At 36.7% G+C, this 270,350-nt stretch overlaps 4 protein-coding genes across 6 annotated transcripts; 2 read left to right on the top strand and 2 right to left on the bottom strand.

The window, feature by feature from the left end:
• Nucleotides 1-7,506: 7,506 nt before the first annotated feature.
• GPR148 (G protein-coupled receptor 148) lies at nt 7,507-9,308 on the bottom strand. The gene is made up of 2 exons (XM_070946276.1): nt 9,170-9,308; nt 7,507-8,534 (listed from the first exon to the last, which is right to left on the bottom strand). The coding sequence occupies exons 1-2, from the start codon at nt 9,306-9,308 to the stop codon at nt 7,507-7,509; spliced, it is 1,167 nt and encodes a 388-aa protein (XP_070802377.1).
• Nucleotides 9,309-109,078: 99,770 nt separating this feature from the next.
• ARHGEF4 (Rho guanine nucleotide exchange factor 4) lies at nt 109,079-197,766 on the top strand. 2 transcript variants are annotated; one of them, XM_070945313.1, is made up of 13 exons: nt 109,079-110,576; nt 112,804-113,118; nt 113,745-113,871; nt 164,321-164,454; nt 182,481-182,660; nt 184,112-184,306; nt 186,755-186,934; nt 188,067-188,299; nt 189,026-189,155; nt 191,839-191,970; nt 192,835-193,078; nt 194,411-194,488; nt 196,104-197,766. In XM_070945313.1, the coding sequence occupies exons 1-13, from the start codon at nt 109,146-109,148 to the stop codon at nt 196,259-196,261; spliced, it is 3,537 nt and encodes a 1,178-aa protein (XP_070801414.1). In that variant the 5' UTR covers nt 109,079-109,145; the 3' UTR covers nt 196,262-197,766. The 2 variants fall into 2 exon arrangements, with proteins under 2 accessions (XP_070801414.1, XP_070801413.1); XM_070945312.1 differs by having other exon boundaries at nt 196,101-197,766.
• Nucleotides 197,767-200,646: 2,880 nt separating this feature from the next.
• FAM168B (family with sequence similarity 168 member B) lies at nt 200,647-219,629 on the bottom strand. 2 transcript variants are annotated; one of them, XM_070946540.1, is made up of 7 exons: nt 219,411-219,629; nt 213,904-213,984; nt 213,115-213,198; nt 207,073-207,215; nt 206,405-206,582; nt 205,320-205,447; nt 200,647-205,214 (listed from the first exon to the last, which is right to left on the bottom strand). In XM_070946540.1, the coding sequence occupies exons 2-6, from the start codon at nt 213,971-213,973 to the stop codon at nt 205,335-205,337; spliced, it is 588 nt and encodes a 195-aa protein (XP_070802641.1). In that variant the 5' UTR covers nt 213,974-213,984; nt 219,411-219,629; the 3' UTR covers nt 200,647-205,214; nt 205,320-205,334. The 2 variants fall into 2 exon arrangements, with proteins under 2 accessions (XP_070802641.1, XP_070802642.1); XM_070946541.1 differs by having other exon boundaries at nt 206,405-206,561.
• Nucleotides 219,630-223,905: 4,276 nt separating this feature from the next.
• On the top strand, nt 223,906-241,280 carry PLEKHB2 (pleckstrin homology domain containing B2). The gene is made up of 8 exons (XM_070945739.1): nt 223,906-224,007; nt 227,286-227,331; nt 230,688-230,840; nt 233,219-233,321; nt 236,353-236,392; nt 238,908-238,997; nt 239,728-239,830; nt 241,051-241,280. Exons 2-8 carry the CDS (start codon nt 227,295-227,297, stop codon nt 241,185-241,187), a joined length of 663 nt encoding a protein of 220 aa, XP_070801840.1. The 5' UTR covers nt 223,906-224,007; nt 227,286-227,294; the 3' UTR covers nt 241,188-241,280.
• The last annotated feature ends 29,070 nt before the right edge of the window (nt 241,281-270,350 follow it).

Here is a 270,350-nt window from a genome sequence, read left to right as displayed (position 1 = left end):
GGGCTGAACTGAACTGAAGTGCTGTTCTGCACATTGTACTGTTGAAATAAACTCTCCTCTGCTCCAAGTAACTTGCCTTGTGTTTCCTAAGGAGGACCCAGCCTAGATTTGAACTCAGAACTTTCTACTAACATAACATTAGTGAAAAGCATATATGAAGTCCACATATTACATTTATTACAAAGAAAGATAACCTGGATGATCCCAATACAATATAGATAGTAACAAATAAATAAATGCATGTAAAAATGCGATTCCCAGTTTCCCTACTTGTTACCTATGGTTGCTAACTCCGGTTCAGATTCTCTCACACTTTGAAATAGAGCCTGCTTTTATATGTATGTGTATATATCAGTGGCCTATACCTCCTAGAATCTTCCCAAAAGAATAGCTAATTAATCAATTGCCTGGTACTCTTTTTACATAGGTAACCAATACAAAGTGTCAACCAAAGTACCATCACAAATACATTATACTTGTACCCCAAGTCCTGCATTGTCTTCCTACCAGTGCAGTTCAAATGCTGTTTTTGACTTTTAAAGCCCTAAGCAGCTTAGTAGGGGGATATTTCAACCAATCAACCAACCAACCAACCAACCAGAATAGAGCTGGAATGTACCCTAGAGATCTTTTAGTCCAACCCCCTACTTAAGCAGGAGATCCTATACCCGTGATGGTGAACCTATGGCACGTGTGCCACAGGTGGTACGTGGAGCCATTTCTGTGGGCACACAAGCCGTTGCCCTAGGTCAGCTCCACTGTACATACGCTCGTGCCTCCCACCAGCCAGCTGATTTTTGGATCTCTGCCATGCATGCAGGAGACACGCACGCTTGCCCATGCCGCCCGCCCATCCCAGGAGTGTCCATGCGGCCCATTTTGGATGCCAGGGAATTACAGGGCTCGCATGGAGGCTCTGGGAGGGTGAAAAACAGGCCTTCCGAAAGTACCGGGAGTCCAGAAACAGCCCATTTCCAGCCCACGAGGGGTCTCCAGAGGACCGGGGGAGGCTGTTTTCACCCTCCTGGAGGCTCCAGAAAAGCTTCCGGAGACTGGGGAGGGCGAAAAACAGGCCTACTGGAAGTCCGGAAATGGACTGTTTCCGGCCTCTGCAGGCTTCAGGGAGGTCTGTTAGGCCCAAAATGGGGCGCGGGGGGGTCATGTGTGCCCATGCGCAGGGGGGCAGTCAACTGTGTGGGGCATTGCATTATGGGTGTGGGCACACATGTGTGTGCTATTGTGCGCACACACACGTTTTTGGCACCAGAGGAAAAAAAGGTTAGCCATCACTGTCCTATACCATTTAAGACAGGTGGCTGTCCAGTCTTTTCTTAAAAACCTCCAGTGATGAAGCACCCACAACTTCTGATGCCAAGCTCTTCTGATAGTAGATTTGCAGAACCACTTTGGCTAGCTAGTTTCAACAGCCTGACTTATGTGTCCTGACAGAACTTGCTTATAGGCAACTTCCATGCGAAGAGGAAAGTAGGGTACATTGGTACTGTTTTTCTGTTGCTGTATCTGTTCATGGGAACAGTCTCCTCCCAGAAATTCAGTCCACCTCTGCATGGTTGGCTTTTCATAATTTACCAGAAATCAAGTCATTTCAGAGAAGAATATGAATTGATGCAATTGATTGGGAGTTGGTTTATTTTTGTAGTTATACTATAAATGTTTTATTGTATTTTTATGGATCTATTGTAAATGGTGAAGAATCTCTTTTGATTATAATAAACCTAAGACTATGTGAAATTTACCTGGAATGCCCTTCTAGAGGACAAAGCTGAACTCTATGAGTTGTGATTCCCAACTTTGGATATTTGTTTTAATTGTTCTTTTGTCAGCAGCACTAATTTTTTTTTTTTGTTGCCGAAAGATGTGATAATATTTCAAATAAATTGAAGTTAATATTTGCCATTTTAAGATGTTCCTGTCATTTGGTAAGAGCCTAAAATTTAAATATATTTTTAAGATTCAAACAAATTTAATAAACATACTTGCTTCTTCATTAGAAGATCAAAGGACAGAGGAACAGAAAGAATACATGAAAAAGGAGCAGTGATAAAGTCTTGCCAATTTATGATAGGCATGATATGGACTCACTGGTTTACATCATAACCCCATCTGGAGCAACCCATGATACCCCCACCCCCCCAATATTAAGGGCAGTTCTAGACAACCAGCTTTTCTATTACTCAAGTATAAGTGGGCTTCCTGGGATACTTTTGTTATAGATTACCAAGTTGCCACTGGAATAGTATCTATATTTCTTAGTGAAACTATAGCTTTCCTGGAGAATGATCAGCCAGTCCTATCCCATTCTCTTTATGGGATGCCTGCTTCGGGAGAACACTGCATTATATTTTATTCTAATATTGATATTTATTGCTTTTAAACACAGTTGTTTTTATTGTGATGGTTTAAGTTAAGATTTTTTTTTTATTTTTTATTCTTATCTTGTAAATTGCTCTGGGCTTTCCTGGAAGTAAGAAAAGTATAGAAATGAAGTAAAATAAATCAAATTAAAAGTTGCTACAATATAAAAGGGAGCTGTGTCCTTTTAATCTAGTACTATTTCCCTCTTGCCAATGGTTTGCTTGAGACACTATCAGAGAAAGACAACGATAAATCTTAAAAAAATTAATATGCAGAAATAAAGGTACATTCTGCACTGTCAAAGTTTCCTTCCCATTCATCACAAACTCTTTTCCCTTGGAATTTCTATGGAAAACTTGTGATCTTTATTCCATTTACCTGGATTAATGAAACCTTATTTTTATTCATTGGTATTATAAGCAGGATAGGATCTTATCTCTCTCTCTCTCTCTCTCTCTCCCAAAGAAAATGTATTGATGAACTGTTTATGTCTGCTGTTCCCTTTGTCTTCACATACAAGACCACTTTCTTTCTGCATGTTCACATGAAGCCCAATAGGTGGCACTATTATACTATTTTTAGATCAAATTTTGCTTTCCAGGAAGAAACCTACAAAACAATCCCTTGAATAATAACAAAACAAAACAAAAATGCAATTGCAACATCATTTCCAAGAAATATATTACAATTTCAACAAAATTATGCTAAATAGCATGGCTCAAGATTTAATTACATTATGCAAGAGCTCTCTTTTGGTCTCTCAACACTGGGGCCCCTTTTCTTTTTTGTCCAACTTATATTTTGTCAGAGATAATGGCATTTTTTAAAAAATATACAATTTTATTAAAAAATTTAAACATAAGAACAATACAAATTAAAAGAAAAAAGAAAAAAACTAATTATGCAAAAAGAAAAGAGTAACAGAAAAAACAGAAAAGAAAGAAAAAAGATATAAAGTGGCTTCTGCTTTTTTACAACAGTTTAAATACCGTACAGTTATAAATTGACCTTTCTAAAGTTACATCATGATGCTCTTCTTTCTATAATCTATTCTACAAATCATCAAAACCATAAATCATAATTTTGGTTTTTTTCTTTTATGCAAGTATGCACAAGGTGTCTCCAGTCACTAATAAACTCTCGTCTTGTTAAAGAACTCTGGCTGTTGGGATCCAGAAGAGCCTTCTCTGCCGTGGCTCCCACCCTCTGGAGCATCCTTAACCCCCAGGGTTAGATCTACCCCCACTCTTCCACAAGAGCCTGAAGACCTGGCTCAGCCAATTAGCCTGGGGACACACTGGAAATGATAGCAAATCCCACTTCCTCTCGCCCCACCCCACATTCCCTGCTTCCCCCCACCCATCTTTTAATCTAATATTACTGTATTTCCATTGTTTATTGTATTGTTTCATTATCTTGCTATTGTTATGTTTACACTTCTTTTCATTTTTCTGTTTTGACTGTTGTAAGGCACATATTGTAGCCCCATGGCAAATAAATTTAACAAACAAGCAAATAAATAAACGTAAATATTGTTTTTAATCAAACAAGTAGATTGGGCATTTTCAATGCCATCTTCACCAGCTAGTCCTACATTATAGATATAAAAACAATGTTCTATGACTATTTTTCTAACTTTTTATCCATCAGGTCCAAAAGGAAATTTTTTTTATTTCAGTTGAATGTTAATTTTTAAAACGTTCTGAATCACCTGTATGTATTTAAACCCAATATTTTCTAATTTTTTTTGCACAAACACCAAATATGATAACATGACCCCTCTTGTTCATTTCCAAAATAAATTTGAAGAATCTTTATACATACTAGGTATATTTTCTGGTGTTATAAAGCAATGGTACATAATTTTATAAAAGTTATCTTTAAGATTATAGCAAAGTGGAATTCAGTCCTTTGAAGCACATATTTTCATTTTGTTCCATCTGTTTAATATAATTTTTAATCTGCTTTATCACACATTCCTTAAATTGTTCTATTTTAAATTTCAATTTACTTTCAATTCAATTTTAAAGTTTATACCTTTTAGCAATTACATGTTTACCATTTGTGCACAACTCAATTTCAAAAACAAACAGCCAAGCAGGAAACAATATCCTAATCAAGGAATTATCAGGGAGAAAAGCCCCACCCCTACCAACATTGGCAGGGCAAGTTAGTTAATGATTATTTTTTCTTTTAAAACCTATTAATTTCCTCTGGAAATTATTTATTCCTTGTATTTCAGCTTACTTAAGAACCACTTATTCTTCACCCAACATCCACAGTTGGATGGAGAAATGGAGAAAATGAGTGCCACTTTATAGAATTGATTTTGTTGCTATGTAAATTACCATCCAATCTAATCAGCTTGATTGGGTTCAGTTGTAAAAACCTGGATCATGGACCTCCACACTGATATGGATGTTCCTGACCAACAAAGACTATTGAACAATGCCTGCTACTGAATGCCTCCTAGTCTTCACCACTTCAGAGGTTTCCTTTTTTTCCTCTAGAAGCTTCAACCAAGTCAGCCCCTCTTTAAGGATCAACTGAATTGCTCCAAAAGATTCTACAAGTGCTGTGCAGAACTATTTTTGGGAAGCATCCCTACCATATCACTTTTTGAGGTCTGGCTTCTTGCCAGATATTTCCACTCTACACAATTGTCTTAAGAAATAAATCAATATTCAAATCAAATAAAAATAAAGATTTTTACAGAAGTAAAAGGTATACATGAAATGATATAAAGTAGGATTAAAAAAGGAAAAGTGTGAAATGTAGTGTAGTATAGTATACATATGACTTCCTATCTTCTTCAGAACAGTTACAAATTTATTATTTCTAGTCCCTCTTTTGATGTTAATCATAGTTTCCTTCTTTTAAAAACCAACTCTTTTAAATCAGCAAATCCATAAACCACCAGTTAATTTTTTTCCATTTTCAGCAAAAAGTCCATAAGAGGTTTCTAGTCTTTAATAAAAGTACTTGTCATATTCTCAATCAAACAATTTTGTCATTTCCACACTTTCCATCATCTTCATAATCCATTTCTCTATTGTGGGTATTTCAACATTTTTCCATCGTGCATATAATAGTCTCACTGCAGAGACCATGTCCAAACCAATCTTCCATAGGTCTTTTCTAACTGGCTGTCCAGAAGTCCCAGAGACATAGGAACTTCTGAAATGGAAAATATTTTTGAGGGAGGAACTCCAGTAGAACCCTGAGTAATGCAGAGAGATGAAGGGAAGGCGAGCTAATACCATTGTTGCCACTCCTCCTACACTGGCTCAGTAACAGCAGCAGGAACTTTAAGAAGGAATTTAGAGGTACTGGCAGATGTATTGTTTCAGGCTACTCTCTTTCTCCTTCCTTCCTGCTCAGATAAGGTACATAGTGAGAATGACATATTGGCTGCTAATACCTGGATCACCAGTAGATGGCACCAAAGAGATGCAGAAAACTCGTAACTCTGTCCCATCTAAGAGATTTGCCTGTGTTTTCATTCTCTTTGCACTAGAAGTGTCATTGAAGGAGGAGATTCGTTGGCTTAAAAATGTGGTATAATATATTAAGTGAGTGAAAGATAGGATTATGGAAAAGCTCATACTGTATGAAGATTACCAAATAAGCATTGAGGACTGTGTTAAAATATATTGCTTAGCAGTACATTGTCAGGAGGAAAGGTCTTTCAAATACATGTGCCTGACAGGATTTGGTTTATAGCCATACATACAGGATAGATTTGGCTAGCAACCTACCTTTCTCTAGCAACAGAACATTATTGATGCACTCCTGGGTAGAAAATGTCTCCAAATGTTGCTGAGGAAACACAGTTGTCTCATAAAGGATAACAGGATGTACTGTTAAATGTTTATTTTCTTTCCCATACAGTTTCATTATTGATTTGAGCCACTGATGAAGGCATCAAAAAGGCTTGTATTCTAGAGTTCTTCCTGTCTCAAAGCAGAGATGCTTAGGTTGGTTTTTTCAAACTGATGCTTCCAGTTGTCTTAGATTTCAACCTTCAGATCTCCTAAACTGGAACTATATGGAGCAAATGTGTCTTTCCCCATCTTCAACCTTAAAACATCTGCAGGCATAACCCACATTACTGGGAGGAACTAGGATTTGGGGAAAAGGGAACAACCTCAGTTAAGACTCTGCTGCTGGCTGAGTTAGCCTGCCAGACTGGATTAATACATTCTCTGTTCCCTAAAGTGGAATGTGACAGAGAAACTGGAAAGAACAATACATTGTGGAAATCCATTAACATGGATTCCTGAATAAGATTGAGATAGACAAATCTATCTTTTCCCATATATGTATATAAAAAGAAATGGGACATATAAAATATAGAAAATTAATCTCATACAGAAAAGTTATCCTACATTTGTTTTATTCTTATTGAATTGCTTCAAGATTTTCTATAAAAGAAGAGAACTTTACAGAAATCTTCATTGGTCAACCATGATGTTCTTGAGCACCCTTAGTTACAAGGAGCAGATGTTAATTCCTCTTTTTCACTTCTCCAATGGTCTGGCTTCCTACACTTCCATGAAATCCCAGGGGAACAGGTCATAAGGGAAGTGCTTTTACTATGCACTTTTTTTTTTCAGCCAGCAAAATGGAAAGAAGAATAGCATAAAACAAAAGTACCAGCTGTTACCGGCCTCTACCACCTTCAACAATAAAGAAACTCAAAAACATTGCCATGGAATGTGGATTTCTTTCCCAGGGAAGGAAAACATGGTATAAAACTGGCTGGTACAAAGCATTAGTGCTGAGCCCTTTTTTAGTGAAAAGATTCATACTCTGGAATTTATAAAGTCAAATATATAAACATTCACTCTGAGAATGAGGTTAGTATGGTTGTCATTTTATCATATTTAGGTCCTAATTTTCTTACTTGAAGAGTAAACCCATGTATCAGAACATTTCAACCATAGCAATAATATTATTAGCCTTAATATCATCTAGCATAATAGCATCATGTTGATATTAGGAACAAATTAGGAAAAAATACAAACAATTTGGTTAACAGAACAATAAAATGATGAATAATTTAAGTTTAACTTTATGGGATGCATAACACAGCTTTAGGTCAGAGTTACTCTAATGCCTTGTTTCTGCTCAAGTAAATGTAGTAGGAGCTACTACTGTAGAACGTTTCCATTTGATGCAGAACTTGAGGGATGATGATATCTCTCTGTATCGAAGCCCACACAGATAAGGTAACAAAGCCTTGGGCAAAGTAATCAGGACATTACAAACTATCATAGACACCCAAATTCCTGTCTGTGGCCCAATTACAGCATTGACATAAAGGAGTGACTCCACTACAACAGCCAGAAGAGGAGAGAAATGAAAGAATAGGATAATGTGATGCATTAGGAATGTCACACTGGCTCGGGAGAAAATACTTCTCCATATTCCCGATTGCTTTGTTTTAAAATACAAGACCATGTAGCCACAAAGAATGAGGCTCAGACAGATAAAAAGGGCAGACACGGAGAGTATGTAGCAGAATTTCATGGCATTGTTTCCTTGTAAAGTCATTGCTAGTATTATTGGAACAGAACAGTTTTCTACCGGACATTCCCCAGAGTCTTGAGTGATGTGTAGTATTAGGAAAACAATCCCAGGGAAAATCCCAGAGCAGATCCATAGGAACAGAATCAGTTTTTTTGCTCGGGAATAAGGCAGAATGGAAATATAATGCAAAGGCCACAATATGGCCAAATAAGTGTCCAGCACCATTGCTGCAGATGTTAATAAGCCTCCACAGTAAGTCATTGCTAGCAAAAACAATAGCATGACACAACCATTTTTTGAGAGGTTGAAGGTGGACATACTGAAAACCGCAGACAAAGTGTAGAGCAGTAGATACATCAAATCACTAACCAAAGCATTGCCCAACAAAAGGTACCTTGTTTCCTGACGTATGTTGACATGAGAAAAAATCACAAATAAGATGAAAGGAATGACCAGGATGGCTGCCAGAAGACAAATTATTGGTGGGATCAAAAACATCTTCAGTTTGAAATATGGAGGGTAGACAATCCATTCTTGCAGGCTTTTCAAAGAGGGGTTATCCTCAGAGAAGGAATTATTTAAGCGCAATTCTCTATAGAAGGAGATGTTCTCGTGCAAAATCCTTGCTGATGCACATAGAGAATAGCTCATTTCTCCAAGAAATTCAGAGTGCCAACAAACACAGGTTCTTCAATAACAACAAAATGAGTTCTTTAATGTTGCACATTTGTGATAGCAAGTAACAAACATTTTGTAGAAATGTTTGTTTTGAAAACTATTCGTAGCCAACTCCGAAACAATAGCTGAAGACAAGCGCATATTATTCTACGAGACTTCAAAAGTGAAACCTGAACTCCTGAAAAATTGAATATATCCTTCTCTGAAAATAAAGAATATAATATATTAGAAATTTCCTCACAAGACTTAAAAAGTATGAACTATGGAGCAAGCGCTTGAGGAAAGAAATAAATGGGTTGCTCATCATTAAGAATTTGCTTTTGTCTTCACAGAATCATCATCACACAAGAAAAGCAGATGGACCATTAGCATGATTAAACAGATGTGATGATATAAAAAGGTACATTCAAAATAAGCTAGTGTAATCAAGTTGTAAATGAATGAAGAAGTCATGGTTGCTATGCTTAAGTGCAATAAATGTATTAAATCAATGTAATCGAGAAGATCTGGGCTATTAGCTCATGAAATATAACTGCCTTATAATCCTTATGATATATGATTCTCTGAAGAACTGCACTTGTACGTTTCCATTTAGTCCTTAAGAGTTGGGCAGAAGTATCCCAAAGAGGATTATCCAATGATGGAGTGCTCAATAATTCTAATGCCAAAATGGCTGAAGCATTAAGAGGGCAGAAAAAGAGTTGTTTCCCATTGCACAACATGAAAGGGACTTAATGTACATGAGCTCTGTTTCTGTTACATTTGAATGCATTTGCATTGGAGCTAGAGTTTCTCTCAACCAGCTATTCTTTCTCAACCTTGGAACTTATGTGTAGCTTTTAACGCCCAGAATTTCCCAGCCAGAATTCTGGCACTTGAAGTCTACTCATTTTAAAGTTGCCGAATTGGGGAACACTGCTCTAAACCATGCTCTGCACAGCTTCATTTTGGAATTTCTCAACTTGCATGTTTCCAGTGGCGATAAGTATCCAACCTTCAAATCAGACACACATATACATGCAAATAGATAAGCTGTTTGAAGTAAGTACCCCAAATATAATTATAGCAACAATGTGACATGTGGCAACAACCTTCCTTCCTTCCTTCCTTCCTTCCTTCCTTCCTTCCTTCCTTCCTTCCTTCCTTCCTTCCTTCCTTCCTTTTTCCCGCCTTTATTACTTTTACAAATATCTCAAAGCAGCACATATCCAACACACCTTCCTCCTCCTATTTTCCCCACAACAACAATAGTCTTGTTAGGTGAATTGGCCTGAGAGAAAGCGACTGGCCCAAGGTCACCTTTAACTTAGGATAGGGAGCTAAAAAAAAATTGATCAAACTCAAAATGTTCAGATTTTAGATTATTTAATTTTAGAAATGTATAGAAAAACTTTATTGTTGAAATAGTAGCAATGACTACTTAAACAATTCTTGGTCTGTACCACATGGCCTCCCTAAAAAGATTAAATTCGCCATTCTTATATTTTTATTTCTACAATTCTGATTTGGAAATAATTCTGTACAATGCTTTGCTTAAAAAACAAAGAAGAAAAAGAAAAAGGAGGGGAAATTTTTTAGTTTTATTATGAAAAATATTTTAAAAATTGTTCCTATTCCTTATTTCTGCTTGGTGCATTCAATTATTGTGAGCTTTCAGCCATCTTTGATAGCTGGACAACAAAGATTTTACTTCCTGAATACTTTTGAATGTATCTTATAGATTTTTGGCTACTAATCATGAAAATAAGCAGGAATTTAACCTATGTATCATTTTATAGAAATCTTCTGTTTTACACAATGGCAATGTACCAGTACCTTTTGGCTATGCTGCACATGAAAAAAACATACAAAAGCATCCAGTACAACAAGTACAACTGGAATATTGTGGAGAATTCAAAAGTATTGGTTCTGCTGCTTAGAATGCAGCTTGAATGTACCAAGTACTGTTGTTCTATATGAGAATGGGACAGCCGTGCAAGAGAGTTAAGTCACATTGAAAAGAAATGACCACTCCAAAAGAATTTGGTTCCAGGACAGAAAACTGATGAACTTTATTGTTGACCCAATAAAGATATCTTTGCCTCTGCTTCATATAATACTTGGATTGATGAAAATTGGATTTTGGGAAAGTGATGAACAAGGAAGGTGAAGGTTTTCATTATTTGAGACAGATGTATCCAAGAATAACTGATGCCAAGATTAAGGAAGGCATTTATGTTGTTCTTCGGGTCAGAAACATCATCAACAAGTGATTCGAAGATCTATTAGTGGGGCCAGAAAAAAACACCAGGAAAGCATTCAAAAACACTGTTGAGAATTTTCCTGGCAACTACAGAGCACCAAATAACAACCACCACAACTGCTTGAGAAACTTCTTACAGCACACAAGGCCATAAAGTGCAACATGTTATTGAAGATGTATTTTCTGCATTCACACTTGGACTTTTTTTCCTGAAAATCTAGGTGCAATCAATAATAAACATTGTGAAAGGTTTCACCAGACATTACCACAATAGATAAATGGAATTAGGGCAGCTGGAATCCATCAGTGCTGGCTATTATTGGACACTGCAGTGAGATGCATCAGAACCACTTTTAGCCCTGTTGAACATATTCATCATGTTGGAAACATGATGCTATTAAATACATTATAAGTTAATTTCATATTTCTCAAGATTCCTACCTGATACAGTCATTCTGAAATTATATTTGTGTTCAGTTTGAACGGGCTTATCATAATCATCAAATGATTTTTCAGGAAGCGAAACTTTTTAAAAATTTGTTGTCCAGTAAAACTATTGGAAATCATTGCTAATGTTTATCAGTCTGTGAAAGCATTATGGAAAGAGAAAGCATGGAAAAATGGTTGAGAAGGATTGAACTGAATGGTGAGGAAGAGCATCAAGATGCATGAAGAAGAACATGGAAATGTTAATAAACAATTAACTTCTCAGTAACTAACAACATGTTGTTATTTATGAACATACAAGGATTGTGGTATTCATGATGTGCCAGATGTGTGCTGGCTGTTCAACCTCTTCTGCTTGCTTAAACTTACTGTGTTCAGTTACACCTAAATTACAAACATTGTCAGTGCACACATGCACAGGTGGCAATTTAGAAGTATTTTTTCCCTACATTTGATACATTGGAGACTCAGCTTAATAACGCTGTATTCAAGTTGCATATTGAACAGCTCAGCAATGAGCAAATATCTACTATTTATCCTTATGGAAACATAAGATGCTCTCCTGAAATAGTTGCCTGTGAATTACTTTACATTTGTGAATTCAGGACATTCAGTTTGAGTGGGTCTAGGTCAGCGGTCTGCAACCTTCAACACTCAGAGCCATTTGGACCCCTTTCCCACAGAAAAAGAAAACACCAGGAGCCAATAATTTAACAATTGGTGTGACTGGGTGGTCGTGGCCAACTTGATGTCACTCACTCCCACCCAGTCACATGACCCCCCAGCCACACCTACCCATTAAACTCATTAAACCGGCTGTTAAATTATTTGCCCTGACTAGCCCTGCCTCACCCCTCCCCTCCCAGTCATCTCTTGCAACACCAGGCCTCAGGTGTATTGTCCACGTCCCTCTCTCTCCCTCCCTCTCTCTTTCTCTTTTTCTTTCTCTCTCTTTTTCTTTCTCTCTTTCTCTCTCTCTCATGCTCTATGTCACTTTATCTCTCTTTCTCTCTTTCTCTCTTTCTTTCTCTTTCTTTCTTTCTTTCTCTTTTCTCTCTCCCTCCCTCTCTTTTCCCCCACTCCCTACCCCCACTTCCCAACCCACACACGGAAGGAATAACTGTAAGAAAATTCGGTCATGTTCTCTCTGTCTCTGGAAAGATACAAAAGTAAACCTTGCATTGCAAAAGGAGTGACTGTCAGGCTGTTACATCTGCCTTAGATCGCCTCACGCACTTCAGAGAAGCATCATCCCAAGCAACAGCACACTCACACAGGCATGCATACGCATCCTGCAACTTGGTCCAAAGTGGCCAGAAAATATCGTGCCTGGGTGCCCCAGAAGATGCTTGGCAGGCAAAGTAAATGGCAACACCCCCTCATCACCAAAGAAGCGTTTGCTGAATCCTTGCAAAACTGGGCAAAGGCAGAGAGATGGGAGCAGATGGAGCTAAGCCGAGCCAAATCTCTCTCTCTCTCTCTGTTTCTTTCTCGCTGCCCGACTACAGCAGGAAATGGTGGGTGGCTACTTCCAGCCTTGGTTGGTGCTGGACACGTGACCTGCTCCCAACCCCAAGACACTGTCCTGTCCTGTGCTGCGCTGTGGCCAACGCCGCTGCTGTTGCCAGGGGAAAGTGGGGCAGGGTAGCATTGTATCTCTGCATCATAATGGGCTCCAGGATGAGGAGGGAACCCCGTCTCCTCCATTGTGAAATGCGTTAACTTTCACTGTGTTGGACATGGCAGCAGCAGTGGCATCGGGAGGTGCAGCAGAGGGCTAAAAGAGCTGCATGCGGCTCCAGAGACACGGGTTGCCGACATCCGGTCTAGATGAAAATGATTATAGACCTCCTTCCTGCAAAACAAGAATGCTTTTGAACATCCATATAGTGGATGTTATATGGGCACTTATATGTGTAATAAATTATATTCATGTGTTTTTGAAAGTACTCATAATCTCAAAATTGAAGGCAATGAAATCTAAAATTTATGTAAAACAAATCTCTTCATATGGGTTCACTAAAATAGATCTCTTTGTTTCTCACAGTTAGTACTTCTGTTTTCCACTTTGGTATTTAAAGAGCAGTATCTGTATCCCTGGCTCCCTGATTGCCTTCTGCTTGCTGAGTAACAACTATGTCTGATTATTCGGTGCCATAATGTCTGCTGTATATTGTGGCATGGTCCTGGCTACGGAAAAAGGCTCTATATATTTTCTGCTATTTGTTATCACAAAATGATTAGATAACCTGTGTTAGCTAAAACTCCTTATTGTGACCTACAGTTAGAATCTGTTGCAAAAAGCATCTGTTTAACAATTTTGTACCTAGGTCTCTTTACTGCTTTATCAGATGAATAAGGATAGGCCTGTTCCATACTAATGGTTCTACATATTATAACTGTTTCACAAAGTACATTTGGAAGCTTTTGCTGCTATTGTTCATGCAATGTCCAAAGTGATTTCTTTTTCACAGTGGCTCCAGTTTTCAGTAGATTTCAGCTGCATCCTGAAATATCAAGAGCTTAATCAAATGACAATACATGAAGAAGTGAGCTGAACTGAGGAGGATGGACTTCTATGATTTATAATTGAGAAGCATTATGACAAGAAGCTTTCAGTGACTCAAAAGAAAATTCGAAGAATAGCACTCACATAAAAAACAAATTAATTCAGGATCACATGTTGTCATCTGAAATGGCTTCCATGTTGTGATTTGCAAAGCTGATGAGTCAGATTGTCTCAGTCATCCTAACCAGCAGGTGAGGAAATGTCACATAAGGGAGAAGGCTTCAGGGTTGTGATTTTGACTGAGATTTGTTACCAGTCTTACAGACAGATAATGGGTTTTCTAATAAGAAACACAATGGGATCTCTTTCATAAGAACAGAATGACAGAGTTGGAAGTGACCTTAGAGGTCTTCTAGTCCAATCCCCTGCTCGAGCAGGAGACTAACCATTCGAGACAAATGGTTGTCCAATCTCTTCTTGAAATCTTCCAGTGACAGAGCATCCACAATTTCTGGAGGGAAGCCATTCTAATACTTAACTGTTCTTATTGTCAGGAAATTTCTCCTTAATTCTATGTTGGATCTCTATTTGATAATCTTCCATCCATTACTTCTTCTCCTGCTCTCAAGTGCTTTGGACAATAGGTTGACCAATCTTTTCTGTGACAGCCCTTCAAGAATTGGAAGACTGCTATCATACCATCTCTAGCCTTCTCTTTGCTAGACTAAACATAGCTAGTTGCCGCAGCCATTCTGGAGTCTTGATGTTGTAGAGATAAAAAAGTATTTTGCTACAAAAATTTGAATTAATGGCTGCTATTAACTTATTAGCTTATATTTAACATAAGTTTTATATAGTATAAGAGTATGATTTTTTTTAAAAAATGTGTAACACTAGGAGTGGGGACAAAATGCCTCATTCAGTCCACTGAAAGGTCCACTGAAAAGTCTGCACATTTTCTAACTGAGATTGGCCTCATTTTGCATAATTTAGAAGACAAACTCAACATGTAGTACTAACAGGATGAATTTTCATTAGTATCTGTGAGAGAAATAATGTGATTATTTTAGTGAAGTTATTATTTTCTTTTTTCATATGTGCAATGCACTATTCTTGGGTAGACACAGGAATTGGACTTTACTATTTATTAAGTACTTTGAGTGTTCTTCATTTCCATAATTTTAATAAAGCTTCTTATATTTAATGTTTGAACCTTTCATTTTAAAAAAAACCTCATAACTAATTTTATCATTATCCTTTGGGATGTTCTATTAAAACACTATTCATCAGGCTTTGGTAGAAAACAATACTAGCAGGAAAAAAAATTCTGCCCTGACTGAGTATCCCCACCCCAGGCATGATGCTGGCAAACAATGCTGCTCAATGGGCACATTGACCCAGATTGGTGGAGTCCCCTGGCCTTGTTTCCTTTTCGTCCAAGCAAACATCACAAGCTGTGGAAAACATTTACCAATCTTTAATGCGGGATGGGTCTGAGGCTGGGAGGCAGGCAAGTATGGCTAGAAGCAGGGGTGTCAAACTCAAGGCCTGGGGGCCAAATCTGGCCTGTGGGATGCTTAGATCTGGCCTGTGGGGCCACCCTGGAAACAGTGAAGGACCGACCCACATTGCCTCTGCCAATGAAAATGGAGCTCAGGAGGGCTGCAGCAGTCCTCCTGAGTCTGTTTTTGTTGGCCGAGGGTTGCAGAAGGCCGTTGCAGCTGAAAATGGAGCTCAGGAACCTGTTTTCACTGAGTGATGTTGAGTTGGCCACACCCACCCCAGCCTCCTGAGATCAAACACAACTCTGATGCGGTCCTCAATGAAATCAAGTTTGACAACCCTGGGCTAGAGGATTAAATCTTTATATTCTGGAATAACTCTAAATTGGTGCCCAACTAGCAGCTGACAAGTATGGGGCAAGTTATATTATAAAGGAGAAGAGGGGAAGTTAAGTCTTACTTTTCCATGCAACCTCCTACCACCATCCCTGGTCAGCAGCTGTTCTGGCTGATCAATGTCTTTAAGTTGGGGAGCAGCATAGAGACTTGACACATACAGGAATTTGGAAGCACATCAAATTGCATCCATAGCAAAAGTGTTGTTACCTCTTTAAGAGAAAAACATTACTTTAATCCTGAACTATGAGGAATATCTGCAAGTTGCTTGAGCTTTGGATTGAATATGGTAGAAAAAAGAGGTTACTGGCTCATGTTTTATGGTGGGCAAGTGCAAGAGCTGTGTGATATGTGAGTCTTATTAGCCAGTATGAGATAGGATACTCATAAAATAGAAGCAGAGGATTCCAATAGTTTTTCTAAGATGACGACAACCCCATCAGTATGATCCATCCCCAAGCCTTTATTGGATCTTTTTTTGTGTGTTGCTTAAGAGAAAATGAGAAGATACTATTGATTTTACAACAAAGAGAGATGGGGACACCTCTCAGACTACAGCAACTATTGAATAGTAATGTTTTCAAATGAAAAATTTATTTGCAAGGATGCAGCTTGATTTTGTTCCATTATCCCATGATAGTCCCCCTGTAAATTGGCCTATAGCTCTTTTCGAACAATTATATTAGTAGAGAAAGAAGGTGTTCAGTACATTAAAAAAAATACTTTCTATCTTTCATTTTGCTGCCATTAGTCTGGCTATTTAATTAGAAAGATATTTTGCTAGAGACTATGCTGACCTGGGTGAATTTCTGAAGTAAATTGGTGCAAAATGTAAACAAAATGAAGGTTATTGTTCTATTCCCAGTTCCAAGTGCAAACACAAGTTGGAACTGCTTTATTTAAAGATTAATATCCCCCTTCTCATGCAAGTCTGCTCATATATTTAATTTATGTTAAGTATTTTTATGAATTCCTGATATTAAGAAATATTAAAGTTGATGTGTCCAACAGATTAGCGTCACAGTGCTGGCCTCAAAACTCTGTAAATCCTTTTTATTCATATGTGCCTGGTTTTTGAGCAATAGACACTGTATTTAAATATGTTTTCAGCTAGATTTATAAATGGTCTCTGTGGTCAAAACATTTTTGTAATTCAAGATGGAAAAATCATTGTAATTAGTACTAGAAATAATTATTATAAAAACTTGCATTTATGGTACTTGACTCCCTGTGAACTGAGCAACATTTATGCCTTATACAGATTATGTATCAGGAAACAGTTTTGTGCATATTTGAACTATGCCCTCAAACATTTCACAATACTTTTAGATTATTTAGAATAGTTTGTTTCAGATTAATGACAATTAATTTGAATCTTATTAAATTAGCAAATATGTAGTTATTTAAATATAGAAAAGTTTATTTATCCCCTCTTAAAGCTTTGGAATTGACAGAAAAGACCCAATGTTATTGATAGTTGCATGCAGTTTAGTTCATGTCATGATTAATATTACATTTCTTGCATTATATACATTTTTTGTATAAACACTAGCAATTTAAAAAAAAAATCCCTAATCAGTAGATTGGAGCATATCTTAACAAGGGACATAATAACCAGCTAGTATCCTTAAAACACATTAGTTAATAATATATATTAAAAAACAGTATTAGTTATTGCCTTTGAAAATCAGTCTTATAAACTGGGTGTAAATGTGTGTGTATGTGTGTGTGTAATTATCAGAGAACAATATATTTTATTATAGCAGTCAGTATTCATCAGCTACTGCACAGATGGCTTGTAAAAACCTCACTGTTCTAAAATTGGCTGCATGTAAAAATTTGAAATCCATGCAGAGAATGACATCTAATACCTGAAGAGACTGAAAGATTGGTTAAAAGAAGGAAGAAGAGGAGAGAGGGAGGGGAAAAAAGAGAGAGGGAGGAGCAAATCCCAGTGAAGAGAAGAAATCAGCTCTTACGAGTCTTGAATATATTTCATGAGCTTCTATATAAAGACACAACAGTCTCAGTAAAAAGGATGTAGTAATAAGGATTTCTGCAGCTGGCATAATAAGACATGGTGAGTGTGATCTTTTGTTGCCTTAGCGGGTTGCTACATTTTGGTGCAGGGGTGTGGTGTATTTATTTTTCTTTGTCAGTGCTAGAGTGTTTAGGATTATTTTGAATGAATCACTTGCCACTGTTCCTTTTTCATATTTTCAACACGCACACATTCTTTGTGTAGAAACTGAACAGCAAGATGATGAGATCTGGTAGGATAAATACTCCATGCCTTTGTACAACAGATTGCTATATGTAACCAGTAATGAAATGCTGATTTTCTCTCAGGTGAACGCAAACAAGTCGCAGGGGTTGGGGGGGGGGCTTTTCCCTCTGGAGACAAGCTAGAGATTGGATGCTATATTATATGTCGCATGCCATGCAAGTTTCCATAAGGTGTGAAGGAAAACAAGAGCAACACATCCCTCAGCTTTAGACATGGGCGAGGAGAGGCAGAGACATTTATAAATAATTGGTGCAGAATTTTCATACAAGAGACATCTTGATGTGAAATCAATTAATCCCTCCCCCACATTCCAGTGTATAGTTCCTATCCAACTGGCCATTTTCACAACTGCAGCAAATGTGTAATTTACTGCAACTCTTCTTTAGATGGCTGGTCAGGGTACCAGATAAGGCACTATCCATTGTGCTGATCATCTAGAAATAGTGCCATGCATGTAAAGAAAGAAAAGGGGGAAAGAGCAACATAGGTGCTGCTATTACGTCTTTTACTTTTCAAGGAGAGAAATGAAGATGTTGCAACAAAGGGTTTTTTCAAACTACATAACCTCATTCATTTAATTAAACAGTTGTTTAAATCTTTTTACATTTCTAAAAAGATTAATACTTGTACAAACATGAAAGCGTAACAGTTTAAAGAATTGTTTTTTTTTTTAATGGGTATTCTGTTTATTTGAAAATGAACCAAAGGAGATTCAGATGTTTTGATCCATCTGTGAGAAAATCAGGGGCTGTCCTCTAGCAGTTAAAATGAAAATGGTGTTTTACCAAAGAGAGAAAAATAATAAAAGGACCAATGAAATTAAAAAGAACTTCTGCTTCATGGAAGGAGGATTGTTTTTAAATGTGTGGGCAGTTATATTGACAAAGTTTGTTTAGTAGATATGCACACATACCCAAACATACTACTCCTTTATTTGATTGAAAAAACTAAGAATGTAAAGCTAAAGAATTATAGAAATATAAACATTGCTTAATATAAAGCATCTCTGAGGATCCTGTGGAAGGGCCAATGGGGAGGGGGCGGTAGCCATGCTTCAGAAAACAAGCTATTCCAAAGGGGGGAAGCTGCTACAGAGAATATTATATCGAACTGTAGTATGTATTAAACTTACAATAAATAACAATCACAAGTATTCATTTGTTTAGTTGAAATCAATGGGAATGATTGGAATCACAGTTACAAACTCAACTTATTACTGTAATTTGAATTTGAATTTCAAATCTCTACTGATTTCAAAGAGAATCATCTAAGCATAAGCATGTCAGTTTGAATCCAATATTTACCTTTAGTCTAACTAATATATTGTGAATTAAGATGAAAATTGTGGACTTAATTATAATTTCCAAAATGAAATGAATGTTCATAAACAATAGCTAATATATATTTATACATGGGCCTAATTACTCTAAAAAAAAGCTAGTCTCAAAACAGTACTATTCTCTAAACTACTCTAAAAAAAGTCTCAAAACAAGAGCATATTTCAGCTAGAGTAGCCATCTGTTTTTGAGAAAGTCATGCTGAAGTAGAAGGGATTTTGGATCTCAATGGGTGGCTAACATGAACTTTTAAAAATGACACATGTAAGAGTTTAGTGAACTGACAACCTTCATTTAGTCTAGCATGCTGCACTGATAGAAATACATTGCACAAAAAACTCAGATGTTCTACAAAGCAACACTGAAATATTACAATCACAAATGTTAAAATATATAGTAAATATATCAGCAGAGACAAGAAAATTAGGAGAAACACTTGATCAATTCCACTTGATCCTGCCAACTCACTATTAATATCTGGATTGGATTTAGAAATAATGTATGAACAATTGTTCTTCCTAAACCCTTAACATTTTAGATGTGAGGACAAAGAAAAGGGCATATTTTATTTTACTTAGTTCTACTTGAGAACCTTAAGCGTTTTGCTTCTTTACTTAAATAGGTTTGTTTTTATAAATCTGAAATTCCCACTGTAGATAAAATATCACAGATAAGTAATGTTGTTATGTTTCCATCAAAGGTAATGTGGTAGATACCCTTTAAGTTTTATTCTGTTTTTCTATAGGGCCAGCTGTAATGGAGTTCAAAAGAGGAAAAACTTTCATAAAATCTAGCATGCATCTGACTCATGAGAAGCTACCTTTAGTGCACATAAATACTAGAGAAAAGGATAATGTCAAAGCGGACATAAAAGAGAAGAGCCAGCCTGAAATTCAAAAAGCAACTTTTTCTGAAGATAAAAATGGCAGTTTTTCCAACAGATTAACAAAAATTGGCTCTAGTGAGAGTATACTGTTGCTACCCCAATCTTTCTATAAGCCTGTTAAGAAAAGCAAAACACATGACTGTGTTCTAGGAGGAATAAACAAAACTGAACCATGTAATTACAATAATGAAAATTCTGAAGAAGAACATTTAGCTTCTGAAAAAAGCAAAGGGAGACTCATCAATAGTGCCAGCTTTTCTGGGCTTGGAAACTCCCAGCATTCTAGTGGCAAGAAAGAATCTATGGTCAACTCAAGCCATTTTTTGAACAGCCCTCAACAGATGATTGATTACCGCAACTTTGTACCCCAAATGCCCTTTGTGCCAGCTGTTGCCAAAAGCATACCTAGGAAGAGAATTTCCTTGAAACGGTCCAAAAAAGGTTTCAGAGATATCTTTCATATTAAAAAAAATAAGCCTGAGAATATTGCCTTGTTTTCAGAAAAGCAAAAAAGGGCATTTCCAGGTTACAAGTCAGAATTGGCAGGAAAGTTTGGTAAATATTTATTCAAAGCTGGTGAAACCTTTTCTACTGATTGCTTGGCACAAGACTTATCTGATGGTGAGCTTCAGTCTGAGTCTTCATATGAATATTCAAGTACGTTGTGTGAAGATGTTGCTTCCTTGAAAAGCTTTGATTCTCTCACGGGATGTGGAGAAATCTTTGCAGATGAAAGTTCTGCTCATATGGAATTGGAGGTCAACAAAGAAATTTTGTTTAGACAATCTCACCAAAAAGAGAATCCTGCCATGGGTTCCTTTCAAGGAGGAGTAGAGCAGCTTGCTTCCCCAGCTCAAAATGAAGCAGCTGATTTTTCAAAACTTTGGGACAACATCAATAAATCTGTGCAATTGCACCAGAAGACATTGTTTGATAGGAGTTTGCTGACAATACCTAGCAGTGAGTTGGAAAAAACAAAGAAGGAAGCCAAAGGCTCAGTGACTGACTTGCTTTCTTCCCCTGATTCTTCTAAAGAAAGTTCCATAGATACAGGGACCCCAAAGAGTGACAACCAGGAATCTATGTCCACTAGTGATGAAGGATACTATGATTCATTTACTCCTGGGCATGATGATGAAATAAGGGAGGTTCAATCCCCTGGAACACCAGCTCAGTTTCCAAGAGACAGTTACAGTGGAGATGCCCTATATGAACTATTCTATGATCCTAATGAAGATCAAATCAGTCCAGTTCTAGATGATGATTTATGCTTCTCTGAAAGCATTTCAGAAAAAGCAGTTGAGATACCTTTATCAATTTACAGCTTTCATGTAGGGTCAGAAGAAAATATGGCTTCCCAGCCAACCATTGATATAATCAGTCAGGGATTTCTTCACAGCACATGGAAGGGCAAAGAATGCTTGCTTAAGTTATGTGATACTGAGCTTTCCCTAACCATGGGGATTATCAATTGGCTGCGAAAAAAACCAGGGCTGTTTTCCCCCCAAGACTTTCCTAACAATCCTCAGACACATATGAGAAAAGATGATGAGTCAGTGTCTCAATGCATCCCAGATTTTAAGGAAAATAAAAGCAATCCAGGGGCATCTTCAACTGATAGCAAAAGTGGAATCCAGACATATTCAATAGAAAGAACTGAACATGATCAAAATGATATCCATGCGTGTAGCTTTCTAGAAAGAGAAGAAAATGTGAATGTCACGTCTGAGCTCATACCAGGTGACAGACAAAGAGTAGAGGACAGTTGGGATGAACTATTGGTAAATTCATCTGAAATGAAGGCGGCTCTCTCAGAAGAATGTACAGATATTAGCATCGAATCTCTGCCACTAGAAGTCTCAAATGAAGATTCAGTTTGTCATGTTGTTATGGATAATCATGATGCAGAATCATGTTCTTCTTACATGACTGCAGCAACTTCTCCAGATTCTCTAGAGCCCGAAGATGACAGTGAATCAAAGAATCAATCCTGGTCTGTTGAATATAAGGATCCAATGGAGCCATTGAGCCTCTGTCATTCTCAAGGTCCCATTAATGAGACTTTAGAGGAGAATAATACTCAGATAATGCAGCTTTTAGAACATTGTGTTACTCAAGCTGCTTCTTTAAAGATTGGTTATGATTCTAAAAACAAGCCTTTCAAAGGGACTAGCAATGAAGTGAGCAATGACATAGCGACAACAACTCAATTTAAAAAACAACCTCAGTTGCAAAATGAACATAGTGACATAACCCCAAAGCCAAAGTATGTTCTTGGCCATCATGCAAGCCAATATAATGTCCAAACAACAATTGATGCCAAGTCTTCATATCTTAGGAGTCAGAAAGAAAATACAATTTGTTCTGAAGATGAAAAAAACTTAAGTATCTTAGATCGTGTGGGTCAAATTACAAAGAATAAACTAATGTTTGAATATGCTCAACTGAATAGTCAAGCCTTGTCTTATATAAAAGATTTCAGAGTTGAACTTAATACTCAGAAGTCTTCTTCAATGTCAGACATTTGCAGACCTACATTTTTACCATTCTTCAGTTCCATTTGTTCAGATTCAGCCAATCAATTTTCCCAATCTTTCTGCAAAAGGTTCCGTTCATTGGGGAAGGATTCATACAATCAAGGGATTATACAACCTGACCTGCCTTTTGATGGCTATTCAAAATTACAGTGTAAAGTATTACCACAGGTTGCTTCACTTTCACTTTCAAAGGATGATGTCAAAGAGAGAACAATAATGGAGAAAAATCAAGAGTAACTGGCTGAAATAAGGTGAGTTTTTGAAGTAAAATCAATGCTGCATTGAGGAAAAAATACAAGGTTATTTCTTTTCTATTTATCTTGGCTAGCCAAGTATTTTTAGGAATTCTATTATTATTATGTCTTTATTCTTTACTCCCTTTCTGAAACTTCATTCTTCTCCCTACATTACATGGTTAAAATGAGATAGAGAAATAAACCACAAGAAATGTATTTATTTGCAAAAAACGCAATTTATTATCTAGGTGTTTGTTACTTCCACATTATACATTTATGGCATATAAGAAAATTCATTCTTCTGTAATTATTTTTTGCTTACTCATGTGGAAATGACTTATGTTGACCATTTGTGGAGTAAATAAATCAGAAGAAATTTGATGCGTGCAATTATATTTCTATAATTAATCTTAAAACTAAGATTGCATTGCGCGTGCGCAGGCGCGCGCGCACACACACACACACATCCCTTCTCATATTTTAAGCAGTTCCTATTTAGCTGGATAAAAATTAAATTGCTTTTTAATTTTTTTTTTAAAGAAGAAAAGAATTTTGGCTAAATTCATATGGGTAAAGTGTTTTCCTAACTTTCTTTACATAAGAAAGCTTCTCCCAGTGTGCAACTCTCTGGCTTACTACACATCGATATCCCTTGTCCAAAGCATTATTGATGTCTAAAATGAAATATGCATTCTGTATAATTCAATGTTTACTGATAGAATTTCACAGCAAATATATCTTTTGTGAAAAACTGGAAAAAGCAATTGTTATTCCTTGTATTTGTGATTTTAATTACTAATTATTCAAACATGTACAAAGGGACATATATAGTAAGTGTGCATATTATGACCTGACTGAGAATGCAGTATTTCAGTATTAAGCAAAAACAAAGAACACAGGGGTATAACCTCAAACTGACAGGAGCAAAGTTCAAAAGTAATATTAGAAAGTATTACTTTACAGAAAGAATAGTAGAAACGTGGAACCAACTTCCAGCAGAAGTAGTGAGTCAATCATCAGTAATAGAGTTTAAACATGCTTGGGATAAACACATGTCCATCCTGCAACAACAACAAAAAATAAAAAAGAAATTAAAATAATAATTAATTAAAAAGAAAACATAAACAAAAACTCAAAGGGCAGACTTGAACCACTAGGTCTTTTTCTGCCATCAGTTTTTTTATGTTTGTATGTTTCTATTGCAGCCTGCAACAGTAGTTCATGAGATGTACTGCAAACAGACATTATAGAACTTGGGGCATTTTTTAATATGCTCTTTTCTAGCAGCTGTAGCATGCCACCAGTTATCAATAAAATTGCCTGTCAGTCAGTGCAATCCTATGACTAGCTATGCAAAATTAAATGCCAGTGAGACTTGTAACTGTGTATAGGGCTGCAGTATTAATGTTCCTTTCTCCTCCCCAACCACGTTTTGCTGACTAAGAAAGGTTACTGTGTACGTTAAGATTTATCATAAAAGCTGATTTAAAATGTTGACATAATCTCTGGTTACATCAGCATTTAATCTATTAGTAATTTTAGCACATCTCTGACTAATTGCTTTTGGTTACCTGCTAAACACTTAGTTACTTCAAATGTTTCAAAAAAGGACCTACAAGTCAACAAGAATGCTTGTGATATATCCAGATTGCAACTCACATAGAGTTTACTTTTAGGATCACTTTATATATGGGTTTTTCATTTACCATATTTTGAATGTCTGTGCATGTTTATATTTTAAGTATGTATATTAAGATTTTTTCCCCCTGTATTTTGTAAATTGTTTTATATTCTTACAAAGAACACATTACTTTGATGCAGGGGTGGGTTCTAAATTTTTTTACTACCGGTTCTGTGGGCGTGGCTTATTTTGTGGGTGTGGTTTAGTGGGGGTTAATGTGACTGGGAGGGCGTGGCCAACTTTTTTTTTTTAACTTTTAAAAGCATTTTTTCTACAACCTTAAGAGGTTGCAGAAAAAAATGCTTTTAAAAGCCTTTGACGATCAGGCAACTCAGCTGGGATCGCCAGAGACTTTTAAAGGCATTTTTTTTCCCTACAACGTCTTTGGCTGAAAAGGTTGCAGAAAAAATACTTTCAGAAGCCTCTGACTATCCCACTGAGCCGTGCGATCATCAGAGGCTTTTTTTTTTCTTTTAAAAGCATTTTTTCAGCCGAAGAGGTTGTAGAAAAAATGCTTTTAAAAGTAAAAAAAAAAAAAGAGCCTCTGATGAGGTGGGTGGGGTAAGCGAGGTGGGTGGAATAAGCCCCCGAACTGGGCCGGGGACCGGTTCGGGGGTGTGGCCAGCCAATGTTATTACCGGTTCTCTGAACTACTGCAAATTTTTACTACCGGTTCTTGCGAACCAGTGCGAACCGGGAGCAACCCACCACTGCTTTGATGTCATTAATATGTTAATAATGTGTTTTTAGCCAGGAAAGATATCAGACAAAGTGTAATGGGTTTTACCAGTTAATACATTTCTTTTTCAAAGCTGAAATACAATTATGAACAACAATCCAGATCTTACTCCTTAACATAGTTGGCATTTGCATTTGCTATTTATTTTCCATTTTTAAAAGAGAGGCTCAAAGTTTCTTCACAATGGAAGTAGGAAAATAATTTAAAATAATCTCAATTTATAGAAAAACATGAAGATTAGCTACTGCTGCCATTATCTCAGAAAGGATTTCAGGTTAAAATAATAGCACCTTTTAAAACTACATATGTACTTATTCATAGAGATACACTGGGAATAGAGATAAGACTAGGTAGCAATCTTACCAATTTTCCTTCTGGTAAATTTGAAGATTTTTGACTGACTACCAACTGACGCAACCATTTTGTGAATAAGGAAGTCCATCATAGTGGCAATTATTTTGCGAAAAGATGTACAATAGATTCCTAGTACTCCAAATTTGCTTCTAGCCAGTGGTGGGTTGCTACCGGTTTGCTGCAGATTGGGCGAACTGGTAGCAGCGGCGGCGGGAGGCTCTGCCCACCTGCACAGACATTTCTGTGCATGTACAGAAGTGTTGCATGCGTGCACAAGCACAAGCGCGCCCATGAGTGAACTGGTAGCGACAGGTTTTGAAACCCACCCCTGTGCCAAGAAATGTTTTTTCCTAAATTGCACCAGGATGGTGCTATAGCATGAAGTCCTCCTGGATGCACGGCTGTCTTTAGAAGAGCATATGACGGCCGTGGCCAGAGGGGCCTTTTATCAGGTTCGCCTGATCCGCCAGTTGCAGCCCTTTCTGGACCGGGACGCCTTGCGCACGGTCACTCATGCCCTTGTCACCTCCTGGCTGGACTATTGTAATGCTCTCTACATGGGGCTCCCCTTGAAGAGCACTCGGAGGCTCCAACTGGTCCAGAATGTGGCCGTGTGGGTGGTTATGGGCGCAACTCGTTGTGCCCGCGTGACACCCCTCCTGCGCGAGCTGCACTGGCTCCCAGTGGTCTTCCGGGTGCGATTCAAGGTGTTGGTTACCACCTTCAAAGCGCTCCATGGCATAGGACTCGGGTACCTTCGAGACCATCTTCTGCCACCAATAGCCTCCCACCGACCAGTCCGCTCCCACAGAGAGGGTCTCCTCAGGGTGCCATCAGCCAAGTTATGTCGGCTGGTGACACCCAGGGGGAGGGCCTTCTCTGTGGGAGCCCCAGCCCTGTGGAATGAACTGCCCCCGGAAATACGTAAGATCTCCGACCTCCGGGTGTTTTGCTGCGCACTGAAGACCCTGTTGTTCCGCCAGGCAGGGCTATCAACATAATAATTTTAAATTGGGGTATTTTAAATTTTTGGGGTTTTAAATCGGCCAAATCTATTTAATTATTTTAATTTTTAATTATTGTTGTGTCCTGTGTTTTTAAATTGGCTGTACACCACCCTGAGTCCTTCGGGAGAAGGGCGGTATAGAAATAAAATTATTATTATTATTATTATTATTATTATTATTATTATTATTATTATTATTATTATTATTATTATTATGTGTAGAAGCAAAGCAGATTGAAAGATAACTAATATTTAGACATGATGTTGCGCATAACCATTATTCTTTTTGTGAGCCACTATAGAAATGCAGTAATGCAGCTTTTAATCATCATCATCATCATAGCCATTATCTATCCATTGCAGGATGAAGGCTTCTTTCGCATGTTTCCAACCTATACGGTCCTGAGCTTTCTTTGCTAAATTGGGCCCGCAATACTTGCTGATGTCGTCGATCCATCTTGTTTTAGTCTCTTTTGTGGACACTTTTTATCAAGTGGGATCCATTCTATGCAGTGGTGAAATACAATTTTTTTTACTACTAATACAAACATTTTTACTACTAAAAATTTTTACAATTTTTTTTACTTTTTTACTACTTACTACAGTTCTGTGGGCGTGGCTTGGTGGGCATGGCAGGGGAAGGATACTGCAAAATCTCCATTCCCATCCCACTCTGGGGCCAGCCAGAGGTGATATTTGCCGGTTCTCCAAACTCTTTAAAAATTCCACTACCTGTTCTCCAAACTGCTCAAAATTACTGTTACCGGTTCTCCAGAACCTGTCAGAACCTGCTGGATTTCACCCCTGATTCTATGACTGTCTTGGTTCACCTGCCATCAATTCTTCTTGCTATGTGACCAGCCCATTTCATTTCAATTCTTTTACTCTCTTGATATAATATATACTGCTCAAAAAAATAAAGGGAACACAAGCAGAAGACATCCAAGATCTGAATGAATGAAATAGCCTTATTAAATACTTTGTTCTTTACATACAGTAGTTTATACATTGCTCAAACAACTAAAGGGAACACAAAACTACTGTATGTAACGAACAAAGTATTTAATAAGGCTATTTCATTCATTCAGATCTCGGATGTCTTCTGCTTGTTTTCCCTTTATTTATTTGAGCAATGTACTTTCATTTGTTCTGTAATTCATGTGCAGGTCTTTCTATCTTGTCTTGTAATGCCAAGCATGTATCTTTCCATGGCTGTTTACACCACTTTTCATATCGATTGTGAGATTAGTGTACATGTTTCACCAGCATATGTTAGGGCAGGTAGCACACACTGATCAAAAACTTTTCTCTTCACACATAGGGGGAGGTTAGAATATAATAGAATAGAATAACAGAGTTGGAAGGGACCTTGGAGGTCTTCTAGTCCAACCCTCTGCTTAGGCAGGAACTTCGGACAAATGGTTATCCAACATCATCTTAAAAACTTCCAGTGTTGGAGCATTCACAACTTCTGGAGGCAAGTTATTCCACTGATTAATTGTTCTAACTGTATAAAATTTCTCCTTAGTTCCAAGTTTCTTCTCTCCTTGATTAGTTTCCACCCATTGCTTCTTGTCCTGTCCTCAGGTGCTTTGGAGAATAGCTTAATTCCCTCTTCTTTGTGGCAGCCCCTGGGATATTGGAATACTGCTATCATGTCTCATATGAGACATACCCAGTTCCTGCAACCATTCTTCATATGTTTTAGTCTCCAGTCCCCTAATCATATTTGATGCTCTTCTCTACACTCTTTCTAGAGTCTCAAGGTTGTTCTTGAAAATTATGTTTAGCTTGCCAAATGCCTGCTAACCACATTAAACATGCTGTTCAATTTCCTTTATTGTATCAGCTTCCATTGAGATCCATTGGCCAAGTTATATGTAGTGGTCAACTATGCCTAGTTCTTCTTTAGATAAAATTTCTTTCTTTGTTTAGTGAATTTATTAAACAGCTTTTAGTTTAGCTTTTAATATAGTTTTAAAGAAAACCATCTACTTCTGCTTCATTGACTATGCTAAAGCCTTTGATTGTGTGGATCACAACAATTGTGGCATGTTCTTAAAGAGATGGGAGTACCAGACCATCTTATTTCTCTCTTGAGAAACCTATATGTGGGTCAAGAAGCAACAGTGAGAACTGGACACGGAACCACTGATTGGTTCAAAATTGGGAAAGGAATCCGGTAAGGCTGTATACTGTCATCCTGCCTATTTAACTTATATGCAGAGCACGTCATGACAAAGGTGGGGCTAGATGAATCAAAAGTTGGGACTAAGTTTGTTGGGATAAATATCAACAACCTCAGATATGCAAATGATACTACTCTAATTGCAGAAAGTGAAGAGGAACTAAAGAGCCTCTTGATGTGGGTGAAGAAGGAGAGTGCAAAAGTTGGCTTGACACTCAACATTAAGAAAACTAAGATCATGGGATCCTGCCCTCTCAATTCCTGGCAAATAGAGGGGAAGAAATGGAAGTAGTGACAGATTTTATTTTCCTGGGCTCCAAGATCACTGCAGATGGGGATTGCAGCCAAGAAATTAAAAGATGCTTGCTCCTGGGGAGGAAAGCTATGGCAAATCTAGATAGCATACTAAAAAGCAGAGACATCACCCTGTCAACAAAAGTGCATATAGTCAAGGCTATGGTTTTCCCAGTTGCAATGTATAGCTGTGAAAGTTGGACCATAAGAGAGACTGAATGCCAAAGAATTGAGGCCTTTGAACGATGGTGCTAGAGAAGACTCCTGCGAGTGCCTTGGACTGCAAGGCGATCAAACCAGTCAGTCCTAGAGGAGATCAACCCTGACTGCTCTTTAGAAGGCCATATCCTGAAGATGAAACTCAAATACTTTGGCCACCTAATGAGAAGGAAGGACTCACTGGAGAAGAGCCTAATGCTGGGAAAGTTTGAGGGCAAAAGAAGAATGGGACGACAGAGAATGAGGTGGCTGGATGGAGTTACTGAAGCAGTAGGTGTGAGCTTAAATGGACTCCAGAGGATGGAAGAGGCCAAGAAGGCCTGGAGGAACGTTGTCCATGGGGTCGTGATGGGTCAGACACGACTTTGCAACTAACAACAATATAGTTTTAAAAATAAATTTTAATTTGAAATATAGTTTTTAATGTGGTTTTAATATACCTGTATTTTTTCCTCTAAAATTCAGATTGAAACTGTAAATTTTGTTCTTAAATGCCAAGACGTGTACTTTTAAATACCCAATAAAATAGCAATAAAAATAGGAAAAATAAATGGAAAAGTTCTAGATATTTAGGAAACAAAAAATATTTATTTCTATATTGTTGATGCTACTTGGCCTTTATTAAAGTATTACTCCTGGGGGAAAAATTACAGCTTCCTGGTCAATAGGACAAGGCTTTTATTTTTTCAGCTAATAGAGTATTTCTCAACCTTCACAACTTTAAGATGTATGGATTGTAAGTTGCTGGCTGGGGAATTCTGGGGGATGAACTCCCCACAACTTAAAGTTATTAAATTTGAGAAACACTGAGGTACTGCCAATGTTTCAGGCAGCTGCTAAAACATAGGGGCAAGGGTCAGTTTTAAAAAATGGTACAGTAACTTCACTTTCTAATAGCATTTTCTGGAGAATATAGTTCAGTTCATATATACAGACACACATAAGATAGTCAAGTCCAGTCACATAGGTCCCTTCAGGTAAGATTTGCTTCAACGTAGGAAGTTTCTTGTAAACCAAAGTACCTGATGATGCAGCAAATTCTATTCATATCCAAGTATTTGCACAGCTGCGGATAGAGGGGTGCAGCTGGTATTTAAAGCAAATCTGAGGGTGGGGATTCCGTATTTGAACATTGTATCTGACATCAAATGCTTTTCCCTGATAATGATTTGATACAGGATACACATCTCGCTTATAAACCTCAGTTATTATCTTCTAACTAGAGAAGCTATATTGATTAGTGGTAGGCCCAAGACTCTGACAGGAGTTTAAGTGTCATCTAGCATCTGCCCAGAAACGAAAAAAAAAAAGATGCTAGATTAAACAATTTTATACTTCAATAAACATCACTCTTTCAACCGTGGTTTTGACCCATCATACTGCCAGCATCTAACCTGCTCACCGCTTGCCATTCCTGCAATATTTTCCCTCCCTAACCTAAAGGATGTTTATTATCCTTATATTAAGGTTTAAAATAGGATTTCCCCACAATTGATTCAACTACATATTATGGAGATTATTGTAGCCTCTTAACTGCAACCCAACCCTTATAGTGATCAAAGACAGAAAGAAAAAGAAATGCATTATTCCAGCCCTTTCTCAAAATAACTCCTTACATCTCTATGCAGAGGCAGGTTTCCATGGCGACAAGTTTAGAGAGCTGGCTTGGCAAACTCTGGCAGTACTTCACTAAATGGTTGCCACTGATTTGAAATCAGGGTATGTTATACCCTCCTTCTCTTTCTCTTGGAAAATATGCGTTCAAAAGGGTATGTGCCAATTTTATTTAAGGAGTGGGGACACAAATAGCAGAAACAGAGTTAACTTTATATTAACATAATTGAGAATTGAGTGAAAGAGTAGATCTTAGCCATAGACTGATACTCCACACACTTTCTTTTCATTCAAATTAAATATTTTTAGTGAATTATTGCCATAGCATTTACTTAAGATTATTCAAAATAGGCTGCCATGGATTCAAGAACGATGTAAGGACAAATAAGGGACAGGGAGGAGATTTACTCTTTTGTGGTTGATTATAAAATTCATGAAAATGGGAATGTTGGAAAAGGCAAATTGCCTGAGGCATATCCTCTAGTTTAATAGGAGATGCCAAATTCAACAAAAACATTATTACATTTTGTTATTGAAGGATTTCTGAATTGTTTTAGTTAATTTTTAATTTTTTTCTAGAAAGTATATGCATTTGAACTGAAGATAATTTATGCACAAAATTCATTTTAGGAACTTAAATTGTAAAAGTATAAATAGTGGCAAATTGTATACCAAAGTGTAAATGCTAAGGCAAACGCACACAAAAATGGATACACATCTTCATGATAACTTTTAAGAAACTGTAGATTTTTACAGAAATAGGATTAAATAGATTAAATAGATTTCTTTATTTAAAAGGAAAGAATATATCTAATTTTGATTCCATTTGGGAACCATTTGTGCATTTTGTGCTTGTGATAGAAAAAATGAAACTTTCATGTTGGTTTTACCGATTAGATAGGTTCATTGTTTTAGAAATGGCTAGTATTACTGTGTAAAAATAAAAAGTTGAGGCAGTAATGTTATTATCTTCTACTTTGCTAAAGAGAGACAGAAGTCAATACTTTTTTTCCTATTTCCCCTTCTACCCCAACTTTCCTCTCTTCCCTTTTGCTTCCTCTAGTTTCACATTATTTTTATTTTCTTTTGTATTTTATATTGTGATAAACTAATAAAATGTGATAAAAAAGAAATAAGATCAAATAAACTTTAAAATAATTAAAAACAGAGTAAAAATTTCAATTGATTGGGTTGTTGGGATCTGGCTGGGGTAGGGAGGAATGTCAGGTTCATCCCTAGCAAGATAGAATGGCTTTGGAGGTTTGATTCTCTTAGTTCCAGGACTTCGTTATTTTTAGGTTTAAATGGGGTAGTGCTGTATTTGGAATCTGTGTGCAACATGGGTGTTTTGTTGGACCCTCAGTTCCTGGTAAATAAACAGGTGGCAGCTGTAGCCTTTGCATAGGTTCAGCTAGGAGCCAGGGCACAATGGTTAGAATGCAGTTTTGCAGGCAAACTCTCCCTACAGTCTGGAGTTCAATCCTGAGGGGTCTCAAGGTTGACTCAACTTTCCATCCTTCCAACATTGGTAAAATGTGGACCCAGATTGTTGGGGGCAATATGCTGATGTTGTAAACTGGCCAGAGAGTGCTATTGCTACTGCTCTTGGTGTGCCAGTTGTGCTCTGTCCTGGAGTGAAACAATATCCTCAGAGTCACTGTATGGAGCTACTCTTGAAGACCATCCAGAAACTACAGCTGGTCCACATGAACAATGACGGGATATCCATGCCACATAAGCTGCACTGGTAAACAATCTTTCCATATTAGAATTACATCCCAAAGGATAAGAGAAAACTCTTGTCATGGATTTTTTCTGTTGTGTTGGTATTCTCATTACTAATGGAGAAAACATCTTTGGAAAAACTGTTTTTCCAGAAGACAGGGAGAATACAACATCATTATTTATGTGTCTGACAGAAAGTTACATAGAAGAACTATTCTCTATTACTCTACAGCAGAGTTCCCCAACCTTTTCAGCTTTGCAGACTGGTGAGGGGGGGGGAGAAGGGATGGTTCTGTGTGAGTGGCCGACAAGTGTGCATGTGCGCGGCTCCATTTGTGCAAGTGGTGGGCATGTGCACCTGCTGCTTGTGCAAATGGAGCTTCCCACACATGCTCGCCCACTGTTTGTGCAAATGGGTATGCGTGTGGCTCACCCACCATTTCTGTTGTTCCAAATGGTTCACAGCCCAGTAGTGGTCCATCATAGACACCTTAATTTGAGTTGTGATACAGATGAGCATTACTTTCAGAATGGCCTATTATCATGTGTCGTATTTTTATATTGCAAATTGCTTATGGACAATAAAGCAGTTAACAACCTATCTATCAGCAGAGGGCAGAATATCTCAAACATTATTTGAACGTAATTTATTTACTGGCAATAAAGTTATAATCAAAGCAAAGGAGTGGCAAAGAAAATAATAGGAAAATAATAATAGAAAAAGTAGCACTAAATAAAAAATAGCAGCACCAACCAAACCTACAAACCTCTTCCTTTTTTTGTAGTTTTGCAATTTGATGTGTAAAGCAGTGTTTTAGATTATTTAAATTTATTGACACTCTTCTTTATTTACATACTTACATATAAATTAAAATTTAATACATAAATTTACATAATTTATATGTAAGTATTTACATACTTACATATAAATTAAAATTTAATACATAAATTTACATAATTTATATGTAAGTATTTACATACTTACATATAAATTAAAATTTAATACATTTAATACATATTAAATATTTACTTTTTTAAAAAAATTGTAATAATGTTTACATACATTTTTCCCAGTTTTTGATGCAGTTTTTAAAAACATTTAACCCATAGGAAAACACTAGAACAAATAGCAACTCCTACATAATGAATTAAGAACAATTGTGGAACAAAGTATGTTCAAAAACAAAGTCAGTAGAAGAAAGTTCAGGAACTAGCATTACTAGGAAAAAGCAAAAATTGAAAGGGAGGACTAAAAAAGGCTAACCATGATCAAGAACAAATCCACTAAATAGTTTAATTATTATATAAGAAATAATTTTCTCCATTTAGTGACCACAATTGGGACAGACAACTTGGTTGTTAAGCAAAGCTGTTGGTAAAGAAAATTATGACTGTGTTTATGATCTTACTTTGGACTTCCTTTCTTTTGCAGACATGATCAAGAATGGTTTAACACCTGGCAAACTATCCTAAAAGGAATTTGCTTTGTATATAAAATTTGCTTTATGTGAACTAGAGCTTTGTGGGATTGCTTCAGACTAGCTGTTACAAAGACTGGTACCCTTGTATATCATATATCTGTGATGGCGAACCTATGGCACGTGTGCCAGAGGTGACATGGGGAGCCCTCTCTGTGGGCACGCACGCTGTCACCAGCTGCTTTTCTGGTTTCTGGTATGCCAGCTGGTCTTTGCGTGCACTGGAAAATGGCCCCCCAAATGGCCAAAAACGGCCAAAAAACAGGCATGCATGCACTAGCCAGCTGGTCTCTGGGTTTCTGGCCCTCTGGCGCATGCACATGCATGTGCATGCACGCACGTTCCAGTTTGGGCACTCGGTGCCGAAAAGGTTCACCATCACTATGATCCTTATGTATCATATTTGTTTAATTTGGCTTTGCATGAACCCAGTCATTTGGCTTATATATAACCTCTTACCACTGATGTGACCAATAAATCAAGGTTAAGGCAGACCATGACTTAGTTATGGTGAATCCAGCCATTTTGTATTAAGATTTTGCATATTACATTTTGTAGGCTAACTTGTGAAAGGGAAGCAAAGCCTTTTTGCTAATACTCTGAACAGTCTGGCTGCTCTTGGAGACCTTTTTAAAATTTAAATATTTAAATTTGTTAGTATATTCATCTGAATTTGATTTTCAAGCTCTTGTGATCACAAACCTTGATAACATGTTGATTTTTATAAACAACTGCATGGAATTATAATTTATTTGACGAAACATTGTCCAGTTTTGCATATGATAACCCATCCTTCAACTTTCCTGCATTGCATTGCAGATGAGTGTTTGCATATAGTTAGTCATATTATAATTCAAACTATTTGAGCTGGGTATGTGTTGAAGCAATTACACAGTTTTACAGGACATGCCAAATTCATACAAAAATGATTATTTTCTTCCTTTTAATGTTAGAGAAAAAGTGCAGAGAAATCAGAGGCATAATGAATTGCTTAGCTTCATTTCTCATTGTGGTTTCTAAATGTATATTTTTTATCCGTATTGTGTATTCAACAATATTAGAAATTGTGGGATGTAATGGCAGAAGTTGCTTGTCCCCCTCTTTTTTTTTTTTTGAAAGGCTACAGCTACATAAACAGGTATAAGTAGCCACTACTGCTATAGGTCAACTTGAGGAAGAAACTGGTATTATATGTTCTCTAGTATACAAGTGGGGTATATTTGTTAGAACACAGACCTAAGAACCTCGTCAGACCTCATCATTTATAATATTGGACCATATTTTTTCAGTTCAGTCATTTATGTGGTAAACAGTATCTGTAAAGTGTTACAATAAAATAGATGTTGATCAATTTAATATTCTTCCCTGAAACAATGCAATTGTAGAACAGAGTTCCTCTGTCACTATATTATACCCTCATAATATAATAATCACAATACTCCTGACAAAGTCCAAGCTGTAAATGTGGTCTATTAAAACACCATATAATAAAGAAATATGTTCTTCATATTCCAGGTACAACTCTAGAGAAAGGTGCCCTTCCTCTCCATTCTATAAATATGAATTTCTCATCAAGTGAGGTAAGAAACTGGTGCCAGCAATGACAGAGAACTAATGAAGATACAACTGTGGATAATCGTGTTCCTCTTAATCTCCTACCAGAAGAATTTGGATTTAAATAATCATAGTACCTTCTTAACATTTTGTTATTTTATTCATTAAATGTATCTGACAAATGAAAGGAGACAACTTAGATTCAGGAACTGGTTCTGCTGAGTCAAATGTAAATACCTTTTATTTTTAGAATATAGGTATATCCTTTCCTCATAATTCTCTTTAATGTGGGCAATTTTGAGAAATTTCAGAACATGTAAGGATGTATGCCATGATACTTTTTAAAAACAATGCCCCAGCCCAACTAAGCTTTTTGTTTGCATATGAAGGATTCAAATGAATGTATTCCTAAATGTTTAAGGATTTCTGCATGCAAATGGGTGCTTCATAACTTTTTCACATAGCTGGAAACCTTGCTGAGAAACAAGAGCTAATATGATGATAATCAGCAATGGATCTGCATCCAGCTTTCACTTTTCTTCTTTCCCATCCACCACAAATGGCTCATAAAGTTCTTGATTGTACTTCATCTCACAAATGAGTCTTGTTTCAGATCAGGGAACGACTCCTAAAGAGCCATGGCGATATGTATGTAATACTGGATTAAACACCATCTTCCATTGAAATACAGTTTAACACTATTGGTTATACCATGATTTACCATTGTGCCTGATTTTAATCATTTGAGCCCATGTGTTTTCATCTACGATACAGCTGATGCACCCTATTCAGACCAAACTACTATATACGTAATATCAGCCATTAGAGGTATTTAAAAACCCATCTCCTGAATTTGATAGGAAAACTGGAATGGAGAATGAGATTCAAGCAGCAAATGTTATATATGTGAGAACTTCCCTTCTATATATGCTCTTGAAGTTTCTTGGTGTCATACCCTACCTATTTTTATTTCCATCTCTCACTTCCCATATCAGAATCTCTGTTGGGAAGAGGGAGTTACCATAGTTGGATTTCAAAAACAAATGCCAGGTCACTATCTCATGTTATGGGAGCAAATGACAGAGCAGTGAACATCAGGAGGATTGGAGGTAGTTATAGAGGGGTTCTTTGTTCTTATTTTAAAAGCACAGTGTAGTCAAAGTTTGGTCAACTGAGCACGAGCATGGTTTTCTTAATATTTTTCTTTGAAAATATCATTCTTTGGTACCAGAACATGGTGCCTATTTCCAAGAGAGTTTGAGCTTATAGCTAAAGTTACATCTAAAGTTACATCTAGAAGAGTTTATTGTAAGAGTCTAAGATTATCTAGATGCCTCAATGGCTGGGAAAAAAGTGTCTCCTGAGAGCTGTGAGTGAGTTTAGTTTTGTGTCTCAGACTTGGCACTCTTTTTGTTCATCAGAACCCCACTTAGATATGATCTGACTTATTAAATATGATAAATTGTAAATAGAATCTCTGTTGCCATAAAGTCTTTCTTCAAATAGGAAAATGTTCTGCAAGAATTTCATTTCCAGCACGGATTTACAGTGTTGAATTAGTTCCAGTCATACAGGATATAATTTTTCTTTCTATAATATCAGCCAATGCTAACATGATTGAAGAAATTACACGTGAAACAGCAGCAATAAAAAGATATGTGCACAGACAAATGCTGCTTTGGAGCTTGGCAACAATGATGACCCTGTTCTAATTCATGTGCTCTGGATATAAAAGAAAATTCATGCCAAGACTACAATATCTGAATGTTCACTTAATGTTGCAATATGTTTTGCACTGGAAGGAATGCATTCTCAGGACACTAATCTTTTTCTCTACTGTGTTAAATTAGTCTATATTCAAACTAAAATTTAAAAAGTTGCAAGTTATAGCTTGAATAAATATTTCTTCTGAGGCACAAACTTTTTCTCATAGTGCTTGCAAATATCTTTTTTTAGTCTGTTCTGCCTTTGCTTCACTTCATTTGATTAATTTTTACAGTATATATTGTATAGGAGCCTCTTTCTTAAACCATGACCTTAGTACTTTTAGTTGGCTTTCTCTAGAAACCCAATTAAAGAAAAAAAAAAAAAAGAAAAAAAGAGAGAAAAATTAAGAGTCAAAATAGAGATCAAGTTTTTGCGGGTATTCTACCTCATATTCCAGCACGGCTTCCTCAATACAATAATTCATGGTGATTTCTTAACAATATTTATAGTCTGTACAGAATTTGAATTCTGTGGGTTAATTGGTCATTGGATGCTTCTTGGAAAATATCAACTGATTTGTCATTGGGAATAGTGTTAGTTTTATTCTAATTGGTCTGTCTTATCAATTTGTGGTTATGTGTGGTTTGAATTACCTGAATGGAGAAGAATGAATCCAGTTCCATCAATTTGTTGATGGCTCCTTTATTTCAATGCCAGGCTTCCAGGAATTCTCTGACTTTTCTGCTGTTGGCATGTTTATTGGTTTCTCTCAGTTATGAATACAGTAACGAATCTGGGCTACCATCATCCCAAGAAATCACTAGTAATTTCTTCAGTAAAAAAAAATTGCATAGCATATTAAGAATAAGAATGATGTTTTGAAGTTAACTGTGTATGTTATGCTTACTTAGTATCCCACTCTACAAAAATGTTGTCAATTGGCTTAAGCACTATGTAAATAAATACAATTTTATCTCAGAATGTCTGTATAACATTTGAACTATTCTCCTCATGTTGTATCAGATGTATAAAATTATACTTGCTGTATTACAGTGGTTACTTAATTGCATATCCACATTACTTGATGTTTAAGATAATTTTGATGCTTATTTTGGATATTATTTATAATGTGCCTTTGTCCCTGTCATTATTCAATAACTGCCAGTGCTACTAATTATTCTTACTATTATTATTTCATGAAGATATCCATTTTATATTGAAATAATTATTGGGCCTATTTATTTCTGCCATTATGACAAATGAAAAAGCAAATTCTAGGTGAATGCAGAAACATGACTGCAAAGCAAAATATGGGAATAAATATAAATAGTGGCAATAGTGGTAACTGTTTTTTCATGTGATAACATAGAGGAGGCAATTGGAGTTTCAGCACTCCAGTTCCCATACAGAGTTGTAGAATTTCTTCTTTCTGGCAGAGAACGTGTAGCAATAGCAATAGCACTTAGACTTATATTGTATATCGCTTCACAGTGCTTTACAGCCCTCTCTAAGTGGTTTACAGAGTCAGCATATTGCCCCCAACAATCTGGATCCTCATTTTACCAACCTCGGAAGGATGGAAGGCTGAATCAACCTTGAGCTGGTGAGATTCGAACTGCTGAACTGCTGGCAATTGGCAGTCAGCAGTATTAGCCTGCATTCTAATTGCATTCTAATTCTAACCACTGCTACCACGGCTCTTCAAGCTGATATCTTGAATATTGCCTGGACAGTGGATATATCAGTCATCATCATCAGCCTGCGTATGTGCATGAATGAACAATTTCAGTTGGGAATCTTCATATTTGCTGGTTGTTGTATATAGTCTTTTTTTGGGGGCACAACAAACATTGTATCTGATACATTTTTAAAATGGTTGTCACAAATATCCATATTCCAAATTCTATTGATTAAGGAAACAATATTGTTTGAACAGACCACAATATGAATGGAGAGTAGACATGCTTTCTTGCATTCATACACATTTGTGAATAAACTTTCATTATCTGTACCATATTTATTTCTATATGTATATAACCAATCTTGAAAAATGTAGTATGAAAGGAACACTTTTCTCCAGAAGCCCAAAGTGATATTGTCTTCTTCAATTTTATCTTCAAAACAGCCCATATGATGATGTATCTGAGGCTGTGGGATGTTTACTAAGTAGGGATTTGAATTTGAATCATCCTAATCCTAATCCACTCCTAACTATTATTCCAAACAATTTTGGTTATGACAGGATGAAATTAGTTTATATTAAAGTGTTAAAACCACTTTATTATTTATTATTTATTATGGTCAAAACCACTGAGGCATGATAAGAAGCTACATTATTTTAAAAAAATTATATATTTATTCTTTATTAAAACATTTAAAAGGATAGAATAAAATAGCTACATAAAAATTAAAAGAGACAAAATGGATAAAGTATAAAATATCAATAAATACCTAAAGAATTTACAATTATTATAAAATTTAAAACTTATTGTTTTATTCATTAATTAAATAAATATATAAAGTTAAGTTCATTACATCATTTTGAGAAATAAAAAGAAATATCTATATAACTGTAAACATAATATTAATATTGATATCATCACTATTTGTCATTGTTCTAAAAATAGATGCACATAATAATTTAAAGGGAAAAAAATAAAAAAGAAAGAAAAAAGAAAGAACAATAAGTAAAAAGTGTTCCTAAACTAGATAGTTTTAAATTTTTTTCATTGAACCTGATGCATTAACATCTTTAGAAACACTGAAATTTTCCTAGTTACTGTTAGCTACTTCCCTCTTAAAAACCATATGTCATATGATAATATAGAGTACCTTTTCTTGCTTAAATTTAGCCAAACTTTCATTCTGAATCTCTATTGTTAATTTTGTCATTGACTGGTCTTTCCAAATTATTATTGACAGGTTCTCCTTATTCCAATACAATTTTTAACAGTAAACAATTATTTTTGGGAACTGCAACTCACTCACTCTCTCTCTCTCTCTCTCTCTCTCTCTCTCTCTCTCTCTCTCTCTCTCTCTCTCTCTCTCTCTCCCTCCCTCCCTCCCTCCCTCCCTCCCTCTCTCTCTCCCTTCCTTCTTCTCTCCCTCCCTTCCTCCCTCCCTATTCACATAGAATATCTAGTGAGGCCATGAGAACCGAAAAGATTTACACTTACTAGGTTTGCTGTCAGGTTCACAACATTGTGAAATAAGTTAATTATTGGTACCATCCATAAAAAAGGGCTGGACTTATGTCACAAAAGTCCAGCCCTTTTACTACGTATATCCCAATAATTAACTAATTCTGTTTTTTTGTAATAGTATAATCTGTATTTTGATAATATCAAAATTTGTGCAGTTTCAAAAGTACAATGAGATATAGGTAGGACAAACACAAAGATACCAGGGCAATATTAGAATTGGATTCTCTGCCATTTCCATATGAAGAAGAATAATACATGATGCGTGCGCGCGCGCGCGCGCACACACACACACACACACACACACACTTATATATGGGAAAGAAGGAGAATTGTTGAGCTGTTATTACCTTTTGAAGATATAGATTATACTATAATGTGTTCACATTTTCTGCATGAACTTGAATTTGTCAACATAAATTATGTAAATAATCTCTCATAGATTTTCAGCCCATCATCATAGCCACAACTTTAGCCATGATAAAGGACAAAGGACTAAGAATGTGATAAGTTGTGTCCATCTTTCATCAAACAATATTCTTAAATGTATGGATATTTATATAAAACATTAACAGTTACTTTAAATATTGTTCATTAGTGGGTACTTTATTCTAGCACTTCTTGCTTCAATTGTTAGCAAATGTGTAGAGCCAAAATGCTCATTAGTAAACTCTGATATATTGAGCTAACCTTTAAATCTTACATATTTTGCTTGCAAAACTTACTCTCCTGTAATAATTGTTATATCTCTTATTATTCACTCAATAATAAGAATCAAATGATACAATTCAATACCTTTAGATTTTGGTTGTAATACTATATGTTTAGATAGCAAACTGTATTACTTAATATGCTTGAAAATATGACAAATCATGCCTGCAGTATTTAAGGAGTCTTCTGCTTTTTCTGTTAGTTGAAATATTGGACTTTTGGTTCCAAATTCTGCTCTGATGGCATGTGCTCAAATAAAAGATGACAAATTTTGCATTGCTTTGATTTATAAAACTCAAGTTTTTGGAAATATTTAGTTCAAATATCAGCATAATAAAAATGGCCATAACTAATATCCAACAAAAGGAATACAAAGGAGTTTAACTTTAGAATGAACTGTGTTTCAGAAAAGGAGAGGTGATAGGGATGATGTGAATCTGTTTTACTTTTAAGGTCAGACCAATGATAAAATAAATAAAGGATGGGCTGAATGTGTTTATTTGCATGAACCAGCATGATTTTATATGCATGCTAGACATTATTCTATATTATCTCCCAGCACAATTTTAACAAAACATTTTAGTTAAATGACATTTGATGTATTTTGAATCATTTCATTAATTAAATTAAATGCTTTACAGTTGCTTATGGTATTAGATTTGCCTTGCATTTAATTAATTCTAACATAAAAAAACCAAAACAAATATTTTGAAGACTCCATACTTGAATCTTTGTCTCTATATTACACAATGTACTGTATTATGTATATAAGTATCTACACAATAAATTCATTGGTACATTTGTAGCAATAATTTGAAGGCCTGTATTATTTTATAATTTTGAACTATGTTTGAATATGTTTTTTATGATATGTTTTTAACAAATAAATGGATGATTCATTTCCTCAGTGTATCTGTAGCTTTTTTGTCATACTTGCTTAGTAGTACCTTTCTTCACCACTGAATAGAATAACTTTTCTAATATTCTAATCTAATTTTGATCCTCTCCAGGTTTGTTGAATTATGCTTCCCATCCTACCATTCCAGGATGCTCATCTGGCTATGCTTATTTGAAATGAACTTTTTGAGGACACCATATTGGAGAAATAGGGAATATAAGATGCCACATTCAATGGCTGGGTTTACAACATACTAATTTTTGATTTCTTTTACCAATGGTTGCTTATGTAAATCATCCATGAATGATTACTATTAAGCCATAAATCATAGATTTACAAAAGTGTTTTTTCAGTGAGAACTGTCTATCAGGGCAACCTGGTCTACCCAAATATGGAACGGAGCATACTGCTTCCACTTTCGCCTTTCAGCTCCAATCCAGGAGCCTTCACAGGCAATTGATTCCATGGCAAACTATTTTGTATTAAATTTAAATTTACTATCAGATAAATAAAGGGTGGCTACTACAGCTATTTCAAGCTTTTTAGTTCCCAGAAGGGATCCCAGAAGGGTATGGCTAGCTGATGAGAGTCCAAAAGCTTGAAATAGCTATACTAGTCTCCCTTTATTTCTTTGTCAATAAATTTAAATTTAATACAAACTACAGTTTCAACCAACGGTGGGATTCAAGTAATTTAATAATCAGTTCTCTGCCCTAATAATTTCTTCCAACAACCAGTTCACCAAATTGCTCAGAAAGTTAACAACCGGTTCTCCCGTAGTGGTGCGAACTGGCTGAACCCCATCATTGGTTTCAACCAATCTTAATTCAAAAGCAAGGACACCAAATAATGTATTAACAAGATGTATGAACTTACATTTCATAACTTTCTTTGAGATGTCTAAATTTGATGTCTAAATGTTACTTTTTGACTTTGAATTAGTATTATGTGTGAATCCAGAGTCTTTTATGATATGGCTTAGGGTTAAGCATATTGTGTGAATCTAAATAACTATCCAACAAATTATGGTTTAGCACAAAGTGGGAATCTAGTCTATGGTTCTAATAATACACTTAACTATATCTATATCTGCCTATTCTTTGATAATGCTATTCTTCAATTTGATTATCTTAATGTCTTCAGCATAATATTGTTGTTGTTGTTAGTTGCAAAGTCGTGTCTGACCCATTGTGACCCCATGGACAACGTTCCTCCAGGCCTTCCTGTCCTCTACCATCCCCCGGAGTCCACTTAAGCTCATGCCTACTGCTTCAGTGACTTCAGTGACTCCATCCAGCCATCTCATTCTCTGTTGTTCTCTTCTTCTTTTCCCCTCAATCGTTCCCAGCATTAGGCTCTTCTCCAGTGACCCCTTCCTTCTCATTAGGTGGCCAAAGCATAATATATATATATTAGTAAATAGGAAAAACAAGCTACATGAAATTGTTAGAGAAGCCATCAGTATAGAAAAACATTCTATGAGAATGCTATCATGGGAATTAAAGTATCAAGAATTTGGAGCTTGTAACTGCAACTCCTCTTTTATGTTTTGTTTATAACCTCATCTAGCTTGATAATAATGGTTGCAGCAATTCTGTCCCACAAATCCATGCAATTGGCGTGGAAGATGGCATTCACTTGAAAAGAAAACCACATTCAAGCAATCAGTTGATGGTAACCAGTTGAAAGGAATGAGAGAGGAATGAAATATATTATTTTGCATCATTATAACCTCATTATCAAAAAAAAGAGAGGCATCACTGAAGATAACAAATGGAACAAGAAGAGTGTGCCTCTGTAATTCAGTGCGGGAATGTGACAAATTTTCCACTGAAATGAAACAGTGAGTATTTGCTTAACCAGAAAGCTTTATAATGTATCAGAAAAAAGCACCTAATGAGAGAATCTGAAGAATCAAATCTGAAGCAACCAAAGCAAAGAAGAAAGGAGAATCAAAGCTCGCAATGCTTATCACATATCTGTATTTGTGCCCAAGAAGTACTGGCCATATATTTCCAAATATGTGCAAGCTTGTATTCTTCCGAGAAAAATTAAAAGATCACATCAGCAAATGTTATATAATTTATTCCATCAAAGAGGAATTGACAAAGAAGGAATTCTCCTTAGGGAAAAGAATCAAATAAAGGAGGAACCTAAACAGTTTCCAAGTCCTCACAGAAGAAACAGGCTGTGAGTCTTCAAGAGAACAAAAAAGTAAAAGTAAAGAAGGTACTAGACTCTTAAAGGCCAGAAGGATGTAGTAAAATAAAATTTGTGTAACTGGTAATCCTTTATTATGATAAATCGAAACAACTACACTTGTTAGCTTATGAAATGTATTCTCTTTCAGGTATAGGAATCAAAGATATGAGAACTTCAAAGTTCTTATTAAATCTAATAACAATTATTCTTTCCCCTTAATTCATGTGGAGCAAATGATATTATTAGGAATAGCTATAATCATGTCTCTATGGTCTTTGAAGATCTAGGAAAGAAGTTCAAAACTTTGGGGGCTTCGGTGTCTTGCTTTATATTTCCAGTTCATGGAAAAAACCTTCATGAAAGAGAGAGAATACACAAGGTCAAGAACTGGATAAGCAAATGGCAGGATAAATTAGGTTTATGGAATTGCTACCAAGAACTTCACAAAGACTGGTAAATATATGTTTGACCAAAGATAGCATATGTGATCAGGAGAATTTTAACTTCAATCCTTTAGTGCTTGGAGGTAGAAATCTGGAAATATAAATTTCAGATAAGAACTTGGGCATTGTAGAAGGAAGTGAGAATGTTGAAATACAGCCTGTTAAACTACTATATGAAAAATTAGGAAAAAATAAGATTCAAAGATTTGGCCTTCATTGTCTGTCTACTAGTGCTCAGAATGTAGAACATCGATAATATGTTCTTTTGAAATCTGTAGCAAGTGTTCCCATAACAAACAGCAAATTATTGCAGTTGGGGAGAAATAAGAAAAACAACAAAAAATCCTTGCAGCACAAAAATGCATCCTTCCCCACAAGGATGATATTCTTTCCCGAACTGGAACTTCATTTGGGGAAACAAAACTGGTCCAGAGAGTTTTGATAGATCATCACTTTTTCTTTTATTCACTTCCTAATAAGAACAAGGGGGCAGTGATGTGGGGCGGGTGGGGAGCTGGGGCTTGCACTTTGACTAAATGGAATCTTTCTTTTCAGTCTTGGCAACCACAGAAGTATTCTTGTGCTGACACTCTCTGGGCAGTGCTATATTTATCTTGTAGCTGAACACACATTTCCAAGAGGTTTTTCAATAACAGAAAGGCAACCAGCCAAAACAGTTTTAACCTAAGAAGTTTTGTTCCAGCATCATCAGCACTGTGTTGATTGCAGAGGCCAAATCGTGCGATGGCCAGGAAGAGTTAACTGCTGCCTCGAAACAAAGGACTCTCTCTCTTGCTGGTGGCTTTGTGAAAGACTGAGGAATAGTTGATAAGATGGAGTTCAACAAGTTTCTGAATGCATCAGGGGGACATCAAAGAAGGCAAGAGGAGGCTTTTGCTGGTGCAGGCAGCAGTGAAGCCAGGGTGGACGATGATGTGGATTTTGTACAAATGTATCTTAGCTGTTTACCTGAGAGATATATGAAGGCAAAATTTACCCTGACAGCATATCTGGTGTGCTGGCTAATCTTGAAACTCTGTAAGGTAAGAGATGGATTTCAGTAATATAGCTAGGGGGAAAGTCCACATTAGCAAAGGCAACATGGGGAAGGTTGCTAGGTGAGGAAGTAGCATCAGAGACCGTGTCAGCTTCTGGACAGACATAGGCACAGCAAGACTATGGATGGGCACGCTGTTGGCAATAGAGCATCCGTTTTCCTTGAATGTTTATTGCTAAACAATTCCATTTGGCATCAAATCACCAGAAACAGGATATATTTTATTCTTGGAAACATTATAGTGTAATGATTTCAAATGTGATGCTACACATATGCAGAATATTTTTCTTTGTTTTTGTTTTTTTAAGACTGGGCAGCCAAACATGTTTTTAAATTTGTTTTATTTGCTGGTCTAACATTTCAGGAATGTAGAAGCAGTTGTAAAACATGGAATCAAGGAATGGGGATAAAAGAAATATTAGTTGGATTTTCCCCAGGGAAATAAGGCACATGATAATCTAAAATGTTTCTCCTCGGCCTCCGGCAAAACCATTAAATCCAGAGTCTAAAAGTACCTGCTCCTTCTTTCAGTGACAGATGGAGAAGCATTCAAATACTAACATTGGGAGACAGCACTTCTGTTTCTTTAGATCTTCTCACACTAATTTGCACTTTCTCCCCATCAACTTTCTTACTAGTTGACACTGAAGAAAACTACTTGTAAGGAATGAAAAATATGCTTTTGTTTATTTAAAGCAGTGAGGGAAATTATGCAAAACACAATAATAGTGCAACAGTTTTGGTTGATCTAGAATATCACTTGACACTGACTTCTCAAAACATTTCTAGTTTAAACCATGTTTCTCTAATCTCTAAAACTAATTGGAACAGGGGATATAAAATATAAAAAGACAAAATGATTATGAAACAGGGGCATTAATTTGTCTGCCTATAACAACTGGGAGAAGGGTCTTTGGAATTTGATGGGAGATTTTTAAATATATGTGCTTAAGGTTATACATATTTATTTTAAAAAGACATATCTATTTCAAATAACATTTTGATATTTGCATTACTGGAAAAAAATCAAAATGCACTTACTGAAACTGATTTGAAACAGCAACATAATACAATGTAGCCACATTTTATAGAATATTTGATCAAATATCTGTATGACTTTTATTTTTCCATTTTTGAGATGGGTGTGAGAGGTTTTGTTGAAAGGGTTAAAGTTAAAAAAGATGTCTACAATAATTTATGTTCTAAAGCTAATTTAGAAAACACTTTAGCATATCATCTCATTGCTTTGTAAAATTCTAGTAGTAGTTTAATTTCTTTGACATGTAGAAAAACTGATGATAATCAGAAATGTTACTTTTTCACAATCTGTGGGTCTTTTCTATCATTCTAAAGTAAGGATAAGTTCCTCAGTCCATATGAATTTTATTCAAAATTGAAGTGATAAGATATGTAGGCCAGCAAATTTAAAGTATATAAAATTATATACTGCTCAAAAAAGCAGTTTTGACTGCATGAAAATTAGCTGCACCACTAAATGGTTACTAGAATTGCATCTTTCATCCTGAAAGTTCAATTCAAGAACAATTGTTTAGTGTAATTCCTCTTTACCCAGATTATGTGAAAATTATAGACACTACCACATTTTCAGGAATAACAAAATTAGAAACAGATGTTTCGTATTACATACATACATACATGCATGCATACACACACATACATACATACATACATACATACATACATACATACATACATACATCAAATTACAGACCATTCCTCTCATATTCTTCGTAATGTTCAGATATGATTTATGTTAGGACAAAATGGATTCTCTTCAGTGATGGATTTTGCACTGGTAGGCGGTTGTGTTTAAGAGAGAGTGTAGAAATATTCTTTCATTTTAAAACACATCAATTCTCATTGTTCTCCCATCTTGAACTGGGAGAAATGCTGCTGAGTAGTGGACCTATGCTACACACTTTAAAAAGATGACAACATCTCATTAACAGGTCACGCTTGTAAAAAACGAGTAAGTCTGGGCTGAGTGTTATGAATATATTCTATTAATGGCAAGAAATATAGTAGTTCTTAAATCATACTTGAAAATCTACCAGATCTTCTAGGGCCTGTTTGCATCCAATCACCATTTATAAGAACTAAAAATAATTTTATTTTTATTTTATTCTGTATTTGCTATTCAATAATCTTCCCCAATCTGAGAAGGCTACAGTTCCCACCAGCCACAGGCAGTTCACGCAAGCGCTGGTGTCTTGTTATTTGATTAATGGAGCTTGGGCCATTTCCTGAGACTCTGGCACGCGACTCGACTGAGGACCTGGTGACCGCCTGGGATAGGGCGGCCGCTGGTGCTTTAGATCGGGTCGTGCCTTTGCGGCCTCTGACCCGGCGCCGAATCTGCCCAGCTCCTTGGTTCTCCGAGGAGCTGAGGGGGATGAAACGCCGGAAAAGATGCCTAGAGAGTAGTTGGAGGGCCAGTCGCTCCGAATCTGACCGTACACTAGTGAGGTCTTATATCAAGACCTACTTAGTGGCGATAAAGGCGGCGAAGTGTAATTACTTTTCCGCTCTTATCGCGTCGGCAGAAAATCGCCCAGCTGCCTTGTTTAGGGTGACTCGCTCCCTTCTCCATCTGGGAGCGCGGGAAGACCCCTTGCAAGGTCGTGCTGAGGATTTTGCGCATTATCTGCACGATAAAGTCGCTCAGATTCGGGAAGGCTTGGACTCCGACTGGGTAGGTACGGGCGGGTTGTCCGAGGTCTGTCTTGAGACGGTTATCTGGGATGAGTTTGACCCTGTGACTCCCGAGGACGTGGACAGGATGCTGGGGAGGTTGAACGCAACCACATGTTTATTGGACCCGTGTCCCTCCTGGTTGGTGCTGGCTACCCGGGAGGTTACACGAGGCTGGTTCCAGAGGATTATAAACGCTTCCTTGAGTGAGGGGTTCTTGCCTCCCGCCTTGAAAGAGGCGGTGGTGAGGCCCCTCCTCAAGAAGCCCTCTCTGGACCCAGCTGTTTTAGCAAACTATCGTCCAGTTTCCAACCTTCGCTTTCTGGCGAAGGTTGTTGAGAGTGTGGTTGCGCGACAGCTCCCCCAGTACCTGGAGGAAACCGTCTATCTAGATCCGTTCCAGTCCGGCTTCAGGCCCGGGTACAGCACGGAAACGGCATTGGTCGCGTTGGTTGATGATCTCTGGAGGGCTCGGGACAGAGGTTGCTCCTCTGTTCTGGTCCTATTAGACCTCTCAGCGGCTTTTGATACCATCGACCATGGTATCATGCTGCGCCGGTTGGAGGGGTTGGGAGTGGGAGGCACTGTTTTACGGTGGTTCTCCTCCTATCTCTCCGACAGGTCGCAGTCTGTGTTGGCTGGAGGGCAGAGGTCGACCTCAAGGCACTTGGTTTGTGGGGTGCCACAAGGGTCGGTCCTCTCGCCTCTCCTGTTCAACATTTATGTGAAGCCGCTGGGCGAGATCATCCGTGGTTTTGGGGTGCAGTGCCATCTGTACGCTGATGACACCCAGCTGTACATCTCCACCCCAGACCACCCCAACGATGCCCTTGAAGTGATGTCCCGGTGCCTGGAGGCGGTGCGGGTCTGGATGGGGCGGAACAGGCTCCGACTCAATCCCTCCAAGACTGAGTGGCTGTGGCTGCCGGCGTCCCGATATAGTCAGCTGGTGCCATCGCTGACTATTGGGGGCGAGACATTGGCCCCCACGGAGAGGGTGCGTAACTTGGGTGTCCTCCTGGACGCACGGCTGTCCTTAGAAGAGCATTTGACGGCCGTGGCCAGGGGGGCTTTCTATCAGGTCCGCCTGATACGCCAGTTGCGCCCCTTTCTGGATCGGGACTCCCTATGCACGGTCACTCATGCCCTCGTTACTTCCCGCCTTGACTACTGTAATGCTCTCTACATGGGGCTCCCCTTGAGGAGCACTCGGAGGCTCCAACTGGTGCAGAATGCGGCCGCGCGGGTACTTATGGGGGCGGCATGGCGCTCCCACGTGACACCTCTCCTGCGCGAGCTGCATTGGCTTCCAGTGGTCTTCCGAGTGCGCTTCAAGGTGTTGGTTCTCATCTTCAAAGCGCTCCATGGCTTAGGACCCAGTTATTTACGAGACCACCTTCTGCCTCCGATAACCTCCCACCGGCCAACACGCTCCCACAGAGAGGGTCTCCTCAGGGTGCCGTCTGTCAGGCAATGTCGGCTGGCGACCCCCCGGGGAAGAGCCTTCTCTGTGGGGGCACCCGCCCTCTGGAATGAGCTGCCCCCAGGGATACGACTAATCCCGGATCTCCGGACCTTCCGCCGGGCCCTGAAGACGTTTTTATTTCAGCAAGCCGGGCTGGGTTAAAAATTTTTAATTGGTGAATTTTATGGGTAACGGGGTTTTAAATTGGAGAAGCCTAAGATAATTTAATTCTGTTTTAATGTATTTTAATATTTGTATTGTGTGTTTTTAATTTTGGCTGTTCACCGCCCCGAGTCCTTCGGGAGAGGGGGCGGTATAAAAATTTAATAAATAAATAAATAAATAAATAAATAAATCCAAACTGCATTAGGATGACAGATGACAGAACCTGTTGTATGCTCTCTTCTTTACTCAATCAACTCCTACACCTCTCCAAAGATAGTTCATTCAAATTCCCTCTTTCAATACACTCGCCTCTTGTCTTTTGCCTGGCCAGCTTTCCATAGCATTAATTTTTGAACCTAGAATACAGCAGACTATATTCTCTGTCCATTAAGCTAACATCTAGCATAAGTGGGGAAGGGGAGAGAAATAGAAGATACACTATCAAAACTTTGGTAACAGAGTTGAGGCTAAAGTAGTTAAAATATGCCACAGTGATGACACAAGTTCAGGGATTCAGAGAGTTAGAGGAGGAAGCCACACCTATACTGTGACAGATATTCAGTCTTAGTTGTGCCTGTGCACTTTACCAATAACACATACAAAATGTTTTGCATTCCCCCATTTATCAGTATCCCATGCCATTTTTAAGCTTTTGGGGCTACTTCAGGAAAAACTTGGAGGAGATTTATTTTTCTGTCTCAAGCATCTGTAACTCTTCCATCTCTTTCTATTCTGTTAAAAAAAACAAGTAGGCAGTGAGAAGGAGCCTCTTGCAATGTGACTTCAAATATGTATGGTTACAAAGAACATGCAGCATAATTATTTCTCACACAATGGGTCTGAATGAAGGGCCTTTGTATACAGCCTCCATCCTCGGCCTAGAATGGAGAAATTCTTTGAAAAAAAGAAATGCAAAACCGGCATGCTTTTAGGAATTTTCCGTTGTTCTTATTTGGAGAACATACAGAGGGACAGGTTTTTCCATGGGTGATTCTACTGAACTCAGAAAAGGTAGAGCACCAGAGATGAATGGGCTGGACGTGAATTGTTTGTGCTGGTTCCTTTCTCCTTTTCTAACTTTTGGTATTTGTATCTTGACAGACAGCCTGGGAAAAAAGATACCCAGCCATTCAAAAGGTAGGATTTCATATCAATTACCAAATGACACCCAATAATTATTCATTAACTATTAACCTATTTCAACATTATTCCTTAAGTATGACTAACAGATAACAACAATCTAAACACATAGTTTATTGAAAACATTCTTAGATTACTTGGTTTTAACATGTGCTGCTTAACCAGAAATAGAAATCATCAATATACTTTGTAGCTCTTAAAGCACTGGGGACAGAGAAAGCTACTACATCCATACTAGTTGCAGCAGTAGATTGAATAGAATTTAGAAAGAAAAAGTCATTGGTGAGGCTTCACTGCCAGCCTCTACTTACTACTTATTTGAGTAAACTCTATTAAATTCATTCAAATTACTTCTGAGCATGGTTAAACATTTTATTATTTAAACTCACAAAATTAGTATTCTATGAAATCCATAGTAAAAGTCAATTATTTTCCATTAGACGATTGTATTTCCAAACAAAAAAAGTTTTGAGAGTGACAGTATAATTTTTAAAAAAGAAATGATAATAACAAATTGGCAAATACATTAGCAGTCAGTGCTCCAATTATATTTTCAATTTAGCATCCACACTTTTCTGTCTCATGTAACATGGCCCCCAAATGTCCCTCTCCAATTAGAAAAACAGAAACAATAAGTCAACAAGCATTCTGGAGTTTACATCTTTTCTCTACTTTGCCCTTACACAAAGCAGCTGGCAGGAGCCCTGACTCCCCCAAAAGCAAGACCTTGCCAGAACTGACTAATCAATATTCAGCAGAGATGGTTGCTCATTATGCAGTCATTGAATGCTTTAAAAGTTGCTCACTATGCACTTCTCATTCTTTACTCTTCTCTTCTAATCACATGCATTACTGCGCATGCACTCATACAAATGTACCTCCCACGAGGCCTTTTCTGTTCAGCATGAAAACAAAACTTGTAGCAAACTCCATTCAGCTGTAGCTCACTGAGGCCACAGATTGGTATGTTGTTCCAGCAACAAAGGAAAGTTGGGGGTAAAGCTGCCCCTAATGCAAAATATAGCCTACTTTAGGACCACAGAAAGAGAGAGAATGAGAATGTGCATGAGATAGGAAGCAAACATCCAACACTAACAAGAATAACCAGTACAATTCTGACTTTTTTTTTTAAAAAAAAGAATAATAATAAGAGAACTAGACATTGCACACAACTTATCTGTTCTAGCAGATACTTATTTGAGATACTACTGGGACTAAAACTATTCAACCCTAACCTGTTTTGTGTTCCATGCAGCTTTCTGTCTCTGTATGGTTTCTCTAGAAGCCAGGCTCCTGTGCTCCTCACTGCCATAGGTTAAATATAATAGCTACATGTGGCACAAGAAAAGAGTTCATAACAATACTAGGAAACAATATTTTTGTCTTGTGAAATTTGATCTAGACAATTCTGATCATAAAAATGTCAGGGTTGTTCCTATTATTGATAGAGTAATTTGGATTTGAAACAAATATGTTTTTTATTTCAAAGAATGCAGTGGGTCATTGGACAATTCTCACCGGCAACAAATTGATTTATTGCTTTTTTTTCAAAGAATGCAGTGGGTCATTGGACAATTCTCACTGGCAACAAATTGATTTATTGCTTTTTTTCTGAGAAAGAGATAATCTCTGAAACTGCAGTGTCTAAAAGTCAGTGTGAACTCAAGCCCTAAGTAAATGAAAAGAGTTGGATCTTAGTTGAACAATAGAAGCTGCAATAAATTCCAAGTGTTTTTCAAATGTCAGTCTCCATGTCCCCATATTAATATATTTTGAGTGAATCATGTGGCTGGCCTGAATCACACAATTACTTTTCTTATCATCACTAGGGCATAGTTTGCATGCTAAAGAGGGAAAACAAGAGGCAGCTGATACGTCTGTTAAGGCAAGCTTTAGGAGGTTGCAGATACATAAGTATTCTATTTCTCTGTTCCTGCTTTGATTCTCCACTAGCCCTGCAGTCTTCAGCTAAAAATTGGTCAGCATATTAAACAGTGGCCTGGTACGTAAATATAGTATGCCATTTATTAAGCAGTTAAAAGTAAATGGCCTCCACTTTGCTGCCCATAGTGCTGTGCTAATTCAATTTCAGAGATGCAGATTCCTACATTGTTCACAACCATAACTTGGTCAAGAGATTTTTTGTCTCTTTATGAAAATAACAAAAAAACAAATTTCCTGTAAAAAAACCCCATTCCTTACAGATTGTTTCTGTAGTAAGTTACTGGTCTTTTCTTTGTGGTAGTATATACTGTGTACAAGCAAGATGTGTTTATTTACAGCTCCTCTCCCACTTATATAGGATTCTTAATTGTTGGAAGTTGACATGTTTTAGAAGAAAATATGTTTTTGTGACTAAGAATCACCTCATTGTGAGATAGTAGTTGAGGGTTGTAAAAATGGTTGCAAGGATGTAACACATATAGATGGGACTAGGTTTTGTGTGTGTGTGTGTGTGTGTGTGTGTGTGTGTGTGAGAGAGAGAGAGAGAGAGAGAGAGAGAGAGAGAGAGAGAGAGAGAGAGAGAGAGAGAGAGAGCTTTGAGTTGTCTGTGTTCTTTAAATTCTGATATCTTGCAACATTGCAATTTTCATGTATTTCCCATCTCAACATGTCAGTTAACAGTGCTGATGTTTTCAATAATTATGGGAAGATGGGCTGTAGAAAATGGACTCAGGTCAATAGTTACTTGGTAGGATAAAAGCAGTTTTCCATGCTTTAGGGATGTCATATGTCTCTCATGCTAAAAGAAAAAGAACTTTGTCTCCTACACCTTGTTTCTCAGATCCTTTTAGATGCTGCTGTACCAATTCTTTGAGACTTTTTCAATATATGGAATGGTTTTCCCCAATTGAAGAAGAAAAGACAGTATTTTGCAGAGTTATTTATACTTATCACTCCTTACAAGCAAACAAAACAATTCACCAATTCTTAAATTAAATGTGGACATCAGTAATAGCAGTTTAGCCCTATAGATTACAGAAGCCCTAGATAAAGTATATAATTATTGAAATTTACCAATATTATAAATAATCTGAACTTTGTTTGTAAAAAATATGACCACAATGCCCTCTGCTGGCTGACAAAAATGCACCCAGTTAAAATCAATATTCCTAATGAAAGCTGTTGAGACTTTTTAAAATGTGACTGGAAATATCCTAGCTTTTATAAAATGTAAGACAACTACAACAATTCTCAGAATTGTTTTAGCAAACATGATAATCAGAGTATCAGACACTTAAGTTTAAACCTACTGTGGCAGAAAAAGGGAGGGGAGGATGACTAGCTTAGTTAAGATTAACTTGATATGGACATGTTCATACGGTTTCCCACATATTCACAGGGTTTTCTTGGTAACAATATGCAGCACTTTACCATGCTGCCTTCTGGTATCTGTGCATGTTGGCCTATATACCTCAGATTTCTTAGTGGTCTCCTATCGAAATATTTCCTAGGGCCAACCCTAATAGCTTTTTGAGATCAGCCAAGTTTGTCTAGGGTTGCCATTTCTTATGATGTTGATGGACCAAGGCTTGATTGTCTCTTGCATTATAATCCTTGTGGAATCTATCATATTTAATTTAGAAATTATTCTTTTGAAGGAGTGCTAAATCCATGTCCAAATATAGCCTGGCCAATAGTTCGTATAATAGGTGTAGAAGAGGTTTGTGGTAGGAAGCCGAAGGGAGCTCTCTTGCCCAGTGCACATTGAGGGATCTCGTTTCTTACCTCCCATGTGCTTCATCACTTTCTTCTTGAGTTATCTAATCATTGTGTGATGATATAACAGTTATGATGAAAATTGCCCTAATATCACTGTGATAGCTAGGTGGCACTAAAAGTTATCTATGACAGGTCATAGATATGTGCCTGTGATCTGTCTACTCAAGCAGCATCAAAAGTCCTAAATTTTTCACCCCAGCCTGCAATTGTTCCATTGTGCTCAAAACATTAAATGCAACAACTGGTGGGGTTTTTTTCTCACTAAAATTGGCACTTGGTGAGAGGGGAAACAAAGCAGGGAAAGCTATCTTTCCTTAATTTGTCCTATATTCAAATGATAAGGTTAGGAGCACTTGCTGCCCACATTCTTATGGTAAAATAACATTCTTTGATAGGGATGAAATCTATCCTGGCATGCTTCTCTGCCAACGAAAGGATGGAAGATAGCATTTTAATATGGTCTGTGTTCTCTCTGAACCCTATTAAGTCACTGATGGATACATAGCTTTAAATACATATTACATAATTTTGCAATTGCACATTTTAGTTTTTTAAAAGCTCTCATGTAGTTGCCAAACACTTGACAACCTGTTAATCTTTTTATTTGACCCAGTTCTTCAAATTCCTTTGCTGAACAAATCTAGGTTTGCCCTCTATCTTCTATAATGAAGGCAAATGCAAGTGTTCCAAATGCAAATATTACCAAATAATGTACTGTATGATGTGCTGAGTTTTTAAAATTGTTCATTAACCAAAAAAAAAATAAAAAATAAAATGAATGCAAATCTTCATTAAAATTTCTTTTCATTGGACAATCAATCAGTAATTAAGTAAATAATCATCTCAAATGAAAATGTTATTATGCAAAATTTGGAGAATGTCTACAATATTATTGTTCCTGAAAGTATGGAAACCCATTGAATGAAATGGGAAGCTTTTCTTAACTGATGAGAAAGAGAAATTATAATCAAATATGAAACGTGGAATTCAAGTAAAACTAGTTTAAACAATATTATGTTCAATTATTTCTAATTCTAGCAGTCAAAAGTGCAACTAAAATAAATTATTTTCTTCATGCAAACATTTTACATGCATCAGCTAGTTGGATAAATTAAGTATAAACTGTCAACTCCTTTCTTCAATTGTTACAGCAAGGAAGGTACCATATATTACACAGTAATATTTTTACCTAGCCTTTCTGAATAAACATGACACATCTTGTTTTAAAATTAAAAAATGTAAATTTAATCAATCTAGATTGTTATTCTAAAATGCTTAAATATGAAGCTTTCCCATGGTATTTGATTTTTAATCTCTCACCATGAGTTTAACTAATCTGGTTTCGTTGTTTATTTTTCAACAAAATTACTTTACATCCTTGAACCATCTGAAAAGAAACAGTGGTATTGTCTCCCATTTTCTCTTCTTATTGATCGATGGTCATGTGATCAAGTCAGGTGCTTGGCAACTGGAATGTATTTATGACAGTTGCACTGTTCTGGGGTTATGTGATCACTATTTGTAACCTTCCTGGCTGACATCTGACAAGCAAAATCAATGGGGGAAGATTCCCTTAAAAACCGCATGATTCACCTAACATCTGAAGTGATTCGTTTAAAAACTGTGGAAAAAAGTCATAGAATGGGACACAATTCACTTAATAACTGTCTTGCTTAGCAATGTATATTTTGGGCTTAATTGTGGTTGTAAAAAAATACAAGACCAGAAACAAGGATGGAAACTAACCAAGGAGAGAAACAACCTAGATCTAAGGAGACAATTCCTAATGGTTAGAACAATCAACCAATGAAGAAACTTGCCTTCAAAAGTGGTGAATGTCCCATTTCAAGAAGAGACTGGACAACCACTTGTCTGAAATGGTATAATCTCCTGCTTGAACAGGGGGTTGGACTAGGAGAACTCCAATGTCACTTCAAACTCTATTGTTCAATATTCTATGTTCTATGACTACCTGCATGTATAAAAATATTATTCATCTAACTGTAGTATATGCCTCTTGATATGCAGCTTTCAGGAAACTGTTTTATTTTTATACAATGATTCTTTCATTTATTTTTATGCCCTTTGTACTTAATCTTCATATGTGTCCTATATTTGTTTATAGTATTCTGTTGCTATGTATGTATATATGTATGTATGTATAAATGTATGCATGTCTAAAATATTAAGACTATGCTTAGGTGTTATAGATACATATTCTTTTTAGGTCTAATTTGATTAATATTTTATATTATTTCCATGATATTTTCTAAGAATTGCTTACTTACAGTTCAACTTTATGTTTCTTGTCTCTAGTTAAATCCTTTACTTTTTCAATTTTCCATTATTACTAAATTTGGTCTTTTTTTGGTATTCATTCAATTATTCCTTCCTTTTGTTATTTTATTTTTTATTTCTGATTTGATAGCTGTCATTTTGTCTAAATCAACATCTTTACAGTATTCCATCTTATCAGACTCACTTAAAGTGGGCAATAAAGAACCTACAGATTTGTTCTCCAAAAGAAGAAAAAATGTTGCTACCTTAGGTAGAAAAATTACCAATGATAAACTGTGCCAGCACCTGCAAACTATATTCTGGTTTATAGCAGGATACTAGTAAGCACTAATTTGTGTGTTTGTGAGGCACAGTATTGAGAACTTGGAGTGTTTCCCAAAAGGACTGAAACATTTCCAACTTAATATATTCTTTATCCCATTCATTTTCTTCCTAATCTGTGGCATTCATTGGGTTACAATAATGCAACCAAAGATTTGATTCTAATTGAATTTCAATCCTGTGATGAACAAATAGAAAGATATTTCATTCCTTGACACTTTCTTCTTTTATCAACAATCAAAGAAGCAACAAATTATATTGGTAATGCTATACCTGTAGAATACCTTTTTTTAAAAAAAGAACAGTATTAAATGTGCTGTGGGAGGGAAGGGAAAAAAAGAAAGGAAAGAAGAATGTATGCATAACATACTATTCTGAGCCATATGTCTAAAATATATCACACAGAGTTGATCTGAATAGCTTTTACAGATGGGCTTTATAAAAAGCTTTGCCAGAATAGGCCTTTGTAACTTCTAGAATCTGATGCCCAGTCTATTAAATGCAGACTTGAAAGAAAGCAATGAATGATGAGCAGAAAGTGTGAGTTCAGCTGCCTGGCAATAAACAGTAGATGGTAGAGTTCCAACGAGAGAGCAGCAACTGACATTTCCACTGGCCAGCAATATAGTCACATACAGAATTATATAGAAGGAGACAATAATCTTCTGACCCTGTTTCTGCACTCTTCCAGAAAGCTAAAATGTTGAAGACCAGACTGTGTATTCAGTCCACTTCAGTTTGTCTGCTGCCAAGAGGAGCTTTTGCATTTATTATTATTATGAATAATTATTTGGCAATTTCTTGGGAATGCTTGGCAGTGGAAAGTGCTTAACATCTTAGAAAAAGAATTTTGTTTGGAACCTTTCATCACTGGGGACTAGTTGTTTGGTAAATAGTTCATGAATAATACTCTGATAGAACTTTCTGATAGATAATTCATTACAGAGCTGGTTGAAATGCTGAAAGTTGTGTAAAATATAGTAGGTAAATATGATTCAAAAAATGCAGAATTTGTCATTTTCTGAAGTTTGGCTTTATTAAGCCTGGAGCTCAGCAAAGAGAGTAATCATATAAAAATGGAAAGAAATTTATCTTCCAAATGCTTAGGGATTGATTAATATTTGTTATTCATCTTTTAAAATACCTTTATATTTGAGAAAGGTGAAGATGGGGCAATGTGTTTCAATATGGTCTTAATGTTAAATTTAAGAATTGAATTGTGCCTGTGAACATCCTTGAAAAGGATAATCACACCTGGGCAAGGATTAGTGAAGCATTTTTTTAAAAAATGTAATAGAAAAGAGATTTGTTTGCTGGAAATGCATTAAAAGGATCTAGCTAGTTCTATCCTACTAGATAGTCAGAGATAGTCTGCTCTGTGTGTGTATGCATCCATGGGAAGAAAAGCTAAATGAAGTGACCTCAATTAACAATCTTTTTAGACAAAGGGCAGGCAGAGCGGTGGACAGAGACAAAGTATATAATTAAATCTCTATCTATATCCCAGCTCTTTATGGTCAGTAAGTCATGAGTAGGTCATAAAGTTTCAGTGCCACTGGATTTAGAGCTCTAACAGAGTCAACATTTAACTTCATTTCAGACAACAAAATTTTATGTTCATCACTAGAGGGATCTTTCCCACACTTTGCTCTGCATATCTTCCAATCTAAACAGAATGTGGTTATTTAGAATCCCCAAACTTATTTAAGAAATCCAGGTGTTTTTGCTGATTAGATAGATTTGTTGTTATAGAAATGTCTAGTATATATTATTATGTAAAAGTTAAAAAGTTGAGGCTGTTTGTTATAACCTTATTCTACTGTGCTAAAAAGAGTTGGAAGTCATTGCTTCCCCCCCTTTTTTTCCTTTTCCTTTACACTTTTTTCCCTTCTCTTTTTTCTCCCTACTTTCCCATTATTTTCATTTTTCTCTGTGTTATATATTTTGATAAACTATAAAAAGAAAAGAAATTCAGATGGAATTATTTCTTAAACACCACAAATTAAATTGGATTATATTTGGTATTTTTGTTGAAAACATTTTTGATTACTGTTGAAACCACAATACAAAATTTTGTGGCAAGTTAATGTTAATTGAACTTTTGTTCACTAGCACCTTTAAGATGATCTCAATACAATTAAGAAACAACCTATTTCCTATCAAAATCTTACCAAACTTCAATCAATAGTGAAGAGTAGTACCATATAGAGATGAATTTAGTAAATGTTCCACAGCTTCAGATTTCTGTTACTTTTGAAGTTTATCAAAATCTGGATTGGAGTATGTTCAAAAGAAATTTTCATTTGAAATAAAATTTCATACTCTTAGAGGACAGAAATTTGTTGGCAAACAAATTATTTTTATTATTTTTAATATGTTGTTGAATTCTGAAAATTTATAAAATATGTATTTAGGACTGAATATGGGACAAAATTAAATATATAAAGTTTATATTGCATTTTTTCCTCATGCATTTTTTCTGCGTGTACATTTTAAATATACACCCTTCCATTTGAGCTAAATTTCAAAATGGATTTCAGTTGTTCTCACTGAAATGTCAACTGGATAAATGCTTTAACAGCACAGTTCTGTAAAGTCTACTTAAAATTGCACCCTCATCCTGAGTAAATAATTATAGGATTGGAGTCTCGGAGTTTTCATTAAAATGTCCTGGATTTTATTAGAAACCTAGGAAGGTTTTTTTCTGTTTACTGCTAGGACTACGTCACTAGAAAATTAATGAACGTGCAAACTGGAATGCATGCATGTGAAAGGGAAAATAAAAGGTCATCCTCATGCATCTCTTTCGAGAATGGAAATGGCTCCCGCCCTCCTTCATTCATTGTGCCCTTTCAGAATAGCTTTTGGTGCCAAGAGTGAAGGTTCCCAGAACTTTGTCCTTCTATGAGTCTTTCTTCAGCATTATTATCCACTGAAATTCAAACAAGACCAGCACTAATCTTCAGTTTTCTTACTTTATTTTCTTACAGAACCAACCTAATTCAATCTTAAAAGTTATGTCCCAAGAGTGACTATCTCGTTTCATAGCCTATGGTAACCTTTTGGATTGTTGTTTTCAAGCACTCTGCTGCTTAGAGTAGACAAGTACTGGCTTCTGATTTATCTATGAAATAAAATAATGGTTGCTTAATTATTCTCTGCTTAATGGTGTCCCCTTGGAAACGAGAGGTCTTGAACCTTTCAGAACCTTTTGAGAATGATTTTTGTCACACTTGGCAACTGTCCCATATTTCCTTTACACTTGTGAATGCTCTCTCAGGTCCTCTTATAGGCTCCTTAAGATGCATGTGAAAAAGAGGCATGTGCAATGATCAGAGCTGTCCTTCCTGTTAAACAAAGCAGATCAGCCTGGGATCTTTAAAACAAGCCAGTTACTGACTTCAGCATAATATTTGGGTTGCAGTTCTAAGGATTAAACTCTAATGATGGAATGATATGAATGAAAATAAAACACTTTTTCATCTTCTAATTCATATTTAAGGATCAACTTATAGACAAGACGAAGGGAACACAGTTTAGTAGAATAGTCCCTGCTTTGGATGCAAAAAGTCCCAGTTTCAGTCTTTAGCACCCCCTGTTTAAAAAAGGGGATGGGATTAAATGAGAGGAAAGCTCTGCTGGAAAGTTTCTGCTAATCTGAGGAGGCAGTTCTTGGTAGACTAAACACCTGAGCTATATAAAACAATGTTCCTATATTTTTAGAGTCACGCTCAGGGCCGGATTTAGATGAAAAGAGGCCCTAGGTTATTCCACTTATGAGGCCCTTTCACCTATAGTGAAAGTGTAATTTTAATTTTGCTAACAATTTGAATGTAGGCCCCTCTTGATCTTGAGGCCCTAGGCTGAAGCCTAGTTAGCCTATAGAAAATCCAGCCCTGGTCACGCTCTGGAAGTTATTTCCTTTTTATTTAATTGTGCAAAGTGAGCTGATGATTGTGCTTAAAAATTCACCAATCTCTAGTCATATGAGCAGAATTTAAATGTCATCTTGTTAATGGCTCAAGTTGTTGAAGACACAGCCTTTAATTTATTGGGGTGTTTTAAATTTGGTTTTATTCTGTTTTTAAATTTTGTATTTATGTGTTTTTATCTTGTGGCTGTTCACTGCCCTGAGTCCTTCGGGAGTAGGGCGGTATACAAATCAAATAAAACATAAACATAAACATAAACAAACAATGGCTTATCAGTTTATTGAAAGATAAATGTATTTCATCTGTAGCCTTTTAATATGTTAAAAACATTAAATAAAGCTACATTTACTCACAGCACATTGTATGTGTGTGGGTGTGCGTGGGTGTGTACGTGCGAGAGAGAGAGAGAGAGAGAGAGAGAGAGAGAGAGAGAGAGATAGATCCCACAGAAGTAATCTGCACAAGTTTGGATCTGTACACACACACACACACATCCAAGAATACCTATCATTAGCAACCAAGACCTGCAGGCAGTCTCTTCAACAATGAGATAGCAGCATATAAATTTAATAAATAAAATAAATAAAAAGTAAAATGCTATGTATGTCTGCATACATGTATTCAAGTCTCTCTCTATCTACCTCATGTTTCCAGACTGCCCATTTCCCACAATATACCAACATCCATCTAGTGACCCATCCATCTTTAGATATTTATATACTAAATTCTCAAGCTGCTCTACATATCACTACTAATGATTGTTGGGAATAATTGTTTCTCTTGGATTAGATGTGTATGCATGTGTCTGATTTAAATGGCAAGAAAATTATACCCTTAAGATATTGCTGTTCCCAACAACATAGGCAGTGTTGTCAGGCCACAGTTTGCTCATGCACTACGTGCCACATCATAATCAAGTTCCATATTTCCTACCACTAATGAATAATGGAAAAAAACTCAGCTGAGGGCCCCTTTTTTCTGTTTGTACTTTAGAGTGTCAGGATCTTGATAGTAGTCAGCTTTGACAGTGCCAATTGCCTGTTTAAAACAAGTGAGTCATAACATCTCTTCACTCATAAATCAAGCAATGAGCAATCAAGTAATGAGCCTGCTGAATCAAGGACATGAATGGGAGGGAAAAAACTCACTGGGCAACCACATGTGTTCTGCCTGATATTGCATGAATTGATATCTCCCAAACAATATTTACTGCTTAAGGATTTATTCATTTATCAAATTTATATGTCGTTCATCAGAACACTGATATAGTAATTTTACTTTCCTTTGGTTTCAGCTTTTATTAAACTCCTTAAGTGAAAAACTGATTTAATACTGGCAAATCTCCTGCAGTGCAATATAGATAACACTATATTCTGGTTTACTCATTGACCATGATGTATAAACATATATAATTCCTAAAACTCAGGGGAGATAATGAGGGTATTATCAATCCTGTGACTTCTGGGACCAAGTGGCCTGCGAAACAATATCAATGCAGAGCTGGTATAAATTTCTTTCCTCCCTCTTCAAAGAGATATTCATATTTTTAATTGCTACTTTATTAGTTGTGGAACGCAGAATTACTAAAATAAATGGAGAGGTTTTTTTGAACTGCTACTTTCTTATAGTGTTAGGTGCTCTGCCCTTTTTTTAGAGCATGGTAAAAAAAATCATTTCATCTGTCATTCCAGTTAAACATAAAGAAAATAGCAAAACCTGAAGAAATTCTCCAATATTAATTGTGCAAATTTTTAAGTGCCCACTATTAAGAGACACACTTCCAGAGACCTATTTGGGTCCAGGAATAGCATAGCTTTTCCTAGTGGCTCCCTTTGATATGTTGAGAGGACTGTAGCAGGGATGAACTGGGGTGTCATTCACAAACATCACAAAAACCTGTCAAATCACTTTCAGGGTTCTCCACCCATCCACTGCCTCGAACTGGATTTTGAGGTGTCTGGGTGAGGCTATTTCCAGAGGTGAAAAAGTTCTGCCTAGGAAGGTAATTTTACTCCCACCCCTCACATACCAATCTCCACCCATATAACCCAAGTAAATGCTTTACCAGACAAAAATAAAATAACAAAATATCTATCTCACAATCAAAATCCACACAGCACACCTCACACACAGCCCAAAAAGCCCTAACCTGCTCTCAACCTTCCTCTCACAAAGGCCGCCTTGCACCCTTACTCTGATATTGGGTCAACTTGTTTCCCATTTATAAAACTAATAAACTCCTTCAAAATCCTTCAAAATCCTTTCATATTTAGCAGTAATATGAGCCAGCAGTGCTCAAAGAGCCACACTGAGTCTAAACCAACTCTTCATTTATGATGGCTTCTCCCTCCCCCCCCCACAACTCCTCTACCTGCTACAGTTTTCTCAACATATCACTCCCAACCATGGTGATAAAGAATGAGGGTGTCACTTTTCACCAATTGCCTTATCCTACTCACCCAAGTATACTTCCTCTAATATCTGAATAAGGCATGATGAAATTATTTTGCCATTGCATACTGGACTTGAATCACGGTAATGGTAAAATCATGGTAATGGACAAAAGATTTTGGCAAGGCATTTCATCAAATTTCAACGGTCTTGTAACACTCAGACCAGTGTATTGGTTGCAAAACCACATTTAGCTACTGTGTGCTGAGCAAAGCAAGGATAGATAAGTTCAGTCTCACACATAAACTTGTTCATTTCTTATTCTTCAGCTGTACAACTCTTTATAACTGTTTCCCTTGATTTTTTTATAATCTATCCATCTCTCTTCCCGAAGACCAACCATAATAATTCACAATAGCTGCTCTTTTCCTCTCCACTCCTCTTCCCTTACCAATATGTTAATGGCAGCAGCAGTAGCAGCAAGTTACCATCACATTCAGGCTGAGTAAGAATCTTTTACATACAACCAGGTTATTTCATTTCTTGCTTCTAATGTTCTCCTTCACATAGGACTTTTTCTTTCATTTTCACTCCCACCTCCCACCCCAATATCTTTCTGGCTCACCAGTGATGCTTCCTTGGCCTACCTAACTCCTAAATTCTTTATCCCTGAACATGGAAATTGGTAATAATAATAATAATAATAATAATAATAATAATAATAATAATAATAATAATCCAGAGTTGGTCATATTCTTTATGTCACTCTAGAGTCTATACACTCTAGTTGTTGCCGAGGTAATATAGTATTCAACACTTAGTAGTAATGATCTTGGGTCACTATGATGACACCTAGAAATTTTGGGACTTTCCACATTGATAGGATTTAAATTTCAGATTTGCCATGAAATTTTTGGATGGCTTTGAGACAGACATTACAAGATAAGGCAAATAAAAACCAACATGTTTTACATGTTAAGATAAAAATTGATACTAGAACATGGTCTATAATTATTATTATCACACCGTGTGCTAAACACATTGGGGATTCCACAGTTCTTGGTCTGCAGCTACAGTCTCTGCATCCTTCCATTTAAGGTTGATGTTTTTCAGATGTTCCTGAAATGTTTGGCACCAAGTTTTCTTTGGTCTTTCTCTTTCTCTACAACCATCTGTGGTATCCAATTGATTGCGGTCTTTGCTAAACGTTGGTCACTTGTGTGGAGCACATGTTCAGTAAAGTGCTTTCTGGTAGATAATATTTCTGTTATATACTGTATTGCTTACATTGTTGTGAGAGTACGTGTCTAGTTCTGGCAGCCAAACTTTAAAAGTGTCAGGGAGAAGTTGGGGTGAGTTCTAACAACAATACTAACAATACGAAAAAGGGACTGGAAACCAACCTCTGTGACAGAGAGTTAAAAGAGTTAGACCCGTTCAGCTTTCAAAAGAGATGATTGGAGAAATTATCTTCAAAAACTAAAATGTGCAAGAGAAGGAGAAACTGAGTATAGGACAAGGATCAAAAATTTGAAATTACAAAACATGATTGAGCTGAGGTGAGAATCAGACAAGAGGAAGGGGGGTGCATAAGTGCACCAGCGTGCTTACCGTCCCTGTCCTAATATTCCTTTTTACTTACTCTTTTCATGTATTCAAATTATGTTTATACTTTTACCTGTTATCTTATATACAGTATGCTTGACAAATAAACTTATGGAGTATTGGAGGAAATAAGAAATAAGGACCACAAGAAACTAATTGCACATACAATAGAAATTCAGGTCCAATGTTCAGAAAACCCTGGGAGAACTTGAACAACTAAAATAAAATCAGCAGGGAAAATATATGCAGACACATGAAGGTCTTTTTTTTTTTAATGCAGTTTTGGGTAGCCTTACATATGTTCCTATTCTCTATTCTTTCATCTCTTTATTTGGTCACAGCCTCAGCTCTGAAACAATCCATTTAGCTTTTATAGAGGATGTATCCTCTGTGGGACTGATAGATTGATTAAGGTTGCCCTTCTCAAACATCTTATGGATTTTACTTCTTATAAATATAGAAGTTGCTAAGATAGGATTGCATGCCCTTATTGCTTCTTCTGGACTAAAGATCCCAAGACAATTGTTTCTTGCTTTTTGGGGGTGCTCCAGGAGATGAAGCAGCAAAAAAGATACCAGAAAACATAGAGCAAATATCTTCAAGCACAGATACTAGTTCATGTTCAGGCCTAAATTGTGATGATAAAGGCAGTGAAATGTCAATATTTCTCTGGCATTATTACATAGGGAATAATGGAATGCTATCCAACATTAAGTCTTCTTTAAGAGACTTAATTGAGACAGGGCAGGTCAGTAGAACTTCTTTTGGATTGCTGTAATAGGTTTGGAAAGATTTTTCTGATAAAGTCATCTGTGTTTAGAATTAAACATTACATTAACAATACCGAATAAGGTAATTGGGATAAACATAGAATTCATAAGGAGTGTCCTTGAAGGGCTGGAGAAAAAGCTGCTATCAAGGTAACAGTCACATAAGTGGGACTTGAGCCCAGGTCAAGAAGATAATTTGAGAAAATGTCTCAGACAAGTCCCTCCCTAGTTCACATGAAGGGAGAGAGGAATGGGGAAGCACATTCAGACCCACATAATTCTGTTACTATACCTATTAACAATAAAAATAGTCCTGATTTATATGGTTTCTTAATCTGGTCTACTGTAGAATGTGAGAATGCCTTGAGCGATGAGGAGAAGAAACACTTAAAATAAGAAAAAAGTCCTAGGAAATGATCAACAAGATATGGGGACCCCCAGTGACTTAAGACTCAGATAAATTAATTTAGAAAGGACCAGCTCTAATTGATCAAGGAGCTAATAGTGGAGGTGGGAGATTTGACCTTTCAACCTGCTGGATTTTGTCTATGTAGCCTTATAAAAAGTAGAGTTGGCAGTAGTATACTATGAGATTATCTGAGACTCTTAGTCTCATTGACTCCCAAAACATGAAAAAGTTCTTGACAGTTTGAGTTTTGCCACCTGAGGACTGGATCTATGCCTCTCCTAACTCCTTCAGATAGATAAAGTGGAGGTAAAGGAATGGGATCAGGAGGTAGCAAATGTTTCTTTGAGAGAGGAATTGTTTCTAGTAGAAGGATTGGTAGTATGCTCTCTCTTGAAGCATCATGTCTAAGCCCCATGGTGTTATGCAACTTTTGCACAGTCTTCAACCTTCCATCTTTAGGAATAATCCTGGTGAAGATGGTTGGATTTTACTGTGGATGAATCTGATGATCTTGATTTGTTTAAAGTTGAAAGGAGGGTTGAACTGACATGTTCCATATCTTAATTTACCCACATTAATCTTTGAGAGATACTCGTACAATTATTTTCCTATATTAACAAGTTATCCTGGAGAAGGAAGGAAGGAAGGAAGGAAGGAAGGAAGGAAGGAAGGAAGGAAGGAAGGAAGGAAGAAAGGTAGGTTCCTCTGGTTCAGGGACTGGGTAATACCTCAGAAATCCTTCAAAGGCTGCATAATTTAAGTAAGCTGAGAAAAAGCCATTCCCAGAAAGCATGTCTACCAACATCACGTGGCCCACAAAGAACCACATGGAAAAAGTGAGGGAAAATGGATGGTACAGGGGTGAAATGCTCCTGGTTCGGACTGGATCGCCTGATCTGGTAGCGATGGCGGCGGGTGGTTCAGAGAACTGGTAGCAAAAATCCCTGCATCCCCCCCATGCCCAGCTGAGCCATGTGATCATCAGAGGCTTTTTTTTTAGTTTTAAAAGCATTTTTTCTACAACCTCTTCGGCCGAAAAAATGCTTTTAAAAGTAAAAAAAAAAAAGCCTCTGATGATCGCACAGCTCAGTTGGGATCGTCAGAGGCTTTTAAAAGCATTTTTTCTATAACCTCTGAGTTGCCTGATCGGCAGAGCCTTTTAAAAGCATTTTTTTACAACCTCTTCAGCCGAAGAGGTTGTAGAAAAAATGCTTTTAAAAGTTAAAAAAAAAAAAGTTGGCCATGCCCACCCAGTCACATTACCTGCCCCACCAAGCCACGCCCACAGAACCGGTAGTAATAAATTTTACATTTCACCACTGGGGTGGTACCTCTAGGAATGTCCATTTCAAGGAATTTCCAATATCTGAAAATGATGACCCTCAAAGTTTGTCTCTCATTTCACTTTTCCTGATGGAAAAGCTGAAGAACCTCAGTGTCCTAATATGTAATAGTCCAGGAGTGCCTCAAAGTAATGTTATCTCTATCAAGTAAATTTCATTTGCTTTAATTCTTCTCCCCCCCCCAAATAGAGATTCATCAACCTTAAAACCAATAGCAGGAAAGCAAGGTTCTCTCTATACAATACAATAGGAGATGCAGTATTCAGCATCCTCTCCAAACCCCTCCCCTAAAAGCCCTGCCTCTCAAGCACAAATGAAATGAATAGAAATCCAGCCTGAAAGAACATTTTGAAAGGTTGGTGCTGGAATTTAGAAGCATTTCTGCTCATGCTTGGGTCAAGAAGGTAATACTTCAGCTGAGAAGTCACATAGCTGAGATGGGAACTTGAATCTGCTCCTATCTAAATACCGAAATAACTACATCATATTCTTCTTCAGCTTACCTTACTTTAGAAGAATAAGATTTTTCTAAAGGCAAAACCACCTGTAATTATTTGGAGAAAGGGTAAAAGAACAACGAAATGCATAAAAGCACACTTTTGGAAAGGGTTCTTCAAGCTGTTTTTGCGGTTGGTTTCACTTCTGTAAATGTCATTTACAGTTATTATGTGCCCTGAGCTAAGGATTGACATGAGGAAAAATGAAGCAAGGAGTTAAATATTTCCTAATTGAGGTAACTCTTGGCAAAAATAAAATGTGGAGGAGGTGGGGCAGAGGAAGACAGGATGTAAATAACCAACAATGTAGTTTCTCTTTGCGTCTCATTGACGATCCACTGGTTTCTTTGGATGAGTTTACAAATGGTCTTTCTTATTTTACATTTAACAAATACAATGGTTAGTATTCTGAGCATGCCCAGTAGAAATACTCTGGGACCAGCAAACTGTGAACAAACCTGTTTGCACTATGCAGTTAGCTCAGATAAGCCCTAATTGTTATGCAACTCCTTAGCATAAGCTCCTGGCATGGCTCATATGATTCTCTTGTACTAAGTCTGTCCAAAATAGCAACAAGAAAGCATGTAACTAAAGACACAGCAGGGGTTGTAGGAATTCTCACAGGCCTTGGATGTTCCAAAGATTGTGCAGCTCCTTATTACTTATTCCAAAAATGCTTAGCATAATGTATTTTCTCCGGAGCTTCTTCAAGGTAAGAAGTTTTAAAACTTTTTTTTCCTAAATGGTTTCAAATCTTAATTGCTAGAGCTTGATATTATGAGGCTATAGATATGAATGACACTCCAAATATAAACTCCCAGTTGTTAACATAAATATCACATGCTTTTTTTGGGGGGGGGAGTATCTTTTATGATATTTTTCATACAAATATTTTTTAAATTTGTAGTTCTAGAGAGTAACTATGGAAAATAACTATCAGAATATTTTGATTCATTCAAGTAATTCAACATGCAAATTATTCATTTTGATACAATGTTTTACTTTTATATGTATCCTAAGTATCTTTCTTGGCTTTTAAACAAGTATAACTAAACTTTGTTTTCAAGTTATGCATACATTTATAAACACCTCTGAGATGCAATAAATTTTGTGTTCAGGTGTTGGGGCATTGCTGAATTTCATGAACTGGGTCACAGATCTATCTTGCATATCATAATTACTTAGAGGTTAACAGAACATTTCAACATTAGTTCTGAAAGTGGTGTTAGTCAAGTACATCTTGTTTTATGGTTTATCCTGTGGCTTATGTTAGTTGTTGGCATATTCCATTGCCTTGTCCTATGCTGCTTGCTTCCATTTTTCAGCCTGATCCTATAGAACAAATTCCAATGGATGCAAGACAATTTACTTTACAGTTTAGAGGACACCCTCAGTCATTTGTACGTAACTTCATTTACTCACCAAGAACTCTGCAGAAAATGTCCTGTCAACATGTTTAAAAATGCAGAAAATACAACTGGATAAAAACATGCAATTTCTGTTATGACTGGAACTAGAACTAACATGAGAATCTGTACAAATTTTCTGGCACATTTCAAGGGAATTTAAGAGAATCAGTCCCTGTAATATCCATCCACTTTTAAGTTAGAGTTTTGGCAAGTGTATCTTTCTCAATGCTTCTATTGAGATTTCATGGATAAAAAACATTGATCTTTAACAGATACGTCCTGTTAGGAGACAGAACACATTCCAAACCTCTTTATATAGATTAGAATATTTAGATTACTCTGTATCTAATGCAACTCATTTCATGAACTTGCTTGAATTCATTGCAAGTAGTATGTTGTCCTTTAGGCAAATTAGCAAATTTGAACAGCAAATTTAGGTTTTTTTTAAAAAAAATGGTAAATAGAATTATGTATTCTACAGTACAGTATTTTTAACATCGACATGGTTTTTACTATTTCCATTTAAAATGTCTTAGGTCTTTATACATTAATATGATGCATGAAACATCTTTTTTAGAAATTTGTAAAGTATAGAAGTTTTTTACTATATTGATTTCTAACTTAAATAAAACAATTTTAGTGAAGAAGGGAAGATTGTCCTTGATGACAAATTATATATTCTATATTTCAGTGTTCCAGAAGTTCAGAACAGTTGGATAAACATTTCTCTGAACAGTTGAGAGCCAGTTTGGTCTAGTGGTTAAAGCATCAGGCTAGAAAGCAAGAAGCTGTGAGTTCAAATCCTGCCTTAGTCATGGAAGCCATGATTTTGGATCAATCACTCCCTCTCAGTCCATCCCACCTCACAGGGTTATTGTTGTGAGGAAAATAGGAAGAAGAAGGTTCACTGCCTTGAGCTATTTGTAAAAGTAAAAAAAGGTACGATATAAATAAAACATTAATGAAAAAGCAAAACTAAGGTAATTCTATTCTAAGGTAGTTTCAATCTTCAGAAAGGATATGAAATTATTTGCAATACTGTCCACTCTTTTCCTTCTAGGTCTTTGACAGTAGTAGATAAACAGAAATGTATTCTGTACATTTCTCCCAATTACTTTATTTTCCCCCATTAAAGAGTGACAGTATTATCCCCAAAGCATATAACCCAACATGCCTATTTTTAAGGGAACTCAGTTAATCTAAACTAAATTATAATGTAATGTGCTGAAGTGTAATCTAAACTAAATTATAGTGCAAAATGCTGATTATGCATTAGTGCCCAAAGTTTTATTATCTTCATTCTTGAATAGAAAATGGTTTATGCATTGAACAACATATCCAGTGCAAAGAGTAATCAATATAAAAGTCAGTTTATATTCTAATACAATACTTTGAATTGAAGGTATGCATGGGATTTATCATTTGTCACTTATTTCCTCACTTTACTTAGAGGATTTTTTTTAAAAAAATAGTTTTAGAAAATAGTTTATCAATTCACTTCCTTTTAGATAAATATGTTCATTAATTTATCCAAAAAAGCAAAAGCAAGCAAACAAACAATCAAAAAGAACTGGATTATTACTAACATAAAGTTCTCATTGCTCCTTCAGTTGATGGTCAATAAACTATAATGCTATCTCTTGAGCCTTCTCCAAGACTGAACTATCATTATTTTTACAGGCAAAACTCCCATATTAGTTGTGGTCTCATGTCACCTGGATGCAAATTACTTCCAGTGCTGAACTGTCATGTATGATTTTCCTTTTATTGGGAGAATGACACTAGAAATGTCTTCATATCTCTTTGTCCCTTCTCACACTAGTGAGGATTATCAATTTTAATAACAATTATATACATCAGTATTACATCAGGGTCTCTTTCAGCTGTATTATAGGGGTGATTTTTTCCCTTCTGCAGGGCTAACAAATCCCTGCCATTGGTAAAAAAAATATTTCTCTTTGAAACTGTTGTGATTGTATCTGTGGTGTGGGGGGATGAGTTGTATAAATGTATGAATAGGCTTTAGAAAATGCTTTTCGCTCCTGCTAGTCTTCTGAAAAATGTTCTTAGTTAAATCTGTTAGGTCTGGTTACCATAGTAATGTTGCTCTGGATACCCATATAGAGTAGTTTTATCCCATGGAGGGGGGCAGAGTAATTATTCTTGGGTTGGCTTCTTTTCAATCAGTTTAAGAGAAAAGCTGAGGCTCTGTTCTGCCTTCACTGTGTACAAAGAAATGATTTGTGCTACAATATTTGCTTATGTCTCTCTGCTCTGAATAAAATGGGAACTTTAAAAGTCTGTCACTTTAAAACAACTTCTTCAATAATTCACCCAAAGTATCAATGTATGCTTGCAAATTTGGAATACTTCCACCACCAAAATGATAAAGATTAAAAATTAAAGGAATGCATATTCAAAGTCATCATAGTCATTCAAAAACTGTTACACTTCCTTACAGTGTCATTGAAATGTGGAAGAACTTACATCCCCACTGAATAAATTCTGCATAAGAAAATTTAAACTGGTTGAGGAAATTAAACCTTTAAAATAATTGTGGCTTAATACTGAATAAATACAATTAGGAGGATTTTTGATTGCTTGTTAACATAACAACTAGAAATCTGTCTGAAGCAAGCTATTGCTTCAGCATTATAAATCAACTATCAAACTTTCAGTACCTAAATCTTCATGCACATTGGATTATGAATAAGTAACTGATTAGCTTGGGTCTCATTTCTCCTTAACTTTACCATTTGTAAATTAAAATGCCATAACTTTATAAAGATATAATGCAATCTCTTAATAAAGATCTTCTTATCCAAGATATCATTATTTTTACAGGCAAAACTCCATGTTATTTATACAGTCTTATTTTATGTCATCTGAATGCAGATTACTACCAGTGCTGAACTGTCACACATTATTTTTACTATGTTGGGGGAATATCACTAGAAATGTCATACCTATCTGTCCCTTCTCACACTAGTGAGGAGTTTCTAAAATTGGGATGTTTTTCTGATGTATTTAGATATCTTCCAGAATTTAGAAGCATTTTAAAAGCAATTGCAGTAGTTATGGAGCTGGCTCGGGATTGGGAGACTTGTGTTCTAGTCTAGCTTTAACATAGAAGGTTACTAGGTGAATTTAGGCCAGTCATTCTCTTCCAGAGCAACCTTCTCATAGAGGAGAAGTACAATGTATATAATGTTGAGCTCTTGAAGCATCTTGAAAAATGGTATATTTATCTTTCAAAAATGTCCAGCTGCAACTATGGCAGACCTTGTCATTGATCATGCTGTCTGGATCTGAGGACATCAAATTAACTTTATTTGAACTGAAAGGATTAGCCTGAAACATTAGGGTGGTGTAGAAGACTGGCTTATTACAAATCAGATGTTGGAACATAGAGAAAGAATCTCAATGGAAACATCTTCAAAGAAAAATGAGAAAGTCTAGTTGCCTCTTGAAAAAGCATTTTTGGGATAACCATGATTGAGAATCTCCATAGACATTTAGCTATGCAGAGCTGAAGAAGCTTCTTGGATGAGAAGTGAAATGTCTTCAAAGAAAAACAAGAAAGTCCAGTTGCCTCTTGAAAAAGCACCTTTGGGATACAGAAAGAATGTTTTTAATATGCTAGATTGTCTCTGCTACTGGCACTGATTGATAGATAGATTGATTGACTATATGGTGGTAGACCTTATCTTCTTAGTTCTAAATATGTCTTCTGCTAATCCCAATCCAGGGAAGAGCCTGTAGTACAGTGACTAAAGCACTGTTATTAACATCTGCTGCTTGCAATTACTGCAAGTTCAAATCTCACCAGGCTCAAGGTTGACTCAGCCTTTCATCCTTTCAAAGGTAGGTGAAATGAGGACCCAGTTTGTGGGGGCAATAAGCTGACTTTGTATAAATATACAAAAGTATGAAGGCTATTGCTTAACGCATTGTAAGCCGCCCTGAGTCTCCGGAGAAGGGCGGCATATAAATTAAAGCAAAAAAAAAAAAAAAAAAAAATCAAACAGCTCCTGGTGTTTTAATAGGCTGAACCCCTGGCAGAAATAGCTTCTGATGCTGAGGTCTCCATGTCTGATTTCCATTTCCCCCAGCTATTAATATGTCGTAGATTTACAATGACAGGACAGATTATATTTTTGAGAACAATTTAACAGGAATTGTCTCTAACCATATCATTTTAACAAACTAAAACAGATGTTGAGGAACAGCATTATTTTCAATCTACTGGAAATGCTTTGAGCTACATTCTTCAAAGGCTGCATTTTGGAGTGAACAGTTGAATATGAATGGAATATCTACTAACCAGCCATGATATCTGCTTAAAGCAGAATTATTATTATGCATCAGCTACTTCAGACAATCTATAGAGATTCACATCTTAACAAGCTTGTTCCTTTTCTGAGCCTATAGAATCTTATTAGTTTTCAAATTGTTTGGACAAGACTATACATCTGAAGTAATGGCACGTACCAGATGTTCATTTTCTTAAATAATTGAAATTACAGTTGTGTACTATCTTAGCTGTTTAACAGCTGCTGTCTTATCTAAAAAAATGTTATGTGTAGTTGAGGCTGATATTTGGACTTGTGCAAGCAAAACTGTGTCTCATCATGCACAAAACTTTGAAGACTGAAAAGCTTTCCAAAATGATTCTGACATTTGGGCCTGATTTGTTTATATCAACATCTTTCAATCAGCAGCTTATTCTGTCTACAGCAGAACCAGACATCTTAAAAACTGACCTTGTCCAATGGGACTGGGTGTGGATGGAATATACTGGGCCAAGCATGCGTGCTTCAGGCATATCTCAGAAGAATGGATTTGTTATTTATCTATCATAGCATTCTACTTCTTGAAAAAAATTAGCCCTAAAACAAGAACGAAAAATTTACGGTCCTCATGATAAACTAGATGAACATGGACAAAAGAGAAGGATGAGTGATTAAACAGAGGATATGGTGGAGCTGTGGATGAAGCCGGGTCAGAAATAGTGTGAACTGTAAGTGGTGCTAACTGTCAAGTGCAGTGCAGAGGAAACTAACACCTGCCAATGTATGAATGGCTCTTTAGCAGTTTAATCTCATTAAATGCCAGATGAATATTAATCTTCCCCTTTTGTGGAACTACATTATGAAGCTATGTACATTATGTAGCTATGCATGTGACCTATCAGGCCGTGAGAATTTAGAGAATTTGATCTCCTGACAATATTAAATGGCTGGTGTGGGGTTTTGATGTGAATACAGTAGTTGCTTTTGTAAATGAGTCAGATCTCCTTTGTGGCAGACACTGTGCATTGGGTGCAGAGAAGACAACTGCTTTAAGGATAATTTCTGGGCTTTTGAGTCTTGAGGCCTTATTTTCTCTGTATTATGAAGATGAAACTGAAGGGTGGAGAGGTTTTCAGAAAACTGGTTTGACATGGGTGTGTCTCATAGGATACCGTATCAAACGTAAATTATTTGTAAGAATTTGTTTGGACTGGCCCTCAAAAAAAAGTGCTACCTGTAATTAGGCATTTCTGAGAAGAAATGCCATGATTTGCACTTTTTCACTAACAATATCGCAGCACAAATGTTTCAGATTCTGACTTTCAGTGCTTATTACTTTCCTAGTATTCATTCTGGATCTGAGTACAAATGCAGCATTTCTTAACAATCCCCTTTCCTTCTCTCTTAACTTCCTGACTTCCATATGTTAAGTATATACAGATTCTTCAGACCAGCTGATAAGGGTGGTGCTAGGAGGAACTTGGAGACAAGGGACAAGTGTCTTGCTTCTATACCTCTTCGACTGGCTAGAAAAAGTAATCTCTGCATAGTTCTTGCATATACAGCGTATGCTTGGAGTACTTACCTTCTTTGAATAACGTCTTCCCATCAAAATTTTGAGGCCCAAATTCTTAATAACAACAACAACAACAACAACAATAATCAATGGTATTTGTGACACATTTTTAAATGTCCAGTTCACTGAGTTTCATTTTTAATGAATAAAAGAGAATAATAATAATAATAATAATAATAATAATAATAATAATAATAATAATAGTAGTAGTAGTAGTAGTAGTAGCAGCAGCAGCAGCTAGACAAGACCGAGTTGCTAAATTAATCCATTGGTCATTATGTAAAAAATATGATTTACCTGTATCCAAAAAGTCATGGGAGCACAAAGTGGAAAAATGAGAAGGTGAAGATCTTGTGGGACTTTCAAATACAGATGGATCGTCATTTGGAACACAACATGCCAGACATTACGGTTGTCAAGGGCTGAAGCGTACAGTTTATTGATATCGCTGTACCAGGAAATGCCAGAGTCGAAGAAAAAGAACTGGAAAAAATCACGAAATATCGCAACCAGGCCATAGAAACTACAAGGCTATGGAAGAAACATGTAACTGTGATACCCATTGTCATCGGGGCACTTGGTACCATGTCCAAGGATTTTACAAAACACATCAAGAAATTGCAGCTTCCTGCAATAACACCAGCAGAACTGCAAAAAACTCGGAACATCATATATTTTAAGAAGATACTTGGTTGTTACCTAGGACGTTGGTAACCAGTATCAACCAGTATCCATCAACCAGTATCAACCATTAGCACCAGTCAATGGTATTTATGACACATCTTTAAATGTTCAGTTGACTGAGTTTCATGTTTAATGAATAAAAGAAATAATAATAATAATAGTAATAACATTTAATGCCCTGCTTATAAATCAATTACATATATTTATTTTATTCATTGGTTAGATTCTGTAACACTTTAGTCACAAATGACTAAGTAGGCTAGTCTTTATTTATTCAATTTATATTACCCATCTTGCACAAGCAACTCTTACATTACTATACATAATAAAATATAAAAATTCTGAAATAGTACAAAATTAATAATAATGCATAATATTGTAGTCATCCAGCATCAATGAGATAAAACAAGATGTTTCAATTAAGAATCCCTAAAACTGGTCTGCTATTACCCGTGAGATGGACTTCCTCTGATATAGATGATCAGACACAATCTGATCTGTTCAACTATATGTGAGGTTATTATAAAATTACTACTATTATTATTTACTAATCTTTTTTCAAGTATTGTTATGAATTGATTGATAAACTGAAATCTGACAAATAATGGAAATTTCCCACTAATCCATGCCACTTTTTGAAACTTTAAGAGTGGTTGTACCTAAAGCTATTGAAAACTTTGTTAGATATTAGGCTGATATAAATTGAACAGATTTGGATTTTTTTCAGTTTCTTACTTTTTATTTTAAATTCCATTCCAGTGGCCATAACTTTTAACTTTGCATAAAAGTTTATATGTATTTGTGTGCAGATTTTCATAAGACAAACATTGGTGCAGAATTTGCCTAATTGGTGCATTTTGCAATATCAGGTAGCTTGTCTAACCTTGTCAGCTCAGATGCTAGATCTGATTAGTAGCTGAATGTGAATCTCCAGGCAATCCTGAGGCTATAGGCTAGACTGGAAAGTAACAAATATCAGAAGATAAAGATAGACTTCTTTGAGGACTCAGATTGTAAGCCTCACAGACATGTGTGACAGAGAAATGGGTGTCAGTGGTGCATAAATTTAATAAAAAAAATAAACATGTTGCTAGGAAAACTGCTTGTGAGCATGTTCATGAGTCACCAGGAGTTCAGCTGTTCTTGAAGAGTTCCCTATACATTTTTCAAGCAATTTTATTTAACGTTTTATTTCTTTAAAATAAAATATGCATTTTCCCCTAATAGATATGTTATTACTATAAATACTAAGTTGAAAAAAAAACCACAAAATACCAAATGAAAGTGTCTTCATTTCATTGATTGTAGAAATGTAGTTTTTTTAAAAAACCAAAATGCAAATAAAACATTTCCACCATTCATACATTTGATTTTTTTCCTTTTAAAAGGTGACTGGACATGGCTCATATTTACTAAATTAGTTTTTCTGAGTTGAAAGAGGTTGTACGTTCAATACTCTGAACGTACAAGAAATAAATCAAGAACATGTAAAGAGTCTTTTGATCAAATGGCATGAGTAAACAAAACCTTTTGGGCCACCCATGTAGTTGCAGGCATGGTTGTTTCTTGATAACAGTTGATTTACCAGATGAAGTTGAACGAATTTAGTGAGCACTGAGATTGTGACACTATATTGATGCTATTGAGAACAGGAAGATTTTATTGGTGGTGTGTTAATAATTTTTTTCCTAGCTAGACAGAACACAACTGGGACAAAAAAGATATGTCCAGAAAAATCTAGACAAATGTATATCTGACAACAGAAGATAAACATTAATGTATTTAATGAAATCAATTTTAGTTCCCAGGTTTTGTACCATAATAAATATGTTAGCCTTTAAAGGCTACAGAGGTCTTGGTTATTTTTGTTGCAATAGCTATTTCATATGTTCATTTATTCCTTTATAGCTTCTGTGCACTTCTTTCTGAGGAGGTGTTAGTAAGCTATCCAAATGTTACCTTTTAAAAAGATCACAATGTTCCCTATATTATTTACAACTTTGCTTATCTAACAATAATTCAGCTGCTGATTATTAAATTATTGCAGTTTAGAGATCTTCCTCAATGGGTGTGCAATTGCAAGGAAACAGGGTGACAGCTAGAATGATGAGATCATGCCATAGCTGGATACCAATACAAGATTTCTTGTCCCTATGAGAGTGAGGAAATCCCATTCCAAGCAGTAAATGCCATTGTAGACATGGCATTTGTTGGTATCTATTCTTTTACTGAAAAGAGCTAGGTAAATATCTGTCAAATAACTGAGCCCTGGTTGCTTGTCAATTTGTATTCTGCTTTTAACCAAAAGAAACAAGTTTTAATTGGTTATTAGTTCTCTGCAAGGAAAAGACTTGCAAAAATATGTCAATTGTCTATGCACAATGTCCCAACACACTTATTCAATTATAGACGGATTTAAAAACCAATCAGAAATTCAGCAATAAACTATGTATTGTCTGAAAGTATCTTTATACATATCCAGTAGTATTTATTAGTGCACTGTCATTATATATAGAAAATTATAGTTTTCTCACAATATAAACTCCTTAGGGTTTGAAAATTACTATCCATGGTGTGTCCACCATCAGCCTTTATGTTGAACAACTATAGATGTTCAATATTTCTGGTTTCTATATCCTCCTAATAAGATGGGATTTACTATCAATTTTAACTCAATAAGACCTTAAATATAATCACAAATCTTTCTCCAGGTTCTAGATAATGTATATTGAAAAGACAGGTCTAAATTTTGTCTCAAAGGCAAAATAATGGCATGCAGGCTTATCCTGCTGTTTCAGAAATCAGAAAACTAATGCTAATGGTAGTATCATGTTGGGAAACATTTCACTTTACAGCTAAGTAGCAAGCACAAGACATAGTAAATAACTAATTGATTATAATTTCCTCAGCATCTATGGCAACTGCACTATCAATCACACGCTAATTTGAATGCCATGTACCAGTGTTGCCCAGTGTAAGTTATCAAAGACACTAAACAATATGCAGGTATGATATATTTCCTGGTTCATTTTAATATACATTGCCTTCACCATTTCTTCTATCAAAGGTTTGTGTGCTTCAGCAGGTAGAATGGCAGCAATACATACTTATCATCATATTGTCAGCCTTTCTTCAAATAATTTGCATATCATTCTTTTGCTACTGCCAGATATGGAAATGATGGCTATTTCATTAGCAACAAAAGTTAAAGACTAACATACATGAGGAACCTGTAGTTCTAAGATATTTTTGGACTATAGACTGAGTGGCTGTGGATACCGGCATCTCGGGCCGAACAAGAAGTTCCAACGCTGTCTATTGGGGCGAGGTGTTGCCCCCCGTAGACAGGGAGTGTAACTTGGGCTTCCTCTTGGATTCACGGCTGAGTTTGGAGGGTCATATCACGGCCGTGACCAGGGGGGCATTTGCCCAGGTTCGCCTGGTGCACCAGTTGTGCCCATACTTGGACCGAGATGGCCTACACACAGTCACTCATGCGCTAGTCACCTCCCAGATCAACTACTGCAATGCTCTCTACTGGGGCTGCCCGTGAAGACCACCCGGAGGCTTCAGCAGGTACAGAATGTGGCCACACGGGTTGTTGCGGGAGGGACACGATACTCCCATATTACACCACTCCTGCGCGGCTTGCATTGGTTGCCGGTTGCCCTCCGGGTGAGATTCAAGGTGCTGGTGTTAACCTATAAAGCCCTTCATGGCTTAGGCCCAGGCTATTTGTCGGACCACCTGCAACCAGCGTCAACTTCCCATCGCCCGGTGCACTCTCAAAGAGAGGGCCTACTCAGGGTGCCATCGGCTAGACAATGTCGGCTGGCAACCCCCAGGGGTAGAGCCTTCTCTGTGAGCGCCCCCACCCTCTGGAATCAACTTCCCTTGGGGGTCCGGTTGGCCCCTGACCTTCTCACCTTCCGCCGTGAATTGAAAACCTGGCTATTTATGTCCCCCGGCCTGGACTGATGGGGTAGTATAGTTTAAATTTTTTAAAACCCTTTTTATTCTTTTGTGTATATTTGTTGTTTTTAACAGTCGCTTGGTCAATTGTCGTTGTGAGCCGCCCTGAGTCCTCGGAGATAGGGCGGCATACAAATTTTATAAATAAATAAATAAATAAATAAATAAATAAATAAATAAATAAATAAATAAATAAATCTTTCTAAACATTACAGTATTGGCTGGGGCTGATGGATTCTGCAATCCAAAGGCCAAGGATTACCCATCCCTAGCCTAGAGGGTGAATGTAGAATTTGACTCAAGCAGCAGAACATAGTGTGCACAGTGATGCCATATTGACAGCACTCTTAATGCTACACAAATAGAATGTGCTTGGTTTATGTCTATATGATATGAACATTTTATCAATAAGAACAAAAAACATCAACAAGAACAAAGAGGAAAACAAACTATAACAAGAAGAGGGAATCATTAATGATCATGATAAAAATGGTATGCAGCAGTGGTGGGTTGCTACTGGTTCCCCCCAGATTGGGTGAACAGGTAGCAGCGGCAGCGGGAGGCTCCGCCCATCCACCTGGATGCTTCTGCGCATGCGCATGAGCACAGCCACACCCATGAGCGAACCAGTAGCGACGGGATTTGAAACCTGCTACTGGTATGCGGCTTCTAAGATTTGTGGAAAAGCGCAATATAGGTAGTCCTTGAGTTACAACAGTTTGTTTAATGACCATTCAAAGCTACAACAGCACTGAAAAAAGTGGTTTATAACCATTTTTCACACTTATGGCCATTGCAGCATCCTCATGATCATGTGATCAAAATTTATACACTTGGTAACTGACATGTATTTATGTCAGTTGCAGTCTCCATACATCATGAAGCATTACTGTATTACTAACTTAACAACTGTGGTGATTCACTTAAGAACTGTGGAAAGAAATATCGTAAAATGGGGCAAAACTCACTTAATACTGTCTTGCTTGACAACATTTGGGCTCAGTTGTGGTTTTAAGTTGAGGACTACCTCAAGTAGTAGAAATATGTAGAAATATGTTGTATGAGTCTGGAAGATAGTAATATATTTCAGAAATAATGGATAACTCAGTGGTGCCTAGTCAACAACAGGGCTGTATAGAAAAGGGATAGTGAGCAAAATTGGAATATGGAACTTTTCCAAATGAAGTTCATTCATATGATGTAACTGAATAACAGAACTCTACAAATAAAATAGATATTGCTGTCCTTCTAATGCACAGGGGCTCTAATGTTAACTGATTAGAAATCAATGGACTGTGTTCATGGCAAAGTGCCTGCGGTGATCTCTTTAATTCTCATTCTGCAATTTAAACTGTACATTGAAATTAATAATAATTCATAAAGGAAAATGGATTTGAAGCTTATTCTGTTTGTCCACAATTTAATCATTAACAGTGAATGCTAGAGGAAAGGTAGATGGCTGGAGCCATCCTCTAAAGACTAGCCTCTATTAGTTTAGCTATATTATCTCATACCAATTACATTTCCTTGACATGTGTGTAAACATGTTTTGCACATCTTGTGAATCTAATTGACTTGTCAGAAACATACAGTTGGTCACCTGTAGTTTAACTAAGTAGATATGCAACATCTATGTATATAATGTAGTACATTATGTATATATTAGGATTCTGGATTGATATGTTCTGGATTTTCTTCTTTTCATACAAAACACATCCTATATGAATTGATTATTTCACAGTCATTCCAAAATATATCATTCTATGCTTCCTTTTGGATGAAAATACAGAAAAAGAACATAAGCGAGGTTTTCAAATCTTATTTGGATAAGTTCCAATCAGATATAGAAATAATTTCATTACTAAGTCATAAGACTTACCAAGGGATTTGGAATATCCTGTAATGCAACACAACTATGAGAGCAGAAATACAAATTTTAAAATGTGAACAAAACAAAAGGAAAGCATAAAAAATATGGTTACACTTTGTCTTCAGATTGATTAAGCCAAAGATTTATAAACAAATCCAATTTTCTTCCTAGATTTTATTTTTTATTTTTTGAGCCATTTGGACCAAAACCTTTTCTTTTCCAACTTATGGAACAAGATGATCCCCTGGCCCATGATTCCATGAAGTTGTCACTAACACAACGGAGTTGTGGCATAATATAAAATAATGCTTTTTAAACTTGGCCACTTTTTGATGTGTGGACTTTATGCTGGCTGGGAAATTCTGGGAATTGAAATCCACACATCTTAAAGTTGTCAAGTTTGAAAATCACTGATGTAGAATTAGCATTGCTTTTCCTGCAGCAGTGAATGTCTCCATAGAATCCTTTATTGTTATTGACATGTTCACTTGAAAAAGCCCAAATACTGGATTCAGGGCAAGAAATGGAAGTGTATCACTATATTACTTGAATGAGCCCAGAAACATTATTATGGTACTTAATACCATAATAAAACCAGCCAACCAGGATATATCTCTATCTCTATCTATCTTTCTATCTCTCCACCAATCCATCCATCCATCCATCCATCCATCCATCCATCCATCCATCCATCCATCTATATATCTATATTGCCATATTCTGAGTGTTGATCAAAATATTTTTTTCAAAGCATTTGAAAGCTAAATGCCATATCCAGAAACATAAATCAAATCTGCAGTGCATAGTTGAATGGCATCCTCTGAGCTTTCCCTCTCTAAAATCTTATGAATGAAGCAGGTGACCACATAATAAGAGGCTTATCTGTAATCACCCCAGATCTTGCATCTCAAAGGCAAAGCTACTGTCAGTTAAATATGCATTTCATACATATGCCTGTTGGTGTCACACTAATCTGTATTAATATTTTCAAATATGAGAAATCAAATCAGATATAGAAGTTTAGAATTCATGAAGATTAAAACTCATTTAAAGATATTACAGAAATATGAATGTTTGAATTAATTTAGCATTTTAAAGATAGAAAGAACTGGTGTTCTTATTGTTTAAGGCAAATTATTTTTATAGCTGGCTTGCCCCTTCCCCCAAAACATTCTGTTTTTCATACATATATATAACTCAGTTGTGTTTAAATATCTGATTAAAGGGCTAATATATTTGCATGTATTTTTGCAGTTTGCTACTTCTTAACTGGACTCTGGTTAATCTTCTTCTAGCCATAGTATCCTTCCTGGGAAAATGGGGTATAGCCTTTCTATGATTCTTAATATCCAGGCCATGGCAGCAAACCTGTATAGTGTATAGTGAAATCTTGTTTTAATGAATTAATTGAGAGAGGTATTCATGTATATCTTATAAATTGGAGACTATCACTTCTGATTTGCATAATTTGCCTAATGATATAAGTATGCAAACAATACACATATCAATTGTATAAATTTACATCATATGTACAATGAAATCATCACACAAATGGTATTAATCACTACAGAAAAGTGATCTATCCCACGCAAATATTGACACATTAACATCCACTAAATCAAGGTTTGCAGTCCAGCTTAGCCATATTTCTATGCTAAAGATATTTTCATATTAAAAGGCACTAAAATAGGATGCCATACCTTTCCCTGTGTAATGTCTGACAGAAGCTTTTTAAAGTACTTGCCAGTTCTTACATATGGTCCTTATATACCTGAGTTTAATGCAGTTTTGGATCTGCACTATGCCAGTGCTTAAAAAGCAGGACAAGCATTGTCTTCATAAAATGAGTTGTGATGGTCAAAATTTGATCGGAACAGAGAAAGAAATCTGAGTTCTGCCAGCTATGTGTTACTGGCTTCTGCCTGGTTTTCAGTTGCTTATGCTGTTATGGGTTTTGCCTGACTGACTATATTATTGTTTTTATTAGTTTTGGGGTAGGGAAACTATACCATTTTCCTATTTATGGGTCACTTGCTGCCGCCAATACCAGCACTTGTACCATGAGGAGACAATACAACACACTCTCTATTGATTGCTCTGCCCTATTTTATCCTATGCCCCCACACCACACCTGTTAGCTCAAGTAACAAGCTGAAATAAAGACCACAGGATAAAGTGGCAGAAGCTGTCCTGAGCTCCCCTTAACCTTTTCTTGTGCTGACAACATGTCAAGCAATTCTGTGGTGGTAATAACACTTAAGGACAGGGACATGGTGGCTCAGTGGCTAAGACACTGAGCTTGTCGATCAAAAGTTCAGCAGTTCAGTGGTTCGAATCCCTAGTGCCACGTAATGGGGTGAGTTCCCGTTACTTGTACCAACTTCTGCCAACCTAGCAGTTCAAAAGCATGTAAAAATAGAAAAATAGGGATCATCTTTGGTGGGAAGGTAACAGTGTTCTGTGTGCCTCTGGCATTTAGTCATGCTGGCCACATGAACATGGAGCTGTCTTCGGACAGCACTGGCTCTTTGGCTTTGAAAAGGAATGACTAGCACATATGTGCGAGGGGAACCTTTACCGTAAATAACACTTAAAGCCCAGGTGGGATTTGGGATAGTGTACTCTAACTGGGATAGAAAAAAATTCCTAATTTGATGAGTAAGGGAAATCACAGCTGATGATTCCGACTCTTGTTGGACATTATTATATGAATATACAAGACGGTGGGAATTTATAGAGGTGAATTATTTGCCACCTTTCAAATGAATGGGGTCCAGTTCTGCTTGTCAGTCATGCACTGTAACGCATTTAGAAAGTGTTCTTATTTTATGTATTACCTATATTCTAGGTTGAAAGCAAAATAAAAATGAAATATTTTTATATAGGCTTTTGCAATTAATGTCTGGAAATGTTTCTGTATAGAAGCATGTGCTTCAGCACCTGTCCTAGAGGCACCTGTACCATAATTTACCTTGTTCGTTTATTCATTAAAGATCTGTGACAACCTCTTTCTAAAGATTCCTCCACCATTGGCTGAGACACAGACTTTTTCAGACCCATGTGGGCGGCAGCTTTTGACATCAATTTTCCCAATTTGGGGCTCCCCCCCAATAATAAAATTATTATGGAGAAATAGATATTCAGTTAAAATCACAATGATGGAAAGTTGTGATAATGTGAACACTGTCCTTTTCTGTTTTGTTCTTGCATTAGACACAAATATGTACATGTCATATAATTGCATTACCAATCACGACACATCTTTCATCATTTGTCTCCATTGAAGTTCTGGCAAGTGCCTATAAACAGAAAGTAGACCCTTTGCAGTTCATGTTTAGGGATAGTGACTTTTCTTCTGATTCCCTGATTTTACATGGGAATTCTTAAAACCAGCTGCATATGGTTTAAGGGAACTAACAAGATCACTTACATTGTAAAATGTTTACAGTTTTAAGAACTTTGGGAACAATTTGCAGCTCAAACAAGGTTGGCTTTAGTTGCCAAATCCATTGGATAGCAAAAATGAGGAAATCACAATTTTTATGAGATTTCAAACTGAGAGCAGAAGAAGGGAATTGTTTTAAAAATATGCCTTTCTCTTGAAACAAAGTGTGATGAGTCTTTTTCTGAACCTATATTTGGAGAATTTCATCAACTTATATGGAGACTGATACCTTTTCAGTTCTAAGTTTGTTCCTGCCTTTATATAGTTGCTGATCTACGTTATGCTATTTCATTGTATTTTTATAGACTCCATTATTTTGAATATATCACTATTCATACATTTTACTATTCCTTCATGGGCTAAGAAATGTTGCACAAAGTTCAGAAAAATCATGTGAAGTTGTATGCAATTCAACTTAAGGAAGTATAAGAAAAGGAAACTTAACTAAATCGAATTTATATGAACGTTATTCATTCCATACTTTTAATCTTATATATTTGATTTACCTGATCAGAATAAATCAAATATTAAATATCTGATTTATAGATTCTTTTTATTCTTTCAGCTTTCCATCTCTCTCTCTCTCTCTCTCTCTCTCTTGTCAGCTCCATCCAATCACAATGTCCTTGACCTTCCTCTTCCTTTCATATATTTGTACTAAAACACAAGACATAATTACTTCATTGTATTTAACAAAACCATTACAATTTTTTTTGTACAATTTATTTTTTTATTTTTATCTTTTATTTCATCCATATTCATTCATTATCCATCCATCCATCCATCCATCCATCCATCCATCCATCCATCCATCCCTCCATCCACCCATCCATCCATCCATCCCTCCATCCACCCATCCATCCATCCATCCATCCATCCATCCATCCATCCATCCATCCATTTTGTCTTCCTTTAGAACACTTCTTTGATATCCCATTCCCACTGCTTTCTGTTTACTTTTATATTCATCCAACTTTCATGTTACAAAGACAGCACAAACATGCTCTTGTGCATTTTTTGATAAGCATTTATTTCTTAAAACTCAACTATATATGGCCCGCTACCTTTCTACCAGTATACTTGTCTTAAAAATCTTCCGTCCATGTTTTCATTCTAATAATTGTTTTGTCAAGCTAAAGTTTTGTCAAACTTTTTTCCACAATTAATTTTCAGTCATTCATTCCATTTTCACTGTAAAACAAATACCATAGTTATCAATGCATTGATTTTTAGATTCAGCAGCTTGTTGCATCATGAAGTGTATCAAACATTCACTGCAGATCATATGAGTTCAGTGCAATGCATTGTTTGCATACAAAAATACATAATACATTCATATCCGTGAAAAACACATTCCTAAGATTACAACGAACTATTTATACATTTATCCATAATACATTAAATAACCAAGAGTCAAGAGAATATAATACAAAGTTTCTAACCTGCTCAGAAACTGGTTGTACCTAATTAAGGTAACATAATTGAATCACTCTCTTATATCCATTTTCCCTCATCCATAGCTTTTTTCATTTCATCCTTCTACCAAGCATCCTATTTCATATTTTTTATTAGTATTGCCCTATAAATATCTGTAGCAGTTTGTAACAAAATCCTGTTCATTCTGTTTCAATAGCTTCTATATCTTCTTTCCATCCATTCTCCTGAAGGATTAATTCTTCTATTTTTGTGCAGCACTCTGTTTCATGGAATCAATGTACATTACATTCTTTATTCCTATCAAATAAAGGCACTACTAAATAATAATCTGCCCTACATTTAGAATCTTTTATCACCCTTCTTTCCTTTTGTAATTCTGTCAGTGTTTCACTAAATCTTTTGTTGAAAATCAATAATGCTTTTAGATTAATTTCTTTACTTTGTGCTTTAAACATGCTTTAAACAGTATTATGTTTAAAGCATGTATTTGAAACAATCATACACTTAACATTCATCATACGCATTCATTTTTGGGTCTCTGAATTACAGTTACTATTTCTGTATTTTCTTATCTCATTCTTACTTATTCATTCATGTTACCTAACAAGATAATTTCCCCCACATATCTCATTAATTCAAATTGCTTCATATTTATCTCAAAATTCACTTCTAAATCTTATTACTATTTACTTATTACTATTTACTGGAGTGTAACACACAACTTTAACAACTTACAAATTCTCATTTTATTATGAACCCACAACAGTGTACAGTATATGATACCACTTCAAATTTTCTAATACATTTTCTAAATTTTATATTCGTAACTAAAACTGTAGTTTCATTTCCATTCATGATTTATCAACACCAGTCTATAAGATCAGACTCTCGTTATTCAGATCTATTTTATCCCCTTTGCCTTTCTCTTATTTATATAAACACATCTATCTATTTTTATTTCCTTTTTCATATCACACTGTATAATATATTGTTTTATATTCCAAGTTAAAAAATTCTTTGTTTCCCAATATTTGTATTCTGCACCAATTCAAGTGAACTCTGGGTATGTAATAACAAGATAAAATATACAATAGAAAAAGAAAAGAAAAGCAATGTCCATGGTTCCCTAAAAGATACTGAATTACTATAAACAAAGGCTATCAAGTAAAGTCTGTAGATACAGTAAGTATAGAAAGGAATTTATGCTTGCTGCTTTACTTACCACTGTGTAAGCACAGATGTGAACTTTTAACAATGTTTGGTCACACCTATTCCAGATTTGTTGTCACCATCACTCCTAGTATCTTTTCAGTCACTTCAGATTCCTTAACTGCTTTTAAAAAAATACTTTTTATTGAAAGATTTTGCTAGACTGGAAGAAAAAACAAACTAGTCAGAAATAAAGAGAAAAATAGAAAAGAGAGGAAATACAACATGTGAAGAAAAAAGAAAATGATCAAAAGAAAAGAAAAAAGGAATAAAAAAAAAGAAAATTTAAAGAAGTCACTCCCGATCTTCTTTCACAATCCTTCAAAGATCTTTTAAACTGTCACTTCTGTATTCATAAAATCTCAAATTTCTTTATTTTCAATTTTCCAACAATCTCTTTTCTTGCAGTCTAAACAATTCATATTCTCACAAAAATATTATTTTATTTACTCAATATTTTTAAAGTCTGAAATATTCCAATTTTGTCTGGTTCCTTTATCCATTTAAAACTTCTCAGGCTGAATTATTATTTTGCTTTTTGCCATCTAGTTATGCTCTTAAATTCTTTAAACTAAATTAATGTTTTTCTACTTCAGCATGAAGTTTTACTTACCAAGAAGATTTTCAGGCTTGTTTGGAAAAACTCTTTTAAGTTTAAAATACTTACAGTATACATCCAGATGTGATTAGAAAGTGAGGTTTGATGAATTTAGTGTCTTTAAAGGCATCATTGTGGTTGAGAGTTTGATGGTTTCTGCTGTTCTACAATCTCCTTGTGAGGAGCTGTCATCTGGAGTACAGGTGGGTGATCTCTTGTCCACTTATCCAGAGAGGTTCTGTTGGACCAAACTTGCTGCTGGTCCTTTGATTGTTGCTGTGTCATTGTCTCCACTCATTTGGAGATGATTATAATCACCATTTTCCTCAACTGGAATTCCCCATTTCCTTTATCAAGTCCTCAGTAAACTCAGATGCCACATGGGATTGGAAACGGGAGAATCCTCTATTGTTCAAAATTTAGCCAAGCTCTGGGTTCTATAGTTTATTCAGGTGAGAGATAGAATTGCCTCCGAAGTTGTTGGGAAAATTGCCAAGTGCCTTCTGGAAACCTTTTGGATCCATTAAATTAGAGACCAATCTAATCCTTGGAAGCTCCAGGGTTCCTATGATCTGCAGGTATACTGACATCATTCTGTACAAGCTATGATCTCTAATTTAAATAGCACTTTGAAATCCAACAGTTTGTATTTCACAAATTAGAAGGTAAATGTGATTCTGACACAGAATATTTTATTTATTTATTTATTTATATGAACCCACTCCCAAATGCCCCTGAGTTTTAAAATATTTAAACTTTTAAACTACTCTTGGAAGAACTATCTTAAAGAAAGAACACACATAACAAGCAAACAAATACATTCTGATTTGCACAGATGGACCAAAATATTCCATTTACATCCGGATTCTTTTTCTCTTCAAAAATATTAATTAAAAATAATAAAATTATTCAGAAACAAGGAAACTGGTTCACAGGAATGCAGAACAATTAACGTGGGCAGAAAAAATGATTAGAAATCTTAACTCCTACAGACAGATATTTGCGTTCCTTAAATCTTTTCCAGTTCTTCAGGTATGGCTGAATGCGAGAGACTCTCTTCTTTCTTTATTCAGTGAAACAGACATCCTGCAGCCTTTAATTTACAAAGAAATTATTGGGATGTGGCAGGTGTTTTTGAAAGAAGCTGCATGTAGAAAATGCTCTTCATGCATTTTCAAATCTTAAAAAGGGAGGGAGGCAGGGATGTGTGTGCCTACTCTACCTTCTCTGCCCTGACTTCTCTGCATTAACAGGAAAGCTCTGAAACAGAGCAATAACTAAGGGAAGTCAGTTAGTGTGCTACAAGTGACCCGGAATTCTATATAGACAATGAAAACAACTGCAGTATGTCAATGGTTAGCAATCCTTTTGGAGTTTTTGAAAAGTATGTTGTGGGTGTCCTCATGGTATCTAGGATCACTCACAGAAGACCTCTTTATGAGAAGTTAGGCTTCTGAGGATACTCCCTAAATGGATCTAGTAGTTCTCTTTTTCTTTTCTCCCTCAGCTGATGGGGGACAGTTTGCAAGAAAACACTGCAGCTCCCCTCACTTGTCATTTTCTGACAATTCCTATAGGGACAATCTAACGCTTATTAGACCATGCTGGCAGCTGATGTTTTGCATTGCCAGATTCTCATTTTTAAAATTACTATTATTATAATTTGTCGCACAGCCAGCCAGATGTTTAGACAGGATTTGGCATTTATGTCCACCTATCGAGTCCCTGCTAAGGACCTGGGAGATGTTGTTTCATGGTGTTAAAGGTACCGTTGCAAGATGTAAGTTGTTCCAAGTAAAGTTGCCTTTTGTAATTGACTGTTGGTGATTTTGTCAATGATAATGGTGTTCAAATGGCGATCTAGGTGTTTTGGAATTGCACCCAAAGCGCCTGTTAGTGCTGGTATTACCTTTTATTATTATGATTTGTCACACAGTCAGCCAGATATTTAGACTGGATTTCTCACTTTGTCCACATGCTCAGTGCATTCCAGATAGCTGGCTTAATTAAATTAGTCATTGGTTTTTATTTCCTAACTGAATATCCTTGATTTTTGACGTCTAAGTGCATTAATCTCTTTTAAATTTCATTCTGTTTCTCTTCAGTCAGATTGTTTTGAATTTTCTGCCTTGTGCTGTGCACTGAAGTAGGGGTGGCTGGTTGGCAGGGAAGAGAGGTGTTGTTGTAACCTATACTGTATCTCTATATCTTTTAGCTGTTGTTTGGACTTCTTCTGAATGTAAGATTACTGCTGATCGGAATAGTGCTAATTATATTTTCAAAAGGAGGCCAACTTTCATCTGATATCAGCTGATAGTTTGATACTTCTAAACATGGGTTTAAAGTTATTTTGGAATAGCACCAAACCCATATTAAGTTCTTTTTTAACATGGTTTTGTATTATTATGGAGGAATACTGAATGCTACTTGATAGTGTGATTACCATCTGTTATCAGTTTACAATTGGATTCCCTTTGAATATACCTATGCAAAACAAGAATGTACTTTGACATATATCTAAAGCCACTGTTCTAGCCATCTCTTAAAACTCTCTTTGCCCCTATCTCCATCGTAGCCTACTTTAAGGAGAGTGATTAGTGATTGTTTTTCTAATAGATGAAGATGTTGAGCACAGCAGAAAGAAACAAAGCCAAAGGAAATAATACATTCCTGTCTTTAACATGCCCTGTAGATTGTAATTAAGGATCTCACTATTTGCCAGCATTGTCCCTATGCCAGGATAAAAAGTTGCTGGTAGGAGGAGGAAGAGCTCTAAGTCAGCAGCATCTGAATCATTCCTTTACATGTTCACACTCTTTTTTAAAATGATATTTTATTCAAGCATAATGTATGTAGTTTATATTAGTGCTATGATATCTGGGCTGCAAAAATGTTAAGTTGGAGCAAAGAGGTACATAAACTCTTGACTTTTTGCTATCCTCTAGTAAGTGGCTTCTTTCTCATCTCTACATCCATAACTTAATTCAATTGGTACATCTTACAGATAAATCCAGCAGATGCATATTTGGAAGGGACTCACCCATGCTCAGCTGCATGCAGTACAAGTGCATAATAAATAAGGGGTATTTGCAGCTTTTAAATCCCAATTAAATGGAAATGATGGGTGAACCATATGTATAATACAAAAGTGTATTTGTAATGAAGGAGATCAAAAGATTTTCTTGTTGTTCTGTATTTGGAATGGCTCTGTTTTTGGAATGGCACTACTACATGTAATAGAAAGATCCAAAATGAAAAAGTTCCTTGCATTTTCAGAAACCTTGATAAATATTGCCAGAAAATATTAAGATCCAGCTTTACAAGTATACTGTGCCAGAAGCTTCATAAAGAAAGGGTTGCATTTATCACTGAGGAGACTCTTTAGAGAAAGGATTCTCAAATTAAAGTAACTGACATTATTGGAATCAATGAGACTTTGAACTACTCAATGAGACTTTCTATTATCCTAATTGGGAAAGCAGATGAAACTATCTTTTATACAGGTAGTCCTGGTTTAGCAACTGCCTCATTTAGTGACCATTTGTGGTTACTATGGTGATTAGAAAGTCACTTTGTGACCCATCATTGCATTTATGACCTTTGCAGCTTGGTAAAGCAAAGGAAAGCTGAAGTATGATCATAAGTACAGTTATAATTTCACTTAGCAACTGCTTTTGCTAATGACCAAGTTGCTGGTCCCAATTGTGATTACCAACAAGGATGACCTGTATATGTTGGTATATTCTTTTACCTGACAAATGGATTGCTATTTATTTTTATTGATCATTATTTTATTCTCACTAAACTCTATTATTATCATATTATTAAATAATTTTTCGTTATATTGCCCTTCTTGCTCTGAAATCTGGATGAGAAAGAACACAAAGTCATGCATAGGTAATTTTTGACTTAGAACAGTTCATTTAGTGACCATTTGAAGTTACAACGGCCCTGAAAATGGTGACTTATGACCGTTTTTCATGATTATGGCTGTTGCAGCATCCCCATGATCAAATATTCAAAATTCGGATGCTTGGCAACTGACTCATATTTATAATGATCATTTATAGTGATCACTTGATCACTAGGATCAAGTGATCACCTTTTGCAAACTTCTGAAAAGCAAAATCAATGGGGAAGCCAGATTCACTTAACAATTATGTTACTAACTTAGTAACTGTGTGTTTCATTTAATAACTGTGGCAAAACATTTTAATAAATGGGGCAAAACTCAGTTAACGAATGTTTCATTTTGCATCAGAAATGTTGGGGTCAATTGTTATCGTAAATCGAGGACTACCTATATTATTATCTATTGTTTTGGACTGTACCTACTGTTCTCCAGTTACATCATAAAATCCTGGATATACCTGTTATTTTATGTAGGCAGGAATCATTATGGAAGAAAAAAAGAGACATTAGAATTAACCGGGAAATTACTTCTCCAGATAATCTGTGTGATATACTTTTTAAAATAATATCTCTAGTATTGCCTCTTCAAATGTCAGTCATAGCTATCGCCTTAGTCATTAGCTAAAACACTGAAAGACTTTGCACACAAAATGGGCAAATTTGGTTTGATAAAATACAATAGAAACTTTCTGTGAGAAAGTATAATCTGATGGCAAAATACTTGAAAATATTAGACGTGGCTCATTTTCTGGATATGTACAAAATAATAAGTTGAGAATTGCACAGCTCAGTACTGAAACTGCCAGAGTTTATACCAAGCAAATAAGAAACATAAGAAAAAGATTAACAAAACTGTTGATTGTCTGCTGTTACAATGTGATCCACAATAATCAAGATATCTGACATTTTAACTTTTCAAAATTCATTTGAATCACTTGAATATATAGTACCTTCCTAACATTATGTATTTTTCTAAGACCTATGTTCTATCCAAACACTATTGTAATCAAGGTTGAACAGACTGTATTATTATTTTGTGTAATTATTTTTCAGAGTCTTTAGAGAACTCTTCCCTTTTCCCCAAGAATACTAGGGAACTCTCAGAAACAAATAATTCCAAAATGGGGTTTTTTTTTTTGGGATAAAGTTGTAATGGTATGAAATGATAATGATAATATTATCTGGATATTTTACTGACATGTAATGTATGTTTTAATGTGGAATCCTGGGCACTAGTGGTCATTGACAATGATCATTTTGTATCTTAGTAGTACTTAGGATCTGCTGTCACGTTGATGGAAGCGGAGGTTCCTTTTGAATGTGGCCATTCTTGCAGTACAGTAATTGCAAAAGACATGCTGCCCTGAATTCTGAACAGGATATTAGCATTCATGGAGAGAGGTGTTACTGCAGTTGTAGCTGAAAGCTGGCCCAGATTGTGAAGCATGAGTTTCATGTATTTGTGAGAATCAGGAATGTCAGGCCTGAACTTTAAATGTTCACATTTTTTAAAAAAGGACTGCTGAATGAAAAGATGTGGGATTGTACTGGGGGAGATTGGGAATAATAATATACATCTAAAGAGGTTTTGAATAGAAAAGAATCACAAGCTCTTTTTAAGGTGTTGTGGATTTAATAAGACAAACACAACTTTTGGGTTAATCAGAGACAGATTTTATATATTGCGCAATAGGTTCAAGGCTCTGTACATGAAGCGTTGAACAAAGACAGGAATTAGGTACAATGGTTTTATACCCTTCTAGACAAAGGATTCTTTTGAAGTCAGCAGTTCATATGGTCCTATACATTTATCAATTTTAATTGACATTACAGAATTTCTTTGCAAAACCGTCATAATTCTTTTTGTAGATTACTGAAGCATCTCTTTTATCTTTTGATGATGGACAACTTTTAACTCATGTGGATCCCCTTGACCTAACCAACCTTTAAGCTGTATGTCATTAGAATGTTCCTTTCTTCTGATAACTTAGAGGCCTCCTAGAGGAACCAAAAGGAGCTTGGCTGAGTTTGTACTCTTTCCAGCCGGATGCATTGCTTTTTAGAATAGAGTGAATAGAAAGTTATCCAGTGGTCATCCATCAGAGCCCGCTTCATTACATTAAAGGGACATTAGAAAGATTGATAAGGTAGTTGTAATACAGTATTTTCTGGCAAATAGATGGGGAAGAAATGGAGGTAGTGACAGATTTTATTTCCCTGGGCTCCAAGATCACCACAGATGAGGACTGCAGCCAAGAAATTAAAAGACATTTGCTCCTGGGGAGGAAAACTATGGCAAATCTAGACTGCATACTGAAAAGCAGAGACACCACCCTGCCAACAAAAGTCTGTATAGTCAAGGCTATGGTTTTCCCAGTTGCAATGTATGGCTGTGAAAGTTGGACCATAAGAGAGACTGAACGCCAAAGAATTGAGGCCTTTGAACTATAGTGCTGGAGAAGACTCCTGCGAGTCCCTTGGACTGCAAGGCGATCAAACCGGTCAGTCCTAGAGGAGATCAACCCTGAATGCTCTTTAGAAGGCCAGGTCCTGAAAATGAAACTCGAATACTTTGGCCACCTAATGAGAAGGAAGGATTCACTGGAGAAGTGCCTAATGCTGGGAAAGATTGGGGGCAAAAGAAGAAGGGGACGACAGAGAACGAGGTGGCTGGATGGAGTCACTGAAGCAGTAGGTGTGAGTTTAAATGGATTCCAGAGGATGGTAGAGGACAGGAGTTCGATCCTGACCAGTTCAAAGTTGACTCAGTCTTTCATCCTTCTGAGGTCGCTAAAGTGAGGACCCAGATTGTTGGGGGCAATATGCTGACTTTATAAACTTAGGCCTGTAGAGCACTATGAAGCAGTATATACGTCTAAATGCATTGCTATATCCTTTAAGATACTTTTTTGCCACAATGACTTCTGATACATGGAATCTATAACATATGGTAGTGCATTTTGCTGCCTGACAGAAGTATTTATCTTTTTGACCTAATGTTAACTTGAACCACACTTGTCTGAAGGAATTACATATTATTAAAGAATATAAATGAAAATACTAAAAGAGTTTTGTTTGTTATAACATTGTCTTTTTCATTTGCTCTCCTTTTAACTTTGCCCTGTGGTCACCTCTGAATTTAGGAACTACTGACCACCAAGGTGCCCACTGACTATAATGGATCAGGCATACTCCAAATTATATTAGTTATCTGAAGCTTTTTACTACCTGAATATTTTTCTCCATTACAGTCATACCTTGGTACTCAACTGCTTTGAAACTCATCAAGTTTGGTACTTTATGCATTTTGATAGCTCAACATCCTCAACATCCTCCTCTGATGGCTGGAGTGAACTTCCATTTATGTTTCTCATCCAATCTCATCCAGAATATATGCTATTAATATTTTGAGTAATAATACCTTCAGAAATTAGTGCAAGTGATGTCCTTTGTAGCAAAAAGTTTCAGTAAGAATGTCAGTCCTCACTAAAGAGTTAGAAAGAAAAAGAAAGGTCAATATCTATGGTTCAGGTTTCATCATGGATAACCATTATATCAATTTTTCACAGATCTTTTGGATTTCCAATCGCAATTTTTACACTCATTTCCATTGTTGCCTTTTTCTACTAAGCTTTAGATAGCTTGTAGCCAAATACCTTCTTATATATACTGAATACCCACTGGTTTGCAGATGCATGCAAGTGGTACTTATTTGCTAAGTTTCAGGTAAAATTTAGTATAACATAGTAAAAGGATTATGATATCAGTAAAGTCATACCCAATACTGTAGGAAATAGATCCCTTTAGACATATTACTTGCATGCCTTCAAACCAGAGGTGGGTTTCAGCAGGTTCTGACTAGTTCTGGAGAACTGGTAGCGGAAATTTTGAGTAGTTCGGAGAACAGGTAGTAAAAATTCTGACTGGCCGCACCCCCATCTATTCTCTGCCTCCCAAGTCCCAGCTGATTGGGAAGAAATGGGGATTTTGCAGTATCCTTCCCCCCTAAGTGGGGTGGGAATGAGATTTTAAAGTATCCTTCCCCTGCCATGCCCAACAAGCCACGCCCAACAAGCCATGCCACACCCAACAAGCCACACCCACAGAACCGGTAGTAAAAAAATTTGAAACTCACCACTGCTTCAAACTCTTGCTTTTTTAAAATCATGGTTGATAAAGTAGGTTTCCCCAACTCCTTTGCACAATGTTGTTGATATTGGGTAGGAACAGGGATGAAGAATTTGCTTTGGGTAATGTTCATAATTACGATGATTTAAAATGTGATGTTTGGTCTGGGTTTAACAAAATTGGATTCTTTGCCATATGCTTTCTGTGGATTTTACTGTAACCAGAATAATCTTAGAATATGACGATCAATTTATTATACAATTTATTTTTATTTTAAGTTTTGATTTAGTATGCCTCTCCCCAAAGGTGGGGGGAGTTATATACAGTTTAAATTTTTTGGGATTCATGCAAAACAGGCTACGGTAAAATTTTTATTTCTTTTAATGTAAAAAAAATGGGGGAATGCATTGTGATTTATACATTTCTGTTTTCCCACCCTGACTATTTCTTACAATGGGGATTGACATCCTTCCCCTCCTGCTTTTTGTTTAAATAATTTTATTTCTTCTAGCTCTGACATTCTGGACGCTGTGCCATGTTCAGGCATAAATGCATGAAAGGGTGGAGATGCTCAAGTGACAAATTACAGGTCAGGTGTTTCAATGGAGAAATGTCTCGATTAAAATTTGCTGACTAAACCTGCTCTGTTCATTGGGAAAGTAAGGTGTTTACTGCCACTTATGCTGCGGTGTGGCCCTGGAGGACGGTGGATTCATATGCCTTCCTGCTTCAATTGGTTTTTTTCACAAAAATACAAGCAACTGAACTTTAGGATTGGAGAAAATGGAGAATTATCATCCCCACCAGCTCGGTTGGAGAAATCAGAAGATGGTTACAAAGCTGGGACCGATGACCTGTTTTGACCCTATCAATGAGTTTCAGAAAGGTTTTGAATTCAGGCAAAATGTTTTCAAGAGGATCCAGAGGCTCTGCTTTTGTAAACGGGCACAGCTCCCTGGGGAAACCTTTGTGAGTTTTGCTTCTGCTTTGTGGGAGTTGGCACTACACTGCGACTTTGGACCTTTGCAGGATGAGCTTGTGCTTGACCAGCTAATTGAGAAAGCAAGAGATTGGAGAATTAGGGAGACTCTCTTTACCCAAGTAAATTTACTGACTCTGTCCAGAGCCATAGAGCTTGGCTCACAAATGGAAACAGCTTTCAAAGCAGCACCAACTAGAATATCATCAGCAGTAGATCAATGGAAACATCAGATTATCAGCAGTAGAAACTGGAGAATGAAATACTTTCAACATTATGGAAAGCTGCAGCAAAGGACAGGAAAAGGAGTGCTGTCACAATGGTCACATGGAACTAAATGCCGTCTGGTCAAAAAGACTTTCCACAATTGCCACAGCGCAATACGGTTTAGGGCCTCAAGCAAATTGGTATGTTTTTAACAGCACTGATGATGCACATTTGACACGCTAATATTAATTATGTTGTATGCAGGGGTGGGTTCTACTTACCTTTACTACTGGTTTGCAGCGGGGCCACGCGCTCTCTTCTGCGCATGTGCAGAAGCATTTTGATGATGTCAGGGTGGGTGGGCGAAGCCTCCCTCCGGTTTTACTACCAGTTCTAAAGAACTGGTCCGAACCGGGGGCAACCCACCACTGGTTGTATGGTATTTCATTTTTTATGTGTTTGATAAGTTGAAGGAATGCTTATCAAACTTACGAATGACTAAAAACTGGATAGAGCCAGCTAATACAGAAGCAAAATTCAAAACTGTCACAAGAAATCAGAAGTTAGATTTAAAACCATGTAGTATTTACGTAAGAGAAAGGAATATATGTTTTTATTTGAAAAGAGAGATTCTATTAAAAATATAAATGTATCTGTATTGGAGGATACTTGTATTGGTAACAGTACTTGTGAAAAAGATTAATATGATTAACAGTGTGACATGGCTGGTAAAAAGGGAAATGCAAGTTTAGGCATTTGCCAATCCATGGGAAAGAGTACAAGAAGTACTTGGTCAGGCTCCATTCTGAATAGTGTGCTTTCTGGTTGTTTTTCATTGCCCCAGAAAGAAGAATATGGATAATATTCTGATCTCCACTCCTTCCGTCGGGACTTGAAGACTTGGCTTTTCAAACAAATAGGCTGAGACTGATTCCGGGCTTTATTATTTACTACTAATTAATTATTTGGATTAAATTATGATTTTATTGTACTTGTTTCTTAACTTGTGTTCGCCGCCCTGAGTCCTTCGGGAGAATGGCGGCATATAAATACATGTAATAAATAATAAATAAATAATAATGTTCTTAAGCTAAATGGAAGAAAAGCTTCCTAAGAGTAAGAGCAATTTTATGATAGATCCCATTCTTCCCTTTCCTAGAGCTGTTGGGGGAGAATTGATAGAGCTGTCTGCCTGTGATGCTTTAATTTGAGAAGTAGACCCAATGGCCTAAATGACTTATTCTAACTCTCTGATTCCATAATGCAAGAAACATAAAAATGATAAATCTATATAATATATGTAAGGAGCTGACATATTGGTTATCATTCTAGGATAGTTTAATAGCATAGCCTAAGTTTAAAATTCCAAATTAACTGCTTCTTCCATCCTTTTTAAAAGTAACCTATTAATTTGTTTCTGGTTTCCAGAGCACCATCAACTTGATAATGATATATTCATTTATTTCTGTTTATTTGCTATGAACAATTTATATGAGGATTTCAGCCAAATGATTTTTTTTAAAAAAATATTCATATAAATAAATAAATAAAAATATATAGATAAGACAATAGCATACTTTTTAAAGAGAAATATATAATAGTGTCAGCCTTCCAAGACTAGGAAACCAAACTCACAAATGCCAATACTACTTTTATCTTACCATTATTTTGGTAGCAATTCTTCCTCCTGTTTCTTAAATTTTTTCTTTTTGCTCATTGCACTTGTACATTCACTATAGAATTCACTTCTACCATTTTTAGTTTTAGTTTATTTACTAAATGCACTTCAGTCAAAGACTCTGGATGACCTAGAACTGCTTAAATCTAAGATTCACAAAAAACAAATTGTAATAAAAACAGTAAACGAAGAGAGCCAATATGATTAATATAATTGAAAATTGCAATTCTAACTAACCCCTAAATATTTGATTTTTAAAAATTTTCTGAAGTATACCAGATCAGGAATGATCATCTCTGTTTGCATCTTTCTGTGCTTTGTTTATTGTTAGGCAGAACAATTAAATTGAAACAATGTACCGGTACTTGTATTTTGGCCAATGTCTGACTTGTGGTTCTTATATGGACATAGGATTGCAATGGTATAATTTTTAATTAGTACAATGGTATTACTAGGGTTATCTTGCTATTCTAAAACCATTATTTCTTACAATTTGTAGTGTTAGATATTTAAACGTTGGTTTGAAATTACTATAATTCATCCTTTTTTCCTGGAGAAACTTCAGTGTGAAGATACTTGGCATGGAGCCATGTATACAATAAATGTTATGCGGTAGAACTGGTATTTTTGTTTGTTTGTTTGTTTTTTCTATACTACTTCCTGTCAAAGAACAGCTGGGTTTTTGATTGTGACAAAATATCTTGCTGTGGAAGGTTTCCAAAGATTAGAATTTGTGGAGGCTGCAGGACTGAATCATAGACACCTACTTCTTGCTTGCATTAAGATAGACAAGTTGCAAACAAGTTAACTGCTGGGGAAGAACCTTACTACATCAATCACCTGGGAAGATGCTCTTTGTGCACCCAATGAGGGTGTGTCAAGATTGTGCTGGTTCTCCTTGTTTTTCAATTAAGTGTGAATGACTTTGTGGAAAAGTCAAATTCATATTGCTAACACTATTTCAAGAAACAGATTGCTTAAAACACTATGAGTTTTGCTCCTGACTGAAATGAATATTTTCTTGCAGCCTTAGTTCTGTCAGAATCCCACAGGGTAATTCTCTAACAGTGACCTAAGACACAAGTGGTTTAAGGGCAAAACATTTATGATGGTTGCTTATTAAAGTTTATATCAAAGAAGTATGAATAATACAAAAATCTAATACAGAAATACATTTAAAAAGGAAAAAAAATACTCCTCACCCCTAGTATGTATGTACCTCAATCTTGGGTCCTCTACTAGAGACCTGGGAGTTTAAGGGTCTGCACAATATTTTAGCTGTTCCTAATACTGTACTATTCTGGTCAGGGATTACTGATTTTGTATTTGGGATCTATTGGACCCACTTTCCTAGTTTAGGAGTCATAGCCCTGAGTAGTCCTACCACTATTAGGACCACTTTGCTCCTACTATCATTGGGACTAATTTATTTATTTATTTATTTATTTATTTATTTATTTATTTGTTTGTTTGTTTGTTTGTTTGTTTGTTTGTTTGTTTGTTTTTTATTTTCATCAATCATGTATTAGATATCAGATATAAGTATAAACATGATTATGAATACATGAAATGGATATGAACAAAAGGGAACATTAGGACAGGGATGGTAGGCATGCTGGTGTGCTTATGCAGACCCCTTACAGACCTCTTAGGAATGGGATGTGGTTGACAGTAGACAGTCTAAGGCTAAAGTTTTGGGGGTTTGGGAAAGAAACCACAGAGTCAGGTAGTGCATTCTAGGCATTGACAACTCTGCTACTGAAGTCGTATTTTCTGCAATCAAGTTTGGAGCAGTTTACCATAAGTTCGAATCTATTGTGTGCTTGTGTATTGTTGTCGTTGAAGCTGAAGTATTCACTGACAGGTAGGGCATTGTAGCAGATAATTTTATGTACTACGCTTAGGTCGGACCAAAGACGGCAAAGTTCTAAGTTGTCTAAGCCCAAAATTTCAAGTATGGCGGCATAAGGTATTCTCCAGCTTTTCATGCTCTTCCTTCCTGTTGTTACTGTCACTTGGCATTGCTACATCTATCACCACCTTTGTCTTCTGGTCCTCATCTGCAACCATTATGTCAGATTGATTGGCTAGTAGTTGCCTGTCTATCTGGATCTGGAAGTGTCACAGGGTTTCAGTCCTGTTATTCTACACGACCTTCCATCCGGAATCTCCCATCCGGACTTGGGAGGGTCTAGCTCATATACTGTGCAGATTTTCCTGTACACAATGTCAACTACTTAGGTTGTGCCATTCGGTGTATACTGTTCCTGCCTGTATCTTACACCCTACTTCTATGTGTTGGTTTGTCTCCTCTGCATAGTCTACATCTTACTTCCTGTCTCGTGTGGTAGACTTCTGCTTCTATGGATCTGGTGCTTAGTGCCTGTTCCTATGCTGCTATGATCAGTGTCTCAATACTGTCTTTTAATCCAGGCCTTTCCAGCCACTGATAGGATTTTCAAATGTCTGCCACCTCAGTTATATGTTGCATTTGGGTAGAAACCTCTGTATATTGTGAGGAGCTTCAGATTTTCACGTTGGCAGCTTCTATGTCCTTCTTTAGCCAGCTCACTTCACGGACAAAGTATCTGATTACTGGCAGTTTAAGAACATGTTGATGGCATAGATCTTGTTTTCCCATTGATTTGTCTCTTCATGATCTGCCTTATCCTTTGCTGATATTTGGATGTTGTTATTTTCCTTGTCTCCTCCTTATGGTTCCCATGTGACTATGGGATACTAAGATATTTGTATCTGCTGTGTGTGTCTGCTGTATTGCCTACTATTGTCTACATCAGTGATGGCAAACCTTTTTGGCACCAAGTGCCCAAACCGGAACACACATGTATGTATGCGCGTGCATGCTCCGGAGCACCGGAAACCCGAAGACCAGCTGGCTGACGTGTGCATGCCTGTTTTTTGAGCATTTTTAGCCATTTTCAGGCTGTTTTGGGGCCATTTTCAGGCTGTTTTTCAGTGCTCCGGTGCCCACAAAGACCAGCTGGCCACTCCAGCACCTGCCAAGAAAAACAGCCCAAAAATGGCCTGAAAATGGCCCAAAAACATTTTGGGGGGCATTTTCAGGCTGTTTTCAGGTTGTTTTCCAGTGCTCCAGCACCCGCAAAGACCAGCTGGCTGACATGCCAGAAACCAGAAGAGCAGCTGGCAACAGCGCGCGTGCCCACACAGAGGGGTCTGTGTGCCACCTGTGGCACGCGTGCCATAGGTTCGCCATCACTGGTCTACATAATCAATCATAACTATCTTCTCTATCTGTAGCCAGATGACAGATGACTGTTATCTGGCTACACTTCTCCCGTCTGAATGACATCCTAAAGTCCTAATTGTAGATTCGTGTCAGGTAGATCAGCAATGTTATGTCTCATTTATTCTTAGAATACAGCTTGGTGTTATCCATATGGAAAAAGTAGCTGAATGGTAAGTTCCACTCCTGAACTTGTACCCATATCCCATCCTTGGAATTATCTGGATGAGGGTGTTCAAGCCTAGGCAGAGTATCAGCAGTAAGAGTGCATCAGTTTGGTATATGTTGCACTTGATGGCTACTTATGTGAGTTGTCTTGAGTTGACTTCCAGTGTTGTCTTCTATAACCCCATTGAAGGAGGGCTTTAATATCCTATGGACTTTGAGTAGGGCCTGGTAAGCACAAATCTATGTATGTAGCATTGGGTCATAGGCTTTCCTGTCATCAATCTAGCTGTGCTCAGATTGTTTGGTCTAGACTTTGAGTCTTGAACAACTGCTCTATCTATGAGCAACTGGTGTTTTGTGGCTCTGGTGTTATTCCCAATGCCTTTCTCAGCTGTGCTCATGTAGTGGCCCATATGTTCCTTTAGCTTGGTTGCTGTGATGCTTGATAGGACTTTCCATGTTGTGGGGAAGCAGGTTCTTGGCTGGTTGAATGGTACTGTTTCCTTGTAGGGGTCTTTCATGATCAGCACTATTCTTCCTTGTGTTAGCTAGTCTGGGTGGAAGCTTGCAGCTGGTTCCTCTAAGCTGCTAGCCATTCTTTAGCCTGTAGGTGTGGATCATGTCTGGGTCAGATGCTGTCCAGCTCTTCATCTTCTTAAACTGCTGCTGGGTGTCTGCTACTGTGATGGTGACTGCTTCTTGTTCTAGGAGATTTCAGTGGTCTGTTCTCCAGTCCTGCAGCCACTTTGCAACTGTGTTATGTGGGCTGTTTTTTCCATATGTTCTTCCAATACTGTTCACTTTCTTCTGTTGCTGGGCTTTGCTGTTACTTTGTTGTTGCTTTTCACTTGGATGGCTCTTTAGAGAACAAACATCTATCCTTTTGCCTTTGCTTCTCTAGTGTAGCTCCTTAGCTTGGTAGCCACCGCTGTGAGTTTTTGTTTAGCAGTCTCTTGAGCAGGGGTGTCAAACTCGATTTCATTGAGAGCTGCATCAGGGTTGCGTTTGACCTTGGGGTGTGGCCAGAGTGGGCATGGCCAGCTCGACATGTCGACAGCTGTTCTCAACATGTCGGGGCACCTGTGGTGGCCCAGACAGTGCTGGGGAGATCCTTCTGCAGCCCTCTACCAGTGAAAACAGAGTTTGGGAGGACCGCACATGGCAGAGGGCTGCAGGAGGCCACTGCAGCTGAAACGGAGCTCGGGAGGGCAGCACAAGGCCCTCCCAAGCTTGGTTTTTGCTGGCAGAGGCACCGCGGGCTGCTTCTTTGCTGTGCCATGGTCCAGATCTAAGCACCCCGCAGGCTGGATCTGGCCTGCGGGCCTTGAGTTTGAGACTCCTCCTGTAAACTTTAGATAGAGTCAAGCTCTTATATTTCTTTCAGTAGCTGAGTCTTATCTTTAATCTTCACACCTTCTGTAATTCCATCAGCTGTTTAACCTCTGTCTGAGTTATCTTGATCTTAGCTTTTAACCTCATTTTCCAGGAAGGGGGTGGTGGTTTATAATGTAACTACAATTGAACCATAATTTTTAAGCATAATTTGTTGTTTAAAAATTGGGTCATAATGATGAAATAAAAGAAAGTTAAAAATTCTAAAGTTAGAAATATATAGTATAAGTGATACCAGTTTTTTTTTCATGTAATTATGTATAAACACTGCATATCCGATGTCAAACAGAATTGTCATTATATTTTTATGTATATATAATAAAATCAATAAAATATTTTTTTAAAAAAGAAAGTTATATAAATTCAGTGTGAATATGTTTTGCTTGATTCTAGTATTGGAAAATACATATCCTTGACAGAAGACAGAAGACTATATTTTTCAAGGATAAAAAAATCAACACCACTTATTAATGACCACTACTGTAGTTCTGGCCATTTCTATTAATTTATTTGTCATGAATTATCATATAGTTAAATGATCTCCAATGAAATATCAAACAAATTATATATATTTCTAATATTAAATAAAGCATCAAGCACGTATGCAAAGTTAAAAACACCATACATAAAATGTAGTTTTAAATCTTTTGACAAAATGCTTAATGCAAAAGCTAACAAATGTAAACATATTTAGAATTAGCCAGTAGAGGGAGCCACTAAACTTTACACATCCACATTTTTGGGAAATGAACTGTTATTTAGTTGGAACAGATGACATTTAATCTCAATTGATTTAGTATGCATTGATTATCAGTACAGTTTGAATACCAACCGAGTGGGGTGGGGCAGAGCAGATTTCCCTTCCACGTAACAGAGAATTTCTATCATTAAAAAAAAAATCTGTAACAAAGATAAATGCTGAAAAGAAAGGTAAGGGGATGCGTTATCTTCAAATATGAAAAATTACTCTAACCAAAGCACATAGAGCACTCTACTTGTAAATTGTATAGATTACAAAGCATTGTAATGACCATTAAAAATCCACCAAATATTAAAGCAGTTTTGAAAATTGTTTGGAAGATGCGGTTTAGCTTTTGTACAATACAAATGTCCACAAAATGCCACCAATGGCATTGTACAATGTGCTCTTATGGGCAATTACAGCATTGTTTCTCAACCATAGCAACTTAAAGATTTAAATGTCAACTGAAAATTTCTCAGTCAACACTGCATTTGATGTATCAAATTCTCTCTTCTGTTGCAATTCTGGGGAAAGCAATGGGAACCATACCTGGTATAAATTAATCTTCTTAATACAAGACTCTATTGTTGATTAATTTCTCATCTTTTTATAGGCCTCGGAGCCGGTTGATAACTGCACAAGTGAAGGAGAGATCGAAGAAGACCAGAATTCTTCAATCACAGATACACCAGAGCTGGAGATATGTGGATCAGGCCAGGAAACAGATGAAGACTATTTTGAAACCCAGTCACATCAAAGCGAATCACTGTCAGATATCAAGACAGAGCCTTATGAAAGTGTGTCAGACTCTGAGTCCATTGCCAGTGATGTCACTAGAGAACCCAATCTTTCTTCAGAAATAGAAGAAACATGGCATAAGTATTCCAAAACAAAAGGAGATAGGTCTCCTCCCAAGTGTTTCACAAAAGAGTTTGGATTTATTCAGAAGGAAAGTGTGGAATTCCCTTCAGTCTTACATGTAGCAACAAGCAAATATGCCTTGGAGTTATTAGCACCAGAATCCAAAATTGAAGACGTCAAAGGAAAGGAGCAGGTATTACCTTACAGTATTACATCCACAGGATCAAAGGCTAATAAAAATGATTTTGTGTTACAGACTGAAGCTTTGTTAAAAGTGGGGACAAAATCTGCAAACAGAGAGGCCCACTTCTATACCCATTCAGAGGATCAAATTAAAGGTGCCAGTAGAAAAGAGAGAATGAGCCCAGAAGCAGTAACATTGGTTAATCTCAGAACAAACTCTGAAAGTTCTTTGAATTTTTCTGAAACTTGCTGTTCCTGCTCGGAAACAGTTTCCAGAAATAGTTTGCCTAATATTCATTTAGAAACAAATGGAAGTTGGAAAAGACATAATGAATCTTCCAAAATGAGGTATAAAAAAGATTGTATATTTAATACTGAGTATAGTCAGAAGAATATTTTTGACAATGAAAAAAATGTAGAAACAAATTTGTATTGCAGAAAGCAGAAACTCACAGATTTTAAATCTACATTTTTGGTGCCTTCCACAAAGCCAGGAAATTTGGCAATGAAATCATGGCATAGTTCTGGAAATATAAACGGTCAAGATATTAGAGAACATATCAATGATTGCCTTTGTCTGGCAGATAAATTAAGCCAATCATGCTCCACATTGCCCCTAAAAGAATCAGATCATGTTCATATTAAGGAAAACAGAGACTGTTCAAAATCCTTAAAAGTGGGAAAAGACACAAATATGAAAGGGTTATTTCTTACTCCTCACTTGATTTCAAATGAAAATATACAGAAGCAAACAGAAAACTCCCATGGGATCAACAAATCCCAGCTCTGTGGCCTTACAACAGAAGGAACAGATACATCTGAATGTCAGTCTTTGGTATTATCCCACCTGCCAAATTCCTCAGAAAACAATTCTAAGAAGAAGAAATTTTCAAATATGGGATGTATATCAACACATGTAAATGCCAGTGTAGTGTTAAAAAAACATCTGAAATCAAAGGATCAGATAGAAATTAAAGGGTTGTCTCCAAATCACATTAGTTCTGAATCTCACAACTGTGATGTTCATGTCTCAGAAAGATACATAGATAAATGCAATGTGGCAAATAAATATGACCATACTTGTGTTGTTCATGCTTCCATGATTAATGTAGACGTGAACAAGGAAAGCAAATGCATCAAAACTCAAAACCTTGAGGCTTTTCTTAGAGCATCTGAAGTGAGAAGTGGGCCAAATGTAGGCCATGAAAAGGCAGTTGAGATTCTGACATCAAATGGAAAAGATTTTAGAGAACAGGAACCCAGTACATCCAATATATTAAGATACCCTTTGAATCATCTCAATAATATAGAAAAGAAGGCTTGCAATTGCAGTAATGGTAAAGATGTTGATGTCACTGCTTTTGAAGTAGCACTAATACCACATTATATGTGCCAGAAAGAAAAATCAGATAATATTTCTGAGTTAAAAGCTTTATTGATGGAAACCCCTGGTCAAGAACTATTGCAAACAAATGTTGAAGTTGACAACTCTTTGGCTAAATTTACTGAGATACTAGAGCATGAGAATTCCAACTCTCATCTCATCACCATCATGGATGCCACAAAATCAGAAGAATCTCCAAATGGAAAGTCCAGTTGTACAAATAACATGTTTTCTGTGCCGGTGTTGCCACACAATGAAGATGAATTCCTGGTTAAGATGGCTCCTGATAAAAGTTCAAGAAACACACATTGTGAAGCGGATGCAAACATGCTGGACTCACTGTCTTTGCCAGTCTCTGCAAAATCTACGGAAACTAGTTTAGTGAACAATACATCCACAACTAATTTACTTTTAGAAAGTACTGTGCAAACCTGGAAAGAAGAGGGGTGCATAGATATTTTGTCCTTAGCCTTGCCTGAAGCAAATAGAGACATATCACTAAGAAAACCATGTCAGTTGAATGGTGATTCTGTCTTAGAGACAGTACAAATAACAAACCATGAATCTCAAACTCGTGGCTATACAGCAATGGATGAATCTATGATTACAAATGCAGAACAGGATGCTTGTGTAAATATTGCAAGAACACAGGAAATAAATAGTATAAATATATTGTGCCAAGACATTGTTGATGATGATGAGACTCATCTTCAAAGAAATAAAATCAATGCTAAGCAAATTAATGGGGAAGAAGACTCCAAAATTTGTGATGTAATACATGAGGAAATTGCTGTTTCTCATATATCAGAATCAGATAAAGTTTTTTCAACAGAAAATTCAAAGTGCATTAGTAAAAACTACGACATGAATGTGAATCCAGATATCTGTGACACTTCAGTGAAAATCGACACACAAGATAATAGCACCAGTGGCCTAGATAATATCAGCATGGGAAGTGCAAATTGTGAAGAGATGGACAATAATATAATTAGCTTTTTTGGTAGTAACAATAGTTTCTATAAGGCAGTGCAGAGAATCAACAAAGTGGGTGCCATAGAAAAGTCTGTTAAGTATTCTAAATTTTTAGCTTTCCCCAAGATGGCATCCTTCAAGAAATCTAAGCTAACATCTCCTGACAATCAAGATAACATGAAAACTAAGGAAGTAACATTTGATAGTGATAAAGCAGATGAAGTAGATGAAGTAGAAGATAATTGGAAAGACCTCAATTCTTCCACTTCTACTTTGCAAAACAAGGATCAGTGCCTTGCAGAATATTCAGATGACGACGATTTATTCTATGAAAGACCTGCTGGACTTTTCAATAGAATTAGTCTGAGAAAAGCTTCTAGCTCTGGTCGGACACTCTTAGAAAGTGCAGGCACATATTCTTCTTCTCCCATGTTAGCCAGGGTAAAATGTGGAGAAGGAACAACTTTAGGATTTGTAGAGAACAACAATAATGAGTTTACTGAGTACCCTGATGTCCGGAAATCCTCTCCAGAGAATGATTTTAAATGTAACAAAAGCATAGATAGCAAAAAATTCCGGAGCCGTTTGGCCTTGGCCCATAGATCCTTTTCAAGTTTTTTTGAATCTAAAACTCTGGAAAAGGAAAATGCTCAACAGAGTCCAAAAATTTCATTAAAAAATGAAAAAGTGAAAGCGCACCAATCTTGGAAAGCTTTTCTAAAAAGCAAGGAGGCAGATAGTCTGAAGCAAAATCCCTGTTCAAATAGGAGCTCTGGAAACTTTAGTAGAAAAACATTGAAGGAAAAAAAGGAGTATCAAAATGGACAAGAATTTTTTAAATACAGTGTTTCTAATGGGTCATCTACAGGAGGTGGGCATTCCTATTCCTTTGGGCCTGCTGATTTTCTACCTATAGACACCAGGAGGAAGAGGAGAGAGTCATCCTATAGCCCAGATTGTAGTGGGAAAGAGAAAATGATGGGGAATGATGGGAATACCTCCTATGAAGAATTCTGGCTGAAATCTCCAATTACTCCAATTGATCTGCAGTCATCATTTCCCCATTTCACTCCTTCTTGCCCCCAGTTGTCAATGTATGAACGTAAAGACATGCCATGCAGGCCTATGAGTCCCAAGCCACAGAGTCCTCGAACTGCTCATCAGCGCATGGGCTTCCATTATCCTGGTAAATTAAGTTCAACTTCATTGATATCTCTTGGAAATATCTCTGTTATTGATGGCGGTTTGGAAGCACCTGAGAGGCCAAAGACATTGAAACCCAGATCTATCTTGCAATCCATGCACTCATTAGATAATGACTATTTGAGAGAAGACAGTGGGATAAGCAGTCAGTCACAGATCAGCTTAAACACTACTACTTCAATGAGTGATATAATCAGAGATGAGGTGAGTTGCTCTGCAGGAGATTATGTGTATTGGCACTGAGTATATGGAGAAGGATGTAAAAAATTTTTTTTGTTACGTATCTTTTGTGGAATTCTGGGTTAATCTGGATGTCATGCTCAACGTTATAAATTTCATGTTTTGAAATAACTTTAGAAACTTGCTCACAAAGACATATGTATCAGAGCTATTCATTTGTGTAAATTTTTCAGAGAATTTGGAAATAAGATGAAACAATAATGTAAGATTCTGGGTATAAGACTGTTCAGAAAAAATATATATAGCGCTAACTAGTTTGTTTTCATGTTTCATAAGTATGTGAGGATATGGTATTGTAGTCATAGATTTGCTTTCAGAAGTAACCTTTGAAAAATGGTGCTGAAAGAGTGCTTCTTTTCATTTCTAGACAAATGCAGGTTTTTCATTTTAAATACCTGAGTTAAAATTCAATGATGGTAATTTTCTCTGTTACTGTCTTTTAATGAAGGGTTAGGTTTTTTTAAAAAAAAAACTTTCAGTAAAGATGTATTATACGAGGCTACATTATCTGTGCAATTATGCTGCAACCATGCATACAGATCAGGAGACACTTTGCAGGATCCAGAGAAGATTCATATTATCTGCCCTCCTATAGAGAAGACAAAGGGATGGTCAAATATTAAACTACTCCATTAATTATTGAGAGGCAGAAAGGTATGCTGGCATAAATGGTTCTGTCCTGATGGCTGAGCCCTATTCTGCCAATGTAATAAGAATGGTGCCCAGTGCAGTTCTTTCTATTTAAATGTAGGAGAACTTAAGAAAGCACTTGGTAGCTGTCTCTGACTTTACAGCCCCTTCTACCAAGCAGGAAAGTAGCCTCCAATTATTTTTCCCGATATGTGCTGCAGCAGGTCTCACAGAGAGTAAGGAAGTTTTTGGTGTGTTTAGCCAGCTGTCAAGAAGCCTGCCTTATAGGTTATGACATATCAATTAGGCTACAAGCACAAGGGAGACTGTAGGTTGAAATAGGAGTGAATTGATAGGAAAACAGCTCTATCCTAAACTAATGCTGCTAGGGAATGTTAATGAGTCCACATCTGTCCTCATGGGCAACAAACTTAGAAGTAGCCCATAAATTGTAGCCCAGAACAGAGTAGGCAAAATGGTGCTTCCAGAAAGTAATAAAACCAGGAAAAGTATGGCCAATCCTTTATTAGCAGAAGCAGTGACAACAATGATGACCGAACCAGCAACGTACAGCTGGCTCTCTTTTCCAGTTAAAACTAACCTTCTGTGTAGCACAGGAATAGCATCTGTCAGAAATGATAATCCAGTATTTAAACGCAAGTCTAATATTCTTCCATAACAGTGCTAAATCCATAGTTATAATGACCCTGTATAAGTTTGTTGAATTCCTTTTTGTAGAATTTACATCTGTAAAATTTAATTTCTGGCTGAAATAACAGAAAGGAAAAAGGGACATAGTTCTTAGGGGAAGGCAGCATTCCAAAATTAGAGAGCCATCTAAGTGTACCAAACAACTTTAGGGACAAAAATCTTGTTATCACTAGGGTAGATAGTGAACTGTCACAGCTAAATATAACTTTATTGTGCCCTCTGGAGGCAAGGTTTTATATTGCAAGGTGTTCCTTATTATAGGCCCAACAACATAGAGAATTCAAAGGATGTTTAAGAAAATAGCTAACTGAACTTTGCTAATTGTATATTCTTAGCAGCAGAATCAATTTTAAGGAACTCTTGGTCAAAAGTCTTTTGATGCCTGTCTTTCTAGATTGGTTGGCTTACTTGATTAACAGTTAAAATAGCTGTTTAGAGTTTTCTATGTAATTCTATGAGTAATGCACGTGGGAGGGGCATTTGAACTGGGACTGCACCATAAACAGAATATGGCAAGTGAGCCCTGCCATGTGCTGCCCTGGAGCAACGGTTCAAGGGTATTTACACTATGCTGAAATATTTTTCCTTGGTACTTATATGAGTATGTATCCAGGCTTTACATGAAGTTAATACAGGTGAGTACAAATCCAGGTTTCATTTAGATTGCAGCATCCACACTGAATCAATAAAGGCTTTATTTATAAGACATGTTATAAATGATGTTACTTTAAAAACGGACAAATGTAATAAGATTTTCCAGATTTGTAATGGCCGCTTGCAGTGAGCTGCCCAAAATGGTCAACAAAGAAACATGTTTTAAAGATATTTTCACCTGTTATTTGTAAAATAGGAACATTCCCAACAAAGTGAAATTTCAGCAGAAGAGAGGTCAGGTGAAAAGCATGGTCTTCCTTACCGAAAAAAGTCTATTCAGATGCCAGGGTCTTTGGATTCAAATGTAGAGGACAAGGCCTGGATCCTTCCCTTCTATATCCAGGAGGGAAAGATAAAAAAGCATGTCCAGCAGAAGAGACACAAATCCCTATACAAGTGCTTCAGCTTTGATGATACATGGATGGAGAGAAACCGAAAAAGGACCTTTGTGAAAGAGGCCCAGTCAGATAGAGAGAATGAATCAAGTAACTTCCCAGAAGATCAACTCAATGTAAGGAACCAAAGATAATTTGTCTGTTCTCTCTGTTTGCATCTCATTCTTCCCTTTCAACAATTCTGTTAACTAGTTCTTCTGCTTCCTTTGTTTCTAACACAATATGGCAATTTTGTGTTCACTTTTGTGAGGCTAATCATAAAAGAAAAGATTTATCCTGACAGATAGGTCTTCTTTATTGTCTCTCTTGTCTCATATAGGATGCATGGTGTCATATGTACATACTTATGATGAGTGGATTGAAAAGTATTTCTATTTTAGAATATAATTTATATTTTAGAATACAAATGACATAAATGCAACTTTATTAGAAGCAGTATTAAATATTAAACAACTGCATGGAGAACACTAGGGACCACACAATATTAATTTATTCTCCCCCCTCGTGTAATTTTAAGAGCCTTCTTTTCCTTTTAAAGTTCTTCAAATGACTTATCTAGCATTTCTGATATCTACAAAGTTCTTTTCCCTCAGAGAATACTCCCTGCTTTCCTTTAGCATTTTCATTTACTCTTTTTTATCCAGATTGTTTGGATTGAATATAAGACTTAAAAAAAAACAGTAATCTTTTTTGAGTTCAGGTTAGCTCTTTTTGTAAACGTGTTACTACTTTTTTTCTGTAGGTTAAAACAAAATCAGTTACTTCTCCAGTGGCCACTGATACCCTTCCTCTCAAGTTGCACCTCTATTCCCAGAGCACACCTACCGGACTAGACTGCATGGGCTTGAGGCAAAGCATCTCCTTTCCTGGTATGACCACCTTTATTATTGGATATCTAATAATTTACGCTATAATTTGGTTGATTTTGAATTGGTTTAGTTATATTATTTGCATCAATTAGCTTTGATGGAAATGGGTATTCAGCAACACTATCTTTATTTTCTTCAGTTCCTCTTTTGTATATATTTGTATGCATTGATCTACCTCAGCAGAGATCTTATAGTGGCATGACCAACTTGTTTATTTTAAGAGACACCGCTAGTATTAAGCTCATTAGTGTTGGCATAAAATAAAGTGGAAGGACTATAGATGGCAATTGCTAAAGTGATGACTTTTAATATTGAGTTTGACAGAATCCCTTCTGGAAGGCTTTATATTTGAAAGAAGGGTATAGTATTGGCTTCAAAGGAATCATGCTGAGTTTGCTTTGCTGCTCCATTTTCTTTTCAAGGGAACTTGACAACTGTTTTCTAATGTCTTCCGTTTCACATCTGTAAGTGTAATCCTATTGCTTTATAAGTTAAAAATAATGTTTGCAAAATGACTCCTTTTAATTTAAATGTAATTATGATTTTTGTACTCTGAGACTTCAGTGCTTACTGAAAATTAGAATGCAGGAAAATCATCAGTAGAGGATAATAATAAGCAGGTTTAAATGAAAGCTTAGAAATCCACTTTTTAATTCTCCAATGCAGAGATGGAGCACAAAGATGTCCAAGATGTTCAAAGGTATTACTTGGACATTTATCGTAAAATATAACTGCTGGTTATATTGTTAGATTGCTTCATCAGTGACATTGCTGATGAATTACTTCTAGCTTGCTTGCTTTTTAAATAGGATTGTATTTATTTACAAAGTTCTTAGAAACACAGAGGGAATTAATGTGACTGCTGAATTTATCTTTCTTTCTGTTGTTTTTTTTCCAGATGCTTTCATTACAATTCTTTCAATGTTCTGTTACCATTAGTATGAGATTGATTATAGTTTAAACAGAAACAATAGAAAAATGTTTAATAGGACGAAAAGATTGGCGAACTAGAGATCCCCCAAGTTTAACAAAGCTTTAGATATTTTTCCTGGAAAGGAAACCGCATAGTATTTATGGAAGAAAGATATATATCAAACTGTATGGTAGCTGTTATTCTTATGAATGGCTACCAACACTTGTTTTGCATGCAGCAAAGTTTTGTTGAAACCATTATGCCGTTTCACTGCCTGGAATTCAGCTTTTAATTAAAAAAAAAGATAGGAATAATAATAATAATAATAATAATAATAATAATAATAATAATAATAATGATAATGATGATGATGATGATACACATTTAAATGTTCAGTTGACTGAGTTTCATGTTTAATGAATAAAATATAATAATGATAATGATAATGATAACAACAACAATCATTGTTAAACTTGTACGCTGCCCAATTCTTAATGTCTCTGAATGGCTCACAACAATCAAAGAAATTACAATAGATATAGATAATACAATTAAAAAATTCAAAATTAAAGGTAAAAGATGGCAAGTGTGATAAAATGAGGATCTTATTTTCCCTGGAGGTGTTAGTAGCACTGTTAATGCACAATAATAGGTTAGATCTGTATCACTCTCTGCTTAGGAACTTTGTCCTGAGGCACATCTCTGATTACTTAAAGTTGCTAAGTTTGAAAATCTTTAGTTTAACATACACAGGCTTGACCTGTAAATACATGGAAAAATTGGGCAGTTTCAACTAATGAAAACCCATGAAGGTTAGGCATCCAGGTGGAGGTCACTTTGGAATTCTCTTTCTGACCAGTATAAAATCTAAAATACCATTAGAAAAGATCAGGGTTCTAAGGTCCATGAAGGAAGGATGAGACGTAATGCCAGTAAGAATAAATTCTCTACTTTCAAATTTCATTTCATTTATGAAGGATCGAAGTCTTTGGTTCTTTCCAAACTGTCAAAATAATATATAGTAGGCCCTTTTTATTTGGAATGTTTCAGAAGCTTTTCTTAAGGGAGATGGAGATATCACATTTCCTCATCATTAAACTGTAGTATTTTGTCACAGACAGTTTTATTTTATTGATCTTCTCTCAGTTAGCAAATCAACGACAATAACTACTGGAAAATGAAAGGTAATCATGAATTATAATTAAAGATTGCTTGTGTTATTTCACTAGTGAGAATTACAGAATTGTCTTCCTTCTCCTCACTTGTCTGTCCCATTTAACTGAACTTCTTAGAAGCTAAATGGTGTCTTGATGTAGCATTCAAGCATTATATCTTTTTAATCCTTACAAATGAAGAAAATCCTAGAAATACATTTTCCTTTACCTGCAACAGTGCAATGTTGTAGTTCCTGTCAGTTATTAAAAAAATAATAATATTTGTGTGTATGCTCTTCATGGATGATTCTCTCATCCCCATGTTCTCCAAAAATTATCCTGTAGGGTTTTAAACCTCAGGTTTGTAACCAAATGCCACTTCCAAATATGATTGTTTTTGTCTATGTAAGTAATTTTGGAAAAAGAGAAAAGAAAAATACCATTGCTCTTTTCCTTCTTTCTGAAACATTCCTATATCATGCAGGAATTGGGATTTTCTTTTTCATAATTTCAAGGCATGTAACATTCTAATTTCATCCATTCCAGTACTTATTTTAAATAGCCAGAAACTTGAGTTACCTATAAATACATCTAATTTCTTATCTACGATTTGTGTTCTTATAATGTTGCCCTTACAGCAACTTAAAACTCACAATAGCTAAAAACCTATTTACAAGTTTACAATGTTTTATTTGATTTATAAATTGATACTGTTCTATATAAAATATTTCATTTATATTATTTTCATATATATCAATTTTATATATATTTCATTTCCATACTGATAAATACTTTTTACCAGGGTTTTTTTTTTTTTTAGCAGACTACTTTGAAGTCTTGAGAAAATAAATATGGAATATTTTTATGCAATCTGATTTAGAATTTACTGAAAAGAGAAACACTGCTGTCAGAATACTGGATGAAGCCAAAATCTCTTTTATTTTTCAGGCTTAGGTTACAAAAAGTAACAATATCAATGTTGTTTTCATTCTGAAATGTCTAAAACATTAGGAGATGACCAGTGCTACCAAGAGAAGATATATTTTTGAAGTTCCAATATATCAATGCCTAGTTGAATTTTACGAATTGTATGGTTGGAAGATAATCAATGAATCACATTGCATGGTATAGTCACACACATTCCAAGTCCCAGATTTTCTTTTTCTTTTCTCCAATGTGATGTATTCCAGATGCATTAATGACATGCTGAGAATTCCTAGACAACAATGATGAATCTAGTCTTTCAAATCTCAGCTGACCTGGAAAATACCAAGTTTGAGGAAGACTATGATATGATTACATTATTTATGTACAGTATTTTTTCTTCCAAAGACTTCACTTTATCCATACTCAAAACTGGAAAGTACGGTTAAAATATCATATTTCCCAAATAATTGTAAAACAGCATGAGACATTCTAGTTTTCTTCTTTATCAAACTTTTTTAAAAAAACAATTTTAATGCATTTCAAATATTAAAGGATCATGGTTTTAAGTTAACATTATCGAATATATTGATTTAAAAAGAATAAAACTATAATTTATTGATTTATGTAGCAATTTATATACCACTTAGTTCCAATCCTCAAGAAGGTTTATAATAATTATGAAACCCATGTGCTAAAAGAATCCCCACCTAATCCACCAATAATTACTTAGAGAATATAATCAACCAAATATTTAAAGAATATCTAGTAAAAAAGGCACATATATCAACTAAATATTTACCAAAGTATAATGGTTTTCATAGCTTCCCCAAAGTTAATAAACTGGGGACTTATTATTTGAGTCATCTTAGCAAGTACACTGTTCCACAGACTAGTATTAACTCCTGAAATGACAGCTTACCTCTAGTTCAGGCTATAAAGGAAATCTGGAAGTTTGTATATTTGCATGTTTGTATTAATAAAATAGAATTAGCTCATTTGGTTGTGTCTCCTGTGTAGATTTCCTGAGAAGGCTGACATCTATCTTTCATGTCTAAAAGTACAAATCTCATTTACAGTCTGAGAATTTAGGGTGGGTCTCTTCCTCTGCCCATTATGCACCTATAGGCTATGCCCTTTCATTCCCCCATATCTCAAGTTCATTCCCACATAAGTTACCCACAACAGGGTCACCTATGTGATGTTTGAAAGATTAATACCAACCATTTGAATTAGACTCTGAAACTAACTAGTAACCAGTGCAGTGATCAAATTATATCAAACTATACAGGTAATTTCATATACTTTTTTTTTAAGAAAACAGACTTATTGATATTGTTTCCTGATTGCTTATTTGTACCCTATGACTATCATTAAGTGTTGTACCTTATGATTCTTGATGAACATATCTTTTCTTTTATGTACACTGAGAGCATATGCACCAAGACAAATTTCTTGTGTGTCCAATCACACTTGGCCAATAAAAAATTCTATTCTAAACAGACTTTTAAAAACTGTTACTGAAAGATGCTGAATCTGGGGATCCTTGTTGGTGTCCTGCCACCAGTAGCCTCTCACCGACCAGTTCGCTCCCATAGAGACGGGCTCCTCGGGGTGCCGTCGGCCAAACAATGTCGACTGGCGGCCCCCAGGGGGAGAGCCTTCTCTGTGGAGGCACCTGCCATCTGGAACGAGCTCCCCCCAGAGATACGGAGGATCCAAGACTTACGCATCTTCCGCCGTGCCCTAAAAACGTTTTTATTCCAACAGGCTGGTCTGGCCTAACTCTCCCTTTTAAATTGGCTTTTTAAATTGACTTTTAAATTGGGTTTTAAATCTCTTTTAGATAAATTTCGATGTTTTAATCTTTGAGCCTAAATTATTTAATCTGTTTTTTAATAGTTTTTAACTTTTGTATGTCTTTGTATTTTATTTATGGCTGTTCACCGCCCTGAGTCCTTCGGGAGTAGGGCGGTATACAAATATGAAAAATAAATAAATAAATAAATAAATAAATAAATAAATAAATAAATAAATAAATAAATAAATAAATATGGCATGAAACTACAATACCTTAATTATCAATAATACCTTAATAATAATAAATAATCAGAAGGAAGGTACTCAGCCGGAAGAAAATTCTGGTCTCTGTAATAATTAGTTTCATTCCAATTGCCTATATTACAATCCTTTGAGAAATGTTGAAGGCGATAGAAGGAATATTTGTCAGTACACTGTAATAGAATATTATGTGACCAAGTCATGGAAGAGTGCACTAATGATTTCTGAAGCTCTACAAATCAAACTTCACCTCTGGGTAACTGAAATAGCTTCTTAGTGAAGGAAGCTCAGTTCACAAATGGTAGATTTTCAAACTTGCTTGCTTGCTGATATAACAGTACATCTATGGTCTTTTGCAAGCTGAGAGGAAGCTCTTATATGATTAGGTCAGCAATGGAGTGCACAAAATGAAATAACTTGTTTTATGATCTGTCCTGCATAACCCTTCATATGTAAAATGAAAAGCATGAGAATAGAGAATGCCATGGTAAAAATGGCTGATATGTGAATTCTTTTCCTACATGATCTTCTACAGCCTCAAATAACAACAATTTACTAAATTTGTATGCCACCTTACTCTCAATTACTGTTCACTTTGTTGCTTACTATAATTAGAAACTCTCTATAATTAGGTAACACAATTGATAAACAAACCCAGAATTTGAATTGTTGTTACTTTTATTATTATATTTTTAATCTGTCTTTTTATACATAATTCAAAGTGGCAAACATGCGTAACATTTAGAATAGCTGTTTTAAGGTCCTGGTTTTCCATTCTGGTATCCATTGCATCTACCATAATGGCAAAATGCTTTTAACTTAGCCGGAAAGTTTTCAGACACAGCAAACCCAGATGGGACTATGGAAGATACAGATTGGGGACCAAAGGGGCACATCTTTATATATAGTATAATTAATCAGGTCAATTTATATCTAACTTTTTGAGGAACTGCAACGGTATTATGTTACGTATTATGTTATGTAAGACATCTCATAGCAAATTTTAATTACTTCCACATTCTTCCAGCATCTTTTAAAATGCATGTTAATCATACATATCTATAACTTAAATACACACACACACACACACACACACACACACACTATACCCCCCACACATAAAATACAATAAGTATACAGTATATCAATACGATTGTAAAATATTTTTATTTATCTTTTCCAAACATAATGAATAGTTAAAATAAATACAATGTTTCATTAAAATACATCAAAATAGCACTGATAATCCTAGCATAGAGATAATAGCAGTAACATATAAAAATTAGATAATAGTAGAATTAGGTGGCATTAGGATCAGGAATACAGTTACAGCCAAAAAGACTATATCCCAAAGATACTGTACATTCCATTTATGAGTACAAGCTAAATTTCTTATATACATTAAAAGTGGTTTCTAAGGATGAAGCCTGCACTTGGAATAAATGTTATGTTAAAACAACAATGTTTAGTATCATTTCCTACCAACGATATTGAGAATCTGCAGCAAAGGTCATTTTCAAGACTTGTCCTAGAACTCTTTTTCTTGGCTGAGTAGATATGCATTCTTTCCCTCTTTGAACTGGCACAAAAGTAGAAATTATGCTTCCCCTACAAGCTGAGCTTTATTTTACTGGGAAATGGTACTGTCTTTACAATTAATGTGGGAGAGTCCGTGTTTGCAACTGGTGGTTTCCTGGCTTCACTCCTTCCCTGCTCTGTGTGCTGGCAGATAAAACAACCATAACTGCTTGCCTTACTGTGACTATGTTCTTAGAAGGGACTGGTTGTCTCCAAGTGTTTTCCCGCTTTATACACCTCCATAAACTTGGAGAAACTTTAAGGGTTTTTTTTTCTATTGGGGCTATCAGTTTCCCAGGAGATCATTATTCCAATAATGGGGGGGGGGCAATCTAGAGAAACTGTACCCTTAATCAAAACTACCTTTATGTCATAAGATCAATATTCCCTTGTAAAGAAAAAAGAACAATTGAAAAAATGGGAAGATAGTCATTCTAGATGAGCTCTTCACTTATCCTGTGCCTTTCCCTTCTCTCTTTCTCTCTCACTCACACACTCATGCTGGCTCTAGCCTTACTTCAGTCAGTGTTCCCTTCAGTGGCTCCCTTCCACTGGCTAGTCAGCTGGATACCGATAGTCTTATGTAAAACAAACAATAACACCAAAATTAGTAAAACCCAGAAAAAACCTCCAGATATCTATTATAATATATAGGAAAATACCCATTGAATGGATATGAAAAGATGTGCCTGCAGGAGAATGAAATGGCTAATGGGAACTGGGCAAGATCAAGCCCCTGGTCAGGTCATCAACTATATAATCAATATTTTTATATGAAAATATTTGTATCAAGAAAAGAAAAATGCCAGTTTAAAATGGAATAATTAAAATCAACTTTAAGGTGTTTCTGCAGCAGGGTAGGGAAGCAAAGTTATGAGGCCCTATTCCTTGAAAATAATCAGAAAAATATCTTTGTGTCTTAACCTTTGTAAACTGTCCCAAGACACTGACAACTGAGCAACAAAGAAAAAATGAAATGAAATGAAATGAAGCATCTCATTATTTTCAAGAAATATCTCTTTGTATAAAGTTCTGAAGTACTCTTATGTATGATAGGTTTGGAAGTGTACACCCAAGTATCATTACAAGCAGGTTGCAATTTTGTTTTTAGGATTTTTAGGGTTTCTAATGTCATGCAACTTATGCCTTATTCTTGGATTGTACTTATCTACAACATTGTACATAACACTTATACACAACATTGTCACTCTTCAACAGTTCCACTGATTTGACTTCTTCCTCAGCTGCAATTACTTAATTCTGTTTTCCAATAGAAGCACAAGAGCTCTGCTCTTTTTTTCCAGTGGCAGGAAATCCCACCCTCTTCTTGTACTTTCCTCTGTTCCCTTTCTCTTTCAGTATAAGAAGCTTCATCCTAACATTTCTCAACTGTTTTAACAAAGGGGTGGTCCCTGGTGGTTTTGCAATCCCCTAGTTCACGGTGTCAAACTCGCAGCATCATGTTGCCGTCACGTGATGTATCACAATGTTTTCCCCCTTCGTGGAGCTGGGATGGGTGTGGCCTGCGCGTGACACATCTGGCCTGTGGGCTGCCAATTTGATACCCCTGCATGATTGTTCAAATTGTTCAAAAAACACTAAATATCACATTTGTAGATAGGGCACTGGAGGGAAGTTATTTCTGTACCATCCTATAGATAGCTGGACATAGAATTGATATCTTCATAGGTATCCTCCACATTTAAATTCATCAATGGTTGACCATAGATGAACTTCAAATAAATTGTGAGGGTTTAGGAAATGAAAATAATGGTGGTATAAAAGAACAACAGTTGCCAGGATAGCCTTTGGGAGAAGAACAAATAGAAAATAAAATTATATCTGTTTGTGCACCAGGGTCAAATCTTTGAGATACACCAGGTCAGGAAATGGACTCTACAAGGATTGTAGGAATCCTACTTATTGTTGTAGGGTATAATATTGGAATATTGAAACTCTGCTAGAGTTTCCCTCTGGTCCTTCTTATACCAAGCAGAATCAAGACAGGGTTAGTTTGAGTCTCTTTCTCACACTCCCTTCTTTCCCAGGACTGAATTTCCTTTTCTGTTAATGTGTCTACAAACCCTTTTGCCTACTTTTGTCAAAGCTTTCTCTCCACATTTCTATCCAACCAGTGAGTAAGACCCTAAAAACCTGGCTCTGTTCTTGAATGTGAGGTGCTGAATGTGTCAAGGGATTTATTGCTTACTGGCCAATTATCTTAGCTGCTATGTATATTTATTTTGGATGTTTTTATTGTGTGTGGTTTTTTTGGTTATTTAGTTTTTAAATTGTGATATATTTTTTAAATTAGAGACATTGATTGAGATGGATGGCTATGGAAATGGAATAAATAAAAATAAATTAAAAACTGTATCTTAACTTTTGAGTCACATGTGCTTTATAATTTGGAGCAATTGTAATGCTATTCATGTTATTTGTTTTGTTTTGGATTATGGAAATATGATGAGTCATAGAGGTTTGCTCTAAAATGCTTTCTAGGACTATCCAAGCATATTATTCTACTACAATTGAGACAACAGATGCTGAGAGAAAATGAAATGTATTTGTCAGGTGATGTCAGTATACAACTATGACACTCTGTTGCCCTTAGGCAGGATGGCAATCCACTCCCACTGCCAGTGCTTACATAAGATTAAATACATTCATGCTGTTGATTTCTGTGTGTGTTGAATGGGAAGGGAAGGCATTTTGCCTCAGGTATAAACTTAGCTAACTTTGTTCACTTGATCCCATGTATATATATTTGGTCACTGTTAAAGAGGTTTGAATCACAAGGGTGAACAGATTATGCAAGTCCTCAGGTTCTCCAGATATTTGCCCATACTTTTCTAGCCTTTTGGTTGATTCTTATCCAAATACTTATCAGGTGTTTAGGTGAAAGAGGAAAAATATTCCCAGGGTTTCAGATATGAAAGAGTTAATCATTTTAGATACTGGGCAGAGTCCAGCAAAACCTGGAAGTCTCAAACAAAGCATCCAGTCAGGAGCAGAAAGTTTTCCTCTCTTTGTCAGATGAGCTTTTAAACATTTATATTAATGATTGATCTGAGCCATTGTTGCTCAGATTTTGCTGCTGTTTTAGTCTACCTAGGTGTATATGCATGTAGAGTCTTTGATGCTGACAGGAATACTTATTTTCCTTTTTCTAGTATCCTTTCAGTGCTAAATTGATCCTTTAATTGTTAAGATACATAATAGACACCTTCCTTTCTCCCTCCCTCCCTTCTTCCTTCCTTCCTTCCTTCCTTCCTTCCTTCCTTCCTTCCTTCCTTCCTTCCTTCCTTCCTTCCTTGAATGTGAGTGTGTGTATATATGCATGTGCTCTATTACAATTGTGGATTTCATATTGTTAGTTATGTCACTGCTATTGTATAATACAGAATCACTATTAGGAAGTATTAACATGAGATGTTAAGATGTGACTGTTCATTAGTTTTCTCCATGGAGAGGTTGTTTTATCTCCCTGTCATTTTATTTCAGATTTTGTTCGCTATCTCAAAAATCTTATTTGGGATGAAAAGTGCAATATATACATGTTTTCAGGAAAAAAACCAAGACTGTCCCAGATCAGTTTTGAAAATGCTTTCTAAATACTATTGTCTTCTATAAAGCAAAAAGCTTTAAAGAGGCAGCATATTGGATATTCAAGATAACTTTTATTTTTATGTTTGATCTGCTGCTGATTTTTACCATTAATATTAATCTGGGTGGATCTGTGTTCTATAGTATTGAACTGTTAAAGAAAAAAGACATCCAGTGGACATAAACTGTGTGATGCTGAAGTGGAATAAGTGGCTTTTTAAAGGATTTAGCCCTCCTCTCTGCCCTCAATGCATTCTTCATTGCTATCTTTTAATGTTTGACAGCTACATGACAACCCTGTCAGGGCCCCACAGGAGAAGCTGTAGATCCCTACTCTTAGAAATATTAGCAGGGACTCCTTGCTCAAAGTATGCTGATGTTTAAAAGGTGAATTCCTTCTTCACCAGGGAATACAATTTTTATATACATGTCTTAGTTCCAAAATTCTTTTAAACCAACCCCACAGTTGTTTTAGAAAAACACTGGAAAAATGACAGAGTGACAAATTAATTTTTTTCTCGTATTGTGAGTGAAACAGATACTCAAAAAGGTGGTATATTACTCTCCTATTTTCTGTTGTGTTTATTGTAGAGTACAGAAATAATAATAATGAAATCTATTAGGGAATTCTAAGGCTTGTCAACTATTTGCTGATAAGAGCATTCTTAATTTAAAAAAAAAGCTACATGAAAGGAATCTTCAAAGACTAAACTTTTTCTTAGCACTGTGGGATGGGATATATTTTCCTCCAGAAAGTTTTGTTTGAAATACAGGTGTCTTAAAGAAACAGACACCAACATATGAATATGTTATCATCCTTGGTAAAGTCCTTTGCATCTTTCTTCAAGTCTTAAATGTGCTCTTCAAATACACCCGAGGCTCTCCGCACATGCTAAGCTTGTTGGAATCTCTTCTGTGTTTTTTTGCAGTCTGGAAAGATAGAGCATAAGAAACAACTCTAGACCACCCTGTTCCTGTTGCATTGAGCTGTCAAACGATTAATATGTGCCCCTTTCTTTAAAAAAATCCCTTGTATAGGAAACTTTTTAATCCCCCCCCTCAGATCTCCAACATGAAATACATATTGGAATAATGAGGTTATCTGGCATCCACAGTCACACTGTTCTGATGAGCTGGTTTTCATCTCTCTGAATTTGATCACCTCTTAATTGTTATAGAATGGACTGTGGTAGCAGGATAGTGTCATTGCTTCAGGATTATCTTATTCTAGATACAAACCAGAATAGTATAAGGATGTGCAGGCTAGTCCTCTGAATATCTACTTATATACTTACAGGCATGCTGCTCCCTTCATTCTGTTTAACTACTGTCTGCTGATGAGGGAGCTGCCAGTGAAACAACTCTTTCTCCTCTCCCCAAGCCTTTTGGAACTGCTTCAAACTTTTCTATAGAGGTACATTACATCCTCCCCTTCCCTTGCAATTTAAGCTCTCTCTGTCCTGTCCTTGGTTTGTTTAATCCCTTGGAATCAGCTTAGAAATAAGCCTACTTCTGCAAATTTGAGCTGAGGTTTTTTCAACAGTCAGCAAGGGAGCCTCCCTGGTGGACCCCTATGATGTCAGGTTGCATCGTGCAGGCGGTTGGCAACGCGGAGGAGAGGAATCCCATACAGCACTTAGACAGCAGGACCTGGTGACCACTGCCCTGCGTGTAACTGGCTGGTGCAGCTGACTCTCCCTCTTCCTTCGTAGCAGCAGAGCCTCCTGGCTCTCCATCTGCCTGCCTGCATGAGGACCCAGCAGTACTCCAGCTGTGAATCTGCTGGTGCAGACAGCGGAGCCAACTGTAGTAGCAGTGGAAGCTCTGGCCTCTCCCCAGGTTCAGATTCAGAGAGCAGCGGAGTGGTGTGTGGTGGTAGCAGTGGGATGCGAGGGGTCCTTTCCAGATACTGGAGTCTGGAAAGTCTTCATTCCACTTCAGGTAAGAACAGCTAAAGGGTGGCTCTCTGGTACCTTGGGGAATAGAAAGGGAAGCAAGGGAGAATTTGTGTGAAATGGGAATGAACAACATGGGAGCTAAACAAATACATTAAAGAAAATGTTAACAAGCTTTATTCCTGTGCCTTTTACTACTGAAAGCCTGATTCTTCTTCCGGAATCAAGAGAAAAGGAAGGATGGAGATGTGGAAGCTGGTAGGAGGCTGCGTATGTGCTCAGCTACTTTCTCTTTCTACAGTGGCAAAGTTACTGTGAAATACAAAATATAGCACATTTTCTCTCTTATGAAATATCTTGTCATTGAAAATTAGCATGGGTTATTACTGCATGCCACAGTCTGATTTCTATTTATTTTGTCTTATTTGAGAAATATTTCTTATTCATCTTTTAAGTATTACTTCTACTTCACTGCTCTCACTCTGTCTTTTTGGTTTCTGCCATTCAAGTGGTGTAAACAATGTATGGATATGAAAGCTCTGAATGTAAATGAATTAGACAGAATTGTACCCATCGTTTTTTGACTGTTGATATTTGAATAGTTTGTTTCTTATCATGGCTTTCTAATTACTATTTTTAGATAGACTTATCAGTTTCGACTAGTCTGTACTTGTCATAAACAACTTCTTTCTGGATAGTTTTGATTCCAGTATTCAAGTACATCAAAAGACTAGTTTTCCTCCAGCATATTTACTGTGTTCTATCAAAAAAGCTTGGATTACTGAAAACATTAAATTTAGCTGATACAATTTAAAAGACCTTTGAAAGGATTGCTGCTACTTTATACAGCATTATGTTTCTGTTTACAAAATTGCCATTTAAATGACGAACCTCTTCTAATGATCTTTAATGATTAAATAACCTTACATCTTTTTGTGTCCTATATGGTAGTATGATGCCCTGAGGAAATAAAATACATGGCCAGATGCTAGATGATAGACTCTGGTTATTATACATCTTCAATGGGACCTGAAAAACTATGCCATAGTGTGAATGTTGTAGCATGGCTTGCTGATGTTCAAGATTGCATCCATTTGATTGCTTTCGTCCCAGCAATGGTCAGTTGACATTTCATGGCTTCTGAGATTACTGATTGCTCACAGCACTGTTTTTACAATAATTTCTTATAAACTGTTTCTCCAAACATTTATATGTGTATCTTCTGGAAACCTTCTTCAAACCTGCCAAAATCTCCATCTTGTTCATGGGTGGTATGAAGCAGTAGAGCCTCGGTAATATAATTAATAGAAATTATGGCATTAGAATGAAAACTATTCCTTGGCACATGAAGGCCCACAGTTTTCTTGAAACATTATCAATATCTACATTGCAATTACTATATGTATTGTAGCAGCAACATTTATGACAAATTTCCGCTATGGCTTTAGTCTAAATATCACAGTATGATACAGAAAGACTCACTTTCCCACTCTGTTATGGAAACTGTCAGGATTTTAACTGCCCCCATGCTCTTATCTTTAAGGATCCTTGTTGCAGACTTATATTGGTTTATATCAGCCACTCCTCATGTTTTGATGACATAAATAAAAATGTTATTTTTCTTCACTGTATTGTGCCAAGAAATACTTTGTGTGTGTGTGTGTTGTGTGTGTGTGTGTGTGTGTTCGTTCGTTCGTTCATTCATTCATTCATTTCTGATGTTTCCCTGTTTCCCTGATACCAGTGAAAAATGCTTTGCTTGCTATTATTAGTGTAGCTATCTTCCTCAGACGGGTTTCCTCAAAATGAATGGAATGATATCAGTCTTAGGAAGGCTGCATTGATACAAGTCCTTCCTAGCGCTATACAAAATAAATAAAAATAATGTAAATCATTTTCACATTCCACACAGCTGTTGTGAAACCTTGTGAACCTTGTCAGGAGAATTTCTTTTTCTGATATTTTTACTTAACTTTAAGTTTCTTGAAGATTTGGTTTCTCAGCAACTGTTGTCAATGGTAAATTGACTGAGCAATCACACTTCAAAGAGGCCCAGAAGGGAGGCATTTCTGCAGGTATCTAAAACAGCATCCCATAGTTTGCTAGTGACAATAAGATGAATAGAAAGGCTCTAGGTTATATAGATATATTTTTAAAAATGGAAAAGAGACTAAAATTGCCCTCATTCTCTTATCTTTCACCTTATATTGTATCAGCTTGTATTATTTTGAATTGGAAAGAGTTCAGCAATTATATTTCTACTAGTCCTAACTGGGATAAACATGTGCAGAAATAACGTGTTTAGCAATAGAAATATTTTAAAGTTGGATATTCTACTTACTAATATTTAATATTTAAGGTTCACGCTCAGATTGAAAACATAAACATTCTATAATTTAACTTTATTTTTTATTACTGTCCCACAAATTAAAGCCACAAATTTAGTTATAATTTTGTAGGAGAATTGGGCTAGTTCTTTGATCATTTATTGTGATGATTTGAATTTGATGATCAAAGAAATGATCATTTCTTTGATCATTTCTGTGATGTCCCGCTGCCTGGAAGTGGTGCGGGCCTGGATGGGAAGAAACAGACTCAACCCATCCAAGACCGAGTGGCTGTGGATACCGGCATCTCTTGATCTAGTGGCCCCGTCACTAGTGATGGGAGGGGAGATTCTTACTCCCTCAGAAATGTCCGCAATCTGGGGGTACTCCTGGATTCACGGCTATCCCTAGAAGATCATTTGATGGCCATGACCAGGGGGACCTTCACATAGGTACGCCTTGTGTGCCAGTTGCTCCCTTTCCTAGATCGGGATGCCCATGCCACAGTCACTCATGCCCTTGTTATGTCTCGGTTGGACTACTGTAACGCCCTCTACATGGGGCTGCCTTTGGGATGCAGCCGGAGGCTACAGTTAGTGCAGAATGCGGCCGCGCGGGTTGTTACGGGGGCTTCTTGGTACTCCCGTGTGACACCTCTCCTGCGCGAGCTGCACTGGCTGCCGGTGGCTCTCCGGGTTCGTTTCAAAGTGCTGGTGCTCACCTATTAAGCCCTAATGGCTTAGGTCCGGGATATCTGCAGGATCATCTCCTGCCTTCCTCCCATCATCCGGTGCGCTCACACAGAGCGGGCCTCCTCAGGGTGCCGTCAGCCAGACAATGTCGGCTGGTGGCCCTCAGGGGGAGAGCGTTCTCTGTGGGAGCGCCAACCCTCTGGAATGGGTTGCCCACCGGCCTCAGGACAGCCCCGGACCTCCTCTCCTTCCGCCGCAAATTTTTTAATTGATTTTAATTTAATTTTAAACTGATTTTAAATTGTTTATGTAATTCTTAGTTTTGTTTTGTAAACAAAACCCTGAGTCCTATGAGAGAAGGGCAGCATATAAATTACATAAATAAATAAATAAATAAATAAATAAATAAATAAATAAATAAATAAATAAATAAATAAATTTGAACTCTACAACATATGCTTTCCTTAAGAAACTGAAATTTAATGTAACTTCTTAGGATTCTTATCACTTCAATAGTCATTTTGTTTAAGAAACCTGGCAGGCTGCCCAGGACCTCTGGAAAGATCCAGTTGACAAAAGGTGCTGCTGTGGCATTGTGATTATTTATTCTCACTCGGGTTTAGATGGCTATTGCTAGTATTTTATTTCTTGTGTATATGTTGATTTTGCCTTCCCATATTGTATATGTTGGCTTATTCCTCAGCATTTAGCTGAGGTCTTCTCTACTTGTGAAAATTCACCAGTATAGACTGTGGAAAAGACATATGAAAACTGATGCAAAACAATACAATCAGTATGTTTGACTTTTGTGTCTCTGAACCAGATTGCTCTGGTTTCCAGAATGCTTGAAGAGGGCTATTAGATTTAACTTAAATGTCATCATTTTGAATAACAACCCATGCTTTGCAGAGATGAAAAGAAATTGGAGATGTTCTAGCAATTTCACCAATGTTGGAATTCTCTGAGTGAGGCAAGTATTCTGATGCTAGCAATAATTCATTAATCCTTGTAATTTTTCAAGGCACATTTTTCATGAGAAAATTGGTAACATATGGCTGCTTGGTGGAAGAGGGTTTCTTTTGAAACATTTTGTCTACCTTGAAGCATGATGTATATAGAACTCATGGACTGTGAAGCATTACTTAACTGTCTTTGGGGCATTGGAATCATGTTTTCAGAAAAAAATTTCAAAGAAGAAAATAGGAAGAAAAGTAGGAAGAAAATAAAATAGACATTTGATCCCATTTTAAAGCAACAAGTATCACAGCATAAATTGTATTTTAGGCTTTATCTGAGAAACCAATCTAAAGGGCATGGATGGAATGCTGATTTACTCTAGTTTATTCTGATACACTTCTTAAATCTCCTTCTCCAAACTTGCATTAATGTTTGAATTTCCAGATAGATAAGTTTACCTAAATTTCAAGTCTGAGTATGTTATTAATTCTTAATCTCTGTTTAAAAGAATGGATTTCCCCCATTGTAAAATACTGATTTTTATATCAAAATGCAATACTTTATTTTATCAGATTAATATCCTGTCTTTCATTCCAGTCTTACTGTACATCATTTGATTGATTACATGCCATCAAGTAGTAGTAGTCTCTTACTGATGACATAGATAAGATTTTTTCCATGATGACTATCCCTATGACAGTGATAGTGAACCTTTTCGACATTGGCATGGCCAGTGTGCATGTGCATGCCAGGCAGCTGGTCTTTGGGTTTCGGGGCTCCAGCACATGCAAAGATCAGCTGGCTGGCATGCATGCATGCGCCAGAAACCAGAACAGCAGTTGGCAACGGTGTGCGTGCCTACAGAGAGGGCTCTGCATGCCACTTTTGGCACGTGTGCCATAGATTCGCCATCATGGCCCTATGAGATGGTATCCCATTGCCTCTATAACAGACTCAGTCTCTTGCAGTTCTCTTTCCTTCTACCTTTTCCAGATTTAGAAACTAAATTTTCACGTAATCTGTCTAAGGTAATTTATACCTAGGTGTTATCCAAGATGAAATTAAATGAAAATTAAAAAACAGCTAATGTACTAAAGATATAGGACATTTATGCTCATTTTAGGAAGCCATTAAGGATCTTTTATTTCCATTTCTTAAGGAATATAATCCAGAACAATATAAAAACTCTTCAGATGGTTTGCTCTGTAGAAATTTTATCTAATGCACATATATTTTATTCCTTTTTTAAAAATATAATTTTATTAGAACTTTTAAGAAAGAAGATAAAAAACTAATAAAAATTAATACAGAATGAGGAAAAAGGGCAAAGAAAAAGATCAGAGAAAGAGCTAATAATGCAAAAACAAAGAAAGAAAGAAAGTACAAAGAGGTAGCTTCTGATTCTCTTTACAGCAATTATAAGAACAGTTATAACATTATTTTATATAAATCTTGCTCTAGCATAACTCAATTTTTATATAACCTGTCAAATCAATTTAATAACTCATAAATTCATTTTTTCTGTTTCACACAAAAAGTCTCCAAGAGGTTTCCAGTCAGCAATAAACACAGACATTGTCTTTTCTCTAATCAAAGAAATCAACTTCGTTATTTCTGCAGGTTCTGTAGTGTTCATCAACCATTATTCCATTGTGTGTAGTACAGACTCTTTCCATTTCTGACCATATAATAATCTCGCTTTATTCTTGATAATAATAGCTGAATTCATATTTCTGCAAATGCATAATTTAGTGTATTTGATTTTGACTTAGTTTGTTTTATGTACCCAATAATTGAGGTTTCTCAATGATTTATGACAAGTAAATTTTAGTTTATTCAGTCATGGTGCAATATACAAATTAGGCATTATACTGGTTCATATATAAGTAAGACATATTTTACTGCAATAAGCATTAGCTGGAACAAAATGAAGCAAAGCCTTGATCTCCCAAGCTTCCACCATCTTTTCTCCTTGGATATGATTGGGAGAAGTTTTACTTACAAAGAGTTGTGTCTTGTGTCACATGAACAGAGATTATGGTTTACAATACAATAGTGAAACATATCTAGTCTGCTCTTAAATAAGTAAGGTACAATATCTAAAGGTTTTTTTTATCAACTATTATTTGTTTCAAAGAGAAGTTAATCTGGACCTAATCAAACTGCTTATTATTTGTGGAGTATGGACAATTATAACTGGGAGAGGCCATCTTATCTGAAAAAACAAGCCAGGAAAATAATATTTTTTTCTGAGAGAGTGTGGGCAGAGAGGACAAATCAGTGAGATCAAGCAGGAGAGTTTGAGAAACACAAAGAAGTTGAATCCGGTTGGAAAATGTGCTGGAGAATATTCTGAAGCTGGCTGGGCCCACTATCTTCTTTGAGGGCATATTTGTGATAAGAGGAAGAGCCATGAGGATATAAAATGGAGTGGCAAGATGTATAGCCAAAGCAGCTGACTAGAAGGCAGGGTATGGTCTGGGATTTGGAAAATGCAAATGGACAATCTTTGGAGGGACTTAATGGGCCACTCAGTTGTCTTCCTTATCTAGAATTGTATTTCAAATGAACGTTGCTACTTTCTAGACTATAAGTGGCTTTTGGTAGAGAATCACACAATAGAAGGGAGATCCTGCTTCTGGGGAGAAGCTCATAACATGAATCCTTGAAGTATTAGGAACTTAATTTCAAAGATAAATATTACCGGTAGGTGTGCTTGTGTAAAGGCCAAGAAATGTTATGGTTCTTCCCATGTGCTGTTAAATGCTGGAACAGCTTTCCGCGCTAGCCCATTCTTACATGTTTCAACCATTGCATTTGTGTTTCTATTCTATTTCTGCTTTATCCTTTACAGTATTATATTTCTGCTTTGCCCTCTAAACTCTGGTGCTCATGCTGATGTTTTCCCCCTGTAATCCTTGATCGTGTATCCTACCTTAGCTTTATATTGGCTTTGATTTTTAATTCCAGTTTACAAGTAGGAGTTAAACTTAATGAGATAAACTACATTGCCTCATTCATTCATGACTTGATGAAAGCCACCAAAACAGAACTTGCACAAAACCCAATCATCTTATCCACCGTGTTGAAAAAGAGATCATAAGTCACACTCAAAATAATGTGCCGCTGCTTAAAACAGAACACAATTTTCTACTGAATACAGGTAATAGTCCTGGCAAGGATGAAACATTATTCCCTAGCACTCCACTTTCACATAGTATTTTGTAACCCAAAAAATAGAAAAGACAGAAATTTGCAAGGTCAGTATTTATCAACCATGGCATAGTGGATAGAGCTAGACAAATGATGGGGAAGTTGGGAATCTTCTAAAGACCAAACCCCCCCCCCAAAAAAAACCCCATCACTACCAACAAAAAAAAAAAAAAAAAAACAACCCATGAAATGAAATTAAAGGGAAGGGAAGATGGTAAATCTTTTAGGATAGAATTTTTTATCCTTAAGATATTAGAAATTGTTAATTCAAAAGTTTCTCTTAAGAGCAAGATAACTTGCAGTGTGCAGTATTTGGATCAGAAGCTGGTAAGGGTATTTTAGATTCTTGTATCTCTTAACTCTCCTTAAAGGAACTGTGCCTTTTTTTAGGCTTGTACTATATTTCTACAAGTCCAAGAAAATATATCTTTGAATTAAGAAGACGGTGGCCACACATGATTTGAGTAATTTTTAAACAAAGTTTTTATATGCAAAGAATTTTTAATTTGGCATGTGTTGTCCTGAAATCCCTAACATCTGTAAGCAGTCTCAGTTCAGACAATTCAAATGCTACCTGACAATCAACTGATTGTCAATCAACTGATTCTGGTAAATGCTTCTGCTTCTTGAATTCTTAACATAAATTGAATTGTTTTCTACAAATAACTCTTTTATCATAGTAAAAGCAATATAGTTGTATATATAGTTGGCTTGCACAAATGGAATTCACCATTGAAAATATTTGTCCCAAAATGATACATTTGTCCCAATGAATGTCAGATTCAGAGCTTGAATGGAGTATATTTACTGCTCTCTTTACAACAAATAATACAAATAAAACTGCAATTATCTTATTTAACACAGCTATTCATTGTTTCACTACTGTGTGCTACCAAAGTAATTAATTATAGTCAATTCATATAAAAAGACATTTTTGTATGAACATTTGTAGAGAATCTAATTTTAAACAGCAGCACTCTTGAACAATAACATTTCCATTATGATGGAACGAAGAACACAAAGGAAATACACATTTTAGTCCAGAAGTGGATCCTTCTCCAAAATTAATGTTGAGAAACTCTGTCCAACTTTGCTTCTCCACCACATTTGGATAGCTCTTGGTAAATATTTTCATTTGAATATATGATAGAGTGGAAAGTGATTTTTTTCTTGTTTTTCAATATATCTTTTCAATTTGTAAAGAATATTATCAGTATGACAATAATGTACTAGTCATAAGCTTAACAATTTTACATTCTTAGCAATTATACAGATAAATGTAGGCATGTGAAATATTCAGGATCAGAGAGTCAAGAATTCAAGAAAACAAGCAAAATAACTATATTCCCAGAATAACTCTCAAAATAAATAAGCAGATGGCAACCCTGTGTTCCCTGGGACAGCATCCTGCAGGCCACAGAAATCTGCTGAACTTCCCTTTGGGGATTGGAGGAAACTTCTGGCTTCAGACAGGGTCTCTGATCTTGGATATTCCCTTGCCTTTTGCTGAACCTGGTAAAATGGGAACTAGCAATACTGAGACTAAAGAGGACTAAGGCCCAAATTGAAGTAGACATTAACTTGAAAAGATGTGTGGGAGGGAGAAGATGAGAAATTAAACTCTGGAGAAATGTATATATATTGTTGACTCTGAATTCTTTCCTCTGTAGTGCACAATCAACTCTTGTGTTTGAGGCTTCATTCTTTTCTGTCATAAGAGTTTTGATCTAGAAGAGAGTCATGCCCTAGAGTCCTCTGTCAAGTCAAACCAAGTACTGCATAATGTCAGGAGATCTATGATTTGGTGCCAAGCTCTAATATAAAGCCTGACACCAAAGGCCTCCAAGACAAACTATTTCTAGTTGGAAATCTCAACTTTGGAAAACCTCCAAAGAAGGCAGAGTGGGCAAGGCTGAGCTGGAGAAACAGTGAATACTATATCCTGTTTGGCCTTTGTAAGGTCACCTATACAATTGCAAGATTTCAATTTGGTATAGAGCTGATTTCAGTGAATTCATATCATGTTCCAAAGTATTAGCTGATTATGATGTAATTTTGGCAATAATCAAAGAAAAACTGGTCCTTAGGTAGCTCTTCCTTTGAAAAATTAGACATGCATTTTAAAAATGATTGGCCTGTTAAATAATAATTGTAATTATTTTAATTCACTATAATAATTAGTTAATTATCAGATTAAACAAGTTTATATATACTCTTCTCAGCCATAGTAATAGAATTTTTATTGCCAAACACTATGATTTTAATGTAAATGAAGAGAATCTTGTCAGATATGTTGGATACACATGTTAAGTGAATGTCTTAGAAGATAGAAATAAAATTAAAAGTGATTTTAACAGAAATGAGCTATATAAAAACATAAATGTAACAGAGATAAATGCAAATGGAGGCATCTAACAAACACCAATCAAATACATAAATATAGAATGAGAGGTACCTTGCTTAGAAATACAGTAGTTCTTATGAAAAACATCTTAGAATATTGGTTGATTACAAAGTGAATATGAGTCAGCAGCGTGATTTAGCTGAAAATGCAACTTTAAGTTGTACCAATAGAAATATAATTTCTTTGGGAAATGTCCTTCATTTCAGATTTCAGCTGAAAAATTATGCCTTCTTCTAACACACATTTAAGCATACAGACAATTTGAAAAAAGTTTGGAATAGAGTTCAGGCACTTACAAATTACGGTAAATCCTGGGAACATACCGGTATATAGAAACTAGGTAAATTTAGCCTAGAGAAGAGAAAATGGTGGTACTTTTAAAATATTTGAAACAATGTCACATCGAAGAATATTAAGACTTTTTTCGCCATTACTCCAGAGGATAGGACCTAAAATAATCAGGTCAATTTACAGGCAAGCTGATTACAAGTGAATGGTAGAAAAAACATCCCAGTAATACGTATATATAGTTTGGCAGGAAAGCCAATGAAGCAGAGGGCTGGTGAGCTGCAGGCTATAAGGGGTGTGGTGGCTGAATTTGGATTCTTGTCCTGAAATAGAAGTTGGATTCAAGGTCTAAGGAGTCCCTTCCAACTCTGTGATTTCCTTCATTGAATCATATTTAAAGGGCTAGTAATCTGACTGCTCTTTTAAACTGGAACTAATAATCTGTCTTCCTTTTCTATATTTACTACTTAAGTTTTTACATGTCTATATTTGGAATAAGCTACTTTATTGTTATGGAAATAATTGCATTTGATACTGTTACAATAGGCCTTAATTCCATGATAGAGGATCAGAATGATTTGTTGAAATTTAATCTATTTTACAACTATCGTTAAACAGTTAATCTGGAGTGTGAAAGGGCTTACATGTTATTCTTGCTTTTCTATTTCCTCAAAACTTTTTTTTTTTTTTTAAATTTGATTTATATGCCGCCCTTCTCCGGAGACTCAGGGCGGCTTACAATGCATTAAGCATTTTATTGGTATTATTATTATTTTGTTGTTTTGCAAGTATACTTAGTGTTCTGTACCAGAGACAAATTCCTTGTGTTTCTAATCACACTTGACCAAATAAAGTATTCAATTCAAGTTTAATCTATATTGTCTTTGTTGTATGCATTGTTGATATGATATGTATTGATAGATGTTTAGGCCTGGCACAGAGATAAAGATATCTGGGGAAAAATACCTATATTTAAAACATCTTTTTGAAATATCAAAGTTATAATGTGTCTCTGGGAAGACTTCAATGTTATTTTTAAACCAAAATTTGAAGAATTCTAAATTATGGTAATCTTTGGGCATTAATACTTCAAGTATAAGCAATATTGAACAGGTCAGGTTTCTGGGAAGTTAGCAATAAGATACGATAAGCAAAATGTAGATTTTTTTCCTCCTTTCTCAGCCTAGCCTATAGCTCCGAGGTATTCCATCAAATCAGTTACCAAATCTGATCTTGCTTAACATTTTCAAGGTCAGCTAGAGGTTCTTATCTGAAGGTAAGCATATATTACCAGAGGGAAAATAAGACAATAAAAGGAACATTACAGTCTTATATTACAGAAAATAAAATCAAGATATCTCTACAAATCACTTGTCTTTGCAATTAAAGCTAGCTGTAGTAACAATAATAATTTATTAATCTTATATACTGCCTGACTCTCAATGACTCTGGGTGGCTCACAACAATCAAATAATTTACAATAAAATCAATAAAAGATAGTAAATGTGATTGGTCTTATTTTCCCTTGCCAAAGGCCAGGTGAAGAGCTAGGTCTGCATAGCTCTTCTAAATAACAATCAAATGGAAGACATCCAGATCTCAGAAACAGCCTTGTCCCTGAGGGCAGGCACTGCTACTTAGAGGTCCATTTCTTGAGTCCTGATAGATTATATTGTTAAAAGAACCCAGAGCATACCAACTCTGTAGAATCAAATCAATCAGGCAGATATTATGGGACATAGATGGTCCTGCAAATAACCAAGGATTATGCTGTGTAGGTCTTTATAGGTAACAATCAGCACTTCAAATTGCATCTGGAAGCAATCGGTGTCACTCATGAAGCACAAATGTTACATGGACACACCAAAACTTGCCCATTACTGCTTGTGCTGCTGCATTCTGAACCAGTTCAAGCTTCTGGGTGGTCTTCAGGGGCACCCCCATGCAGAGTATATTACAGTAGTCAAACTGCAAAGCGACTAAGGTGTGAGTGACTATCAGAAAGGCTCTCAGATCTAGGAAAGTGTGCAACAGGTATACTAGGTAGAATTATGCAAAGACCTTCCTAACCACAGCTGACACCTGCTCTTCAAGCAAGAGCTGCAAGTCCAGGAAGCCAATATATCCTATTGAGCAAAGAGGGTTCCTGGAAGGGAAAAAAAAACCCTTTCTTAAATTCCAGAATTCACACTGCAGGAGACTTTTGTTCTTGTGGAAGCACCTGCAGGAAGTATTTGGAAAATAATGTCATGGAAATAGTGTGATGTACTAAAGGGTACAATCTTTTACTGTGGAAAATCAGTTAAGAAAACAGATATTACTCCTGTAATAAATTTATCCTATAGATCTATGAATATGAGGTTGTAACCATTATCTTTCTTAGCCACATTGTAACAGAGAGAAACAGCAATGTTGTAATGGGAAATAAAGGCAAAAAATTATGACTGAGACATTGTGTTATTCTTTGATTTAGCGATGGTTTACTAAATATACCTCAGTTGGCTGGGTTTAGAGAGTAGTTAAACATAAACCATGGTTTACAACCCTCCAATTGTTGAATTCACAAAATCCTGTCATATGTCATTTAGTGTGACATATGAACCCAGGGTATTGTTGGACAATCTTGCACTTAGAAGAGAGCTGTTCATATATGTATGATATCAGTAAGCATTATACCAATCCCATTCTTTATCTCAGATTAATTTGCAATAATAATTCATAATTCATAATTCTTATTTTAAAAATTCTAAAGGAAATTGCTGACCCCTCCATTTGAAATTGTCAATACTTCAATTTAAAACGATTTGAAAGTGAAGCATAGTCTAGAAGGCTGTGACAAATTTATCTGACATAGGGAGGTCTTTTTCCTCATTAATTTTAGTGAAAGAAGTTGTTTCTTTGTTTTTTTTAAAGCTATCCACGCATGAAGGTTCATGTAAAGTCATTCAACAAACATTGTACCAATGCAATGAGAACAATTCTTACATTCAGCTTGTTCAGTGCTATAGATTTGATCCTGGGCTAAGAATCCCAGCTTCAAATAATTGTAGATAGGTTCTATGTTTCTAACGAGTAGACTATGAATGAAATCCAAAGTGTGCACAATCTTACTTCAGTAATAGCAAGAAGTCACTAGTGATGAAGTGGTCTTAGACAGAAATAAGCTTTCATGCTTTTTGATTTGATTTGATTCCTACTGAGCTTAATCCTTGCAACTCATTCCACTTTGAGAATTCTGTGTCGATCAAGTTAGAATAATACTGCAGGCAACTGATGAAACAGACTTTGTAACTGCTCTGGTTTTGTAGAATGCACTTTTTTTCAGTTGAGAGTTCCCAAAGGCCTTCAAAACAATTAAAACATATGATTAAATTGTTTTAGTGTCTCAGATTTTAATTTTGTTATTATTGTAAAGTTGCTCTGGCAACTTTAGTTAGTTTGTTAGTTTTTATTTATGTGGGTTGTTTTTGCAAAGTATATGGCCCATCTTAAATCACTTTGGGCAGTTAAAGCATCAAACAAAAGCATCCTTATTAAAAAAAGTAAGAAGAACAACAGACAAAATAAAATTTTCTTATTCATTTACAATGCAAAACAAAACATACAAAATAGGCTATCTTAAGGGAAGGTTTTTTTAAATTTTATATTGGTTTAGATTCTGGAGGCTTTGCTTCTAAAGGCAACTGTTGTGCTATTCTTTTATGTTGCAGGCATTTTAGGGAGCCTTTATATTCTGATCTACAGAAAGGTCAGCCATTCTGCAAGGCTTCAAAAATATAGTTGATGAGCATTTCTGTCAGAATGACTTAACAGTTATTTCTAGACATGAGAACAAGTATCATGGTCTAATTTTGCTGACGTTTTCTCCTCTTACTGTACTCAGTTCATCATCAATGCAACATAGTAGAATAAGTGGGAATGCTTAGTTTGGGTAACATTCAAGAAGTCATATAGAATGTCTTCCTACTGGCTACCATGGTACTTGTTCATAGTGAAATAAGTCATATATGTGTTTTCTAGTCACACTTCTAGCATCAGTTAAAATTGCCTTGATAATATAGTTCTATGAAAGTTGTTTGAAGCTGTTATTTGACTCCAATAAGCAATTAACATTAGAACGTTTATAGAAAAGTTATTTGAAACAGCTTCCCTCTCCCATCCAACAAATCTAGAAGCATTCCTTTTTTTTTTTTTGAAAGATCATGTTGGAGGAAATAATTTAAAAATTTATGTAAATCATTTTGAGCTAATTATTTTGCTATTTTTGTTCTGATTAGACACTCTAATCTTGTTCTACACTATGTTTAGTCTAAATTCTAAATTGATACATCTTCTTGTTCATATCTTTCTTTTAGAAAAAAGTTAGCTCTTATAAAACAAAATATAAATTTATTATGCACAATAATACAAATTAAGTGCTGACAGATGCTCTCAGAACATAAGTTATTTGAAAAATAACTTGTTTTTTCATCTTGTTTCTTCAGGGAAACACACTGTAGAACTAAACATACCTATAAATATAATTTTCACTTGTACAGTCTTTTTATTTATTTTTAAAAGCCCTTTGTTATGATTATTGCAGCGACATTTAAACTATGTTTTGGGGTAGTAATTGTAGCCTATCTACCCATCATCAGATGGATATATAGTTGCTTAGAAAAACAAATACTGGTATCAAAAATAAATGGTATAGTCATATTTTCTAGATTTGGATGTTACTTTGGGTAGGGATAATTGTAGATGAGGCAGCAAACTTATTTCTCTCCAGACCAATTCTAAATATCTAGCGGTTTTAAAACCTTCATTCCATATTGCATAAAGTTGTAATTGCTTGAAGGCATGGAGGTACCTGAAATCATACTTCGATGTCTTTTTCTTTGACAAGATAAGATGTTGGCCAAGTGTCTAAACATTACTAAAAATTATTTGTATGCAAGAAGGCTTTTTCTGATAGATGAATATTTTCTTTATAGCTCATCTAAATGACTAAGTGACTAAATTCCATGAAGAATCAGCTCACTCATCATATACCAATGAAAATCCATAAGAAATGTCTCCTGTCCTGGCCCCATTTCCCCCCCTTTTAGACCTTTAATCCTTTAACTGTTCTGACTGATTGTAATCATAGTGTAATTATGGCCTTTTCAAACCCACATAATATTTTTCTTAGTTTGTATATTGCTTTATACAGAGGCAATACCTAATATTGCCCTCTGACCATGAGAAACTTTCATTTCATTTGTTTTTTTTAACATAGTCAAGAAAGTTATTTGTTGGCTCCTAGGAATTTATTTGATTTAGTCCAGGTCCTATCCTTGCCTACATGTTTGGAAAAGTGGTTTGAGCCAGTACAAATATGCCACTGATTATATTTAGTAGGGTCATTGTCTGCAATAGTTATATAACTATTTATGCCTAGATTTTTACAAGTATATGGGAGATACTGTATTTTAACTTTCTCTTCATCCACCTTCCCCTCCTTCCCCCCTCTCCACAAAACCTTTTATAATATCTTATTTGTAACTGGATTATTTGGTAAAATGATAATGTAACCATTTTTGTATTGATGGGAAAAAGAAATGAGAGCAAGAAAGAAAATCCTGTGGAACTTGGTGAATTTTTTGTTTGCTCAGCTATTCTTTGTTCATTCTCTAAGACTTTTAGGAAGGTAGAAAGGAGAAAAAGAGCTAAGAATCTTGCTTAGAGTATGACTACCAGGACTGGATTGCAAAAATCTTGACAGATAGGAAATGACAGGTACCAACTAGTAGTGGTATGTGTTTTTGGAACTCAAATTTGATAGACTTAGTTTAGCACAGTGGTCTCCAAGTGTGGCAATTTTAAGACTTGTGAATTCAGCTCTCAGAATTTCTCAGCCAGCAATTCTGTTTGCAGAGCCCTGGTGGGAGAGAGCTGGGAAAATCCAATGTCTAGTTGGAGATTTTATGTAATATGCTACCTTCCCAACATAATTTTTCATCTTAAAGGCAAAGTGCAATACACAATTGATAGCTATTCAGTGAAAGTTAAGAGGAACAGTGGTAAGATATAAGCAGAGGTGGGTTTCAGCAGGTTCTGACCAGTTCTGGAGAACCGGTAGCAAAATTTTGAGTAGTTCGAAGAACCGGTAGTAAAAATTCTGACTGCCCCCCCCATCTATTCTCTGCCTCCCAAGTCTCAGCTGATTGGGAGGAAATGGAGATTTTACAGTATCCTTCTTCTGCCACGCCCACCAAGCCACATCCACCAAGCCATGCCACACCCACCAAGTCACACCCACAGAACCGGTAGTAAAAAATTTTGAAACCCACCACTGGATATAAGCCCTAGTTTTCTACCACATATCAAAGGCTTATCTTGAGTACTGAATTCAGTCTCGTAATTGTTCTGCTGCCACATATCATAGAATTTGCTGTGTTAACCAGAATTGGGCAATTTGCATGACTCGAGCTGATTTCAAAAGACTCCCAGTCTAATTTAGATTTCTGTGTGCAAGTGATCACTTCATTCCTCTAATTCATTTTATCCATCCAGCTAGAAGATTGAAAGAAAACAATAAATTTAGCAGAAATAAAGAATAAGAGGGTATCAGAAAAAGAGTGAGGGACATCACCTGCTTTTTGTTTAGGGTTCTCCTGATGCTGGCATCAGTCCCACCAACCTGCCTCTTTTCAACCGACATGCCAAAACAGTCTTAACAGAAACAGATTGCTCATGTTTGCAATAAAGAGAGCTTATCTAGTACATTGAATTAATCTTTTCAGCTAGCCTTTTCAAAAGACCTAATTTTGTAAAAATGAATAATATTGTCACCCTGTAACCCTCTTCATTCATTATCTTTTGCTTCCCGCTTCCTTCATTTTTCTTTGCAATCATTTCAATACTTGGAAGAAAGAAGCCAAATGTAAAACCAGCATGTAGACTAAAACTACAAACAGAACAAGGCTATAAAATTGTCATTTGATAAATATAGAAAGAAACACTCACATAAGAATCTGGTTTGAAGAGAAGCATAGACTACTCAGTTTGTGGGTTGTTGGCCCCAGAGCCAGAAAATCTCCAATGGGTCTGAGAAGAGAAAGTTTTCTGAGATTTGTATGTGCCTGACTGTTATTTGCACATTATACTGAGAATGTCAGTCTGATTCTTTTTTAAAAAATTTATTTTCTGAACTTTTGAATTGTCTGGTAGAGAGACAAACTTAGGCCTGATATGTCTCCATGATAGCCTTTTAAAAAAATCAATCTCCAACCCCAATTTCTGCATGAAGATCTGCAAAAAATACTATTTGCCTGCAAGCAAAAAACTGGTGTCATCATAAGACTGAGAAAGTAATAGAAAATGAAGATGCTAAAGTGCTCTGTGCTCTTCAGGATTTAAACCGACAGAGACTTGCCACATAACACCCCAGAATTAGTGATAGTTGATAAGAAAGGCAAAAGTCTGGATACTGGACATGGCAGTACCTGGAGACAGCAGAATAGAAGAGAAAGAACTGCAGAATAACAAAATGCAAAGACCTGCAAATAAAAATAGAATGATTGAGGCAAAAGAAATCAAAGGTAGTACCAATAGTAACAGGTGCATTGGGCACGATCCCAAAACAGCTGGAGAGCCATTTGAATATCATTAGCACTGCCAAATTTTTATTGGTCAATTGCAGAAGGCAGCTTTACTTGGAACAGCTTACATCCTGCAACAATACCTTTAATATCATCAAACATCCATATCTGCCTATCCCAGGTCCATGGAAAGGACTCCAAGTAAGGCAGATTTGTTTTTAAAGGTAATAAGGTATTTTCATGCCATAATTAGAAGAACTTGACAAGGCCAACATTTTTGGGATGAATGTGCTTGGAGAGTTTGTTGTTGTATGTCAATTTTTTGTTTAAATGGGGTCCCCCAAGCCCACACCCCATCTTTTACCTTTGCAATTCTAAAGGAATGCTAGTTCTTAATATTTCAGTGAAACTGGGATACTTCCCTTTGTAAATCAAGTATAGTACCATTATTATCTTTTAAGATAACACATTTGTTCCTCTTTTCCTCCTTAGAGAAAGTGTGGGATAAAACTGGAGGCTATTATAACCCCAGATTGCATTCTACACTGACAGGGTGAATGCTACACTTGATAAGCTATTTGAACTATAAACATTCTTCTCTATCGCTACAGGGACATTACAAGTCAGCCTAAAATCTTATTTCCTTACACATCTTTAAAACACAAAAATAGCATAGGTCTCCACAGCTCTTTCCTATTATCTGTTGGTCCACTGAAATACTGTAAAATACAAGCTCTTATTTCTTGGGAAAAGAAAGTGGGATACAAATATATGAATTACATGCAGAGGATGGCACCAGTCTGCTTTCTTGTCCATATCCAAAATTACTGTTCTTGAACTAGAGCAAATGAGATGTACTTGTGAAGAGCAAAAATAATTACAAAAAGAATTTCTGCTCTGTCTGAAGCAGCCCTGATTATTTTCAGTCCTGGCTGCTAGCCAAGAAGCATTGCATTCCTTTTCTAGTGGCAAATTAAATATAGAAAAATTACATCATGGTTGATTTTTTTATTAACAGTGTTTTAATTTTTAAAGATTTCTTAAAATAAAATTGGAGCAAGAGCACAACATGGGAATAAGGATTTAAATATGCAGGGTAATGATCTTTGATGGTTATAATGATCTACAAAATATCATCCATTTGCTAAAAATATCTTTCTACATTATACAGTAAGCAGAAAAGAAAGTTGGTCTGAAAAAAAATTAGATGCCAACTAATAAAAAGAAACTATCTGTCTTCAAAGTTACCTTTCTTGCTTTACCCTTTATGTTGATTTCCCTGCTAAAGGAATGGATTGTAGCTGTCCATGGAATACTACTGGTCTGGCTTTCCAGATTTTTGCCACCCAGCAGTTGTTTAATAGAATGCTCATCTATGTTAGCTAGGTATTTCTGGATAGATCACTTGTGGTGTTACACACTATACAGGTAGTCCTCAACTTGTGACCATAATTGAAATCAGAATTTCTGTTGCTAAGCAAGGCAGCTCTTACATGAATTGCACCCAATTTTCAGACCTGTTTTGCCACAGTTGTTAAACGAATCAAGCAGTTGTTAAGCAAATCCAGGTACCCCCATTGACTTTACTTGTCAGAAGCTGACTGGGAAAGGTTGCAAATAGTGATCACATGACTCTGGAGACACTGTAACTGTTGTAAATACATGCCGGTTGTCAATTCCCCAGATTTTTTGATCACATGACTCTGGGGATGCTGCGATAGTCACAAGTGTGAAAACCAGCCATGAGTTGTTTTTTTCAGTGCTGTTTAATTTCAAGCGGTCCCTAAATTAATGGTTGTAGGTCAAGGACTATCTGTACACATTTACAGAGCTCCTTGCATAGGATTTCTGAATTATGAAGGCAGGAAAATAAGATGAGAAAAAAAGGTAACAAATAAATGATGATCCTTTAATCATTTTTGTTACTAGGCGAGGTAAAAGGCCATTTAATGTCACCTGACATATAATTCATTTAAATTCCTTTTAAGTGACCGAAGTAGTGGATGTATGAATCAGTACTTTGCATATCCATGACTGGCTGAATAAACCATAATTGACTGCATTTACACGACTTATTAAATTATAAACCATGACCACAAATTTCAATAGCAGGATTTCATTAGGATAAAAGGCTTACACATTGTGTGCTTTAGGTGAGTGTTTTTCTGACTGTAGCTCTAAAGAACAAAGTGCTTTCCAGTTTGTCTTCTTGATCTTCAAGGCTTTGTTGTTTTGTTTTGGTTTGTTTTCATTTTATAACTGCTGGATTGTTGAAGACCACCTAGTTATTCCAAACTGAAAGCAGCAGTTCATGAAAATTCTGATTAGCATTTAATCTCCTAATTATGCTTTATTGTTTCTCATATTAACATGGAAATAACAGTTTATATTGCTTTCAAGGTGAAATTATTGCGTTGAATCATCTGAGCTGTTTGATCTACAGGTATATTTCCTGTTCTTGTTTCTTCCTGCAATCTTGTTACATAGTATAGATTAGATATGCCAATCAGTACGGAGGATCATTCCTTGGGATTATCTTTGAGATTCTTTTCATTTTCAGACAAGATTTTCAAACTCAATTGCTCTTAAGAACTGCTAAAGATGCTTGACATTTTTATTGGATGAATCAATTCAATTTTAGGATAAACTGAGCATTTATTATTTTAATAGGATGTAAAAAAATCTTCTGTGTTTTGAGAATGATGTGTTTATTAGCCAAAATGTTAGACCTTTCAAAACCCAAAATGAACTTCTGAATGATTTGGAGGAAAGAAGCAGTTAGCTGAGCAGACTATGCATTCAACGTATTCATTTTTTAATAATTTATTTATTAATCAAATGTATATAGCCACCAATCTCACATGACTCTGGATGGTACACAACAAACAGATAAAATCACATATAAAAACAACAAATATATATACAAAATATAAATATCACTGTAAAAAGTAAATATAAAAAAAACAAATACAAAAAGAGAGTAAGAATCAGCAATGGAGTCTCCAGTTGCCTGGGAACCCCAGGCATGATAACATAACCTCAAGGCCTTCTGGAGTATCAAAAGGGATGGGATTAATTTACTTTCAGGGAAGAGAATAAGGCAGGTGTCATGGCAGATAAGGCACATCTCCTGAAACCGACTAAATGCAAGTCCCTGACTGATGGTAAGCCTTCTCTGCCAGATCTAATGGTACAGGCTGATAGAACTGGGGTGCGGTGTTCCCCCAGATAGCCTGGTCCCATGTCGTAAATGGCTTTAAAGATAAAAAGCAGCTCATTGAACTGGAAGCAAACTGGCAAACAACGCACTTCATAACATAGAGCAGGGCTGTTGAACTCGCGGCCCGCGTCACACACTAGCCACGCCCAAACCTGGTTTAGCAAAAGGGAAAAAAGTCACGATACGTCATGTGACATCGCCATGATGATGCGAGTTTGATATCCCTGGCATAGAGGTATACATGCACTGTTCTAGGAACGCACATACCTATCTGTGTTACTGCATTATGTATCAAATGGAATTTCTGGATATTCTTCAAGAGCAGCCTTATGTAGAGCACGTTGTGGTAGTCTAATCTGGTTGTGACTAAGACATTAATGACTGTGAGCACGGTCTGCCAATCCAGAAACAGGTGCAACTTGTGCATACAATGAAGCTGTGCAAAGGCCCTCTTAGCCATGTCTGCCACTTGCTCATCAAACACGAGCTGTGAGTCTAGGAGGACTCTCACATTGCACATTTGTATGGGAATTATAGTACATGTAGTCCTCGACTTAACAATTACAAATGAGCTCAAAATTTCTGTTGCTAAGTGAGGCAGTTAAGTGAATTTTGCACCATTTTGCGACCTTTCTTGCCGCAGTTGTTAAGTGAATCACTTCAGTTGTTAAATTAGTAACATGATTGTTAATTGAATCTGGTTTTTCCATTGACTTTGCTAGTCAGAAGGTCACACAAGGTTATCACTCAACCCCATAACACTGCAACCATCATAAATATGAGTTAGTTGCCAAGGGTCTGAATTTTGATCACATCACCATGAAGATGCTGCAATGGTCATAAGTGTGAAAAAACGGTCATAAGTCACTTTTTTTTGGTGTCATTGCAACTTCAAAAGGTCATTGAATGAACTGTTGTAAGTTAAGGACTATCTCTATATTTTTGTAAATTTGGAATTTAAATGAATGCCATAAATGTTAGAGTCCATGAACAATTGAAGAAAAATAATTAAAGCTGTCAAAATTTTATTTGTAACTGGTAAAATGGATGTAATTTGTTTATCCAACCAAAAAAGTTGTTTCTGGATACAGTTGATGAGGTCATTAGAAAGAGTAAAAAAAAGCCACTAAAGAATAAAAGGCAGTATATGAATTGGTGTATGGACAAGATATGAGTAAGAATGATTTGCAACAGCAGAAATAATTGGAAGAGTATAATGGTATTGATGTAAACTAGTGTTAGATTTCCTTTTCTTTCCTTTTACCTACTGCCTCCAATTTATTCGTTTATTGATCATTTTTGTATGTTGTTTAACATGCTTATCTTGAAAGGGAATAGTGTAGTATGTATGTATGTATGTATCTTTGTCATCTGCAGGGGACTATATAGAGCAAATTTGGTGAGTTTAATGCAGCTATTTCAACTGCATGAACAGAATTCCTATTGACTAATATTGGATATGGTTCTATTAAGTTATGACTCCTGCGGGATATTATCTTTAAATAAAGTCTGTAAAATTACATGTAGAATTGGCATACATATTAACATTATGGATATTAATGGGTGGTATAGTGTCTCCTAATCATCCACTCTGTATTTATGCAGTTGTATAAAATCAGTTATTATATTATAAATAAAAATGCAATATATGCGTTCATGAAACAAGAGCACACGGTCATTGAAAATCATTTAAAATAGAGAATTAGAACATGCTTTAAACTGCTCTTCTTTTTCATTTATATAGCAAAACTCTCGAGTGTACAACAGTAATCCATCATAATTTGTTAACATTTCATACTGATGCGGGATCCAATCTGGGACAGTCACTGGGACAGTCATTGGGACAGTCACTGGGACTAGAGGTGTAACCTTTCGAGCTTTTGGACTTGTAGTGGAACCCACCCTCAGGGAACTGCTCTCTCACCAGAATGTGTCAAAGCTCAGAAGACTAAACCTCTAGTCCCGGTGATTGACCCAGACTGAAATCCTGCAATGTTATCCTGGGACATCTATGTTTGCCTTCATTTCATACTGACTTTTCTTAGTTGATCAGCATTTCATAGTTGTAATAAAATGGGTTAGCTATTCTTCCTTAATATCAGAATACAAAGTCATGTTAGTTTCAATATCTAAGTGACTTTGATTACTCTCCAAAGTTGGATCTGGTAGGGTAGATTAAGAAATTGAAGAAAATATTACAGAAGACACTGACAAATCACTTTCTTATTGTTACCAAGGAAACAACATGGCTGGACTATAAAGTCACAGGAGTTGATTCAACTCAAAAGAAATTTTAGTTTTTTATCCATAAATCCAGGTCACCTTATTGTAGCAGAACTTGCTGATTTTTTAAAACTTCTATCATAGGTACAATTCAGTTATGCCTTTTGTTCTGCTAGCTCCAATTAATTTTGTCAGCTGAAACTTTTCTCTTCTCCAATCTAAAGGCTTTCTAAAACTGCTGCTGAAAAAGTCAGACTTTTAGCAAGATTGTAATTCTTGCTGTACTAATATGTCTGCCTTTCTGTTCTTGCTGTTTAAAAACCTGCATTCTAATGAACGTGAGCTGCCTCATGACTATTAAATCAATATGTTGTGTGGATTTTTTTTTAAAAAAAGTCCTACATCCCTGCATTCCAGGAGCTGCATATCCTTCATGAACATTTAACACACAGTGTTAAATCATTGCCTGAAACAAATCACTCTACATCCCTCCCACCCCCACCTATCTGACATTTAGATTCCATTTCTTAGATGCGATAATGAACTTTTTATGTGCACTTTGTTAAAAGAAATTCCTTTCAGCTGCTTAATTGTTCAGTGAATTATGTCTTATGTACTACAGAAATTCTACTTGTTCAGTAATGTGCAATAAGCAAGGTGGATGCTTATTCCACTCAGTCTAATACAACTTAATCTTCCATAAAGAAGAATATTTGTAGTTTAGGATTGCAATGAGGGATCCTTCCTTGGTGTTCTCGGAGTGTGGTGGTTTTCTTGCAGATGTTTCATTACCAAACTAGGTAACATCATCAATGCTGAAGAAGTTACCTCGTTCGGGTAATGAAACATCTGCAAGAAAACAATAACACTCAGAGAGTATCAAGGACCCCTCAACTTAATCTTCATCATAAAGAAGGCCTTTTAGATCAGTGAGGAATAAATGTGGTTAAGTCTGCAGCCTTACTCACCAAAGCGGTGTTCTAGCAATCCAGTTTCCTCCAGATGGTTGGGGATAATGAGAGTTGAACCTGAACACCAGGTTACTTTAGAAATGGAAAGAGGAGGGCAAAAGTATGTAGTGTGGTAGTTCTAGTATGGATTTACACAATTTTAAAAAAAGCAAATGGGAGTCCTCCCAAAAGATGAACTAATGATGGATTTAATAGAGACAGATAAGTAGTGGTAAGAGTTGTGCCTAATCAAAGGATAAGGCCAACTAATAATTTTTGTTCTTAAACACTTCAGGAGAAAAAGCAATTTGGGCAGATGATTAAAGTCAATGGTGACAAATTTATTTATTGAGAATATGTTATCTGCATGGATACAATTTAGTAAAAAGTGCTCCTGGAGCTTTTTAATAGAATATCAGAGATTAGCAAGAAAAGACAAGTTGTATCTTCCTCATCTAATACTTTTCTCGTAGAAGTGGCCTTGCATAACTATGGCTTTGAGGAAGAAAACAAGCTACTATAGCAAGTCACTGCTTACAATATGAGGTGAAGAGATCAAAGTTCCCCCTCAACTTCCATGAGATTATTTAAAAATGATATATTACCCAATAGCAAAGCCTCTTTTTTTTTTTAAAGCAGGGAATCTTAATATACTGAGGCATCATGTCTGATATTTCTGGGCTTAACGATGAACATATTCAAGGAGAAATTAATTTTATTTTGCCCCTTGAGCATTTTTGGATTAGATCACAGAAAGTTTTGCTGTCCCAGCCTTTTAGGTATTCCAGGCATGGGGATTCCAGGCAGAACTCCCATAAATAGACCTGGATGACTGAGAATCTCCACAGACATCATTTGTAGTGCTTCTTTCATGCAAAAGTATATGGAACAGAGAGTAACCTACTTAATTGTAGGCCAGATCATCCATGAGTGCAGAGAGATGTCTTTTCAGATGAATTCAAAAATCAGTCTGCAAATTGCTCAGACTTAGATTTTAGAAACACTTTATGCTCCAGTATTTCCAAGATATACAGTAGATAGCCAGTTTGAAATGAAAACAATAATCTTTTAAAGCCACAGTCTTAATTTCTGTTCTCTCCCTCCTAAAGTAACATGAAAGAATGATGATAGATTGAAATTTTACTTGAGATGTTTTGACAGATTAACCGAGTTCCCTTAGGGTTGACAACTGTTGAAAACAAAGTTAAACATCATGTATTGGACTCTTATGTTTGTTTTTGTTTTTGTTTAGAAATTCATCATTTTTCTGAAACAGATGCAACACGAGAGACCTTTGATGACATCTGTTAATGTTATAATTTTAATAACAGCAACAGAAATCAGCTGGGAAAGTGCTGCTGTTTCCTGCATAAGTGCACTCTCTAAAACCTAACCAAAACCTAACCTTGTGTATCTTCCACCTCTTCCTATTTATTTATTTATTTATTTATTTATTTGGAAGATTTATATGGCCACCCACTCACTCACAATGACACTGGGAGGCTTAAAAACAGTAAAAACCCAATATAAAAAAAGAATAACCCCCCAACTCCCTGGTGACCACCTATAGTCAAATGAGCAACTTGATGGGCTCCATCCCACTGTGGGTTCCCCAGGCCATCTGATAATGGGCAGGTGGTTACTGGACCAACAGACTTAATTTTAGCTAAGTTATGACCTAATCAGATATTTAAAAAAAACAAACCAGGAGGAATTTTTCAAGTCAGCGTTCTTGAATCTGCATAGTCATTTCTTTCTTTTTGTAGTTTCATCTTCTAATTGTCAGATATTTACAATTAGCAGAAACAAATATTTGAATTTTTTCCCCTCCATGCGAATGCATGACAGCTTGAAACCTTTTTTTGGCATCGTCTCTATTTCTCTATATCCCATATCCAAGGACATTAGAATAGCAAGACTTTTGTCAAGTTTCAGCCAATCTAAGACAGGGCAGTTCACTAGCTGTCATAATAGAGTTGCTATTACAAACAGACAGTCTTTAGGATACCTGTTTAATATGGCATAAAATACTGTTTTTATCATATCATATAATAGATATTTTTACTTTTTAAAGTTGTTTTTTCTTCTGCAAATGGACTAATTGGGTACTTTTCATCAATCTTACAGTAATACATGAGTACAGTACAGTTTTACTAATATTTCACAACATTGGTTTGATGCCAGTATGAAGACTGTGCTACCTGGCTTGTAGTACAGGTAGCATAGTCTACCTGTACTAGTTAGTAGTTGGGTAACAATGACCATTATTATGGTTTGTTGCATAGTGACATTCGCCACATTCGCTATCTTTTTTGTCTTTCCTATTAACAGTGGTTAAGTTTGGGGTGTTATGTATTATCATCATCATCATCATCATTGCCACTTTTTTAAAAAAAGTATTTTAGGATGAAAAATGTTGGACGGTAAATTTACTTATGTCTCCTTTCAAGTGGAATGGGAGCAAAAGGGAATAGATAATACACTGGGTTTCCTTTGGGTATTAAGGGTTATTTTAAGGATCTTTATGCTTTGAGAAAGAAGACATTGCTGTTTACTTCCCCTTAGGAACTTCTGAACTTTAATAAACAAAAACAGCAGCTAGCATTTTCTCTTGGTGTCACTAGCTTCAACACAATAAGAACTGACAGCATCTTTGCCCAGGAGATGATTGGGCCTTTGATAGATGAGTAAAAGTGACACACTTCTTGGATTATTAATGCTATTCAAAGACATAAAGAAATCAAACCCAAAAATAAACATAGGTAATGCCTGGCACACTGAAGGGAAGAAATAGAGTAGTTTCACTTTTTGATGCAGGGGTGAAATTTATCCTGTTCTATCCAGCTCAGGAGAACTGGTAGTGGCGGCTGCCGGAGGCTCCGCCCACCCCTGCGAATGCCATGTCATTTTTTTGCGACATTTTAAGCCTCTGCGTATGCACAGAAGGCTTTGCGCATGCACAGATGACAGCACGCGCACATTGGCAAACTAGGGAAGGTAAGTGAATTTTACCCCTGGCCTGTTTTGATGATAGTGGTAGCACTTTCAACATGCTATCAAGGCAACTGCGTACTGCAGTGTTTTGTAGTTTGGGGCTGGTTTAGAAGTCTGAATTCTAATTTCAGCCCATCTGAAGAGTATCCGGTTATGAGAAACTGATTTACTAATATAGTTGTCTGTGAATGGTGTCACTATGATCAACATTCTATAAAAAAGACTTTCATATCCTTTGATTTTGTTTATGTTCCTATTTCATATGAGTGCAGGGCTTCTTTATAAAAGGTTCTGTGGAATGAACAAGTTTCCTGTTAATATTTTTGCCCAAACATGTTTTTTCCTTCTTACTCTGGTCAGCTGTTCATTTTGTATTCAGTTCTGTCATTTCATTGATTTTGAGTTATTTTACTTTTATTGTATGTAAAGTAGAAGAGCATTACATCTTTTCAAACTATCACTATTTTGCATTGTTAGGATTTTGCAAGTACAACCTTTGAGAAACCACAATTGTGCTTCTTTTCCTTGACTGATTTGTATGGATCTATTTGAGAACTCATGCAGGGGCGGGTTTCAAAACCTGTCGCTACCGGTTCGCTCATGGGCGCTAGTGCGCGACAGTTCTGCGCATGCACAGAAGTGTCTGGGCGGGTGGGCGGAGCCTCCCACCGCCGCCGCTACCAGTTTTCCCGATCCGAGCCGAACCCACCACTGAACTCATGCAGTGTGTGACCATTGGAATAATATCCTCAAATTATTATATGCTATTTAGTGAACTTCTGTTGGTTTGATACTATTTTTTGATTTTTTAAAAAATTCTCAGCTGCCATTTATTGGATTGTAGGTTGTATACTTCAATGGTTATACACATATAGGGTTTTCACACACACACACACACACACACACACACACACACACACACACACACACACACTTTGCTACCCAGAATTGTTTTGAGAAATGTAGTGGGTCATATACATCTAAATGAAAAATAAATACTGATGAAAATTTACAATGTTCAAAATACATTGGCTGACAAATTGCAGTTGGCTAAGAGCTTTAGCCTAAAGCAATACTTGCTGTTCTAAATAGCGTGACTTTATTTTTTAAAATGAAGTATAACAAGTGAAGAATTATGTTGTAACTCTAGTACACTTTGATAATTGCCATCAACGTTTCTGCAGGAAAGAGAATCAGACACTGTGAAAATAATGAAGAAAAAAAGCCTTAAATTTTCTCTTTTTTAATGATAGAACACCCTGCTGGGCAAAGGAAGTACACAGATCGTAAGTCTTAAATCTATACTTCTTTGCTGTCTTGTTTTCATTACAAGTATCCCATTTCGTGTGATTTTTTTATGCTATTTATTCCAATGAACATTGTGAGTACAATGTGCAGTCTGCACCACATCCTGTTGCTTGTTCTAGAGAACTGTGCTATCATAATATAAATACTATTTTTTCATTCATCAACTGATAGGACATATGTTGGGCTTTCACATCCTATGTCTTAGCTTCTTTTTTTTTGCTTCTCCCCAACATATGTTGGTAAACAACGTTATAGGTGCAAATACTTCCCAGTTGTACAAAAGTAAATTTGTTACAGAGACATACATGTTCTCATTGCATTTTTGTTATCATGTACGCAGATAAAAAATTCATAAAGCATTTACCTCTGTAGTAAATAAACAGTAGAATAAAAAAGATTGGGAAGAAATGCTTTTAAAACACCTAGGAGAGTTTGTGTACAGACAACCAAAGTATGGGAGAACTTGAATATACATGAATGTGAATATGATTAGTAATATCAGTAGGACACTAAACTTAGATGGGACAATGCTACGGAGGTTATTAAACATACAACAGGTGAACTTCTGTTATATCGGTGTCCCAATATAGTCAGTTGGTGCCATCACTGACTATAGGGGCCGAGTCATAACCCCCCACGGAGAGGGCTCGCAACCTGGGTGTCCTTCTGGATTCACAGAGTGGATTCCTCCTGTCTTTAGAAGAGCACTTGACGGCTGTGACCGGGAGGACTTTTCATCAGGTTCGCCTGATTCGCCAGTTGCGTCCCTTTCTAGATCGGGACTCCTTACGCACGATCACTCATGCCCTCGTCACTTCCCGCCTGGACTATTGCAATGCTCTCTACATGGGGCTCCTCTTGAGGAGCACCCAGAGGCTCCAACTGGTGCAGAGTGTGGCTGCGTGGGTGGTTATGGAAGCGACATGGCATTCCCATGTAACATCTCTCCTGCGCGAGCTGCACTGCACTGGCTCCTGATGGTCTTCCGGGTGCGCTTCAAGGTTTTGGTTACCACCTTTAGAGCGCTCCATGGCTTAGGACCTGGATATTTACGGGACCACCTGCTGCCACCAGTAGCCTCTCACCGGCCAGTATGCTCTCATAGAGAGGGGCTCCTCCGGGTGCTGTCAGCCAAACAGTGTAGACTGGCGGCCCCCAGGGAGAGAGCCTTCTCTGTGGGGGCACCTGCTATCTGGAATGAGCTCCCCCAGAGATATGGAGGATCCTGGATCTACGCACCTTCTGCCGTGGCCTCAAGACTTTTTTATTTCAACAGGCCGGCTTGGCCTAACTTTTCCCTTTTTAACTTTTTAAATTGTAAATTTTAAATTTGTCTTAAATATTGGGGTGTTTTAATTTGTCCCAGGCCAAATTATCTAATGTAGTTTTATACTGTTTTTTAAATTTTGTAATTTATGTGTTTTATTTTTTGGCTGTTCACCGCCCTGAGTCCTTCGGGAGTAGGGCGGTATATAAATTTGATGAAATAAAATAAAAATAAAAATAAAATTCAGATTACAAGAGTGTATTCCTTTTCTGAGGAGGAACAAATGCTAGCCAGACTTTATTCATTCAACTTAGTGTTTAGTAAATGTAAAACATCAATATTTATTTGTTCTTCGTAAATTTTATTCTAATATGAAATTATTTTTAATCCCTGATGGAGATATGGTGTAAACCTTGAGATAGTTCTCAGTATCCAAATATCTCTACTCTAAGAAGAAGCCTCCTTAGCTAATGTGTACAGTCAGTCCAGAGAAAAAGGACATTATGGGTTTGTGAAAGAGAAAAAAAAAGGCTTAGAAATCACCATTCAACCTAATTGTGTGTATATAGCTATGTATAATATAGCCTAGGAGGATAAACAGCTAAAGTACAGGGGAAGTTAAATCTGGTCCCTACTAGAAATGGCCTCCTGTTTTAGTTGCTATTTGCCTTCTAGGCTGATAATCAGGGATTAAATGCTACTGGTTCGCACCGGTTCGGGAGAACCGTTAGTAATAAAAATTACCAGTTCGCGAGAACTGGTAGGAAAAAAATGCTACCGGTTCGTCTGATTTATGCATGATTTATATTCTAGTGAATTTAAATCGTGCGGCACAGCTGTTTCCCCCCTTGCTATTTTACTTACCTTTTTAAGCCTCCTTTTTTCATGCGAAGTGCATGTTTGGTGCGTACCGCACATACACACTCAGCAAACCAGTGGCAAACCTTGGAGGATTTCACCATTGCTGATAAAACTGGAGATAACCTTTGATTTTTCTAATTTTATATATCTAGAAATGTTTCAAAATGCATAAAGAAGCAATTGATCAGATACCTTAACATTTAGAGTGACCCTGGAGAATTTATATGAGACTCTGATCATTATTAGCTTGTCTGATTTCTGTGTTGAGGGCTTTTCTTCAATGTATCTCTAGGAAGATCAAGTCACAGAGACTCCCACAGAAACTAATGTATTCCTGATAAAACTGTGAAATTACGTAGATTACTTCTCCAACATCAACTGTACTGACTTATGCATACAGTGTAAAATAGAAATAGAATGAATAATGCCTGTATTTACCATATTTTTCAGAGTATATATAAGACGTACCGGAGTATAAGACACACCTACCTTTTTTGTTTTGTTTTTTTTATAAAAAGTTTTTTTTATTTTTAGACAAACACACATACAAACATACAATGTATTTTCTTTGAACAGAGTATTTGGCCGGTTCACAAATTTAAACAGTGTTTAGTCATTTCAATTAAATTTACAATTTCTATATTTCCTTTTTGCCATATTTACCCATCTATTTTTTAAAAAACCAATATTATTTATTTATTTATTTATTTATTTATTAAATTTTTATACCGCCCCCTCTCCCGAAGGACTCGGGGCGGTGAACAGCCAAAATTAAAAACACACAATACAAATATTAAAATGCATTAAAACAGAATTAAATTATCTTAGGCTTCACCAATTTAAAACCCCGTTACCCATAAAATTCACCAATTAAAAATTTTTAACCCAGCCCGGCTTGCTGAAATAAAAACGTCTTCAGGGCCCGGCGGAAGGTCCGGAGATCCGGGATTAGTCGTATCCCTGGGGGCAGCTCATTCCAGAGGGCGGGTGCCCCCACAGAGAAGGCTCTTCCCCGGGGGGTCGCCAGCCGACATTGCCTGACAGACGGCACCCTGAGGAGACCCTCTCTGTGGGAGCGTGTTGGCCGGTGGGAGGTTATCGGAGGCAGAAGGTGGTCTCGTAAATATTACCCTTCATCCTCATCTCTAATCTTAATCAAATTCAATTTTTCTCTTCTATTCTATATTATACCCCTTCCCATTGTCATCTATTTTTATATCCATCCTCACATTGGTTAATTATGTAATATTACAGTTGTTTAATATAAATTCAACATTTTAATATAAATCAATTAGTTATATAACTATCTTTTTTGTATATTAATCAATATGAACATCAATATTCCAATTATTTCCATGCAATCCAATTTCTTACAAATCAATTAATTATATTTACCAATAATAATAAACCAAATAATTTTCCCCATATATTCCTCCAAACCACAACTTAACCATTTCTGCTTTCAATACAATATACAATTAATAATATCTCAATTATTACAATTCCCTAGTTAAATAGAGCTTTCCTCTTATGTTACTCATTTTCACATCTTAAGCTCTCCCAATAACCCAAATAGTTTTGCCCATATAATCTTCCAAATCACAACTTAATCATTTCTACTTTCATCACAATATATAATTAAAAATATTTCAATCATTACAATTTCCCTAATTAAATTTAAAAATGCTCTAGCTGTTTTCCAAGCTACAACTTAATCCTTTTTACTTTCACCACCATATACCATTAAAGGTATTTTAATTGTTACAGTTTATACTTATTCATATTTCTAAAAAAAATAAAAAAATAAAAACTTATTATTGTCTAGATTTCAAAAATACAAAGACAAATATTCCAATTATTATTCATTTCATTTTTACAATCATGATTTCCCATTTATTTCTTACTACTATTCATATTTCAATTCTAAATATGTATAACATCTTTCTCTTTCATTTCTTTTTCTCCCTTCCCATTTTTATTTTTGCCTTTTCTTTCTCCTTTTTTTCTTTTGTGTTTTAAAATCTTGAACTCTCCTCTTTTGCCCTAAATTTCCCATTGTTTGCACCTACCTTTTTTGGTGAAGAAAAATAAGAAAAAGAAATCTCTCTCTGCCTCTGCCTAATTTTGCAATGTTGCAGCAAACAGCCTGCTTTACTTTCATTTTCGTTTTCAGCATAGCTTGATTAGCACAAGAAAAAAAAATCTGTTCCCAGCAATTTACCTCTTGCAGCAAGCAGCAGAAGTCCACGCAAAACAGCTGATTCAATCAACTTGTGCTAATAAGGCTGTGCTGAAGCTGAAACAAGCTGTTTCTTCTTGTTGCTTGCTGCAAGGAGGTAAACTGCTGGGAGGCAGAGGCCAAAGGGTGGGGGCCAGTGGGTAGGCGGGGCTACATTCGGTGTATAAGACGCACCTAAATTTTCACCCCCTTTTAGGGGGGAAAAAGGTGCGTCTTATACTCCGAAAAATACGGGTAGGTCCAAAGTAGATCCTTGGGAGCAGTCTGTTATGATTATCATCAAAACAGCTTTATCATGGCAATTAAACCTGAACATTCTTTGCATTACAATTCTGAACAGTTCTTCTCCACCCTCTTCATAACAGCTCTGTAGATACTTGAAAACAGCTATCATGTCTCTCCACAATCTTATCTTCTTGAAGCTAAATATACTCAATACCCCCAAAAGTTCCTCATAGTATTTTTTCCCTTCCATGTGCCTTTTCTTTTGGTTGCACTTCTTTGGACACACTGTAGTTTGTCATCATTCTTTCTAAATAGCAGAACTGGGTGCAATATTATAAATATGTTCTGACTAAGAGTATAGAAAGAAACGGAATTAACTTAGTCTTGATGCTATATACTTCCGTTGACACAAACTTGGATTGTGTTTGCTTGTTTGGCAGTTTTATCACATTGCTCATGTATGTGCATGTATTGCAGCTTCATCACCTTGTGTACCTATTGCTGCCCAGTCTGAGTCCTGCCATCTCATATTCATACATTTAATTTTTCTTACTGATCTATAGGACTTTGTACTTTTCTCTGCTGAAATTCATCTGATTAATTTCTACCATATTGTTCCAGTTCTTCAAAATGCTCATGAATATCTTCATATTATTAAGACTTTGTGGAAGCTTTGCTGAAGCCAGTGTACACTGTGTCATATGAACTAGCCACCATATAAAAAAGTAGATTGTGTTAGTTTGGTTTGACTTGTTATTGATAAAACCATGCTAGTTTCTACTAAGCAGTCATTGGTTTCTAAATAAGCACATAATGATTACATTTTGTTCCACTTTTTTGGTCAGTACTGATGACAAGTTGACTGGCCTGAAGTTACCCAGGTCTTTTTTTTACTTTGAAGATAGAAACAGTATTTAATCTTTTCCATTCTTCTGGGACTATGCTCATTTGCAATTATTTCTCATCCCATTTCGCTGCAAGGTGATTCTAAATAACTTACAACATTATATAGAAAGGGCCATTAAAGTAACAACCACAAACTCTTCCAAAATCCATGGATGTAAGTAGCCTGATTGTCACCACTTATTGTCAAACACATTACTTATCTTGGATTGCCACCACCTTTGTGTCAGTGTTTCTGCTTAAGTCCATTTGATTGCAGTAGCTCTTTGGGGAAATTGTATCCGCAATCTGAAAGTACTCTTTAACTCCAGCTGTTTCTGGATTCCTAAGGACATCAATGGCAAGAAATACATTTGCACAAATATAGCTACCGGTAGTACAGGTACTGCAACCATTCCTGAAGCCTTAAACCTGTTAACAATTAAAGATGCTTCAGTTATATTGCAGATGGTGTACTACAATGGATTCTCTATGTGGCCACCTTTAAGGCATAGCCAAAAGCTTCAGCTGATACAAGAAGTACCAGTTACTTATTTGATTATCTCAAATACTGGGGTGTATCATGGCCATTTCAAAACCTTTCACTGATTGCCATTTATTCCCCGGACACAATTGTAGCATTACAGTTCTAAATTATTTAGGATGTGATTATCAGAGGAATTAACTCTTTTGATGTAAAGCTATTTTAGCATTAAGATAAGCAGGCCAGGCTGTCTTAAAAATATTGTCTTTTTCAGAAATCCATTCTTTTTTAAGCATTGGAGTGGGTGTTGATTCAAAGCTAGGTAAAGCACTTCTTTTGGATTTCTGTTTAGAAAAAGAATTAAATATTCAGTCAAGTCTTTCTAGTTTAATTTTAATAGTGGCTTTAGCAACTTTAATGACATAATTGTTTTATGCTTTTTTTAAAAAAATTGGATCCATCTTAAGTGTTCTTGATCAGAAAGGTGGGATGTAAATTGTATAAAAATGTGATTGGAATGGAATGGCTTAAGCTTTGTCAACCTTTTTTCCTGCCTCCATGTTTAGAGCATAAAATGTCTTTCTCTGTGATTCTTACTTTTTCTCTTCCATCACTCTGCTTAACAACTAATTCCAACAAAATTGTCAAATAATTTACTAAGACTGTATTACTATTATTCTTTTTATTACTATAATCTTTCAATTATATTTTTGTTTCCTAGTACGATTTGATAGCTTATTAGTAACCTTGACTATCACTAAGTGTTGTATCTTTTTACTCTTGATGAATGTATTTTATTCTCCTTATGTACACTGAGAGCATATATACCTAAGACAAATTCCTTGTGTGTCCAATCACACTTGGCCAACAAAGAATTCTATTCTATTCTATTCTATTCTATTCTATTCTATTCTATTCTATTCTATTCTATTCTATTCTATTCTATTCTATTCTATTCTATTCTATTCCTTCCTTGTTTCTATTATTGCAAAGAAAATTTTCTTTTACTTCTTTCTTTCAGTATTTGAGCAGCTGTTTTGCAGTTCCTGGAAGCAGCAGAACAGTTGGCTGAAATCTGCTACTGCAGCTTTCTTTAACTAAGCTTTAACAGCTAATCCAGAGTAAAATAACATTTTGTAGGATTGAAGGAGCCCTGAAGGAGCCCTGACCCCTAAACAGGAGTTAAGCCAAGAAAACAAATATGTGCTTGACAAACACACATTTGGTTGCAAGACGGCTTAGGATAGATGGAATAGATTTTAGCACACACTATAACTTTTTATTTTCATCCGGTACAATTCATATAGCAACAGAGGGAGGCAAGAACAGCAACAAAAGAGAGGGAGAGAGAGAAAGCTGTAAAAATGGCAGGAGAGATTTGTCTTCAAACTGAAAATTATAGAGCTCAGTAATGGAACAAGCAGAGACAGCCCTTTAAAGAAAAAAATAATGAAACATTTGATGAAACAATAAAATTCCATGCTGTGAAAAAGGGAACAGTTCACAAGGAAATACTTTGATCTAAGAAGACATTCCTCCCACATCAACCATTTATTTTTTCAAAAGCTTCAATAGCTAGTCTTAGTAACTGACCTTGTTAGAATGACTTTTTCTCCATCAGAGCTGGGGGTGCAAAGAACTGACAAAATACTGTTAAATATACAGAAATCACTGAGGTGGAGAACATTGATTAGTGGATTAGTGGACAGAGCCAAACCTGATACAGTTTCATGTGCCTTAATACTCTTCATATGTTTCATGCCATCTGTTTTAGCAAAATATCGTCCAGTCTCCAACCTCCGCTTTGTGGCGAAAGTTGTTGAGAGTGTGGTGGCGCAACAGTTCCCCCAGTACCTGGATGAAGCGGTCTATCTTGATCTGTTCCAGTCGGGTTTCAGACCTAGGTACAGCACGGAAATGGCATTGGTCACATTGGTTGATGATCTCTGGAGGGCTCGGGACAGGAGTTGTTCCTCGGTCCTAGTCCTATTAGATCTCTCAGCGGCTTTTGATACCATCGACCATGGTATCATGCTGCTGGTTGGAAGGGTTAGGGGTGGGGGACACTGTGTTGTGGTGGTTCTCCTCCTTTCTCTCTGACTGGTCGCAGTTTGTGTTGACAGGGGGCCAGAGGTCGACCTCGAGACGCCTTGTGTGGGGGGTGCTGCAAGGGTCGGTCCTCTCGTCCCTTCTGTTCAACATTTATGTGAAGCCACTGGGTGAGATCATCCGTGGTTTCGGGGTGAAGTTCCATCAGTATGCTGATGACACTCAGCTGTACAGACCACCCCAATGATGCCCTTGACGTGATGTCCCGGTGTCTGGAGGCCGTGCGGATCTGGATGGGGAGAAACAGGCTCAAGCTCAACCCTTCCAAGACCGAGTGGCTGTGGCTCCTGGCGTCCCGATATAGTCAGCTGGTGCCATCTCTGACTATTGAGGGCAAGTCGTTGGCTCCCACGGAGAGGGCTCGCAACTTGGGTGTCCTCCTGGATGCACGGCTGTCCTTAGAAGAACATGTGACGGCCATGGCCAGGGGGGCTTTCTATCAAGTTCGCCTGATTCCCTTTCAGTTGCGTCCCTTCTGGATTGGGACTCCTTGCGCATGGTCACTCATGCCCTCATCACTTCCCGCCTGGACTACTGTAATGCTCTCTACATGGGGTTCCCCTTGAAGAGCACCTGGAGGCTCCAACTGGTCCAGAATGCGTCCGCACAGGTGATTATTATCAATTGGCCCAGAATGCGGCCACACGGGTGATTATGGGAGCGTCATGGTTCCCATAAATAAATTTTTTAAAAATAAATAAATAAATATATGTGGTACCTTGCTCAATAGTGGTGACTGTGAGAAGGATCTTGGAGTCTTAGTGGACAATCACTTAAATATGAGCCAGTAGCGTGCTACAGCTGCCAAAAAAGCCAAAGCTGCATAAACAGAGGGAATCAAGATCATGTGAAGTGTTAATACCACTTTATAATGCCTTGGTAAGGCCACACTTGGAGTACTGCATCCAATTTTGGTTGCCATGATGTAAAAAAGATGTTGAGACTCTAGAAAGAGTGCAGAGAAGAGCAATAGGGGATTCGAGGATAAAACATATAAAGAACGGTTGCTGGAACTGGATATGTTTAATCTTATGAATAGAAGGACTAGGGGTGACATGATAGCAGTGTTCTGATATCTCAGGGGTTACTACAAAGAAGAGGGAGTCAAATTATTCTCCAAAGCACCTGAGGGTAGAACAAGAAGCAATGGGTGGAAACTAATCAAGGAGAGAAGCAACTTAGAACTAAGGAGAAATTTCCTGACAGTTAGAACAATTAATCAGTGGAACAACTTGCCTCCAGAAGTTGTAAATGCTCCAACACTGGAAGTTTTTAAGAAGAGATTAGATAACCATTTGTTTGAAGTGGTGTAGGATTTCTTGCCTAAGCAGGGGCTTTGACTAGAAGACCTCCAAGGTCCCTTCCAACTCTGTTATTCTATTTTTCTATTCTATAACAACTTCTTAATATATTTTTTTTTACAAATCACCTGATTGCACACCGACACATATGCTGAAATATAGATAGAGGAGAAGTTCAGTTGCAGTTTATTTTATAATAGGATATTTTTCCAATCAGAAATAGATCTTATTTCTGTTATTGGTTGGGATGGTGGTGTTGGGGGGAGAGATTATCACTGATTGTTCAGGATGTTGAACAATCTCTGCATTTTGAGATTGGCAGATGGGAATATAATTATGTCTGGTTTCAAGCTGTTATATGTGGGATTGGGGTGAAATGTTGCTGAAGCAGAAGTACCCTTAGAAGGAATTAATTTATTATAAGAAGATTCCACATTTTTATTCTTTTTTAAGGAGTACTAGCTAATGCACTTTCCTCACCAGACCTCTGTTAAATAGTTCTATTATATTATTTATAAATTATTGACAGGGAAACATGCTGGATTCTGCAACTCCTGAAGACAACGGTGTCTTCTCCTGGGATTCTACTGTGACAGAGCACATGCTTTGAAACATTTTTGTCTTCATATCTAAAGCATTTCATAGCCCTAAAATTATATCTCTGTTTGTTTATTTAATTAAACTTTAAATATGTATAGACTGATTATGTATAGTTCATGACTTCAATGCATTAATCACAATACTTCCATCCTGATTTAGCCAACATTCTTAAACAAATATGCCTATATATATGTTTGTATTTGTCATTTTAGTAATTGCTGATGGATCACTAGAAAAAAACAGTGATGACATTGGGAGTGAAGAGGATTTATATGAAGATTTCCGAAGTTCAAGTCATCGTTATGGTCACCCAGGTGGTGGAGGAGAACAACTTGCTATTAATGAGGTACTGCAGCTCTTAGTAACTAAGACAAATAAAACACATTTAATATTAAGTGCATTTTCTAATAACACATTTATCTCTTCTCATGGCATGTTTTTTAACTTTTCGGAAGGGTGGAGTGAAAGACCACTAGGAGACAAATTGCTGCTATGTAAAGTAGGTAACACATAACTTTTCAAAAAAGGACATTTTATAGTCTATCTGACTCTTCTCTCTGGGAGGAGTTTGAAAAAAAAGTCTCAGTATATGACCTTATTCCTGGATTTGCAAGCAGAGGAAAGTCAGTCTTTAAGACAATATGAGTCAATCAGTAAACTTAGCATTTTGCTGACTTAAAATGATTATTTCATGATCATCATGATCATCTCCAATTAATAGCCTGTTTGAATTAACTGACTGGTCTATAGTGAGTATGATGTAATCCAGTAGATGCATGGTAAAGAGTTCTAAACACTTTGATATTTTCTGATGCAAGATTTACTTCAAAAAAGGTGCTAAAGTGTTCAGCTGTCCCTTAGAATGAATCTAACTTGTACCTTCAGAAAAAGACCTGGAAATCTTATATGCTGATACATTAAGTCATTCTTGCTTCATATAAAAGGAAAATAACAGAAATTCTTGTGATATTACCTAGAGATTTTATGAGCACAAGCTATATTTCTCTGATTTTCTGATTTTATAAACAGGAGAGTTATGAGTCCTTAAATCATAGTATTTTTTTTGAACAAGCCATAGTGACCTGGTTTAAATTTAGTCCTAACATAATCCATGGTTTATAAATCAGTGGCTGCTGAATGCATATATTGTGCTAAAGCCAAAAACCCTGAGCCCTTGACTTGGTTTCCAATAGTGGCTAAAACATGCCATCTAGTTCTATTTGATAGAATACATTCAGAAAGAGTTCTGACATTGTCCTAGCAGTGAGGGATGTGTCAGTAAGGAAAGTAAGATGCAATTCTGCAAATGCTCTTCATGAGACAATTCACCAGCAAATGCTTGCAAACTTTCTGCTTTTTTGCCTCCCAGGTCTCTCTGAATAGGTGGGGCCAGCACACTTTCTGACCTATCTTTCTGAAATCAAATTTTTGCATTGTTAGTTCTTGTTAGGAGATAGTATCAGACATAAGGTAATTGTTTTTTACCGGACATTTTGAAATATTGACAGTCTTAAGTATTTCAGGAAAACTGATTTATAGCCCTGATTTTGTCCTTCTGAGCAGCTTGGAAGTAAATTAAAAGAAGAAGAAGAAGAAGAAGCTGCCCAGCTGATTCAGTAAAATTAGTGACAGAATGGAGAATTATTTCTTTCTTCCATTATCTATTCATTCAAAAACCTTTGGTATACAAAGACAATGCTTGCCTTCTGCATAAACTTACCAAGGCAACTGTACCATGAAAACCTGGCCTTGGCTGAACAGTTGGCATATTGAAAGTATGCTGTGAAACTATTTATAATCACTCAGACAAATGCAGTTATTTTAAGATCAAAAATTAATTTGTAACAAAGGATTTTCTACAAATAAAACCTTAACAGCTGCTCTACTTCTAATGAAGGGTGTTTATTATTTTGCAGAACTAGCAGGAGCAGCTGCCAATAGTAGTGAATTTTGCTTTTTAATATTTATGTAGATTGTCCAGTGATGAGGTTAGTTGTCATCCCTCAGGTTGACAACAAGCATGTTGACTCCACAGAAGAATCTCATTTTCTATCTGGTTATATATCTCATAATTTTTTTTTATTAAATTGTACTCAAATTTTAAAAAACTTACAAAGTTGTGTAGAAGGTAAAATAATTTTTAATATAAGATTATACAAATTAAGATAAACTAAAATAGGATGTACGTTCTAGAGAAAACCTAACCTACTAAATTGCTAAAGAAATTTAGACACACACAGATTAACAGACAACTTTGAGTCTAGTTCGGTTTGTTTTTTGTTTTTGTTTTTTGCTCATGACAGCTGCATGGACTAGTCTACAGTTTTTTTGGCAAGATTTTTGGAAGTGGTTTGCCATTGCTTCCTTCTTAGAGCTGAGAGAGAGTGATTGGCCAAGGTCATCCAGCTAACTTTGTGCCTAAGGTGGGACTAGAACTTGGTCTCCTGGTTTCTAGCCTGATGTTTTAACCACAACACCATATTGGTTCCCCAAATAAATAATACCAAAATATTAAGCTAAGCTACTAAAATAATATTATTTGTGTTATTTAGGTAATACATATATAAAATCACACTATTAACAATGAACAGGTTATAATAGAAGCATTGTATTCAGAATCATCACACAATTAACTTAGAAATAATATATTGTAGCCAAAATAAATGTTGATTTATGACATCTCTTTACCTCAAAATAATTATTTTTTTTGGTCTGCAAAATCCTCATCATTGCTATTGACAAAGGTCTCTTAATTTAGTTTGAACTTTTAGCATACTGAATAAAATCTTTCCAAGCTTGAGAAAAGGGACACTAATCCTAATACCTTGCATATTGTCTAATGTACCCATGAATTAGCCTATGGAATAGTTTCTACTGTAATAAGTATCAAATGTCTAAAATTTGCGATACTGGCTTCCTTCCATTTCTTGACTACAATGCTGCAGTAGAATTTATCTGAATTTTTTTTCTTCCAAAGATAATGAAATACATAATATAATTTTGGTATTGCTGGTAGAGAGAGAGAGTAAACAAATCTTATTTATTTCTCTGAAGTCTGATTTTCACCATTGGACCTGATTATTGTATATTTTAAAAATTGTAGAGACTACCATTTTTGTTTCTCATTATGCATTATTAAGGAATAATAATAATTTTAACAGAGGTTCAAAGCAATTCACATTAAAACCACAATAAAATAATAAATATCCCTTTTCCTGCCAATGGCCACAGAACAACTTTGACAGGTCCTCTTAATAGTGAACAAGTGAGTACTGTATATTTTCACCTGGGACCTGCTTCTATATTCATCATTCAGTTGCCAGCAGCACATGATAAATGTATCATACAAGTCTTGGTATTTTGTTTTTTAAAAAATCTTCCATATGACGAGGAAAGTAAGGAAGAGAAGCATTTGGGAGATCAGACACTTAAGCGTTCCTCAACCTTCATCCCATTTTCACGGTTAATTTCTCCATGTTTAGGTAATGAGTCAACCCATCCTATTACATAGCGTTTACTAAAAGTATATTGCATGTAGAGAGTGGTTATATCAGGAATGGACTAATACCTTCAATTCAAAATGGAATTGATTGAACGACCAACCTTAAATTGCACTTTGCAGTGGAGCCTGAAGAAGGAAGGTCTATTTACAATGCAGTGTGGCATATTTTATTTTTATCCTATATTGTAAATAAAATAATGTTTAAATTAAATTGTCTCTATGTTCTTCTAAAAATGAAATCCAGGCATTTCATTGAACAATGAACTTTGTAGTTGTATTTTTTTAAAATTAGGAAATGGTTCAAGTACATTATCCCAATCTTTGCTATTGTGTTTTTTTTAAAAAAAAACTCTTGCAACATCATACCAACATTGTACCTTAGGCCTTGGTGTGGCAAGTCTGAAAAGTTAGGGTTAACCCTAACCCTAACCCTTCATTTCTATTCTACTCTTTTCTCCGCCTGCAGAGCAAAACTAAATGAGAGACTGAACACTCTCAGCAGCCTGCCAATAAGAGTATCTCATAAAGAGCTATTCACTCTTAAATCCACTATAAATAATTTCAAATGTCATGTAATTGCAGCTTGCTTTTTCTATCTTTATTGCAGCATTTTCAACTCTTCACGTTTTTCTTTTTCTTTTAAGCTGTCATAGCTCTAGATGCCTAAAATGAAATAAATTCACCCCGTACTGCTATTTTAGGTTGAGTGGTATTTTAATATAATCTAAATAGACTTGATCTTATTATTATCCATCCTATCATTAATACTGAAAGGACAAATATGAATTTTATTAAAATTAATATAATAAACCAATATTTCTTCTATTAAAGTAAAAAAAAAATGTTTGAGGGACTTTGGAGGCCAATGGCCAAGCGTGGGGTGATAGAACTCTAAGACCAAAGGTTTTATATCCCCTTTCTTTGTTAACATACTGTACAGCATAAACTGCTTTTGGATTTCAGTGACAATGCAACACATTTCAGAAAAGTAATTACTTGGAGTCTGATTCATACCCAGTGACTTTTCTATCACACTATCAACTTTCAAACATTTCTTTTCTGACAAGGTAACACTTGGTGTCTCATTGTGATTTCTCACAAATGACTCTTTTTATGAAGAGGTAGGAAGTCTCTGCGAATTTTCTCACCTTTGATTAAAACAGAAAGTGAACCCATCCTAGCATAACCCTTGTAGCATGATCTTATGATTATTTACTAAAAGAAAGGGCTTGCTGAAGTTCAGTGGGTTTTACTTTTTACTGACAATCAGAGGTGGTATTCAGCAGGTTCTGACCATTTTGGAGAACCAGTAGCGGAAACTTTGAGTAGTTCGGAGAACCAGTAAATACCACCTCTGACTGGCCCCGCCCCCATCTATTCTCTGCCTCCCAAGTCCCAGCTGATCAGGAGGAAATGGGGATTTTGCAGTAACCTTCCACTGGAGTGGGGAGGGAATGGAGATTTTACACTATCCTTCCCCTAGAGTGGGGTGGAATGGAGATTTTACAGTATCCTTCCCCTCCACACCCAGCAAGCCATGCCCAGCAAGCCACGCCCACAGAACTGATAGTAAAAAAGTTTGAATCCCACCACTGCTAACGATGAAATACCTGTTGAAAGCTTGTATATCTTAAATAAATTTTACTTGCTGGTGGACCATACCCCAAATGACAAAGACGGTTTTCAGCTCTGCTGAAATTGTACACAAATTGTATTTGTCAATATAAACAGGCATGTGTTTAGCATTTTAAAATGGATAGGAGCAGGTATCCATTTAAAAGAAATTTAAGCATGCACATTAGTTTCCATGAGAATCAATTTCATCAAGCTTTGAGAAATACTAGGTGGGCCTCTCTGATAATCTCAGATTAATGAGAGTACAGGAGGATTGGCCATTTCTCAGAAATGATACTGGAAGTACATGACACACTTTCCAAAAAGAACAGGAAACTGTTGTGTTTGCAAAGGGAACTTTTAACTTAGCTAAGAGTTAAAAAGAAAATGTATACCACCAAGTAGCTTATAATAAAGGGGGAAAATCCTAAAGCATATAAGGAAATATAGGTTTTCAAGGAAAGTTAAAAATATAAAAATGATTTTTTTACTGAATCAGGAGTAAAAAAAAAAAAGGAAAGGTTGGTGTCCTGCTAAGAGTATGTGATAGGATTGGCAGAAGATAGAATTCTTCAATTCCTATGTTGCCTTTTCTTCTACAAAAGGAACTTTGTTCAAAACAACTTTTGCTTAAATTAACTTAAGCAAAACAATTGTCAAAAGAGGGAGTGGCAATTCAAGGTAAATAAATGGTTAGGGAGCACCTACTGCAGCTTGTATGAATGAGTTTGTCTTCAAAACTAACGTAATTATATCTGAGAGACTTGAGAAAGCCTGCAGAGGTCATCTTGGAAATCCTTTCTTTGATCTTTGAAGAATCATGAGATGGATGTAATGTCAGAGGAGAAGAGAGGAGAAAAGGTTGTTTCTGTGCAACTGAATAAGTGCCAATTAATTAGTTTGGTTTTAATATCAAGCAAAATGTTGGGACAGATTGTTAAACAGTCAGTTTGGGAAAGCAGTGCATTATTTGGTAGCTAGTATGCATTTCTCAAGACAAGACATTCCAAATGAAATTGAATTCTTTTCTTGACAGAGTGATTGGTTTAATAAACCATAAAAGTGCTGTGGACATAGTGTACACTGATTTTTTTAAAGCACTTGACAAAATTCCCATGAGATTCTAGTAGAGCAAATTGGGAAATATTATATCATAAATCAGAAGAACTGATTAAACAATTACACCCAGTAAGTATATGCCAATAACTCCATGAGAAGCTGAAAGTGTGGAATGTTTCAGTTCTGGATTGTGTTTTAATGCCCCATACTATTCAATATATATGGCTTGGATTAAAGTTGTCAAATTTGCTGATGACACAAGGATAGAAAATTAGTAACTTCCTTAGGCAATGGTATGATTCATAAGGATCTTGATAATCTGAAATTGAATTCCAACAGGAACAGATGCAAAATCCAATGTGATGCAGTTTCTAAAAAAGTAATGCAGTTCTACACTGCTTCAGCAAAAATATAATATCAGGTAAGATAAGTAATTTTTCCTCTCTACAATGTGCATCCAGGGCACAGCATTTTAGGAAGAACATTGGAGAACTAGAGTGTGTCTAGAGAAGAACAATCAAGATACTAAGAAGCCTAGAAGGAAAAATAATGAGGAATAATTGGAAGCTTTGGGTATATATGGCCTGGAGAAGATAACAGTGAGACATCTGCCTTTAGGTATCTGAAGTTCTGTCATTTATGGGACAGAATTGTTCAGAAACAACAACAACAACAACAAAGATTTAAACCACAAGGATATAGATTTCAGGTGGACATGATGAAGCTTAATGTGAACAGCTTAATGTTCAACAATGAATCAAATTATATCCGGAAGTGTACACTTTGTTGGCCAACTATCACATATACTGTGGCAAAGGATTTTTATGCTGGGCATGGAGTTGAAAAAATGATCTCCAAGATCATGGTTCTGTGATTCTAGTATTATCGTGACTATGGCTGTGTTGATTTATTAGTTAGTTATAATATCATAATGTTTTAACTAATGCTTTTTGAAGTTGATTAGAAGAGTGATGAAGCTGATTGTGTTTTATCAACTGTTTCTGGTAGCCTTTTTGTAATTACTTAGGTGAATGTTTGTGTGTGTGTGTGTGTGTGTGTGTGTGTGTGTGTGTGTACAATGTGTATTTTGCATCCATTGTTTTATGCAATTAAAAATTAAAATGTCTCTAGACATATATATATATGTCTGTACTTTTCACTATCACTTTTATAAGAAGTGATGCTAGTTGATATATTTATTTATGTTTATCCCACTTTTATTGTTTTTATAAATAACTCAAGACAGTGAACATATGTATTATTCCTTTCTCCTCCTATTTTCCCCACAAAACCCATAAAATGGATTGAGCTGAGAACGAGTGACTGGGCCAAAATCACTCAGCTGGCTTTCATGCTTAAGTAGACCATTTACTTCTTGTTAGCCTCGTCCTAATAGACCATTTTTTTTTCTTATTTAGACATGTCTTTAACATTTTAATTGAATTGTCTATTCAGCTAGTTAAAACTATCTTTTTAGCAATGTGTTTTGATTTATGTTTCACTGGAATTCTGCTTTTAATTTTATTTTTTCTATTTATTGCCCTGAGGTTCTTTTGGAAGGAGATCAGGAAATAAAAATGTAATAAATAGTTTCAGACATGAGTTGAGCTTTTAGCCTGCCCTATCCTATGCTCTTCAGGTTATACCAGTGGTGGGTTTCAAAATTTTTTACTACCGGTTCTGTGGGTGTGGCTTGGTGGGCGTGGCATGGCTTGGTGGGCATGGCTTGGTGGGCGTGGCAGAGGAAGAATACTGTAAAATCTCCATTCCCATCCCACTCCAGGGAAAGGTTACTGCAAAATCACCATTTCTTCCCAAACAGCTGGGACTTGGGAGGCAGAGAATAGATGGGGGCGGGGCCAGTCAGAATTTTTACTACCAGTTCTCCGAACTACTCAAAATTTCCGATACCGGTTCTCCAGAACTGGTCAGAACCTGCTGAAACCCACCTCTGGGTTACACCTAAGAGATTCAGGTACATTCATGACAAAGCACATTGAAAAGCCTAGCAGACTATATTGCAGCTCAAGAAAACCATTCTTTCCAAATGATTACATGGCATTCTGTCTCATCTTCTGTCAGCCTTGTGATGTAGTCCAGACAAGGAGCACACCCAGAAATATTGGCTCTAACTAATTTTAATTGTTTTTAACATTTTGAAACTTTTTATTATATTGTAAATTGCTCGGAGTTGCTGTATCAGTGAGATGGGTGGTATAGAAATTTAATTAATTGCATGTTAAGGTACCAAAGGCTTCTCATTGTTTTAGCTGCAATATATTTCCAGCTATCTATGTAATTTATGTATACCTAATGTGCGTGTGTATGTAGATATATTGTGAGGATGATTCATCACATCCATTTCTGCAGCTCTCCTGGAAAGCCTCATGCCCATCCTTTCTCTAGTTGCTAAGGATTGCCTGTATCCTAGCTACAGTGCTTAGCAAATAGCTGACAAGCTCTTTGGGAAGCCAGTCCCACTGCTGAGTTTCAGCACACAGAGGCTCACTCAGCTAATGCAATGAGGCAGCTCTTTTCTGGAAGATAAAATGAAAAGCTGATGATTTGCTGAGATAAAACAAAGATAAGAATTTCTTGGAAAGGGAAGAACACCGTTCCAGCATGTGCATGCATTATGCTTGAAAGTTGATAATAATGATGGTTGCAGGAAATTGATTAAGTTTTGCTTTTTGAAAGCTGCAGAATGACTCCATTGTTTGTATCCCTCCTTTCTTGGCTTTCTTTCCAGAGACAGTGCTGTTAAGCTGCTAAAATACTGTTTTTCTAGAGCCAGCATGGCGAAGGGATCTAATCAGAGCAGGCATCAATGGGGTGCTCTTCACACATTCCTCCGGTGCAATATGAACCCGGACACTCAACGTGTGGTGGTGTTTGTCATTCTGCTTTTTCTCATCATCATTAACGTGGTGCTCATGTTTCTTCTGGCATTTTACTGAGAAGGACTGTAGTTGGATATGAGGGTTTCCAAGATTGATCAGCAGGTCAGCTCCTCCTTGTCTGATTCTGGTTTGGCATCTCTTCTGTCATAGCTGTCTATCTGCGCCTGTCTCCGGTTATTCATCAGCGTGCTGTCTCCCTGCTCACCCTATTCCTCTTCCCTGTCCTTTTGCAAGGAAAAAGGACTGCGGCTAGATGGTTAATTGAGTAGGTGCCAATTACTTCTGGATGTATCCCTACATTGCTGAATGCAGAAGTGCTCCCCCTCTTTGGCGAGTGGCGAGTATCCCAAAGGCTGGCTCTATCAGATGATGGGTTTGTTAAGGAGCACTTAATTGATGAACTATTACACAAGAAAATGGATCTTTGTCTGCAACTGCTGTGAGAAAACCTCAAACTGCTAGAACCAGGATTGCTTTATAATTGAGACTATCAGGCCTCTGAGAATATATGTGCAGAAATATGAGCAATGCCCAATTAGCTGTAATGGATTAATGATGGATCATTAGAGTACACTAGGAATCTGTGTTTACAATTGACAACTGCACTGTGGAATGTATGTCTTCACTGGTGATTATCTCATTCTCTTAATTATTTTAGAGCATTTGTGTGTAGAAGGATATGGACAAAATGGCTGGTGGGAACTTTGGACAGAAAAGTGTTTCCCCCCTTGTTAGCTGAAACAAGCCTTCTATAATAGGGAAAATTCATTTTTTTTAAAAAAATAATGATATATTTTTATTGCCAGCTTAGTTCCATTCAGAAATTCAGACAACGATATATATGTGTATAGGAGAAAAATGAGGAAGACGATTTGGACTATATCAACAAAAGCCATTAATTCTTCAACAACTACTTCAAGTTCAAATTAATCCTGCAGTGATGTTAAATGGAAAATTTGAATTCAAGCCTTTGAATAAATTCTTCAACCCTCCAGAACTCAACAACCCCCTTCTTAGCCTAAAGTCACTAAAAAAGCCTTTCTATCTTCTTGTTTGTTCCCATATTTGCTACTGAAACTGCTGTTTTCTTCTACAAGTTCAGCACTGAGACTAAAAAAGCTGAAATCCAATGCTAAATGCCATTTCCTGTCTGTTCTTTATAATTTCTCTGTCCTAAACAGTGTTAGAGTTATGAAGCATTTGATGTGGTCAGATTCCTTTCTTTTTTGCATCCAGAAAAATTGAGTGTGTGTTGGTATGTGTGAACAAGCCAGATAAATTTGAGAAATGAAGGACTGAGGAGTAATTAGGCTTCAGAATGCTTTTTTGGACAGCTTCCATTGATAACCATATTCACTGATTAAGACAAACCAGGCACACAAGCGCTTGAAAATTCTTAAGATCATTATTGCATTTTTCCATAAAATGTTTAATTGCAAATAGAATCTTATATCTAGCAAGGATAACTTATAGAATTATTGATTTATCTGTTTCTTTAAACATTGTGTAAAGATAAAAAAATTACAAACAATAAAAAAAACTTGGTTTTTATTTGGTTCAAAGTTTGTTTTCACCATGTACACTACATAATTTCTGAAACTGGCTTGGAAACAGTGAAATAGAGAGCAATATGTTGCCTCTCAAAATTATAGGCTTTGGTTCATTATTTATTTTCTTGAGCAGCATGTTTGGAAGAGTGGTTTAACAGTTTTAAATATCAACAAATGATAATGGCAGGGAAAGAATACTGCAAAATCTCCATTCCCACCCCACTCCAGAGAAAGGATCCTGCAAAATTCCCATTCCCTCCCCACTCCTGGGGGAAGGATATTGCAAAATCTCCATTCCCACCCCACTCTGGGGCCAGCAAGAGGTGGTATTTGCCAGTTCTCCAAACTACTCAAAATTTCCGCTATCAGTTCTCCACAACTGTCAGAACCTGCTGGATTTCATCCCTGTAACAACCCATATATTGCTTGTATGAATGCATCAAGCTATCTTCAATCATTTTATTTTCTTAACATAACAGAGTAAAGTAAAGAGCCATCTCCCTTGAGTTACGTTTTATGTTGTATTTGTGTTGTGGGGGTTTTGGGCAATAGTATAGAAGAGTTTCCCATTGCCTTCTTCTGAGAATCTTTCTCGATATCCTAGGCCAGTGGGCTCCCATGAAAATGATAATCAGATTTGTTCCACTTTAAAGATTCAGTAAGAGATGTTACCTTCTGCAACCTATTAGGTAAAAGTTACTAGCTACAAAGTAGTATCTCTCTTTCCTCTAAAAAGATCCAGGGATTTTTTTTTTCTTTGTATCAAACGTCTAGAAATGTTATATTTCTATTCTAAACTAGACAATGGTAATGTATTCTACATGGGGCTATTTTTAAAGTAGCAATGTTGAAGAATTACTGTATATTCAGAAAAAATATGAAAGTATGTTGTTGGATCAGAAATAAAACCTAAAGCAAATGCTGGAAATGGGGCAACTTGGATTTCCTTTCCTTTCTGGAATAACAGAAGGGAATTGCTTGAGATGCAGTTCAAAGGGGAAAAAATTACATTATCTTGGCTCCAAAATTATATCTTGTTGGTATGTCTCTTTATCTGAATGTCATACAAGCTTATTTGGATAACAATTCCTCTATGTGTAAATTTGTTGTCTAAATTAAATATAACAGTTGTAAAAACCAATAGCATTCACTGCCTGAAAATGGTCCAAATCCTTTTCTTTTTACAAAAAGAATTGTGGCCAGCATTTGAGTACAGTTGTATCTTATTCCGTATCCGTTTATCTACTGCAATCAATCTTAAACAGTCTTCTTCAACCAGGTGATCTCTATTATTGTTGTTTTATATTAGCTACTACGATTCTACTTTCAGGATTCAAATCCTATTGAGGCAGGTTTTAAATATGATCAGTAGTGATAAAAATAATGTAAATGGTGGGTTAAAAAAAAACCTAAAACTTTCTAGAATCCTAGCCAGAGGACAATCAGTGACATTGGTCCCTACATTGGATGTAAGGAAAAATCCAACAGAGAGGTTTCTGGGTTGGTGATTGCCTGCCTATTTGCCTTCCTCTCTCTTTAAGGAAACTACTCACAGGACTTTCAATGGCAAATGACTCTTGGAGTAAGGAGAGAGATTCTAGTGAATAGATGTTTGCTTCTGGCTCCCATAAACCTCAAACAAAATAGTGTAGAACAATAAATTAGAGCATCAGTATTTAAATTACACAATCAGCACTTTATTTCAATAATAGCAATTAATTAAGGAAATTATACTTAAGCCTATTGTTGTTCCAAATTTTCCAAAATCTCTAGTGAACAATAGTTATATCTCACCTGGATTAAATCTATTTGTTTTTTATCTCCTTAGTCTCTTATCTAGAATTCCCACTGCTTCTTTAGAAACAAGAGATTTAGTGTGTTTGTCATTACTTTTACTAGCTTTCTATATGGGCTTTCTCCCTTTTCCTGTTATTTGCAATTCTGCAGCTATGGTTTGTTTATATAGTACCTCAGGCAACTTAGTGAGTAAACTTTTTTTTTGCTCTGGTACAACACCTGGTTCTTCAGCATGCTATAAATATGATTAATTTCTAGAATTAATGTTAGCAATATTTGCAAATAAAAAATGTGATGGTAGAGAAGATAACGGAAGTAGGAGAAATGAAGGATGATAGTTGCCAGATTTAGTTCAATATTCACTTGGGAAGAATCTAAGGCACAGCTGTCAAACTCACGGCCCATGGGCCAGATGCGTCACGTGCTGGCCACACCCATGCCTGGTTTAGCGAAGGGGAAAAAAGTCCCGATACGTCATGTGATGCCACCCTGAGGATGTGAGCTTGACACCCCTGATCTAAGGGGCTTGACAGCATATGATACAATACTTCCAAGGGCCATAAACAGCAGTAGTAATACGCACAAGATTCTTAATCAAGAAGTACATTGGTTTTATCTAGCAGCAGACTTCATCAATATCACTTGGTACAACTTTTCCAATAATGTAGCATTTCAGGCTATAAGTAAATAGGTAGGTACATGTCTTTCTAAATGGTACACATAGTAGCTCTTGGCAATTACACATCCTTGTAAGATAGATCAATGTTGTTATATCACTGAGAAATTGTGGCATGCTTGTGGTAATTTTTATGGTTGTGCTTAAAATTGGGGACTTTACATCTTCACGTTTTACCGCTCAATCACAACACTGCACCAGATCTAGAATAAATACCCTTCCATCTTGGAATGGAAAGAACTGTAGTTTTGTTTCTATATTTTTCTGGGTTCCAGGTGTATCACCATTTTGATTGTGTGCTAATACATAAACTACCATATCCAAGAGCCATATTGTTTTATCATCTTCCATGTGATTTGAGGAATCTGACAGGTTTCCTGATCCTAATCCTGTGACAAATGGCACCATCATTTTTCTTCTTCATTTTCTAATACCACCTACATCTGCAGATGTAAGAAGGATTCCTTGCCTTAAAATCTTTGTCTTTTAAAAACAAATTAATTTGACTCTGCTAAGACATAGGGAGTCATTTAAAGTGCTTTCTGAGCTCAGTGTGAAGTCTTATTACAGATCAGAAGAAAATAAAACATTTCAGAACCCCTGAAGTTGCAACAAGGGTGACATAGCAAAAAAAGCTGAAAGGGCCAAGGAAATTGGTTTTATCTTTGAGCACACAATACTAGCTACTAAATATATTTAATTGATACCTTGGCAATAGAAAAAGTAATCTAGATTATCTTTCTGCAAAAAATAAAAAAAAACAAAGGACTGTTTCCTTGGATATCTTCACAAAATGTAACTGTGGCTTTAACAAATTGTTAGCTATTTTCTATGGATGCCCTAAGGCTGCTAGAGAACAGACCAATCCATGGCTTGAAGCTAAATATTCAGAATTTAGTTCTGGAATAGGTTTTTGTGGTAGTGTAAGCAAGAGCCAGGAGTGAACAGGAGCTCTTTCCTTGCCTTTATGACCTGCTTGGGGATCAAAATTGTCAGAATGTAAGAAATTATGAGCTGAGTCAGCCAATGGGAACTGTTTGGTGACTAAGAAACAGAATCTGTTGTGAGTAGGGGACATGGCTCGGAGCCTGGGCGTGGCTTAGCTTGACTGAACTGTATATATATAAGGATTATTATTGCTTCTGTTGCTTCTGGATTCTGTGATTTCTGGTTCTGTCTTCTGCTGCATGGGTATTGTATACATGTATCATGCTTCATATTACTGTATATAAAGACATTTCTTTTATACATGAATCCTACTGAATTATTTACTTGTATGCTGCTTGGATTGCTGCAAACTCTAAGAAAAATGCATGGGAAATATGATTAGGGAGAAACAGCTTAACATTTTCAGGGACTTTTCTGCTAATGAAGAGCCTTAATACCTGTGGTGTATTCCATTCTATATGTGAATATAATCTTTCCTCACCCCCAAGAACTACTTCAAAGGAAAGAACTGGTCTACAAACAACTGCCATGGGAAGCAAAGACTTTCATTAAAAAATAAGAAAGTTGGGTGAAAACTAGTGCATCAGTTTGAAATATTTCAAGCTAATCTGAAGGGACTTGAAAGTAGCAGTGAGACAACTGGAAGAATATACTGATGCATTGGGAAGAGGGAAAGTAACCCTGCAAAGAGAAAAATGGGTGGAGAAGCCTGTAAGGTAGCCTGAGGAAACAAAGATAGGTTAGTAAGGGTAAGGTGAAATAGAGCTACAGTGGGGATCCTGCATCAGGAAACAATTATACTTTCAAAGAAATGTGATAATAACAGTTGGAAGGGATTTGGGAGGTCTTCTAGTCCAACCTCCTGCTCAAGCAGGAAGCCCTATATACCATTGCAGACAAAAAGTTGTCCAATCTCTTCTTAAAAAATCCCAGTGCTGAAACACCCACAACTTCTGAAGGCAAGTTATTCCACTGTTTCTTTGTTCTAACTGTCAGGAAATTTCTCCTTAGTTCTATATTGCTTCTCTCCTTGATTAGTTTTATCCATTACTTCTTATCCTGCCTTCAGGTGCTTTGCAGAATAGGTTGATCCTTTCTTTTTTGTGGCAGCTACTTAGATATTGGAACATTGTTATCATGTTACTCCTAGTCCTTCTTTTCATTAAACTAGGCATACCCAATTCCTGCAACCATTCTTTGTATGTTTTGGCTTCCAGACCCTGATCATCTTTGTTCCTCTTCTCTTCACTTTTTCTAGAGTCTCAATATCTTTTTTATATCCTGGCAACCGAAACTGGATGCAATGTTCCAAGTATGGCCTTACCAAGGCATTATAAAGTGGTATTAGCACTTCATGTAATCTTGATTCTATCCCTCTGTTAATGCAGTCTAGGACTGCGTTGGCTTTTTTGGCAGCTTCAGCACATTGCTGGCTCATATTTAAGTTATTGTTCACTAGAACTCCAGGATCCCTCTTGCAGCCACTTTTGAACCATCTATTCTCTACATGTGCTTTTGGTTTTTCTTGCCTAAATGTAGAACTTTACTTTTCTCACCACTGAATTTCATTTTGTTAGATAGGGCCCAGTGTTCTAGTCTGTCAATGTCCTTTTGTATTTTGAGCCTATCTTCTGGAGTGTTGGCTATTCCTGCCAACTTGGTGTCAGCTGCAAATTTGATGAGTTCCCCTTCTATCTGCTTGTCTAAATCTCTTGTGAAGATATTAAGAGTACTGGGCCTAAGATAGAGCCTTAGGGTACCCCATTGCATACCTACCTCCATGTAGATGCAGTTCCATTAAGGACTACACATTGAGTGTGGTTTGTCAGTCAGCTACGTTTGTCAGCCATCATCTGGTGATGATGCTGTCTAACCCACATCTTTCTATCTTATTAAGTAGTAGGTTGTGGTCTACTACTTTTGTCACTTTGTCAAAGAGATTTATATATAAAAAATTGCAGTTATTTTCATCAGGAAGTTTCATCTGGTGGGAACCAGAAGGAGAGACTTTTCTGCTGGTACCCTTTCTTTGGACCATCATCCCCTGAGAAGAGATCAGCTCTGAATTTAATGGCCTCCTGGAAGGCCCTGGAAACTTGATTTTATAATCAGACCTGGGGATCCAATGGAAAGTTCTCAAAAAGGCTGTACTGTGTATAAGAGTCTAATTGCAGTATCCACGATTTGTGGTTATAGTTTTCAATTGTTTTAATGGTTTTATATCATTTGCTTTGACAGTTGTTTGTGTTTGCTTTTTAATTGTGTAAGCTTTTACCAGAGTCACATATGTGAAATGGGTGGCTATATAAATTGAACACATAAACAAACTGCTTTAAGAATAATAAATTGAAATAATTTTACTGTAGTAAACAATAGGAACATGTAATATGTTTATGAGATTATTTTTTATTTTCTTGAAAAACTCTGTGGCATGAATGGATACCCAAGTGCAACGAGAGAGAGAGGGAGGGAGGGAGGGAGGGAGAGAGAGAGCTTTTTGTAGTGAATCCCCAAATGTGGATCAATGAAATAGAAAATGCTATTCTTAGAAAGGCTGTGTAATCATCATCAGAGTTGCATTGATATGAGCTTCTTTAAGGGAAAATCCTCCTTGGATTAATTTTATTTACCTATTATATATGAATTTCAAATATTTTTTTTCTCAGGAAAGAGAATATATGACGACAACTCAGATTTCTGACTTTAGTCTAGATCCGTGATGGCGAACATATGGCACGCGTGCCACAGGTGGCAGGCGGAGCCATATTAGTGGGCACGCGAGTGTTGCCCTAGCTCAGCTCCAGTACGCATTCATACAATGGTCAGCTGATTTTTGAGCCTTCTGGACCCACCAGAAGTTGGCAAACGGGCTGTTTCCGGCCTCCAGAGGGCCTCTGGGTGGGTGGGGAAGGCTGTTTTTGCCCTCCCCAGGCTCCTAGAAAGCCTCTGGAGCCTGGGAAGGGCGAAAAATGGGCCTACCAGGTCCACCGTGCCATCAGATGCCAAAAGTGGGAGGAGCACGGGTGGTTGCGTACACATGCGCAGGGGGGCAGGGCTCATAGAATTATGGGTGTGGGTACGCACACTTGCGACCACCCCGCACTCCCCCCGCTTTTGGCATGCGATGGCAAAAAGGTTAGATTTTCCCTTCTTATATCAGCTGATTGGAGAAATGCAAGCAGGAATGAAGTCTGTTTAGCACAGACCCAAAAATTGAAAAATATTTACTCTTCTATACTTATAGACTTATGGTTTATGCACAGGACTGAGACTCTTAATTAGAAATTCAGTGCAAATCACTTTAGGAGAGACGGGTTTCCATCCTTTCTTAATTCAATTATTCGCAAGAGCACACTGACAGTCACAAAGCCTGATTATTCAACTGTTCTTTGCCAACTGGGCCACTCAACCTGAACAAAAATGTAAATGTGATGAAACTTTTGACATAAGAATTTGGGGTTAATTTTAGTCCAGCATAAAGCTCCAAAATACATGGGAACAGCCAACTAGCATTCCTCAGCTTCTATAACCCCAGGAAATTATGAGAGTCCCAGATGTTGACAAGCATTTAGTATGTTTAGTGGTTATTATGTTATTTGTTAGAATGACCTTTAGTATTTTAACTGCAAAGACATGACTGTTTCTGGTTTTTAGGCTGAATATTGTTCAAGGAGGGGAATCTGTGATTCTATGTCGATGAAATTGTAATATATGTGAGGCTGGAGAGGAGAAAATCTTAAGAATGAGACCAGATGCTATCATTACAAGGTGTGTGGCTGTGAATTCTAGTGCTCTACAGCTAGTTGACAGTCAGTACTCATCCCTATGAAGAGAGCAATAGCAAATCACTTCTGAAGAACCTTGGCAGGAAAACTGCAGGGACTTGTCCAGGCAGTCTCTGATAATTGGACATGACTGAACAGAAAAAACAAAAGTAGAACACAGTGAACACAGTGGATGCAAGTTTTAACAACTAAGCAAATGGTGCCCCTCCTCAAGCTTGACATTATATATATGCTTGACAAATAAAATAAATAAATAATAAATAAATAAATAAAAAAGTAGTTGCTAATCGGTTTCTAATCATTAACAAACTTTAGGTTCCTGGTTTGACAGAAAAGAGAGGAAAAAGAAACTTAACAGCACTTATTTCAGCAAAGCCAATTTTGTTGTTTCTTAGATCAGTGACAACATCTCCATTAAAGCCTACTGGATAGGTAGTAGGGGAAAAACACCTCCTCCCCCTTTTTGCCCTTTCTCTCCCCAGCAGACTGGTTCATCTCTCCAACATGACTTTGTGAAAATGTTTTGTGTTCTCCGTTTCAGCTTATCAGTGATGGTGGTGTGGTCTATGCAGAAGCACTCTGGGATCATGTCACTATGGATGACCAAGAACTAGGTTTCAAGGCTGGCGATGTTGTTGAAGTCATGGATGCTACTAACAAAGAATGGTGGTGGGGCCGGATAATGGAGAATGAAGGCTGGTTTCCAGCCAGCTTCATACGGGTAAGAACCCATGTAACCCTTCAGCAATGAACTGGGAAAGAAGATAACCTGAATGTATCATTGTGTGGTTTAAATACTGCTGGTTATTAATTTTAATATATTTTTCATACAACAATAATTTGTAGTTATCTTTCTTTTTAAACTGTGTAAACCTATTTTTGGATTATTACTGGATGTTTTGTATATTTCTCATATTTATTCAGAAAGACGGAAAAATGTTGGCAATTGCATTGGTCTTAGAAGAACTATCACTTCCCATGATTTCAACACCATATCTCTGGGGATGCAGTCCAAGATTGTTAATGATGTCATTCATGTTCCCTTCTATGGTGCTTAGTTTGAGTGGAAGAAGAAAAGTTATAAATACTTGATGTACGAGTAAAATAAAAACATATTTTAGGATGAAGATGCAGAGTTGAGGAATATATGTTATATAGCTGTCTTATGTTACTCGTAATATGCTGTCATTTGCTCTATAGGCCACATTAGTAAAGATAAGTACTTCCAATGGATTCTTTATATGCTGGGGATAAAGTTCTTTTCTAAGATAAAACATTGATCAATGATCCTATTGGCCAATTATCTAATTCACCATCAACAAATACTTAATCTTTAATATCATAAATTGTGATATTACACTGGACATTCAGGAGGTGGTGAAGTACAGGATACAATAAGAGAATATGAACTATGCAATTTTTAAATACCATTTTCTTCTCAAAACATATTTTGGATATCAGTTCCCAGAACTTCCAACAGGCTTTGCCATTTTTTAAATTGAATTTTTGATGTGGAACACTACAGTTCTTATTGGATGGAAACTAATGATGAGCAAATTCTCCCAGGCTTGGGACTGGCAATTATACACAAAAATGTATAATTATAGAGAGATTTTTTGTTTCCTCTAAGAATCCTGCATAGAATCCTGCATAGCCTGCTCCAATCCTTGAGTTCGGGAACATAGAACTCCTCCTTGTGAAACCATATCTTTTATTAGGATAGGATCTGCATCTCTTTATTAGAAAAAGTTTCTTTCTTCTTCTTCATATCTGTGATATGGCTGTGGTTCATTACAGTTACCTCTAACTTTGGTGCATGTTTCTTCTAAGATGCTTAAAAGACTTTGTTGTCCTTGAAAAAACAATAGAATGCAGCAATACTAGACATATTGGAAAAAGAATGGTCAGAGTACTTTCTTGGTTCTAGACAGGAAGCAAAGATGTTACTATTGAAATAGATGTAATAATAGCAAAACAGACAAATGGATTTCTAGATGAGATGGAACAGAGATTAATTAGGGATTTTTAGGTCCATACCTTGAGCCAAGGCTTTTCAAATTCTCACTAGACAGAATACATCTCATAGGCTTGATATTTTCTCATGGATGCCCAAACTCCACCTCCCTCTCAGTAGTTAAATAATGTTAAGATAATAATGCATATGTGATACAGCTCCGAGTAAACCAGGATGAACCAATTGAAGACTATCCTCTGAAGTTAGAAGACGGTCGGGAAGAAGATGGAAGAAATGCTGCTCATCGCTATGGAATGGGGCATACAACAAAGGATCAAATGAGAACCAATGTTATTAATGAAATTCTAAGCACAGAAAGAGATTACATCAAACACCTAAAAGACATCTGTGAGGTAATGAAGCATATAGGTAATATGTGTTGTTTGCTAGTGTACGTTAATCAAAGATGTTGATTGGCTCATGTTTAAGAATAGAAAGAATTCTAAAAAGCTCTAGAAACATAGAAAACTGACAGCAGAAAAGACCAATTGATCCATTGAGTCTGCCCATTGTTTTTCTTTTCTATGTATTTATTTTTTTAATTTTAATTTTTTAATTTAAATTTTTAATTATTGTCAGATGATGGACATGTGTTTATCCCAAGCATGTTTAAATTCAGTTACTGATATTTAACTCACTACCTTCGCTGGAAATAGATTCCAAGTTTCCACTATTCCACTATTCTTTCTAACATTACTTTTGAACTTCCCGTGTTCTTAATTTTTGCTTAATATTGAAAAAACTGTCTTCTAGAATCTTATTCACACCCTTAATATATTTGAAAATTTCAATCATGTTCCCCTTTTCCCTTCTATCCTCCAGGCTCAGTTCCTCCATCTTTCCTGATATCTTTTGTCCCTCAGACCTTGTACCATTTTGTTGCTCATCTCTGGACTCGCTCAAGCTTATCAATATCTTTTTTTAAGTAAGGTCTTCAGAACTGAACACAGTATTCCAAATGGGGTCTAACTAAAGCCTTTTATAGCAAGATTAAGACCTCATTTTTCTTGCTGGTGTTTCCTCTAATGATGCATACCAGAGTTTTGTTTGCCTTCACAGCTGCCTGTCCATAATGTTTATACATTTTGTAGTCATCTCTATAAGTATATCTAAATCATTTTCTTCTGTTGTTCTGTCTAACACTGTATCGCCATACAGTACCCTACCAGAGGATTATTTTTCACCAAGAGCATGGTCTTACATTTAGAAACAATGAGCTGCAGTCTCCACATTTTCTAACAAATTTTCAAGCAATGCAAAATTGTTTTCCATGTTAGGAACACCTCCAGGAACGTCAACTCTATTACACACCTTTGTGTCATAAGCAAAAAGACAAATCTTACCTAGCAATCCTTCTGTTATATCATATATTGAACAGAACAGGACCTAGGACAGAGCCTTGTGGTACATGGCTAGTGACTGGTCTTTGTTCAGACAGTGTCTCATTAACATCACACACTGGGATCTATCCCTGAGCCAACTTCCTTTCCACTGAACCATCCAATGATTAAGCCCTAGCCTGTACAACCTTTTAAGGAGCTCGTTATATAGAACTATCAGAAGCTTTGCTAAAATTCAGGTAGGTTATGTCCAGCACCACCTTCATCCAAAACATTTGAGACATTAAAAAAAAACCAATCAAAACCCTTCTCATCCTCTATTAATCTATTTCTTCTATATATAAGTCCTAAGCACTGTATCCCTTAGGGAATCTCTATTTGAGAGACCACACGACAATTTCTACCACTTAGACCTATTTTGAATTGAATTGAATGCTTTATTTGGCCAAGTGTGATTAGACAGACAAGGAAGCTTCTGGTTCAGAAGTTCTCAGTGTGCATGCAAAGCAATAGGATAATAATCAAATAATCAAATAATACCAATAAAATGGGAGAGTAAAAAAGATAATAAGAATAATACTACAGCCATGCTACATGGGTAAACACACATATACATTAGACAGCACTGTGAGAATTAAGTGTTCAGCAGAGTGCTGGCACAAAGGAAAAAGCTTCCCCGTATGTCTAACGCCCTATAGTCCCATCCCAAGGGGAGGAATTGAAACAGTTTATGTCCAGGATGTAAGGGGTCTGCAAATATCTTCTCAGCAGTCCTGATCCACACAATATATAGATTTTCTATGGAAGGCAGGCTGGTTACAATTGTTCTTTCTGCAGTCTAAACTATCCATTGGAGTCTGTACCTGTGCTATTTGGTTGCTGTACCAAATCAGGCAGTTATAAAAATACAGATGGCAGACTCAATAGTTCCTCTGTAAAACTGTATCAATAATTCCTGGGGCAGTCTGAACTTCCTGAGTTGATGCAGTTGTTGTGCCTTTTTAATGATGGTTCTAATGTTCATAATAGAAGAAAAAATAAGGTCAATTTTTTGCTGAAATCTGCTATTTTCTTTGTGACTCATCATCATCCTATATAAAAGTTTATTAGGAATCTGAGAAAACCAAACTGAATAAAATGCCAGTGAATCATTTCTTACAATTGTAAAGTATGCTTTTTTGAGTATGATATGTAAATGCAATTTAGTTTCATTTAATGTAAGGCTTGTGTTATGTCTGTCTCTAATTATGGGCATCTTAAAAGTAGAGGTATCAGTCTTTCGAGTTTTGAATGCAGAAATTCCAGGTTTGTTTTTATAACAGTTAGTCTTTTCATTGCATGTCAATAAGAGCTAAGTTGCTGTAGCACCATTATATTGGTGTTCCATCTATATAGTGTTCTGACTAAGAATGGAACTGCAGATTATTTTGACTCTGCCTTACAAATCTTGATCCTTTCTAGGGCTATATAAAACAATGCCGTAAACGAGCAGACATGTTCACAGAAGAGCAGTTGAAGACTATATTTGGGAATATTGAGGATATCTACAAATGCCAGAAAAAATTTGTTAAAGCCTTGGAGAAGAAATTCAACAAAGATTGCCCACACCTGAGTGAGGTTGGCTCTTGCTTCTTAGAATATGTAAGTTGACATTTGTGCAAGTAAGCAAGCTAAAGGCCAGGTTTATAAGGCATTCTGGAAATTGCAGTTAGGTGACACTATCCCACAGTGAAATACACCCATACCCTTCAGGTACCTGAACTTCAGTCCTAGAATTCTGAGTAATGTCTATTCTGGACAGGAAATTCTAAGAAATACCCCCCCCCCACACACACACACCTGTGATGGAGTGGCTGATGTATTATGAATGCTCACTCCAAACTTTCATTGAGCTCAGTGAACCCTATTCCTGGAAATTATACTTACAATTATAGCCTGAAAGAAGAAAACATTGACAAGGACATTCAGATAATTGTAATAAATTATTGTTTTTATTTGAACAATAAATATTTTTGTATTAACTTTATGTTTTTAGTTTATACAATTTTTATATTTTATGATTGTAAGCTGAGTTACCCTGAGATAAGATTACTGACAAACAAACAAACAAATAAACAAACAAACAAAGCTATGTTAAAGATTAAAATCTGACAACAGAAAAAAATGAGGACTAACTAGAGCAGGGGTCAGCAACCTTAAACACTCAAAGAGCCACAAAGGTCCTAACTGTAAGGCCCCGTTCAATTTTGGAGCTGACCAGAAGTTTGGTTAACCCACCATAGAGCAGACAGTTTTCATAAATTGGCTACCAAGTGACCATTTTCACTTGTCCACAAGAATAAGAAATAACCAACTAAGCTCTGAGAATGTCCATCTAAGGCAGCTTTTCTCAACCTTTCCTCCCTGGAGAAAATCCTACTGAACCAGTAGTAATGGGTTTTGAAACCCGCCCCTGAACATTAGCATAAACTGCAAGCTGAGTTGTGGTGTGTAAACATTCCTAATATTGTGAGTACGTGTATTGTGTGACATGTGAAATAAAAAAACAATGATTTTTTTTTTAAAAAAAAAAACACAACCTCTCATGGAACTCCAATTGAGAAAGGCTTTTGTCCAACTGAATTAATGTTATTGTTCAAGATTTTACATGATGTCACACTCATAGATTTTAAACTACGTTCATTTGTATTTTGGGTTAGGCTGGATTATTCTGGTTTCAGAAATAAAATTGATCCTGTTCTCCATAATATATATTTTTTTGCTTCCAATTCAGCAAAATGAATTCCAGATTTATTCGGAGTACTGTAACAATCACCCAAATGCTTGCATGGAGCTTTCCCGGCTTACAAAAGTGAACAAATACGTATATTTCTTTGAAGCATGCCGTCTCCTTCAGAAAATGATTGATATCTCTCTGGATGGTTTCCTCCTAACGCCAGTGCAGAAAATTTGCAAGTATCCCCTACAGCTTGCAGAACTGCTGAAATATACCAATCCACAGCATAGGTAAGGAGAAGTGAGGAATAAAAAAAAAATAGATGAAAAGAAAAATGTCATTATGTTTTAGTTATCCTAACATCTTTTGTTGGGAAACATTCTTTTGTAATTAAATTTAAGCAGTATTTTTCTTAGAGATCTAACAAGTTATTCACCTTGATGGTCAAATTTCATCCCCCCCCCCCGATAGCCTTTAAAAACTAGTTGCCTTGTAACAGAAGAATGATTGCAAATGATTACTGTAGGTTTCAGAAGTTCCTTCTATGAAATCCTGAGTTTCTACGCACAATTTCCATTGCCTTTATCAGAAAGTGGCATAAGTTGCAACAGAGATAGGAAAATAATAATCCATTTCCTTGCAGGATCAACAGAGTGAGGGAGGGTTAATGTTACTTCAACACTTGGAAAAACAAATATTTAAGAACAATAAGCATAACTGATAGGCATTGCAAAGGTTTGTAGTTTAGAAAAATAATAACCCAGTATCAAAATTTTAAGTACAGTGTTGTAAGTTCTCCAAATAAGTAGAGAGAAAATTAAAATTGGGGTAATGACATATTAATTGCACTCTCTTTCTCACTGTTTCTGTCTCTCTGTCTCTTTCTCAAATGAGAGATAGAGGTAGATATATTTCATTTTGACCCATAATTTCCTTGCCAATTTCTGGAAGTCTAGTTCTTTACATTTTTGTTCAATTTTTGCTCATATCTCTAAAGGAATCTATTTCATCTGTAGGGATTTTAAAGATGTTGAAGCTGCTTTGAATGCCATGAAAAATGTAGCACGGCTCATCAATGAAAGGAAGAGGCGCTTGGAAAATATAGACAAAATTGCTCAGTGGCAGAGCTCAATAGAGGACTGGGAGGTAAAATGCAAACATCTTCAAAACAAGGAGCCACATGAGCATTATTGTTGCTGATGTGCATAAACTCATAACTCATCTACTGGATAAGGGAATACCATATACTATCACCCAAATTAATACATTTTTACATATTTTACTTGATAAATTAATCTACTATTTCTGTCTGCTTGTTATTAAATTAAATAACCCTATAAATTTGCAAATATTCCTGTTACTTGGGGCCAGATGCTTAGCAATAAAAACCACAATTAAGCTAAATTAATTCTTAGTCTGAATTACAGTTACCCAGGAATGTTTTGACTGTAATTAATGCCTTCCATGTTGTTTTCAAATGGACGGCATTTGTTGAAAATAGACTCTGCTTCTGTTTATAATGTTCTGTACTTCAGAGCCTTAAGTGGTACAAATTGTCACTGTTTCCTTAATAGTTATCAGCACAAGCATATCATATGGTCATCTGTCAAAAGCTTAAAAAGTGGAGAAGCATTTTCCTCTATCTGTCTTACTGAGAAAACAAAACAGGGGTTGATAAAGGGAAGACCTTCTTTTAAGGTAGTCATACACTGGCCACAATCTAACACAAAGCTAAATGCACTGAAGTGATCCACAGTAAATGTGTTAAAGCTTTTGAGTAAATGTACATATATATTGTACATTTAATTTAATTTAATTTAATTTAATTTAATTTAATTTAATTTAATTTAATTTAATTTAATTTAATTTAATTTAATTTAATTTAATTTAATTTAATTTAATTTAATTTAATTTAATTTAATTTAATTTAATTTAATTTAATTTATTCAATTTAATTTAATTTAATTAATTCAATTTATATGCCGCCCCTCTCCGAAGACTCAGGGCAGCTCACAATACATTTAAAAAAATCATTATAAAAAACATTTAAAAATTAAAAACATTAAAAACATTAAAAACTTATTCATGCCATTCATGGCCGGATCTTGTCAGATCACAAGAGCGAGATCAACGGCCCCAGGCCTGCCAGAAAAGCCAGGTCTTCACTGCTTTTCGGAAGGCCAATAGGGTGGGGATGGTCTGGACCTCAGGAGGTAACTGGTTCCAGAGAGTTGGGGCTGCCACAGAGAAGGCCCTCCCCCGCAGGCCCACCATCCAGCATTGTTTAGCTGACGGGACCCAGAGGAGACCAACTCTGTGGGATTTTACTGGTTGCTGGTAGCTATGCGGCAGAAGGCGGTCTCAAAGATAACCTGGCCCTGAGCCATGTAGGGCTTTAAAGGTAATAATCAACACTTTGAATTGTGATCGGAGACCAATAGGGAGCCAGTGCAGTTCGCAGAGAATTGGTGTAATGTGGGTGTACCTAGGTGCACCCACGACAGCTCGCGCGGCTGCGTTCTGGACCAACTGTAGTCTCCGAACACTTTTCAAAGGTAGCCCCATTTAGAGCGCATTGCATGTGCTTTGGAGCTCCTCTCTGCTGGATTGTGACCTTTTAGACACCATAAAGAAGATTAAAATACAGTATTGATTTACTGTACAATTGGTAATCATACCATTTTGGGAAATAAAGTCAACTGGAGTTCAATATATAAAATCATATCTCCCATGGATATAGAAGACATACTTGTACTAAAATTCTGAATCTGCTCTGGGGTGTGCTCAACTTCAGTGAGGCTTATTATCATTGAAGCATGCTTGAGACTATATTCTGTATGTGTCTAAATTTAGCTCTAGGAAGCCCTTCTTTGACTTGCCAAAAGTAGCATTGTCTAGTTATGTTGGATCACAGATCCCTTTATTCTCAAAGCATGTTACTTAGTAGAAAATTTTACTCCAACCAGATTATTTTCAACACTTACTATAGAATAGGAGGCCATTTTACAGCCAAAAATCACAACAAAATATTAGCCTCACTAGGTTTAAATGAAACAGCCATTCCAGTCTGACTTACATAAACCAGATGATGTAAAACCCATGGGAACCCTCAGGAAAGTATGGCTTAGGCTTATTTTTAAAATTGTAGATATTTAGTAATCCCAAGTAATTTTTTGTTTGCAAGATCATTTGTCTTCTACATAATAGTTTAGTTTAGTTTAGTTTAGTTTAGTTTAGTTTATTTGATTTGTATACCGCCCTACTCCCGAAGGACTCAGGGCGGTGAACAGCCAACAATAAAATACATAAATACACAAAATTTAAAAACCCGATAAAATCAAATTAAACTTTTTGGCCCAGACAAATTAAAATACCCCAATAATTTAAAAACAGATTAAAATTTATATATTTAAAAAGGGAATGTTTTTAAAATGTTTAAGAATGATTGGCAATGATAAGTCACTTGATATAAACTGAGTTATGTAAGATTAACTGCGCCACTTGACAAGTGGAGTCATACTCTTCTTAAAAATAAGAATAGCTTATAAAATAACACTAAGATCACATCTAACACATTGTTTCAAACACTTTTCACTATTTCCAAAGGGCAAGGGAGAAAGGAAGAAAAATTGATTTGGAATAGTAGCAAACGCTTTTATGTGGATGCCCTGATTTTTAGTCTTAATGAAACTAACCCAGAGGGTGCAAAGTTGGAAGATGAATAATAAGCCATTTGTGACCCTAGAGACTTTCTGTACTAAGCTGCTGGATGTTCCTTATCCTCTTCTGTGGAAAAGAAAGTGATGTGCCCTTCTGTTTTGACTGACAGGGTGAAGATGTCCTTGTTAAGAGTTCTGAACTCATCTACTCTGGGGAGTTAACCAAAGTTTCCCAGCCTCAAGCAAAAAGCCATCAAAGAATGTTCTTCCTCTTTGATCATCAACTTGTATGCTGCAAGAAGGTAAGCTAAGAGCTATTGCTGCCTCTGCCCACGTGCACTGTCTCCTGGTGGCAGCAAAATTACATCTTTGCTCAATTGCTTTTTAACATTTGGCATTCAAGCATTTTGCTTAAAGAACATGACAGAGTGTTGGGGGTGACCTTATTACACTAAGCACCACTGTTTAAATAGACCAAGGAAAGAATCTGGGAGAGAACTCTGCCAAAATGCCTATAAGGCTGAAGTTTCTTTCAGGCTGGCTTTCTGTGCATTTGTGTTAAGATTATTAATGGAAAAAGCCTGTTGTGAACTATTCTGCAATGCTGCAGGAAAGTTAGGTATTTAGCATTTATAAGAGAAAAGATGCAGATGAAAATGCTGTCAAATTAAATCTACCAGAATTGCCACCCTTGTTCTTCCTTAGAATTTAAATTCTACAGATGTATGGTAAGACAAAGAATTCTATAAATATTTCCAACTATTATATGTGACCATCCAGTTAAGCATTAAAATACAAGCCTAAGTGAGAATCCTCAAAGGATATGAGCTGTGCTGGCGCAGTGGTTAGGATGCAGTATTGCAGGTTAACTGTGCCCACTGCAGGAGTTCAATCCTGACCAGCTCAAGGTTGACCCATATTTCCATCCTTCTGAGGTCGGTAAAATGAAGACCCCGATTTTTGGGGACAGTATGCTGAGACTATAAAGTGCTGTAAAGTGTAAAAAAGGAATTTAATGTAAATCCTGAAAGTAATTTTTGTTTCAGATCATATAAGGAGTTAAAAAAACTCTATACTGTTAGTCTGTATATGGGAAATTGTTGTTCTCTGGCTAACCAGTGTTGTGTTGGAGAAGCGCCAAAATATCCTTGCTTTTTTTCCCTTAGGATCTCCTACGACGTGACATCCTCTATTATAAGAGTCGGATCAACATGGATCTTATGGAGATTCTGGACGCGGAAGATGGAAAGGATAAAGATTTCAATATTACTATTAAAAATGCATTCAAACTGCATTGCCAGGACACTGAAGAAGTCCATTTATTCTGTGCAAAGAAACCAGAACAGAAGCAACGCTGGCTCAAGGCATTTGAGAATGAAAGGAAGCAGGTTCAGCTTGACCAGGAAACAGGTATGCAATAGCCATGAACTATCATTGGGAACCACTATGCTGTGAATGTCTTTCATTGAAGTTTCCTATACCTTGTCTATGGAAATTCTGAGTCATCCAGGTCATGGTTGTCCTTAAAAAAAGGTGTTTTTTAAAGAGGCCACTGGACCTTCTGGTTCAGCTCCAACTTCTCAATGAAAGACAGATCAATTTCACAATTACTTGGAAAGTCCAGTGGACTCTTGAAAAAGCACCTTTGGGTTTCCTATACTTTAACTATGTATTAAATTCTTAAAATGTTCCCACTTCATTATTGACTCTATATTCTCAAGAGTCACGTAGCTGCAAAAATTTCTATCACATATAATTTTTGAATTTTTCCTAATCTTACTGAAGTGCTTATCTTAGAAATCTAGCTTTGCAGAGTATTCATAAGTAAAAGATAGAGAACAGTGGTTCTTAATATGCTGCTGAGTTACCAGTGACTAGGGCAAACTGAAAATTAATTATGACTCATCCTTGTTATGATTGCCATACCCACCTCAGTAGTCATGTGATTGCATTTCGTGTGCTTGGCAACTGATGACATTTATGTGATGTTTTTTGCTATTTTTTGGCAAAAGAAAAATGAATTCAGATTTATGATCACATGGTTTGCTTAACAACCAAGGTGATTCACTTAATGGCCATCATAAAAATGGTTGTGAAATTGAGTCCAGTCACATAATGACTCAACTTACAATTGCCACAGTTTAAGACCAAAATTTTGGGCTCAGTTATGATAATAAATTGAGGACTACTTGTATGGCCAATGATGAGGAATGCTGAGAGTTACAATTCAGTAAAATCTGGAAAGCCATAGGATTCCCTAAATTAGTATCTTCCAAACTAATGTACTTTCAGTCTGTTGGGTCTTAAATCCTAGAATTGCCAGCCAGCCCTGTGAATTGTTAGGATAACAGGGAATTATAGGGATTATGGGCTCAATATATCTGGAGAAGTTTGAAGAAGACTGCAGTAGCATATCCCCTTTATCTTGTCCCATGGAGACCCATTGCCTGCAGCAACCTTTTAGCCTTACAAATCGAGTTCTTCCTCTTAAAAAATCCTTCCTGAAAACTAGACTGTTTTCTGAACAACTTTAGTCTCATTGTTTCATAGTTTCCATTCCTATCACTTTCCTCCTCAGACCTTAATCTATATTTGTTATACTGCTTGGTATAGTTTCTATTGCATGCATTGGGATTTTCTGCTTGATATGACCCTTGTCCCCATTTCCCCCACCCCATTGCATATGTTTCCATGACATAGCTAGAAAAGCCTAGTTGGATTAATTCCTCTTTCATCTTCAAGGTTTTTCCATCACTGAAATGCAGAAGAAACAAGCTATGCTTAATGCCAGCAAACAAAATCAGAGTGGAAAGCCAAAAGGCAAGTCAAGAGATATGTCTGCCCCCCTTGTTAACCTCTCCCCTAAAATAAATATCACAGCTCAATGCCCTAAAATTATCTGAGTTAATAGGCTATGATCAGAAGCTGCAGTTTAAAAAAATCTATTCAAAATCCAAGTAATTACTTTAGAATATTTTGGCTTTATTTGGTGGTGCAGGAATCAGAAAGGTTAACATCTTTGTTAAGCTGAACTTAATTCCAGGTAACCTCAGGGCCATATCCATGTAATTTTCAGGGCTGTAATTTAATTAGGAAACATTTTACCACTGCCTTCTTGGAGAATGTGCTTTTTAACATGTCAGCCTAGGCCAGTGTTTCTTAAACTTGACAACTTTAAGATGTATGGATCAACTTCCAGAATTCCCCGTGACTAGGTTATAGTTATAGTATTCCTTGGACATCCCCAGACAAATAATAACTAAATTGACTTTGCCTAACTTTTAAGCCTAGATAAGGTTGGCCAGATGCTGTCCCCTGCTGGGACAGCAAAGTCACAGCATTGAGTCTTTTATTGAAAACGGTAATGCATGACAGATTTTACATCAACTTGATTTTATTGACTTTCTATGTTAAAATGTGAAGATGGAACGTTCTACCACTCACCTCGTACTGAACTGCATATAATTGTCAGCATATTGTTCACCATTGCTTCTTTCTAGATGGCACTTGTCTGGAGAAACAGGAGACATGCAATAAGTACTAAGTTTCTCACATGTCCTTTCCAGGGCCAAGGACAAGCTGCTTAAATTGCATGATAGGCATAAGACCATTAGTAGCCCTTTGAATTGTAGCAGTGATACACTGCAAACTGCATTAACTGGATTCTGCAGTGATACACTGCAAACTGCATTAACTGGATTCTGCAGTGATACACTGCAAACTGCATTAACTGGATTCTGCAGTGATACACTGCAAATTGCATTAACTGGATATTAAAAGCATGTTAGTTTCCCCAACTCAGATATGACAAATATTTAATTGCCCATCTTAAGGAATACTATTTTTCAATTTGACATCCTAATGCAGGGGTGTCAAACTCAAGACCTGTGGGCTGGCTCCGGCCCATAGGATGCTTAGATCTGGCCTGTGGAGCCACCCTGGAAATAGGGACCAACCTGCAGTGCCTCTGCCAGTGAAAATGGGCTCCCAAGCTCCGTTTTTGGCTCTTGCAACCTTCTGCTGGTGAAATAGAGTTTGACACCCCTATCCTAATGTGTTTTGCATTCTTTTACAACCTAATAATTAGGCCCACATCCTAGAATAGCTATTACTATTCTGGCACTCTCCAAATGCACAACAAATGCAACTTCAATGGGAGTTGCAATCCCACTACATCTAGAGGTGTGAGAGTGAAGAAGTCTGGTAAATAAAGTTTTGAGAGAAATAACTGAGAAACAACCTGCAGAGGATGTAATCCTCCCCCTTTCTTCCCATGTATTCACAGTAACGGCCTGCTGCTTAAGAACAGTGCTTAAAGCATCAGATTGCAATTTGGGTAAAAAAAGGCATATTGAGAATGGGACACTCCTGTTCTCAGAGGAGCCAGAGCAGAAGATACAACTATAAAATATATATTTTTTTCTTTGCTCAGCAGTGATCACTAGGACGTACTATGATTTCTTGATGCGCCAGAAACACCCTACTTTGCCTACAAACCTTCCCCAGCAGCAAGTCTTCATGCTGGCAGAGCCCAAACGCAAACCTTCAAACTTCTGGCAGAATATCAGCAGGCTGGCACCGTTTCGAAAATGAGGGGAAGCAGCCTGACCTTGTGCCTGAATCCCTTTTGAGACAGCACTTTACGCTTCTGTCCTGCAAGCCTAAGCACTGCCTCCACCTCTGGCTTAGCATCCTCTCCCTCCCGACTCCTTTCCTTTGGATCAACTGGAAGAGCTTCAAAGTGTTATGATCTTCTTGTGTACGTGTGCATGTGTGTATGTCTGTGAAAATGAACTCAGACTGCCCATACACCTAGGAGAAGACGGATGTCAGAATATTTTTTTTAAATTCCTTATTGTCCCTTTTATTCTGGACCGCCCTTCCATCTGGGAACCTTTATTTGGGGATTTGAAAAGACTGACAGCAAAAGACAACAGTAGATGAGCAGCTACCACCACTTCTCGGTCATTTGCTCTGAGCAGCTATTTGACATGCTTACTGGTGCCCATTATCCTGATGAGGTTCTCCCTTCCTCCTACCCAAATTTTCAGAAATCCAGAACAGCCTGAGCATTCCCAGAGATCAAACGGCACCTTCTCTTATGTCAAACAGCTGATCTGGAACCAGTACTTGATTAACCAAGCTGAGGTGTGGCTAAGAGCCAGGACATTTGTAGCCTAATTGAGTTAATGTATATAGGAGAGGGGAAATGAGCCTAAATTACCTTTTAATTTCTTTTACTTTCTCATAGCTCCTGGCCAACAATACTTTTTTTTCAATGTTTATAAAATGTTTATTTATGTAACAGTGCAAATAACTGTATTTTGTAAATTTGTAATCTGTCTTGTCAGGTTTTAACTTGATGCCTCTTTTGCCTCTTCTTTTCCACTGAAGAAAGCCAATATTTGGAAGCCTATATCAACCTTCCACAACTTGATGTCCTCCCAATGTGTGGAAGTCCCATTCCAAGAATTCCAAAATAGGTGCAGTGAGGTTTTGTGGATTCTGGGAGTTACAGTCCAGACATATTTAGGAGACACAATATGGAAGAAAGGTTGACCTATATTCCTAAAGATACAATATGTATATTTATCTAAAGATTAATTTCAGGCATGCCAGGCACTTACAAACTAAGCAGTATTATTTGGAACTATGGTATATCACCTATGCAACACTCTGCAGAGGAGGTGAGGGTGCTTAAGAGAAGACAGGAACACAGATTCGCCAATTTTATGGAGAGTGTATATTCAGATACTAACCACTTGAAAATTGATGGCATTCTCTCTCTCCATATAATCTTTTGATTAGATAAAAGATTTGCCTTACAATAGTGAAATAGATAGAAGCCATAACTGACTGAATCCCATTGTTTAGGGATTTTCTGGTACTGTGAAATTAAAAGTGAAGAACCCAACCTACCCTGGCATGACATTACTCCAGGGCAGTGAACATTCAGCAGTGTGATGCAAAAAGTTGCAGGGTCCAACTGTAGCTGACCAGCCTTCAGTTATAGAAAGCTAGAAGCATGTACAGAATCATTCTTGCACTTTCTCTTTCCCTCTTTGGAGGGGGGTTACATTTAATTTCATAAAGAAAATTGTAAAACTGACTTTTACTCAGTGTCTCTTTTTTTCTTATGCAGAAATGTCTTGTAACCCAAAAAGCATATCCTTTGCATTTGATTATCCTTAAATGAACAACTACTGGTAGTAGTTTGCCTTGAAACAATCAGCAGTTTTTATTTTCTACAAGGTACATACTTGTGTTTAGTGTGTATCATTATGTATCTGTAGTTCTACATATTGAAATGGTAGACCGCTCTGTTTCATTCCGGACAATATGGGAAAGGGTAGAATAACAGAAGCATATATCCAGAATTTCTAGGCAGGCAAAGCTGCTCATCTTTTACCTTAAAAAAAGTAATATAAGGATAAACTAACATCTGGTCATGCTGCGTCTCAAATAGCAATCATGTTAATTATGCAGGTCATTCACCCTTGCGTTAGTATATGAATACATACTGTACATCAGCATACAATTTCAAAAAATCCACAATGATCAGGGAAAGTTGCAAAGATAATGGCCAGGTATTTTGTCTTTGAATTAGCACTCAATTGTCACAACCACATGGACATAATCATATTGTTTTCTTGGTCATAATGCAGAAGAGAATCACCTGTTTTCTAGGGTACCTATTCAGTCCAATCTATAGTCCTAGAATTCCTTCCATCCTTTACTCAAATGATAATCGGGTCTGAGATTTACTTTTTTTTTTTTTTTTACGTTAGCTACCTTCATACAGGTTCTATGTCCTGCAATGTTAACACAATATGTTTAGCTTGAAAGCTTGTTCAGTAGGCACATATGCCATAAACACACTTATCAGATGTTTCAACCATTCTTTGGGACTTTTCTGGTTGCCTAAACCTACTACTATCTGGAAATTAGGAATTGTAGTCTATAACAAAACATTCCAGTTTTCCAAAACCTAGTGGTCTCTCTGATTAGAATGACATAATGAAGCATAAAGCTAATTAAACTGTGATGTGGGAGGGACAGCGTCCATGCACTTAACTGAACTTTTTAGTTTAGTATGTTGCATGAACACAGCCCATAAAGATAATACACTGAGGTTGCAGTTTAATCACTCAAGAATACAGCTAGTAGTCAAAAGCTGCCTGATGCTAGTGTCCTGTCCCAAGGTATTTTAATATTCGTATAGTTATGTTAAAACCTCAAGTCATTGATTGCTTCTACAATAGAGACAAATAACAGATGAAAGTCTACTGACTCAGGTGAAACTTCCAAATTGATCAGCATGATGTTTTAACAATGCTACAATTTGACTTTTTTTTTTTTAAAAAAAAAGCTACCATACACACACATCATAAACATTGTTCTGAGATTATCTGGAAATAAGCCAGATTTCAGAACAGTGTTTTTTCATTTAAATGGAAATAATTTATTGTGTTTTGTTTGGATAATTTTGACTATTATATACATGAATTTACAAAATATCTCTTGCAGGAAAAGGGGAAAATATATACTTGTCTAATTAGGTAAGAACATTAAACTGTTCTTCAGAAATCCTTACCAAAAATAGGATAAAGTATGAATCTCAAGTTCTCCATATTGTCAGAAAAAAGATCTAACTGAAAAAAATTCTCTAGAATGACTTACGGTATTAGAGGCTACAATGTAGAAAATTAATTTCAGTTGGAAGCATTTCTCAAATTTAAAGCATTTCATGACCATGTAATACTGTATGAAATATATTACTAGTTTTAGTTTACAGAGCAAGCAAGCAAACTAAATTTGGGATGGAGTGGTATTATAATTGCAAGGCTATAGCCTGCTATAAGGCAAGGCTATAAACTGCTCTATATAATAATCAGATGTGAAGAAATGTGAAATAAAACCATTAACACATAGACCAGTTATTTTTGCTTGCTGCTTATCTTTCAAAGTCCTGACCAGTGATCTGACAAGCTTATTGCTTTGCCACATCAGTTTCACCTCATGTTCTTCTAAATAGATGAGTTTAGCATTATTTGTATCAAATAAGGAGTGTGGCAAATAATTGGTTCACTCTTACTTGGCTTTGAGCAGACTTTGCCTAGAATTCTAGGCCTCACACATTTAAAGGATTCAGAGAAATCAGAACAGGTTCAGGGAAAGATGATGAAATCAAGCCCTATGAAGAGGTTGAAAGAGTGGGTGTGTACAGCCTTGAGAAGTTGACAGATGGAGATACAGTGGCATTTTTCTTATGAGATGAGCAGTTATATAAATTAGATAAATGTCACACTCAAGTGACATGAACTCTGAATTCTCATTAGAGTGCATGGTATGAAACAGATGTAAATTACAGGAAGGCAGATTGTTAGAAAAAGTTTTCATTTGACAAGAACCAATTACCTGGAGTGTAGTGGGTTCTCTCTATTGGGTATTTCAGTGAAGTTTAGGTATGCCTCTTTCTGGAATGCCCTAATTTAAATCCCTACCCTGAATAGGCAGTTGAACTTACTGACCTAAATTATTCCTTCCAATACCAACTCTCCCTTCCCAACTTTCATTAAACATGGCAAAATTACAACAGTTCTCTAAAAGTATGTGAAATTTAAAATTAAAACATTTGCTAATCTCACTTTAACATTATTCTTTCAATTAAACTTGCAATTTGTTTTAAAATTTTATGGATAGTGTAAGACAGCAAGTGTGATCTGAATCAAACTCCTGTTGCTCAGTAAATTAGAGGCAGGCAATGTGAATTTCTTCAGATGTTTTAAATCACAATCCCCACAATCCATTGTTGCTTTGCTGGCTGACACTAATGGCAATTGTAATCCACAATGTGTAGAATGTGCCAGATTGCCTGTCAGGGATGAACAGTTTCTAGCACAGGGCATATTAAAAAGCCTAAACATCATTTAACATTATTTTTGAGGATTGTAGTTGCAAAAGAAAAACAACAACAATAAGCAACACAGTCAATCTTTATTGAAAACTGAAGTATTAATACATAACAATTCCTGTTACATAAACGTGCTTTTAAGAATTTAACTCTGAGCTCATCTACTCATTCGATTGTATAATAAAAATGAATTTTACACAATTGGCTCAGAATGGAATTGCCACTCCTATGTGTTGATGCAAAAGATGTGATGCTTTAAACTTCTGGAAGACAACATTGACCTAAACTTGGGAAAAAGTACCAATACAACTGTTTTAAGACAGTTTTTTTTTTTTTAAAAAAAAAGTTATATAAAAAGGAAACCTGTGCCTATTTCATAACAACACTATTACTGGGGCCTCTTGTACTTCTGTTGCATGCATTCCACTTTTCACCCCACAAGGGCAGCCAATAATAGCACTACAATAAAAATCCCACTAACAAATCCATTCTACTAAAAACAAGTTTGTACAGCAGCAAGCTAAGTGAAGCTTCCACAGTTTGCTTGCTAAGTGCTCAAAAGTCGTATCAGATTAGCAAAAGTCATACAGATACCGATGACAGGGAATTGGAAGTCAAACTATTCAGACTATCTTGGTATGTTAAATTGGCTCCTGATATTGGGATGCTCAAATATTTCCATGTCATTTTAGAAAGAGTGCCCATTTCAAATAGCCACCTCAGCATCTCATAAATACCAATGTCTTCAGTAGGCTGAAGAGACAATTCAAAATTCTGATAATACAACCTCTCTCCAGTTACTTGTCGCTTGCTGCCTTTCAATCTCTACTGTCTGGCAGCTTGAACAAGAATTAGATGTTTAATATAAATGCAGCTCTCTTGCCTGCACTGCTGTCTCCCTTTTGTTATTATTCCACGTGGATGAGATTGTTAGATATTTTGAGAAGGAATGACTACACAGAGGAAAAAGTCAAGAGGAAAGGCCAAGTGCAAACAAACTCTATGCACAGGTTAAAAACAAATTGGGGCTCAGTGTTTGCAGGCAGAGACAGAAAGGGAATATGCTAAATTAGCAAACAACCTAATACAGAATGTAATATTAAACTTCACTGTCAGAAAATAATTATCAATACCTATTTTATTTCTTGTCCCAGAATAGACCCTTAGTGGTCCTTAGTGTCTGCTTCATAGTATCAACACAACAATGCAATACAAACTAGTTGAAAATGTTTTGTTCCCCTGCATTTTGACTGTAACAAAATTAACTTACACAACCAAGCAATAAGAATGCTCAGTAGAAATGCATAGGAACAAAAGCTTTTCCTAATAAATTCAAAATTCTCCACTGAAGTTAAAATTACTTTGCAATGGTCATGGAATATTAACTATATTATGGAGCCCGTGCCAAGTTTTAGTCATGAGAGATTAAAAACTCTGCTCTCACTGGGTTACATTTCAGGAATCCAAATAAAGCAAAAAACCTTCTTCCCTCCATTATCTCCATCGTGGCATCAAGACATATTTCGTGGTAATGTATGAGCTTCTCAGAGTATTTCAATGTATGTCTACAGTAATATTTTAGTTATACATTTATTACCTCAATTAATATTTAGTTTCATGTCAGTTGGTTAGCATTAATACCACTGATTACATCTACAAGTTTCTTGGCCAAATATAAAGTATCTGTAGAATGTGTCTATTTTGCTATTTTTTTTAAAAAAAAAAAAGACACTTCAAATATTGTGTTATATAGTTTGAGAATGTCTCCTAAACAATGCCTTCAGTATTATTTAAAAACATAGCCTTTCAAATTAAACTCAGATCTTTTGTTTTCTTTGTTATTGCTGTAATATGTTACTGTATTCCCCTCTAGAGGCTGCATTTGTTTGGAAGCAGCTTGATTGGAGCCTTGTCTCTGCTGCATCAACCTCCTTTAAGGTTTCGGAGGAGTTTCAATGCAACCACATACTAAGAATTAGAGGCTTTACCTCCCCCACCCTCCCATACAGGAATTCTAAATAGGGAACTAACAGCCAGAAGGAGAAAAAAATCCACAATATCCCCTGTCTAATACATCCATTTGAAGTACAAACTTTGTTTCATAGTCATGCTTTTTTAATTATTTGCAACAATATACCAAGCTATATACATCCTCTCATCACTGTGCTTTTGGTTACTTTCCTACTGATGCTATTGGAGGTATGGACTTATCTCCAATAAAATATCATTGCCCCATTCCCCCCTCCCCCAAATTCTGGAAGGTGCAGTAATTTTTGCAAGTACTACTACTCCTCAAGGGACAGCATAGTACTAATCCTCCATTGCAGATGAATCCCATAACACAACTCAGAAAAAAGTGCTCAAAGTCGGATTACCTAAAAGCTGTTACTACGGTATCACTGTATTTAAAAAACCAACCAACCAACCAAGGAAGTATCTAGAAACTGAAAATTGAGAAGAATCAAGTACAATTTATCTTTACCATTTACAAAGTGCTGCATTAGCTATAGACTTCAGGACATTTATATAAAGACATAAGCTTTTATTTATTTTCAACATGTCCCTGGCAAAACTATTTTTCAAAATTCACATCTGTGATAAATGCAAGAAACATTTAACTTTAAAAGCCTGCTACACTGGTTAAGTGTCCGTACTGAATAATCATTAAGTTTAAGGAGCACTCTTCAGAATGATGACAACTTCACAAATGGAGTAATAGCTAAGCAGACCCAAATGGCAAGAATGAATTTGCTTGTTCTATGGATACAGAACTTTCTCAGCTGCAATAAGTGCTAAAGATTAAAATGTAAGAATACATACGATTATGTTGTGTCACTGGCATTTGGATACAAGTGTCATATAATGATCCAAAGAAAATACATTTTAAGTAAAATGAAACCAAAAAAAGAGTATGTTATTGTTTAAACATCATAAGGGCCGTTTCAAAGGGATTTTAGGCACAGAAGATTCTTGCCCCAGAGGAAAAAAAAATAGAATGGTAGTACTAAAATCAGTTTCCAAGTTACATATAAGTAGTTGTAACATCTGATTTAAAAACTTATCATCCCAATGTTAGGATGCTGTTTCACAATTAAAAAACACCAACAACTTGCAAATATTTTACCAATACTATAAACTAATCTACAAATGTTAACTTTAAAAGGGAACATTTTAATCTTTGACTACACTATTTATTGCAGACAGGAAATACTGGGGGAAATAATAATTGGTGCCAATTCAAAGAAAGCCCTTGATTGCTTTTAGCACTGAAATTAAAGCCTAAAATAAAAATTTAAAAATCCCATAATAATTTTGGTACACAAACTGGTTCCAAGACTAGCCCTATATTGCCACAGCATTGACTGAGGTACTTCTACAAAGACTCAAAGCTGTAGGCAAGGAGTTCAGAAGTGGTTCGCTGCAATGAAATACTGCATCTGTTTTCTTAATTTCACTTTTTCCAAATGCAATTTAGGAGGTAAAAAAGTATATGCCCAAGATTATGCCAAAAGATTATCACCAACAAGAATCTTTGTACTTGATCACTTTTGAATTTAGTCCTACTTTTTATGTAAATGTATATTCTAACATTTGCTTCCACACTTGGTTCATATCCATGCTGCAAGGAAAATAAGCCAATAAAATCATTTAATTAGTTTGCTCCCCTTTAATATATCAAAAAGGACATTTTTCTTCAGAATATGTTGAATTCTTTTCTATTGAAATGTTGATATGACTATGCTTTTACAAAAGAAAACTGCTCAAACTATCAATCTGGCCAAGATCAGCCCATTTTTGTTGGAGGGGTGGACCTGAACAAAATTGAACGAAATTCTATTTACCAGCAGTGTGGCAATCATTGACATCAATCACTTAAGACTGTTCTGGGAGGTAAACCATTACATGGATGATTTTCCATCAAACATTCCAATGATGATTAATGAATTAGATAGGAAAAATATCCTAACTGTATTTTTCCTGTATGTTTTTGTCCTTGAGAATGTCCATAACACTGAATCCAAAAAGTGGAAATGGAAAGAACTTACAAATAACAAATGGTTCCTTTGCAAGATTTCTTCAAAGTCATTTTCCAGTCACAGAACCAGAAAGAAAAACACTGCCAATTTTTTCTCCCTTTACCTGGTGACTTAAAAGGTTAACACACTTGCCAATGTAGAATGATGAAAAAAAAATCACTGCCACAATTCTACCTCTTTAAGACCCTGCAAACATTACAACAGTGCATTAGTGATATAAACTGTAAAATACTTTTCGGCTTGTTTGGATTTTGCATATGACAATTTTTGCATCAGTCAGAGCAGGTAGGTTGAGCAAGCTTTGCGAGTTTTAGACATGCATTCAACTAGATATGAATCAATAAATTTATACTCCCTTTAATCATTATAATTAGCTAAAAATTGCAAGACAGTCCACAAAACAGGATTTGCTTTAAGACTAACTGCTGGAGTTCCAAGATGTAAGATATGCAGCACTGGGAAGTCTTCAGTGGAATTAGTGTTTAGCAAAGGATTGCAAGCATTCAGAAGAAACAAGTCCTGGTTGGAGGCATGAAGGCTTCAGCACCAACTTTTAAACCTCAGTTACTTGATTGCATATCTCCCATCTTCAAATCTATATTCAAAAGGAAGAGGAAAAAAAGAGCTAAGCATCCAGTATGACTTTTTGATAGTCCTACATTAGAGAAATCATTACGACTATAAATGTATTAATACTTACACTGGGTAATGGTAATCACCACTGTGGGGGCACATAACTATAGGTTGGAGTTCCTGGAGCTCGATAAGTGGGCATTGTAACTTGGTGGGGGGCTACGGGAGTTGGGGAATGTGTTGTCAACAAGGTACCTGGGGAGGAAAAAATATTTCCATGCTTAATTGCTTCATAATTAGCACTCTTCATTGTTTATAAATAATTTGGAAGTTGGCATAGCCACCAGAATTTGTTACAGAACTTAAAGAAATCAGACTGCCGTTCTGTTTTTGTTTCCCCCGCATTTTGTATCAGTCTTCCATAGCCTATGTCTTACAAATATTTTAGGACTATAAATCCCAATTAAAATGGTATTAAGGCATGGCACAAAATTAAATTCACTTCTTGCATTACCATGTTAAAACTTCTTTCTGCACTTTGACAGACAACCAATAAATAAATATTCTACGAATGAGAATATTAGGAGTCCTCCACTTATGACCACAATTGAGCCTAAAATTTCTGTTGCTAAGTGAAACATTTTTAAGTGAATTTTGCCCCATTTTGCCACGGTTGTTAAGCCAATCACTGCAGTTGTTAAATTAATAACACGGTTGCTAAGTGAATCTGGCTTCTCCATTGACTCTGCATATCGGAAGGTTGCAAATGGTGATCACATGACCCTGGAACATTACAAACATCATAAATATGAGTCAGTTGCCAAGTATCTGATTTTTTATTGCATGGCCATGAGGATGCTACAATGGTTGTGTGAAAAACGATCACAAGTCACTTTTTAAATGCCTCTGTAACTTCAAATGGTCATTAAACGAACTGCTGTAAGTCAAGTAACTACCTTTACTTAGTGTACAATTGGCTTGTGAGGGTCACTGACACAGAAGGACCTGCATTTTAAAATGTGTTTGATTGTCAAAGGATTAGTTACAAGAATAAAAAATGTTAGCGCTATGTGCCAAAGAGATTATCTGTTTACCAATGGTTGTCTGAGAATTTATATGTAGCAGCCAACTGGCCACATTAATAGGTATCAAGTGGTCTATAACAACCGATAGCATATCACAGACTTTTGGAATAAAAGAAAATTCACTTACCTGCAGACATTGCCATTGTGGTCCCAGCCACCATTCCCATGGTGACACCATTTCCTCTGGGAGGTGGAATTGGTGCTGGATACATAGTTGCAGGCATTCCATTGGGCTGCACAACTGTAGTGTGATGGATTACGTGGGGTGGTGCTGCATATAAAGGCTGTGTATAGTAAGTGCCTTGCTGTTGAAAAAAATGGTTGGTTTACTAAAATTCTTTCCAGTACTATTGATATATACTAAAAGGCCACACGGTTTCAAGGAAATGCCATTATTTTATTACACATCAGGTATGAGTCGGACCCTTCAAAAAGGAAAAAAAAAAAAGAACTGATTACTGTTCATCAGTAATAATGAGTTTTCAGTTCTCTCAAAACCATTCCTGATTAACTGCTCAATCAATCTGAACTAATTGGGAAGCACAAGCGTAATTGCATATTAACCAGGATTGCTGGCTTGTATCTCCAAACAAGCCAGAAACAAGAAGCCAACAATCATGTTGTTTGGAAGGCAGATTATCAACTATAAGACAGAATTCACCAAAATTCTGATTTACAATATATGTATGATTAATTATACCCCCACCCCAAACCAGCACAGTGCTAAGAATCTAGAAAATGGCAGAGTTCCACTTGTTATATAATTAACTCAAACAACAAACATACTCTTTTTACCTGTGCATATGGATTCTGCTGTGGATAGGCACTTCGAACTGGGTACACTGCAGTTTGGTAAGGATTGGGCGACGAAGAATAAGGAGGCACTGTACCACTGGTGGGTGAGCAAGAGACTTTATATGGTGTGCCTGGTGTATAACCTATATTAAAAGAGAGCCAACTATAAACTTTGTGTTTCAATAATTTGTAATATTCATATTATTAAACAGTGAGAAATAGCATAATCCATTTTTTTTCTAGGAAGTTTCTAGGAAGAAACTGCAGCCCAACACAAACTATGATTTATTTATTTATTTAAATTTATATGAATACCCATCTCAACATGATAACTATAGGCAGCTAACAGTTAAAAACACAATGTTACAAAATCACATTAAATAAATAAAAATGGGCAGCTGAAAGTTAAAATAAAAACCCTACAATCATCAGTATAATCATCCTGCAGGCTCAGCCCCCAAGCCCAGTGATGGAACCTCTATAACAAGGGTGTCAAACTTGATTTTATTGAGGGCCGCATCAGGGTTGTGTTTGACCTTGGGGGGCCGGGGTGTGTGTGGCCTGCTTGACATCAACTCATGTTGGGGGCACCTGTGGTGGCCCAAGCGCTCTGCCAACGAAAACAGGTTCCTGAGCTCTGTTTTCAGCTGAACGGCCTCCTACAGCCCTCTGCCAGCAAAAATGGAGGTGGGGGGGGCGCACAGCCCTCCTGGGCTCCATTATCAGACACAATGGCCTCCTGCAGCCCTCTGCCAGCGCCCTCCCCGTTTTTGCTGGCAGAGGCATCGTGGGCGGGTCTTTCACTGTTTCCATGGGGGGCCCATGGGCCAGATCTAAGCACCCCGCAGGCCACATCTGGCACCAGACCTTGAGTTTGACACCCCTGCTCTATAAACACAAAGAGAAGAGTAAAATATGTGCAATGATAAAAAAAGTCAAGAAAGTACTCAGCTTTTAATATTTAGAAATGCAAAATAATAAGCACATTGTAAAAAGTATTTTCTATCATTTATTCATCAAATTTTTATGTTGCCTGACTCTCACTGACTCTGGGAGGTTCACAAAATGCATAATAAGTTATGGTATTAAACTACATTCTTGATTACTACTATTGTCATACATTCTGGATTGTTGCCATTGTAAAGTTTGATAAAAAGTATTTACGGGTAGTCCACCAGTTACAAGGGCTCTGGAGACTGGAATTTTCATTGCTAAATGATCCAGTCATAAAGAGCAGCATCACGTGACAACATTGCTTAGTAGCGATAATCCCTGCTGTTGTTGTTAAAATGAGGATCCTGGGTCATTAAGTGAGCATCTCCCTGCAATGTCCTGCTGGCTTCTAACAACCAAGCTAGCAGGAAGTTACAAGTCAGGTGGCTTCGAACTAAGTCAGCAGGCAGATAAGTGGTTGCTGAATGGGAGAGGGAGTGAAAGAATGCATATGTGACCAGGAAGGCATGGCACAAGTGCAGTGGGGCTTAGGATGGCTGCTGCTGGGTGTGGGAGTGTGTGTGAGTTACTGGGGAGGTGTGGCAGGAGTTCTGTGAGGCTTGGGGAGGGTGTGTGGGTGGAGGAGTGTTATTTCAGGAGGGTGGCAAGGCACAAGCTCAGGCACGGGGAAGGCGTAAGGTCAGTGAGGCTCAGTGAAGGTCACAAATGGCAATCACGGGACCATGGACACTATCATACCGTGTTTTCCCAAAAATAAGACCGGGTCTTATATTTTTGGGGCACACCACTTGCCAAATGGTTCAATCATAATCATGTGATGTGGAGACACTGTGATGTTCACAACTTGGAAGATTGATCGTAAAACTCCTTTTTCAGGGCTGTTGTAGCTTTGAACAGTCACTGAACAAGCAGTCAATAAGAGAGAACTATTTGCACTTCCCTGTGTGTATTAGATTATCTTCATTTGAATCTATTGCATTTTTTTTTTTTTTTTTAGTGTACACGGTTCCTCCCTTCCATCCAATTACCTTCTTGTTCTTAACCACTCATATTCCAAATTACAATATGCCATGGTCCTTACCAAATGGCCCCATATAGATCTCTGCCAGTTAATATAGCTTTGGTCAATCAAGGTTTTCATATGAAGTTTTTAGTATGACTGAGAAGGCTGTATTATTTACACTTAGTCAGATCTGTGCCAAAACCAATATGGACAGCAACTGTCAGTTCTGGCAAATTTTGAATAATATGCCACCAACACAACCAAGGCCCAGCTTTACCCCAAGCATGATCACACTATTCCGTGCAAGTTAGGATATTTAATCTAAAAACTAACTTGCAACCCAATATATTGTTGCACACATACCACCAACTTGGAGGTACATACAGTGCAACACTGAACTATTCTTACTGCAGAAGGCTACACATAATGACATTGTTGAAATGCTCTTATTGTTACAATTTTTTTGTTAATATTAAATCAGAATCTGTCTTCCTGTAATTTAAATCCATTATTAAGGATCGTGAGTTCTGAAATATCGGACAACAGTCTTTATCTTCTTCAGTATGACATCCTCTCAGGTATTTGAAGAATACTATTATGCCCCCTCCCCCCCCCCCCCCCCGTGTCTTTGTTTCTCAAGGCTAAATATTCCCAATTTCTTCAATATCTCTTCATCGGTCTTAGTTTCTTGTCCCCTGATCATCCGTGTTGCTCTTCTCTGAGCCTGTTCCAGTTTGTCTGAATATGCAGTGATCAGAACTGGACACAATACTCAAAGTGGGGGCCTGACCAAAGAAGAATAAATTACAACCATTACTTCCTCTGATTTGTAAACCATATCAGTGATACATTTTAAAACTGTATCTGTCTTCTTTGCAGTAACACCCCCCCCCCCCGGCAGATTCATATTCATAAATGAACAATTCCAGTATTTATTTTACAAGCATTATCATCAAGCCAGGTATTTTCCCATCCTATATCTGTGCATCTGAGTTACTTTTTCTAGAAGAACTTTCTGAAGAACTTTGTATTTATTGCATTCTATTATTTCATTTTCTTTCCTAACAAACTACACTCCTGATTTTTTTCCTAATATATATTAGCTACAGTGCTTATTTTGTGCTATCTAAGTTGACAACCATACTTTCTACTTCAACCACACCCAACTTTCAAATGTAATCATTCAATATCCTAATCAAATCAGATCTAAAGGCCAAGGAAGCTTTCAAACAAAGAGTTATTGATGTGGCTGCAATACTTAAATGTGTCACATCTTTGAAGTGGCTGATTCAACACAAATCAGCTTCTTGGTTAGAAAAACGTTTAAGAAGTTACATGTCTCAACATTTCAGAAGAGCTTTCTCTAGAGGTGAACAACTGAACTCTATGACACATGGGGGATTTCATGGAGTCCCATTTGAAGAAAGACTGTGCATTTGTGGAATATCAATCATTGAACTCACTGAACACATTCTTGTCGACTGCAAACTGTTCTCTGCTGTGTACTTAAGACTCATATTTAAAAACAAAAAAAATATAGGGGCACCCAGAGAAACAATATTATTTATTGCAGGGAACTAACCTGCAAATCACTAATAAGACTGCACTCTTCATTTCAAGGCCATTATGAACAAGAGAGATTATCTAGATCAGACTGGGGTTAACTATAGGGGTGATGATTTATTATGAAAGTGTTTTATTGTTTTCTTTGTATTTTTCTATCTGTTTTATATATGATATGGTCAATTGAGTTAATAGTTTCTACAGAACTAGATTGGATCCTATGCAGTTCATTATCTAGTTCATTTTGATGCAGAATTATTGAGGAACATTCTATGTTTTTTAAGCTAGTTCTATACACGTCATACCTTACAGTTCACAATTAGCTTGTTTATCAGAATGTCGTGGTGTCAAATGTTTTGCTGAAGTTAAGCTATATAATGACCACAGTATTCACACAAGCTGTTTAAATTTATCAGAACAATTATCTGGCAAGTACCAGTACCTGTACATGAAAATTCCTTCTATTGTTTTTGAGATGTTTGTAAATATTTTGCTTTACTATTTGTTCTCAATTTTTCAGGTATCAATTCAGACTGAGTGTCAATAATTATACATATTCTCATTTTTGAAGAATGACATCTTTAGTCTTTTTCTAGTTATCTGGCACTTCTGTTTTCTATAAATTAATTTTATAAATGGGGTACTGTATTTCATAAACAGGTAATTTTAATTGGATGTCATTAATGTAACATTTTTATCGTGGAATCACATAAAAATTTCTGAGATACACTTGAAAACATGCATATATACATAGAGGCAGAAATTTCCAAAATTAAGGTTAACTGTAACTTCATTGACAAAGTGGAGAAGTTATGTATGTAAGTGTATCTACTCTTCCCTTTGGCGTGGACCAGTCTTTAATTTACGATTGTTTTCCATCGAAACAATGTTACATTGTTTTAAAATCACAATGTGTAGTTCCATACTGTTATACCAACAACTGATTGAGGACGCCAGTAAGTGGAACAGAATTCAGTTCATGATGCAGTTAGACCAGATACCTTAGTGCATCCTAATTCATACCTAAACTCCGAATACCCTTAATGTACTAATTCCTTGAACAATCATCAGGAATACTCAAACTTAGAGGAATACATTGGGAATACATCAACATATACAGGAAAACCTGCACTGTTTTCTTCCTGATAATGGCCAAGTTTTGATCTTATGGGACAGAAAAGAAGATTGAAAAGTTCTGATTATTCCAGTTATTCCATTCAATCCCTTAGGGCTTCCAGGAAAGTCCACCCTTGCCAAAATGATTCCTCCTTGTTCTTTGGCCATTGTGTACTTGTGAATCATGGCAATCAGTGGCTGTCATGCTAAACCAAAGAAATTATGGTGAATGTATATCGAGGGCAAAATGGCTCTCAAGGATTATTTTAAAGTATCGCTGGTTTGATGAAAGAATGCTGCTATGGAGATGATCGTAAGTGGGCTTTAGTTTGGCCTGCCCTGATATGACAACTGGCTACTTTGGATGGGAACAAGGATATAATCCAGTTTAAAGTTCAATCTTGTTCCTGACATCTTTGCCTAAAAGACTATTTTGTCAGAACTTAATACAATGCCCAGTGGGAACTTCAACTCAATATAAAACTTGCATTAACAGGAGGCATTCCATAATTGTAACAAAAAGAGGGCTAAAATAGCAAGGTACTCCATCCCTGCTCATAGTTTTAAACTGCTCTCTCCATATCATGAAAAAGAATGACTCTGGGCTCCTGAAAATTGGCTGTATGCTCCTATTATCAAAAATGTAGTGAAAAAGCTATTCTGAAGACAATGCCCATATCTATCCTTTCCAACAAATAATTTGGGGACTCAAATCCCACTTACCAGTGGTGAAATTTGAATAGGTTTGCCACTGGTTTGCTGGTGTGCGCATGCACAGTGCGCACCAAGTGCACACTTGATGTACACATGTGCAGAAGTGTGCGCATGTGCAGTGCACACCAAGCACACACTGCATGCACACAAAACACACACTGCACGTGTGCATACACAGTATGCACCAAACGCGTGCTTCACACGGAAAAAGGAGGCTTGGGAAGGTAAGTAGAACAGTGGGGCGGGGGAAACAGCTGTGCCGCGCAATTTAGATTCACTAGAAAGCAGGATTTCCTGCTTTTTAGCAATTTTAAATCGTGCGGCACAGCTGATTGTCGGAAATACCAGTTGGTAGGAATGGGTAACTTTTTTTTACTACCTATTCGCCTGAACTGGTGCGAACCGGTAGTATTACACCACTGCCACTTACATATAAGCATAGAGCTGTTCCTCTGAGAGTTACCATGCTTTTCTAAACTACAAGATGGACAAATATAACTAATAAAGAAATATACAGCATATTATGACATTTTTCTGCTGCCTTTGTGTTTGACATTTTCAGACATAGAGATCCTGTATTAAAGTATTAGGCTACTTAGTGATTATGTGTCACTTATACTATCACAGATGTCAACATATTCAATATTTGAAATAACTTAGTTTACATTACTGAATGCAGTAGTATCATATACCTGTTTGGAATGTTGGATTTGCTGCAGGATATATATTAGGAGAATAAGCAGGAGCAGCAGCTGCATAGCCCATTGGGAATCCAGCTAAAAGGAACAGTTGAAAGTTATTTTCAGATGTATCAATATTGTACTTGTACTATTATCCAACAAACATAATACTATATTATTTAATGTAATTTCAATCCATAACCAAATAATAGTTTATATTTTGTTATATAAAATATATCATTTCAATGCCTGAACTATTTAATTAGCTCATTGATGCGTTTCAAAAAGAGCCTTGCTCAATTGGATGCCTTTGCAGCTATGGCTTGCAACTCAGAATTCCCAACAATGGATATGCTATGGAATGCTGAGAACTGGTTCACACATCTAGTGGAAACTGACATTGGGGAAATCCGGTCAAAAATCATCTTTTAACATCTGCAAAAACCTATAGTTTATTGTCCTAATTCTTGTGGAAAACAGTATCATCACGACTTTACATTTTCCATACCAAATAGCATATATTCCAAAACTCCTATTTTAAATTTTCATACCCTGTTAAAAAGAAGTTGATGGCACGCTCCCAAGTCAATACTTTCTTGAAAGCTACTCAGCTATTCCAATATAGAACTCTCAGATATGCTTGGAATTAGGGGAACTGAGTCCCAATACATCTTGATGCTACCATGTTCAGGAAGACTGTAATCATTCATGCAAACTCAATTCAGAATTGTGATAATCATAGCATCTGATCTGATTAATAAGAAATCACAACAGAAAGTTTTATGAGTTTAAGTTACATACCTGGATATCCAATTCCTTTGGCATTTGCAAAGGGTACCCCAGAAGATCCAGGACTATAAACAGGATTCATGATTTCAATAACTGAAGGGGAAAAGTCACACAATTAGTAGACTACAATGCTTTAACAGTATGAATTATTTAAATCTGCTCTCTTCTCTACTATGAATATGAAAATACTAAAAAGCACATCTCTGAAAAAAATATTTGAATACCTAGGTAGTAGTGCATCCTGTATTCACAAACAAATATGATTGTGAAAATACTGATATTTGAATAATTTTATATGTACCAGGTAGATTAACTGATAATATCTCTAACAATGCAATTCTGAGACTGATATTTATTCAATCAGATTTCAACAGGACTTACTCTCTCATGACAACTTAGATATAGGGATAGTTATAAATATTTGGGCTTCATAGGACTTCATAACTGAAAACAAAAAAAGTGCTTTACTGGGCAAGCCTATAGTAACTCTCTACAGCTCCTTAGAGCAAACACCTTTTTTTGAAGCACTTTGTGCTTCAGCATGGAAGGCAGCCATCCAATTATAGAAAACAAGCAAATGCTTCAGTAAGTTCCAGAAAGGTATTGTATGAGTCCCAAACATGCTCCAAAGTACCTTTCTATATCTGAGTCCAAAGTACTGAATTTTATTAAATATTTGTATAAATTAGTAAACTTAAAATTGTAAACGAGATATTTACAAGTACATTTCACATCAACAAGTAAGCAATTCCTATAATCTGCAAGATTACAGTTGCTATAAAATACTTTTTTAGGAATCGGATTATGGATACTATATACTACCGTACTATTGGCCATCAACCAGTTTTAAGACACAGGAAAGCCTGTGTGCGCCCATATACATCATATAACTTAACTTGAAATACAACTACTGTTCCAACACAGAACTCTCTATATTAATATAGTTGTCCTAGTTATGGTTAATGTATCACTGAAATATTTAAAATTTTATAGAGTCACAAAAGCAAAATGGATTTAGTTATCATGAAATAAATTTTATTAGCTAATTCTGAACATACTATATGTAATAAAATTAGTATTCCATAATATTTTATACTCCACTCTTTAGAAACATTGTCTGTAAATATAATCCTTAATATATCCATTTGTGTTATGAAATCAGAGAACTTCTGTTCCACTTGGAGCTTTCTGCTCATCCGTTAAGAGCAAAATATTGCTTTTTTCAATTATGCTAATCTCTCTCTCTCTCTCTCTCTCTCTCTCACACACACACACACATTTCTATCCATCATTTTATTTCAACAAGAAGCTGAGCTATTAAATGAAAAAAAAAATACTGTATAAAATAGATTTCAAATTACTTAATGTGCATTATACTTTTATTACTATAGTAGACAAGTAAACCGCCTTTTAATTTTTTGTCACTACCAGGTTTGCTCAGAATTCAGCAAAAGCAGCCTGAAGAAGTACATAGCCAGACTTGGAATGTTAAAATATAATTACACACAATTAATTATGAATTCCACTGTAATGAGACCTAATGTTTACATATGATTAATATTGCAGCCAGTAAGAAGATAAATTTAACTTCATTATTATCAATTTAACATTCAGATGAAGCCATGAACTTTACTATGAAATCCGGGTCAGCTAAGAACTACCAATATAGCCTTAACTATAATAAGGTGTCTATTTCCTCCATTTTTGTTATGGAAAAAACATTTCTAGTACTTCAGTGATATGGCAGCAGCACAAATTATGAAATAAAGGAATTATATTAAATTTTGAACAAATAGGTTTTAATTAAAAAAAATACAATACAGGTAGTCCTTGATTTACAAGCCATTTTAGTAACTATTCACAGTTACAACAGCATTTTAAAAAGTGACTTATGATCATTTTTTACACTCACAACCATTGCAGTTTCTCCATGGTCATGTGATAAAAATTCAGATGCTTGGCAACTGACTTGTATTTATGACAGTTGCAGTGTCCTGGGGTCATGTGATCACCTTGACCTTCTGACAAGCAAAGGCCATTGGGAAGCCAGATTCACTAACAACTGTGCTACTAAATTAACAACTGCAGTGATTCAATAATAATTGTGGAAAGAAAGGTTGTAATATAGGCAAAACCCTTTAGATTTGCAACAGACATTTTAGGCTCAACTGATCGTAAGTCAAAGACTGCCTGTATTCCAAGTAGGGGAATCAACTGTGCTTCTATTTTGGAATTAAATCATACTATTTAATTGGGGAAAAGGTCTATTCCTACCAGCTACCAAACCAAGCTGATATTAAGAGCTTTTAATACCAAAGGACAGATTTACAAAAAAAAAATTCTTCCTCCATCAAGAGATGTTGAATACAGCACTGAATTATCTCTTACAAAATTAACTATAGCTAAGACAATACTGAATCAGTGAATTATAGTATATCTGATTCACCAGGCTGCATTAGCAGAAGTTTTCACATAGCTTTCAAAGGCAAAGAATTTCATTAATTTTGATGCAATTACTGTGTATTTAACAGAGACTAAGTATGTTTTCTCTAGTTGAAGTTTTAGCTGGCAAATAACTTCAAATTTCATTGTATTTAGAAACAGAGTTATAAACACTTGCTCAAGAATTCAACATATTTCTAGACAATTACAAATATACAATTATACTAAAATATTCATATAACTTATCCCAGCTAATTTATTTTTAGAAGCAAATGTTACACAAAACATTTAAAAGAGGTGCTTTGCAAAATAAGTTGCCATGAGTGAAGCACACCCCTCTTTGAAGCATTAAAGCAGCTTTATTCTCAGCTCAACTGCTTCAAAAGCTTTCCCACTGAGTGCAGTAACATGACACAGTTGCTTCAATACTCCAATCATTCCAGAGAATATAGGTTCTTTAACTTTTCTGAAAGATGCTTAGCTTGTATCAATGTACTCTCCAAGATGCTCCTTTCAAATGCTTTACAGTCCTATTAAAAACTATACAGGACAAGACAGAACCCTGCAAAAACCTCAATGACAGAGACACATAATGGATCAAAAGTGTCCAAAGTCTTATCTTCTGTTTGTTCTGGGCCTCTCAAGCGCCACTCATTCAAATGTTTAATAATACAGATGGCCTTTAGTGCCAAGCCACGAGAAATTGCACTTCAGCCACCCACAGTCCAAACTCTGGTAAGATAACTCTATGGTACCCCAAGACTTTTGGAACCTAGTTACCAGTCTCATTCACACTTATTTAAGTATATAAAAATAATTTTGGTGCTCTGCATTTTAACCACAAATGAATCAACTGTTGGGATTTTTCTTCAATGTCTCGCTGTAAGATATTACAATGACCTCTGTACATTAATATACAGAAACAGGGAGAATGTTTGGATGACTGTTCTATTGGCCATAAAACCATAATTTAGGTCCCTTTGCAAGGAAGCTTGAATTTTAAAAAATCCTACACACAAGAACTACTCTGGTTAGTTGCTCCCTTCCACATTAAGTATTATGAATGTTTTAATTTGATAGCAGCAAAACATCCAGCATCCAATATGCATAGATACCGACTGCTGCAACTTGTAATACTTAAGCAGGTGAATCTGCATTTTTAAGGTGGAAACTAAAGCTGAAAATAAAACCCATAAATTTTATAGTAATTAATCAAAAGTGTATTATTTAGATACTTTCACATCACTATAGACTCACAGGTTGCTTAAGTTTCATTTTCAAAGATCAAATTCTTTTGTAGTTTGCATCCGTATATAACACTATGGATGGTATTTTATCTGAAAAGCATTTCATATGATTGATTTTAATAGACTTCAAAGCAGAAACACTTTTTGGGGGAAAAATCAAGGGGAAGAAGCTTTTTCCCCCTAGTAACTTGAAGCTTTCTAGTCTTTAACTGGAATGTACAAGCAGTTGAAAAAGACATAATCTTGGCCAGTCATTTCATTTTGAAAGAAAAAATAAGGAGTTAATATATAAGGCTATAAAAATGACATACATTTGTAAGGAATTATGTTTATTCAGGGACTTAATTTCCCTAAGAAAAAATTAACATGATTTTTGAAAAACCATTGAGTTAATTTTCCCCTACAGGGAGAGGATGCCACACAGCTGTTTTGATGTCATAATCTAAAATGTACAAGAATTTCCAGTCCTCCACTTTCAGAGCAGGACACAAAACAAATAGCATTGCCCAAGTTTGTTCTATTAATGGCTGTAATCATACAACACAATGAATCAGTGTATCAACTACTTTTGTTTCGCACAATGTGTAAACATAGTATTGAATCTAGTTTAATTGGTCAAGCAACTGGACAAGAAATCATGTGTATGGAGTACAGTCATTATTGTTAATTTTAATTTTAAATTCTAGTAACTGCCAGTAGTTTAATATTAATCTTAGTATTAATTTAATCAGCTACACAATTCATTTTATCAGCTATTTTGATAGTGAATTAGAATAACAAATGGCAACAATCTATAGCAATCTAATCAGTTACTTATACATTCTTCACTTTACAAACATCTATGGATGAAGCTGAATAAATGGGATGTGTGCACTAATTGATTTTACACAACTTGCTCATGATTTTAATTTTGAAAGACCTAAGTTAAGACATTTCGGTCTTCAAACTATATTTTCAGAAAGATGCATTCCCCCCCTCCCAAATCATTTGAATATATGACCAGAATATATCCAAATTCTGGGTAAAAAATAAAACACGTGGAGATTCCACTTAAGAAACGTATTTTATGCAGCTGGGCTCAGACCAATTGGAATGCTTATGAACTAGTTCAAAATGGCCATGTAAAAATGCCAGAACCTTATAAAACAGATGAGTGTTGAAGCACCTACACTTCAAGTTTAGTACACCCAACATATAAGAGCATGCTTTTGACTCTCAACAAACATACAAAATACACACTTGAATACAAATGTTTTAATTCTTATGTAATTTTTTTTGGTCAACACTGAAATCCAGATTAGATTCAATTGCTCCCAGATTTATTCTACCTCCAAGTAACTGTTCTCCTGCCTCACCTCCCAGTTTAGTATCAAAAGCTGCTGTCCCCCCCCCGCCCCCCAAAAACCCCACCCTTTAACAGCAGCCCCTCCAATAGGAAAACAACCCACAGGTCTATCTACACCCTTTGCAAGCATCGCTTTGCAGACCCAAAATGAGATGCAGAGCTGGAAGGCCAAGAGACGTGAGGGGCAAAAGCGGCTGCCTCAGAAACGGCACAAGAGCGCCCACAAACGCGAGGTCTGCCGCCGAGGCCTCAGCTCGGCCAAGCATCCCTTGCCGCGGGGCCTTGTGTGGAGAGACCGCCACGCTGACGGGCGAGAAGGCCGGGAGCAGAGGAGGCAATTCCCCGGGCCGACTTTCGTTCGGGGATGCCCCCCCCCTCGGCAAAGGGAGCCGGCCCGAAAACGACCTGCAGCCCCCCCCCCCCTCCGGCAGCGGTTAGGAAGAGGGGAGGGGAGGGGCCGAGGTGGCGCTCCCTCCCTCACTCACCGAACAGCAGCGTTTGGTCGCGGCGGCCCCTGCCCGGCTGTCGCTCTCTCGCTCTCGGGGCCTGAGGCGGGAGCAGGCCAAGCCTGGGCGAGGGCTAGTGCCGCCGAAAGCTGCCGCAAGAACGAATCCCTCCCGAATGCGCCTCGCCGTCTCGTTCTCCTTCTCTTTTCTCCGGAGAACTGCGCAGCAACCCAGCGGCCCAGAACGTCACATCCGCTCGTCGGCTGTGTGCAAAGGACGGACGATGCCCGCATACGTATGAAGCCCCCAAAGGCGAGCCAAGAACTGCTGTCACATGCGGGAGGGGAGAGAGAGAGAGAGAGAGAGGGACGCGGTTCCCCTAATCACGTGGCCTGAGTGGGGTTGGCGCCCTGCCTGTTAATTGCGAATGGAATCTTCTTTTTTTCCCCCTTCAAAACAAAGCAAAAGAACTTCGAATTTAGAAATGTGAGAATTGTTCCTGTGTGATAAATTAGACTCGTGTTCACGATAATTCGGGCCATAATTTTATGCACAGTTAGATGCACGTTGTAATAAAGAGTCCAAGAGGCTGCAGGTTCTTTAAAGGGTTGTTTATATATGCAGAAGTCAGCTTAAAATGTCGACCCGTGAAAAGGACATGCCGGGGTGTAAATTCTTTAGGGGTTCGTTGGTTTAATATCTCGTTCAGGAAATTTTAAGTAAAATACCGGTAGTTAAGGATCCGTAGTTAGCTAAATAGATAAATGAAGTGCTAACTAAGTAACATCATCAGTGAATAGATAAATCCATTGCTTTGAAGATTAACTGTTGAAATTTAACTACAAAAATATACATCCAGAACAGGGTGAAATCCATCAGGTTCTGACAGGTTCTGGAGAACCAGTAGCGGAAATTTTGAGCAGTTTGGAGAACCGGTAGCGGGAGAACTGGCAAATACCACCTCTGGCTGGCCCCAGAGTGGGATGGGAATGGAGATTTTGCAGTATCCTTCGCCTGCCACGCTCACCAAGCCACACCACGCCCACCAACCCCCCCCCAGAACCGGTAGTAAAAAAAATGGGATTTCACCACTGATTCAGAACAATGGCTATAAACATTGTTTATAGTGAACATAAACATAGTTAACCCATTATAGTCACAGTTACACAAAGTCTTGTTATCAGAAACAATTGCAATATTCTGTTGCAATATGGAAAAACCACCTTAAATTTCTGTAACCTAGAACACACTTTAAAACAAAATATGCATGAAACAAGAATCTCAATAAAGGCTGCACAAAAATGTGTCTTATTTGATAGAGAAGGGTATAACAGTATTTTACTTCCAGCAAAACTGAAAAAAACATTGAAATGTTTCAGTTCCATAGCTCTTCACCTATTATTCATCAATAAGATGAAATAGCTAAAAGTAAAATGTGCACATTAAAAACATGTGCAAGGATGATTCTGAAGTCCTTAAACTTAACATGGATAGACATTTAAGTTAGTACAGTAACAACTCCCCCCCCCCATCTATCAAAACTCAGGGGTAGATTTATATTATAGAGAAATGGATGCAAAACTAGAACGCTATAGTTTATCAGTCAATGCTTTATTTCTGGCTGAATGAAAAGTATCCCTGTAAAATTATGAGTTGCCAAAACACAGGAAAGTGCAAATGGAAGTATTCCTTGTTTGAGCTTTTTACAGTGATCTTACAAGGATTGCAGCATTTAAAAAAAAAAATTCAGGTGCCTCAAATGGAAGCTCTGCAGTTTTTGTCATGAAAGCCACAAATGTGAAGAGAGAAGAAAAATGACATATTCCTGCACTTTCAAACCATTAGAAGGTTGTGAGTTGGCCACACTCAAAGAACTATTGGGCCACCAATACATAATTGGTCTGCAGCCCTTTGGGATATGGTACCACAGGGCATAAAACTCCTAGTTTTGCCTGTCATGGTGCATCTTCCTCTCCCAAGGCTGCAAACAAAGCCTTCAAATTCCCCAAGGCTTCTTTGTGTGCAAGGAGATAATTGTTTTATTATCCTGGGCCACAGCCATCTACAGGCATGTAACCAGGATATGTCTCAAACTGTATCATTTTTTCTATAATCTCCATTAAGGTCTGGATAGTGGGGATGTGCAGAAATGGACCTAATGCTAGAAAGCCACATTGAAGCTCTGGACACAGAGCTCCTTTTGGGCAAGCTTTCAAGTGCCACAATTACTCACATCTGCTGCTCCTTTTATAGGAATCAGCTGTGATGCTTGATGTAGTAAAACAGCCTAACTTAGTACTGCCCTTCATATTTATCCTTGTCAATCAATATAATAAGTGTTTGCAACCAGAAGAGGGAATAAATATGATGGCACTCACATTTTCATCAGCCACAGGCAATCTTGTACTAAGACAGTGTTAACATTCAGCCTTCCCAAGGCACTCTGCTAAGTTCCTGCACTGAATACGTATGCTGCTTTGCCTAAAATGTTATCTCCAAAGATAATTGTCTGCATGGAAAGACATCCATTGGTCTCTGGGCTTTCCAGAGGCAAATAACATTACCTCCAGGTACAACATCATATCATGTTCTGGCCAATAAAGCATTGATGTCAATGCATGCATTCATTCATGTGATTATCAGTTTCCTACATGAGATTCAAGTAGATTTGCTTCTAATTTTATCAGTCTGAGTGGCTTGTTGATAGCTGTATATAGAAGTAGTTATAGCAATTATAGGCCTAGATGACTGCAGTTGTGCGTGTTTAATAGCCAACATGTATGTGTTTGTTGGATGATAGCTTTCTTAAGCAGCAGCAATTTAAACAGAATAGAATAGAATACAATAGAATACAATGTAATTTTTTATTGGCCAAGTGTGATTGGACACATAAGGAATTTGTCTTGGTGCATATGTTCTCAGTGTAAAAGAAAATATACATTCATAAAGAATCATAAGGTATAACACTTAATGATAGTCACAGGGTACAAATAAGCAATCAGGAAACAATATCAATATAAATTGTAAGGATACAGCAACAAAATTACAGTCATACACTAATAAGTGGAAGGAGATGGGTGGTGAGAATGATGAGAAGATTAATAGTAGTGCAGACTTAGTAAATCAATCAAGTGTTGAGGGAATTATTTGTTTAGCAGAGTGATGGCATTCGGGAAAAAACTGTTCTTGTCTAGTTATTCTGGTGTGCAGTGCTCTATAGCATCGTTTTGAGGGTAGGAGTTGAAACAGTTGAAACCAGTTTTAATGTTAATATTTGTTGTTTTAATTGTTTAAATTAGTGTTTTATTGATTGTAAGCCACCTAAAGCTGCCTCTAAGTGAGATGGGCAGCATATAAGGTAAATAAAGACTGTACCATAAAATGTCTTCAAGAGACACTTATTGATTGAAAACAGGATTATCTACACAGAAGCTGGATGTGTATATTACTTCAGTTTTTCAGAAGAACTTTTTCTGGGGCTAACATTGGCAAAAAAATGTTTGTCATGGTAGTTGAAGAAATAGCATTCTGTTCCTCCACCTATTTATGTTAATACAATTTTGGAGCAAATGGAAATCGTGTTTTCCTTGGGGGCTGTTTCTGCAGATGCTATTTTAATGTAGATTGCTATTTGAGTGCTTTTTTGTGTGATATACTAATATTGTAATTACTGCCCAATTTCATATTTTATACACACTGATCTGTATAGTTGTACTCTTTTACTTCTTAGGACTTCAATATTCGCAAGCATGTCCAAACAACAGTAAACTGTTAAATCACTGCATATTATGCTCAGCACTCACTTTCTCTTATATGATTCTATGAATTTTTAATATACTGCCTTTGATTGTAACATTGCTGTAGAAGTATTTTTTCCAACAGTCATTGCTATCACAAGAAGCTGTTTATGTGAAAATTTTACATCTTCCTTTAATTAATTAATTAATTTACAATTAATGCTTCATAATATTACTTTTTCCCTAACACATATTTCTGCCACTCATTACATTAACAAAAGAGAGCACTGCAGATCTGAGTTCACTTTGAGCATCCTTCATTTTGGGGAGTTAGCCCATGATTCAAGTGCTACATATAGCCTCCTGGCACTATCCCTTAGCCGATAATTGTTATAATTTCCTCTTGGCATAGTTTGTTCCACTTCAGTTGAGATAGGAATAAAGGTTTGGCAGGGAAGTGTTGCAGAGCAGTACTTCTCAAACTTGGCAATTTTAAGACCTATGGACTTCTGCTCCCAGAATTCCCCATCGATGCTGACTAGGAATTCTGAGAGTTGTAAAGCCACAGATTTTAAAGTTGCTGAGTTTGAGAAACTGTGTAAATGGTTTCACAGATAGAGACGCACCCTGTGTTATTGCAAGAAGATAATACTATATTGCACAATTAAATAACGGCATATGTGTCACCTTCCTTCTCTTGCTTTGGGAAACTACAATTCCCACCTACAGTTATGAGCATGTGCAGATGTATTAAGTGACGCAAACGATCACAGGACGCATTTGACGAGAGAGGCCTGGGCGTTGGGAGGCGGTGCCGTGGAAGCTTTTCCATTTCTCGGCAACAGGCAGAACGAAAGCCGGAATTCTACGAGTTGTGCGCTCTTTGCAAAGTGTAACAGGTCAGTGAGGTCCTTTTTGCCCCTTCTTCTCGTCAAAGGGGAATATTTGGTTCTCTGGGTTCCAGCAAAGGGACAAAAAGAATGGCTCCGGGCTAACTTTTTAGGGCTCGAAGTTTAGCTGGGCTGGAGGTCGTGTTTTTCCAGACAGACAGCCGGGCGACGGGCGGTGGTGCGCTTTGTGTGAGTCCTTAGCGGCGGCGGAGGACAGAAAGAGGAGGAGGACCCGTGGTGGGGTGGGCGGCTGGCTGCCCCACCGGCTGCAACTCGTCTAGAGGAGGCAGAGACAAATCCAACGAGGTCACGCCATCGCGTTTTGTAATCCTTCGAGCTTGTAACGAGTTCATGGAGTCTGAATCGCTTATTTATATTCCCCCCCCATCTCAATATCGGAGAAAAGAAGGCTGTGGAGTTTTAAACCAGGAAAGGGCAGGTAGTTTAAAGGCATTTCAGCCTAGCCTTTTTAAGGAGAGGGAAGGGAGGGATTGCAGGTTTTAAAACCATCTTTCACCCGTATAGAATTTCAAACTCTTTTAAGGGGAAGTAATTTCTGAATTGCCGCAGAAGGTAATTCAAGACTGTAATGATGAGCTGATTTGTTTCTTAAGACCTGCGCAATATAAACATCGGGCTGTCATAGAAAAAAGGTCCTTGCTTGTTTAAGTTTTTGCTTGATGTTACTGTCATGTCCAAGATTTAAAAATCCTGCTGTAAGACAAAAGAAAAGAGCCGGGGTTGCTTGTTTTTAAAGGATGCTGTCACTTCCTTTGTGCTTTGCCCTTAAGAAAAAGTACAGCACAATGAGATGTAAGATTCTCTTTTATAAATCTGATGAAACAAAGATTAGGAAATTATTACTGATGTCTACAAAAATACATGTGATCTTTTTTTCAAGATACATTGATTCATGTATTGATTCCCATTATCACTACTCAACATATTAGGATGGCTTTATAGTTCTATTGTATGCTGTCTTTTATTAGACAGTAAATACATTTTGATTAATAATGGTGATAATTATATTTGTGATCTTGAAACATCTGGAAGAAGCAAGCCTGAAATAAAGTAATTATAAAATTAATCATTTAGCATTCAAGGGGCTGATAAAAAGTTAGCATTTGTTTCTAGTAAAGTGATTTATTTTGAATAGTGCAGTTTCCATCTCAAAGGGATACAAATGTATTGTTTCAACTTTCAAACAGTAATTTAGAAATATTCATTGCTAGGATGAATTATATATTCAATTTACCTAGATATAATTTTTAATCCACTAAGATCAAACCTGTACTGTCTGTCAATTTTTTATGAGTTAAAGTTTAACGGAGTGGTCAATATATTGGTATTGAGAGCTGAAAGAAATTCCAAGAATATTATTGTTCTAAATCTTGTTTTAAAGAGCTTATGCCAGTAATATGGAACATGATTCAATTGTAGGACAGATCTTTTACAGGGAATATATTAGAGATGTTCAACTTCTTGAAAGGGGTATTTAAAATGCAGATTAGTTTTTTCATGCTACTTCTGCTTCCCAACACAATAAACATGTGGAGATAATTGGGAAGAGCTTCCAAAGCAGCTGTGAGAATCTGGACAAAAAACAAACAAATCCTGTTCTATCAGTTTGAGAAAAATTGCATTGGGAGTTTCTTGTACATTTACTGATGAGAATTTTTCAGATTGCAGATTTAATTTTGCATTAGCAAATACAAGTGTGGTTTACCTTTCTTCTACTTATTTCTTGGGCTTTTGCTGCTTATCAGTTGCCCTTAAAGCAGGGGCAGCATTATTTAACAAATATATCCCTGGAATGAATGGAAAATTGAGGATGGATGAAAAGGGGAATAATAAAATCAACCAACTCCCATTCTTCATTAACCATAGAATTAAGCCTGATATAACTTTATTGCCCAGTATTGGTGGTTGTTTAAAGCCAGTTTGGTGGTGTGATTAAGAACCCAAGTAGAAAGTAGGAGACTGGCCTCTAGTTACACCTTAGGCCAGGTATATCAAACTTGCGGCGTCATATGATATATCGGGACTTTTCCCCCCTTTGCTAAACTGGGTGGGGCCGGGGCCATCACATGACACATCTGGCCCGCAGGCCGCAAATTTGACACCCCTGCCTTAGGCACAAAGTGAGCTGGGGGACATTTGGCCAATGACTCCCTCTCAAACCTAGGAAACAGGCAATGGCAAATCTATTTTGCCAAGAAAACTGTAGGCACTAACCAAGCAATTGCCAGGAGTTAAAAACTAACTAGAAGGCACACATATGTATGAGCGCATCCACGTGTGTACACACACACACACAAAATCATGGGGGTAGCAGCAGTGGGTCTTAGACTAGTCCATGGTTTGAAGACCTTGTTTTTTCTCAGCTGGGACTGCAAAATTTGGCATATTTATTAGTTTCCAAGTTGATTTCAGTTTTTAAATTGATTTCAGAAATTTGAGCATAGGTTAAATCTCTAATGTACACATGGATTAAATCAACTTGCATATATAGGTAATTGATCAATATGTTTCTATCACAATTTTAATTTACAATTTTTAAAAATTCATTGTCTTGGAATTATAGCATTAAGTAACATCTAGGCTAGTTTGGTCTGCCATGCCCAGGTGGTGCTTGGCAAGTCAGTTATTGTGCAGGTTGTCCAGCTTTTCTGTTTAAATAATTAACAGGAAATAATGGAAGGAAAGGCAGGTGCACATACATTCAGCATTATTGTTAAATCTTGCTTATGATTTTTTTGTGTAGAATATTAAAAAATTTAACTGCTTATTTACCAGAAGCAGAAAAGTCCTTCATATTGTATGATATTTTACTTTCTTAAATGAAATACCCTCCTAATAAAAATGTCCTGAAAACATTTAAGAGATTATACGGATCCTTAGAAGTTATGGACGTTAGTCATGAAAGCTGGCTGGTAGACTTTGGTCCAGTCACTTTCTCTCAGCCCAACCCACAGGGTGGTTGTTGTGGGGAAATAGGAGGAGGAAGAAATATTGGTTATATTGCTTCCTTGAGTTATTTATAAAAAAAATTATGGTGGGATAAAAATAAGTAATAAATGGCCAAAATAATATCTATTCTTTTAACCTATCACCACCAAGAGAGAAGAATGCATTCTATATCAACTTTCATGAATTTGGCATCCTTTAGATATGTTAATAACTTCCAGGGTTGGGATTCCCTTTGAGAATTGTTACATTGATGCATCTCCTCATTACTGCTATGTTTTGCTATATCTCAGAAGTCTATCATATTCTTTTTGCTCTAGAGATTGGTGATGGCTTTGGTGAAAAGTGGATGGTTGCTCCGACAAAGTAAGTAATGGATTACCCACTCTGCTTTGGGGCCAAATAGCTTGATATTAAGAGATAATGATTGGATCACTTCATATTGTTGGTTTTAAAAAGTCTGCAGACAGCATTCTCTATGCAAGGACTCTCCCTTCCCCTCACCTTTTTCTTCCAATCTGGAGCTTCCCTTCCACCAGTAAGCTGTTTTTTTCTTCCCACAGGGCAATTTACAATGGTGATGGTAGTGGGGAAGAACTCTTACAGTGGGGAAAAAGGGATTAAATAGCTGTTCCCAGCAGAGACCCCCAGGTATGCAGAACTCTAACTCCTATGTAAATGAAGACTCAATCATCTAGGCTTTTGGCCTGGATGATTACGTCTTCATTTATATTTGCAATACATTGTGGGAAGAAAGCCCTGCAGTAGGTATGGCAAGAGTTAGTACATCCCAATGACTCTCTGCCTAACTTACATTTTTCATTTTGACTGAACAAGTTACTTGGATGAGTAACAAAATGTCTCAGTTTTAATATTTATTTATTTATTTATTTATTTATTTATTTATTCATTCATTCATTCATTCATTCATTCATTCATTCATTCATTCATTCAATTTATATGCCGCCCCTCTCCGAAGACCCAGGGCGGCTCACAATACACTCAAAAAATCACTATAAAAACACTTAAAGATTAAAAACATTAAAACCCATTCACACCATTTATGGCCGGATCTTGTCAGATCGCAAAGCGAGATCAACGGCCCCAGGCCTGCCGGAAAAGCCAGGTCTTCACCTGGCTAATAAACTTTGGTCCTGTTGTCATGATTTAATCTTTTAAGATACAACTCCTATGATTCCCAATTGGAAAATGGTTGGGAATTCTGGAGTTGTGGACAACATAGTAGGAGAATATGGATTAGATATATCCTTCCAAAGTAGTGCTGTTTGGATCAAAAAGTGTTGCTTGGTAATGGTCTTGGTGGCTGCATGAACTAAGGCAGAAAATGTCAGGTAAGCTAATAATGAACTTCTTAGTTTATTTTAGTTTTTACTTGATCTATAATTTGGTTCCTCCATCTTTCAGAAAAGCATGTGAAAAAAGCTTCATGTTTGCATTATCATACTTTAACAATTGCTACTATTAAAATGAAAGTATTGTGCTAAGATCATTTTGGCCACACAGTTTATTGTAGAAATATCTATCTCCTTCAATGGTTAGAGGAGAAAACTTAATTGCTGGCCTTGATAAATGGTTTGTCAGAATGAGTCAGCTAGTTCTTAGGAAGAGTCAGGAAATATTTCCTGGCATCCAAGCTGTATCTTAAAAATGTAAGAGTAATTTAGCAGACCCAGACCTTGAAGCATTTGGTTCCTACATATCTGATTGGATGATTATGGGAAGTTCACTTGATTCTTGTTTTGCAATAGCTGGTATTCAGAGGAATCCTCAGCCTTCCCTGGGATCCTGAAGATAATTTGAGATGTAGGGCAGTGGTGGGTTCTAATCAGTTTTACCACCGGTTTGCATTGCGCACAGGCTTTGCGTGCTATTGCCACACAAAACGCATTGAGTAAAAAAACAGCTGAGGCATGGCAATCCAGTCTGCTGCGCCTTACAGCTGACCAAAAAACAAAAGAAATAAAGGTAGGTATAGTGCGGGGTCGGGGGGCAGGGCCTAACTGACATTCAAAGCGGACCGGTTCGCTCTCCTATGAAGATTTCCACTACTGGGTCTCCTGAACCGGGGAGAACCAGTAGCAACCCACCACTGGTGTAGGGGTATTGTTCAATAGCCAGGGATAGCTTCATCTTCGATGAGCATTTTTAATCATCTTTTAAAGATTACAAGATTAATGGCTGATGACCATTCCTATATCCTGAGATAATGAATTCTTGAACTTTTTTCAAAGAGAAAAAGTTTGCATTTTTTTTAAAGCATTGTAGAATGTTCAAACCTATCAGTGATTTTAGTTACTTTAGTGAAACGAATAATGGAATAATAGAGTTGGAAAGGATCTTTGGAGGTCTTCTAGTTCAGCTCCCTGCTTAGACAAAGGGCCCTATACCAGTGAAGGCAAACTTTTTAGAGACCGAGTGCCCAAACTGGAACCCAAAACCCACTTATTCATCGCAAAGTGCCAACATGGCAATTTAACTTGAATATTGAGGTTTTACTACCTAAAATAATGAAAACGAGGCACTTTTATGCCCCCTTCATTTTTTTTCTGCTTTTGAAATATTACATTTAGCAACAATAAAAAAGAAAAACTTTTATAATATCATTTCTCTTCCCCCCTTTCTTTCTCTTTCCATTCCTTCCTCTCTCTTTCTCTCTCTTTCTCTGTCTCTCTCTTCCCCGTCTCTGTCTTTCTCTTTCCCTGTCTCTTTCTCTCTCTCTCTCTCCCTGTCTTTTTTTCTCTCTCTCTCTCTGCCTCTCTGTTTCCCTCCCTTTCCCTCTCTTCCTTTCTCTCTTTCTCTCTCTCTCTCCCTCCCTCCCTCTCTCTTTCCCTCCTTCTGTTCCTCTCTGTTTCTCTCTTTCCCGCCCTCCGTCTTGTTCCCTCTCTCTCTCTCCCCCCCCTCTCTCTCTTTGAGCCCAGGAGCAGTGTGCCGAGGTTCAGCTGGGAGGCGGGGCATCCCAACGCAGGCAGCTCCCCATCTCCCTCATTGTGAAGCGTGTGAGTGAAAAAGTTCACTCAATTCCTACTTCGCTAGATCTTTTTCTTTCGCGAGAAGTTGGAATTGATTGAGTGAATTTTTTTTTAGTCCCACAAACTTTTGTTTCCCTGCAAACGACAGCAGGAAACGTGACAGAGAAACGTGATGTAGCTCGGCTGGGGCGACAATATGCATGCCCATAGAGAGGGCTTTGTGTGCCATCTCTGGCATGCGTGCTATAGGTTCTCCACCATGGCTCTATACCATTTCAGACAAATGGTTTTCCAGTCTCTTCTTAAAAATCTCCAGTGGTAGAGCACTCAGAAGTTCTGGAGGCAAACCATTCCATTGATGAATTGTTCTAATTGTTAGAAAATTTCTCCTTAATTACCTGTTGGAGTTCCATCTGTTACTTCTTGTCCTGCCCTGGGGGGCTTTGGGAAATACATTGACCCCCTTTTCTTTGTGATAGCCCTTTAAATATTGGAAGACTGCTGTCATGTTACTCCTAGTCCTTCTCTTTGTTAAAGTAAACATACCCAGTTCTTCTGACTTGAGACACAAGATTTTTACTTACTTATTTTATGACTGGGTGGCTTGAAAGGATAAAACTCTACAAAACCTATACACAACCGTCGGAACCCTGACAGAATAATTACAAGTCAGGTTTGCATATTGCTCACTTGTCTTCACCTTCCATGATTATTCTATATGTATTTCTTTAGGTACTATATTACGACGCTGGAAGAAAAATTGGTTTGATTTGTGGTCTGATGGCCATTTATTGTTTTATGATGACCAACAGAGGCATGATCTAGAAGATAGAGTTCACATGAAAATTGACTGTATCAATATCAGAGGGGGAAATGAATGCCGAGGTGAGTATGTGCTTTTTATATTACTTTCCATTTCTCTTCACATGTCTCTGCTTCCCTCCTCTTATACATCTAAGAGACCTTAATGTACCTGTAATAGTATTAATGGTGTAGGTTTAAAACTAATTAAAATGTTGAATGCAGAAAAATTGTTTTAAATGGCAGTCAGTGATGGCTATTTTTGTGTGTGAGAGCACACAGAATAGGAGTCTTTATTGATTCAGTGGGAGTTATTCCTTATGTAGACTTGGATAGGATTTTAGTGTTCTAGTAATTGACTTGCTTGGCAGTGATAACGAGTTCCTTTATTTTTCTAATGATAGAATTTGTATACCTGTCTTTGATTAATTGGTTTTTATTTCACAAGAGAAGATGGGATGTTGGGAGTCTCAGCTTATATATTTCAGAACTAAAGCAATATATGTAATGAATATAAAAGCAATTGTTTTGCCCACTTGGCAATAGTTTCGTTTATTTTGTTCATATGAGGTGGATGATGACTGCCCAACTCTTTGCTGCCTCCTGCTTAAAAGAGTTGGAAAAACTGCATGGTGTGTTTACTTAGACAAGAAAAAATTAAGGACTATATGAAACAGTGCTCCACAGGAGATAGAACAGACTTGTTTCCTGCTATTGCAGAGGATAGTACTAGAAGTGATGAGTAGAAATTGCATACTGGCAAATTTACATCTGAAGAAGTGACATGCTCTAATTCCAACTTTGTCAGATCCTGGGGAAATGTTGAAGATTCTGCAGTTAAAGTTGAACGCATTTGGAAGGTGACTGGGAAGGGCTTGTCTAGATAACTCCTCCCTTGTGATTTTGGAAATTATTTTGAGTCAAATGGTTGTCCATATTGCATCTCAAGTTCAGATGTCTTATTTTAAAATGCCAAATTTTCTTTTGTACTATGAGGTTCTATTTTGCATTCTGTCAGGGGAGATATTTCTTTTTCATTAGAGAAGCAACATTTTGTGTGTGTGTTTGTGAAACTCGGCCTGGAGGGAATCCCAGCTCCTTTTGCTAAGATTCCTTCTACCCTCTCCCCCCTTGCAAGCAGCTCTTCAAGAGCGAAAGGACTGCCTGCCAAGGGAGAAGGAATACTTCTGGAGTGCTGCAGAAGTGGAGGGTAGATCCCAAAGATCTGAGCTATGTTCCTGCAACCCTTTGGAGGACTACTCTTCTGTATATGGAAGAGAACTGAACTTGACAGGCAGCTCTTTCACTCTGTCTGCTTAATGACCTAGGAGATTGCTTAACGACTGCAACTGACAGTGCTGGAATTGTGGTCATTTAGCAAAGCAGTCATGTGGGAATCTTGCTTAACAATTGCTTCACTGGTTCCATTTGTGGTTGCAAATCGAGGACTACCTGTATAAAGCAAACAAATTGTACATATTTCTCAGGCATGACTTCTGGATTTGGCTTTGGCTAGTGAAAGATACATAACTTGAAAAAACAAGTATTTTTCCCATTTTAATTGTCAAGTACCAGGAGAATCAGGAGATCCAGAAAGTTCAACGGCAAAGAGAAATTAGTGGGAGATGAGAGAAGGAATTCAAGGTGGGTGGGGCTTAAAGCTCTTGTGGCGCGAAGGAACTCATGACTGATGATGTGTTTGACCCCTCCCTTGGGCTCAGCCTGGTCATCTCCTACATTAATCCTTGGTTTGCTTACAATAGCTTGATTGATGTATGAAAAGTACATATTATTGAGACAATTATTTATTGATTGAATATTGTCAGGTGATCTACAAATATATTTTAAAACATTTTAATGTTTATTAAAATTGGAAATGGCAGCTACTGAACTCCCAACAATGCAGCATCTTTCCTCTTCTTTCTGTTTATTAGAAGAATTAGGCAGACAAAAAGTTGGCACTGAAAATGGATGACAAAAAACTCTCACACATATATGTATTAACAGATTTTGTTTTCCACAGTAACAGATATAGAAACTGCTAGTTTTCAGAAAGAAAATTAAGAAAGCTGGATGAGGAGAAGAGTGCAGTACTCAATTACAAGTTTCATGTGGCAAATCAATCTTATTTTTCCAAACCTCAAGTACTACCAACATTAGCAGTTCCTGAACTTTTTATAGCTTTATAATTTTATGGAAGATAAGTTGTTTTTATCCTTTCATATATTCCTTTATTTTTTGATCTGGTACTTTTTTAAACATGCATCATTTTACACCTGAACTATTTTCAGTCAATCAGAATAGAGCTGGAAAGAACCTTGGAGGCCTTCTAGTCCAACCGATTGCTGAAGCAGGAGATCCTATACAATTTGAGAAAAGTGGCTGTCCAGTCATATATATATATATATATATATATATAAACTTTTCATCACAAGGTGTAAAAGCATCTCTATTTTGGACAGGTTTTCATCCTCCGGAGGGCAAAGCTAAAGACTGTTTGCTGCAGATAATTTGCCGTGATGGGAAGGTGCTCAATCTCTGTGCAGAAAGTACCGATGATTGCTTGTGAGTTTTGAATGATTTGCCTCTTCTGCTTTGATTCAAATATAGGCGTTTAGTAACTTTTATAATGGAAGTAGCTCATATTTGCATAATACCTTTTGGTGTAATCTGTATATATGTAACATGTTTCCCTGAAAATAAGACCCTGTCTTACATTTTTTTGAACCCCAAAATAACTGCTTGGCCTTATTTTCAGGGAGGTCTTATTATTTTGGGGCACGTGGAGCAAGATGGGGCTCCTCTTGTCGTCTTGCCTAATTTCCAGCTCTGCATTTAAATATTTTGGGGGAGGGCTTATTTTTGGGGAGGGCTTATTTTAATGCATGTGCTCAAAAGCCCGATTGGGCTTATTATCAGGGGATGTCTTATTTTCGGGAAAACGGTATGAATTAGGTAAAAAAGGAACAATTTTACCAACTGCAAAATCTCTTTTGAGATCTTGGTCTCTTTGGTTTGCTCTTTTTTGTAACCTCCAAATTCTTTCTTTTTTATCTTTCCTGTATCTGTCCTTGTATCTTCTTATCAGCAACTACATATACTTGTACATAATTTTAAAAATGTATTACTGTTCTTCATGAAGATATAGATGTTAATCTTACTTTCCATGACCTGTTGACTTTATCTGATGATTTGAAGTTCAGGAAAGGAGCCATGCTAGATTATCCTGAGTATTCAATTGAGTGTATTTGCTTTCTTCTTTCAAGATTAGCATATATTAGCACATTACTGCTAAAACAAATTTAAGTTTCCCTCTGTCTATTAGAATATCACCACATAATTTTTGCTCTTGATATGTTAAAAGTAACTACTGTCAATTAAATTATGTTGTGATCCTCTAAATCCTCAAGGTGAATATCAAATCATATGCTGTAAATGTTTTCTTATAGAAACCGTTGGTCACCAGAGTGATGGAATCATTAGGAAAGGATTAATTCTTTTTGAGGTGAAAAGGCAGGCTGATAAAGAACCCTTCTCCTCCTCTCCCTTTCTAGCTAACACATTTTATATATTCTCAAAGGTGACAGTGGAAATTCTGAGTTCGTCCATAGAAACCTTGATCTTAGCCCTAATGTCTTGTGGTACCTAAGGAGCAGAGTGACAGCGGCAGTGACAGGTGAACTGAGGTTGTCTGAGGCATCACTATGAGTGGCATCTCTAACAAAGCAAGCAGCAGTTGTCAGCTTAATTATGGCTTGGTTCTCTGTTTTTTTAGGACTGCTCTTAGTCCTGAGGTCCCAATGGATGAAAGATATCTTAAGAGGAACTTGAAGTTGGTGAGGGCTTTTGAGATAAGGGCCTATTTTCAGTGAACTGCTTCTAATTCTCTGCCACTTCAGGCATTATAGTTTGCTGTGAGCAGCGACACAACCTCTAATATTTATTGTATGTCTCCCAGAGTCTCTCTCTCTCTGACATATAAACACCCCCTTCCAACACACACATGAATAAGATAATAGAAAAGACTTCATGCAGTCTTTCTACTTTCACTCTATTTTCTTTCATTCCTTTCAAGATAATTTCCCCCCATGTTTCATTCTTGAGACTACCAAATAGTGAGCTGTTCCATGCTCAGAATTACTAATCATACTGAGTGACATTAGTTCTGTTTTCTTAATACTTAACATTACATAAATGGAAGATGTTTTTCAGGAAACTCAGTGGGGAAAATAGTATGCATTATCATTAAAGGGTATAAATTTTTCATAATGATAATGGGGGATTGAACCCTTTCCCTTCTAATGCCTTTACAAATCATAAGACATTGTGCTGATCAGTATCTACCCATACTGATTGGGTGCCACAGAACATGCTTTGTGCGTGAAGAATTTAAGCAGATACTGGAATTTTGACTATTCCAGATAGTGAGTTAATCTTCAGTGAGCCACATTCATTACTCTTCTAAAAAAAAAAACTGGTTCTTTACTACTGCTAGCTATTAACACATTACATTGGCCCACTCCACCAATTGTAGGGAGAGCTCAAGGACATTGAGATGACTCAGGAAAGCAACAAATAATTTGGGCCAGTTTTCCTATAAGCAGCATTTTGGCCACATAGGCTATCAGAGCATGCTGTATGTTACCCATGCCTACCCTAGAGGATAGTACCATAGTACATTTTCATGTCAGCAGCATTGCTATTATGATCAAGAACTTAGATGTAGGGTTTGATAGTCCTGCTAAGAAGAGACATTAATCTAAACTTATATTTTAGATAGGACGTGTACTGTACTTTTCGGAGTTTAAGACGCACTTCCCCCCCCCATCAAAACTGGGTGAAAATTGTGGTGCGTCTTATACACCGAATGTTGCTGAAGCCCCGCCCACCCACCAGCTCCCACCCTTCGGCTGTTTTCGGCCTCCGTGCGTCACATTTTTGGCCAATTCCAGCAGTGGGGATCGGCTGCGGCAAATGGGCCGTGCCGAATAGGCCGCAGCGGTGGCAAAAGGCCATGGCGGCAGTGAACAGGCTGCAGCAAATGGGCCATGGCAAATGAGCCGCAGCTAATGGGCCACGCTGAACGGGCCGTGCTGTTTTACAATTCATTCTTAAGAGCATCAGGTTTTAATGCATTGGAATAGTGTCACAGTGGTCTAGAGAATAGAATACAACTCAACTCAACTGAACTCAACTGAACTCAATTCTTTATTGGCCAAGTGTGATTGGACACACAAGGAATTTGTCTTTCGTGCATATGCTCTCAGTGTACATAAATAGAAAAAAAGAAAAAGATATGGATAGTTAACATATATGCTCCTTTCCACTGTGGTTTGATATACCAGACTCAGATGGTTAAGCCACATCCCTTTACTGATGTCATAAGTCTTTATAATGAATGCCAACATATCATATACAGTTTCACTTTGAATAGTATTCCATATTCATGCATTGTTATAAGATGTAAATAATTTAAATATTTGAATTTTTATTATTAGACCATTGTTCAGTTATAACTGGTAATTGCATACATTATTTTATCTTTGCTAGTGATTTGTTTTCTTTTCGTGCTTTACTTAGCTCATGTTTCTTGTAGGGCTTGGAAAATTGCTCTTCAGGATGCCAGAACAAATGAAGTGAGTATTTTTTGTTGTTATTGTTATCTGTGGTGGGAGACTTAACTATTTGTTTTGAATCTAATTCCACTTCAGTAATATAATTCTAGGCTGCTTACAAGCTTTTCTGTCACTAATATTTTAATAATTGGTAAAAATGTAATAATTTATAAATAAATGTGTTTATTATCTTTCCCAAAATGTATATCAGGCCTCAATTCTAATGGGCTTTGGTTGGGCAACTACAAGATAAAATACACAGTACAAAGATAAAAGCAAAAGTTAAACATAACAAATGGCCAAGAAGTCACAAAACCTCCTCAAACAAGATAGTGTTTTATTTGTTTGCAAAATGCAAGCAGGGTCCTGCATTTCTAGGGGAGAGTATTTCTGAGGGTGTGGGGAGCAGTACTGAGAAAATCTGTCACTTGGTTCTCATTCCAATTGAACCCCATAAAGAGGAGGCACCTTCAACAAGCCTTGTCCAGATCTCTGAACAAATAGGCAGATCTTTTTCTTGCAAGACTTTGCTAGAGATATCCTGAAACTGTACTGAGAATTCTTTCAGTAGTAATCAAGTTGCTGCATTTTGTAGCATCTGGGTCACTTCCAATTGCAAGCCACCTACAGTATTAAGTCTTTTGGTAATCCAGTCAAGTGATGAGTAAGACTTGAGCTACGATACCAGGGCATCCTGACATAGGTTAGGGCATTAAATGGCATACCAGCTCATATTGGGTAGAAGCTCTCATGGCTGTGGCTTCCACTGTTTTTTACAGCACAGTTGCTTTAACTGGGAATCCATTAGTATCTCCAAATTGCATACACGTCCTTTAGGAAGAGCACAATCCCATCAAGAGTAACTTTTGGGACCAAGGGTATTGGATTGCTTTGCTGTTTGTTGATGAACAATAACACTCTGAATTGCTGTTGAGAAAGAATTTGCAGAGCAGGTTAGCTGTTTGACGAGGCGAGAAGTGACCCAGAGTCAGCCAGTGGTGGCATCATCCGACAGGGAGCCACAGCAGAGGGACCAAAGAGCTGCATCCGGCTCCAGAGCTGTGGATTGCCGACACTTGGAGTAGCCCAATCTGAGGGGAGAAAAAACCGCAACAGAACATAATGAAGATGCTTATCACTGTTTATCATGTTTGTTACAGATTGTGATTAAATGGGATTATTTAAATGCAAATAAGAGCAGAATCTGCAACCCATGTCCCCTGTATATGTATAATAAAACAAGCTTTCAGGGATAAAAGAAAAAGAGAGCATTCCATACATGGCCAACTATTTACTTTCTCAAAGTTAAACTTGGATTTTTTTAAAAAAGTACGATATTTTACCTTCCCTTCCCTTTTCATGCTCTAAAGCAGAGGTGTCAAACTCGCTTTATCACTGTGGTATCATTTGCTAAACCAGGTGAGGGTGTGGCCACCATGTGATGCACCTGGGCCACGAGTTTGACAGCCCTGCTCTAAAGTAAACCTTGAGGAATATTCAAGACAGTGGCGGCAGAGTTAAGCTCATGAATAAATCTGTTCTACCAATTCAAGCAGTTTTGGTGACTGGTGTACTCGAGGTTTATTGGATTACAAATCCTGTCACTTTGCTGGATAAAGGTGGTGGGACCTGTAATCCAATACACTTGAAAGCAGCACCAGGATTATGCAAGCAAACTTCAGAGTCAGTTGAGTGAGAGGTTTGTAAAATAGCTTATTTTGTAAAAAGCCACAATTTCTTTGCAAAAGTGAAAAAAGGGAAAGAAATAGCCCCGGGGAGAGCAACATAGCAAGAGCCTTTTTAAAAATAAATAGTGGGTTGTGTAATACTTTAAAAACAAAGGATACAGTCACTACCTGCACAAAGCCAACAAAATTCAAGTTCTTTTTGAATAACAAAACAATTTTTCAAAACCTGGTGGGACTCCTGATTGGGATTCTTATTCTCATTCTTATGGTACTTATCTGAATGGCAGAATGGGCTCTTGAAAATAGCTCACTCTGTGCAGTGCCATTCATTGTGATATTTCTCAAATGCTGAAAAAACTGAGACACCTAGAATTTTGAAGTTCTTTTTTTTTCTAAGAAGCCTGTTGTGTGGTCATAGGATTAATTTTACTACCACAACTATTGGCCAGCCTAATCTGTGTTCCTACATTATAATGGCATCTCCTATTCCAGTCCTCTGGAATTTTGGAATTCTGGAATTTTGTATGCACTGTTTTCATTTGTCATCTTTCTGATAATAAATAGAAAGCAAAACTAAGAGGCTTAACTTGTATAGTATGCATAATAGATGTTAAATTATCCAGCTATTAGTTGGAAACATTGTTTTGGAAAAAAAAACCCTATCTTTGTCTTTTTCAACAAACACCTTTGTGCAAAAGATGTTAGTTTCTTTGCCTTTCTTAGGTTTGATCTGCTTAGTTGCAGATCAACTAAGTTGATTTAATATAGTTGTATTTAATACAACTGTGTTTAGTTGTACTTAATAACATAACCAAACTTTTGCTGTACTTTTATGTTGATGTGTCCAGACTTATGTTGCTTCTGAAGTGATGTATGATGACAATGCGATTTCTTCAGCACCCCCTCCATATACAGCTTATGCAACACCATCACCTGAGGTACATCAAATTAAATGTGTAAATGATTTAAAATGGTAGTAATTGATATGTTTATATCATCATGCATTAAATTTACTGACAAGATGTCTGACTTGAAACAGGACTGTTAGAAAGTACTATTTGTTTTTTCATACAGATGCATTATGCCCCCATTCTTAATTAAAGCAGGGCCTGTAGCCTCCTAGTCCTGGGATCCCACTCAGACACTTGTGGGCACCAGTGGATATAACTCACCCCTCCCTTCCCTGTCCACTTGATTATTTTGACTGAAAGCAAATAAATGCAAAATTAAGGTGTGCAAAGTATTTATCTTATGTTTACCCTTTTTTCTGAGGATTAATCTGGTCCCCATTAGATCCTAAAAGCATTCTTAATTAAATTAAATTGAATGGTAGTCTTTGTGTGTGCTAGCCAGTCCTGAAAAAAAAGAGAGGCATAGATAGCTAATGACAGAGAGAGCATCCTGAAAAGGTAAAAGTGGTGCTGGGAAACAGCCTAAACCACAGGTGTCAAACTCAATTGAGTCATGTGACATATTGTGACGGTTTTTGCCTTTGTGCAACTGGAGTGGGCGTGGCCTGCATGTAATGCATCCTGCCCACGGGCTGCCAGTTTGACACCTCTGACCTAAACTCTCTGACTTTCTGGTAAATAAATGTTTTGTAATTGGTCCTATTCACCCTCACCATTTCTTTCACAAATGCTTCTAACATGACTATAATTTCCTTAGGTTTATGGTTACCCACAATACAATGGTGCATATCCAGGATCTCAGATCCTCTACACTTCTAATGGGCAGACATATGCTATGTCTTACCAATACCCAAACCAAGGTACTTGTTCTTTTTATTTTTCTCTTGAGCTGATTCAAAGTTTAGAGTCATTTTTAATGTACCAATTATGTACAAGCAGTTTTTATGCTACATTAGGGGCAAGCAATCCTTTTGCAATCCAAAGCTGTAACCCCATCCCCCTCGCTTGTTTTAAATTAGAGAAGGCTAAGCAAAATAGTTGCATTAGGTCTATTAAGAGCTTAATACTCTTATTTTAGGGTTATTGGTTTTTTAATGAGCAATTGACTGTTGAAATTTGAACCATGTAATGTTGGTGGTGCACCACCAGGCAAGGAATCCTATGTAGCCTAAAGGTTGTCTACTTTTGCCATTTATTAAGAAATGGGGAGAAAGTGTAATGGCATTTCCAACTGGAGTGGGGAGAAGGATGGAGTAAAGAGATTAGCAAGCTTTGAATTGCTCCAGGAGAGAAAGCAGCTGAGGCCAGACCCTCCCTAAAATTCCTGAAGCCTTTATCTGCTGTTTCCAAGAGAATGCAGTTAGTCTGGCAAGATTCTTATAAATAGGATAGCAACAATAAGGAAGTAACTCTGTTCAGCTCATGGTGTCGTTCTGGTTCTTGCATCTGAAAGAAAGTATTTTATTTATCCTATTTTATATATCAATGTTTGCACTGAATCAGTCAGTTATTTTGGAAGCAGTTCTATACATACTTATATGGAAGTAAATGCTACTGAACTTAGTGGACTCATTTATGAGTAGATATTTAGAAGATTGCACTACTGACTATATCCTGTTTGCATCCACTCACAGCAAAATAGCTTAGTCAGTAATTTTAGGATTAAGTTTTTGTTTTGTAGTTACAGAATTGACTCCATTTGACAGACACATTCAAACAAGACCTCCTGCTCTTCCTAAGTATTTTGGAGAATTGGGAATGAGTTAAAGGAATGCAGTATCTGAATACATGTGCAGTTTTAACTCTTTTACTCATGCTTCTTCATTTACCCCTTTTTTGTGCATATGTGAATAAGTTAGAGAACATTCTCTAACGTTCTTTGCTATTAAATTCAAGATTTTCTAGTTGATATTCATTATAAAACTTCTTTTATTATTTCATGATAAGGTTTAAGCCAGAATGTGTTGAGTGTCCAATTTTATGGAAAGCTTAACATTCCTCGTGCTAGAACAATACAAAAATAAACAAAAAGAAGTTATTTCAAGTTTAGTTCATTTATATCTCCTCTTTTTTTCTTCAGGTCCCTATGGCCCACTTCCTGCAAACCATGTCATTATTCGAGAACGTTACCGAGATACTGATGGAGACCTGGCATTGGGCATGTTGGCTGGGGCAGCAACAGGAATGGCCCTGGGCTCATTGTTTTGGGTGTTTTAGGTTTCCTTTGGAGCTTCAAGTTGAAGGAGGTTCTTACTATCTTCTGTGTATAATAATATATATATTGTTAAAGTAGTGTATAGGCATTTCATAAATTCTAACAATATTTTGGCTAATGATACACTGGAATTAGTTAATCACATTCTTAATCATCCAGAAAGTTCACTTTAGTTAAGAAAGGTCAAGTAAGTTTGAGCCTATATAATGATAAACAAGTAGCAGTAATAACAAGTGAAGTATTACTAATGGTGGCTAAACAGCCACAGCTGATTTAATTTTATAGTGAAATATTAACAATTCTCTTAAAATTACTTCAACTGCTGCCTCAAAAGGAAGTTCAAGTATCTTTTTTAAATACTCGTGGAAGACAAAAGATAATGACTTTATACACTCTGTGGAGAGAGAGAGAGAGAGAGAGAGAGAGAGAGAGAATCTCTATTTGTAGATTTAGGTTGTTCTTACATTTCAGTTGGTAAATATTTGCCATAAAGGCAGATAGCAATATATAAATCCTCCTACATCACCAGAAACACTCGCAACATTTTGTTGTGAAACTATTCCAATCTGTACTTGAAGGAGTTGGATGACCATGCAAATAATGCCAGTGTCATGTAAGTTGCTATTTTATTTAGTTGGAAGACTAGCAAAAGCCTGGATATCATCCTCTGGATCTGCTGTGTTGAATTATTAGCACTCTGAGCCGAATGGAGATTATGTTAGAACTCTGGGAGTTGCCATCCCATTCCATCCCATCAGAGGGATGTCAAGTAGGGAACAGGGACTATGTATTAACACTCTCAATTTGAGAATTTTAGCTGTGCCAGAATAAATCAAGTAGCAAAATGATTCAACCTGCATGTGAAAATAATTTGGCTTTGGGTCGTGATAAATAGTAGGAGATGTTATAGTTCTTCTGGGCATGTAAAGCTTTTTTATATTATTCTAAATAGAGTAGAATGATATAAATAGAGAACTGAGGCTAACAAAAACTTATTCTTTTTATTGAAAATTAGTTTTAATAATTATTTAATCTTCTGGGATATTGTAAAGAACCTTGTCCTTGGTGATTAAAACTGCCGTACATCCAAGAGTTTCTGATGAGTTACATTTAATACTTACAGCTCACACACAATAGTAGTAAGAACCAGATATTTTTATAAACAGTGCGTGCATGTTCTGTTGAAATCTTAAGATCTGCATACAATTCTTCCAATTGTCTTTTATTGTTCTTCGTTTTGCAAAGTTGAAACTTTCACAGAAGCAGACTTGGGTGATGCCAAGGACCATATATAGGCAAGTGCTAATACAGTGTGTGATATCCTGTTGAGATAGGATAATTAAATCAAAGCTGGGTGATGGCACAAGAAATCGTAATACTGGTTTCTGTAAGCTTTGCATTAAGCATATGCTGTTACTTTTTGCCTTAGGGATATATGCAACAACACAATTTAATGAGAGATATGGGTGTCATCCATCATTGTTGAACTTGGAAGCTTTCTTTTAAAGAAATGAATAATCTCTCTGCTAAGATATTTTTCTTGTTTCGATGAGTAGATTCAGTCTAGGACATTTCATGTGATCACACTGTAAATTGAAGATAATAAATGTTTCATAAATATATGTATTTAAATAATTTATAAGTTATGTTGGAGTTACATTGGAAGCCTTTAAGATATAAGAAACTGATTATATAGCGAAAATTAATATTAGCGTTTGCTCTTTTTATGTAACTTGTCAAGTGCACCTTTTATGTTTATTATAGATTTCTCCGAATCCCCTATTTCTATCTACTGTATTTGTACTTTGAAAAAAAATAATAAATCTAGTCTTTGAACTGCTGCAAGTTTAAATGGTACATATTCCTGGCATCTCCTGATAATTAACTAAGTTAAACACCAAAGATTATCGCATGACATATCGAAACTATAAAAGAAATCTTTTATGGGAACATTTGTACTCTATTATGCAGAATTCTTTGAAGTTAGAGAGAGTTTAGTTTGATCTAGTAGTTAAGGCACAAGGCTAGAAACCAGGTAAATGTGACTTCTAGTCTCACCTTAAGCATAAAACCCGGCAGGGTGACTTTAGGCCAGTCATTCTCAGCCCAAATCACTTCACAGGATGGTTGTTTTAAGGGAAATGGGGAGTATGTTAGCTGCTTATGAAATAATAACACAAAAATTTATAAAACATTTTCTAACAATTTTAAAGTGCAGTGGATAAATCAGATGAATTTCTGTTGAATTTTAGTTAAATATACTGTAGAAGGAAAGAAAACAATCCTGTGTGTCATCTACAGCAGTGATCCCCAAATTTTGTGGCTGGCGGCTCGACTGGGGGGGGCGGGAGAGGGGAACGGGGCCACGTGAGCAGTGGCTGGTGCACTGGTGCGCACATGTGCGCCAACCTGCCGCTTTTGCAAGTTGAGTCCTGCACGCATGTGCGTGCAGGGGTGTGCTCTAACCAGCCACTCATGTGGCCCAATTCTGTATAGGCCACAGCCTGGTAGTGGGCTACAGCCCAGATGTTGCGGACCCCTGATCCATAGCAGTGGTTATCAACCTTTTCTTCACTACGGACCCCCTTTAAATACTCTTGGTGGCCACAGACTCCCAAGACTTAATTCAAGATTTAAATCATAATATTTTTTCAAGGCTTTGTGGATCCCCTGATACAACATCACAGCCCCCACGGATCTGTGGACCTCAAATGGAGAACCACTGATCTATAGAATTCCTGGGGCAGGTCAGACAGTTTTGGGTTTATGAAGGGAACTGACAATGAAAGAAGTGCCATGTCCTACAAGGTTTGGGGATACCCAGTGCTGAAAAGATTGTGTGTGTGTGTGTAATGGGAGTTGGAAGGAGGAAAAAATATAATGAACATATGTATGAAAGATTTGTTTTGTTTTGATTCTGAATGTTGGCTTCTGTGAAAAACCTGGACTTTAAAAAAAGAAAGTCCATTTAAGTGAAGTGGGGAGAAAAAATTGGAGAGATGACAGATAATTTTGCAATACTTCTTGAAATGTCTGAGTACACAGTGGTTGAAAACAGTCCCAAACTAGAATATGGAAATACAATTTAGCTTTTGAAACAGTTATTGGGGGAGAGAAGACTTTCTATGCATAAAAAATACTTATGGACCCATTCAAAGATAAAGAGGGAGCATTTGGCAAAGTCCTTACCTGCTTCTTTTCAGTAAAGGAGAAAATCTGATAAGCTGCTTCCAAACAAGAATAGAAAATAGAGGAAAGAGAGAGATTGCTATCGTGAGTAAGAAATGCAAGATCTTTTCAGGATAGAAACTTTTCCAGAGACCGGAAAGTTGCGATGCTCTTGTTATCTCAGTTTTCAAGCTTCAACAATTATTTTTTTTAGAAAAATCTTACATTTTCACTTTAAGATGATGAGTATCAAGTCAGAAACAGAAGAACTTTTTTTTCCTCCTTCAGTCTTGTGTGGGTAGCTGGCTGGATTTTTTTTTAGCATACTACAGGAGTGCCCATTTTCAGTCGAACCTTAAGAGGTAGATTCCAGGTTTTATTCAATATAAGAGGAATATTAAACTATTGGCAATGGTCTCCAGCTCCAACTTAAATAAATGGCTAAAGAGCAAATTGGAAAAAATTCTGCAGGTTTTAAAAAAATAAGTCTCTTAGATGCTGCTGAAATTCTCAGGTGTTAAATGTGTTCTTGAACTTAATTATAAGTGTTGGAATTATAAAAGTGATATAATTACTCTGCCCTGATCATCTTATAATTGGGTTATTCCAATGCACTCTGCACAGGACTGCTGTTGAAGATAACCCAGAAGCTACAGCTAGTTCAAAATATAGGTAAACCTCAACTTAACAACAGTTCATTTAGTGACCGTTCAAAGGTACAGCAGCACTGAAAAAGTGACTGTTTTTCACAGTTACAACCTTTGTAGCATCCCCATGATCATGTGATCAAAATTCAGATGCTTGGCAACTGACTCATATTTATGATTTATGTTTCTGTGTCTCAAGGTCATATGATAACCTTTTGTGACCTTCTGACAAGCAAAGTCAATGGGGAAACCAGATTCACTTAACAACCTGGTTATCAACTGCAGTGATTCACTTAACAACTGTAGCAAGAAAGGTAAAATGGGGCAAAACTCAACAAAGCCTCACTTAACAGAAATTTTGGGATCCATTGTGATCATAATTCGAGGACTACTTGTACAACAGTGTGAATGCCTCTCAGGATGCTTTGTGTGTCACCACTACATGAGCTGCATTGATTGCCGTGCCTGAGTGCAATTCGAAGTGCTTGTTATTACTTAAAATGCCTTGTTTAGCATTGGGCCTAGATATCTGAGAGATTGCTTGTCTCCAATCATCTCTGCCCATTCAATACAGCAAAGTGGGTGAGCTCCAGATTGCCTCCAATAACTATTGCCATCTTATGGGACCCAGGAAGCGTGCCTTCTCTATTTCAGTTCCCTTCTTCTGGAACAACATCCCCCTGAGGTAAGGTTGGTTTGTTTCTCTCCTGGGGTTCTGGAAAGCTTTGAAAACCTGGCGGTAGTCCTAGGCCTGGGATTCAAAATCAATTTGCTGAATTTATTTTTTAATTAAATCATTTTAGTCTGGGCCTTTTTGTTTGATTTAATGTTTCTAGTGCTTTTCATTTTTATCCTAGTTTTATATACCACCCAGAGTCCACTGAAATTGGGCAGCCATAAATTTACAGAAAAACAAGACAGCCAACAGGCAAGGTATATGAATATTTTGTCACTATTTAAGAGCTTTAATTTGACCAGCTTTCACTGTTGGAATGTTCTACCTTCTGAATACAATATGGTTTCTTTCCACCTTTCCCTGCTATAGACAAGATAATGACACATGAGGGATTGCAATGTATACAAAATTTATACTTTGACCTTAAAATAAGTTATTAAGAAAGATGGCTGAAAATCAATAAAATATTATTTGGCATTGCTTTATTTACTGCTGCCCCAAAGCAAGATATACAGTTTTGCAAATATGAAGAGGGATAGGAAGAGGCAAAGATAAAAGCATCAGTTAAATGCATGCAAGACGCTGAATCTATTTCCAACTACATGACCTTAACTTAGCTTTTAATAAGGAAGATCCTGCCTTTTCCAAGATCAGAAGAGCTTTCTAAATATTCATTTTTTTAAAAAATAGCAGAATTTTGGATCCCTTTGTTATAGGACAGGAAAATAAAGTTGACCACAGGACATGATGTCCCTTCTAATTTTACCAATAGTGATCAGAGTATTCGGATTTTTTAAAAATTGGATGGATTTTTTTTAACTTGAATTAATAGCCACCAACTCTAATGAATTCTGGGTGGTACAGAAAACAAAAAACAACAAAACAAATAATAATCAAATCAGCTAAAAACAATTATCAGGGACAAAGATGGCAAGAAATTAGAATTATACATTTTTGTAGTATTGATATAATTCAAATGTTTTAAGATGATACCATATAGATATATAAGCTAGATAAAAACATTTATTACAGTTCAACAAAAATGAACATATATTAATATATTTGATCCCGTATGTAACAAATTCTGTTTGTCAAAAAGAGGTGTAAGAAAATCCTACTTTGTGTTTTGAAAGGGTTTATGTCATTCTTGAACCCAACTCCATCCAATTTTCAGTCTGCATTGAATCAACAATCCTTTAACTGCACAGAAGAACCACAAGATGGCAGGCAAAATCAAGCAATGCCACAATATTAGATTCTATTGAATAAGAGATACATTGCACATATTCAACACAATGAAGAGAGCTTTCACTAAGTAGTAAAATAAAATATCTTCCTATAATTCTAAGTTTTTGATGCCAAAACCAATGTAACATAATTTAGAGATGGATAGTGATTGTATAGTTGTAAATAATGTTATAAACAAATGCTATGAAATTTTCTTATACAAGTAGATTTCTGACAAGAGAGAAGGAAAATTATTTTAGGTGAAATGAATACCCAGGAAAGGAAAGAAAGTTGCCCAAATTTCACTCAAAAGAGGCTATTATCAGGATGAGACCAGCAAATTAAATTCAGCCTACAACCATCCATTTAGTTACCATTCAAAGTTAACAATGTCAGTGAAATAATTGACAATTGTTGCAGCTTCCTCAGGGTCACATGATCAGATTTGGATGCATGGCAAGTTTATTATTTATGATGGTTGCAGTATCCCAGGGTCATGTGATCACCATTTGTGACCACCTGACAAGCAAAGTCAACGGAGAAACCAGAAATCACTTAATTTAATGTTACTAACTTAACTACAGCAAGAACTATGGCAAGAAAGATTCTAAAATTGGGCATAATTCACTTAACAACTGTCTTCCTTAGCAACATAAATTTTGAGCCTAATTATGATTGTAAGTCAAGGCCGACCAGTAATCAGGTAGTGGTTATAGTTCAGTAGGAGAAATAGAGGGTTTCCAGAATGCCAAAGGGATTGACATAGCATGTTATGAATTACAAGAAAAGAGTAAAGTAGAATGTTGGATTCAGACTAAGAAGAACAGAGTTTTCAAAAATCTACAGTATGCCAGCCTGAGTTAATACTGTATCACTTACAAAACAATCCTGATTGATGATTTTAATATTGCATGTGATTTGATATAGCAAAACACCTTGTTAGCAAAGCACAACTTGGAAAAAGGGGAACAGTATATGGCTTTACCTGGGATTCTCTGAAGAGGTGTACATGTCAGACAAACCCAGAATATTTTGGCATACCAGCTTCTAAAATGGTTTCAATATACTCAGTAATTTTGAACAATGGCAGAATGCCAACAATTTAGGATTTTTATTTTTTTTTTAAATTTGATTTATATGCCGCCCTTCTCCGGAGACTCAGGGCGGCTTACAATGCGTTAAGCAATAGCCTTCATTTTTTTGTATATTTTATACAAAGTCAGCTTATTGCCCCCACAAACTGGGTCCTCATTTCACCTACCTTAGAAAGGATGGAAGGCTGAGTCAACCTTGAGCCTTGGAGAGATTCGAACCAGCAGAAATTGCAGGCAGCTGTGTTAATAACAGGGTGCATTAAACCACTGTACTATCAAGGATTGAATACATGTTCACCTTGCCTCCACCCTATCATTCTGCTCTTGGGCCTTTCAAATATCATCATTTTCCAATCTCAAAAACCTATGCAGACGAAGGAAGAAACAGTGATACTGAATTTCATCTCTTTCAAGAATGGTGGATACCCCCAAGTTCTAGGACACTGTATATGCCCTTACTATGTTAACTTAATCGTGTATATGAGGATGCAACAGAAAGCACTACCTATATCCTTGGGCTTTTAAAGGAAGTATGGGATGCTAATATAATACATACTTTAAACATAAAACAATTTGATATGTGGTATTAAAATTGCAGAAATAGAGGCATTTCCTTGAGGGTATAGCTTGAGCTACTATTACTACACTATTTGATGCTATAAGGTTTCTATTTTTTATGCATATACCTAGAGTATATACATAATGAAGACTGTTCTGCAGATATGGAACAATACCTGTACATTTAAGACATCTGGTCTCTTGCACTGTTCATGAGCTAGAGAGTATTTTATCCCTTTTGTAGCATTAGTTTTTAATTGGGTTGGGCCATTGCCTAAAACTTTGGTATTGAGCAGATCAAATACTGCTGCTGTAATACAAATTGTGCATCAACAAACAAAAAGACCTTGGTGCACAATGCCAAGTCTTTGAACTTGAAGATGTTTACGAACAAGAGCCACTTCCTTTCTATTGCTTCAAGGATACAGAGTTCTTTTTTTATTGTTATTATTTCTGAAATGCTCAGATGTCTGTACAACATCACAGGATTAAGGGCAGGTGAAGGTCATTCTGATTCTGCCATCTGACTCAATAATTCCTGTCCTCTTGTCCAACAAAGGTTTTTCCACCTATTCCCTGTGGGCAAAGCAAAGAGGGAACTAAACAGGAAAGCTGCCTTTGGGTACAGAAAACTCAATACCCACCTATGAATAATTTCTGCATTTGCTACTCTTTTTGGTCTCTTTGGCTCTTTTCATGCAATTCTCCATTATACTTTGGAGTGGAACAGGTAGTGAATAAAGACTTATTTTTATGAAATATTAGGAAGTGTTCCAGGATCTTTTCTATTAGATGGTTAAATAAATGCTCAGGTATTATTTGCAAAATTCTGCCTTAGCGGTGGGTAAATTCACCTTTGATCAGTTTTGAATTATGTCGCTCACTGAAGCACACTCAAAATTAGAAAAAGAGGACAAAAATAATTATTTCATTGCAATATTTGAAACTGACTTCTCTAAACTTGTGAGTTGTGTGTATATGCTTGTGTTTTGGCATATACTTCCTTTATAGGAGGATCTTTTATAAGAGTTCTAACTTTGGGAATTGAGGCCTGAGTAGGGCCATCTGGCAATATTCCCTCAGATGTTTGCTACCTTTCTATGCACACCAAATTGCTTTTATGCAACTTATTTGAACTACAGTTCAAAGTACGCATTATAGGGGGAGTGCATCTAAGTGAGTGATGCAAATAATAAATATCGACTTCTCAAGTATATTTATTAATTTCAATGAAAATAATTTAGCAACATACATGAATCTACAGCAAGGTATACCAGAGGCACTGTAGTCTGCTTGTTTCTTACACAGCTTACTTAGTGGATCTGAGTGGAATCATATGTTGTAGAGAAGAAGAGTAATTGGGTATCTTCAATTTTCCCCCAGCAATCCTTTATATTTGCCATTACACAATAAACTATCTTGTACTATTAATCATATGTGAATATTTCAAAAAGCATCATACTGCGAGGTTTTGATGTACCTGTTTCTAAAGAATCATCCAGCCGTTTCAATTTAAATGAAATTGCTGTTTGCTTGAACTTTAGATTTCTAGTGACGTTTTGGGAAGGCTTTTTTTCTTCCCTTTCCTTCTTTAAATTTAATTTAAAAAAAAATACTTTCACTGCACTTGGATAATCTTTAAGGTGTGGCTTCTCTCAAGAAAAAGCTGATTTTAATCCACTGCCTAATAGAATTTACCTTGCTCTTTTCCAGATTGATATGTGGCATCACAAGTCAATTAGCTTCCTAATAATGTCCTCTGTTTCACCAATCCATCTCATTCAGGAAGAGCCAGAGGTCACAAAGATTGTGGATAGGAAGGATCCAGTCAATGGAAGACAGGCATTGGGGTGAGAGCACTGGAAGACAGCTTGAATCAAAGGAAGAGATGGAGTGACTGAGTTGGGGAAATTCTTATCTTCTGAAAGCGAGGCTTCTGATTGTTAGGACTTCAAAGATGTGGATCATTCAGTTTCAAGATGATGCTTTTGTATTTTCTTAATTGGTTTTCAAACTGAGTTGCCGTTAGCTTGCCCTTCTCTTTCTTGCTAGTATGTAAGTATATGGAAATATGAAAGCACGTGATTTCTAGCTCTCTGAGCTGAAGTTCTTTATCCAGTGTCATGAAATTTAAGACAACTATTTCAGTTACTTCTTCAGTCATAAGGCAGACGGAACCCCAAACATTTACAGACTATTGCCAATAACTTATTTCTTTTTTTTTTTCCTATTACCATGGGTGCCCAGCCTCTAAAATTCTTCATTTGCAAGAGGAAGTGTTTGCAAATTTCTTCTTCTGGTAACTGTCAATTTTCCCAGGCTGCTGACTTTTGAAATGGGATATCATTTGATCTGGGAAAATGGCTCAGTAAGACAACAAATAAACTAGAAGCAAGCAGGTTCAAGAAAAAAAATAAGCACATTGCTGTGTTTTAAATGTGTTGCCTGAGATTCTAAAAAATTAATCCCCAACCTGAGTCTTAGACCCAAATCTTGAGATCTCACTGTTATTCATCTATTCCTATCCTGCATTTCTCTCTCACTATTTCCACTCTCCCATCTTCTTTGATGGCAACAAGATACTTTAAAGAGAAGGTTTTGTTTCAACTTTTGTTAGATTTATTTGCTCACCTTTTTTCCCTTTATTGGGGGAAGGGGCTTCCAAGCTGCCTGCTGATATATCCTGCAACTCTGCCAAATATATCACAGCATGCATCCAGTGTCTCTCTATGTCTTAAATCAAAATGTAGCTGCTGGAGTTTTGCAGATCTGAACAGCAGTGCACCAGGTTGTTATTTTTCTTATCTCTTGTTCTGAGTGTCTTGCATATACCCTTTGAACGCTTCAGATATTCAAACCAGCAATCTAAGCATTTCTAGTGCTTTAAGGAGCTGTCAGACATTTCTATATCAAACTCCCAGGTGTATTTACCAGCAATCAGAAGAAAATAGTTTTGTGTTAATATCTTATATTCCAGCCACAAGATACTTTCAACTGCTGCAGTCTGACTTTTAGGAGAACTGTTCATTTTTTATGTGTCAGGTTTTATTTAGATATTTATGCAGAAACTAGCTTATATTTGGCAAATATAAGGAGCCTAAGTAGCGTAGGAGGCTAATGCCTCCTAAGGCAGCATTTAACATCCAGCTGCCTGCAATTACTGGGAGTTCAATTCTCACCAGGCTCAAGGTCGACTCAGCCTTCCATCCTTTCTAAGGTGGGTAAATTGAGGACCCAGTTTGTGGGGGCAATAAGCTGACTTTGTATAAATATACAAAAGGATGAAGGCTATTGCTTAACGCATTGTAAGCCGCCCTGAGTCTCCGGAGAAGGGCGGCATATAAATCAAATTTTAAAATAGATATATATATTCCCTGGTACAATATCCCTTATGTTTTCTTTCAACCCTGATTTGATTTTAGTAGCACAGTTCTTTCAGTAAATTTGAATTCTCTGAGGAATAGTCCTATTATATTGTGTCCACATGTCCTATTTTATGGAAAATTCCCTCTGTTTGAAAATGTGTTCTGTTGAAGGATGATCTGAATTATTAGCTTGTTCCAGTAAGACTGCAGGCCTTTGATCATTTCTGAAGCCAGGACAGCATGATTTCATTATATATCCACACCTAACCAGTAGTGGGATTCAAATCCCGTAGCTACTGGTTTGCTTATGGACACTCACATGCTTGCGCACCACTTCTGCGCATTCGCAGAAGCTTCTGCGCATGCACAGAGATGTCTGGGCGGATGAGTGGAGCCTCCTGCTGCCACCGCTACCGGTTCACCCAACCCGGGGAGAATTTATTTTATTTATTTATTTATTAAATTTATATGCTGCCCCTCTCCGGAGACTCAGTGTGGCTCACAATACATTAAAAAAAAAACATTCTAAAAACATTTAAAAGATTTAAAATCATTAAAAACCTTAGAACGCATTCACACCATTCATGGCCGGATCTCGCCAGATCGCAAAGCGAGATCAATGGCCCCAGGCCTGCCGGAAAAGCCAGGTCTTCACAGCTTTTTGGAAGTCCAGTAGGGTGGGGATGGTCCGGACCTCAGGAGGTAAGTGGTTCCAGAGAGCTGGGGCAGCCATAGAGAAGGTCCTCCCCTGCAGGCCCGCCAGAATAGGTAGCAACCCACCACTGCACCTAACCAAAGGAAAGGCAACTCTGCTTGTCTTTTTCTGCTATGCATCAAAAGTTGGCCTTTCTGACTTTTGCTAGCTTAATGGCACCGTCTGGTTCACTTTTTGAGATCTATTTCATTGAAAGCAAGAACCACCATTCCAACTAGCTTTGTGCACTGAGGAAATAATGCCTCTTCCCTTCTAATCATTAGTCTGCAGCTACTTTTTTTAAAAAAAACAAGCTCACCAATTGAACAGTATTTTTTAAATAAGTTTGTAGATAGACCAATGAAATGGCACACTTTTTCTTTTACAAGCTCATTGATAGAATAGTGAATTTATGGATTTATGGATTTTCTGACAAGAGTTCTATCACGTTCCACTTAGTCCAAGTCTGAGGAAAACGGTAACACTAGCAATTTCTATTCTCTTCACATGATTCCAAGAAAGGTAAACATAAAGGTAAAGAAGCAGGGAAACCAACCAATCTGATAAATGTGCTCTGAAGAGAGTCTCAGGCCCTCATCAGGGTCAAAGTGGAAGAAGGGGTTGAAATCTGGAAAAGAATGTCTAAATTAGCTTCATTTCCATCCAGTTTACACATGAGAAATAAATGGTTGATAGCCGAAGTTCAAAACCCCTCTGGCTGAAAGATAGAAAGAAAGGAAGGAAGGAAGGAAGGAAGGAAGGAAGGAAGGAAGGAAGGAAGGAAGGAAGGAAGGAGAGTCTCAAAGTGACTCATCAACTCAAAGTGACTCATCAATGCCTGGACAGCCGACGGAGCAGATAGACCGCAATATTACACACTGTGGTGAGATAGGTGTTTATTTCTAAATTTACAGATAGGTATAGGGATTAGCATGTAGATGTTTTATGAAATATTAAACTGTCATGGTCCACAAAAATATAAATGGCAACAGCTAAAATTATTTTTCTGTATCTCTTTGCTCCACGTGGTGATTTTTAAATTTTTTTTTTTTATGAATGGTGAATGGATTTCCTTTTTGTCTTTAGTAATACATAAAACGTATTTCTAGTTCCCATATATAGACTGAAAAGAGAAGCCCAATTATTAGGAAATTTCTTCAGAGTATTAACAATAAATGTTAAATAGTTATGATACAAGATTTGATCCTGACACTGTCATCTTTTAATTGATCACTTCTAACAGAGATTAATCATTGTGGTTACCAAACATGTAGTTTGGTAATTTAGGATCCTTCCACATATAGCTTTTGTATCACTCCTAGATCTGCCTGTGTCTGTATGATCACTCCCTTGTCAGCTTGTCTGGCAGAAACAATTAACTCCCAACTTTGGTATAAAAGGCAACCATATTACTGTATCTCAGAAGTCACTTTTCTCAGCAATGATTGATGAACGTTATACATTCCATAGAGAATAAGAAAAATAACGACAATTTGGAATTTAAAAAAATGCTGTGTTGTATAGATAGGTGGCTCAGGAGTTCATGGCTTCCATGACGGCCATGGACCTGACCCAATTAGTTCATGGCCCTACTCACACGGGGGGAAACACGCTGGACCTGGTTTTTGTCTCTGGTCAGTGGCTGAGTGGTCTCGAGATAGGGGATATAGCGATCGAGCCCTTGTCATGGTCAGATCACTCCCTCCTTCGCTTTGACCTTCGAACCGCCACACCCCGCCACAGGGAGGCGGAACCAATGTGGTGGTTCCGCCCCAGGCGCCTGATGGACCCGGATAGGTTCCAGACGGAGCTTGGGCCATTTCCTGAGGCTCTGGCACACGGCTCGACTGAAGACCTAGTGGCTGTCTGGGATAGGGCGGCCGCTGGAGCTTTGGACCGGGTCGTGCCTTTGCGGCCTCTGACCCGGCGTCGATCTCACCTGGCTCCCTGGTTCACCAAGGAGCTGAGGGAGATGAAACGCCGGAAAAGACGCCTGGAGAGCAGTTGGAGGGCCAGCCGTTCTGAATCTGACCGAACACTGGTAAGGTCTCATATTAAGACCTACCTGGTGGCAAAAAAAGTGGCAAAGTGTTAACTATTTTTCCGCTCTTATTGCATCATCAGATAATCGCCCGGCCGCCCTGTTTAGGGTGACCCGCTCCCTGCTCCACCAGGAAGTGCGGGAGGACCCCTTGGAGGGTAGAGCCGAGGACTTTGTACAATATCTGTATGACAAAATCGCTCAGATTCGGGAAAATTTGGACTCTGACTGGGTAGATTTGGGAGGGAGGATGGAGGCAAGTCTTGAGAATATTACCTGGGAAGAGTTTGATTCTGTGACTCCGGAAAACGTGGACAACTGGACAGACTAAGCGCGGCCACATGTTTATTGGACCCGTGTCCCTCCTGGCTGGTGCTGGCCTCTCGGGAGGTTACACGAGGTTGGCTCCAGGGGATTATAAATGCTTCCTTGAGAGAGGGTGTCTTCCCTGCCGCCTTGAAGGAGGCGGTGGTGAGGCCTCTCCTCAAGAAGCCTTCCCTGGACCCAGCAGTGTTGGCTAATTACCGTCCAGTCTCCAACCTTCGCTTCGTTGCGAAGGTTGTTGAGAGTGTGGTAGCGCGACAGCTTCCTCAGTACTTGGATGAATCGGCTTATCTAGATCCGTTCCAGTCGGGCTTCAGGCCTGGATACAGCACGGAAACGGCATTGGTCGCATTGGTAGATGATCTCTGGAGGGCCCGGGACAGGGGTTGCTCCTCTATCCTGGTCCTATTAGACCTCTCAGCAGCTTTTGATACCATCGACCATGGTATCATGCTGCACCGGTTGGAAGAGTTAGGGGTGGGGGGCACCGTGTTGCGGTGGTTCTCCTCCTTTCTCTCTGATCGGTCACAGTCTGTGTTGACAGGGGGGCAGAGGTCGACCCCGAGGCCCCTTATATGTGGGGTGCCGCAGGGATCGGTTCTCTCGCCCCTTCTGTTCAACATTTATGTGAAGCCGCTGGGTGAGATCATCCGTGGTTTTGGGGTGAAGTATCATCAGTATGCTGATGATACTCAGCTATACATCTCCACCCCGGACCACCCCAATGATGCCCTTAAAGTGATGTCCCAGTGCCTGGAGGCTGTACGGATCTGGATGGGGAGGAACAGACTCAGGCTCAACCCATCCAAGACCGAGTGGCTGTGGTTTCCGACATCCCGATATAGTCAATTGGTGCCATCACTGACTATTGGGGATGAGTCATTGCCCCCCATGGAGAGGGTTCGCAACTTAGGCGTCCTCTTGGACTCATGGCTATCTTTAGAAGAACACTTGACGGCTGTGGCTGGGAGGTCTTTTTATCAGGTTCGCCTGATTCGCCAGTTGCGTCCCTTTCTGGATCGGGACTCGTTAAAAACGGTCACTCATGCCCTCGTCACTTCACGCCTGGACTACTGTAATGCTCTCTACATGGGGCTCTCCTTGAGGAGCACCCGGAGGCTCCAGCTGGTCCAGAATGCGGCCGCGCGGGTAGTTATGGGAGCAGCATGGCGCTCCCATGTGGCTCCCCTCCTGCGCGAGCTGCACTGGCTCCCTGTGGTCTTCCGGGTGCGCTTCAAGGTCTTAGTTACCACCTTTAGAGCGCGCCATGGCTTAGGACCGGGGTACTTACGAGACCGCCTTCTGCCACCAATAGCCTCTCACCGCCCAGTACGCTCCCATAGAGAGGGGCTTCTCAGGGTGCCGTCAGCCAAACAATGTCGACTGGCGGCCCCCAGGGGGAGAGCCTTTTCTGTGAGGGCACCCACCATCTGGAACGAGCTCCCCCCAGAGATACAGAAGATTCCGGATCTGCGCACTTTCCGCCGTGCCCTCAAAACATTCCTGTTTCAGCAGGCCGGCCTGGCCTAACTTTCCCTTTATATTGCTTTTTGATTTTATTTTAAACTGGGATGTCTTGAATTATCTAGGACCAGAATGTTTAGTATATTTTAATTGGTTTTTTATTATTAACGTTTGTATTACATGTATTTTTATCATTCGCTGTTCACCGCCCTGAGTCCCTTAGGAATAGGGCGGTATATAAATTTAATAAATAAATAAATAAATAAATAAATAAATAATATAAAGGACTATATCTTTCAAAAGAATAATATTTTAATACCACAAATAGTAATGCATTGACAAGGAAATAACTATTTGAGAAATGATGTATGAATATAAAAACTAACACAATGAAAAATAAAGATAGTAAAAATACAAAATATAATGTAACTAGTGGGTTGGTAAAGTTTTTAATTCTTTTTCTATAGCAGCGTGCAATGGATATATTCTATCACATCATTTTCTGTGTATATCCATAAATTGCCTTAAAGGACAATTTTACAATTGAAATGGACAGGTTTACCCTTGAAAGCAAACTGAAGAACTGCTGTTTTTCCAGCCATCTTCTTGGTGGCAATGCAGTTTGTTCACATATGAACTTATATCAACCAGGAACAGTAAGCTAACAGAACACCTGTTAGATCATGGGAGGCAATGAAGAGGCAGGAGGACAGACAGTAACTTCAGCTCTTTATTTAAATAAGTGACTTCTGCTAAGGTTTAGCCAGCAGCACTCCCTTTTTAAAGGAAGCAGTCCCACCGATTCAGCCACTGACAACGCTTTACATTTCCCTCCATTTGAATCCACCAATCAGTGGTGGGCATGCAAATGTCCAGCTAAACCTGGACCTGAATGAAGACTACATCCCTGGCTTCACTTGCTATGTATATATGTAACAACACCTATGTAAAGGATTTCTCTCTCTAGTTCATTGAGGCCTGCCAAATGTTCTCTGGACAGCTGAAATAGATTAAGGCTATATTCAAAGAAGTGAAAGAGAAAGAGAATGGGGGCAATCCTGTTGTGCAATAAAATTCTACCAACCACAATACTATGATATTCAGAAGACATTATTTAATCTATTTATGCAAGTTCATTACGTTATGTATTATATTTTTATCCCTTTGAATTTAGTGTCATGGAGTTTCAGAGGGCACAGAAAAGGGTATTAGTTTTTGTGTGTTTTTCTTAAACCCAGCTAGGGTGGATTATTTTATGTTTAAGTTTAGATCTTTGGATCATTTCCCCCCTTTTTTGTATACCTTTTTTGTTGTTGTTACTGTTGGATGTATGTTTTTTCTGTTTTTTCTGTTTTGTATTTTACTCCCATTGATAAAAACATAAACATATACATGAGAAACAATTTTATCCTCATGACAATGCCATATGGTGTGTTAAGGCACTTTTGTGCATCTAGATCCTTCTGAAATTAAAGATCATAAAAGGAAATATTCTAAATTATCTAGATTTTCAGAAAAAAAATAAGAAAGGAAAGAATTATTCATTGTTTCTGTTACAAAAAGTGGTTCAATGATCTGAATGTCTTTATTGAAGGAATTAACAAAATATCAGGAGATAAATGGAACAAATGTCCTCAAACAACAAAAATTAAAAGATTAGTAATAAGCATAAATGACATCATCTTTTTAAAAAATCAAATAAATAAATAAAAAGATCTATTGAATTGAACGCTGAGTCTTCAATAATTCTGGATATTCCATCATCCTAAACCTTGGAATTATCATTAAGTTTAAAAAGTAATCAATCTGTTCTCCTTTCTTAGTAAATATAACTTACGGTATTTTTCATATGATGAATCGTTTGAAGTTTGTGGTTTGACATTTACATTTTGGAGCCAAATGACTGAATGGAAGCTAATAGAACCTGCCTTAATGACAGATTGTCTGTTAACTTCCTAGCCTCTCTTCCTCTGTCATTGTCGGCATTTTATTTTATTTTCCATGCTGAAGGTTTGTATAGTTTCTCAGAAATATTATATATTAAGGAGTCTTGAAAATAGATGAAAATTTTGAAGTCAGTCTTCTAAAACATTAAAGACATTTACATGCTCTTTTTCTAGGATATTTCAATTTTTCCCATTGGCTCAAGCACTTGGATTAAGAACTGCCATGTTTTCTCTAAAAGTTGATCATTAAATTGCTACTCAGATTTGATTATTCTATCTATACTCTATAATTTAATTCCTATCATTTCAATTATATTGTAGGAGGAAAGACAGAGCCTGGAGGTTGAATCAAGAGAGGAATAAGCCTGGAGTTATTATAGCAATAGCACTTAGACTTATATACAGCTTCACAGCCCTCTCTGAACAGTTTACAGAGTCAGCATATTGTCCTCAACAATCTGGATCCTCATTTTACCGACCCCGGAAGGATGGAAGGCTGAGTCAACCTTGAGCCAGTGAGAATTGAACTGCCAAACTGCTGGCAGCTGGCAGTCAGCAGAATTAGCCTGTAATACTGCATTCTAACCACTGTGCCACCACAGCTCCTAATGTTCCCACAAGCACTCCAAGTCCAGTTGAATTATGTTAACTCTTATCTAGCACCAATTTAGTGCTGAACATTACTCCTCTAGATTCTTGTGTACAGGCATGAGTAATAAATCAGCTTAACTGGAACTTAATGTGTAGTCCTGAATCTTCAGGCCTGACTACATAGGTTTAGGTTAATAATCAGGTTAAATTGGGTGTCCTCAACTTAGACATATTTAAAATATTGGAAACTTGTTTGGATCTCTTACAACACGGCTGTCAGAAAAGCTTGCACATTCGCAAAACCAATGACACAGAACATGCCAGTCACAAATATAGGCCAGAGAGCAAATTACAGCTTTTAGTCTAACCTTGTCAGTTCTTCAGAATGCTCCCTTCTATCTGCAGGTTCTCCCCCCCCCCACAGTATTATTGTGCAGATGGGCACATTTCTAAATCTCTTTTTTCTAAAAAGGCCCTCATAGACTGTGCTTTGCCTAGAGGTATTTTGAAAACCCATCCCATCCGCTATTATTTTTCTTATTATCTATTTTTTAAAAATATCAGTCAGTCAGGAGGCTAAATGGGTGCCAAGAAAAGCATCTATAAGCATAGTCATTCCTCTGAGCCTCGCTCACAAGACTGTTTACAAGCAAATGGATGCCAATTGAGTCTAGTTTCTGTTTATATTGTTAGCAATGTTTCTAAGCAAGTGGGTATGTAGCAAGGATGATATGTGAATGCACCATTTCCAGTTGTGAAGGGGAAGAAGATAGGAACATGATTAGGGAAGATGGATGGAGGGTATCCTGTCCATGACTCAGCTGCAGACTATGCTGTCTCTTATCTGACCATTCCCTAAGCAGTGTCTCTGGGCCCATTCTGCCAATGTCATGCCCACATACCATTACAGGGATATTGCTCTTCTGGAAATCTCTTCATCTGGCTTTCTGATCTTATATCTGTCTCAATGCTGTGGATGGAGAGGTGGGGTGGTATTGGTTTATTGTGCAATCTTGTCTGTAACCAGGTTTACTGTTTCCAAGGGGTGGAGTGTGATGCTTTCACATTAGTTTGGGCCGTAAGAACAAGCTAGGTGAGTGTAGCAGCCCTACTACCTATCTGGATGCCTCTTTGGAGTTCCTGGTTCTGATTATCAGGCTGATGATTGAGTCCCCTGCCTCCCACCATTAGTATTGAAAGACTTCAACCTCTATGCAGAGAAGTCAGGGAGAGTCCATATTTTATGGTCTCCCATTAATCATGTTCTTGTCCCACATCATCTTAGACCTGCTTTATATACAATAGATGGCCATGTAGACAACCTCATTTTCATTTCAGAATAATTATCAATTATTATATTATCAACCCCCCCCCTTTTATCCTGGTCAGGTCACTTTCTGGTTCATTGGCCACCTGCATTTTTAGAATAGTGTTGGCAATGTGTGATTCCAAATTCCATTCTCCATCAATTCCAATCTCAGCCAACATAATTGAAGCTGAGGGATGATAGAAATTGTTGCAGCATATAAAGGGACACACTCCGGGGTGCTACTCAGCAGGTTCTGACAGGTTCTGGAGAACCGGTAGCGGAAATTTTGAGTAGTTCAGAGAACAAGCAAATACCACCTCTGGCTGGCCCTAAATTGGTTTGGAATGGAGATTTTGCAGTATCCTTCCCCTGCCATGCCTACCAAGCCATGCCCACAGAACCGGTACTAAAAAAAATTGAATTCCACCACTGGACACACGTCTTTTTTTTTTTTTTTTTAAAGGAACATGTTGATCCTTAAAGGACTTGGAAACTGTAACTATTTTTCAATGCTCATATAAAAAGTCCTTTTCAGTAGTACACCAGTACATCTTGGAAACAGGGAAGGTTCAAGAGGCAGATTAGAACTGCAGCATCTTATAAATCAATCTCATTTGCACTTTGAAGGTAATGAAATAATCTGACATCATTCATTGAGATGACTCAGCAAACCAGTTTGAAATAGAACTGAACCGAAAAGAAATCCAATCAATTCACATTTGGAAAAGAATTTCATTCCATCCTTACTGAACAAACAGATACAACTTCAACAACAATTAGTTCTACTTATAGCTTATTTGACTAACTCCAGTGCTAGCACACAAGCTATTAATCAGAATAAAGAGCTACTTCAGTCTAAACAATTGGCTTCAAACAGTCAGAAATAACATAATTGATTTTAGTAGGGATTGTTTTGTTCTTTTCTGTATTGGTTCGTTTACTTTAAACTAATCAATCACTGACTTTTCCATATAGAGAGAAATTTTTGAGGATATTCATTTCAAAACTGGTGGTGTTTCTAGCACTTTCCCAGGAATTATTATTGTTCTCTGGAGGATGCTGCTTAAGTTAATATGCTGCACCAACCATCTGTGATCACAGATTCTTTGACCTACAATTTAAAGGGGCATTGTCAACCTTACTGTGCAAAATATAGATTAGATGTCCCCTGAAGATTTTTCTAAGTTAAAAGTCTTAGCTGCTGAAAGTTGGCTTCATGCCATGATAAAATAGCCTTTTCCATTGGCTTCTAGATTTATTAGTGGTTTTAAAGAACATTGTGGCAATACATTTCTTCAATCTGGGAAAGACACAGGTAAAGACTCCATTGTATACCTTTCTGGTTTAGACTGACCATCTTTAACACCACAATGGCAATTTAAAAGCAATTGCTCTCTAGTAAAATAAACAAGAAGTTAGGAATAGAGGCAGAACAAGAATCACAACCTAATATGTCTTATGATTTTTCACCATGAATATATATTGATTTGGAAGTATAGGATATGATGATAGTTATTTTTGCTGCTTGGAAATTCCAGTCAAAAGCAGAATAAAATCAATGGTTCAGTTATCAATTATTAAAGCAGCAAGTTATTGACATCACTTTTTAAGGATGCTTACACCAAAAGCAGCAATAATCTCTCAAACGCAACAAAAACTGAATGAGAAAGGGCTTATAAAATTGCACTGAATACCTGAATATGTGTAACTACTGTGAATAAGGCAGATTTGATATTAAGGATTTTGAGGGAAAGAATGGAAAATAAGCCTATGTCATAAGATAACTTTAGAAAATTCTCAGAAAATATGAATACATAGAACTGAAATCTTGGGAATGGGACATCTTGCAATGAATTCTGAAATTTTAGCTTTATTCCTCCTATATAACTGACTATGGTTTCTTTTGGATACTCCTCTTTTCTGCAGCTGCCTTAATGGAGTTTGCAGTTCTTTGAACTCAAATGGTATAAAATCATGTGAAAGCTGTTAAAGCAAGGACAGAAGAGCTAGAGAAAGAAGAGCATAGTTCTGAGAAGAAGAAACTAATATTAGGCTAACTGAAGCAAATAAACAGACCAATGCCATTGGCAAATTGCTTTACAGTTCTAAAATGAATACTCTTAAACAGAAATATGCAGCTGTTAATGCATCTAACTCTTAATTTATTATTATATAACTATGTTTTTTCCCCAAAAATATTTACCTAAAACAGCATAGTGATTCCTTCATTTCCAGATTAAATCAAATATGAATTATATCAAATAATCTCAAAGGAGCCTCAAGTGCAATTGAATGGAGAGCTTTAACATCAATATACAACAAGGAGGTAAAGATAAAAGTAAATTGAAACATTATAGTTCATTATATAAAATAGATAAAATTCTGTAAGAATGGGGTGATAGCAGTACAGCTCAAAATCCAAAGCTAGGCAAGAAGCCAGCAAACAGAGGAGATCAGTGCAGCCTACATTTTCATGTAGGTACACAACAGCAAAATAATTCAATCAGTTCTAGTCTGAGCAACAGCTCGAGTTTCATCAAATAATTTTTGGCTAAAACTTTAAAAGCATTGGCTCCTGTTCTAAACTTTTGAAACCTTTTCACATCAATTGGCTCTACTGAGACAGATAACATAGATAAGTCTTGCAGGTTGTTAAGTAAAGATATTAGTACAAGATTCATAAAATGAGTATGTCTAGTTCAGGGGTGAAATGCTACCAGTTTGGACTGGGAGAACCGGTAGTGGAGATTGGGGCTGGGTTGCCAAACCGGTAGCAATTGCTGGCTGACCATACTCCCAAACCGGTCCACAGCCCGCAGCCCTGCCATGCTTTCCTGCCTTCCACACTAGCCAAACTCATTGTTCAGAACATCAGCGATCTAAGGAAACATCCTCCAATTCTTCAAGATCTACTTTAAGAGCGCCGAGAAGCCAACAGCAAAAGTAGCGGCAGTGGGGGCAACAGGGTGTGTCCGTGTGTGTCCGTGTGTGTCCGTGTGTGTGTGTGTGTGTGTGTGTGTGTGTGTGTGTGTGTCCCTCTGTGGGACTATTCTATTCTATTCTATTCTATTCTATTCTATTCTATTCTATTCTATTCTATTCTATTCCATTCCATTCCATTCCATAATACAAAAAAGAGTTGCAGAGAAGGAAACATCAAATTAATCTTTACAAAACAAACAAAATGTTACAGTGGCTTAACATGTGAAACTGTCAAACTTTTAAAAAGTTGAATCCAAAGACCCAAAAGAATTTCAGTGAGAATAATAAGAGAATGTTTGTGCTAAAGTGAATCTGCATTATTTGCAGGATATCCCCTTACATGAACTACAAGGGTAGAATAAATGTGTATTTACCTGAAGATGAAAATGTGTGAATCTGAGAGAATGAAACTGATTTTATTACAGGCAGGGAAGCATTATTCTGAATAAGCAATCAGCCTTTGAGAAGCAACAGCCTTTAAAAACTAAAAATTAAAGAAAATATTATTGTAATTGTTCCAATTGAATTCAGGAGTATATTGGTGTAAACTTGTAACTAAAATAATAGAAGTACCTCTCTTCACACTATTTCAATCTGCTGTTGTGGAAATACTTTGACTTCATGGGTCACCAAATACTGAATCTGAAGATCTTGTGTATATGTTGATTCATTGTTTTTCTTAAAAAGCTGTCATTCAAAGCTGTTTTGGCCATTGTATATGTAATTTATCCATGAGAATCTCTTTTTGATTTATTACAATACAATTATGACAATGATTTCTAAGTTTGGAATTATAGGTTTTATAATGCCAACAATACAAGAGTACATTTCAAGGAGAATGTCTGTCACAAAACTCATATGTAGTTCAAATATAAAATGACATTATTAGTATCATATTGATTTTGCATCTACTGACTATAGTCTACACTTATCATTGTTAAATGCTCAACAATAGCAGCTGATGCTGAAACCTAATCAGAAGTGTCTGGTTTCAACTCTTTAACTGCAATTATTTCTGCAATAGGAATGAGATTTATAGACCAATACCTTCACCAACATGGTTATTAGTTGGCCTGTGAAGGCCTAAGCTTAAAAAAAAGTTTCAGTAGATGATTTACTTGATACCCACATGTAGCCTGTCCCACTCTACTTTAATTTATTCATAGTATTTAGTCTCCAACTTCTTATCTTTGTACAATTCCCAGTTCTTCAATGCCCTTCTTGTATTGCAGGATCCAAAACTAGACCCAGTATTTTACATTGGCACGTATGGCAGAACTAGTACTTCCATTGATCTCAACATTATATACCTTTGTTGATACAGTATAAATCGATTCTTTTAGAGCTATGGCCTAGCTGACAGGCATTCCCCCCTGCAAAAATAACCACCTCCTCCAGACAAAACACAAAAGAATGGGTTAACGCCTAGCACCAAGCCCCTTTAACCCTCTCTCTCCTCCCTCCCCGGAGGATCTTTCAGTTTGTCAGCAATTCTGTCAAAGGAGTGCGACCTCAGCGAAGGAAGGGATGAATTGTGCATGCACAGAAGTGTCCGGGCAGGTGAGTGGAGCCTCCTACTGGTTCGCCTGATCCGGGGTGAACTGGTAGCAACCCACCACTGCTTCCCTCATCTAAAAATGCTGAACAGTGGTAAGACCAGCAGAGGACTCTGAGGTATTTCACTGTTTACTTCCCTCAAAATAGAAACTGATCCATGAGGGACTATTGATTGGGTACAGATGAACTATAAATTTAGCTGATATTGGGTCAGTCTCTGTGTAACTCATGTAAACTGCTTTATTTATCCCAGTGCAAGTGGAGATAGCATTGTTATAATAATAGTGATTTCTTTTCACTTTGAGTAAGACTGAATAAGTCTTGTTGAATAAATTCACAAGCACATTCAAATTGGCGGATTGTCATGATCATGTAATGTGTAACTGATTTATCTTTATTCCGAGGAGCCCAAAAAATATTTGATCTGATTGACTATAAAGCTGTCATAAACATATTTGATTAAACATTTTTTGTTTGACAGAGAATGGAAAAGAATTGTCCAAGTAAATGACTGGATACACAAATGGTATAGATAGGAAACGTTTGAGTTTGTTCTGAATTATTTGGATGAATGGTTGCAGACACAAGATGAACTGCATCTCACAGAGACTGTAAAAAATATGTTTGGCTAAAATATGTTGTGCTTGATCAGTTCAGCTTCATTCTAGATCATAAGGGAGGTGGAAATTAAAATTCTGATGTTAAGGAACACAGAAAAAGACTTGCTCAGTGTAGAAGGAAGTGAATGTTTTATTGTAATGAAACTTATTAAGGCACTTAATATTCTTTTTAAAAGCCTAGCAGAGAAGTAGGTAATTCAGGAAGAGAAAAAAAGATGCTGCTAGAATGAATCATGTATTAATACCGTAGAGGTATTATGCCCAAAATACTAACTATGCCTCCAATATCCCCATCTCTTTGGTCCCACTTTCCCCATTACAACATCAGTTGAGTTGAAGGACAGAATCTGAAACAAGCAGACATAAAGATCACTTCCTTTTGGATCTTAACAGTCAAACAATAATGACAGTAACAAGAAATATTGGACTAGGGACACGAAAACAGATTATTTAGCCTTACAATTTCTACCTATGTGGGACTGTGGGACTGATTTCTAATATTTGCAAAGACTTAAATTCTTTTTTTTTTTAGTTAGAATTATCAGAATACAATATGACAATGCAAAGCATCTTTGTTTCATTTTAGGAAATGGGGAAACTGTTGTTTTGAAGCATACATTTTTATGTATCTATTCTTTATGCCACTGCTATTGTATAACTATTACTGATATAGAAAAACAAAAAAAATCTATGCTAAATACAAAATATAAATACAATAACACAGCAACCAAATAAACCAAAGGAAATTGAGCAATATATAACCTCAACTTTCCATTATCGAATTAGTTAAAATAGTTAGTTTTCCAGAAAAGCAATACTTTGATTTGCTTGTAGAAAATCAGCAGGGTTTGCAAAAGTCTTACTGCCAATAAGGTTAATTTCATAGTGGTGGGAAATCGTATGTAATTTCTTCCACTGTTTGTACTCAATGGGTCAATTCTAGGTGAAGGAAGTGACTCCTCTCCTGCACGAGCTACATTGGCTTCCAGTGGACTTCCGGGTGCGCTTCAAGGTGTTGGTGATCACCTTTAAAGCGCTCCATGGCTTAGGGCCGGGGTACTTACAGGACCACCTTCTGCCACCAATAGCCTCCCACCGGCCGGTTCACTCCCATAGAGAGGGCCTCTTCAGGGTGCCGTCGGCCAGACAATGCCGGCTGGCGACCCCCAGGAGGAGAGCCTTCTCTGTGGTGGCACCTACCCTATGGAACAATCTACCCCCAGAGATACGAGTGATTTCCGACCTCCGGACTTTTTGTCGGGCCCTAAAAACTTACTTTTTTCAGTTAGCTGGTCTGTCTTGATTTTAGGGTTAGTTTTAAAATTTTGATATTGATTTTAAATTGACAAGTTTTAAATTACGAGCCAAATTTATAAATTATTTTAACTCTATTTTTAATTGTAATGTTATGTATAGATGTTTTTATTTTGGCTGTTCACCGCCCTGAGTCCGAAAGGAGAAGGGCGGTATAGAAATTTGAATAATAAATAAATAAATAAATAAATAAATAAATAAATAAATAAATAAATAAATAAATATAGGGCTTTTACATGCTAAAATCAGTTCTGGAAAGGATTAGGATCTGGAAAACTGTTACTAACCAAGGCAGGACTTGAAGCATAGATGAAATCTCTATTGTATCTCATGACAGCCCAAAGACATTTTTATCAATTGCAGTTTCTGAACAGGCTTTAAAGACAGCCCTATTGAGATGGCCCAACTGGGTGACCATGTAAGCCTGAGTTACTGTTGTGAGATACCTTCCTTCCAGGCAGAATTGCAATGGCTTTCCTGGCCTTGGCCTTCATTTGCTCTTCCAAGAGTAACCACGAATCCAGAAGGATCTCAAAGTTATGGACCTGCTCTTTCAAAGGGCAGCACTGTCTCTACCTGATGTCAGAGCCAGCAGAAATATTTAATGAATAAATAGCAACTAGGCCTTGCTGGGTTCAATTTCAGCCTCTTTCTTTCCATCCAAACCCCAAGACTTTTCAGTCATGAACACAAGATTTCAAATGCATTACCAGTATATCCTGGCGTAGTAATACAGATGACCATCATCAGAATATTGATGATACTGCACCTCAGTCTGATGGATGATATTTCTTGTAAGTATCATGTAATTGTTAAAGAGCAGAGGGGAGAGAAACAAATCTTGTGACACTCTGCACATAAAAGACAACTGATCTGATCATTCCCATCTCACAGTCTCCAGTTAGAATTACCTACTGGAGAAGGTCTACTTCCTCTAAGATGGTCTGTAGTTTCCTCTCCAGTTTTGCCTCTACACCTTTTCCTTAAAAAACTAGGATTGGAGACATGATGGTAATTGCCCAGGAAGGCCTTTTCAAGAAGCATTTCCTGCAGAATTTTAAGGCTGTAAGGATTACATCCTCTCACAATAAAGCATTTAACATCTCCTAGATCTTGTAACATCGGTAAGAGCCAGAAGTGGCAGAGAATTAGCTGACAAATGAAGGGACATTCTAGCAAGCAGCTTATCCACCTCATTGAAATCTATAGATCAAAAGGTGTTCCAGATAACATAGCAAGACATTCCTCAGACCCCATTAACATCCATCATATGAATAACTAAATTCATTTAATACGGAACAGTGATATATTTTACATTGTTATTTGCCAGCTATAGAATTCATCTGTTTCTTTACCATCACTATGAGGAAGTTAATCAGAACCAGAGTTAGACATGATTAATGACATTAAGCAATAGTTTTTTTTTTTTAAATAAGTGTTCTCAACCACATTCATCCATCATAGGATTCCATGAAGTCATCCACAATTAGCTTAAAGATGTTTAGAGTTCTTCATTTGAGCTACCAAATCTGTCTTTATTGCTGGGCGATGAATTTTTCTGTGTCTGCAGAACTTAATGGAATTCATAGGGTCTTTTCTTGCCTCCATAACTGCAGATTAAGGGTTTTTTTTAAACCCTTCTCTATTAATCTCTTTTGCTATAAACATAGACCTTGATTAGGTGCTGGAGTGCTGCCTGAGATGGCATTTTATGTAAAAGAAGTTATGAAACATTAGCCACCCAGTTTGGAAAGGAAGGTTAATTACTTTTCACAAAAGAATTTTAATCAGCATCAACTATGTAATCAAATATTTATTATTCTGAGCTACAGAAGCTAGTCCCTTTTTCACACGAGGGACAGTTTTGCCCTGTCTCTCCTTTTGGTAATTGAATAATCTGGTTTCAGGATGTTTTCTTCTGACCTTGTGAGAACCAGCTTCTAAAAGTATTCTCCTACTAAAAGTGTTCTCCTCCTACTATTATCTTCTCTTTTCTTTCACCTTTGTTAGCATTATACATTTTTCAGTAGAATTGGGCCTTCACATAATGTATCAAAAGTATGATAATCTGGATTTAGTCATTTGTGACTCGAGTGACAATGTTGGGTTAATTTTTGTTCAGTGATGCATTTGGCTGTTTTCTTGACTGTCCATGGTCAAGGAGTCTGCTCCAACATCAAAGTCTAAAAGCTTCAGTGCTTGTTTCTGAATGCCAAGTCATTTCTCTTTCATCAATTGCTGATACTCATTTTTATACTAAACAATTTTGATCATAGCTTCTGATTCAGCTCAAATAAAGGACTAACATAGCAGTTTAGATCAGTGTACTTTAAGTACATGTTTCTTTCTATCAAGCTATATTTAAATCATTTTACTTCCTCACCAAGGAAACAAATTCTTTCATGATGGACTTAATTTTAAGGGATTAATAATTGTGTGTGTGGTATTCATTTATTTATATTTCCTATTTTTTAACTATCCATCTCCCTCAGAGAGGGTTTTGGGGCGTTGTACAGTATAAATTGTATTGAATAGGACAAAATGCTTCAAATAGTTTTTTTATACTATTTCCCCTCTTCATCAATTTTTCTAGTTACAGCAGAGAAATTGTATGATTTCAAGAGTATAATTTACACTGTTATAAATTGGAGGAAAACAATCCATAAGCCATTGGCCTTGTTAAAATTGGGGCAGTTATTTTTAAAATTACATTTTTACTTGACTTAACTAAGAGAGTTGGTTGCTATGAAGGATTTGATAGCAGTGATTCAAATTTTCAGAAACTCTGAAACAATGGCAATAATGATCTAAAAATATACATTAACCATTTTCTTTTTTGTCTTTTCTTGCATTTAACAATATCTAGAGTAATGATACATAATTTGGAGTTATTTGTTCAGAGGGTGTCCTTATAAACACCAGACTGCTCCTCAGCTGTCAACATCAACATTTTTTGATGTTCAATTTAAAATACATTTTAGAGATTTTAACCTTCAATAAAGTAGGATAAATCAATTAATGGAAATACAAAAGTTGACATATTATTTCTGTCTGATTGCATTCACATACACTTCTTTACGGAAGAAAAGGTCTATCACAAATATCTTTTATTGGACAACTCCTGGAAAAAGGATCTGTGTTAAGATTTTACAGTAAATATCGTAATGTCCTCTATTGGTGTGTAAATGCTGGCTATCCAGGCAGCCAAATCATAACTGAAATTCATAATAATGGACAATAGGACGATATGTAAAATCCAATCCATTAGGCACAGTTTATTAGTATCAGCCATAGCATCCACAAATAGTATCTGATTATGCAGGCTGGCCTTGCATCTGGAGAGAACTAGATGGCACTGAGGTTGCCACTAATGTTCTTATGAACATATATAGTAGTGGCCAAAATTGTGGAAACCTTTTGTATTTTTGTATTTTTTAGGTTTGATGGCTAATAACACCACTTTTTTTGTGAAGTTGTACCATAAAATTATATATCAATGGAAAGATAATTTAATCAAGAATGTAATGCTTTTCAACCTTTATTTGAAAGATAGAAGTGGCTTTTTTTGTGGAATTCTAGATTTTAGGT

Source organism: Pituophis catenifer, unplaced genomic scaffold (genome assembly GCF_029215685.1).
Source record: "Pituophis catenifer annectens isolate HBS135680 unplaced genomic scaffold, rPitCat1.0.hap2 SCAF_6, whole genome shotgun sequence".
Classification (NCBI taxonomy): Eukaryota; Metazoa; Chordata; class Lepidosauria; order Squamata; family Colubridae; genus Pituophis; species Pituophis catenifer.
The sequence above is the reverse complement of the archived record's forward strand: the minus strand, read 5'-3'. Positions and strand labels throughout refer to the sequence as shown.

Excerpts from the sequence above, each read along its gene's own strand:
- GPR148 (XM_070946276.1), bottom strand. The coding sequence starts at position 9,308 with ATGTTGTGCAATGGGAAACAACTCTTTTTCTGCCCTCTTAATGCTTCA. Across the intron at positions 8,535-9,169 it reads CTTAAGGACTAAATGGAAAC|CAAGGATTTTGCACGAGAAC; the intron begins GTACAAGTGCAG and ends TATGTGCATCAG.
- FAM168B (XM_070946540.1), bottom strand. The coding sequence starts at position 213,973 with ATGAATCCTGTTTATAGTCCTGGATCTTCTGGGGTACCCTTTGCAAAT. Across the intron at positions 207,216-213,114 it reads AAATCCAACATTCCAAACAG|GTTATACACCAGGCACACCA; the intron begins GTATATGATACT and ends CTTTTAATATAG. Across the intron at positions 206,583-207,072 it reads AGCAGAATCCATATGCACAG|CAAGGCACTTACTATACACA; the intron begins GTAAAAAGAGTA and ends TTTTTTCAACAG.
- ARHGEF4 (XM_070945312.1), top strand. The coding sequence starts at position 109,146 with ATGGGAAGTGCAAATTGTGAAGAGATGGACAATAATATAATTAGCTTT. Across the intron at positions 110,577-112,803 it reads GTGATATAATCAGAGATGAG|GAACATTCCCAACAAAGTGA; the intron begins GTGAGTTGCTCT and ends TTTGTAAAATAG. Across the intron at positions 182,661-184,111 it reads TTCCAGCCAGCTTCATACGG|CTCCGAGTAAACCAGGATGA; the intron begins GTAAGAACCCAT and ends TATGTGATACAG.
- PLEKHB2 (XM_070945739.1), top strand. The coding sequence starts at position 227,295 with ATGGCTTTGGTGAAAAGTGGATGGTTGCTCCGACAAA. Across the intron at positions 233,322-236,352 it reads GAAAGTACCGATGATTGCTT|GGCTTGGAAAATTGCTCTTC; the intron begins GTGAGTTTTGAA and ends TGTTTCTTGTAG. Across the intron at positions 236,393-238,907 it reads AGGATGCCAGAACAAATGAA|ACTTATGTTGCTTCTGAAGT; the intron begins GTGAGTATTTTT and ends TGATGTGTCCAG.